A 288,358-nucleotide genomic window follows, 5' to 3' on the forward strand; every position below is an offset into this window, starting at 1 on the left:
CACCATATAACTATTGTCATAAAATTCTTTAAAATTATGCAAAAGCCACATGATCTTCCTGAGGTAGGACTAAAACACAAACAGAGCTGTTTTCTTTCTACTGCGTGTTATTAAGTTTAATTGCTTCATTCTCGTGATTGCTTTTGAAAGAGAAGAAATCAATCAAGCTTTCACCAAAAGCAGATGCCACTGGATTATGTACGAGGTTGGAAGGGAAGAGAGACCTGTGACCTAGAAGGAAGTCAGGATCTAAAGCACAAATGTGAGTCTCTTACATGTCCCAGGTCTCCTTGGTCAAGAGGCAGGTTGCCTTTGAACATGAACTTCAACATTATTCACTTAATTTAAGTTTCTCAAGTTTATTTTTTAAGATAGAGCAACCTCTTGAATATAAAGATGATGTTACTGAGACATTAAAAATATATATATACAGACACGCTTCGCCCAGGAGTGTTGAAAAGGCTCTGTCTACACTGCCTCCTTAAAAGCCCTTGGGAAGCCCTGGCTGGTTTGGCTCAGTGGATAGAGCGTCGGCCTGTGGACTCAAGGGTCCCAGGTTCGATTCCGGTCAAGGGCATGTACCTTGGTTGCGGGCACATTCCCAGTGGGGAGTGTGCAGGAGGCAGCTGATCGATGTTTCTCTCTCATCCATGTTTCTAACTCTCTATCCCTCTCCCTTCCTCTCTGTAAAAAATCAATAAAATATATTTTTTAATCATTTTTTTAAAGCCCTTGGGAATTTACAGCATTCATATTTGAGAAGGCAAAGCAGAATTAGGGGTGTCGATGATGGGAGGAAATTTACCTGTTTGAATCTCCTGGCCCCCTTGGGGCAAGCCCCTGGCCTCATTGGCACCAGAGTTCAAAAAACTGGCTCAATTGGCATAGATTCTTCATTTAAATCCCATTACTGTATTTCACATAAGTTAGATAGTAGGGGTAGAAAAAAATCCTTGAGCTTTTCCTCTAATTTCCAAATCTGTCTCCACATTAATGAGTCTGTTTCCTTGTTAGAATAGCAGGTGACCATTGGGAACCACAAACATGCCTAGATTGATTGATTGATTTAACTGATATACAACCAGAGTTTTAAAACCATGTTATAACCCACGCTATTCTCACCTTCCCATCCAGCAAGACTGGGATTCATTAATATGTAACTTGTTTAACATCTTTGTAGGCAAGATTTAGCAAGCAGCAGAAACAGCTAACAAAGGCAGGATGTTTTAGGTGGGGTGTAATCTCTAGAGGGAAAATAAGAATTTGGTAGAGAAGTCATCTTTTAATGGCCCTCTCTCTAGAGAAATCACAGTCTTCTGTCCTGACAGAATATGTAGTTCCATTGAGCCTACATTATTAAACAAACCAAAAGCTATGTTTCTCCCAAAAGAGGCATTCTTTTCCTAAGTGTCTAGTTCCCCTTTTACTCAGTATCATTTTAGTCTACTAAATGTTCGAATCTGGAGTCAAACTTCCTGAACACACAGCCCCTCTATCACAGCCTTAGTCGGATGGAAAGGAGGAAAAGGGAACTACCATCTTGAGAGTCTCCTTAGGGCCAGGTACAGACCTGGGTCACTTTCCCACTTTCTTTATAATCACATGAGGAAACGCTGGGAGAAGCTTGTCTGACTGAGGAGAGGGGGGATAAACTGTCTGAGGGGGCGGGGGGTAGATGGTTGGGTAAACTGTAAGCAGGGACCACTGTCTGATTCATGCCACTCTCCTTGCTCAAGAACTGGTCTCTGGTAGGAAGGGAGAAAGGGAGGGACCATGGTTGTGCAACTGGAGAGGGTGTATAGAAAAGTAATGAAGCTGTGGGTGTCCCCCATGCTGCAGCAGTACTAACAGAGTGTCTCGTGCTGGAACTGTGTCTTACATACCCTACACAACACATAGCACACTGCTGGAGACATGGTGGGTTCTCAAAGTGTGGTAGGCAGTTAACAGATGTGAGTAGAGCAAGGACAAGGGTCAGGTACAGAAGGTCACCAGGGTGGAAAGCTCAGAGTGCCTAGCAACGGGACAATTGTAGGGTAGGACCTTGTCCCCAGGGTGACCTTTCCTCCTCTAGCATATCTTTGGTCATGTGGTTTGAATGCCTAGATCTTTCCTCCTTAGAGATAACATCTAGGCCTCAGTTGTATTTCAGCTCCAGGTCCAGAGAAGCAGTAAAACCAGACCAGCAACCCATGGCTGACCAGAGAACCGGCTGCATTGAATAAGGACCCCCTGCCCTGGCCCCCACCAATCCATCAGTGGAGACCCCAACCCTGAAAGGACACACCTGGAAAGCTGCTGAATATTCTATTGAGATCTTCCCCAGGGACCTTGCCTAAAATCTCCAGCGTTAAAACCCTTAGGATTGAGGACCCCGTTGGTTCCCTCTCCTGGGATCATGCCCACGCCTTCCTCCCTGTCCCCCACCCCACCCCCACCCCCACCCCCACCCCGGCATCTTTACCTTACTCACTTCTAAGCTCCAAAGGCCCTTCCTTTACCTTTATAACTTGTTTCCTAAGTCCATTTCTTCTACGAATTATTTCATCTACCTCTGTGATTTTCCAAATAAATGTTCTCTTATAGTTTGAGTCTTGGCTCTGAATGTTTTCCTAGCCAGAACCCAAGTACCGGGGTTGCTAAGCCCAAGTCCAGTCTGACCCCACCAGTCTAACACCCGGTGATGTTCCTGCTGCTGCCAACCAAAGGCGATCTTTGGAACGGATTCACATTCACATCATTTAAGACATATGTATAGTGTCAGCGTCACCACTGCCGTAAACAGATTTGGGTCATCATTTGAATTCCTTGTTTTCTTTTCTATTAAATTTATTGGGGTGACATTAGTTAATAAACTTATATAGCTCCCAGGTGTACGATTCTATAATACGTCATCTGTATATTACATTGGGTGTTCACAACCCCAAGTTGAGTTGGGTTTTTCTTTGCTGGAATATAATGACAGAAGCAAGTGCTGGGTCGTGAGCTCCCACTGTAATTCCAGCAACAACAAAAAAATCTACTATTAATATCACATTAATAGCTCAGAATTTGGTTACTCTCTTAATTAAAAGGCCCTACGCAATAAGGACAAGCTGACCCACTAAGGTTAGCTGTCAGGGTTGAAATATGTCTCACGTGCTGCGGAATTCCTCAGGAGTGTCCTCTGGTTAATTCAGGGCTCGGAAAGCATAGGGTGAAAGGCTCACTTGGAAGGCAAGAAGGAATGGAAGAATATATTGATTATGAGAAATTGAACAGTGTTGCCAGAGAGCAGCAGAGTAGTAAACAGGCATCCTGCCTCTGGGGCAAAGGGTCTCACTTGTTTTCTGAAGTTAGTAGAATAGAGTCATTTAACTTGGAAGCATACCCTCTCTCTCTGCCCTTTTTAGAGATGTGGGGGGAGAAAGGGTTCTCTTTTGCACAGTTTTACAGTGAATTCAATAGGTAACGGATGTCAATGCAGGGGAAAACGGAGACATATGTGATACTTTCAACAATAAAGAATTATTTTTAAAAAATAGGTAACTGATTGACCCAGTCCTCCCCCCAAAACTTAAATACTAAAGTTTGAGTCTTGTATTTAGAATTCTATTCCCGGTATTTAGTAATCTACGGGCTTAAAACAACCCCCAGGTATTAACTCACAGTTCTGTAGGTGAGACGTCCTGGTGGGCTCCACTGAGTCCTCTGCTTCAGGTCTCACAAGGCCAAACTCAAGGTTACCAGCTGGGCTGGGCTCTTAGCGGGAGGCTCTGAGAAAGATTCTCCTTCAAGCTCATTCACGTTGTTGGCAGAGCTCAGGTCCTTGTCGCTGTGGGAATAAGGGCAGCAGTTCCTTGCTGGCTGTCAGCCCGGGGCGGCTCTCTGCTCCTACAGGCCACTTACATTCCTTCTTACGTGGCCTCTCTATCTCTAAACCACCAATAGCGTGGCCGTGAGTCCTTCAAACATGAGATCTCTCTGATCTCCCCGGCTGCTCAGCAGAGAATGCCCCATGATTTTAAAAGGCTCCTTAGAGAGATCAGGCCCATCTAGATAATCTCTTTTCCATATAAATGTGTCCTAATCACAGGAGCGATGGCTCAGCACAGCTTCCACCCCCAGTCTAAAGAGACAGCCAGGCACACCTTAAAGGAGGTTCAGTACTTCCCTTTCGGCCTTGTTATGAAGATTGGAAAAGACAAGATTATCTTGATGGCGCCGGGAGCAATGCTCTACCTGGAGCAGGAGGAGCTGGGTGGGTCTCACCTTCCCACTAGAATGTGTTGTTCTCTTAAATACAGGGTCAGACTTTTAGAGAGTTAAGGCATTTCCTGTTGTTCTTTTTCCCTATCTGTGACCCCACATTCCTGTAGCCTTGGGGCAGAGAGAGATAATCAAATTTGATTACTAAAAAACCACATTTATTACGTACTTATTCCTTCAGTAAAGATTTACTGCGGGCAAAGCACTCTGCTAGGCCGTGGGGCTACAAGGATGATACATACAGTTGCTGAACTCACAAGGTTACTATGTGCCATGATAGGGGAGAAGCTAAGGCTGGGAAGGACACAAGGAGGGTGTTTCATGCCAAGAGGGATAATGCAGTCAAGAAAGCTATCTAGCCTAGCTGGTTTGGCTCAGTGGATAGAACGTTGGACTGCAGACTGGAAGGTCCCGGGTTCGACTCTGGTCAAGGGCACATGCCCAGGTTTCCGGCTTGATCCCCAGTAGGGGGCCTGCAGGAGGCATCATTGATGTTTCTATCTCTCTCTCCCTCTCCCTTCCTCTTTGAAATCAATAAAAGAATATATATTTCTTTTAATCGTGCACCTATGGATGAGGACAGTGTGGGGGGTGGGGGGAGGGCGGAGGGTGGGGTGGGAACCGGATGGATGGGAGCTATGGGGGGAAAAAAGAGGAACAACTGTAATAATCTGAACAATAAAGATTTAATTTTTTTAAAAAAGAATATATATTTCTTTAAAAAAAAGAAAGTCATCTAGAAGTACTGAGGTCTAAGCTGAGTCAAGCTCTGTTTTGTTTTTCAATATATATTTTTTTGATTTCAGAGAGGAAGGAGAGGGAGAGAGAGATAGAAACATCAATGATGAGAGAGTATTATTGATCGGCTGCCTCCTGCATGCCCCCTACTGGGGATTGAGCCCACAACCCAGGCATGTGCCCTGACCAGGAATCGAACCGTGACCTCCTGGTTCATAGGTTGACACAACCACTGAGCCATGCTGGCTGGGCTGCTTTCTTTCTCTATGAACTTGCCTATTGTACATATTTTATATTAGTGAAGTCATGGAATGTTTGGCCTTTTATGTCTGGCTTCTTTCACTTAGCGTAATGTTTTTGTTTGTTTGTTTTTAATAGATTTTTTTTTTTAGAAAGAGGAAAAGAGAAGGATCAAGCCCAAAACATGGCACATCTCTGACCAAGAATGAAATGATGACCTCCTGGTTTATGGGCCAACACTCAACCACTGAGCCACATTGACAGGGACACCGGCCTGGCCTGCCTGCTATTTATTTATTTATGTATATATTTTTTAAAAAAAACATATATCTTTATTGATTTTAAAGAGGGAGGGAGAGGGAGAGAGAGATAGAAACATCAATGATGAGTGAGAATCATTGACTGGCTACCTCCTGCACACCCCCTACTGGGGATCGAGCCCACAACCTGGGCATATGCCCTTGGCCAGAATCGAACCTGGGACCCTTAAGTCCACGGGCCAAGGCTCTATCCACTGAGCCAAACTGGCTAGGACAATTATTTCTTTTTTTAAAATATGTTTTTATTATTTTTAGAGAGAGGAAGAGAGAGGGATAGAAACATCTATGAGAGAGAAACATCATGAATTGGCTGGCTTCTGCACGCCCCCTTGGGGATCGAGCCCACAACCCGGGAATGTGCCCTGCCTGGGAATCAAATCCAGATCTCTTAGTTCCTGGGTCGATGCTCAACCATTGCACCACACCAGCTAGGCAAGGCTTGTCTGCTTTTTAATCCTGGCTCTACAAGTCACTTGTAAAGTCCTTTGCGTCTCTGTATCTCAGTTTTTCTCATCTGTAAAATGATGAAAATGATAGTGCCTCCTTTACCAATTTGTTGCAAGAATTAAATTTAGCTCATATGTATACATTTAGTTAATATGTAGAGAGCAGTGTTTGGCCTGAGTTCACTGAACCACAGTAAGTTGCTGATTGATTGTTACTAATGTACAGAAAAGGTAATTTTATATGACCTAACCTAGCAGCAAGCAGTTTATAACAATTTGTGGGAGCATTATCTCAATTCATTGAGGTTCTGCTTCCCGACATATGTTGACAGTTTGGCTCAAATAAACTCACAAAATTCTTTAAAAAACAAACAAACAAACAAACAAAAACACACACACAAAAAATTTGTTTCAATTAGGTAAGAGCCATGTCAACACACCTTATCTTTTGTCTGAGATTAATAGGGCCCTCATTAACGGGTTACAAATAGGACAGTAATATGATGACAAAGAAAAAGATTGAACGTAAGAGGTAAGTCTGTGTTCCGTTTGAAGGCTGGTATAATAATTGAGGTGGGAAATGTCAGTGGCAATGAGGATGAAACTAAGTAGATGTAATCAAGAGAGTTTTAGAAAATAAAATGAACAGGAAAGGCATATATGTGTTTTAAAAATATGTTTTTCCTGATTTCAGAGAAAGGAAAGGAGAGGGATACAGTGATAGAAACATCGAAGAGAGAGAAATATCATCAATTGGCTGCCTTCTGCACACTCCCTACTGAGGACTGAGTCTGCAATCCAGACATGTGCCCTGACGTCCAATTGTGACCTCCTGGTTCATGGGTCAATGCTCAACCACTGAGCCACACTGGCTGGGCCCAACAAATATACTAAAAAAATACAGCCCTAATCATTTTGGCTCAGTGGATAGAGCATCGGCCTGGGGACTGAAGGGTCCTAGGTTCGATTCCAGTCAAGGGCATGTACCTTGGTTGCAGGCACATCCCCAGTAAGGGGTGTGCAGGATGCAGCTGATCGATGTGTCTCTCTCATGGATGTTTCTAACTCTCTATCCCTCTCCCTTCCTCTCTGTAAAAAATCAATAAAATATATTACAAAAAATAAAATAAAATAAAATAAAAAATACAAACACATGTGGTTGTGTCTCTCTTCTAACTCTCTCCAATCATATTATCCTCACCTCTTTCTATCTGTAATAAGTATTATCCATAGAGGCAACTACTATCCTGATTTTGGTATTTATCATTTCCTCATATATCTTTTATACTTTCACAACATTCATGTGTTTGTGTGTGTATTTGTATAATTCCCCACGTGTTTAGAAATATTTGTATTGATTTCAGAGAGGAAGGCATAGGGAGAGAAAGACAGAAACAATGATGAGAATCATTGATCAGCTGCCTCCTGCATACCCTCTACTGGGGATCAAGCTTGCAACCTGGGCATACGCCCTGACCAGGAATCGAACCGTGGCCTCCTGGTCCATAGGTTGATCACCCAGTCACACTGGCTGGGCTCCTTGAGTGTTTTAATGCTTCCTACAGGTGAAGCCACATTGTGTGTATCTTCTGCCCTTTGTTCTCCAGCCTCACCCCTTCTTTAAGCTCGTATTAGTGTGAAGTTTTCATGCCGTAACACGTTGTTTTAGGCATTTATTATCAGGGCAGTGGAATCCTCTCATTGTAAGAGGATACAAAAATGACAAGTTTTCTATTGAAAAGGCAAATCTGATCATGTCAATCTCCTATTGAAACACCTCAGCACTTTTTCCATTGCTCTGAGCCTGAAGACTATACAATCAGGCCCGGCTGGATTTCAGGCTCCGCCGACCGCCAAAGCCTCATCTTAAGCCCCTTGCTTCTGTCCCTTCCATGAATTAACCTCAACTCATTCTTCAGATCTCAGCTCAAATCTGCTTCCTTGAGAAAGTCTTCCCCACCACCACCATGCCTGCTAGATCAGATCGAGTCTCTAATGTGCTCTCACGACAAAGCGATCTTTCTGTAGAGCCCTTACCAGAACAAACGAGCACATGATTGAATTAATGTTAGTCCCAAACTGGAAGTGTGTGAAGGCCGTATCTATTTTTGCTCATAATTGCACCTCCAAGAGGCAGGCAGAGTGGAGCTCTCAGTGCTGTTCTCTCAGTAATTGATAATATTTTGGGGTTTATGGTTTTCTCTTTCTACTTAGTTTTGCATCAATCTAGGGAATCTTATGGCTTAGATTTGGAGGTCACTTAGGGGCAGGAGGCCTCATCAGATGGAAATGGTCTATATCTTGATCGTGGTAGAGATTACATGGATATATATATTAGCCAAAAAAACACCCAAAACCTAACTGTAATTTTAAAATGAGTATGTTTTATTTTATGTGAACTATAGCCTACTAATAGTTCATCTAAAAAATTAAATGGTTAAAAAATGCAGTTTCGCCGAGACCGGTTTGGCTCAGTGGATAGAACGTCGGCCTGCGGACTGAAGGGTCCCAGGTTCGATTCCGGTCAAGGGCATGTACCTGGGTTGCGGGCACATCCCCAGTGGGAGATGTGCAGGAGGCGGCTGATCGATGTTTCTCTCTCATCGATGTTTCTGACTCTCTATCTCTCTCCCTTCCTCTCTGTAAAAAATCAATAAAATATATATTTTTAAAAATGCAGCTTCCTTGGTTACATTTCAGACTTAGTGAATCACAAATTTGGGATAATGGGGTTCAGGAATTTACATTAAAACAAAACAAGCCCCAAATGATTCTGTTGATCTGCTAAGGCTAAGAAATGCAGATAGTTTAGGAAATACCAATAGTCAGGAACATTTTATCATTTGATTTTAAAGAGGATCTTCTTTGGGTTTCACTATTTTATAAAGCTGCTAAGTGAACAATAAACTTGAGTGTCCTTCTCCTTCATTATCTTCTTAGTCTCAACCTGATCTACCCTCTAGTCCTTGCTCCTTTCTGTCCCCAATCCTCATGTTTATATCTTTTTTGTTGTTGTTAATCCTCACCCAAGGATATTTCTCCCATTGGTTTTAGAGAGAGTGGAAGGGAGGGGGAGACACAGAGACATCGATGTGAGAGAGACACATTGATTGCTGCCCCCCACAGGTGCCCCCACCGGGGCCTGGGATTGAGCCTGCAACTCAGGTACGTGTCCTTGACCAGATCAAAGCTGGGACCCTTCAGTCTTTGGGCTGATGCTCTAATCACTGAGAAAACTGACAAGGGCCTCATGTTTATATCTTTATTGTTGCTTCCAGATTTTTAGCTTCTTTACTTCCTTTTTCTTCCGGATTACTTTTACTTTTGTAAAAGGAGGTAAAGGGACCACAGTTCATATATTCTTTTTAAAAAAATATATTTTATTGATTTTTTATAGAGCGAAAGGGAGAGGAATAGAGCGTTAGAAACATCAATGAGAGAGAAACATCAATCAGCTGCTTCCTGCACACCTTCTACTGGGGATGTGCCTGCATCCAAGGTACATGCCCTTGACCGGAATCGAACCTGGGACCTTTCAGTTCACTGAGCCAAATCGGTCAGGGCTCATATATTCTTTCCGCAAAGTGTACTGGTATGTGCCGATTCTCCTTTTGGTTCATCTGCAGGAACCTTATGAGAATCGATTGCTGTCACTTTGAAAACAATCACACCTCCTTTTGAGACAGGCTAGTAAGCCAGGACAAGCAGACTAGGGGAACTGAGACAGATAGTCAAATAGAAGTTAAATCATATTCCTATTTTCCCTAAACCAAGGGCACTTAAGAGTAAATGGCTGCCCAGCCACAGTGGTTGAGCGTCAACCCATGAACCAAGAGGTCCCCAGTTTGATTCCCATGCCGGGTTTCAGGCTCAGTCCACAGTAGGGGATGTGCAGGAGGCAGCCGATAGATGTTTCTCTCTCTTTGAAGTTTCCATCTCTCTATCCCTCTCCCTTCCTCTCTCTCTCTAAAAATATCAATAAAAACATATTTTTTAAAAAAGAGTAAATGGTTTACACTTCTCTTCCCCCAACCAGAGGGTAAATAGCTTGAATCACCCCACTCAGGAAGATAGATAGCAAGAACCCAAGGACAGATGAAATTAAGGCAGTGATGGCGAACCTATGACACGCGTGTCAGAGGTGAAACTCGAACTCATTTTTTGGGTTGATTTTTCTTTGTTAAATGGTATTTAAATATATAAAATAAATATCAAAAATATAAATCTTTGTTTTACTATGGTTGCAAATATAAAAAAATTTCTATATGTGACACGGCACCAGAGTTAAGTTAGGGTTTTTCAAAATGCTGACCCGCCGAGCTCAAAAGGTTCGCCATCACTGAGTTAAGGGACTAAATCTCACTTTGGCACATCAGCACAAAACTGATGAATAGTCCATAGAGATCCTCCCTAAGACTTACCCTGAATGCCCAGCCTTTAAAACCCCTCAAAAGGAAGGTCCAGCCTGCGCTCTCCTTCCCAGAACACGCCGGCACCTTTCCCCTCTTCTCCCCTCTCCTTCCCACAGGCCTGCACCTCCTGAACTCTAAGGGACCCCACAAGGTTTGCACCTAGGGCAGTGGTCAGCAAACTCATTAGTCAACAGAGCCAAATATCAACAGTACAACGATTGAAATTTCTTTTGAGAGCCACATTTTTTAAACTTAAACTATATAGGTAGGTACATTGTTATTAACTTAATGAGGGTACTCCTAAGGCTTAGGAAGAGCCACACTCAAGGGGCCAAAGAGCCGCATGTGGCTCGCGAGCCGCAGTTTGCCGACCACGGACAAGGGCAGCCGTGGGCAAACTACGACCCGAGGGCCGGATCCGGCCTGTTTGAAATGAATAAAACTAAAAAAAAAAAAAAAAGACCGTGCCCTTTTATGTAATGATGTTTACTTTGAATTTATATTAGTTCACACAAACACTCCATCCATGCTTTTGTTCCGGCCCTCCGGTCCAGTTTAAGAACCCATTGTGGCCCTCGAGTCAAAGTTTGCCCACCCCTGGTCTAGGGCATTAGTGGGTAGCAGTAGTTTGTCCTGGGCAAATCCCCTGAACCTGTCCCCAAAGTCCCCTTTTCTCTGACTTCTTAGTGAGCCAAAGCAGACCAGCCTCGACTCATCTCCCCACCTAGTCCTTCTTCTGTTCTCCTAGCCCGTGGTCGGCAAACTGCGGCTCGCGAGCCACACGCGGCTCTTTGGTCCCTTGGGCTCTTCCTAAGCCTTAGGAGTACCCTAATTAAGTTAAGAACAATGTACCTACTTACATAGTTTAAGATTAAAAAATTTGGCTCTCAAAAGAAATTTCAATTGTACTGTTGATATTTGGCTCTGTTGACTAATGAGTGTGCCGACCACTGGTCTATTGCAATGTCGTAAGTTACTTATGAACCATCCCATGACTAATGAGTGTGCCGACCACTGGTCTATTGCAATGTCGTAAGTTACTTATGAACCATCCCATCAGCAGCCGAACAAAGGAAGACACTTGACACTCCAAGGAGAGCCCATGTTTAATGTTGCGGTTCCTGAGATTTCCTCGGAGCTGACACGTTCACAGTATCAAGTTCTCCCAGACCAATTCACAAACAGCTTCTTCTTAGCACACTCACCCAGGACTTCCTTCTGGCCCGTCGTCCTGCAGCATCCGGTTCTGCGCCATTCTGAGCTGAGTCTATTCCTGCAACAATTCTCACCTGACTTCACCCACTGAGTTCTGTCAGCCAATTGAGGAAATGCTGGAGTTTGTTCTCTTAGAAAGACAAGTGAAATGTAACAGACTGCAAACGCCTGTGTTTTCCAAAATGACTTATGGTTTTCTCCTTATTCTTGGCTTTGAATCAATCTGGAAAGACTTATGGCTAAGATATGGAGGTCACAGCTGGGGGTGGGGGTGGAAGAGAGGAAGGGCAGGAGGCCTCATCAAGTGGATTTTATTAACATTATCATGTATATCAGGTTTTCCTGTGAATGTATAGGATACACATGTAACATTTTTTAGCAACATGGAATCCTGTGGAACATATTATTTTGTAATCTACCCTTTTCACTAAGTACACAGTGAACGGGATTAACCACACCGCAGTAAGCGGCTGTGTACAATGGAAAGTCTCTAATTTAGTTCATCAACTCCCTCCTGGTGGACATATGGGTTGTGGGGTATTTTTTGCAGCTTGGCTCACTCAACACCCACTTCAACTCCCTTCTCACTGCCCTCCTTTATTCTAAAAGCTGGAAAGGTAAGCACTTGCTTTCCCAGACACCCTTACAGGTCAGGTGGCCCTGTCACTTGGTTCTGGCCAATGAGACAGATGGAAGCAGTGGAGGATGCCTGTCGGGCTTCCTGCTCTCTGCAGGCGGCACTGCCCAAAGTGTCGAGGTCACTGCTGACACAGAGTAGGAAAAGAGCATCTCCCAGCGAGTCTTCAGTCAACCCTGGGCTCCCGCCCTCTTATGACAGGAGACAAATAGACCCCTTATTTGAACCACTAACAAACCAAAGTACAAAAGATTCACTAGGTTATTTCTTTAAGGTAAATTCCTAGAAGAATTGCCGGTCAAAGAGGGTGCATTCTTTTTTTAAAATATATTTTATTGATTTTTTACAGAGAGGAAGGGAGAGGGATAGAGAGCTAGAAACATAGATGAGAGAGAAACATCGATCAGCTGCCTCCTGCACACCTCCTACTGGGAATGCGCCCACAACCAAGGTACATGCCGTTGATCGGAATTGAACCTGGGACCTTTTAGTCCGCAGGCCGATGCTCTATCCACTGAGCCAAACCGGTTACGGCGAGGGTGCATTCTTAAGGTTTTTGAAAGGTTTTATCAATTGCCACTCCCACCAACCGCATATGAATATACTCCTTTCTCTACACCCTGCTAACTCTATCACTCATTTATTATTTATTTAAATACATTTTTAATTTATTGATTTTAGAGGAAGGGAGAGATACATTGATTTGTTGTTACACTTATTTATGCATTCATTGGTCGATTCTTCTATGTGACCTGATTGGGGATTGAACCCACAATCTTGGGGTATCGGGATGATGCTCTAACCAACTGAGCTACCCAGTCAGGGCTCTATCACTCTTTTTTAAAAAAACAAAAAACAAACCAACACAGCTTTATTGAGGTATAATTGACATATGAAGAATGGCACACATTTAATGTGCACAACTTGATGAGTTTAGATGTATGCAAACACCCATGATACCATCACAATCAAGGTAATAGACATCCAACACTTCCTGAGTGTCCTTGAATCCCTCTGTGGGTAGTTTTTGGTGTGTGTGTGTGTGTGTTTGTGTGTAAAGAACAGTTACCATGAGATCTACCCCTTAATTCTTTTCCAGCTTTACTGATATAACTGACATACATTGTGTAAGTTCACCTCTTGAGAAATGTTGAAGTGCACAATACCATATTGCATTATCACACTTTTTGGGGGGGCATCATTTCCAAAATGATGGGTTAAAAAAATAATGTCATTGTTTTGTATATCTTTGATAGCCACTAATAATGAGCATGTTTCAATGTTTATTGAAAGCTTGTATATCTTCATAAAATTCAGTTAGACCAGAGACCTTTCTAGAAGGAATTGCTTCCCTCATCTTTGCTTAGGGGCAGTTTTGGGGGACATGGCTAGAGGCCAATTTGTTTAAAATGCTAGCAACTCCAGCCCTGGCCAGGTGCTCAGTTGGTTGGAGAGTTGTCCCGTACACCAAAAGGTGGAGGGTTCAATTCCTGGTAGGGCACCTGCACAGGAAGCAATTGATGCGGACTGAAAGGTCCCGGGTTCGATTCTGGTCAAGGGCACATGTCCGGGTTGTGGGCTTGATTCCCAACAGGGGGCGTGCAGGAGGCAGCAGATCAATGATTCTCTCTCATCATTGATGTTTCTATCTCTCTCTCCCTCTCCCTTCCTCTCTGAAATCAATAAAAATATATGAAAACAAAAATATATCCTCGGGTGAGGATTAAAAAAAAAAAAAGCGAGCAACTCCATGACCTGCCTGTCACTTTTCAGTAGGATATGACAAGCATGAGCTGTCTCAGGCTTGCTCTTTGGCAGTTTCCAGATGCCTACACAACACAACACACTTGGCAGGAATGTAGTTGAGATGTTATTTCTAAAAAAAACAAAACAAAACAAACCAAAAACAAAACTGCAAATCTTGGAGCATCTGCTACTTAGGGCAAATTCTCAACAACTTTCTAGACAGCTTTAGCTGCTCCTTCAAATACTAAGGAATGAGTCATTCATTTTCTTATGTTAGGCAGAACCAGACAGCTAATAGGCAGAGAATAGAAATTTCTTATAAATAACACAAATGTCTCTGTATAAATCACATATTTCAAATAATATAATTTGAATAGATAATGACATAGTTATTTTTCATGGGTCCTACTCCATTTTGACATGGAATAGATCTTCATTTACCCACTTTTAATTGCTGATTTTGTAATCACCTCAGGCTAATGAGAATGGGAAGTCTGAATTGGGCATGAAGGCTAGATACAACATCCAAGTACACCTGGAGATCAAGGAATGGCCAAAACTGTGTGTGGCAGCTGACACGGGAAGAGAGCCTCACCCTTTCTAGACTGTTGCATGTCTGGACACTGCCTTTCTGAAGCATTTTCCATGGCTGATTCACAGCCCGCAGGGCCTCAGGAGGACCCACAGGCTCTGGATGGCACTCAGGCATTGGGGTTTTCAATTCAAGGAGCAGACCCCGGGGTTTGCAAGCGAAAAGAGCAAGCAGTGCCCTGGCCTGGTGACTCAGTTGGAGCGGTTGGAGCTTCAACCTGTACACTGAAAGGTGGCGCCTTCAATTCCAGGTCAGGTTGCAGGCCCAGGTTTCGGGTTCCATCCGGTGGGGGGCACATGTGGGAGGCAATCGATTGATGTTTCTCTTTCACATCATTTTTTTTCTCTCCCTCCTTGTCTAAAAAAGTCAATTAAAAATGTTTTTAAAAAAAGAGTGAACTTTACTGCCCTAGCCCATTTGGCTCAGTGGATAGAGTGTCAGCCCACGGACCAAAGGGACCAGAGTTTAGTTCCAGTCAAGGGCATGTACCTTGGTTGCAGGCTCCTCCCCTGCTGGGGCCCTGGTCAGGGCTCATACAGGAGGCAACCAATCAATGTGTTTCTCTCTGTTTTTCCCTCTATCTTCCACTTTCTCTAAAAGATTAATGGAAAAATATTCTCAGGCAAGGATTAACAACAAAAAAAGTGAGCCTTATTAAAAAAAAAAGAGCAAGCAGCATTTTATTGGCAAGATGGGCTGATATCTTCTATTTGTCCCTCTGGATCAGCTATTTTCAGCTGTGCCCTGCCACAGGAGGCTGACCAGTAAGAACTATATGGGGGTTTCTCAAATCTCTGGTCTCAAGATTCTCACATGTTTAACAATGATTGACTCTAAGTAGCTTGTTTTGTGGGTTATATCTATTGGCATTTACTGTAGTAGAAATGAAAGCGGAGAGGGGTTAAAATATTTACGCATTCATCTAAAATAACAGAAATGAACCCACTACATGTTAGAATAAACAACATACTTCTGAATAAAAAACATCGCTTTCCATCTTTGCTAACCTCTTTACTGACTGAATTAACAAAGACAACTAGATTTTTCACATCTGCTTCTGCACTCAATCTGTTGAAACCTCTCAGGTCAGAGAGCCTTTGGGAAACACCACTCTTCACCACTGAGAATGAAAGTGAAAAAGGCAAATAACACCTTAGTGTTGTTATGAAAATAACTTCGACTTCAAGGCTCTCCTGAAAAGGTCTCGGAAACCCCCAAGAGTTCCCAGCTACCCCCCACACAACTCCTGTGACCTCTGCATCCCACTGAGTGCGGCCAATGGGAGCCTGAGCAAGAAACCGGGCGCTAAGCCAGTGCCATCAGTCCCTGTAGGGCCGCCTACACTAGGGCTGGCTCTGCCTCTTGAATAGAGAGTAAGGGCTTCTCTCACGTGACTCTCTTCTGTGGGTTCCAGTTCCTTCTGCCCTTGTCCCTTTGGGCCACAGGGTGAGTTGTTCCATTATCTTTCTTAGTTCTCCTACACTCTGTGCACATTTTTGTAAATAAATAAAAACTCCTGAATTTACCCTAATTTTATTCCACCACACATAAATAAAACGAAAACTCAACATGCAATACAGTGATTCTCAAAGAGTGGTGCCCAGAGCATCAGCATGAGTATTACCTGGGAACTTGTTAGAATTACAACTCCCATTTTTGGACCACGCTGGACTGGCTAAATCAGAAGTGCTAGGGCTGAGGCCCAGTAATGTGTTTTTAACAAGCCTGTGCTGACTTACTGTTTGCAAATATACGGTCAGCATCTGGCTTTCTAAAATGTTGACAAGAATCACAGTTCCTTTGTGCTGCTTTCTCCAAACTCCTGAGGCTTCCAGGTACCCCAGGATGGGATATGTTTCCTTCTTGAAATAGTTAAAAAAAAAAAGTTGTGCTTAATAAGACCAAAGCAAAACACACACAATCCAACATAAAAAGCCCCACAAAAGGCCCCAAACGAAAACCAAAGAGAAACTCTCCCCGCACACTGACAAAAGATCTCTAACAATGACCATATCATAGCTACAGGGAAACATGATTTGTCCACGGTTTCCTTTGAGAAGACCTGTGTGTGTCATCTTTGATAGGTGTAAACATGTTTTAATGGACACAGAGAGCCAAATGCTAGCCTCCCATTTAACCTCTCTGTTCACTGACCTCCTACAGTACAGACTGTATCTATTTGCATTTCTTTTTGAGTGATTTAGTTTGGTGCAGATGAATTTTATACATCTGCGTTTTGAATGAAATCTAAATCCTCTTTAATATAGCATGGAAAAAAAAAAAAAAGGAAGACTGACCGCTGCCAATTCAGTTCCAGCCATTTTATACAGGAATCCAAAAGCGTCAAATTTCCTCACACACTGGGAACAATATAGAGCACGGACAAAAGGCTACGGAGGGAAGAAAGTGTAATTGATTCTGAAGAGCGTGAACATCTGCAAAGAATGAATTGTAAGAGAAAACGATCTCTGAGGGTCCTACTTATGATGAAACAATTTCTAGTTACTCATGTCGGAGAAATGACCCTCTGCTCCGGACCGTCCCTGGCTCCCCCAAGCGCAAACCACGGAGCAGAGTGAGACTACAGATGCTTGGAGCTGGTTTCCACAACATGAGGTAGAGAAACCTCAGAGAACTAAATTTGCCCAGTGGTGTTGAGCTGATGGCCTTAGGGGACAAGTCAGAAAAACTGTATTCTGGTCCCAAATTCTGTCACTACATGAAATGTAACTGTGGCCAAAAAGCAATTTATCTCTCTGGGCCTCAAGTTCCTCAACCTGACAGGGGAGGCTGGGCTCCATGACGGAAAAGGTCCTTCTGGTGATGTTCTCTACAATGATAAGATTAACATACTCCCCCCACCCCTCCCACCCCCCTTCTAGAAGACTCTTGGTTCTCGGGCTTGCCATTTTAGATGGAAAGAGCAAAAATTCTAACACAAGTGATTTAAGAACATCAACATTTATTTAACATGATAAAAAAAGAAATGAGATATGAACATTTGCATTTAAACAATAGTAAGTAGCCTTTAATACATTACATGTGCTCATTGTATAATATATACACAATGAACATAATTACATTTGTACACAAACTAAGTACTGGATTTGAAAACCTGCTTATTGCTGTACACATCTATTCCAATGAAGTATAAGCCCAGTACTTCAAAATACCCACATTTTAAATTGTTTTTCAAGAAACAGTAAGCGATAACATTTGTGTTTAAGCTGACGAGAGCGTGGCAGTAACTGCTGACGTTGCAATCTGACTGAGAAATAATTATAGCAGGAAGCGAGACATACTTCACTTAGCAATAATAAAATGGCACATCTTAAATATATATATATAAAATTTTTACAAATCAAGTGAGAAACAAAGCCTTGCAGTAGCCAAAATGGAAGGAAAACACAAAACAAAACAAGCTTCATTGGAAAGAACTAAAATGATGTACTGAAAAGAAAAAGGAAATATGACTCCACCTGGACTTTAGAAACATCAAAATCTGGAAATCAGCAACTAAGTGAGCTCTGGCTGTGGACCACACAGGAAAAAGCACCTTGACTTATGTGCTCTGAAATCATAGCAGCAAGCTGGTGTCAGAATAATAACCTTGAGATTACGGAGTGCACATATGGGCCATTAAAGCTGTTTTGGAATAAACATTTTCCAGAAGTGATAAAACGATGCTCTGTGGCCGAAAGCATCAGAACTATGAATTTCATAGATTTAAAATATACTGTACAATATCTTCTCACATTGCCGAAGGCCCGGGTCCTTAGGTCTGAATAGCTTCCACGGAAGTCAGTGTAGCTGAAAAACAAAGAGAGGGAAATTTACTTTGACACCTGCAAGTTAATGAATGACCCTTTCCTAAAGCAACTAAGGCTGACAATCCGTAACAATAGAACTGACAAGCATGGCCTTGAAAAATCCAAAAACATAATACAATTAAAGGACATTCTCTCTTCATTTCCAAAAGCTCAATGCACAAAGCAAAGAAGCATAATGCAATTAAAAGAGCAATTCAGAACCCAAAAGATCAGCAAAATGAGCAAAGATTTGCATAACTTCACATGTAATAATGTGGCGAGCTGCCTGCATAGCAGTGCCGTGTGTAAAACTTTCCTAGGTTCTGCCAGAACTACTAGTTCTGAAAGATGACATGGGCACAATACAAAGATATAAAATAACCACATTTGAGTGTCACTCGTTATTCGTGGTGGCTGCATGCCACAGGACTGGAAACTATCAGGCAATAACTGTACCTCATTTTAGTGTGTAATGCTAGTGGCTCTGGAAATAAAAGTAAAACAAAACGAAATCCAATAATAACAAATTAAGGAACCTGGAAATGTGCTTGAGTTTTAACTGAACACTTGTTATTACCAGAATGGCCTGTGTACAAAGAGTTGTACCCTGTTTATCGAACCAAAAGGTAAGGAGCAAAGTTTCTAATGTACATTTCTCCACTAAGACGGACAGGGGCCCCTGATCACTTCTTCAGACAGGAGGCATCAGAGGAGCATAGTGCTTACTATTCCTCTGCCGGATGTGACTCTGTCACTAGTGAGAACTGTCACTTCTCAACATATTAAGTTAAAAGTTTAAATTCTCGAGCGACAGAGGCAAAGGCATAGGTAAGACTCTAACAGATAGATGGTTTGTGACTCCAGAAAGGATGTCAATCCTGTACCGACAGGGCTCCAGATAGACACAATCTCAAACAAAAGTTACAAATAGGATAAGACAGTTCAACACAAACCCTTCTGGGTGAAAGGAAGGGTGCGGGTCATAGCTGCTGCCAAACGGTGTGAATGGAGGGGGCTCTAGAAAAAAAGCCCACTGAATAGACGTGGTCGGGTTAGTTCCCGTACTCTGAGAATCTAGAAATCAAGCGATGTGCTACTAACGATGCTCACGTCTCAAGGTGTTTTCGCTGCTTATAACTATGTAACAGAAACTGGCGGTCACCCTAAGGCACAAAAATTACTAGATCTGGTCGATATTTTGAGGGAAAAAAATGCAGAAAAGGGCATAACATGCTCACTCCATACCTTACGGATCTTCTGACAAGTTAAAAACAGTGTATATCTACACGCACAGAAGTGCAGGTAGCATTTAGTGTTGTTTAAATAATTTAAGGTTTATTCTCAGATCTGAAACTGTGATTGAAGGAACATTACTCCAAGGAAGGCTTTCTCCTTCTCTCTTTCCCTGCCCATGGCTTTCTGAGTAACTACTTCCCTGTCTTAAAAAACATTTTTTAATTCAGAAATAATTTCTGATATGTCTTAAAGATTTTAATATTCCATCTAAACATTTCTTTGTCCTTTAAAATAATTAACAAACTCCCAATACGGTAGATATGTCAAACTAACTTAGAAACATTACTCAATCGACATGTAATGACTTAAACAGACTTCTGAGACCTGACTGTGGAAAAGGAACATTCAATGGGAACACAGCTGCAAAACACTGTGAGGCCTGTTTTGGCGTTGGACGTCCCGGCCAGGTTTTGCTGTTTTTACAGATGAAATAAGAGACAGGGAAAATGCTGGAAGACATTGGAAGACAGCCAATCACTGGAAGGGCCAACGGTGGAAACGTGAGTTACTGCCCGTGGTTCCAATACTTGCTCTGCCAACTATCCCTAAGCCTGGCCCGGAATTAATCTCCGTTTTTATTCACTAAACCAGCGAATGAATACCATTCCCGTCGGTGAGAAAGTCTACGGGGAAAGCGCGAGGGAAACCACGTACTTGCTCCGAAACTACACACACATGAAATGCGATCCTTCCGTGAGCTGCGGCTGGGCGGGCGGGCCAGGGGATGCAGAGGACTCCGGAGAGGAGGGCAGACTTTTCACTAAAACACCGAGAAAACGCGAGAAGAGAAACATCTTTAAGACACTTGGGGAAGGAAAGCTGATGCTGTGAAGGACATGTTTTGAGGAGGAAGTAATAGTTGCATTTGATTTGTTACTTTCTAATCTGCGAACTGAGTATTCAGTATGAAATGTCTCTGGAACACTGTTTAAGCTTTTTCTTCCTTGTAGACCTTAAACTTACACAGTGTTATATGTCAACTGTATCTCATAAAAACGGAAAAAAAAAAAAATACTAGAGGCCCGGTGCACGAATTTGTGCATGGGTGGGGTCCGGCTGGCGGGGCAATTGGGCCAGGCCGGCAGTGGGCGGGGCCCCCGGCAGTTGGCTGGCCTGCCCTGTCCCCTGGTCGAACTTCAGTGGAACTCCGGTCGAGGGAACAATTTGCATATTACTCTTTTATTATATAAGGATTTTTTTGCTTTGAAGCCAATTTTCAGGTGTCTAGCAGTGAATCACTTTTAAAAGCCTTTCTAGTTCCATGCGGGTATACACTACAGTTTAAACGTTGTGGTTTTAATACAGCCATAACACCACTTTGACCCAGACCTGCCACAACAATAACTGAAAGTGTCACTGACAATGAAAAAATAAGTGAGAATTTCTGTGTACAGCACCTTATAAGTGATAGTGAGACAAAGGAAGAGAGAGCGGTTACTATTGGTTACAAAGGATCATGATGAGATAAATTTGCATGTTATATGCATATCAGATGCAAAAAATGCTCTACCTAAGTACAATCCTGAATAACTGAATTTCATTGTACCTACCCTTCTGCAAAGTGATTAGGAGGGTGGTGGGGGAGAGGGAGGATTACTAGGAATAGTTTTTTGAGCTGGTAATATACATTAGTGTTATGATCTCCGCCCCCCAAAAGTCCTAACACGTGAGGAGTCTAAACACGTGAAGGAATAGCACAGAACTCTTTTATTTTTAGCTATGGAACACAGTCTTCTACTATTAAAGAAAACCCCAGATATGGATTATAATCCATTACTATAAGTAGAGGCTAGAGCAGGGGTGGGCAAACTTTTTGACTTGAGGGCCACAATGGGTTCTTAAACTGGACCGGAGGGCCGGAACAAAAGCATGGATGGAGTGTTTGTGTAAACTAATATAAATTCAAAGTAAACATCATTACATAAAAGGGTACGGTCTTTTTTTTTTTTTTTTTTTTTTAGTTTTATTCATTTCAAACGGGCCGTAGTTTGCCCACGGCTGTGCTAGAGTAAACAGATCCATTCTACCAATTTAGACATTTAGTCATCCAGTTTCTAAAGTGGTAGGTTTGTGAACACTGAGAATCTACTCTCAGAGACTCTAACAGGTAAATTTTCCAAGTACTGAAGAATCTTCTTATTAGAAAAGAATGTATGGTATGTGTTAGGATTAAAAGCAAAACCCAAACCAAAAATGAACTGATCCCAACCCAGAATAATAGCCTCCGAGTGTACCTAGCTGGTTAGGTGGGGGTCACCCTTTCCTCCTTTTCAGTGGCATCCCTCCTAAAGGTGCTCATGGAAGGCAAAGGTGGATTCATCTGTAGTCAAGGTGCTTAAGTGGCTCTCTTGCTAAAACCTTTACATGGGAAATAGGTTCAGAGGTCCAGAGGAAGCATCAGTGAGAAAATTATGAAATGCGTAATATCTACCTGCCATTGTTGGGTTTCCTTTAGAAGCCTCAGGAGTTAGTTCATAAGAAACATCACTTTCTTCCTGCTCAGGAATATTGTCCTCTGTATTTTCTTCAGGATGGCCTTCTGATTTATGATTTGTGATCTGTGTCTCATTTTGAGGGCTAATGAAAATAGATGTTTTAAAATTTATTATAGAATGCAATTAATTTTCCTTCTAATTTATTAAAAAAAATTTTAAATTGATTTTTAGAGAGAAAGGAAAAGAGAGGGAGAGAAAAAAACATCAATGAGATAGAATCATTGATTGGCTGCCTCCTGCACGCCCCCTAGTGGGGATCAAGCCCACAGAAGGGCATGTGAACTGACTGGGAATTAAACTGGTGACCTCTTGGTGTATGCGTCGATGCTCAACCACTGAGCAACACCAGCCAGGCTGAACTCAGACATTTTTAAAAACTGAGTTTATTGGGGTGATATTGGTTAACAAAACCATACAGGTTTCAAGTGCACAACTCAACGAAATATCTGCACCCTGCACCATGTGCCCATTGCCCAAAGTCAAGTCTCTTTCCATCCCCACTTATCCCCTTTGCCCTCTTCTACCTCCCCTCACCTCCCTGTCCCTCTGGCTGTCCCCACACTGTTGTCTATGTGTACCGTATGTATGTATGTTGTGTATACACACACACACACACACGTACTAGAGGCCCGGTGCTGCTATGATTTCACAGCTGTGAGTGGCACTCCCCCTGTGGGAGCGCACTGACCACCAGGGAGCAGCTCCTGCGTTGAGCATCTGCCCCCTGCTGGTCAGTACGCGTCATAGTGATGGGTCATTCCACTGTTCAGTCGATTTGCATATTAGCCTTTTATTATATAAGATATGTATGTACATATTATACTGGATGTGTTTCAATCTATGCCTATTAACAAAAATCAGCAGAGATATTTTTCTTACCAGCTTTTGCCAAATATTTTGTTCAATGTCTTCAATGAATAGCAGAATTGAATTTGAAATATAAAGGCAGTGCTAATAACATTAATTCATAGCATTCCTCTTTTCTAACACTGGCAATTTTTCAAATGGAGGATGAGACTGAGGATATGCACTAAAAGATGCTAGTTAACAAACACAGCTAAAAATAAATAGCAAAGCACTATAATATTTGAAACACCAGACAGCTTAGACTTCTTTTGATCAATGACTATCATTACAAAGGCAATGGTGAGGTGCTTACTTTGCTATAGCTTATGTGCCTTTTGGCATTTAAAGAAAAGGCATCGAGGCGCTCTGCCTCCAGAGAGCACACCTGTGCCATTTTGTCCCCCCTTTCCTTCTCCCACAAGCACGTATTCCCTAAGCTCAAAGGGACCTCACGAGACTTGCACCCAGGGGAGCAATGGGCAGCGGCAGCTCATCCCAGGCTCACCTCCTGAACCTGTCTCCAAGGCCCCTCTTTCTCTGACTTCCCAGTGAGCCAAAGCAGCCCAGCCTGGGCTCTCCTGTGGCTTCTCCTAAGCCCTTCCTTGTCTCACTGCTTGCTCTTCTAAAAAAAAAAGTATTAACTACTTCCTAGGTGCTAAGCACAGTGTTAAGTGCTAAACATGTATTTTCTTTTTTAATCCTTACAAAACACTTGTGAAATAGATACCATTATTATTACCCCCATTCTTCTAAGTGAGGAAACTGCACCTTAAGCAGGTATGTAGCTTGCTGGGACTGGAATCCAAGACTTTTTGACTCTGAAGTTTACCATTTTTTAAGCAGTTATACAAATCTGTGAATGATTTGTTTGTTTCCCTTAATTATTACCTGTATGAAACATCCTCTGGCATTTCTTCTTTGTTTCTTTCTTTATCCATCACTTCCTCAGAATTTACTCCATTTGGCTCAGGCTTGAGAAGTGTTTCGTAAAAAACATTTTCTGTTTTTTTAAACTACAGAATAAGAAGAAAGACTTTCTTTTTCAAGGCATTCATATCACATATAATATTGATTAGTACATCTAAAATAATTACTAAATAAAAGTTTAAAAAAATCATATGCTGTCCAATACTTACTGAAATATAAATGTAGATTCAAGTATCTTAAAAATATTAACATTAAAAAAAATTTTTATGAGTTTATTTGCACCAAACTGACATGCCAGGAAGCAGGATCTAAAATGCCTCCTTAACATTCTTTACTACTAATATAAAAAGTTATTTGCCCAAAGGGACGAAGCACATTGTTTTAGTTAGTTGTTTTGGGATATAAGAGTTCAAATTTAATTGGGCCAGCAGCAATTTAATCCAGCCAAGATTGGACATGTTTTAAAGTTTTAAATTAATCCAATTATATAAAACCGATCATTTCGCTTAGATCTTTGCCTTTTGTGGCAGAATGAAACATTACTTTCAACCTTATTACCACCTGATCTCATCTTCAAAAAATCCTACCCCCACCCCTTGGGATATCTGTCCTAACATAAGCTCTGTACCTCTTCACTGAAATCTGTGTTTTGAGGTTCAGCTTCTTTTAGTCGAACAATTTCTGCTGCAGGAGTTTCGTGGTTTGGCTTTACATCATTTTCTCTAATGACAGTGTCCGGGTCCTTACCGTTATCCTCCTTCCTTCGAGTCTGTCCAAAAGATACAGAGCAGTCTTAGAGTCACACTATGCACCATTTAGATGGCACCTGCTAATTCTGAAAGAAAGCCAGATCTTCACTCACAAGCTTTCTTTATGAAAATCAAGAGGAACAAGATCTATTTAATATATATCAATATACTTATATGTTATCTACATATTAATTATTTAGGTATTATATATGGCATACTACCAAAAGGCAGTATTCCACACTTTTTCATCCTCATCTCTCTTATTTTTAACACCACCCATTTTGTAATTTGTAGAATGCAGTTATTCCACTGCTAATCGGCTGACTCTCCATTAGTGATGCCTGCTCTGGGTTCGATGAAAAGGAGACTTCTGGGAAGACGGGGAAGCATGTTCAGCTGATCCATGTCTGCTAAAAGGGATAGATCAAACTGAAGCTACTAGGCTCTGATTTATGAATCGGGGTAACACACAAACAAATAATAAGTAACGAAAGGTTGTCAGTTTACAATACTGAAGCTGAAATGAGATGAATAGCAGAGCTTTAATTTAGATGCTCTCTTCGGCTCCAATTTAGGTCATGTGAAATTAGGCCACAGAGTAATACACATTTTATTGGGAGGGGAATTGGGGACTATCTTGGTAACCTGCACAGCATTTCACATTTGCTGAAAGCACTTTTATCTTCTTAGTATCTCTGTGAGGGAGAGGGGACAGGTCGAATCATTACCTGATTTACAGCAGAGGAGATTAAGTCCATGGCTGGTGCAAAGGCACCCAACAAGCTACTTAGCTTTGGTTTTTGAACACAGGGAATTTCCATTATACTAAGTTGTCTTAGCTTATCATTATACCAGTTAAAGAATATAAAATAACTATCCATAATGCAGACATGTGAAAACCCATAAAACATGTAACTATGATTCTAAGATTCAAGTGATATTAATTTTTCACAGAATGATTAAAAGCAACTGATATACCTGGGTAACCCTGAATGGATTATCCCTTAAGTTTGAAGGACTCTGTAAGGGTGACTGATCTAAAGCACCAATAACATTTAATGCTTTTTTCTTTTCCCTTAAGCATGCTTGTTGATGCCTCCTTATTCTTTCCATTTGTTCTTCCACAGTCATCCTAGGTCGAGTACTTTCAGCCAAACACAGCTGCTCCACTGCACTCCTTGGTCTTTCCTTTAAATTAAAGGATAAACATATGAACACATAATTACAGTGACTTCTGAAAAGTATGTTGAAATAAAATAGGTTCTGAAATGCATTTGTCTTCAAAATCAAAAGTGGAGGTTTTGAATGTCACTTATATAACAACAGAAAGGCAAATTATTTTAACCTCAATAGGTAATTGGTGATGCATAGTCTATGATGGAAAGAGAGGAGAAAGAGAAAAGAAAATAGTAATGGTGTCCCCCCCCCCCCCCCCCCCCCCCCGCCAAATACAAACGGGTATGGCAGCTCTGGAATGATTCTACCCCATGCAACAGGAAATTATATAAAACTTGAACAAGGAGAAAATAGGGGACACAGTTTCTAAATATCAGTGACTTATTTTAATGAAACTGTAACATGAAAGACAAGTAGAGAAAACATCCTTAGTTTATGATGAAGAATAAAACTATGGAATTATTTATTTTCTATAAATCAGATGGTTATATTTGAAAGCATTACATATATATGACTAATTTTTATGGTTTACTAGAGGGTTTAAAAATATTAGTCCCATTAAACAACCAATTCTTACTTTTCACTTTCTTACTAAGGATGTAAAAAGATATTGGCACAAGATCCAAAATAAATACTTTAATAATTAATCATAAGGAAATTTTAGCTTATTTTATGATAGAACTTTCAAAGATTAAACACATTCTAGAAGCTATGGAATTCATAGGTTCCTTTGGATCTTCTGGTCTGAATTGGTGGAAACCGATGAAGATATTGGAGGAGATTTTGGGAGAACCCAGGACAGAGGTAAGTATTCCTGTGACCAAGCACTACAGCAGGCCAATGACTAAGATTCCTTCCTCTCCACTCCAATCTGGACAATGTTTGCAGGCAGGAGCTGTAACTCTAGAACTATCCCCCACTGTACAGAATAAATATCTTAAAGTTGAAACTAAAAGGAAAATGAAAAGGACTAGTGGGCAGAAATAAGTGATTCTCATTTATTTGTAAAATAAAACATATTTGCTTTTCAAAAAAAAAAAAAAAAGTTAATTCTAGATACTGATTAGGAAGTTGGCTACTTTAGTGCACCTTTCATTTTCAGTAATCACAAATGTGTATTCCTCCTGGTTTTTCTATGTTTACATAAAAATGTTATCACACCGCAACCTACTTTATCAAGTGATTGTACAAATCTACTTTCTTCTTTTTAAATGTTGGATATTATTAATTTTTAGGTCTTTTCTCCAATATGATAATTGGGAAAGAGTAACTCATTGGGGCAGCTCAGTTAGCATTTTAAAAAATTATTACTGAGGCTGAGCAATTTTCATTTATTTGTGAACTATTATTTCATGTTTTCTATAAAAACCCTTAAAAAGAAATAATTTATATTTATGCCTCATCTATTACGGAACTTGTCTGTTATATTGCAGGTATTTATAAGCATGTATTGCTTATAAAGATCTCCCTTGTATCGACATTATAGAACTATAGATTTCTATACTTTCCCCCCTAGTATTCAGTTATGCAGAATCTTTTCTTCTAGTATCTAAGAGAGTTATAAAAAAAAGAACAATATAAATCCATTAATGTCTTCTGCTTGATCTCAACATCCTTTTTCTGTTTACTTTAGCATCACAATTCCCATAGAAAACACCCTCCAATCTGCAAAAAATGCCTAACTCTATGAATAAGCAATAGTATTATATAATCATGATCAGTCATGTAAATATTGACACATAGCTATTCATTATTTTTATTCTACATTAATTATTTCTATATAGGTCTTTATAATTTTGTATTAGTTGAAAATATAGTTCTTATATATAGATTTGTCAGATTTTTTGGCATATACTTGGTAGCTATACTTTAATATCTTTCAAAGATAACCATAGACCTTTTCCTTTGTCGTACCGTTCAATCTTTTCTTATAGCTTAAAATGATCTCAAACCAAGTAAGTAGAGACTTTGCAAAGATGCAAAGTAAAAGTTCTTTTGCAGCTCAAATTTTTAAGACTACTTGGTGAAAGGGAGGTATACCCTGAGAATCTTCCAAGATCAGTCGGTTTGAATTGAATGATCTCAGATGAAAGTGTGAAACACAGGATTTATTTCCCAATCCCAATTCACATTTCTCAGAGTAGCCAGAGGACTGGCAAACTCCAAACCCACCCCAGTTGAAAGGCCCTGCACACTCAGGCTAGCTTGGAAACCCATTAACTTGGGTGACCACAGGACACGTCTATCCTGCTCCTCAAGGAAATTCTTACAAGTGTCAGACTCTTTCTAGAAATTAATTTCTAGCTAAATACCGTTCTTGAATCCACCATCTTCTTAGTTTTCCTTAAGGTTACATATGAGGCTATTGTCGAAGATTCGGGAGTTGGTGACTTTGTTCTTGGAGACACCACTCCAACAGGAAAGTGGGAACCTAAAAATTAAAATAGGAGACATCTCTCACATAACATGGCTTTTTAAAATATACTCGATTTCTGAGGCTTTTAAAATCACAAGACAAATTTATTGTTTAGAAAGAGCCAGGGAAAATGTACTAGCCTTCCATTACCTATTCTACCTTATAAGCTAGCCAATGATATTACCAGACAAATTTAGGGTTAGATTTAGAAATAAAGTTCTACAGATTAAAAGATGATATTAAAAAGTAATGCCCCTGTCCTATCTGGTTTGGCTCAGTGGATAGAGCATCGGCCTGTGGACTGAGGGGTCCCGGTTTTGATTCCGGTCAAGGGCACATGCCAAGGTTGCGGGCTCGATCCCCAGTAGGGGGTGTGCAGGAGGCAGCCAATCAATGATTCTCTCTCATCATTGATGTTTCTGTCTCTCTCTCCCTCTCCCTTCCTCTTTGAAATAAAAATAAATAAATAAATAAATAAATAAAAAAATATATATATATATAAAGTAATGCCCTGGTTGGGTAGCTCAGTTGGTTAAAGTGTCGTCCTGATACACCAAGGTTGTGGGTTCGATCCCTGGTGAAGGCCCGTACAAGAATAAACCAATGAGTGCATAAATAAGTGGAACAACAAATTAAAGGCGCAAGCTCTCTCTCTCCCTCACATCAATCAATAAAAATTTTTTAAAAACTTCAGTATCCCTAATGGATCATATATCCTTATGGGTTATTTGCTTCCTCAAGTCCACAGAGCTCAGCAGCAGCATGGCTGGAGTCTGCGTTAGCCCTCTGCTGCTACTCAGCTTCTTCATGAATCATTCACATTTTCAGTGCCATAATCTAATCCTCTCACCACAGACGACAAAAAGTGGCCGGGAAAGTTTAAGTGATTTATCTAAATGTCCTTAATTTCCAGTTGGTCTCTTTCAATTATACTGTACTGTCTCAATAAAGAATCCACTAACAAAGTTGAAGGGTGGGGTTGAAAATTCTCTCTTTCACAATTAGAAAACAAAAACTCACATCAGCCCTAACCGGTTTGGCTCAGTGGATAGAGCATGGGCCTGCGGACTCAAGGGTCCCAGGTTCGATTCCAGTCAAGGGCACATACCCAGTAGGGAGTGTGCAGGAGGCAGCTGATCGATGTTTCTCTCTCATTGATGTTTCTAACCCTCTCCCTTCCTCTCTGTAAAAAATCAATAAAATATATTTAAAAAAAAACCAAAAAACAAAAACTCACATCAACCAGAAAAAAGAACTGTCTTACTCCCCCCCACTCACAGAGACAAATGGTAGGTCAGTCATTCAGGGCCCCTTTAGGTTATAAACCAAACAATCTGCAACTCAATTATTTGTTATTGTTGTGTTTTGATTTTAGAGAGGAAGAAGGGGGGAGGGGGGAGAGGGAGAGAGAGAGAGAGAGACATTGATATGAGAGAGATACACCAATCGGTTGCCTCCTGTACATGCCTGACTGGAAACTGAACCACAACCTGGGCATGTGACCTAACTGGGCATCAAATCCTTAACCTTGTGGTGCATGGGACAATGCTCAACCGAGACAAATTGGCCAGGGCTTAATTAAGTTTTAATATTATTTATGAACTCTGTGAGTATGTTTATTATAGAGTTGTATTTTTGAGAATGTGAACAGAATAATTTTTAACAGTATACTAGTAAGTAATTTTGCAATTCAAACAGAGAAAAGACCTCTATTATGCTAGTCAGTAGCCCATCTACAAAAGCCCTACTTTAAGTCATGTGCTAAAAATGCACCACAATTGATCTGTGTACTTCGGACACTTTATTTAGATGAGAACTTATGATTTTAAGTTAAACACCCAAAATTTTAAAAGAGGCAGAACGCTGAGGAAGAATTCAAACCATATTTGAGAACATATTTCAGACATTATATTTTGTATTTTTAATGGGTAAATGCACACACTGGTGGAATGAATGATCATCTACTTCTTACTTATAGTCATTACCCAGTTTGAGAAACAGCATCACCTTTAGTAGCCTTTTCTCAACCTTCCTTAAAAGTCCTTGTCAGGGATAGTAACTGTTGATACGTGTGTATCTTCCCCCTGCTTTTCCTTATAGTTCTGTAATACCTGAATTCCTAAAAATATACTATTTTAGTTTTATATGCTTTTAACTTGATTTGTTGCAGTTACTGATATATTAAGATTTATTTCTAACAACTTACATTTTGCTTTGCATTTTCCCTATTTCTCTATTTCCTTTCCACTCTTTTTTCTTTCGGATTAGTGTTCCGTTTGCCTCCCTACTAATTTGGGAGATATGCAGTCTATTTCTTTTCTTTATCTTATTCCCTAGCATGCATATTTAGCTTGTTCAAGTCTAAGGTAGTCAGAATCATTACTATGCTCTGCAATACAAGGACCTTAGAACATGTTAATACCAGTGAGCCTCCTCTTGTTTATGTGCAACTGTCATCAAATATTTGAGTTCTGCTTCTTAGATCTCCCATATCTGACTACTTTCCTTCTACCTGAAGTATTATCAGACTCCTGTAACTGAGGGCCAGTATGTGGCAAACTCTTCCAGGTTTGTCTTTACCACCCCTCTCAAGTTCCATTGAGGCGAAATGTATATGGAAGTGCACGGATCTTAAGTGTACAATGGATGAGGTTTGACAAATGTATGCCTTTTTGATCACCTCAATCAAGATAAAGACCATCCCTACCGCCTCACAAAGTTTCCTTCCAGTCAACCCCACCCTTCTGCCAAAGGCAACTACTTTTCTGCTATCACCAATGGATTGGTTTTACCTAGTCTTAAAGGTAATATAAAGGCAATCATATACCATGTCTCCTTTGAGTTGGGCTTTTCATTCAACATAATTTTTCCCATGTTTATACATGTTGTTGACATTCAGACATGTACATCTATTCATTTTTTTAAATCAGTTAACTACCACACGCCCAAAACGGAAACCATCCCCACATGCCACGATATTTTGAATTTGATTAAAAAAATCAATTTGTAATGAATATTATAAAAGTAAACATATTACTCATAATTAGGGTGTTCTTGAATATTTTCAGCTGAAAATTCTCATGAAAAATGATTTTAAAGTTGGTCAGGGCTGCCACTTAGGGAAAACATTTTTTTTTTTTTTAAGAGGCTTGTGGGAAAGATCCCTCGCTTGCGTCTACAGACGCTTATGGCATCCAATGGGTTAAATTGTTGAGGAGTATTCCATTGTATGAACTCTTGTTTACTGACATATGGGTTGCTTCCAGTTTTTTTTTTTCTATTATGAATTAAAGCTGCTATAAAAATCCTTGTATGTCTTTTTGAGAAATTATGTTGTCATTTTTCTTAGGTAAAGATATAGGAGTTGAATTACTCGCTAAGCTAACTGAATATTTACCTTTGTAAGAAACTGCCAAATTGCTGTTCTACCCTATACCACCATCAGGAACGCATGAGTCCCAATTGTTCCACATCCTAACCAACACTTGGTAATTTTTTTAAGTTTAGCCATTCTAGAAGGTGTAAATTGTAATTTTAGTTTGCATTAAAACAAAATTTGTTATGGTTAATCAGTTCTAAACTTTTTTATATGCTTAAGGGCCATTTTGGATACCTTATCTGTTAAGTGTCCAAGTCTTTTGCCTACTTTTTATTCGGTTGTCTGTGTTTATTATTGATTCACAAGAGTTAAAAAAAATATTCTAAATATAAGGCCTTTGTCAGGTATATGTACTGTTAATATTTTCTCCCATTCTGATGGGCAGAAGTTTTTAATTTTGATGAAAAATAACCAGTTTTAAATGAGAATAAGTTACAAATATTCTTCTAAATGATTCAGAATTCACATAACACATTCTCCTACATAACCACAATATCATAGTATTACTTACTATTAGATAATATCTAGACCATATTTAAATTTCCACAATTGTCCCAAGAATATCTTTAGAGACTTTTCCTTCAAACCATAATCCAATCAATGTTCAAATATTGCATTATATCTGGCATTTTCAACATTTTTAATCCTGACTAGCCCCCTCCCCGTTACCCTTTTTCTTTACAACATTGAAGAATGACCAGCATTAAAAAAAGAATGGTATTATTTTACGAAATTTATTCATTTTATAGAAATTTTATGAAAATTTGTTTCAGCCCTTAATCTTTTATGTATAATTTTTAAATAGAAAACCAAAAATAAAAAATAACAGGAAAAGAAAAGCCTTTTAAAAGTGTGCCATAAACTCATTTCTCAGTAAACCTAACCTGAACTGATTTATCCCACTTAGAATGAATATTCCAGAAATATTGATGTGTTTAAAAGGGGGTGCTGCCTCATGCCATTGATATTTCTAGCTGAGGTGACATCATATATGGTTTATGGGTCATGGCATCTTTTTAATATATGAAACTTCGAATTCAAAAACTTGTCAGATTCCAAAGTTTTCAGATAAGGGATTGTGGACTTGTTTATGTACTAGGTCAACATGAAAACGGAATTTATTGCTAAAATGTCTGAAAACACAGGAGATAAAACATATCCCCAAGTGCTGACCTTTAACTGAAGCTTCCATTTCTGAAACAGGTTCTGATTTTTCTTCTCCATTAGATTCATCAACTTCTGCCACTGTTGTTAACTCTGGTTCACTCTTGTAGAGTCTATAATCTGGACCCTTGAAAGGAAGATAATGCAATTAAACAAAAAATTGGTGAAAGTTTCTTGTAAAATGTTTACCAATAAAGACTCAAATCAAACTCTGAAAATTAAAAGCCTCAGTTACCTATATTGGGTATAACACAATTAATTAATATATGCTACAACTAAGGTAGAAGAAAAAGAATTCGAAGTATTTTTAACAGGTAAATGTTTTGGTTTTAAAAATTAAGACTAGCCGAAACCGGTTTGGCTCAGTGGATAGAGCGTTGGCCTGCGGACTGAAAGGTCCTGGGTTCGATTCCGGTCAAGGGCATGCACCTTGGTTGCGGGCACATCCCCAGTGGGGAGTGTGCAGGAGGCAGCTGATCGATGTTTCTCTCTCATTGCTGTTTCTAACTCTCTATCCTTCTTCCTTCCTCTCTGTAAAAAAAATCAATAAAATATATTTAAAAAAAAAAAATAAAAAAAATTAAGACTATTTCTCTTGGGAATAAAGTCATTTTTAGAACATTTTTATCATAATATATCTGAGGCCTGAAAATAATTATATCATATTAACTCAATTAGTTCTATTGCTTTTTTTCCTTATTCATTTCTCCTTGTTTATTGCATTTTACATTTATTTGTTTAACCCCAAATCTCTGTTTCCAGTTTCCATGGGTGATGTCTCTGCTTGGCAATGTCCACATCCTTAACAGTTTTTCTAGACTGAACTTCCCGTGTCCCAACCCTTTTATCATTCCTAGTAATCCTTTTCTTTCTTGCTTCTTTCTGATCTAAAGATTCCATTGGTCTCTGATATCCCGACATGATATGTTTAAAATATGACTCATTTGACGAATGCAAAGTAACCATTTTAGAAAAATGTTTATGAAAAATATGAAATTATGAAAGATGATGAAAGTTGTGAAAATCTTAAAAAGTGAGAATGATATAACCAAATCAGAAAAAAACACACAAAAGGATAACATTATAAACAAAAAAAGCACTGGCTAAAAGTGGTGTTTTAATAAAAAAAAAGTTTGAATGTAAAATAAATTCACTTTCAAAAAATGAGAGGGTGTGTAACATTGATTATTCTGTGGCTACTGCAGCCACTTACACAGTGAGATCCATTTCTTGTATATCCTTGAACTTGAATCTTCTTGTCTTCAGGCAGATGGACTGGGCCCCTGCTATAACAGAGCAAGGAGCTGCTATCACTGGGCAGAGGGGGGATTATGGGAGGCTGCTCTGTAAAGTCATAGGACCGAGGAAGTGGAGGACGAGGTGGGACTACTTCCTCTTCCTAAAGATTGTAGAACAGTCACCTTATTTAGATAAGCATACTGAGTTAAGTATATCTAAATTCTTTGCAATGGTAAGTTAACTTAAATTAGCTTTAAGATAATTAAAGGGACACTGCCAAGCCAAGAGTCTCATATTGAAAAGTAAAACCCAAAATACTTATGATAATCAATATAGTTTTAAATATGGTTGTATCTTTTTTGGTAACTCACCAACTAAACAGATACATGAAATGATTGCATTTCATTTTAAAAACAGAAGAGAAAAATTAATTTGAAAATCTTGTTGCCTATGTTTTGGGCCATTTTCAAGGGAAAAAAAACCCAAACATTTCTTTTTGATTGGCTTTAATACATAATTTAAGACCATAGATGCTTTTAATTCGGTTGACAGTATCTCTTTGTAGTTGCAATTTCTTTATAGTATGCATAATACACAGCCAACTTAGCTATCAATCATCCTACAAATGTTATCAAGTATAATAATGATAAAAATTCAATTACTTTTATTATGAAAAGTAAAACAATGTTAAAGTTCTAACATAGAGATGACAAATAGTGATTAAATTTTTTGCATTAAGAAAAGAAAAATCACATTTGTTAGAAGTACCAAATCACTGAACCAGTGGAATTTCAAGATTAAAACAATAACTAGAATATATTTAAAAAATACTTTTGTTATGAGTTTAAGAGTAAACAATTCTAATTTATGTTTTAAACATTTAAAATAACTTATAGTTAGACAAACAATTCGAACTTACCTCATTTTTGTACTTAACTGTTGTGAAAGGCTTTGATACTGCCATACCTATTAAAAAAGCATAAGACATAACTTATACTAAACATATCTTTAAAAATCTACAGAAAAAGGAAATGATTTCATTTCATTTATTTTAAATTACACCATCAGTTTCTAATCCCTCATTTTTTAATGTTTTCAGAATTTGAAACCAACTACATTAAAAAATATAAATTAAAACAACTTATATAGGGAAATGAGTTTTCTCCAACATTTACCGGTGTAAGTACATTTTGATATAATCTTTTAAGAGGGCAATTTGGCCCTGACTATTGAAATGGAAAATGTATCATTTCCCACTCCTTGAAATTCAAAAGGACTAGCATAAAAGTTTAGTTATATATACACAATTATGTTCATGATAGCATGGCTTATGACCAAGGAAAACAACAACAAACTCTAAAACCTAAAAAAATGTTCAACAACACAGAAATGGATATAGTCTGAAAATTTGTTTTTGTTGATCCTCACCCGAGGTTAATTGTCCCCGACATTGCTTTTTCAGAGAGAGAGAGTGGGAGGGAGGGGGTTAGGAGGAGGGAAGACGGAGAGTAAAAGGGGGAGAGGGAGAGAAGAGGGGGGCGGGAGGGGGGAAAGAGACATTGATGTGAGATAGGGGTGGGGAGTGAACATGCCATACCCTTGACTGGAAATTGAACCCGCAACCCTTTGATGTGCTGGCTGACGCTCCAACCACTGAGGTACACTGGCCCTGGCCAGGGTGCTTTTTTCTTTAAAGTATATATTTTTTTTTAGAGAGAGGAAGGGAGAGAGAAAGAAATATCGATTGGCTGCCTCCTGCATGACCCTTACTGGGGGTAGAGCCTGCAACCCAGGCATGTGCCCGGACCAGGAATCGAACAAGCAATCTTTTGGTGCATGGGACTATGCTCAATCAACTGAGCCACACCAGCCAGGGCTACACAGTGAATTTGTACACAGCAATTATTATATTGCAGTTAAGAACAAAATAGCAGGGGGAGACCAAGATGGCGGCGTAGGTAAACACCGGAGACCGCTGCCGCAAACAACCATTTCAAAAATACAACTAAAAGACTGAACGGACATCACCCAGAACCACAGGAAGGCTGGCTGAAGAGAGACTCTACAACTAGAAGGAAAGAGAACAGCAAATCGAGGCTCAGAGGCGGCGCAGTGTGGAAAATACAAAGGTACCGAGGTGCGCGCGCAAAGCGGGCTGGTGGCTGAGGGCGCGGTTGTCGTTTTCTGTCGGGAGTGAGTCTCAGACTCTGGGCTCCAGATCCGGGCGAGTCTCTAGGGACCCAGACTCAAACGGGAGAAGCGGGATTATCCGGCATCAGTTGGAACCTGAGGGCAACTTTCTCTCCGAGGTTTGCAGCGGCTGCCGGGGTTCTGAGAAGCAGAGCCTCTGGGAACGGGACTGAGCGTGGCCATAACTGCTCCCTCCGCCCGCCCTGTTGACCCCGCCCCGCCCAAAGCCTGCGCACAGCCATTTGCCGATCGCCTCAGGCAAAGGCTGGATTAGGGCCTCCCCAGAAGGCAGACGTTTTCCGTACAGCTGATTCCTATAGCCAGCCGGCCTGGGGGTCAAATCCCTCTAGTGTTAACTACAACAATTAAGGCTTGGCTAGAACAAGACTGCGCACAGAGACCACAAGGGGGTGCACCAAGAAAGCATAAAAGATGCGGAGACAAAGAAACATGACAGAAATGGAGGATATGGAGCTAAGAATCGCAATTTTGAGGGCTTGCCATAAATTTGTGCAGAGCCTCACGAAAACTAATGAGACCCTCGATGCTACGATAAAGAAATTAGAAAGTAAGCATACACGGACTGAAATAAAGAATATTATACCCAATAGCAGACCAGAGGAGTACAATAATCAAACCAAAGATTCGACAAAAAACACCCAATTGGAAAAGCAAAATGAAAAAAGAATCCGAAAGTGTGAAGATAGTGTAAGGAGCCTCTGGGACAGCTTTAAGCGGTCTAATATCAGAGTCATTGGAGTGCCAGAAGATGAGAGACAGCAAGATATTGAAAACCTATTTCAAGAAATAATGGCAGAAAACTTCCCCCACCTGGAGAAAGAAATGGACTTACAGGTCCAAGAAGCGCAGAGAACCCCAAACAAAAGGAATCCAAAGAGGACCACACCAAGACACATCATCATTAAAATGCCAAGAGCAAAAGACAAAGAGAAAATCTTAAAAGCAGCAAGAGAAAGAGGCTTAATTACCTACAAGGGAATACCCATACGACTGTCAGCTGATTTCTCAACAGAAACTTTGCAGGCCAGAAGGGAATGGCAAGAAATATTCAAAGTGCTGAATACCAAGAACCTACAACCAAGATTACTTTATCCAGCAAAGCTATCATTCAGAATTGAAGGTCAGATAAAGAGCTTCACAGATAAGGAAAAGCTAAAGGAGTTCATCACCGCCAAACCAGTATTATATGAAATGCTGAAAGGTATCCTTTAAGAAGAGGAAGAAGAAGAAAAAGGTAAAGATACAAATTATGAACAACAAACATGCATCTATCAACAAATGAATCTAAGAATCAAGTGAATAAATAACCTGATGTACAGAATGAACTGGTGATTATAATAGAATCAGGGACATAGAAAGGGAATAGACTGACTATTCTTGGGGGAAAAAGGGGTGTGGGAGATGCGGGAAGTGACTGGACAAAAATCATGCACCTATGGATGAACACAGTGGGTGGGGAGTGAGGGTGGAGGGTGGGGTGGGAGCTGGAAGGAGGGGAGTTATGGGGGGAAAAAAGAGGAACAAATGTAATAATCTGAACAATAAAGATTTAATTAAAAAAAAAAAAAAAAAAAAAAAAAAAAAAAAAAGAACAAAATAGCAAATGGTTGAAAATAGGTACAGTATGATTCCATCTTTTGTTGTGGGGGAAAAAACCTCGCACAACCAAAACACTGTTTGCGTGTTTATAATTACAGTGCACATAAAACCATGATTTATTTTTAAGTGGGTGAGGTGGGCAGAACTTTTGCTTTTTTACTTTATAAACTTGTGTACTGACTCAATGTTACCAAGAAGAGTGTTGAAAAACCTATTAAAATAACAAAAGTAACCCAATTTTCTGTGTCATCCCATTTAGATATAATACTATGGTCAATTACTGCAGAACACAATACAAAAAGCAAACTTACCTGTTTCTGTGGAGCCTCTCTGCTGTTTGTGCTTACTCAGGCCTTCCATGACATCTTGAATTCTCCAAAGTTCTTTCTGAATCTGTGCACGCTGAATTCCTGCTGATTCGGTCTATCAGTAAAAATAGGCCACATACAGAAAAGAAATCATTAAAGTTATATATTCTGCTTTTTATATGTTTTAAAAGGAGAATTTTAGTGGCACTGATAAGAGATAAAGCAGAGAAAGAATATCATTTTTCAGCTGTAAGCGTATTATTCACATCTCCTCAATGAGCTTTGTCTTGTGTTATTTATGACTCCAGGATGGAATACTGATCATAAGGGACTAAAAATGGAAAATAGAAAAACAAAAGAAAAATAGAACAAAATAGAAACACCCAAAACCCAAATGAAAAAAAAAAAAAGAAACATTTTTTGGGGTGGGGAGTAAGAGATGGAAAGTATATTAATTTCTGAAGTTCTGAAACATAGAGACATGCCAAATAAATAAACAAACAAACAAATGAGTTTTTGACTCATAGAGTGAAACGTGTTTGCAGAACTAATTCTCAGTTTTGGAATCTAAAGTTATCATTGCCATTTTCATTTTAAGGTACATCCACTGTCTTACTTCTAATACCCCATTTCATGTCCTCAGGCTAAGTACAGTAACTGAAACTAAAATAAGATCATAAGATAACTATAAATATCATTAGGAATGGAACTTTATTTAAAAAAATAGGCAATGAAGTATAAAACCATCACATTACTTAGAAAAAAAATTTTTTTTCATTGCATATCAGTGTTGTATTTTTTTAAGCTTTTATTTCTTCTTTATTTTGGGGGGAGGTCAGTTTTTGACAACTGTAGATATGAGGATATAATCAATATTCCATTAGTAAGCTAACAAGTCCTCTGAGGGGTAGAAATAAGTGTTCCAAGTCTAGAAACATAAGGACTATGCGCTAACACTGCTTCCAAGTGTACTGCATAATCTTAGAGACCCAGTTTTCCAAGCCACAGGCTGAAAGCACCAAAGCAAAGGAAGGAAGGACTGACACTGGGCCCAGGATGACGGCAGCCCAGAGATGTAAATACTGCTATGGAACACAGGGAGGGAACAGTAACTACAAATATTTGATGCTATACATGTTCTATATAGAATACGTATTACTTATGCAACAATTAAAAAATTATATCTATGTATTTTTTGCCTATCTGAAAGGTACACAGTGAAAATCTCATTTTTAAATTTATTTTGCATTTTCTGGTTACCAGTGACTTTGATTAATATATACACACTTGTTAGCAACTGAATTTTACTTTTTATGAATTAAAACTACTCATGTTCTTTGTTCATTTTGCTAATGTACTGTTTCTCAAAAAATTAAAAAATCTTTGCAAATCTAAACAGTAACTCTTATTGAAGTCTAGGCGTCAAGGTAGTTCTTTCCAGTATGTCACCTTTTAAATTTGTCAATGTTGCCGTCATTGTCTAGTTATTTAATAAACACTTATACAATATGATTTATGTGTCTGATGCTAAGTACTCCAAAAACATCAACACATTTAATCATTATAAAAAGCCAATAGAAGTAGATACTATTATTATTTTCATTTTATAGTTGTGGAAACCGAGGTACAGAGTTGTAATGTAACTGGTCTAAGGTCACATGTGCCATGCTACTTATCATAGAGTGTGTCTTCTAGTTCTTTCTTTATTTTTTTAAATGTCTTAACTACTTGTGGCCTGTTTACAAAACTGGATTCTTTATTCCAAATGGTGCTGTATCTTCCCCTATTCTAATAATATATTGGTCAAGATAATAGGCTAAATATAGTTTGTTAAAAAAGAGGCATTTAATATAGAATGAATAAGAACAAGTCAGAATAACTTTATTTTAAAAAAGGTAGCGGGGGGGAAAAAAGGACACTTATGTAATACCCTTTGTAATACTTTAAGCGAAAAAAAAAAAAAAAAGGTAAAATATCCATTATTTGATAAACTCATATAATTTAATGCCTCAGTGCCAAGTGACATAAAGTTAGCTAGGAGCACAGAACACTACACCATGCACCTGATAGAATAAAGAACTTTAAACAGTGAGAGAAGGGAAATCTTGTGCGATAGTAAGATTCCTATCATTGAAAATATTCAAACCCAGGTCGTAGGTAGCCAATATTGTAAAAACTGTTATGGGCGTACATGAATCTAACAAGTAAAACAACGTAAAAAACACAACACTTTTATACCTGAACTTCACCAAGGCGATCTAGCTGCTCTTGCATCTGGTTCCTGGTAATAGTTACATCGTATTCTAACTTATCATATTCTCTCCATGCTCGTTCCAGTTCCTAAAAGCAAAAGAGCTTTCATTATTCTAAAAGAGAAAATCTGCTTTTATGTTGTTATCACTGCAATTATCATGTAGTTTATATTGGGCAGAAAACAAAACACCTTTGCAACACATTTTCCTTTATTGTTTAAAAAGTTCCTTACATGCCTTGATTAAAATTTTTCCATGAATAAAAATACTAAGTATGCTGTATTTTACCATGTTAGGTTTTCAACAACACAGACGCCTGACATGAATTTAATTACTTAAGAGTAAATTTACAGTAACGTATAAACCTAATTCACCTAACTACACAAGCCAGTGAATCCACTGACTCAATATAGACACTCTCCACCTACACTTTTCTTCTTTGGAAAAACCATCACCCCCAAACTCTAAAATCATAGAGAAGATTTTCATACTTGGTCTATATCTATTGAATATAGAATGATTCTACAAGCGCTCAAATTACATGATTTCATTCTGTTTCAGGAATGCTGCTTCTATAGGTTGCAGTTACCCTTCCGACACTTCAGAGAGTGGTGGTATGAGGTCAACAACTTGATAAACTAAAATAGGGGAGGGACTATATTTTGTTAATTTCAGAGAGAGGAAAGGAGAGGGGGAGAGCAATAGAAATATCAATGAGAAACATCAATGGGCTGCCTCCTGCATGCCCCCTACTGGGAATTGAACGGTGACCTCCTGGCTTCATGGAACGACACTCAACCAACTGATCCACACTGGTAGGGTGCAGGGGCAATATTTGATTACTATTTTATCACCAGTTACCTACATGGTGCTGGCACATGTAACATAATCAACAAATGTTTACTGAATGCTGTTGTAAAATGAATTGATGACTCTTGTCTAAGAACCTCCCATGACCAGGAATCTCTTGCCTTGAACTGCTCTGAATGAAGCTTCCCTGGACAACCTCAGTTTAACAACAGCAACAGTCTGGGGATAGGAAAGAGGGTACTGAGTGTGGGACTGAGTGTGGGAGAAAGGCTACTTAAAATAATCTTAGTCAAACAAACAAACAAACAAACAGCAATACCTCAAGTTCCTAGAGGATCTCTTCTAAAGGTGCATACTTTAAAAAAATTAAGCTTTAAAATCTGGTCATTTGGAGTAATTGCTTTTTGAATTTAAGATTCTCCTTAACAGATATATATAATATATATATATATATATATATATATATATATATATATATATTTTTTTTTTTTTTTTTTTCAGAGAGGAAGGGAAAGGGAGAGGGATTGAAACATCAATGATAAGACCTGCATGCTCACTACTGGGAACTGAGCCTGAAACCTGGGCATGTGCCCTGACCAGGAATTGAACTGAGACCTCCTGGTTCATAGGTCAACGCTCAACCACTGAGCCATGCTGGTCTGACTTCAGGTTTTAAATACGTAGCCTAAGGAGCCTATTAAGCAGATTTCAGAAAGAATTAAATTTTAAAAAAGCAAAGTGATAAAGGACTAAAGATTTTTATCTGATTTTTATGGTATAAACACTAGCCTCCTTCCTTGGCTTCAGCAAAACTCTTTTTACCGGAATAAACAAGGATATTATCTCCTTTAATAAAAATAGCTTCTAGCCATCTTCTAATTTGTGTGTGTGTGTGTGTGTGTGTGTGTGTGTGTGTGTGTGTATATATATATATATATATATATACATATACACATACATACACATGCAAATTTAAATAGTGGGCTTTTGAAGGCTTCAGGGGGTGTAAAATGAGGATAATGGATCCAATGGCAGCCAGTGATTAAGGAGGATGGTATTGCCAAACTAACACCCAAGATCTCATAGAAAAGCCAGAATTCAGGGGGGGGGTGAGTGGGGGGCCCAAAGGTGCTGTAGAGGCAGCTGAATATAAGAACATTTTAGGATGGTGGGAATCTCATTTTTCTTACAGAAACATGAGAAAGAGAGATTGAGAGCTAGAGATTACTTTTCCAATATTTTAGGAGTGAGGAAACATAATATACTTTCAGTTTCCTTAACCTGGAAAGTCCCGCATTGCACTGTATCGTTTGGCCCGAGTCCTATAATCCTGTTGGGCCTCCCAATTCTGCCATTATCTCTCGGCTCCTCAAACATGATTACAGGTGGGCAGAACACAAGTCAACAGGTGATCCCCAGAAAGGGGGTGGCACTGGCATAACATCAGTTTCCTTCCAACACCTGGCTGAGTATGTCATTAAAGAATTTAATGGATTATACAAGTACAATGTTAAAATCTTTAAATATGACCTTACTATTTTTTTTCTCAAGAAGATAATATTTAAGTGCATCAAGGCAATTAAAAGGATTTTAATGACTTTCAAATAGGCAATTATCTTAAAACCATAGACAACAGTGCTTGAAATAAAAATGTGTAAAGTTTCAGGTCATACAGTTAAGAGAATGAATGAACTCTTGCAATCTACAACCACATGGATGAACGACACAAAGCTAAAAGAGTATACTGGTATATTATATGATCATATTTTATTAAGATACAAAACCAGGCAAAGCTAATATATAGTTTAACAGTGAAGTGATGGGTGTTTTTGGGAGGAGGCAATAAAATTCAATGCCTTGATATGGATAGCAGGCATATCTGTGCATTTACTAGTGTACTTTTTGGAGAATATGTTATAACAGTTTAAAAAAATATGTGTACATGTGTGGGATTGTTTTAGGAATGGCAAAAGGATAAAAAAGCCCAACTTAGCCAACAAGTAAATGTTTTTGGTCAATCCTCACCTGAGGATAATTTTTCCATTGATTTTTAGAGAGTGGAAGGGAGGGAGGGAGAGAGAGAAACTGGTGTGAGAGAGACACAACCTGGACTGGGATCGGGCCTACAGCCTAGGCACATGCCCTTGACCAGGAATTGAACCTGATTGCAGGCTCGATCCCCAATAGGGGGTGTGCAGGAAGCAGCCAATTAATGATTCTCTTTCTCTTCCTCTCTGAAATCAAAAAAAATATATTTAAAAAACACACCTAAAAAATTATAACAACCTCTCCCCCCCCTCCCTTGCTACGTATTTGTTGAAGAAAATGGGCTCCTTTTTCTGTAGAGGTTCTCCTACTTTAGATTTTGCTAATTGAATTCCTGTGATATTGCTTAGCGTGCTTTTGTTTCCTGTATTTCCTATAAATTCGTAGTTAGATATGGAGACTGCTGAGATTCAGATTTGATTTTTTGGTAAAAATACCTCTTAAGTGTTGCTGGCGACTTTCTATTGCAGCACACCAGGGGGCCTATCCCATCTGGCTGTCCCTTTATCGGGGATGTGGCTTCGTAATCACGAAGTAACCAGGGTATTTAACATCCCTCTTAAAATCCTTCAAAGCACAATCTGTGACATTTCACTTGGTGTAAGTCTCTCACTGCTTCCATGCCCCTTTAAGTTTACAATCTTAACACTTGGAGTGGGGGAAACGAGTTAAGTCGGCTCGCGTGAATTGCGCGTACTCCGAGGGAGCCGTCTTAACTCGGTTCATATAGATTTGCGGTGGAGTGCGGGAAACGTGTAAACTCAAGCCGATTGTAACTGCGTATTACCAAATATTTGTTTGTTTGCCGTTCACAAAGATACCTACCTGCGTATGCGAACCGTTTCATACCCATTGGGGTAATAGGTATCATAAAAATCCCTGATTTTGCGCGGGAAACCTAAATAATTGCCTGCGCCATCTTATATTTTGGCGGGAAATTCACCCCACACCGGAGTGTTAAGCCTAGTTTCTCCACTGTAGTCTAAATTCTCCACTTACTCATGGCCCTCCTATCTCCAATCAAGTTTAGAACACCAGTTTAATGGAAGTCTACACATGCTACTTAATTGCAATCTCTGTGTCTCAGTTTTCCACTTTGACACAGTAATAAAAGTACCCACGTCAAGGGGGTATTATTCGGATTAAGTGCTTGTAAATCACTCATAATGAACCCGGAAGTGAATAACTGCTGGAGAAATATGATTATTACTACTGTTTCATATAGTTTTACAGTGGATCAATACAGAAGCCCTCTACTAGGATGATTCAGGGTGATTGGGGGCCTTTATAACTTGCTTCTGATGCCTGAAATCCCGATTTTAGTGTTTTTTTTATAAGAAAATATAAATTTGATTTCAAGTTCCAGAAAGTACATGTGACTGCCTCATGAGGTGGAGCAGGAAGTACAAAAGCCCTAGAATCAAGCGTCTGACTTAGATGCTGACTCTGGTTCGACTCTGTTCCTTCTTAGTTTCGTCACTGTGGCAAGCCTCTCACTGGGGAATCCTGAAGCACTCTGCATTTTCTCAGAGTCCTCGGTGGGACCGAGGTCCCGTTGCTCACAGCGGTAACGGACTCAGCAGTGAAACCTTCATTGGCTTTCCCCTCTCCCTCTCCACACTCAGTGCTTCCGTTCCTGAACCTCCTCCTAAACTTTCTGAACCCAGTTCCTCATCTCAGGGTCTGCTTTCAGAGAATCCAAACTAAAAATTCCAAGGTATAACAGACTGCTTTAATGATCTTTCTCACTAATCGGGTTTAGATAAAATAAAGTAGAGGTGAGGAGAGAACACTATGTGCTTACAAGCATGTGGGTGTGCTGGATGGGGCTCATGGAGAGGAGGTATAGCTTCAAGAATTAAATAAAACATAAAGGGAATGCTGCTTTACATGTTTACCTTGTGCTAATCCTGGTTTTATCTACCTAAGTAGCCAACCAGGTGAGGAGATGTTCTCTGAAACCCAGGTTTGATCATTGGATGCCTTAATGTTATGCCTCTGATGTTCTATTTTTTTATACCTCAGAAGTTAGATTTGAACCAATGCCCAGAATCACTTGTGAGAGACTCAGAAGACTCCTTTGAGATTCTGCTGGCATAAATGTTAAATCACATTTAAATCTAATCAACATCCACTGAGTGTCCACCATATGCCCAGTATGACGCTATGCATCATTTGTAGCCTTCAGCTGCTAATATGCGTTAACTTTACATAAAGGCACAAATGAACACAGTTTGTATTCTATGCAGTACGACATGTCTTAGAAGAACATACTGAGGCTTTGTAATGATCACTGAATAATGCTGAAGGCAAGGGGAAAGAAACAAAACAGAAAAGTGGTTATAGAGGATAAAACCAGAAAGCGGGATACTAAAACATGATTAATTTCTATTAAAACATTTTTAATAAACCTCCATCAGTGCTGGAGTTAACCTTGAGATGGAGCCAATTCTAAGCCTCCTAATGAGATTTAAGTGCACATCCCCAGAATTCCCTAACACAATATCAATCATGAAATAGCTTCCAACTAAATTTTGATTTGACTCAGGTCATCACAGAAATACTGAAGTTTTCATGAGTTTGGCACTGACAGCTTAGCCCCATTTCCCTTTCTAATCTCATATTCTGGATCCCTGAATTCCAGTTAGTCAGTCAGTTCCAATTCTTCTTTTTTTTTTTTTTTTTAAATATATTTTATTGATTTTTTTTACAGAGAGGAAGGGAGAGAGATAGATAGTTAGAAACATCGATGGGAGAGAAACATCGATCAGCTGCCTCCTGCACATCTCGCACTGGGGATGTGCCCGCAACCCAGGTACATGCCCTTGACCGGAATCGAACCTGGGACCTTTCAGTCCGCAGGCCTACGCTCTATCCACTGAGCCAAACCGGTTTCGGCAGTTCCAATTCTTGCTTCTCCAGACATGTCTCCCACATTCTCATTTCTGTGCTGTGATTTAAGGCATTTTGTCCTGTATGGACCACCTTTCACTTCCCCTTTCTTCCTATCCAAATCCGACCCATCATTAATTGATTACCATCTTGTAGACATTTCAGGTGTACTCATTTTCATGACTACACTAGAGGCCTGGTGTATGACATTTGGATCCCCCTGGGGATTGGGCCTATGCTGGCAGTCAGACATCCCTCTCGCAGTCCAGGGACCCCTCGCTCCTTACCGCCTGCCTGCAGCAGAGGCGGGAGAGGCTCCCGCCACCGCCGTTGTGCTCGTCAGCTGTGAGTCCGGCTTCTGGCTGAGCAGTGCTCCTCCTGTGGGAGGCACACTGACCACCAGGGGGCAGCTCCTGCATTGAGCCATCTGCTACCTGGTGGTCAGTGCATGTCATAGCGACTGGTTGTTCCACCGTTCGGTTGAATTCCATATTAGGGTTTTATTATATGGGATTATAAAAATCTACGTAATCTAAGTCTTCAGGTCTATGGTTAAAAGGTCCGATTTGTGTTCTGGACACAGCACTTCTTAGTTTTGTAACGTTGGGCAAATCATTCAGTTCAATCAATTCATCCAATTTTCAATGCACATCTTGGAGTGCTGGATGCTACAGCTAGATGGTTCTGATTTCAAGATCACAAACGAAAGAATATTAAACTCTTAAAAAATACACCTATAACATCACTGTGTAAGTAATAGACATTAAATGAGATAATTTAAATAACTTTAAAATCAGGGATAAGTATCTACACTAATAAAAGAGAAACATGGTAATTGGCGTACGACCGCTACCCTTCCCATTGGCTAATCAGCGTATCCTTATGCAAATTAACTGTCAGCCAAGATGGCGGCCGGCAGCCATGCACTGAAGCGAGCAGGGAGGCTTGCTTCCTCCAGGAACTGCGGACTCCAACGTTCCCCGCCTCACTTGCCGGACTCTCAACTGCAACTCTAAGCAACTATTACTATGTTGCAAATAAGAAGCTAAACAAAACCGGCTTTCAGTCAGCCCCGGACCACAACATTGTATCCATGTTTTCAGCAGCGAGGCCTCAGAGCTAAAGCTGGCCCAGAATAAAAAAAAAAAAGAAAACAGGGAGCAGTTGGAAGCTTTTAGTCAACTGCCAGCGGGAAAACAGCCCTCAGCCCCTCAGCCAGCCTGGCCAGGCACCCCAGTGGGGACCCCCACCCTGATCCAGGACACCCTTCAGGGCAAACCAGCCGGCCCCCACCCGTGCACCAGGCCTCTATTCTATATGGGAAAAGGGTAATATGCCTCCCGGCACCAGGATCAGCGGAGCAGCGAGGCTCCCGGCACTGGGATCAGCAGAGCAGCGAGGCTCCCGGCACCGGGATCAGCGTGACAGGGGGCAGCGCCCAAACCTCCTGATCAGCCCTGCTCTGTGCCTGATAGGGGGGGAGCTCCCCAATCCCCCGATTGCCCTGCGGCTCTGTGTGTGACAGGGTGCGGCGCACCAACCCCCTGCCCCCACGGGCCCTGCTCTGTGTGTGACAGGGTAGAACCATAACCTCTCCAGCGGCCCTGCCCTGAGTGTGACAGGGTGCAGCGCCCCAACCCCTTGATCCGCCCTGCTCTGTGTGTGACAGGGGGCGGTGTCCCAGCTCCCCTATCGGCCCTACTCTGTGAGTGACAGCGGGGAGCTCCTCAACCCCCTGATGGGCCCTGCTCTGTGAGTGACAGGGGGCAGCGCCCCAAACCCCCTGATGGACCCTGCTCTGTTAGTGACGGGGCAGCGCCCCAACCCCCTGATTGGCCCTGCTCTGTGAGTGACAGGGGGCAGCGCCCCAACCCCCTGATCGGCCCTGCTCTGTGCGTGACAGGGGGTGGCGCCGCAACCTCCCCATTGACCCTGCCTTGAGTGTAACAGGGGGCGGTGCCCCAACCCCCCAATCAGTCTATCCTGAGCATGACTGAGGGTGGCATTGCAACCTCCCAATCCGCCCTGCTCTGTGCATGACGGGGCAGCGCCCCAACTCCCCAATCGGCCCTGCTCTGAGCCTGACCAGGGGCTGCACCGAGGGATTGGGCCTGCCCTCTGCCACCCGGGAGCAGGCCTAAGCCAGCAGGTCGTTATCTCCCAAGGGGTCCCAGACTGTGAGAGGGCACAGGCCGGGCTGGGGGAACCCCCCCGCCCCGAGTGCACAAATTTTTGTGCACCGGGCCTCTAGTCCTATATAATAAAAGGCTAATATGCAAATTGACCGAATGGCAGAACAACTGGTCGCTATAATGTGCACTGACCACCAGGGGGAAGACACTCAATGCAGGAGCTGCCCCCCTGGTGGTCAGTGTGCTCCCACAGGGGAAGTGCCACTGAGCCAGAAGCCAGGCTCACGGCTGGTGAGTGCAGTGGTGGTGATGAGAGCCTCTCCTGCCTCCAAGGCAGCAATAAGGATGTCTGATTGCCATCTTAGGCCCGCTCCCCGTGGGCTCCCGGACTGTGAGAGGCCACAGGCCAGGCTGAGGGACCCCCCACCCCTGCCAAGTGCACGAATTTTGTGCACCGGGCCTCTAGTATTAAATATTAGGTATTTAAGAATCACAAAAATCTAAGTTTTGATTTAACACCACGCTATATTCATTTAAAAATAGCCTTTTTTTTTTTTTTTAAAATCCTCACCTGAGGATATTTTCCCATTGATTTTTAGAGAGAGTGGAAGGGAGGGAGAGAGACAGAGAGAAATATTGATGTGAGAGAGACTCACTGATTGGTTACTTTCCACATGAGCCTGCAACCAAGGTACGTGCCCTTGACCAGAATCCAACCTGGGACCCTTCAATCTCGGGCCAACTGAGCCAAACCGGCTAGGGCAAAAATAGCTCATGTTTGGGATACTATTTTAGTGTTTAGAATTGAAGCCACGTTGAGACTCTGGAATCCTGCCAGCTTGAAAAGACCTTTCTTAGTTAAGCTGTGGACCTTCTTAAAAGGTAGCTGCTCCCTAAAGAGCCCATTGAAGCTACAGACAAGGGTGTGGTAGCAGCTTTCTGTAACAGGTGGCTTTTGCGAGGATTTCTCTTTCAAAGGGCTGCTTGGGCAGGTGCTCTTACTATGTTTAGAGATGAATGCATATAGGATCTAAAGCAGCCTGTGTAGACTCATAAAACACTTAATTTATAAACTGTACGTAAGACTTTTAGATTTAGTAATCCCAAGAGACTCTTTATAAAGCGACAAGACTGTGGGTTAAAAGGTTCGGCTAATTATATTTCTTACTAAAACCTATCATCTAAACTTAGATTACACTACAGCTATGAAGTATAATGTTGACAGGTTCTTAAAAGCATTTCACAGGCGCCTTTTACTGAAATGGTTGGTTGAGTGAACCTAATTACCACCTTCTCAAAATTATCCCTTAAAGTTAAAGTTAAAAAAATATTTATTTCCTTACTATAATAAATCTAAACATATTTAAAAATTTTTCATTTGCATAATATACAAACAGGAGTATTTATCTCTTATGAAAACTATTTCACAATAAACAAGATGCCTATTACTAATTAGAGAAATGAAGACCACCCTTCATTTTTTATATTATCAATAACAAATTAATTTCTACTAATAATAAATAAATTCTAAAGGTAGTCCAACCAAACAGAAGTAGGTAAAGAAAAAAACTGCCTAATATTTCAGGGAGATTTAATAGGAAAACAGAATCTGCTACTTACGGCAGTGGCTCGTGAAAGTTCTCGACATGTGCTAAGCAGCCCGTTTTGTAAATCATCCCTCTGCAACACCACCGTCTGGATGGCTGCTGGGTTATCGGCATTCATTTCTATCTCTTGGCTGGCGGAGAGCAAAGCTTGCTCAAGCGTGTACTATTGTAATAAAAATAATTACATTTAATGTTCTGCACCATGGAATTAATTCTTTTTTACTTCAGTTAGTACAGTGTCCCAATAATAACCATATAAAGTGACATCAATTATAGATAATAAACATAATTGTCCTACTTTCTCCTTGTGGAGTTGCTGAAGTTTCTCTTCCAGAGCATGTACCACTTTATCTTGTTCACAGAGCCGGCTTAACTTGGCCTAGGTTGTAATAGAAGATATCTTTTGTTAGCAATTTCCCCTCTCTGTAACTGGAGGTAGGTTAGTTATCACTCCTGTAACTGGAGGTGATTCTAACAAGAAAACACACTTAAAACAGCTATGGAATACCTAATTGTGTCAATCTTTAATTTTTTTTGTGTCAATCCTCACCCAAGGATATTTTCCATTGATTTTTAGAGAGAGTGGAAGGAAAGGGGAGAAAGAGAGAGAGAAACATCAATGTGAGAGAGACACATCAATTGGTTGCCACCTGCACGTGGTATGACCAGGACCGGAGACCGAGCCTGCAACCAAGGTACATGCCCTTGACCAGAATTAACTGGGGATCCTTCAGTCTATGGGCAGAAGCTCACTCCATCCACTGAGCCAAACCAGCTAGGGCTCAATCTTTATTTCAATGAATAAAATAAACACTTAAATATAGCTTATAAAAGATAGAGTGCTTAAAAAACATGCATATAAAGTGAAAAAACATTATATTATATAATGCATTATATTACATAATATATTATATTATGTAACCTAAATTAGCGGTCGCCAACCTTTCGGACCTCATGGACCACCAGTTGGCGACCGCTGACGTAAATGATTCAACATATTCTTAGTAATCAAGCAGTCTCTTTAAACAAATCACTTCAACATGGTTAAGATTTTTTCCCCTACAAACTTTAAAATACCAACTGGATACTATTTTTGTATTTTTAAAACTAGAGGGCTGGTGCATGAACTCGTGCATGAGTGGGGTCTGGCTGGCCCTATTGAGCAGGGTCAGCCAGGGGGAGGGAACGTGGGAGGTTGGCGGGCTGGCACTGCCCCCCATCAGGGTGGGGGGAGGGCTATAGGAGGTGGAACAGGTTGGGGGGAGGGGCGATAGGGGGTGGAGCAGGCTGGGGGGGGGAGGGGCCAAGGGCGGTTGGTGGGCCGGCCCCACCCCACCCCTTTAAATTCCAGGTGGAGGGGACAATTTGCATATTAGCCTTTTATTATATAGGATTATGCTGTTATGTTCTCAGAAAAGAATATAAACAAAATATTGCTTCTAATTGTTTAACAATGCAAATAAAAATATTGCTAGTAGAGAAAAATCACTTTCAGTAGTTTGTTTTTTTTTTTTAAAAAAACCTGATTTTAGAGAGAGGGAGGGAGAGAGAAAAACATCCATGTGACAGAGAAACATTGAGCAGTGGATTGGAGATCAGAACCTGCAACCTGGGTATGTGCCCTGACCGGGAAATAGATCCCACCACCTTTTGGTAGGATGGGATGATGCTCCTCCAACTGAGCCAAATGGAATAGGGCACTTTCAGTAGTTTTAATGCTTTAAATTCTTGGTATTATCCCATTTTTTTATAAAATTATGAAAATATCAAAGTATATTCTAATAAAACTTCAATAGCATAATAAACTGGTTCTCCACTGGTCTGAAAATAAAAACCCAAACTGTAAATATGTCCCAAACTATTGCATAATGACAAATAAGAAATGTGAGATTCCACTTTCTTTGCCATTTATCGATTAAAGTAACTACCTTCTCTTTGTTAGACAAAACTCATACCTAATGGGATATAGTGGCCTCCCCTTATCCATAGGGCATCAGTTCATATACTCTGTTTTTTCCTGTACATACATACACTTTTATAGCTTCACTTTGATATATCTGAATTGCCAGCATCAGTACTCTTGAGCTTTGGGGCTGTTATTCAATAAAATAAGGGTTACTTGAACACAAGCGTTGCGATACCTTGACATTCGATCTGATAACTGAGATGGGTACCAAGTGATGAATGAGTAGGTGGGGAGTGTATGCAGCAAGGAGGAGATGATGGACAAAGGGATGAATTAATCACCTCATAGGCAAGATGGGTGGGGTGGCATGAGATTTCATCATGATACTCAGAATGGGATGAAATTTAAAATTTATGAATTGTTTATTTCTGGAATATTTCATTTAATATTTTGGACCTGGGTTGACTGCAGGTCACCGAAACTGCACAAAGCAAAACCAGATAAGGGAGAACTACTGTAAACTGAAATGAGAAAGAGGTACAACTCAATGAATAAAACCAGGGGAAATGAGGGAAGAATGAGATATAAATAAGTAAGACTGCATGGCAAGCTATCGATCTGACATATGATTAGAAAAATATGAAATTTAAGTAATAAAAAAGGAAGGAGTGATAGAATTTGTAGAGGTGGATACTTTCTCCAAAACATTTAGACAATTTTACTTTGTCCTCAGTCCTGCATAATTTTTAATGAAATAGTCTTTTACTTTCACATATGTGATTATTAATATATTTGACTGCTAACTATGGGGGGGTGAAGATTGCTGGAGAATAGATTCAATCTAAGTGCAAAAGAAGAAAATGCTAATTCATTTGATGTCATTTTGCAGGGCAGAAAAGGAAGAGGGATTTTTTTGTCATGCTTTATTTACAATGTTTTGGCAGAGAATATGACAGCACTGACAATACACAGCAAAGTAATACTTACATCAATATCTACTTCGTCAGGTCTGTATTTGTATAAGGTGCCTCTGCATTCATCTTGTGACAGCTATAAGGAAAAATGTCATATAGCAACTTTAACACTAATATTTAAAAACAGACTCATTTAGCCTATAGTTAATATTTTGGGTTTATATAACAATAAAAATGGGGTTTTAATGATTCTTATACTTTCAGAAGTTTAATTCAAACAGAGATTACAAAAATAGAAAAATATTTCACAGTGATACAATATGCAAGATACATAAAAAATGGTGTTAACTTCAGCTTATCAAACAAAATAATAAGCTGGTCACACAAAATTATACAGTACCTTACATTTTCCATTTGTAAGACACACATTTTAATGAAAATTGACAAATACAATTGTAGCAACTATATTGAATCAAATAATTTGAATCAGGCATATTTCAACGTCAAAACTGTCCTTCACAGTATACACATAATCACACAACTGTGCATGTGTACACTCAAATGTCAACACATCTTACTACAATTTTACCAACAAAGCTTATAACATATTGTATACAGATACATAATATATAAACACACATACACAATATAGACTTATCTTGTTCTTCTGTCTTAAGAACTAAAAGATAATGGAGGAAAAGTATGGGTTTAATTGAAAAGAGGAAAAAATCATTCAAAACCTTATAAAACTGAAAGCCTATATTATAAACTATGAAAGTCAAATTTCATAAAAAAACTTATATATGTTCACTGACAACATTTGTTTTATTATATTGTAAATAATTATTCAGTGTATTTAAACATGGTTTCTTCAGCTTCTTCCAAATATCTTTTGGTCAAACAAATGCTCATTTCTGGTTGTGCTTACCAAGATTTCAATAGCCACCCCCGTTGGTTATACACAGATCACATCACAGCCTCTGCAGGCAATATTTCACTATCTCTCTTGTTTTAAGAGTTTATATTGACTGCTAGACAGTAACAAACACACAGTGGAAAAATTTAATTGGGGCTCATTGCATGTTTACTAAATGGTACACTTTTTCTCAAAGTGGGGATGGGAGTAAAGTATCCCCAACTACATTCTACATTAGAAAATTAAATTTCATATATACACATACAAATGTATAAGACAGTATAAATTATATGTATATCTGCCCTTTCTTTAAAAAAACTGCTTGACAGTTACAACTTTAGAAGGAGGCATAATTTAAATAGCAGATAATTTTGAATGGATCTGGAAATGTGGGAATCAGGGTAAATGTCAGCATTCCAAACATATAATAATAATCCTGGATTTCATGTTTCATTTCAAGACACGACTTTCACGTACCTCATGCAAATGAACCCGTGACAATTTAAGAGTATGCACAGTGATTGTAAACCACAAAACTTTCATAGAAATGAACATCACATGAAAAATGAATTTAATGACCAAAGTCAATACTTGTGCACTATTTTGAAATAAAGATCGCTGAATATGTTCTGAGGAGTGTCAATTATCATTCTAAATTAAAGCACCTAAATCCAAGAAAAGGATGTATACTCCTATCAATGAAAAATAAGTTTTAAACTGCTTAGATCCATGACAAAAATGTAAATAATATGACAAAATAAATTTTTTCATTTATAAGAATTAAAAGATATAAAGCCTTTAGATACTAAATATTCAAATATACTTTGCTTATTTAATATTTAAAGTTAAATGCAGAGCAGCTTTACTAAACAATGGAATGTGTAATTTGAACATAACTCGTGGACAGTGACACATCCAGATTGAAATATGAATTGTATCCTACATCCATGGGTCAACAGCAGAAAGACTAGTAATTTTAAATGAAAACTTAGTAACCTGTAATAAATATTTTTGATATTGTTATAACATTTTTATCTACGGAATATTATTGTACATTTATTTTCATAACAGTTGGCATAGTATAAAAAAGAAAAACGTACTATGTAGCTATAATTTTAGAATGACATATCCTTATGGATATCTGAATGTTATTTACACAAATTAAATTTTTGTTGTACCTAAAAAGTATCACAGAAAAATTTATTTAAACCTTTTATGAAATTATTCAATAAAAATATTCATTATTAGATATCATTGTTAGATATTCATTATTAAGAAAATTCTTAAAATAATCAACCTTCCACTATCCAGTGCTTATAACCTGTCAGGAGAAGAGTAAAGAAAACAAGATTATCCTTTAAATAATTAATTTTTAAGCATGACCTATTTGTCATTACTGATAACTACTGAAGCTGTGCTTAAGAAAAGATAGATATAATTTATTAAAAAAACAATTTCCACCTAGAATTAAAGAAATTTGTTATTTAGTCCTCAATATGAAAACCCTACTACTAAAAAAAAAAAAAGTAATTTCATTAATCTTCAGATTAAATAAAATTCTGCATAAAATAATGTTTTGTGGCAATACTTTTTACCATTTTTCTTTTTTTTTTTTTTTTTAAATATATTTTATTGACTTTTTACAGAGAGGAAGGGAGAGAGATAGAGAGTTAGAAACATCGATGAGAGAGAAACATCGATCAGCTGCCTCCTGCACATCCCCCACTGGGGATGTGCCCACAACCCAGGTACATGCCCTTGACCGGAATCGAACCTGGGACCCTTCAGTCCGCAGGCCGACGCTCTATCCACTGAGCCAAACCGGCTTCGGCCTTTTTACCATTTTTCAAAGTCATCTTTAGAAAAAAAGAGAAAAGTCCCCCAAACATTCTGGGTTTGCAGTACTTCAGCAACATTAGAAAAGCAAATAAAAGTGGCCATGTAGTAATTAGATGAGCTTGAGCACTGCTCCAGCTTCAATTAGAGAAGTGTGTTATGCAAACTTGACTGACTGTGTAGGATATGTGCTGCATTTTATTTAGAAAGCCAGAACTTTTTCAGAAGGTATCTAATAATCTTTAAAAAAAAATGGCTTGGCATTAAGCAAAACAAAATTAGTTTTGTCTATTAAAATTCAACTTTCTACAGCAGTGATTCCCAAAGTGGGCGCTACCGCCCCCCGGTGGGCGCTGCAGCGATCCAGGGGGGCTGTAGCGATCCAGGGGGGCGGTGATGGCCACAGGTGCATTTGGGGGTGATGAGTAACTGCTATTAAAATTTTAAAAAAATTAATTTCCAGGGGCTGAGTAATATTTTTTCTGGAAAGGGGGCGGTAGGCCAAATAAGTTTGGGAACCACTGTTCTACAGTATCCCTTGTTAAGTATGTAACATATATATATATACATGTACCCAAAAACCCCAAAAATGATTTTGGGGGAAATATTTAATAATATTAGACATTACACCTTATACAGACTCAAAAATGCTCACAGGGCTGTAAGTATTTGCTATTGGTCCATATCTTTTAAAACAATTATTTATCAGGTGATTAATTTCACTGATTTATTATAAAAATCCTGATACAACAATGTAATTATTAAAGACGGTAGAATAAATACAGAGGAATTTTTAAAACTTGATGCTTATTTCTTTAACATTTGTTTTGATTCAGTTTTTGGTTCTACTTATTTGACTAATTTTAAGATAATTACTGTCTAGGTAATTTCTTCTTCTAAGAGAATGCCAACATAAAGATCCTCCTGAAAGAAAACTCGAACAGGGTGATTTAGAGTAACAGGTCATAAGACATTATATTGTCACTATATTTTCAGCTAAACTCAGGAGCCATTAATACAGTATTGTAATGCAATGTCAAAAAAGCATTACAGTGTTCAATGTAAAATCTGATAAAGGTTTCCTCTGGATAATAACATAACAAAGGAAATCTGGAGGAAAAAAAAATATCTAATTTTAATTTATGCAAATTTATAATACATAGCTTGAGAAATGTGGCTGACTATAACTGTCATCCTGTAGCAATGGCCTTCAAAAATTAAGTACTTTCCCGGTGGCAGATTTTAAAAAAAAGCGATCACCTGAGGGCTCTCTGGACAGTGCTGAGGGTCAACAGCGATTGCGCAGCAACTGGCTGCCCTTCGCATGCCCAGTCATGGCTGTTGATATCAGACAGTCAGATCTTCCTGTTCTGATCAATTTTAGTTCTCTTTTTCTTTCCATTTATTAATATGAGGAAATATATTTATATAAATCTACTGTTCTTTCAGTATTCAAGGTCAGTGATGTGATAAGACCAATCTCAGATATCTCCACATTTAAAAAAAAAACTCCAATTAGAAGTTTTAGTGTGACTGAGGAATTTCAATCAGCAATGATGTCTGCATCATCAATGCTGATTAGCAGTCAATATAAAAAAGAAAAAAAACCAAACCAAACCAAACCAAACAGGAACATCCAGGCTAGCATTCTTATTAACCTAATAAAACCAAATGGCTTTGACCTCAGATCAATGTAGCGTTATATAAAACAATAAACCAATAGCATTGACACTGAGAAAGGTATCGATTCCAGAACAAGTGCTGAGGTTCTCAGGGTGATATTTTGGAATGCAGTGTGTAGGTTCTATAATCTGGTGACTTTCAGAATGGAAAGGTTCCATTTTCTTTTGAAAAGTAAAGCTGTTCAACTTTAAATATTAAATATTTTATCTCTTTATTGCAAATGAAAAACTATGCTCAATCATGAAATATACTTTAAATGTTTTGAAAACTGCTCAGAAATGAGTCACCCTCCCCACAACTGCTGCAATTTCACAGTTTCAAGGCCACAACGCAGAGACCCCGAGGTGACTAAAGCAAACCAGAGGCCTTTAAAGCCAGTGTGACCTCCAGGCACTTAAAAAACAGCAGCAGATGTTTTACATATTTTAGTCAAAACATATATTCATTTTTCATGTTAGTTAATTTTCTTCTTCTCTACGATTTAAGTAACTAACAGGTCATAGGCCACAGTAATTTGAGAGTTTTGAGGTGGAAGAAGCTGATGTTGCAAAACACACAGCTAAGAACATTTAGACCATGAAATAAAAAAATAAAAAAGTGGGTAAGAATGTATAAAATGACTTCTTTTGCAGATCTGCAGATTACCAAGGTCCTAAATGAAAGCCAGCCAACTACATGGTATATATTCCGAGTTAGGGAAAAAGAATGAGGAAAGATAAGACTATCTTGATAACTGCATAAGGATAAGAATACAGGGAGAAGATACTCCCAGTATGTTGAGAAATGGCCAACTGTAGGTTTTCCCAGACCACAGTAGAGAAGCTAGATGTAAAGAACTTCCATACAAATATCACCTATTCCTAAAACATTGGGGGGTGGGGGTGGGGGACTGCCCCTAAAAGGAAAAAAAATTTTTTTAAGTTTTTCCTAAAAATCAGTTAAAATGTTTTCACAGTTAATCAGTATTAATGGCAATATTAGTAAAAGTTTTTGCAAATGTACTGCAGACCTCCAAGTACATATCAATCAAATACTCTGCACAAAAACTTCAGGAAAATGGCACACTCAATATTCAACAGCAAAATGTTCAGCGAAGCCATGCTAAGAATACTGCAGCATCTTGAAAAGCATGGATGAATTGCATTTTCCCAAGTAGACAGAAACAAAAAATGGAATAAGAAAAACACTAATGTTATGAGTAACTCTGAGGATAAACCAAAACTGTCACTGAGGGATTTTGCAGATGATAAAGCAGTATCATTCACTGTCCAAGACCTTACTTGCTGGTACAGTTGGGGTCTTAGCGCCGAGTTCTCAATCATTGTGTGAACCATGGTGATAATAGGTTCATTTTCTTTCATCTATTTCAAATCAGGAGGAGCATACAGCAAACATCAGTTTACAGCATAGCTAGATTTGAAAGACGACACTGTAAATATAGCCTCTACTTTAATATCTTCCTAATAGTGCAGTTGTTTACATTTTACCCCACAGTTGTACAGATCTCGCTTATATAAACCATTCTGAACAAATATTAAATGCTATAAAATACATTCAAGGTCATACAAAAAAAGCTTACTAAAGACAATACTGCTGCAACTAGGTTTTACTTCATAAATATAATCAATATAGTCAATTCATAAATAATCCTACGTATAGAAAAGATGATAAAGCATCATGATTCCAAGGATAAACTAGAGGGTGACAACCCATGAACTTAAACGGAGAAAAACAGCCTCATTTGATTGATTAATCAGTAAAAGAGCTTAAAATGATATTCAGTTCTTTATAAGATTAATCAGAAAATATAGTTCTCTACAAATATTAAAATTTTAATATCATAAGATATCCTGTCACTTAGATAAGCACACATTTTATTAGAGTTAATCTTGGCAGACATTTATATGTACTCCATTTTGAATTTTCTCACAGTGTAACACCATATGTAGGATTATTTCAAGGATATGCAAACTAAAATGTACTTAGCAAAGATTCAATGTACCCCCGTAGCTCTGAAAAAGCTGAACCCATGCCTCACATTTCCAGCGATGTTGCACTTAATTACTGCCTCTAGAAAAATATTTGTTTTAGCAGGCTCTGGACTCAAGAGTGAAAGCATTCAAGAGACAATCATGCTCTAGCTGGTTTGGCTCATGGATAGAGGGTTGGCCTGTGGACTGAAGGGTTCAGGGTTTGATTCTAGCCAGGGGCACATGCCCAAGTTTCGAGTTCAATCCCCAGTGGGGAGCGTGCAGGAGGCAGTCAATCAATGATTCTCTCTCATCATTGATGTTTCTCTCTCTCTCTCCCTTCCTCTCTGAAATCAATAAAAATATATTAAAAAAAGAGACAATCATCATAATGTATATAGAGTTAAAGGCCAACAGAGTTTACACCATTTGTAAGCTGACAAGTCTGTTTATAATTGCAATTTGTGACATTTAGTTTAAACAATTTTAATCCTCCATATTATAGAAAATAAGCATTTCTATCATGGTTAACCAATGCTATTTTTACTGATTTAGCTAAATCTACAACAAAAGTTTACTAATCTTAAGAATAACAAACACATAAAAGAAGTAAAAAAAAATAAATCTTAAAAACTGTGTATCAAGACAAGTTCATTTTCAGCCTAGTTACCAATGTTTCATGTCAATAAAATGTTTTGTTTGTCAAGTTAGAAACTTCCTGTGACTGGTTTAAGCTACTTTTTAAAAAGTTTTATTCAAGCTAAATAATTTATTTTTAAATGTTAGTCCCACTAGAACTTCTATATATCGGTGGAACTCAAACCTACACATCAGTTAACCTCAAACTTCTTTTTCCCACCCCCAATATTATCCAACAGGGACTAAGGCATTTGTAGGTGACATCTCATGCACACAGGAAACAATGCAGTACAGGTTATATTTAGTGTCAGGAAGTAACTTATAAATAGAAAACTATAGATAAAATAGTACAAATAGCTTAAGTCCCTATTCATTTTTGGTATTATGTAATTTGAATTTTCAAAGCAATCTCATCTATACTTGTTATTTTTCAACAGCATGCCACGGAAATAAGACAAAAGAGTACGTGACTCACAGATTACTGGGGGAGGGGGGACGCAAAGGGAGCGTGAAGGTCATGGGTATGAAAGTTGAAGTAATGAAGATCAGATACAAACGTAAAGGATACTCAAGGTCAAACTGAAATTTTTCACTGAGTCTTGGATATCTGGTACTACAAATGGGCCACTATGTCCCATAGCCAGTTCTGTCCACAGGGCTCGCTCCTCTAAGTGGAGCTCCAATATGGCACAGTCAATGACTAGTGTTCATACTCCAGGACTGAGGAATTTACTTAAAAAGGTATTTAAAAAGGACAAGGGACAATATGGTTTCTGCAGATGGGTAATGAGGCTTGATTTATTTAGTGGAAAACTTTTTTTGTTTTAATCCTCACTTGAGGATATTTTTCCATTGATTTTTTAAAAAAATTTATTTTTAAAATATGTATTTTTATTAAATTCAGAGAGGAAGGAAGAGGGAGAGATAGAAACATCAATGAAAGAGAATCATTGATCGGCTGCCTTCTGCACGCCCTCCACTGGGGATCGAGCCCACAACCTGAACATGTGACCTTTACCAGAATCGAACCTGGGACTCTTCAGTCTGCAGGCTGATGCTCTACCCACTGAGCGAAACTGGCTAGGGCTCAATTGATTTGTAGAGAGTGGAAGGGAGGGGGAGAGACACACACACACAGAAACATCGATGTGAGAGAGACACATTGATTGGTTGCCTCCTGCACATGCCCCGACCAGAGCTGGAATCAAGCTTGCAACTAAGATTCGTGCCCATGGAGAGTGGTTCCGGAGGGCGTGAGGCGTTGCGAGGCCGGCGCGGCGGTGCACCGTGCGGCGTTCTGTCCTAGGGCCGCGTGGCCACAAGGCTGGACGGCGTCTGTAGCTGCTAGTGCAGTGGCGCCCGGCAAAGCCTATTAAAAGTTGAGAAGTCGGGATAAAATACCTTGAAGCCTGGGCGAGAGACCAAGATGGCGGCGTAGGTAAACACCGGAGACCGCTGCCGCAAACAACCATTTCAAAAATACAACTAAAAGACGGAACGGACATCACCCAGAACCACAGGAAGGCTGGCTGAAGAGAGACTCTACAACTAGAAGGAAAGAGAACAGCAAATCGAGGCTCAGAGGCGGCGCAGTGTGGAAAATACAAAGGTACCGAGGTGCGCGCGCGCAAAGCGGGCTGGTGGCTGAGGGCGCGGTTGTCGTTTTCTGTCGGGAGTGAGTCTCAGACTCTGGGCTCCAGATCCGGGCGAGTCTCTAGGGACCCAGACTCAAACGGGAGAAGTGGGATTATCCGGCATCAGTTGGAACCTGAGGGCAGCTTTCTCTCCGAGGTTTGCAGCAGCTGCTGGGGTTCTGAGAAGCAGAGCCTCTGGGAACGGGACTGAGAGCGGCCATAACTGCTCCCTCCGCCCGCCCTGTTGATCCCGCCCCGCCCAAACCCTGCGCACAGCCATTTGCCGATCGCCTCAGGCAAAGGCTGGATTAGCGCCTCCTCAGAAGGCAGACGTTTTCCATACAGCTGATTCCTACAGCCAGTCGGCCTGGTGGTCAAATCACTCTAGTGTTAACTACAACAATTAAGGCTTGGCTAGAACAAGACTGTGCACAGAGACCACAAGGGGGTGCACCAAGAAAGCATAAAAGATGCGGAGACAAAAAAACATGACAGAAATGGAGGATATGGAGCTAAGAATCGCAATTTTGAGGGCTTGCCATAAATTTGTGCAGAGCCTCACGAAAACTAATGAGACCCTCGATGCTACGATAAAGAAATTAGAAAGTAAGCATACACGGGCTGAAATAAAGAATATTATACCCAATAGCAGACCAGAGGAGCACAAGAGTCAAACCAAAGATTCGACAAAAAACACCCAATTGGAAAAGCAAAATGAAAAAAGAATCCGAAAGTGTGAAGATAGTGTAAGGAGCCTCTGGGACAGCTTTAAGCGGACTAATATCAGAATTATTGGAGTGCCAGAAGATGAGAGACAGCAAGATATTGAAAACCTATTTCAAGAAATAATGGCAGAAAACTTCCCCCATCTGGAGAAAGAAATGGACTTACAGGTCCAAGAAGCGCAGAGAACCCCAAACAAAAGGAATCCAAAGAGGACCACACCAAGACACATCATCATTAAAATGCCAAGAGCAAAAGACAAAGAGAAAATCTTAAAAGCAGCAAGAGAAAGAGGCTCAATTACCTACAAGGGAATACCCATACGACTGTCAGCTGATTTGTCAACAGAAACTTTGCAGGCCAGAAGGGAATGGCAAGAAATATTCAAAGTGCTGAATACCAAGAACCTACAACCAAGATTACTTTATCCAGCAAAGCTATCATTCAGAATTGAAGGTCAGATAAAGAGCTTCACAGATAAGGAAAAACTAAAGGAGTTCATCACCGCCAAACCAGTATTATATGAAATGCTGAAAGGTATCCTTTAAGAAGAGGAAGAAGAAGAAAAAGGTAAAGATACAAATTATGAACAACAAACATGCATCTATCAACAAATGAATCTAAGAATCAAGTGAATAAATAACCTGATGTACAGAATGAACTGGTGATTATAATAGAATCAGGGACATAGAAAGGGAATAGACTGACTATTCTTGGGGGGAAAAGGGGTGTGGGAGATGCGGGAAGTGACTGGACAAAAATCATGCACCTATGGATGAACACAGTGGGTGGGGAGTGAGGGTGGAGGGTGGGGTGGGAGCTGGAAGGAGGGGAGTTATGGGGGGAAAAAAGAGGAACAAATGTAATAATCTGAACAATAAAGATTTAAAAAAAAAAAAAAAAAAAAAAAGATTCGTGCCTATGACCGGAATTGAACCTGGGACCCTTCAGGCTGTGGGCCAATGTTCTATCCACTGAGCCAACCAGCTAGGTATACACATGCATATTTACTTTGAGAGGGTAAATATGCATGCATATACAGGGAAGCCATGTGTGAGGTTTGGAAATGCCTGTTTAATTGACATGTCAAAGATAATTAAATATTAAATTACTAAGAAGGAATCACTGCAAAAGCAACTGGCTTAGGAACAGAAAAACTAAAAGCAAAAATAATGTTTAAAATATACCAACTGCAGAGTGTCTCAGAGTTGCTTCTAGAATAGACTTTTTAATTGTGAAAAATTTCAAACATATACATCAAATCCCAGAATATTTAAATTAGAAGGCCTCTCCTGGAAGCTGACAATTTAGTACAACAAAGGACTGAAAATGTTTGCAGCAATTATTTTGAACTGTGGGAATCTGGATTATTATTTTTTTTCTATAGTTTTCTACATTTCCCAAATTTTCTCTGCTGAGTAGATTCTGCTTTTCTAGTAATAACAATAATGATTTAAAAATGTACTGAAGAGTAAAGAATAAAAATACATAAACACGAAATACACTATGAAATTATTATCCTCTAGCAAATACCCCTTGGTGACCTGAAGAGGTAAGGAAATGTGTTCATATCATGTTCAATCCTGGAGTCCTCCAGTGTAGTGAGGCTCTGATCTACAGAACAGTTCTCACAGCCTTTATTTTAACTTATGAATCTATATCCACATCCAAAATGTATTGGAGGAAATGTTAACTAATTAAACCCAACGCATTTGCAAATACATATGACTATCTTATAATACCTTTTTGTCTTGTTATTACTGGCTACTTCAGAAACTGAAGTTCAAGTTTATATAGACCAGTGGTTTGTAACCTACACCAGGATCACTTGAGGACCTTAAAAAGAATACAGTTGTCCTGATTCCCGGATAATTCTAACGTAAATCTTGAGAATCTTTGATGTAGACAATATCATTAAAATATCAAGGTGGCGGGCTGGTCTAAAGATTCCTTTGGGAGAGGTAACTAGGATGTTTTCAAGGGTTAAAGTAAGCCAAATGTAATTTTATAATAGTGAGTGTTCCTCAGCTCATACACTCTTTGGAATTGCATTTTACCCAAGGTGAAGAGATGGGATAGGACAATATGCAGAAAGGCAGAAGCAGTGGGACCATCTCAGACTCCCCTTGGGCACCACACCCACCTAGCTCGTGACTCTCAGGAGGACAGGTAGTGGGCGGTAACAATGGTCTGCGCAGGTCCTTTATGTCACCACCTCTCTCCTTGTACATGACATGCAACAGCTGAAGCCAACTCAACACCATAATCAGAATCCCATACAAGGCAAGTTTGGTCCCTATTAGACAATTTCAATGATCTGACTAAACCTTCACTCTTTGCAGATTTACTGGATTGGAAATAGCAGATCTGCTTTGTCTCCAAATATATACTAGAAATAGGCTAGTGGTTCCTTTTGCTCAATTATCTCTGAAATACTCCATGTTTTAATACTTAGAGACTGTCTTGTTTCTGTAACTTACACTGAAACAGCACATTGTATCTGGCTTTTGCTACATAAACTTCCTAATAGTTTTTGAGTTACAGTACTGAAGTCTAACCTAAAAAATAAAATACAGAATGTTCCATGAGCTCTTTGGGATTTCGTCTTTAAGTTCTTGGAAAAAGGAATGGCTAACAAATCTCTTCTGGTTTGAATACAAGAATCCTAGACAGCATTATGATAATGGTGCTAACGGCCGACATGCTTTAAGGAAGGAGAGCAAGAGAAAGACTAATTAGTACGCGGAGGATGTTTAATAATTTACTTGGGATTGAATTAAATGCTTTGCTTCCTGCTTTAATGCCTTCTTTGAAGTAACAGGTAATACAGGTTCAGGTTTCAGTTAATTGCTAAATTATAAAAGGCCCATTATTTTATAATAATAAAAATGTATGATTCAGACATTCCATTATTTTCATAATTAACTTCAGCAATTAAACAAGAACGTTTAAGCGGAAACATCTTAAAATTACACCCAGTTAGGCCAATGCATTTCTGCTTACAATAAGAACACCTATTTTTACTTGAAATTGTTTAATATTCAAGTGTTTAGAAAAACTACCTAGAAAATCTGACACTTGTGTCTAGCTTCTTTCTTGGCTTTGAGATAACCTGAGTAATACTGGTATGAATATAAAGCATCCTTTGTTACTATAAGAATTACCTTGATTCAAAAACTCATCACCAAAAAACCTTTTCAGCGTGATTATATGTAACTAGGTCACACTCGCTAGGATCTTATGCAGAACTTCCCAACTGACACTGTGGGCTGGGAAAGGGTTACAGGGTGTGGAGATAGGGACCATCTGAGTCCTCAGTGGGCCTGACATGCTCCCGACAGGACCTCCTCCAGTGTCTCTCAAGGCTGTACAAGTATTGTCACTCCCTCCATGTGTCATCCATTGAAAAGGCTAGAAAGCACCAAGATGGTGTTTGAGAAAAACTAGACTTCTTCTTTCTTTGGTGTTCCTGGTGATTATTATGCTCAGTAGTTCTCAACCTGACTGGAAAAAACAAAAAACAACCTATGGAAACTTAAAAATATATGCAGGGCTGGGTGGAGCTCTGGCAATCCTGACTGGGGGACAGAGAGCCTGGAGTATTGGACACTTCTGACAGGTAACCAGGCTTGAGATTCAAGGTCCCATCCTGGCACTAAGGCAAGTAATTGAGGACTAATTTAGCCATCACCTTTACAGACCAGACCTTGAAATGCTGGTCAGGATTCTCGCACAACTATCCAAAGATGAAAAATTTCAAACAAATGATCTGAACACAAATATTGCTTCTAGCGTAAAATATTCTCGTCACTGTATAAGATACAGCATTAAGAGACTTAAGCCCTTTAAGAAATAAACTGAATCTCTTTTTTTAAAAAAAATATATTTTATTGATTTTTTACAGAGAGGAAGAGAGAGGGATAAAGAGTTAGAAACATCGATGAGAGAGAAACATTGATCAGCTGCCTCCTGCACACCCCCCACTGGGGATGTGCCCACAACCAAGGTACATGTCCTTGACTGGAATCGAACCTGTGACCTTTCAGTCTGCGGGCCGACGCTCTATCCACTGAGCCAAACCGCTTAGGCCACCTGAATCTTCTTAATAATATTAATGGACTCAGCAGAATCAAAGGGGTCCTGGGATGTTAGTCAGGAATCCAGTTTCCAATCGCCAGTTCTATTATTCTAGCAACTTCTACTAAATATTGGTTTCAAAGTCTCTTATTGCTATAGAAATTAGACCAGCTACAAATGCAAAAGGAACAGGATATTGTAACCCATGAGATAAATGTGCCTGAATAATTTTTAGGGGGAAGGGTAGGAAGGAGAATAGCAGTGAGCAGAGCCAACATGTTCATTCATATCTTATAAGTATCGCGCGCTAACCGATTGCGCCACTGGAGCTCCATCATTCATATCTTATCCTTGGAAAAGATTAATTCTCCAATTTTCCTTTAAGAATAAGAAGTGGTTAAGAAATAGCTTAATTACTAGTTTAAAAGTTCATATAATAAATCACCTGGAATAGCATTGTCCAACAGACTTTCCTGTGCTGACAGAAATGTCTATATTGGTGTGGTCCAGTATTACAGCCATCAGTACATGTGGCTCTTTTGCCTTCGAAATGTGTCTAGTGCAACTGAGGAAATGACCTTTACAATTCCAGAAACATAACTAATTTGAATGTAAATTTAAATAGCCACATATGGCTAGTGGTTAACATATTAGACAGCAGGCCTAGAAATTCCAGACCAGTAAAATAAGTATAATTCCCCCCACCCCCACCACCCCCGATCTGGATCTCATTCCCGGAGAGGAAAACCGCTCAAGCTCTATCTTGTAACTGAGTTTCCTTGAGTCTGAATCTGTGCTGACAGCTTCTTCTTCTTTTTTTTGAACAAGCTTTTGTCCTTCCTTGATAACCAATGAGAAGGCCAATTTCTGTGCTGTGATTTTCCATTTAAATGGAAAATGGACTTTTCCTGCGTTCTTAATGACATCTTAGGAAAAGAATTTTTAAGTTGGGAATCTGTTTTAAGAATAGCAAAAAACCATGATAGCCTAGTCACTGAAGAATCCATTTCTTAAGAATGTCCTCCTGTGTAGATAATCAACTCTTCAGATGTGAGGCAAAACTAAAAAGCTAAAGAATTTGACATGCCTCGGGCGAGGCTTTGAGGAATGCAAGGGCCTTTGGACAATGACAATGGAAATGCCTTCCACTCTCACTGGGGCACATCTGAGAGTCCCAGAACCTGAGACTGAAGGCTGACTGACTACCTATTGAAACCACTCACTGTTTAACAGGAAGCAGGGAAATGTGAAGTGACTTCAATAGAAAAATGTTAATAAGTCTCTTTATAACTGGTGGGGCAAAGTATGGAGGTCTGTTTGAAAATTTTAAAGCTATCAGAATAAACTGACCATGCTATATGTTTTCTAAAAATAAAACCTGGGAAGAATGTTACAATTGCTATATATTCAGAAGAAATCAGAAAGGAACAACAAATTGGGAAACTAACATAGGAGTCAAAACATATCTGACATTCCCTTAAAAGAAAAAAAAAAGCTTTTCTAAACTGGCTTCAGAATATGGATAAAGCCCACTTCCTGAGAAACATGAAACTATCCTGAACCCAGCACAACATAATCTTAAAGGCTACCATTTTGAGATATATACCTGTGTTATATTTTGAAAAAAACTCTGAAGGTCTAAGCTAATGTCTTTATAAATCATTAACATATAATTTATCTACAGTGAGTTTCATATATATATGTTTATGTTTTTTCATTGATTTCAGAGAAAAAGAGAGAGGGAGAGAGAAATAGAAACATCGATGATAAGAGAGAATCATTCATCGGCTGCCTCCTGCATGCCCCCCTAATGGGGATCGAGCCCGCAACCCGGGCATGTGCCCCTACCGGAAATTGAACCATGACCTCTTGGTGCATAGGTTGATGCTCAACCACTGAGCCACACTGGCCGGGCCTTTGCAAGTGTTTTAACAATACCATTTTAAAGGGACAGAAGATACCAAAGTGGAAATCTTATATCTCTGTTAGTAAAATAAGATATCTGTTCTGGCCATGGTTATCTACTCTAAAATATATCTGAGCTTTAAATCAAAACTGAAATATCTTCTAGATTTAAGGATCTGGGTTTTATTAATACAATTGTATTCTTACTGAGTTATAATTGGTACTGAGTAGCAGGATTCCTGACATTAATTCAAAGACTTATCAGCTTATATATGTAATTAAAGACATAATCATACCCTTAGGTTAACCCTAGGAATGTTTTTGGCATTTAGGCTCAACTTTATTTCCTTCCTGGGCTTTAAAAACCATTTATGAATTCTTACTTTGTAAGTACTAACATGGTGCCTACACTGAGCTCCATAAATCTCTGCTTAATAACTTTCTCGAGAAAAAAAATACAAAATTGAACTGTTACGCATTTTAGGAGGAGTGGGGAAATTCTGTTTTAACCAGGAACTGAGAGTCTTCAGGTAACTAAGATCAGCAGCCTGAAACAGAACTACTCTAAGTTTAAGAACAACTCCATTAATTAAAAAAAGTCAAAATTGTTGAAAAAAATAAAATAAAATTCATGCCCTAGTCAGTCTGGCTCAGTGGATAGTGTGTCGGCCTGCCGACCAAAGGGTCCCAGGTTCGATTTGGGTCAAGGGCACGTACCTCGGTTGCAGGCTGGTCAGGGTGCATGTATGAGGCAACCAATCGATGTGTTTCTCTCACATCAATGTTTCTCTCCTTCCCTCTCTCTTCCACTCTCTTTAAAAATCAGTGGGAAAATATCCGTAGGTGAGCATCAAAAAAGTAAATAAATAAGTACTTAAAAAAAATTTACTAATACAAAGTATTCATCCTAGCTCTGTGGTTTTAGGCAAGTTATTAAAACAGACTGAATGGGAATAAGGTCATTAAAACAGAACGGGTTAAAGGCCACATGAGGCTATGGATGAGAAGCCAAGTGGGATACTGTACACACAAGTGCTTTGAAAATTATAAAATGATAGTCAAGCTATTAGAATGCACAGATACTGGACAGGTGCACAGTGTAGAGTAAGGGTGTGCTTTTGGAATACTCGAGAAACAGGGAGTCACAGGCTGGAGGAAAGGGATTATAGGGGAAGAAGTGTTTCACAGGTTGGGGGGTGGTAGTGGTGGAGTGAAGGTTTGAATGACAAACCAAAAAGAAACCTTATTTTGCAGGGAACAGAAAGCTTGCGAAATTTCCTGAGTTAGACGAAAGACATGTGGCAGGTGGTTTCTGCACTGCCAATATTTGGTGACTAATTGCTGGGGATGTACTGAGGGCAGAACTGCGAAGTGGAGATCTCCATAAGCAACCAGAAATATGTAAATGAAACTGCCGAGAGCGAGAGTTTGTTTGAGACACCTTTTGTGCATGGGGACCCACTGGATGCTCATGCATGCGTCTCGTCAATGTGCTGGCAAGTTCGTCTTTAGGGGAAACCCCTGGTCAGTGAAGGGTGAAAGCCAGTACAAATGCTTCCCTCTTCTATTGCTCAGGTGGGTAATTCTGCAGTGTTTCTATGCATCTGTCAACAAGAATCAGTCAGATGAAGCTCAAATTGCCTACTGCAGCTGATAATATATCCCCTCCCGTCTTGCTTACTCTCTTCACTCCTGTGGTACCACTCCCCAAAGTAAACTTTCTGCAAATAAGCCCAGATCACAGGCTCTGCTTTTTGGGAGACACCCAGGGGCTAGACTGGAAAACAACAGAGACACAATTAGTAAAATGATTGGGTAGATGAATCTTTAGAGAACACCAAGAAAAAGGGAGAGATTAATTTCTGGTAAGAAGCAGAACTATGGTAATATGGTGTAAGCACTGGATTGGCCAAGAGATCAGAGTACTGACACACATTCACTGTCATTCCACGTTCTAAATTCTATTCTATCCACTGTCTTCTTAGAATTCTGCCACTATGATGTCACATTCGGCCTAAGAATTTTCTGGGTGTCAGCCCTTCCTCTGCTCACTACTTCTATGATCAAATAATCAGAGGAAGGGGGAGGCAGGAAAAGAAAAAAGGAGGCATGGGATGTGAGGGAAAGAGAGACAGGATCGTTCTTCACAGCCAGGCATAAGAAAATACAGAGATTCAGTACCAGGTAGCTAGTTTGGGTTAGCAAGTGTTAAAGAACACACGTTCACTTTTCTAGTTTCCTGGGTTTGCTTTTTCCAAATGCCTATTCTACATCGCCTAGAAACATTACCACGTGGAGCTCTCAATCATCCTTAAAAATAGAAGCTCCAGGACCCCTTGAAATATTAGAGAAAATGGGATCTTGCTTAATAGCTCAGTAGAATGAAGTTGCTGAGTTGACATGAACAATGAAAGCCATCAAGAATCTTTTCAATCATCTTGTTAGCATTTCTTCCCTCAGAGGGAAGCTGTCTTTCATGAACACAAAGAACAAAATGCAAAAAAGTTCTCTGGGATTTTTACCTCCAATGGTTTCAGCACCAATTACATACACCCAGCGAACTGTTCCTTTTTTTTGCATTTTCCTTGGCATGGTATGTTTAAAAGTGGCCAGAGTTCCTGTCCATAGAGTTTTCTCATTGTGGTTTCTTGAAAGGATTTAGAAAGCGTACTGATAAGGAATGTCCTCAGCAACCAATGACAGAATATCAGATTTCTTTCAAAAGTCACTAGTAGTTTTAGTATACAGTTCATAAAGTATTAATATTTACTAGAAAATCATATCATAAAATCTGAATGTTACTATGAAACTTTTGCAAATTAAAAAGTTTAGCTTACTCTTCAAGATGTTTTAGAAGTTAGTATTAAACAAAAATGATTTTCTTATCCTCCCCACAAGCACTTGATAGTACTTTTAAAAAATGTGCTGATAAAGCAAGACAGGAGAATTTAGCTACTGACTCTTGTGAACCTTAAACATTTTCATGTAACAAGGAACACCACAGGAATGCTTAAGCTGTATGTTTCTTTTTGTCTACGATGGCAAACTGGCTTGTCGTGGGAAACCTTCAGCTCCTCCATGAGAAATTAAGGATAAGGTCCTTTAGCCATTTGGTGTTAGGAGATTGAGAAAACAGATACAAACTGAGTCATTTCCAAATGGAGTTGGAGCTGTCATTCCAGAGGAAGGCCTTGTACGCCTCTTGCTCCTTGAGCCTTTGGAATGTTTGAACTGGGCAAAATAACCTTTGACCTGGGCCAAACCAACATTGTCTTCTAAACAACTGTTTGTAAAGCTAACAGCAAGGCAGACATCCTGACTTAGAGGACTGAAAAGTAAGTACATTCTTTAGAAGTTGCACCATGAATAGCTAAAGAATAACTTATTAGCACCAAGAGAAATTCCTTCCTTCTAGTCATGTAATTATTTCCTTTCGTTTCTCATAAAACCTCTTGCCTTTACCCCATAATCGAGACATACTTTGGGTTTCTGCCTGAATCTATGCCCCCAGATTGCAATTCTTTTTGATCTCAAAGAAATGCTTGTTTCCTCTTACTTTGGCTTTTGATTCTTAGGGTTAACAGAATATACTAGTTGATGCTATATTCAGAAATGACTTAGGTGTGTTCTAGCTGGGGGGAGATAGTCCAGCTGCGTAGATGCAAATGAAGTTCATTAAATGATGGTAGCAGAGTCATATTCTTTCCTCAAAGAACTTTTGAATACGTTGGGCATGGGCAATCCCCAACATAAGTGTGGCCAATTGAGGTATGTCCTTTTCTTTCCCATTCTCATGCAGGTGTTTCTGATGCCATTAACTATACTGACCCTTGAAGGGAGAGGGGTAAAGTCATAGTTTTAAGGGCAATTTGTGAAAGTACATTCAATGTTACTACACTTTTATATTTAAAAGATGAAAAAGCACCGGCTGCAGGACCAGTGCAAGTAAAGCTCAGCTTTGTTAAACTGTAGAAGTCAAACTCAATTAACTGTAGCTGGTATTCTCAGACAGTGAGGGTTGGTATGTATTTAGTTTACCCACAAGGGGGCAGCATGCTTACAAAAGGCTTGGGAAACACTGCTCCAAGATTCTTGATCGGTCTCTCCCAAACTGTGTATCTCTTAGCATCTCATTTTCCGTTATCACTGCCTAACATGGAAACTGACAGGAAGGTTTCAGGAAGGAGAAAAAGGGAACATCACCTAAATTCCCCCATAACTGCTCTTCAGTCGCTAACGGGGGGAAATCAGAAAGAGAAAGCAAGTGACGGAGAAAGATACAAATGGGGGAAGGAGCTAAGATAGGAGGAAAACGGATGAAGGGATGGGACATGTTCTAATTTCCTCATTCCTACGAATGCTCCCTTCGTGACTGCTCAGAAAGCGCCAGCCTTTGCTCCACGTCTTCATCCTGCCTTGGTTTCTAATTATCATCATTATGAGGACAACTTATGTACAGAAGTGCTTTTAAAAATAACAAAAGCTCTGCATTTTTTTTTTCTTTTTTCATTTTGAAGCATACCTGCCTAGCTCCTCTTTAGCTCCTGGTCTAGTTTCTAAAACCCTAGCTTCACTTCCTTGCTCAGTCCAACCAGTGCGAGTCCAGGTTACAGGAGCCAAGAACTAGACACTAGTTAGGGTACATGACACAGTAAGTACAGTTTTTAGGTATACTAAGTACAGCGTTTTATGGACTGGACTGGGAATTTAACCAACAGGGTTACCATTAGAAAACAATTTAATAACCAGTAAGGGTACAGGAACCCAAATAACCAGTATGCCCTTCCTATATCTTACAGCTGAACACCAGACGGTTGACTACAATAAGCTGCAATGGAAACTGTAACCTCAATTATAAACAAACCAGAGGCCCGATGCACGAACTTCGTGCAAGAGTAGGCCTTCCTTCCCCTGGCTGCCAGCAGGCACCCAGGACCCGGGCTTCCCTCCGGCCCCAGCTTCGTCTGGAAGGATGCCCGGTCTAACTAGCATATAAGCATACTCTTTTATTATTATAGATGAATTATGTTTAACTCCACAGAAACATTAGGAACTCCTAACCATCAAATTCTTGTTCAGCAGGGCCATATAGTCACAAAAATCATGCTCAATTTGCCATATTCTGAGAAGAAAGTATATCATGATATTCTCTTTTCCCTTACTTTCAAGGAACTACAACATTCTTTCCCAGAGGCGATACCATTGTAAGGGCTGATCATCTTAAATTTATTTCCCACTTCCTGGGAAGTACAGACCCATTGCAAAATTTTACTGATAGCTCCTGCCACCCCTTCTGTGTTCTGCTAGAAAGAGAAATAAACAAGGAAAAACTAATAAATGTTAAATCAATTTTATAGGTATATTTTAGGATAAAGCTTGCAAGTTTCATTTAAAATGTAACCAAAAGTTCCTCTCATATTCGGTGATAAGTAAGCTGAATGAGAAGAAAATGAGTTACTGATATATTATGTACTTATTCATTTAAGAAATAGAACCTGGATGAGGCACATAAAGTACACAGTTAGCATTATTGTATATTCCCAGGTAATACTGTAGAACTATATTTTCTGAAAATTCACAAAAAAACCCCAAATAAACCTACACTAGTCTTAATAAATGTACACTTTGAATAGTCTACTGAGCTATAAAAACATAAACAAACTAGAATAGTATACTCCAAAATGAAAAAAAAAAATGTAGGGAGAAATTCCACCAAAGCTTTTGTTATTTTTAAAAGCACTTCTCTACATAACTTGTCCTCATAATGATGATAATTAGAAACCAAATTATATTGCTCAGGTTACAGATATCAGAAGTCAAGATTTTTGGATTGACTGTGTAATATGTTAGTCTTCAGAATTTCAATAAGGTATTTTTAATTTTTATTTAAGTATTCCAGAAATATAAGAAATGAATTTACCTGTGAAGCAACTTAGAGACGACCCTTGGTTTTATTTTCATGAACAGTGAGTGACAGGGATTAAAAGAACTTAAATCAATTAAAATTCTTCTTTTGATGATGGTGGAGTCTGACAAGGGGCAGGAGAAAGGTGCATTCTGTTGGCCTTAGGCTATTCTGATGATTTATTAGAGCAAACAGAACAAGTGTTGAAAATGTGTTATCAATCAGTACATGTTCATTTGGTATGATAAATAGCATAAAATGGGACCAGAGCCTTTTCCTTTCACTTTAAGATTTTAAAATCTATTTTCCAATTTGTACTTATATAAAACTGATGATATAATTTATAAACCCAGGCAACTAATAATGCCTAAAGAATCAACAGACCTGGTAATCTAAAGTAGGTTACTGGCAGTAATAAGATTAAAAGCTGGAAATGTTTGAGCTCAATAAAAATTTATTATTAAATTTCAAAATTATCAATAATTATTTTTATATAACTTAGTAACCTTACTACTGATATGAAATATAGGATAATAAAAAAAATAAAATAGTGCGAAAGCAGCAGTTATTTGAAACCATAAAAAATTTTGTTTTATTTAAAGAGAGACTTTCTTTAGGAAACCTTAAGGATATATACATTTAGGAATATCTGAGTTTCTGAGCAAAGCTCCCACCATGTTTTTATAAATTGTCCAATTATCTAAAATTGGCCCAATATTTTTTCCCTTCAGAAGTAGTCTCAATTCAAGCACAGTCAAATTCTGTAGTTATTTTTAATATGTTTTTGTTGATTTTAGAGACTGGAAGGGAGAGAGAGAAACATCGATCAGTTGTCTCCTGTACACACCACGACCAGGGATTGAACTTGAAACCTGGGTATGTACCCTGACTGGGAATTGAACCAGGGACCTTTTGGTGCATGGGGAGATACTCAACCAACTGAGCCACACTGGCCAGGACAAATTCTGTAATGCTTTACATTATCATATTACTTAGAAGTTGGAATAATACAACTTTATTTTAGGATCTAATACAAGAAAAAGGTGAATTACTGGAAAACCTCTGCTGACATGAGAGACTAGAGAGGCTCAATAAAAAGCTGAGATTTTTAGAAGCCGTCAATAGGATCACTAGCATGGTGCAATAGGAAGGCTCAGCAGAACATGCTGAGAGAGGAATGATGGGAATATAAACCTCCACTGGGGTCTGGGTCGCTTAGGTAAAGGGAAGGAGCAGAGGTTGACTAGGGAAAGAGAGCGGAGGAGAAGCATCTCAGCAAATAGTGGTATTTTCGATATATTTAGCTGTCCTTTCCTAAGATTTTCTCGAGTTCTATGCCTCTGCAATTCCAGTTTTGATTACTGGGGTAAATAATCAATTATATCAAACCACTAGGTTTACTTCTAGGGATTCTAGATAACTTCAAACTCAAATTTATCTCATTGTTTTTTAAGCCGAATTTTTGTAACATTCCATTGTTTTTCTGCACTATCTCTAGCTTTTTTAGACAAAGGAGCTTTTAAGACCATTATTTCCCATGTACCTTAGTAGTTTTCTGGCAGTGTGGAATTTTGAGGGGAGACTTTTTTTATTTGGCTGCTTTCAAAGTACACCACAGACACTGGTTAAATTTCAGTAGCGCCAGTCCTGGAGGGAAGATCTGAATTTGGACTCATGAATGCTGATTTCTAAAGCATTCTGACTGGCAAAATCATGAAGAAAACATTTTGTGGGAAAATAAGTAAATTTCACGTTTACCAATATATGCATTTTTTTAAATTAAAAGAAAAATGATTTAACACCTTTTAAAGGGTTATCCTAATGTAAAATCCCTCTTTAAATTAGAAAAGTAACTTAAAGCATTACATTATTTTGTTTCAAACAGGCAAATATAAACATCATATTTTCCACAGTAACTTTTTTCATGATAAAATATTCAAGTTTCAATATTTTAAAACAAGCTCAAAATGGATTTACCGAAGAGATGCTGTTTAAGAACATTTCAAAAATTCTCATCAAATTAAAATCAAATATTAATAGAGAATTTCATAAAAACTGAAATGTGGAAGCGTCAGTCCTGGCTCAAGAACTGCCACTCTCACTTTTGAATCTTCGCCTTCACCAGTCACACTCGTTGCCACCACTGAGTAAAACGGACTCTGTGGCTTAGCAAAGACCAAACACTCGGAGGAGATGACAAGGAAGGGAGAAGAAGGACGCACACTTAAAAATTATCTTCATGACCCATTTCACCTGTCCTTAAACTCCCCTTCGGGAAACAGCGCGCACTGCACCTGCCCTCCTCGCCTTCCACCAAAGCAGTCCCAGCTTGGTGTCCCTCTCTTACGAAGGTCGAGGCCACGCTGAGGTAAGCCTCATGAGGAGTTTTCTTGGGACGATAAAGAAATCTAGAGAATTCAGGCTCTCACTTTCAGGTGATCCAGCATTGCTTTCCCCACTCCCTATCTCTACAACTGCCTTTCTACCTGTCTTTATGGTATTCCTGAATTTACCCAGGTATGGATTTCTCCTCCCGTCACTTGTAAAGTCATGCTATTAACTCAAAATGACAAAAATATCTACTTATCCTGAAAAATCGCACTACATTTAGAGTTCTCTTAGGTTTATTATATGTAAGAAAATTCTACAAATCCCACCTGATGGTCCAAATATATGGTGTTCCTTTGAAGATGATGCGAAAGAATTTCATTCTAGTAGGCATCAATCAAGAAACAAAGGAATAGAGAAAGAAGGTGCAGAATTCATGAAAAGGTCAATTTTGAAATAAGAAAAAGCAGGTAGTTTACCACAACCTATAATATCACAATACACAATACTTTGATACACATGCTCCCCTGTAAACGGTACAGATGACAAATGAAATTATTATAAAATTATACTTAGTTTTGTAAGAAATTAAGTAGACATGCATACAAGCCGAAATATTAAGCAGAAAAATCCTTCAAATGGCTTTAGCAGACGCAATGGTAGAAGCTTCCCAGGTTAATTCTTTTCTGCAACATAGTACTGCTTCTTTGGATGTTTCTCATATAATTAGAGGCTATTAAACCCTTTGAGAAATGTTTACATGTGTCCATTTTTTAAATCAAGAATGAAATAAATATCTTAAAATTAATCTTTGATATTTAATAAATTGATCAGAACTATAATCAATTTTCAACTTATTACTTTATGGGAAATGACAGGACTTTTCAATATCTGTCTTACCAGATGCGGAAGTTACAGTATTTGGTTAAGTGACAACACTATTTTGAAGTCCGTATGAATTTCACTGCTCACAACCAAAAGTTGGCAGGTAAGAGGGTGGACGGAAGGCTAAGAAGCAATGCACCCTCCTGGTATTTTAGTAGGATGTATAAACAAGTGAGTTCTCAAAGGGTCAATAGGAGATCCTAATGCTGCCCTTGCAATGATGGTATGGGGCTCATGCTCACCACTAATGACACCAATCAAACTGATTAATGAGTGGCTCCAAATAGGTGACAATGGCAGACGACACAGACAACGCTGTTCATAGCTGACCTTCGGGCTGTGGGCCTCAAGCTTTAGCTGCATGAGCTGTGCTAACGTATGCTCCCGGATACTACTCAGTTCCGCTTGCTGCCGTCTCAGCTTTATTAGCAGCAGCGTAAGCTCCTCTGGCTGAAGGAGTACAATTTAAGAATCCAAACAGTGGAAAACAGATTAATTGTTGTCTTAAGTGACAGACATTAAACCAAGATTTCTTGGCAAGTTTCCTCTTATGGCTGACACCAAACATAGTGCCTAGGCACTATGATGATAGGTCCTACATAAATGCATAGATATCTAGAGAAATAGAAGGAACAGTGTTACTTTAAAAGAACAGCAAAAAGACAGTATATTCAGGCAATTTTCTCAGAACTCACGAGAGAAATTTAAATGTTAAGCATCAAAAAGCATAATGCCAAAAAACATTACAAAGATTTGTATATTAGACGTATTAAAAGATTATTAAAACTATCTTAATAAGATGTTTAAAAATGACACCGAAGACTTTTACACCAACAGAATAATACTGGCAAGTCCAACCCTCTATTTACAAAATAGAAGGTAAATAAAAAGAATTAAAATTCACGTAAAACTTGGATGATACCTTTCCATCGTTACACTTAGTACCTGGGATCTGTTCACTGCTTTCTAGTTATATTTTTAAATGCCACTGTTAATACTTTCATAGGATATTTTATGTGACCAAAAAAATCAGTTTAGACTTTTTAAGAAGAAAAAAAAAATTAATACACATAGAAAGTTTTCATTGGTACCGCAACCTCCTTCTACCTTCTGGGGAAAGCAGAGAACCATTCTGGTTTCTGACTGGTTCCTATCATCCCTAAGTGGGAGAAAATTTCAAAGGTAGATAAAATTCCCCACCAGGCCAATCTGGTAAGTTTTCCTTTGTTAGAAATACAGTAAAGTATGAACGTTGGCAGTGCTATAAGCCATAAAATAGTAGTGAGTGTTTCTCTGAGCCTTGTTATGATTAAAAACTGCAGTGGGGCCAGAGGGAGGCTCTCCTCACTTAAGGGCTACAGTGTGCTTTTAAACTTCCAGGCCAAAGAGCATTCCTGAGATCAATCTGTTTTGCCTACAGCACAGCTTTATACCAGCTTTCTTCTGTTGTTCATTTGCTGTTGCTCTTTTTTCCCTCCCATACAATTTTTTTGGGGGGGGGGGGGGGGGAGGGGAGGGGACAGAAATAATTTTAAACGATTATTTAAAATGACATTAAAAACTTGCGCTTTCAGGTGAGAAAAATGCCAGAAGTAAATAAACCAGTTACTACTGGTTTCTCTAGATAAAATTAAGCATATAGATGAGAGAAAAGTCTTTTATAGTAAATAGTCTAAGAATGTGTGTATGACTTGAAAAAGAAATTTCGTAACAAAAAGAATAGCTGCTTTTAAACTGATGCCAACCACATCTTGTGACCTCATGACTGTGGGTAGTCCATGTCTTATGACCAAGCCCTTGAGGTCTGACCAGGGAGAGGGTAGGGTGGAGTTAAGGGAAGTATATACCAGAGTGCTATTTGACAGACATACCAAAAGAAGAAATCTTGAAACTCTGGTTTGTTGTTTATGGAGTTAAAGAGATATTTTCACAAAAGGATGAAATATTCCAATAAGTTTACAAGATATTTGAATTCTGAATCAAAATAAAAAGAGGCACATCTGACTCCCTCAAAAGTAGATGCTAAATAATTTTTATCCTAAATACCCACTAGAGGGAGCAAGGCAGAAGAGAAAATTTTATAGTATGATATTTAGCATTATCTTATGTCTAATGTCTGTCTGTTAGATTTATAATTTAATACTTTAAAATTGCAACATCTAAAAGTTTTTAATTTTAGTCAAGCAATATTTTAACCTTGATTGAACAAACAGCAAGTAATTTAAAACCAGGGAATCATCCTTATACCTAAGTGTGTAAAAGATAAAAGAATGTTTGTAAAATACATGTAAGATGAATTTGTTCTGATTACTGTAGGAAGAGGCTTTTAAATAAGGAACAACTACAGTATATAGGTCTTCGAATCACCATCTCCACAGAAAGTGAAACTACCTACTGATACCAAAGCATAGTTCTCCTGATAAAAGAATGCCATTAAAACAAAATGATGAAAAGTCATCTTTTCTCTTTAACTTGAACAACAGTGTCCTGATAATATAGCTCCTTCTCAACCTGAATATAACACTGACAATAAAATGATAATGGTTAAGTATTTTTATAGTCTCTCTTTCTCTTCATAAATATGCAAATTAGTTTTCATTCTGCTCTAGAGTAGTTAATCTATCTAAAAATCCACAGGAGAAACTTCTTCTTAGGCTTATAATTTGACTACACATGGTTGCTTGCTGAATGGGCTCCACGAAAGACCTATTCCAGCTTCTTTTTTAAGGATGAGGGGATCGACACCCAGTGCAGTAGAGAAACCCACTCAGGTTCTACAATAAAACTTGAAAATATAATCTTATACGGAGGCAGTCAGACACTTTAGGGAGAGCCATCCAGCTAGACTCTGAAATGGCTACATGATTCCAAGTTCTTCCGATGAGCGTTCTCTTCCACAAAAATATCCATGGCTTTTCTTTGGGAGGCACCGGTCTGAAAATTCAAACTTACAAGCTATGTCAGATATGTGCCATCACGTTAGCACATGCATAAAACATGATATGGTAAACAGAGGTATCATACTCACTGTTTTGCCTTGGAGGCTCTGGGGACTGACAGACTGTAAAGTCAGGCCAGCGGGCATTGACCTCCTGTCAGGCACATAGACATGCTGGGAAAATAAAGGCACAATATACATTTCTGTGGTCAATGTCAGCGATGAGAAATCTTACATTTAAATTGTAGAATACCATTTAAAAATGGCTATAGTGCTTATGAAAGAAGATAGATACTGGTGGAGGTGGAAAAGGATATGGGGTGGGGGAAGAAATGGTGATAGAAAAACAAATAAAGTAAATAAATAAAATCATCTTCCTAAAAAAACACACAACAAAACAAAAAAAAAAAACAACCCAAAAGACAGATACTAAAATTTCTTGACTAAAATATGGATGCCAACAGAGTAATTCTTTATCGTCTGGCTCAGTGGTTCTCAAACTTATTGATCTCAGGAGCCCTTTATATCCTTAAAAAGAAAATTTAGTGACAAGAGGGATTACTTGTTTTACAGGTGTTTTTTTTTTTGTTAAAATATATTTTATTGATTTTTTATAGAGAGGAAGGGAGAGTTAGAAATATCGATGAGAAAGAAACATTGATCAGCTGCCTCCTGCACAACTCCTACTGGGGATATGCCGCAACCAAGGTACATGCCCTTGACCGGAATCGAACCTGGGACCTTTCAGTCCGCAGGCCGACGCTCTATCCACTGAGCCAAACCAGTTAGGGCCTGTTTTACAGTTTTGAAAATCTCTTTAATGTCTGGCTATATTTTCATGTTTGCTGCTGTATTCAATCTACTGTGATAATCATTTTTAGTGGAAGTACACAAAGAAAGTCCCACCTACAATATGTACATATATATTGAAAAGGAAAGAGAACTTTAATAGCTTTTTTGGATAACTGTAAGTATCTTTGAAATTACACTAAATCTTGAAAAGTGATATTTTCTTAAAGGTTAGTTGCAAAGTGGTATCTGAAACTATATCAATCAACTTTTCGTACTCTGTTACAGTAACATCCATAAGTCTATTTGCAGTTTAAATGACTCTCCCAACCATTCATGAATTTGTAGTATCAAGCATTGGTCATGTGGAAAATACTGGTTTAGTGAGTTATGCAGATGTTCCCAAGCTGACACATCTCAGCATACAGCACCAGTAATGCACATTTGTTATTACTACCACTGATCTTGAAGCACTGGGAAGCTAGCAAGCTCACAGACGCAGATAAGAGATTTCCAAAATTCTAATTTTTGCTTGCAAGCTCGAATGTTGCCATCAGTGACAGATACTGTCAGGTGCTTTCCATGAAGTGACAGGCTAACATTTCACTTTGAGAAGTGTCTGTCAAATACTAAGTCTGTCATTCGTTCAAATACTAACACTATACTTTGTCTGTCATTCATTCTTTCAAGTAAAAATGGTGTTTCATGAAAAAAAAAAAGCAGATAGTTCAACTTGCAACTCAAATAATCATGCAAGTGTTTTTCTGGGAGACAACCATTAGTCCTCTGGTACGCAATAGAAATGCTTGAAGTATATTTCCCATTTCATCACACAGAATATTAAAATGATAAAATTATCCTTTACTGTTTTATCAAAAGGATTCTTTTTTTGAAATATTTTTATTTATTTTAGAGAGAGAGAAAGGGAGAGGTAGAGAGACAGAGAAAAACATCAATCAGATGCCTCCTGCACGCCCCCTACTGAGGATCAAGCCCAAAACCTGGGCATGTGCCCTGATCGGGAATCTAACCTACAACCTTTTGGAACATGGAACCAACACTCAACCAACTAGGCCACATCGGCCAGGGCTCAAAGGGATTCTTAAGTGAAACTGCTCCTTTATTTATTTTTACTGCAAGTATATGGCTGTGAAGCATACAATGACCTCTAGCGTGGTTTGGAGCCCTTCCCTCGATTTAGGCTAAGGTACCAGTACTTCTACCCACCATTGCTTGTGCACTCTTTGAAAATGGTAACACAATGAAAAATGCCTTGTCATTATCATAAAAATAGTTTTGAACTTACTTACAGGCTGCCTGAAAGAACCAAGGGGACCCTCAGGGAAACCCCACCTCCCAGGGGTCTATGGGCCATACTTCGAGAACCACTGATCACATCAAAGATAAGATCAAAGAAATATTAACCATGGTCTTAGGACTGGTCAGAGTCCCGTGCCGAGGGGGTGGGGGGAATTGGCAATGTTGGAGAAGTTTATTTGGGAGGAGGAGTTAACAGGGAACTGAATAAAGAGCACATATTCATTTAATATTTATTGTTAAAACAGATGATAGGCCTAGCCGGTTTGGTTCAGTGGATAGTGCGTCAGCCTGCAGGCCAAAGGGTTCCTGGTTCAATTCCGGTCAAGGGCACGTACCTCAGTTGTAGGCGCCTTCTGAGTGCAGGAGGCAACCAATCGATGTCTCTCTCTGTCTTCCCCTCTCTCTAAAAATCAATGGAAAAATATCCTCGGGTGAGGATTGAAAAACAAACAAAAAACAGATGATAAATTTTGGCCAAGAATACAAAAAATACTAATAAATGAGAACACTTTTCAGCCACACATTAATAAGTTGTATTTGATCAGATTTCTCTTGAATATTGTTAGTATCTTTATCACATATGATGTGCCTTTGGATGTACAAAGTGACAAACACAAAACTTTGTGACAATGAAGTTCAAAGAGAGGCTCACTTCCTCCCATCAGAAACTTCCTGACTGACCTGTCAATTTCTAGCGAACTCTTATTTACGGAAAAAGCAAGCAGAGGCGTTAGACCAGTGATGGCGAACCTTTTGAGCTCAGCGTGTCAGCATTTTCAAAAACCCTAACTTAACTCTGGTGCCGTGTCACATATAGAAATTTTTTGATATTTGCAACCATAGTAAAATGAAGACTTCTATTTTTGATATTTATATATTTAAATGCCATTTAACAAAGAAAAATCAACCAAAAAAATGAGTTCGCGTGTCACCTCTGACACGCGTGTCATAGGTTCGCCATCACTGCGTTAGACAATGATATAATGGAAAGATTCAGCCTATCACAAGGATAAGAACAAGTGTATCTTAAAATGGTATAAAGCAAGAAATGCTTTATAATTAAAAAGAAAATGACAGGACAGACATCGGCGAACAGGCTGTCTGATTGAAACAACTCTTTAGCATTAAGAGAAGCTGATCGATAAAAGCTCTCTGAAGTCACTTCTAATAATTTGCTAAGCAATGCTTTAACTAACTTAAGATATAAATTAAAACATGATCTCTTAAACTCAATTTTTTAGAAGTACATACCAGTAAGCATTGTTATCCCAATATTAAATTAGTATGTAAGGAGACATGTCAATATGCCATATACTCAGCTGGTGGTTAGGAGATGAGGTTGGCAGGTGTAGAATCTGCGAGTGAAGAGCCAATAGAAATGCATGTGGTACTAACCTACATGGAAAGCTGATGGGATACACTACCAAGCAGGAGAATGCATAATGCATCCGCTCAAGAACTGTTCCTGTGCTCCTGAGAGGTTTGATGCATGAGATTTTGACACTGCATAACATTCTTCCTTCATTTTTAAAACAAAAAAAAAGGAGCAACCTTGCCTGTTCCTCCCTATTTTCTTGTCTCACATTCATTGCAGCTGTTCTGTGAGTTTAAAATTTCTTCAAAAATAAAAATAAACACACAACAAAAATACATAAAAATAAATGAATGAATAAATAAAAGACCAGTGTACTAGAAAAAACCCACACACCACGGCATGCATAAAGTAGCAGCTGACACAAGATTAGCAGACATTTACCTTAGGGTGATGGGCCCTGTGCCTGCGGTCTATCGTCACATCTCCTCTCTGAATTGGTGAGGTCACCTCAGATCTGTAGGTCCGTTGAGGGGAGTATCCCTGATACGCAGCTATTGACCCATGGGAAGGTGACGTGGGAATCGAGTGCATTGTCTGGTCCGAAATATTAACCATGGTCTTAGGACTGGTCAGAGTCCCGTGCCGAGGGAGGGTGCTCTGCTTATTATAGAACTGACGCTGCTGCCACTCGTACAGCTGCCACATCGTGTCGTCTCTCATTGACCTTCGCTTCTCCTCTGCTCCAGGTCCCACTGTTTTGTCATGAGGGGACGGGGTTACACTGCAGAGACTCTCAGGCCTGGTCTTGCTGTTTCGCGGGAGTGTTCTATAACCTTCAGGGTATCGGACCACAACCTGGGCTCGGTGGCTTGGCATATTTCTTGGTAATGTTTGGTAAGAAATTACTCTAAAATAAAAGAATTGAAATGTAAAAATGAAGGGGAGAGTTGCTTTTCAGATTCTGTATTTTTTTCCTTCTGGTAAGTACAATATATCTGAGGACTTGTTTTTTTTTTTTTTTTTTGAAAGATTAAAACATTGAATATTATACAAGGCATACGTTATTAATGAACACATTTTAATCTTTTCATGAAATTTAATTTGATGGGTTCAGGACATTACGTAAACAGCATCTATGTCACTTACATAAAAGACCATTAGTCCTGCACAATGTACAGTTTGGTTTAAAGAAGAATATTTATACTTCTTTTATAACTAATATTCAATATTCAATATCTAATCCCATATTTGTTTCACATCTTATTTGTTTTTGTATAAAAAACAAAATCCTAGAATCTCATTCTCAGACATATCTCCAGACAGTTAAACAGGATTTCTGTATATGGATGGAAGACCGAAGTCTCTGAGTTGTGCCCAAAGAACATGAAGACAGGAAATGAGCAATTAATTGCAGGTCTATGTGGCTATTCTACTGTACCCTTTCCTTCAGAAAGCACAATCATGGAAAAGGCACATCAGTACATTTGTGTTTTAAAGAAATAATTTCCCTTGATTACTTTTCTTTCTTTCTTTCTTTTTTTTTTTTTTAAATATATTTTATTGATTTTTTACAGAGAGGAAGGGAGAGGGATAGAGAGTTAGAAACATCGATCAGCTGCCTCCTGCACACCTCCTACTGGGGATTGTGCTTGCAACCAAGGTACATGCCATTGACCGGGATCGAACCTGGAACCTTTGAGTCAGCAGGCCGACGCTCTATCCACTGAGCCAAACCGGTTATGGCTTGATTACTTTTCTTAACTTGAAAAATAAAAATCATTTAAAGCTAAAGCTAAAAATTTAAAGGCAAAATACTTAAAACACAACATTTCAGACATAAAAATGCGAACAAAATCTGGCCAACTGAAAATTTGGGGGATTTGGTTTTCTTATCTAGAAGATGATTTGATCACCAAGTTATATTACAGCTTGAAAACCCCACATCTTACTCTGTATTCAAAATATGTCCAATTTTTTCAACCTTTTCCCTAAACTAAATTTCCTTCATCATGCTAATTGTTCTTTAGCTTTTCAATGTCTCCACTCATAACGGGCTTGCTGAAAATGGAACAAAACCTCCTAGATGAGAAACACTGCAGCGAGGCCGACCATCTGGTGACGCTGGGGCTGAAGTACCACTGCTCCGATATGACCAGTATAGAAAGCTCCATTCTTTGCTGCTTTCCTTCCATAGATTCCCATTTCCCGTTTGGTCTCCCGCCCTGTTCCCCCGTGAAAAAAAGGCCAGAGTTGGCAACCCATGGCTATCTGCTTAGGAAGCTTGTCAGTCAGGGGAATTTGATGCCACTCAAGGAATTCTGCTCTAGTATTAAGGTAATTTACCTTCATTTACTTGCTCCTTCATAAACTCAAGAAATACTAGAGTGGCCTTGACATGCAAAAAGGCTCTGGATTGGGCACTAAACTACATCACAGAAGCAGACACTGAAAATATAAATGTTATTAACTTTATATCAAGTTTGGAAATATGTGAAAAGATCGTTTACAAGGAAGGGGCGTACATTGTCAATTAAAACACACTAAAAACTGCCTATAAACTAATGTGTAGATTCCAGTTCAGAAAATATAATCACAACAGACACCTGTCAGTGCTCTCAAGTGGTCCTAACCTGTGAGCTGCACCCTCTTGTAGCAATGTGTACTGAACTTGAACCGTAAGCCCATCATATGATCATTAACACAGGCTGTTTTCCTACTCAGCTTGCCTAATTAATGACCACAAAGTTTAAAAGCCTCCTCTGCCATCTTTGGGACCACTTTTGGGGAGTTTTAAAAAACTAGGTTATTGATCAAGTAAGTTTATTTTTATCCCATATCCTGTCCAGCATTTTGAGAACTGTTTTTTCAAAAACTACAGTTTCCTTCTGTGGTCTTCCCCAAAGAAATTCAAATTAAGGGAAAATGTGATTTACTTTTAAGTGAAAGCTTAAAAAAGGAACCCTGGAGGCTCCTTCGTCAGGTTTAGTGCTCCATTCACCAGCAGCGCCTGTCAAGCACCGTGAAAACCCAGGCCCCGGGATTCCGCCAAGCAGAACAATGGCTTAAGGCACCGTGCATCTTAGCAGTGCCCCCTACTCACAAAGAAAGTTGAAAGCTCTGTTCACAGATGCAGGGATCTACTCTTTGACTACACAGTAAACCTGTTTTCTTGCTACCAGACTTGAACAATAAAAGCAAGCCTTTCTTAAAGTTTTACAAAATAAATGATTACCATGAACTGCCATTAGGCTTCTTTTCACCAATAAAAATTAAATTATTTCATTATAAGACATCACAACTATTTTTTTTCCCCAGTATGAGGTTTATATAATAATGGAGATGATATATTTCAATGGTCCATACTGGACACTACCCAGTGAAGCCAAAGCTGGAAGAGCAAGGCAGAGAAACCTTAGCTCAAAATAACCTCGGGCCAGCAGCCTTCAGAAGCTGCCTTCGAAGAAAAAAAGTCACAAAAAGTTTTTATGGATGTTAATTATACCCATCAAGGGACCTAAAAGTGCTTGAGAACTAATCGTCATGCTCATCCATTTTAAAACTAACTCCCAGATAGCTGTTGAACCCTTTTAACTTTCAACAGTAAGAAAGTATGATTTTACTTGTAGAAAATGATTCCACAAAGAAGTGAGATTTGACTTGCTGGGGGCCCATTCTGCAAATCTTTTGGCTGGCATTTTTATTGTTGTTTCCTGAAAATGATTACTACCTTAATAAGTATTTCCAAACATTCTTTCTTTTCTTCCCAGAACAACCTCTGGCTCCTCTTCGGTCTAATCAAATTTTACTTTTGGGAAATAGCAAATATTTCTGACAATTCTCCGTTGGGAAAGTTAGAGAAGGGAGCTTGGACGGTGGGGAGGAAGAATATGGGAGTGAACCACACATCACTGGAGAACGTTTTTTGCACCTTGGTGGAGCTAACAAAAGATGGAGCCACGTGCACCCAGGCTTTTGAGCTTTGTTGCTGAACAGAAGACAGACTTCAGCTGATAACTGCGGATGTCAGCCATGTCAACGGAGCAAACTGGATGTACCTTCCTATACCTTAGGAGTTCCACTATTAAAATAAGTTAATCTTCATTTAATCAAAAACATTAAATGCCTTTGTTTTCTGGTTTTCTACTACTGAGAGGTATGAGTAACTCTGAAGTTACAGTAACTCTGAAGTTGATTTTATGTGCATATGCCAGTACATTAGAGTACTTCTTAAATTTTGCATCATTAAATTCCCGACAAACGACAGAACACTTTTTCTCATCCCGTAGATACCTGCTTTTCCTCCATTTCCCCTGGCCTTCATTTTTGTCTCCTTTGCAGACAGTCCCCTACTCCTTCCCCTCCACCCCTTAATTTAACCTGAGCAATCATTCATTACCTCCTCTCTTCCCAAATCTTTTCTGCGCAGTAAAAGGCACCAGACAACTTTGATGACCAGGCCCCCAGAGCAGGGCGTCTTTCTTGATTTTGCTCAATCACTTAAACCAGATTTGAGTGAGACCAGTTTGCAATCAAGCACATTCGAGCACTCAACTAGACAAGTCAAATGTATCTTGAACACATCACATCCCCCCCGCCCTCCTTATTTCAGTTACTCCAATAGCTTTTGAACTTCCTCCAATTTATTCTCCAGATTCTGTAGCCAGAATGATCTTTCTGGAACACAAATCTGAATACATATATTCCTGCTTATCTCTCCAGCCTCATTTCTCATCCAGCATTGTAGCAGTTGTACCTAAGCTACACTGGATGTCTTTGGATTCCTTTTCCTGCTCTCTATCTAATCTGTATTTCTGCCTATCTAAACCAACGTGAGCATATCTTTATATGTCCACTGTATCCTGTTCCTCCAGAAAGTTTGTGTGTGAACCCCTGGACTGTGTTGGCAGTCCCTGAAACATGTCCTTATAGCATCCTGTTCTTCCTCCATTGTATTTGTCACTAGGTACTGCACTTGTTTATTTAACTTTCTCCCCTCCTAGATAAGAACCTCTGGGAGAAATCTGGACTGCACCTTTTCATTGTTTTATTTTCTGGCCTCATGATTAGCACATAGTACCTCATAATAAATATATGAAAGAACATGTGTGTACATGAATGATGATGCTTATATGAATAAATATATTACTTAGTCACGTGTATTACGAATTAAGCAAGTCAGGGAAGGAGATGGAGAACTAGAGAACATAAGCCTTTACTTCCGTTACTTGCCACAGGAGATCTCTGCACAAGTTACCAATGGAACACAGTCAGAGGATGGAGGGAGGGAGAGAGGGAGAGGGAGGGATAGGTCTTACTCTCATCCTTATCCCAAACAAACATGATCTCTACCCACAACCTGTGCTGCGCCACAGGAGAATAACTCCTTATCATTATTAGTAAAGTTGGGTGACAACAATCAGAGACAGAGAAAAAAACACACACATTTGATTCTATAAAAAAGATACAGTAACAAAACTATAATATCTAAATCACAATGTAAAGTAATATCTTTAACTGGCATCTCAGAAGCCAATCTCCCCCAACACAGCATGAAAGAAACGTTGGCTCATAACACGTAACAACATGACACTTACCCCCTGGCTTCTTCTTCCTGACCCCTCCCCTTCTGGATTTTAATCCACTGCTCCAGCTGCTGCATTGAGTTGGTTCTCTGTATGACGCGGTCAGCCTCTGGGTGGAAGGGCCCTGCGTTTGGGTGACTGCCCCCTCTGAGATCCGCCAGGCTAACATTGACTGTTTTGTTCTCTGAACTATTCACATTGACTGGCCTGTAGTGTCCGGTCTGAGCCGGGCCTGTTGACCCATCATATTCAGATGGCAGAGAATTCAACTTGACACTATTAATTTTTGTTAAAGGTCTATCTTGACCATCCTTCTGAAATCCATATTTTTCAGCTTCTAATGCCTTTTTTTCTTCACTTTTGCTGATTTCCTTGTTTTTCTGGTTATTCTGGACCTCTGGTTTAATCAGCACTCGATGGTTGGGAAAGTTATTGATTTCTTTTGCTGGTGCGTTTTCAGATGTGATCTTGTCCACTCTGAAATCAGAGAAGAAAATCATAGTGGGTCAGATGAAAAATGGACATATTATTTCTGAGATTCAATCTAGGAAAGATGTAAAATTACCTTTTACTTAAAAAAACAAAAACCAAAAAAACACACCTAAAAGGGTCACTGAGGACAAGCCTGTACAAATCCTCTGTATGAAACAAAACATACAGAGAGTAAAAAGTGGTGAGCGTACCCACCATTAGGAATCTGGAAAGAAAGCAAATAAGATTGCCCCTTCGCAGTGAAACCACAAAATCCACACTTAAAGGACCGCGGCATCTAGCCATTTGAAATAAACAACACAGCTTCCAGCCAGGAGGGTTAATTCATCATGAGACAAACATGAGTCTGGTCTGTGGAAATGATGACACCAGGAAATTATAGTCTGGTGCTATCAGAGATCTGAACCACATGACTAACCAACTCTGTTCATATTCAAGAGGACCCGAGTTTCGGTGAATAGCTCTTGGAGCCAGATGGCACACACTCAGCTGCCAGCTCTACCTCTTCCGCCGTGTCTGTCTTTGGGCAAGGCGTAGAAAATGACTGTGCCTCAATCTCCTTTTTGGTAAATGGGGATAGCGGAAGGATGTTATGAGGACCAAGGAGTACATTGGTGGCTGCCTCATTTATTATCACCCCATTCCATCAAGCAATTTTGGATTAGAATCTGGCATCCCATGTCCATCTTTCACCAGAAGGGCGTGTCACTTAACTGTGTGTGTCTGGAACACTGGACAGTTTTACCGCTCACCATCCCAGCAGCTATCTCTACATCTTTCTGATGAGCATCAGCTGCCCTGAGACCAATCGCTTCCAGGCTCTGTCAAGGTCAAGCTGAGTGTCTGAATCTGCATGAAATGGCCAAGATCAATGCTGGGAGCCTTTCAGGAACTGGCCACACTTCAATACGTAAAAATGCTGTTCAATCCTAAGCGTGCCACTGCTGCCAGTTCCAGTGATGTGCAGACAATAATCCATAACACACAGCTATTGATCGGTAGGTAGTTTGGAATATGATCAATGAGGCAAAAATGAAATGGGACTATTTTTCTTGCAGTAAAGTTATGGACTACACCTATATTCAGGTTAGATAAAATGTACAGCATCTAGACTGGAAGCAGTATTAGATACTGAGAAAATTTACTGATAGGCTATGGAGCGCCTTCCCCTTGAAAGACAATAGTCAGAAGACTTCCACAAAGGCACACTCATCCTAAATTTGGAGGTGGGGTGGGAAGGAATTTTTATCACAAATATCAAATATCTGAAAAGACTTTTTTAACTTAGTTACTTCTAGTCCCCAAATTTATCATTAAAAAAAATGTAATAAAAAAAATCACATATGCTAACTTTTCTCTAACTGGAATAAAACTGATTCGGAAAATGTATGCTAGGATAACATAACTGATGTAAAGCTTGTGATTTAACTTTAAAAAGAGACATTTAAGTTATTATAGAAGATACATGCAAATATAGAAAATGAAAATAATAGGCCACGGAGATGGAAATTATTCAGAGAATGTCTATTATGCTTAGATTGCTTTATTCCACCAATGATCGGCATACTAGGGGACTATGTTATTGTTCACAGCTTAAATACTTTAGTAGGAATTCAGAAGCAATGAATTATCTAGTTAAAAACTGAATGTTTTTATGTCTTAGTTGATAAGCCTTAATAAATACTTCTAAGTATTCTGGCCATTTAGGAAAGAGAGCCCATTACCCTAAAACCAAACAAAGAAAATCTCCCAATAGTAATGAAATGAAATATGACAATAATTAGGTACCTTCAGTTTTAATAATCAATATTAACAGGGCAGGATAAAAATATAACAGCTAGAAGCAAAGTAAAAAATAATTTCTACATGGCAACAGTGACTGACACCAGGCTGGGCACATAGGTGGTGTTCAATAATTCCTGGCTAACCACACAACTGGCTGAAAATTGTTATGGGCACGTAACAGGTTACCAGAAGTCAAACCAAAATATTGACTGTCATCTTTATTACCCTAAATTACGAGTAGTTATAAATTTTTAGAGTGGAAAGAATAAGAAAAGAAAAGTTAAAATTCTGAGATAATAAAGTGCAATATATAATACTGAAAGCATTTGGAAATCAAATATTTCAATTATTATGTTGATTTCTGAATTCTAAATAATACCCTAACAATTTTACTTTAAAGTTAAAATTATTTTGAGATTTTCCATTAATTATTTTCACCTACATTATTTTCTCTAGCATTCAGGTCATTTTAACAAATGGAATTCCTTTTATTAGGTCTCAATCCAGAATATTCATATAGTTGAGGTGGTTTTTCTTAAAAATATCTGTCCTGAGTTCAATCATGGGCCTTCTTTTTTTAATGCTCCTTATATTTCCCATGGCTCAATTAATAGTGATTACTTAAGTTGCTTTGGACTTGGCATTTTAAAAAACAAATACATAGCATCAACGTAAGTCTTTTACTCAATAAGTCATAAGACTTTATATGAACACTAAAAAAGACTAAAGACAACCCTCTTTTTTCCTGAGAAGAAAAAAAAACCCAGAGGCAGAAGTTAGCATTTTCCTTATAAGACCTGCTCAATTATCGCTGACTGGGAAAAAAATATTTTAACTTTATTATACATCTTTTTTCAAATGACAGGGATATAAAAAAATATTTTAAAGTACATTATTCAGCTTTAGAAACAGATTTCCTCTCACGAGTTCTTAATGTAGTTTAATATTAAAATGATCCATGTTTAAGCAGGGAAAAAAATAACAGATCAATTTTAATAGTACATATTCATATTATCAAAGAATCTAAGTGCTGAAGTTTCAAAAGAAAGGATGTAGATTTCAGCAAAAAGGAGATATATTTAGAAATAATGTATATGCTTGATGAATTATTTTCTGGGGACATTCATCATAAAACAATCAATTAACCTGGTAATGCTGAAAACAAAAAAACAAACAAAAAACAACAAAAAAACACCACCGAAACTCATAACAAAATTTTATTTCAATTTATCAAACTTTAAAAACATACAACATAATTTTAAAAATATAATAAAATTAACTTCATGAATATAAATTCTCGTCTAAGATTTAGGACCTTAAAAAAAAACCAAACTATCTTGTGTAGTTTTAAGATAACAATTAAAAATGTACTTACCGGAAATTAAAGGTAATTCTGTAAGAAGAAAGAACATTCAGTTTGAATGTTAGAATTCTGGATTCACCCCAGTACAATGATAGGTGAAAATGAATAAGGAGGAAAGGTGGAATAACAATGCAGGTGGTATCTCAGACTAACTTAGTAAGGTGTGTTAATTTTATATAAAACATGAATGAATCCTTGCTTTCTGAGAAATGATTTCATACAATGACTACTAAACTAAAATGATATGTACTACGATAATGACATACTTACAAGGCATGGAATAAAATGTAAGTGGAAATCACCATTATTTTTCCTACAAGCCTTTTACCTTTTCACAGGTTCTGTCTGTACCAGGGCAGCATCTAACATGGCTTTCATCCATAATTCCATCTCCTTTCCTGTATCAGTGCAGAAATAATAGGTCCGCATGTTTGGATGGGCTGCCTGATTGAAAATGACACGATCACTTTAAATAGGAATTTGGGATCTGTAAAAGGAAAAAAAAAAGTGGTTCTGTGCTTAGATCACTACTATGAAATTTCAAAAGAGCAGACTTATCATATATACAGATATAGAAATAAATGATTTAAGAAAAATATAATTCAACCTTGAAACTGTATAAATATTAATTTTTCCTTTTAATTTTACAATTTTTCTTTAAAAAAAGAATGGGAAGGCGGAAAAAATGTAGCACTTAGTTGTGTCTGTTCCATGTACAAGTCCCTAGCAATTTCCATTTACTATAATTCATGCTTTATTCAAGAATGTACCATACCAGGTCAGTGTGACTCAGTAGCTGAGCACTGACCTATGAACCAGGAGGTCATGGTTTGATTCCCAGTCGTGGCACATGCCTGGGTTAAGGGCTTGGTCCCCAGTGTGGGGCTTGCAGGAAGCAGCTGATCAATGATTCTCTCTCATCACTGATATTTCTATCTCCCTCTCCCTTCCTCTCTAAAATAAATTAGAATACATAAAAAAATTGTTCCAGAGAGACCAGCAACAAAATAAATATGTACATATCTTAGTATTTCCCCTTGTTAGACATTCCTTTAGTCCTCAAAAGGTACTACTGTTAAAGTATTTGTCTAATCCTTATAGACACCTATATACAAACATAACAGATGTATCAATAATCCCAAATGATATGTCCCTTTAACTTTTATTCTCAAGTTTCAGGGTTGAAATATAAATGTTTTGGGTTTGAGGAAAGAGGCCTATGTAAATGGTAAGTAGTGTCTGTTTGATTTTCTTTATGGTGGTTCAATGTGCCTCTATTCCAGAAACAGGAAAACAGAATGAAGAATGTACTGATGAGACTGCTACCCAAGTTGTGAGCACTGAGCTCAGCTTAACCCAGGGGCTGATCAGGCAAAGATGGACAGCATCAGTAGTGACATCAAAGTAAAACAAAACAAAACAAAACAAAAACAGGTCATGGTGGGGATTCTGTGGGGGAAGCATTCTTAATTTCCATTTGAAGATGCCCATGACAGTTTCTTATTAGACAATGAACAACAAGGAACAATAAATAAAGGCTATGTCAGAACAGATTGAAGCAAAGAGTACTAAGTATGTAGTTAGCCTGCAATATATAAAAAGATGAGAGAAATATATCTGGAACCACAAACTTTATTCTAATATCTTGACTGTCTCGCTTTATCAACAATGTCAATTAACTTCAACATTTTTTCCAGAAAGCACCAGAATATAAATAAATTCAACAAAAACAATGATCAAAATAACTATATAACCAACAAATCTCACTTAACTATGTAAAAGATATAAAACTATCAATAGAAATAACTAAAAAGAGCCTGGCTCAGTGGTTGAGTGAGCATCTACCCATGAACTAAGAGGTCACAAATTTAATTCCTGGTCAGGGCATATGCCCAGGTTGCTGGCTTGGTCCCCGATAAGGGGCATGCAGGAGCAGCTGATTGATGTTTCTATCTCCCTTCCTCTCTCTCTCTTTTTTTCCCCCTTCCTCTCTTTCTTAAAAAAAAAAAAATCAATAGAAAAACACACAAAAGAAATAGCTCAAATGCTGAATGTCGCTAAAATAATTAAAACCACCACAAAGTGTAACTGGTCTGAGTGGAATTTTGGAGAAATAAATAAAGACCACTGCCCATATATTGATCAATGGAAGGAAGACTGGCTGGTGCTAAGAAGACCCCGTTGCAGCCCTGACTCAGACACTAACAAACCACACTCGTGATGTGACAGGCTTGCCATCTATGAAATGGAAATATTTACTAGATGATGGCAAAGCTCCCTATCTAGCTCTGAGTTCCACACACTGTTCAACAATTGTCTATGAAGTTTCTACTTACCACGGTGATGAGCAGTAGCATCAGTGTCAACAGACTTAGTAGTAAAAGTGGCTCATCAATTCAGAGGAAACATCACAGAAGAGAGGATTTGAAACAGAAATTACTATCATTGTTACAGATAAAATTTAAATTAAATCAAATAATTACAGAGAGAATACACTTAACAGTCACATTTACTGCTATTTTAACATTCTAGTATTTTTTTTAAGAGTCAAAAACCCAACAAAATGTCCTAGGAATAGTACAAATTCAACAAACCTTCGTCAAATTAATGAGCTATCAAAAAAAATATAATCTAAACCCATGGTCAAATAACAGTGTCAGTGTCACACAGTTCTAAACGAATACTTTTTAACAAGGAAGGGGGTGGTACACAGGTCTGCTAGATTTAATAATACATTTTACGTCTCAACTTAAATGTTTTCTCAAAGGTACCTGATGCTCACAATGTACTTAAGACTAAAAAAAAGAAAAGAAAAAAAGAAAAAAGATCTTTGCAAATATTCTATAAGATCATAAATGTACATACTTATATTATGTTAAAAACCATAGTTAGTATCTCTTATAGTACTCTTCCCCCAAATTTATTATAAAAAATTCAAGCATATAGTAACATTTAAAAAATGGTAAAATTATCACCAGGACACTGATAGCTATGTATTTACCAGTTATTAGCATTGTTACATATTTGCTTTATCTTGAACCATTTGAAAGTATAGACATAAAGCCACCTGACCCCTAAATATATGACTTCCTAATTAAAGTGACATTCTCCTCTTCAATCACAAGACTATTAATATACTTAAATATAAAAATGACTAACTGAAATATCTTTTTGTAATAATCTATGGGTTAATATCCATTTTTCAATCCATGCAAGATTCAAAGAATTAAAAAGTATGACTATTTCCTTACCTTAAAAGCATATTTTCGGTTAATGTGATCCTCAGAGGTAAGCATAGCTATCTGAAAACTAGGTAACAGTATGCTTCCCAAGATACCCTCTTCTTTCTCATCTAAGAAATAATTGAATATCTGATTAGAATTTTAAATGTCCTCATGAAGCAGAATTAATTTTCTCAAAATTTATTTTGACCAAATCAAAAGGTTTTTTACATATAAATGAATGGCATTCAAGTACTGTTTAGACTAGTACTTTCTAAGGTGTTTAGGGAAAATATTAAATAGCAGAAGCATATTCTTTACTTTCAACAAGTTTCCCTCTCCTAAGCAAATCAAAATTGGCTCCACACGTCAGAGAAATGTCAATTAGAAATAAAAGCATATATTTGTTTGGCATATATATGGAATTTTACAAAGTGCTCTGACATGTGAATTATTGAAAATATATATTAGCATGTAAGAAATGACAGCACTTTATATACTTAATCTACCAACATTCCTGTGAGGATTAAAAACGCCCAACAATTCTGAGCCCAGACAGATGCATGGCCCTCCTGCTAACAGTCCTGGCTCAAATAACTCACCAATAAGGTGTTCCTTTACTCATTTTAAAATGCTTCCTAGAGCCCTCACTTCTTTCTGGAACTTTCATTGCCCTCTACCCTCAATACCTCTGACATGCTATATTGTTTTTATCTATCTATCTATCATCTATCTATCTATCTATCTATCTATCTATCTATCTATCTATCTATCTTTCTCTTCTCATTAGAATGTAAACTCCAAGTAGTTTTGAATAAATGATATACCTGGAAGTATATATTTTAAAGTATACTATAAAAATTCTATGCTTTTCAGAACATATAACCTTGACGGTTTGCTTTTACCAGTCATTCTGATATACAATAAAGTTGTGGGGATAAATTACAGGCCTACAAGGCAAGCACATAACATAAACTTATGAAAATAAAACATTTATCTTGGCATAGTATGGACTCATGTTATTAACTTTCTGTTTGGGGGCAGAGATGTTTATAAAACCTGAAATACATAGTTCGTTGTTAGAGACCCATGAGACAAGTTAATAAAGCTATGCATTAGGCTGATGAACTCATCAATGAAAAAGACCATTAGAAATTTTTTTAAATTTTGCTTGCCACATTTTTTTATTATCATAAACTTAACAAGAATAAATGGTGAACTTCCAAAATAAGAAGAGCTGCATTAAATAGATATTATTTCTACAGCTTGTCTAATAACATGGAACAAAATTTTGGTTTTACTATACTGTGCTTATTCACGTGTAATTCACAAATATAAAGAAGAAAAAACAAAACTGCAGATTTAGTCTAAATGGTAAAAAGAAATACAAAGTAAGTCATCAATTATAGAGAATATGACAATTTAAAAAAATGAGTGACATTCTGATTTTAATTCCAATTTTTTATTTATATAAAACAAATCGGAAACAGCTCATGAAGTCATCTTTAGTAAAAAATCATTATCAAATAATACAGTCTTCTTATGGAATAAAATCGACTTTCCTGAAGTTATTTCAGGACATGCAGAGGGAACACAGCACAGGGCCACTGTCCTGTATGATCACGGATTGTTTCCCGGCAGGACACTAAGTAGCTGTGAGGTCTCAGGCAAGTTATTGATGCTGTGTATCTTAGTTTCATCAACCAGCAATTTAAGGAAAACAGGACTTACCTCAAAGAATTGTTGTGAGGGCTAAGTCAGTTAATAGACATAAAGAACTCAATAATGCACTCCGTCCATATCAAGTGTTCAATAAATATTGCCATTATTATATAAAGTTAAAGACTGCCTATAAAACCTTCATCCTTTTTTTTTTTTTTTAAAGATTTTTAATTGATTTTTTTAGAGAGAGGGAGGCAAAGAGAGAGAAACATCGATATGAGAGCAAAACTTCTATTGGCTGCCTCCTGCATGCCGGCAACCTCTCGCTGCCTCAAGCCCACAACCAGGGCATGTGCCCTGGCAGGGACCTGAACTTCGTGGGATGACACCCAATCAATTGAGCCACACCGGCCAGAGCATCCACTACTAGATTCTTCAAATGTTCCCAATCAGGGCATTCTTCTGTTTGGTTCTCTATCAAGCCCGATCTAAATAACTGCCTTACTTTCTATCACCCAGAGGGCGTGATATACTGCCAAACAAAGGGCAGGTGGTGAACAATGTTTATAGATGAACAAACTCTCTGTGGGGCTCAGCTGAGCCCTTTTAAGGTTGCATTGCAGCGCAATTTCTCCCTCTGCCCCCTCCTACCTCCTTCCTGCCAACAGGGAGAGGCCCCCCAGATACTCCCCAATAAGCCATTAATCTCCATCATAGAGCTTGCTTCCTGGGAACATAAGCTGGGACAGGAACCACAGAATCTCATCAATTTGATTGGATTCAAGTGACATTTTAAATACCCAATTTCTACTTCAGTTTTAAAGACGTTGGAGAACAAGATAAGGAATACATACAAACTTACTAATTATCATTCCTCACCCAGAATACTTCAATACTCTGTTAACTGGTCTCTTGACTTCTGGTGTAAGTGCTTTTTCTAAAATATACACTCAAATCCTGGTGTTATTCTTGCAGTCAGACGGAGTTTAAACTCATTAGGATGGCAAACAAATGCCTTTTATGCTCTGATCTACTTTTTAGCCTTTACTTCCTGCCAAGTCTTCAGACATGGCCCTCATTCCAGCACTATAAGCCCTATGTGTAATTTTACACACATTCCATGTTCACCCACGCTAAGTCCTTTGCCTAGATCACCCTTCTTTCCTAATTCCTTCCTTGTACAGGCCTGGTCAACAGTCATTCAACCTAACTGAACACTATGACATTCTCTCTCACACTCCTTCAGCTAATCTGTGAGTTCCATAAGGAGAGGGGTGTACATGGTTCACTTCTGCATCTGCTACCCAATAAGAGGTCTGACACATCAAAAGCTCACTGCTAACTACCACACTAGACCATCATCATTTCTACGTAATAGCTCCTACTAGTCTCTGCTACCTTCCTTCCCCTTTAGAATTCCTTCTCCAGTAGCAGTTTGAATTACTCTTATGCTTAAAAACATCCAATTGTTTCCTTACGGCCTTTAGGGTAGAATCAAGCTCCGATAAGAGTCCTGCATCGGAGCGATCTCCATCTCTCCCACCCATCTCCTTCCTACTACCAGACCCTCAGCTTGGTACACTGGTTTCTTTCTGCTCCTTCAATATTCCCAACACTTAAAGCCTTTGCATTACTGCTCCTCCTGCCTGGAATACTGTGCTCCCTCCGGCTCCTCCTTGTAATTTAGACCTTGATATTTAACCCTTTGCACTCCGCTGTCCCCTCTCAGGGGACATCGGAATTCTAGCATATCACTCGGATATCCCCTCTCAGGGGACATTGCAGTTTATTAGTGATTACGGGGAACTGAGTTATTTCAACGCAACTTTTTGAGACATGCATGTTTCCCTGAAGTTTTATCTTGAAATGGCACAAGAAATTAAATCAAAATATCGTAAAATTACTAAGATATATACAAGAAATGTCAGCGGGTTTTGTGTCGGATTAAACAATAAACTACATATTCCCGATGTGGGACAAAGAAAACGGGACTGCATTGTGTGTTCTAACAGGAAAACACCTGGTGGCAGGCGTCAAACCACTTATTACTGTCAAACATGCACTAATCAGCCTGCAATGCATATTGGGGAGTGTTACAAAACTTATCATACTGTACAAAGTTATAAACAATAAAATATTGGTTTTTTTTTGCAAATATACATTCCTCGATGTCACCCAATTCATATAAGTCCAATATCATTATAATACGTTACTTGGTACCAAAATTAAACTAAATAATACGAGGGTCTGTAAATGCACGTTTCCGCCGCAAAGTAGCGTCGAGTAGCTGGTAGCCAATGTCCAGAATGGTTCGGAGTGCAAAGGGTTAAAATATCTGCTGAGCCAGGCCAGAGTGGCTCAGCTAACTGAGTGTTGTCCCTTGCACCGAAAGGTTGCCTGTTCAATCCCTACTCGGGGCAAAAATGGAAGGCAACTAATTGATGTTCCTCCTCTTTTTTCCTTTTTCTCTCTAACCATGTCCTCCAGTGAGGATTGAAAAAACAACCACCACCACCCACCAAAATCTGCTCAGAGTACCAATCCAGAGACCTCTCCCCCAGGCCCAACTTTCATAATATGACCGTACTTTCCTAAAAGCATCTATCATGGTCTTTTTTTTTTTTTTTTTACTTCTCTGAGTTTATTTACTGTCTCTCTGACCTCTCTAGTAAGTAAGCTTCATGAGAGCTTTCTCTCACTGGTGTTTTGACAGCACCTGAAATAAAGCAGGTCCTGCTCAATAAATATGTGGTGAATGAATTAAGTTCCCTGGTAAGTTTTGTCAATAGGCTGACTATAGGATAGAATAACCTAAGTGACTTATTAGAGCAGGTTCATGATCTGCCTGCTGTATTGCAAAGCGTAGTGGGAACCTGGGCTTCCACTGGTATTTGTTGCCAACCTATTGTAAAAAAAATAACAAATCACTTATTCTCTTTCATTTTCTTTATGTCTCATTTTCCCTATCTGTGAAACACAAACTGCTCTGTCAAAAAATTCTGACAGCACACTCCATGTGTTAATATACCAGATGCTTTGAGAGATATGGAAAAATGAATGAGGCCAGTGTATTCAGCATACAGGAGAGATCTGGGTTGGGCTAAAAACCTGTGATTAAGAGAAGCGCTTGGGTGATAATTCTGGCTCTGACACTTACTAGTTGTGAGACCTCAGGCCACCAAATTGACCTTGTTGTCCCTTAGTTCCCTTTTGTATAAATGAGTACATGATGTCCCACCTTATCAAATGGCTGTGAGGAAGAGATGAAATAGATCATCTATGTTATGTGCTTAAACACTCAAACAATAACAACAACAACATTGCAAACTGTTCTGATCATCTCACTAAAATCTGATAGCTTTTATGTAAAACCTGACATTTTCTGTTGATAAAATAGTAAAATTATATAATATCATATACTTCTTTCCAACCATCTGAAGAACAGAAATGAGTTAAATGTTATTTCTTTCTTTTCTGCGGCAACCCCCCCCGCCCCCTTACATTCTTCCTGTCAGGGGGACCGTACTAAAATTAATTAATACATTGCATGTAAAACGTATATGGAATCTCACCCTCAACATAGCTTCTGAACTTGCCTTTATTTTTCTCAAATTAAGTAAAAAGTTTTTCTATTTTAATAAATGATGATGAGCACATTTCCATGGGCAATAACAATAGCAAATTACAAGGAATTCAGTGTTGTTTTTTGTTGCAATTTAATATTTAGATATTTTTACATGAGAAGTAGTAACAAACATTTTCTTGTTCTCATTTAAAGCTCTAAACAGTCTATAAATATACTGAAAAGGAGAGGAAAGTACAAATTATAAGCTTAGGAATAAAGCCTGAATTTCAACTCCTTACTTTCCTGAAAGAGTGGGAAAACCTTTAAGGAAAATTGTGGCGTATACTTGGCACTGACCTGAAGACAATACCAAAATTGCAGCCTGACCAACATCTCTACGACAAAATGAAAATTTATAGGTTTAGTTAATTCTGACTCAGCAGTACTTTTCAACCACAGTTTGCAGTGGGGTGAGGGGAAAAGATGAATATAAGTCTGGAAATTTCAAATTTTGAAGGTTAATTAATATGCTTTATTATTGCTTTGATAGATGACTACAGAATTTTGCCACTATTTTTGGGTATAATCACAAAGTAAATTTTAAAAACTGCTGATTGGTCCTAAAATCTTGTCATATATTTATCTAGAATAGTTATAAATTATTAATTACATGTTGACAATCTAATTCTTTTGTGACGGTTTCTAACCCAACTTTAAAGTAGGGAAGAAGTGATTGCTCAGATTCATGATTTTATATTATAGCGGAAGCAGATTTCTATAGAGAGCACAGCCCATGTACACCTTTCATTGTTGGGTACCAACTCTAGTACGTAACAGATCCATACAGCATATGAACAGAAGCTCTGACTTAACACTCTACTAATAATTTACTTAAAATTGTACTAATAATAGAAAACACTTAAAGAAAAAAGGAGTTTATGATATCCAGACAGGGTTAATGAAGACTGCTACTCCACCCCTAAGCCAATGCCTTTATTTCCTCTCCAGCAACACTGATAGCCTGGCATGTATCCTGCAACTTTCTCCATCTTTCAGGGAGTTGTCACTGTTTGTTGAAAAAAGGAGGGGAGGGGCAGGAAGGGACCAGAATGAATATATTTGTTTGTGATTTTTCAATTTGCCAATGCATCCAGTAGTCTTTGATATTCTAAAATCATTTGCTGGGGAGAACTGGGTGTTTAGTGGACCTACAGCAGATCTGATAGAGCTGATGTGCAAAAAGAATCTCATCAAACGAATGATTTTTATCTATTAGGCACTGTATTAAAGGATAACATGATACAGTGACGATTCATATGCTCTTTACACAAAACAAATCAGATTAGCACCATTAGATTACAAAAATGGGATCAAAATTCAGACTAATCTGTTTGAAAAACTATAGTATATCGTCTTCTGTTTTATCTCAATTACTGGTATTATATGTCAATGAAAAATAGGTTTTCTTGATACTATTTTTTGACATAAAATAACGGATAGAACTGTAATGTTTTTCTCTTAAAAAACACTATCCTATACTTAACATATCTTCTATTGCAATTATGAAATAACACACTAAGACAGTGGTAAACTCACCTCTATAATAAAAGAGACAAAGGTCAGAAAGCACGAACCAGCGCTTCTTCCACAGCTTCATGCCAGTGCTGTCCTGCATTCAATCAGCATAACAAAGAACTCTTTTTCATTTCAGGAAATTAAAACCCACTTCTGATGCATTTACTTAAAATAAGCTTTAAAAACGAGGTGTGTTTGATATTGCTACACAGAAATCTTACTCAGAAGCTAATAAAAATTTGGGGTAGTTTTCTAGGGACTTGCATCATATAAAGATATTCCAAAGTACACTTGGTCTCTGAAGAGTAATACAGTCATGTAAAAGGAATACTGTTGAAGCAATCTGATTTGGTTTCACATTTTTAAACAATGTGAAATTCACTCTTCTGGAAACATGTCTGCGAGCCTGAGGATAATGGAACCATGAAGCAGTGAGGGCATTCTGGTAAACCAGATTTAATAAATATGTTAATCGTCAACAAGAGGGAAAATATGTGAGGTGATTTAAAATGACTGCACTAAAGAAACCTCAGCATATAAATACATTTCATAAACACAGTTTTCTTCTTACATATACGGTTTGCGTTTTGCTCATCCGGCAGAAAAGAGTGCCTATTTGGCAGCTCCTTCTAAATAATTTAGTTCATAAAAATACCAAGCTCAAACAAAATTACAATTTTAATAAAATATATCTTCCCACATGTCCCATATGCAAGAAAGCAAGATTGCAAGAAAACAGGAAACACGAACATGAAAAAGATGGAAGGGGAAAGAAAAGAGGCCAGTTTTGATGTTCATCGATTAATATTTTTTTAATTTAGTTCTAATTGTGACCAGTATCTTATGATGACTTTGAACTAAGGAAATTGCATGGATGAAAATCTCTTTTAAGAAAAATATTTGTCCTTAAAAGGGACAGCTATGCCAAAGAAAGGATAAAAAAAAAAATTAAAGGTACATAGTACTTTCAATTTCCTAATTATATTGTCTTTCTTTAGTATTGGCACTTTTTAAAAGATTTTTAAGCAGCTCTGCAAACAAATATTCTCTGTTAGTCACACACTTATTACAAAATAATAACTCATAAAAGAGAAATTGGTTGGTAACACTTTTGCAATACTAAATTAATTAAGGAATCAAGAAATAAGAACAAGAATCATTTTAAATAAAGAGTTCCATAACCTCTATTAGGCTCAATATTGCACTGAACTATTTATGCACATTATGTGGTCTTATTAGAAAGACTAGTTAAAAAATCTTTTAACTTGGATAAGTTTAAATATAAGATGGTTAAAATATAGAAAATGATCTTTAAATAAAAATGAAAACTTGAACCCAAGTTACATATCCAATCAATTCAGTGAGAAATTGGAAAAAATAATTTGGAAATTCTTTGGATTTTTAAGATGGTCCTCTTCCAATACATTAGCTTAGCTGCCACCCATCTTTCAGAGGGAGCAATGTTTAATGAATACTTCTTATCAAATTTGTTATTAATTTTAAGAACACAATAATTAGGTCATCTGAAAACAATCAGCAATATTTGACAGAAAAAATATGCACCACCAATGAATTATTATTTAACTTATTCTGTATCACCTGTATACATGTAGAATCAGAGACAGAATAAAACCAGATAAAGGTCTTAAATGCCAACTATATCACCTCAGTTATCTGGTGGTCATTTAGCTGGAACCTAGCTGCAAACCAGAAATTAAATAAGAAAATAGCAGCCAATATGCAGTCAAAATAGATATGCATCTTTACTAATTCCAACACATATGACAAAGTTCCAAAAAAAAAAAAAAAAAAAAAATTAGTCATCAAGTTTCCCAGACAATAGAACAATATGTAGCCCAACTTATCAGGATGTTAACCATGTTTGGGCAAACAGGAAAACAAGAAAAGAAAAAGAAAGAGAGAAATAAAACAAAAAACAGCATTAAGAAAGAGGCCTTGAGAGCATAGACGCAAAAATCTGGAATAAAATCAGAAAAGTCTTAAATTATGAACAGATTTTTCTATAAATTAAAGTATATAATTATATATTTCTCTAATGCTTTTTAAAAAAAATATATTTTATTGATTTTTTACAGAGAGGAAGGGAGAGAGATAGAGAGCTAGAAACATCGATGAGAAACATCGATCAGCTGCCTCCTGCACATCTCCCACTGGGGATATGTCCGCAACCAAGGTACATGCCCTTGACCGGAATCAAACCTGGGACCTTTCCGCCCGCAGGCCGACGCTTTATCCAGAGCCAAACCGGTTTCGGCTCTAATGCTTTTAAATGAACAGAAAAATGAACAATACCTCTGGATGGGTTTTTTCAGTTTAAAAAATATTTCTGGCCACCAAATTTTAGCATGTTATTCCTAACATTTCATACAGCATATATTTAACTTCAAATCTAGACCTACCTATAACAAACACACAGTCTGTTCTAACCATCATCCTTTTCTTGGCTCATTTGTTCCCCTAACATCCTTAGTGCTAACAGAAGTAAAAGAATCTGGGTGGCTCCTCGACAGGTCCTTCTCCATTTTACATAACTGTCTCAGGAACATTCAACGGGAAAAGTCCCTTTTATTCTGTCCTTTTTCCACATCAAATAGGAAAAAATAAATACCTGTTTATAAAGCCAACCTCGTCTGACCACTGGTGCATTAGGGTTCCTTTTAATTGAATTTGATCTCTTTCCAAAATTATGAACTTTTTTCGAAGCCCGTGAAGTCTAAATAGAAAAAGGCACAAGGTGCTATTAATGATTAGGTGTTTGAGTTTATTTTTCATCCTCACAATTTTAATCTCTTTTCAGATTCCTCTGAAACTTGCAGGACTTAAATCTTTTCAGGTGAATTACTGCAACTCTGCTTTTGCTGGCTTAGTGCTTCCAAGTGTAATAATTCTGCACAAAGACTTCTTCCCCCGGGATATTACAAAAGGATCACAGGTTTTACAATCTTTCCTTTAAAAGATGGACACACAATTTCTAAAAAGGCACTGGGGGTGGCAGTATTTTGTCCTACCTGCTACATAACTTGCATGAACCTTGAATAAAAATTATTAACAAATCTTGAAGAATAAACCAAAAGACAGAACTTTATGCGATATATCTGCATTGAATAGTGTTGTTTTAATTATAGAAAATTAGCAGCAAGTCACAAGAGAAATATTCAGATATAAAACACAAGCAAACAAATTACACATCAAGTCAAAACAAGGCTTAATGTCATAGACAAATCTGAACTTGAATGATACCAGACAGATGGTTTTTACTATAGTCTTAGAAGTACACATAAGGATATACAAACTTTTAAGATACTGCTATGTTTAGCATAACGATTTATTTTGGCATAAATGCTAGTAGAAACCAACAAACATAAAAACAAGAAGCTGAATTTTAATTTCTGTATGAAAGTAAGTAATATCAAATGATTTCTTATTTTCCAACTTAGAATCTTTGGGAAAGCTAGCTTATTTTATTAGAATTTTTCGTTTTACCTAAAGCATGTATTTGTTTTTTTAAATAAATTTTAATTTGCTTTTAATGTTTAAATATAATCTAAAACTCAAATGGTACAAAAAGATATACGAGGACCATTCTACTTCTTTCTCAGCTCTAGACACCAGCACCCAAAGAATCACTGTGTGTGCATCTGTGTCTATCTACCTCAAATAATTGTTTTCATAGATATGAAATATCTCCCCCCCATCAAATGATTTAATATATAATATCTACTTTTCTGTTCATCTATTTCTTGGAGCTCACTATATAAAGAAAATGGCTATTTACATTCTTGTCTATGCTATAAAGCTTTTAAACTTTGTAAATCAGATAAGTGAAAAAAAAAATGGTGTCCTTTTCTGGTTTTAACCGGCATTTTTTCATATTATGAAGGATCTGAGTGCCTTTTTCACATATTTTTAGTAAAAAAAACTATTTCCCCCCCTCCATGAAATTAAATATGTAAGTGATTTTATATATTTGCCCCTTTAAAAACTGGGTTTGTAAGCTTTTCTTATTGATTCATAGCACCTCTTTAATTATAAAGGAATTATTCTTTGTTTCATGGATTGCAGATATGTGCACGCATAACAATTTTCTATGGCAGAATCTCTCAATTTGAGTTCTGAGTTTTATATCATTTTTAGAAAGCCCATTCGCATTCTGAGTTTGTTCTTTTCCTTTTGTTTCTTTAATATTTTTATAGATTTTTAGAGAGAGGGGAAGAGAGGAGGGAGAGAGAAACATCAATGTGAGAGTGAAGCATTGACTGTCTGCCTCCTGCACACCCTCTATCGGGGACTGAACTCAAAACCTGGGCATGTGCTGGGACTTGAAATTAAACCAGCAACCTTTTGGTACATGGGATGACACCCAACCAACTGAGCCACTGGCCAGGACCTTTCTCTCTTTCTTGTTTCTCTCTCTCTCAACAAAACAAACAAATTTTTCATTGTTTTCTGTACTGCTTTTATAGTTTTAACATTTCAATACCTGACCTACTTGGAAAATTTTTGGTGTAAAGTACGAGGCACAGAGCCAACTTTCTTTCTAGACGATGACTTGGTGGACCCTAATCCACCTATAATTTTTCTAGATTTTAATTAAAATTATTAATTAAGCATTATAATACTCAGTTATCTTACTAGCATTTTATATTATACTAGAGGCCCAGTGCACAAAAATTTGTGCACTCGGGGGGGAAGGGGGGGTCCCTCAGCCCGGCCTGTGCCCTCTTGCAGTCTGGGACCCCTCGGGAGATAACGACCTGCTGGCTTAGGCCTGCTCCCAGGTGGCAGAGGGCATGCCCAATCCCTAGGTGCAGCCCCTGGTCGGGCTCAGAGCAGGGCTGATTGGGGAGTTGTGATGCCACCCTCAGTCACGCTCAGGGTAGGGCTGATTGGGGGGTTGGAGCACCGCCCCCTGTCACACTCAAGGCAGGGTCAATGGGGTGGTTGCAGCACCAACCCCTGTGATGCACAGAGCAGGGCCAATCAGGGGGTTGGGGCGCTGCCCCCTGTCACACTCAAGGCAGGGCCAATCAGGGGGTTGGGGCACTGCCCCCCCCCCCCCGTCACGCACAGAGCAGGGCCCATCAGGGGGTTGGGGAGCTCCCCCCTCTCATGCACAGAGTAGGGCCGATAGGGGAGTTAGGGCACCGCCCCCTGTCACACTCAGGGCAGGGCCGATGGGGAGCTTATGGCTCTACCCCGTCACACACAGAGCAGGGCCGATCAGGGGGTTGGGACGCCACACCCTGTCACACACAGAGCCGCAGGGCGATCAGGGGGTTTGGGCGCTGCACCCTGTCATGCTGATCTGGTGCCAGGAGGCCTCGCTGCTCCACTGATCCCGGTGCTGGGAGGCATATTACCCTTTTACTATATAGGATAGAGGCCTGGGGGCCGGCTGGTTTGCCCTGAAGGGTGTCCTGGATCAGGGTGGGGGTCCCCACTGGGGTGCCTGGCCAGCCTGGGTGAGGGGATGATGGCTGTTTGCAGCTGGTCACACCCCCTTCAGGGTGGGGGTCCCCACTGGGGTGCCTGGCCAGTCTGGGTGAGGGGCTGAGGGCTGCTTTCAGGCTGGCGGTTTTGACTGAAGCTCCCAACCGCTCCTTTTTTTCTTTTTTTTTTTTTTTCTTCTGGGCCAGCTTTAGCTCTGGCTCTAGCTCTGAGGCTTCTGCTGCTGGTTTGTTTGCCGTTCTGTAATCGAAACAATGTATAACTTCAGCTCTGAGATCCCGGGCCTATATTTGTTAGAATGTTTCAAACTGCCAACTCAGAGGCCTGCAAGGCAGGCGGGGAACGTTGCAGTCTGCAGTCACTGGAGCAAGCAAGCCTCATGTTCGCTTCCAGCTGCCTGGCTGCCGGCCACCATCTTGGCTGACAGTTAATTTGCATAAGGACATGCTGATTAGCCAATGGGAAGGGTAGCGGTCGTACGCCAATTACCATTTTTCTCTTTTATTAGTGTAGACTAGTGGCCTGGTGCACGAAATTTGTGCGCAGGTGGGGGGGCATCCCTCAGCCCGGCCTGCACCCTTTCCAATCTGGGACCCCTCTCGCAATTCGGGGCCGCTGACTCCTAACCGCTCACCTGCCTGCCTGCCTGATTGCCCCTAACCACTCTGCCTGCTGGTCTGCTCACCCCCAACTGACCCCCACTGATGGCCTGCTCACCCCCAACTGACCCGCCCCCTGCTGGCTTGCTCACCCCGAACTATCCCCCTGCCGGCCTGATCACCCCCAATGCCAGCCCCCCTGCCACTGGCCTGATCACCCACAAGTGCCCTCCCCTCTTGGCCCCTAACTGCCTCTACCTCGGCCCCACCACCATGGCTTGGTCCAGAAGATTGTCTGGAAGGTCTCCCAGTCTAATGAGCATATTACCCTTTTATTAGTATGGATAGAGGCCTGGTGCACGGGTGGGGGCCGGCTGGTTTGCCCTGAAGGGTGTCCCGGATCAGGGTGGGTGTTCCCCTGGAGGGCAGGGCGGCCTGGGCGAGGGGCCTGTGCTGCTTTGCAGGCCAGCCATGTATGCCCCCATTGGAGTGGAGGTCCCCACTGGGGATGGTGCCGGTCTGGGTGAGGGGCTGGGGCAGTTTGTAGGCCAGCCACACCCCCTGCAGGGTGGGGGTCCCCGCTGGGGTGCCTGGCCAGCCTGGGTGAGGGGCTGATGGCTGTTTGCAGGCTGGCCATGCCCCCCAACGGGGACCCTCACTCCATGGGGGTGTGGTCAGCCTGGGTGAGGGGGCTGAGGGCCGTGTGCAGGCTCCTCCCTCGGCGGCCGGCCCGGGCGACCCAAGCCTCCCGCGCGCTCAGGCTGGCTCCACGGTGGCCGCCCACAGGTCCCTCCTTTGGTGGCTGGCCAGGGCGGGCGGGAAGCTTGGCTTCCTCCGTCGCTGGGGGTGACCCAAGCCTCCTGCCCGCTCCGGCTGGCTCCTGCCATCATCTTTGTTCCACTAATTTGCATACTCACTCTTGATTGGCTGGTGGGCGTCGCAAAGTAACGGTCAATTTACACATTTCTCTTTTATTAGTGTAGACAAGAATTACAAATTATTTACGTTTTTAAAGAGTGTGAGACTGTTCACTCCAGGCATACTTAATAGGAATTTCTGGCCATTATATTGATCTTTACCTTTAAATTTTAAGTTGATTCAATAAATTGCTATTCTTTCACACAAACATCCATTACATTTGTTAAAATTATTCAAAATCTGAACCCTGTAATATTTTTTAAAATGTAACTCATTGCATTATTAAAACATAATCTTATTACTTTATATTCCAAGCCATTGGTTATGTGAATTACTGCGAAATTAGATTCATGTAATAATAAAAATGAAATGATTATTCTGTAAAATCTACTGAGAGTCATAGTAAGATACTGACTACCAATTATACCAGCTATCAATAATTAACAGTAAGCAAAATAACTTACTCTTCCTACAGGGCTCATTGGATATACTGCGTAATCTGAAGTCATGTTATAGCTAGAAGCTTCGTTTGTCATACTTATAGATCGTTCCTTCTTGTCTTCAGATGTCATAGCTGGAACAGTCCTGAAAATATATGTCAGAATGCTAGAACTTGCTGAGTATTTAAACTGCTTTACAATAAAGCTTACCTAGAGTTAACAATGCTGGAGTCCTACTTTCTCAAAAAAGGTGGATACTAGGTAGAGCTTAATAAGCTCTAGGCAGTGTTTCTCAACCTTCCTAATGCAGCGACCCTTTAATACAGTTCCTCATGTTGTGGTGACCCCCAACCATAAAATTATTTTTGTTGCTACTTCATAGCTGTAATTTTGCTACTGTTATGAATCGTAATGTAAATATCTGATATGCAGGATGTATTTTCATTGTTCGCGACCCACAGGTTGAGAACTGCTGCCAAGAGTCAGAACTTAATGTTTACAACTACTTTACATATAATACTTCTCCTAATCACCACGCAAGTAAATATGTTTATTTTAATAAGCATTATTCGATACTCTACTTGGTCATCTAATTGGAAATTTAAAAATTTAGTTACAAGATTAGCTGTTCAATATTGAAAACAATAACAGCGATATCAATAACTAATATTTGTGAATAGATTCCTAGTATAAGATATTTCCACACATATTTCATTTGATGCTTATAAAAAATCCTGAGAAATGGTAATTACCACTATCTCTGATTTAATGATGAGAAAACTGAGCTCAAATCAGTTTAACAGTCTGACCAAGTTTACAGTTTCTGACCTTACACCTTGAGCTCTTGAAATACCTCTTTTTGAACAACTGGAAAAACATCTTTTGAAATTATATTCCTTATAAAAACGTTTTTTGGTAATGTTTCTATACCACATACAATAAACAGATGTCATTCTGTTATTATACTTGACTGCACATATCCAGATAAGAAAACTGTTAAATTGTACTGCATTAAGTAAAATATGGGTAACAGCAATCTCAATGCTAATGCCATTTTGAACAGAGGCATTCCACGAAAATCTTTACTTACTGTTCATTCACTACAAAAATACAATTGTCCTGTGATGGTTGTCCTGTGACTGGGTGTTTACAGGTCACTTTCCTTTCATTATGGCTGAAAGAAAAGAGAAACAGAGAAAATGTATATATGTACTTTCGTTATCACAAACATTTTTCCAATATTCTTATAGCAAAATAACCACTTCTATATTAAAACACTGAAGTTAGTGAATAAAACAAGATGAAATTCAAACCCATAGCTGTTGAAATATACCTTTTTTACTATCCACTGTGTGTACACATGTAAATGCTAACTTACAGTTTTACAATACAGGTAAGCTCAACCCTCCAGTCTGTCCTCAATTCTTTCTTCCCACTATTTTATACATAAAGTAGATTTGTTTCCACGGTCACTGAATGTTACATTTGATAGGTAGGCCGCAAAAGTACGTACTAGTATCTACCCACCCCTATTACTTTGTGTCTCAATTTAAGCACTTAATGCTAAAATTCACATTTTGGGGAAAAATTAACAGTACTACTATAAGGGCACCAGCACATTAACAAATAGACAGTACCATCTGAAGAGCAGTAACTTATGGTGTTTTTGCTTTACAAAAGAATTGCTATATAAATAATGTAATGGGATTGCTTTTTGTGATACTTGAGGAAGATATGCTATAGAACGGTGGAATCTGAAGGAGAAAATAAAAACCCTAAATAAAACGTGAAAACAGAAACAAAGAAAAATCTACGTGTTCTCTGTGCTGAAAAAAAAGTTTGCTTTGAATGAAAGGGATGACATCACTTCTCACCCTTTTGGCTAAGATCAAGTGAATTAAAGAGTGACTATTTTTTTTGGAGAGTAAGACCTTTGCAAAAGAAATACTGTTCTTTCAAGGTTGAGTGATAAGATTAGGTCTTCTACTATCTTCTTGAAATGAGAGTAGAAAATATCCCCAACTATTTATCTAGCTAAGCCAAAGATATTAGATGCCCAAAGTAATATGCAATATACATTGACATAGAAGACATATCATCATGTTGAAATTAACATTTTTTCCATTGGGTTTTATCCATGAAACAACCTAACATTGGTATGTTTTAACTTAGAAGATTTACTTTCATTATGAAGAAAATTTTCAAAATGTTATATTGAATACTGCTTTTAAATCTTCAAAGATTATTACATGTGCGCTGAATTTTGGGAACTCTACAACCACAAGCCACAAACTTTCTGGCAAACTTTAGATACTTAAGTTCCTTTTCCAAATCCTAACTGCCATTAATATTTTACTGGTAACTCAGTACTTGAAACTCTAGACATTAAATAAAACTAAAACCATACAGAAGAAAAAGTACAGATACAGTTTTTAAAAAATTACACACTGACTGTTGCCATAGTAGAATGATTGGTAGACTATAATGAGTTTCTATTATTTCTTCAGTGAATTGGTCTACTAAGCACATGTTACTATATCAGTTTTATTTATTTTTTTTTGTGGTGGTTTGTCTTTATACAAACATACCCAATAAGTGTGAAGATTTAGTGGGTTTTAGCTATTTATTTGGGTGGTATTTTTATTACATAAAAAATAAGCAAGTGCCTCTCTTACCTATTGATTTTAAAAAAGTACCATAGTGGAAATAAATTTATGTAATAAGCAATAAATTGGTAACAAAAACAAAGAAAGTATAGCCTCTGGAAATAATTGGAAAATACTGAAGTACTCAAATGTGATGACCATTATGAATGTGTCAAAGTATGTAAATTATGATATTTAAACAGTATAAAACACATGGGAAGAAGAGGGAAAAGTAACCTGTGACAGGGATTAGATTCTCTAATAAAGAAAAATGGAGAATAGCTATTTTTTCCTTAAAGCTTCTCCTTGGGAACGGGCATTAAAGAGCTAGAGTTGGCTCAGTGATAGAACAGAAATATGAAAATTCTTTGTATTAAAAACCAATACTGTACAAAGAAAACAAACCCCCCCCCCCTACATATTGCATCATTCCCCCATGCTAAGTCATATTACGTGGGAGGGATACAGTAGACTCTAATCCTAATATTCTAGAGGCTCTAAATTATAACAATATGGCTCTGCAGCAATTATTGGGCTAAGAGACTACAATGACTTCCTGAACACTAAATAGATTTAAGTAACCATTAGACAAGGTGTAGGACAATGAAGAAATTTAAATAAAGAATGAGTAAAATGGAGCCCAAACAGTCTCTTCCCTAAAAGTGGGCACTATTTCAATTAAATTGACATTTTTATCATCTCATCTTAAAGTAAAATTAAATAAAAATCTTAATATTCCATCTTAGTTAAAAGACCAGTGACTAAAACCAACATCAAATATGAATATTTTTACATTCTTCTTCTACTACTTAATGTTCTTGTATTAAATTAACATAATTCATATAAAATCTCTAAGAACACTCTGAGGTCTTTTATTGTTTTTAATAAACGAAATAATCTTTCCTAATATATTTACCTAATTGCTAAAACATAGTAAACAAAGAAGCTTTCTGAAATGTTTACTCATTTGTTCTGACTTATACAATATTCCTAAAATCTGGCTCTTGGTTACTAATTAAAATGAACACACACACACACACACACACACACACACACACACATGTAGTGCATTTTCTAAAATGTTAAATCCCAAAAATCTGTACAATGATATATTTTAAGTAATAGTCAAGATTACTAGAGGTTTCTATAAAATTCAAAATCAGAAGAACAAAATTTTACAGGCAATTAGAATAAAAAATTTGCCATCTCCTGTAAAACATACCTACTAAATAGAAAAACAAGAGTAAACAGAAAAACCAGAGTAAGATTTTCTAATCATTTTATCAAAATTTAATTAAAATAAGTAAATAAAATGTACGACATAGCACAAGATCAATTCCAGTCCTCACTGTAAAAACGTGGTAATTTCCCACTACCTGACAGGACTGTCCATCCTCATTGCTTTTAAGCAAATGTATTTTATATATATTTTTAGATATTTAAAAATTTAATTAAAAATACTTTTAAATTTGAAAACCATTCCTTCTTATTATAATGGCATTTACACTTTATTTCTATAGTACGTTGCATTTTTACGTACAATACCAAAGTATAAACATAATTTCTAAATCATTCACAGAAACTAAAAATGAGTTAAATACTGACAGCCAATAAAAAAAAAAATCAATGTAAATAAAATCCAAGTGAGTCTGTGGAAAAAAATCTCCCCCCCCACCCCCCCCAAAAAGGGCACCTGTTAGCCCTGACCAGTTTGGCTCAGTGGATAGAGCGTCGGCCTGAAGACCAAAGGGTCCCAGGTTCGATTTCGGTCAAGGGCATGTACCTCGGTAGTGGGCATATCCCCAGTAGGGGGTGTGCAGGAGGCAGCTGATCGATGTTTCTCTCTCATTGATGTTTCTAACTCTCTATCCCTCTCCCTTCCTCTCTGTAAAAAAAATCCATAACAAATATTAAAAAAAAGGCACCTGTTAATGTAGAAAAGTTTTTTTTAACACCTAATACGCTACCTCTTTAATATGTATAGCAACAGGGCCCTGAGAGAGTTGGCTGGCCCACTATTACTGGTAAGTACCCAGTCATGACCACTGTCCCTGCACAAAGGAGGAGTGGCTGCCTGCTCAGGACCATGAGGGCCGGCAGGGAACACAATGAATGATTCCCGGCCTTTCCTCAATTCAACCAACGTGTGTCGCCTCCATTATTTACAAAGCATATGTTTTCCATCAGCCTAAACTTGCCATCCTTTTTGTAGTTACAAGCTTGGTTGTTGTAGGTGTTTTTTGAAGGGCCTCAAAATTCAGATCAGGAGTACCACCAGTTTCACTCTAATACTTGTGCAGCAGTGTGTTCCAGTGTGATTCATCTACTAGGGAACAATCTGAGCATCACATAAATTCCTAATTTGTTTGTGCATGAACCTGTCCGTGGGCAACTCCAGGAGACTGCAGAAAACTGCACCCCAACAGAATTCCAGCCACATGGGTGCACACACATCACACAGCTGCACAACTTCAACCATTTGCCAGCGACTTGAGGTCACTGCCTGTTTTACGAAGCACACTCATCCACACGTGATAACACCTTTCTGGCTAATTCCATGCATCCCTACTTCCAACACTTCCCAATAACTCACAAGCTGAAGCCCTGGCCATGTCCATTTCCACAAGCAAACTACAGGTCTTTTTCAAGGCGAAGTGTAATTGCAGTGTTTTTGTATTTCCTATCCATTTAGCGTGTGTGAAACGGTGCAACCACTTTTATTAGGTTCCTGTGTTTATTTGTATGTGTGACTAATGAACTTTTTGAGTGGTATGCTCTGAAACCCATTTTTAACAGGAGCCCATGCTTTTCATTGCCCAATTTTGCACAGTGGGGTGATTTTTAGGAACATATGTGTTGTGTTATAGCAAAACTGACTGTGCTACTATGCTAAGAAGTAACATACCTCTCTATGCTATTAGAAAATACATTTGAGGCTTTGCTAGACAAGGTGTCAGATTTAAAATCCTTGCCAGGGATTTTTACGCTTCATAAATGAAAAGGAAACACTGGAAGATACGGTTTTACATAAATTTGTGTTCCCAGAGGAATATGTACTTACAAAGAAGGTATGAAACTCAGGTCTTGATAATAAAACATACACGGTCACAGAACAAACTAATTCCCATCTTGTCTCTGAACTCACTGTGACACACCAAGAAGTCCAAACTTTTCTAAATATAACCCTAGGTGTTCAGCTATTTTTCCTTCCAGACATCTGTCTGTCAGGGAAATTTTAATACATAGGTTTAGATCCGTAGTTCCCAACTAGGAGTGATTTCATCTCTCAGGAGGCACTTGGAAATATCTGGCAATAGTGCCGAATGTCACAACTGGGAAGTTACTACTGGTATAACGGGTAGAAGCCAGGGAGCTGCTAACCACCTTACAATGAACAGGGAAGTTTTCGACATGAAAGAAGTAGCCACGTCGAAATAGGGCTGATGCTGGGAAACCCTGCACCAGGCTTTCACAGCCCTCTAATGATGAACTGTAATGAGTAAGCCACCTGCATTATTTCTCTAGAGACAACAGAGGCTGCAGGAAATAATGGCAGTTGAGAGTACAGGTTCTGGAGTCAGATCTTGGCACCTCCACTTACTAGCTATGTGGTGATCTTAGGCAAGTTACTTTATCTCTCTATACCTCAATTTCCTCAATTTAATAACCAACAACCTGTATCCTAGCTACTGTTAAGATTTTCAGAACTGCCCTAGGTACTGGAGATAGTAGTGAACAAAACAAACAAAATTCCTTGCCCCCACTTTCTAGTGCAGATATTCATGAGGATTTAGAGTGAACGGTATAAACGTGCCCTGGAACACAAGTTCTCGATTATTATTTACTTTTATTATCAACTACAGGACAATCATCTTATGTCGCTGTCATTAGATTACTGCTCGTTAACTGTTTAAAGCAGTTTAAATTAGCACTTGCCCAAGTAATTGTTGAAAACTCATGCTATTCCACTCTACTCATTATATACAGGAAAAGAATAAAGATGTGGTCTCTCTTGGTTTTCATGCTTCTGGTAAAAATACCTGCCCCTAATATGTCAAAAGGATAAAGAAAAGTAATCCATATATACAGAAGCCTAAGTAATCGAACGACAGAACAACTCGTCGACCTGCTGCTATGACGTGCACTGACCACCAGGGGGCAGACGCTCAACGCAGGAGCTGCCCTCTGGTGGTCAGTGTGCTCCCACAGTGGGAGCACCACTCAGCTGACTGACCTGTCCCGGTAGCCCACCAGCCCAGCGGCAGCCACTCATTCCCTCAGTAGTCCTGCAGGTCCAATCTCTGGAGAATGGGCCAGGCACCGACAGGCTTGCGCCGCCTGCACGATCCCTCGGGCACCACGGCCATTACCCCTCCCTAGACGCTCCGCAAGGAAGAAATGATATAAAAGCGGCTGCCAGGTGACTCCCGACAACCCCTGTGAACGTCAGCAGGATGGATCTGGATCCTGGGCCGGCAAGGGCATCCCACCATCCCGCCCAGAGGGCCGATCGCTTTTTAGCCTCCCATCATCCCCCTCAGGACGGGCACCAGACGCAGGGCTCATGGTTGGCAAGCGCTGCTGTGGCAGCGCAAGCCTCTCCCAATCGGGACTGACTGGGCGTCCTGACATTTGGAAATATCTGGCAATAGTTCTGAATGTCACAACTGGGAAGGCGCAGCATGGCTGGGATGAGCGGGAGTGGCAGGCGGCGCTGGACTGCTGGTTTCGGTCCAGTCCCCGCAGGCCACGCCGAGGGACCCCACCCGTGCACGAATTTGTGCACCGGGCCTCTAGTTCCCATATAAAAGCTCCAGAGGGATCATGTTTTTATGCTAGCAAAGGCAGTACGTGAGCAGGTTCTTAAATAGTGACAACACTTAAAAAAAAGGACTCAGCTCTTCCAGGGAGTTCAGGTCTGAAGGAAATAGGTCATATTCACTAGTTCAATCTGAGGATCATGCCGTAGCAAAGGCCCAGGTACCGGGTGTACCAGTTAATAATGTGGACTTTTTTCAATACTGGTAAAAGGATGAAATCAATGCCAGTTTTAGAAAAGACATCAAGAAATTGACAAACAGCAACACAAACTGCTTGCTCTTTGGCATTATGCCCTCTTCACTATTTACTCCCAGACATTTAATCATTTACTCTAACTAGAAGATCAAAGGAAAGACCTGCTTATTTAAAGCCTCTATGGAACTATTTCATTCAATTATAATTTGGTTTTAAAGGATCTTAAGATGAATAAATCAGTTGTGTATAAGCTGGTATATATATTTCTATCAAAATGCATGCACAACAAATTAAAAAGGACATGTTTATCAGCGAGAGAAGTTCATTAGTCTACCCAATGGCTTTTCAAATTGTGTATGTGTGTGAATCAAACAATAAATCACATAGGTAACTACCGAAAAGCAAGGCTAAGCTGTGCTACTTTTAAGCAGTTCTGAGCTTTCTGGGAGCCTACATAAAAAGGGAAAGCTGATCAACTACAGAGTTCCTATAACCTATTTATGGAAACAGCAAGTTACTGCAATTCTAGTAGCAGGTGCTTTTATATAACAAATAAATTGCATGGCAGCGCTCTGAAGCTAGGGGAGGCCAGTATTTGTGTGCCTTCCAGGGTCACTGGAGTGAGACAACCTTTTGTTATTGTTCAGTCCACATCCAGCCTTCCCTCAGCAGAAGGCTTATAGAGGAGAATGACAATGACATCTCTATAGAAAGGAAAGACCCCGCCCCCAATAGGTGCATAAAATGCACACAATGCACATTTCAAATATAAACCCCAATAAAATGATGAGAGGAAAAAGCACTTGCTCAATAATATATGGTGTTTCAAATTTCTAGTAAAATGATAAAAGTCAGTGATACTTAAGTAACTATTTCATTCTTAAGTGTTCTTTCAAACTACTCTAAGGAAAAAAAAATGAAAGTATTCAATACAATTAACAATGGGCTGACTTATAATATGTGGTTTAAAAACTCCTGCTATCCAACAATAGGCCAAAAACTATGCAACCTTTATTCAGTGCAAGAAACCGTAAGTCATATAGGTAATATACCCTATAAGAAGTTCTTTAAAACATTAAGATTTATATAATTTTTGCAAAAATAAGTACGGTACTGAGTAGTAGATCAGAAAATCACAATGAAAAAATGAGAGCAATGCTATACCGATTAGTACACCTCATATTCTTTGAAACAAGTAGAGAAAGGAGCTACGCCTGATTTAAAAAATAACAACGTTACGACTTCAAGGAGATATGATTATTTATAAGCATGTAATATAGTAGCACTGATTGGCCTGTCTTATTTAGCTAGGCACCCTCACAGTCGTCACAAACTGGCTGCTTCAGTCTAAAATATCATGGGCAGACTACAGGATCCGAGGGCGAAATGAAAAGTTTCTCTTTACATATACATTTTCAAAAAAGTTTCCCCAAATCTCCCTGGCCATCTTTTCCTAGAATGTCACTAGCCAGATGTATGAGTCTATGCCTAATCAAATCAACGGTAAGTGAACTTACGTCAATCAAGAGTCTCAACTTTGCCTGCTGCCCTCCTAGAGGAGCGTGAATAAAATAAGTTTCTATTATACCAGCAAGAAAAAGTTGGGAAGGGACAGGCTCGTCGCAAAGGAAACACTTCATTTTTCTTAGGGAAGGCAACTCACATATGTTCCAAGAAAACACTTACACTAGAATATTCAAAACTAGATTTCGCCGTTCTACCTGGTAAAAGAAAAAAAATGGGCTTATAAATTTTTTCCTTTGAGAAGCTTTGGAAAGGTAAAAAGGGCGATTTTACAGAAAGTCCAAGAACTCTTGAGGTTTTATTTCCACTCTTCAGAAAATGTTTTAAAAAAATGTTTTGGCCAATCAATAACTATGTCCTGGCAACTTCTTATCAATTCTCTCCTGTGAGAGTACTTGTATTTGTGCGTGCGTGTGTGTGTGTGTGTGTGTGTGTGTGTGTATTAAAAAACACCTTTATTTTAGGGGTAACTTCAGTTACTGTTTTGCTACAAAATTCATTCTCTTTTCTAATTTAAGAAATAAATACTGAAATTGCTATTAATGTATTGTCAATAAGAACCAATATAATTCTTCTGAGTGGTATGTTAGACAAAGCAAGCTTTATTAGGTAGTGTTTTTTATGTGCAACCATAGCAATGAGGTTGAAAATTTATCCACTATGCATAAAAAAAATACGTATTTTACAAACTCTGTCTGTCCCACAGAAGAAATTGTGGTTGCCTCTTATTAAACTCAGATGCAAACCATTTGCATGCTTTGCTCTGAATCATGTATTTCTCATGAGAAAGAAAGAGAACTTAATTTAGTAAAAGAAACATAGGATATCATAGTGGTTTGGCAATTCTTCTGGCAACCCTGGGAATGAAGCCAGTATCATGACTTGGACTTCTCCAAGGACCCAACCCATAAAAGCAGCCATATCCACAATGTTGTCAGGTTGGAACAAGGCAAAAGAGATGTGGCACTATGGAAGCTATTGTATTTCTCAAATTTAGGTAGGAAATTATAGAGCCAACAGTTCACATGTGTAGTTACAACTCTTGATTTCAGTACCCTCACACTAAAACCAAAAAGAGTATTGTACATTCTCAGTTTAGACTTGGTTTTATTATACTCTCAGTCAATTATACTCTCCAGCTTGTTTTAAAGTTGAATAGCTTTTATCAACTGAAATCATAAAGCCTTATCACTTCGAGACTCAAACAGTCTCAAATTAGGTAAAAAACAAACAAACAAAAACCAACAACACAAAAAGCCGTATTTGTAGCAGTGACTTAGTTATTAAATCAGTTATCTCATTTATTAAATCAACTGGCTTTATGGTAGTCCAAGTAATTCTAAAAAAATGTTTTTATTGATTTTTAGAAAGAAAGGGAGAGGGAGGGAGACAGAGAGAGAGAGAGAGAGAGAGAGAGAGAGAGAAACATAAATGATGAGAGAGAATCATTGATCAGCTGCCTCCTACAAGCCCCACACTGGAGACGGAGCCCGCAACCCAGGCATGTGCCCTGACTGGAAATTGAACTGTGACCTCTTAGTTCATAGGTCAACACTCAACCACTGAGCCACACCAGTTGGACCAAGTAACTTTTAATAATACCGTTAAATGTAAAATTCATTAATGTTGTATACAGATAACTATTTTCATTTTTTAATAAAAAGGAGAAAACTGTTATGCTGAAATCTGACGACCACAATGACCATTCTTGCAAGTTATTTTTAAACTGAAAATATGATAGCATGAAAAATTGTGCCGACAATTAAAGGCAATGTTTTAAGAACAAAAGAAAAACACTAAGAGAGCCCTGCCTTTTTTGAGAAACTGAATTCTTGAGCCTTGGTTATGTGAAGAAGCAACAACCAAGTTAGAAATCTACAAGATTGTAATTTTTTTTTTTTTTTTTGCAAAACATGAAAAGTGCATATGTCCTTTCCCCGCACTTAGTTCTAAATGCCACTTGCCTTTAACTTAGAATTAACTGCTTCCAGACATCCTGCCCAAACCTCAGTGACTCATTTATCCACCATCTACAAATTCTCCTTAAGGTCTTAACCCATTATCTTCTACCCTCTCACCTCTCATCATTTAGAAAATGGATCATCTCAGATTTCCTGAGGGAAACTCAGGTGGGAGCACCTCACTGATGGAGCCTCCCTCCCAGCATTCAATTCTAAAATCATCACCTTAATAATTACCACTTGGGCATCACTCCCCGTGCTGCTCACACACTCAGTTGTGTCACACACTGTACTTGAAACTTGACAATCAACTCTCATACAGACCCTTTGAGGCATTCCTATCTTCGCTTTACACATGGGTACGCTGGGCTCACAGCATTGACAACTTTGTCCAAGGCCTGAGCTGCATCCTTTTCTGATCCTCACCTTTCAAATGCTGCCCCTTCCCTGACCCTCATCACAGCCAACAAGACTTTTCGGTTCTGCCCTACATCTTCTCCCATTTTCTGCTCAGTGGTAAAACAAAACAAAACACCAAGCTTTCCTCAGAGGCCCTTCCCTTCTTCCACGGACCGTGAACATGAGCCTCCCTTGCTGAGCCTCTCCCCTCCTCCTCCCATGTCACTGCCAAGCATCACCCCACGTCTACGTCTATCTGAAGGACGGCAATGAAACCTTTCCTGATTCTAATTCCGTTTTAAATCCACTATCTCTTTTCTATCTTCCTGTTCTCTACGGCTTCTCAATCATCTTCCACTCTTCGCTGCTCAGACAAAATTATCACAACATATTTACCAATGGTACTTCTCATCTCCCGGATTATAGGTACAAACAATTTAAGTACAAATAACAACAAATGTAAAGCATGGGTTTTATAAAAGCACCCAACAGAAACTGAAAATATTGCTTTTCCCAGCAGGAAAATATCAATTTGAGGTGATGTTCCAAGTCCAAAGCCGAAAGCATTATTTCAGACTAGAAACAATACAGATAGAAAATAAAAATGTCAAAATATGAGGCTCATATACAAATTTATCTGTTTTAGTTTTTGGTTATTTATAGATAATTTCTAAATCTCATGAAAAAAAACACAACACCACCTTCTTAAACAAAATCAACATACACATTTAGAATCTAAAAAACTAAACACTTGATAATAGATTTTAAATAATTTTTGGAAGTAACATAAGAAAAATTCAGTTAACACCATGCTAGCTACGAACAAAAATGTAACTATCATAACTGTTATCCACCTGAGTGTTAGGCTTTGAGTAACAATAGACTTATGCATACAAAGTTTGTAATGTAAGTTTTGAATCAATGCATTTGCTCCACTCCTGTCATTTCAATTTCAAAATGATATAAATTTTTTTTTAACTCTGAAAAGGTCCTAATGCTAATGCACTTATGTGACGCACACAGCACTAAGTTAAGGCTCAGTTTAGCCAGCAAATAATTACCCCCAAGCACTGAGAAATTCCTCACTTACAGAAAAGGCACGAGTGAGACAGAACTCTGACCCCGAATAGCAGGGTCAGACCCAGTTTCTATAGCAAAGACACAGCGAGCAGAGCCAGCAATGAAATCCAATGTCCACGGCAGTACACGGTGAAGGCAGTATTGTACCCCAGAGACACATTGCCTAGCCGAGTACGAGACCATGGCGTGCTGTTACTTGGTTAGGTAACTAAGAGGTTTTCACCAGCACAGTGAAGATGAATCCTTGTAATACAAAGATCAAGATATTCTCCTCATTTATTTTATTTGCTTCATCAAATCATTTATTTATGCTCACATATTTACTAAGCAGCTAATATACACAAGGTTTTGTGCTGTCCGCCACTAGGAAACAAAAATACAGTTCAAGACTATATGCAGCTTAAAGAACACTACTTCATCTGAATTTATTAACCTAAATTCCAAACTTAAAGAATAAATAGCACAATTATACTTCCCCATCCGGCTTCAGGGTTGGTGGGAAGGGTTCCTCAAAGCATACTTTATTCACCAGAAAACAGACAAGCACTTTATCCTGGACTGCCTTAGTCCTGAGTAAAACCTTTATGTCAATTTCAGGTTATTCCCCCTGCAGCTCAGCTCATCCCCTTGTTTTTTGTTTGTTTTGTTTTGTTTTGCCAGATTTAATTTCCTGTCCATACAAAAAAGTTTTAAGTAGCTTCTCCTCACTTGAACTTTACTGGTTTTTAGGCCAGTGACTTCTGATGCCATAATGTCTCAAAAACATCCTTGTTTAAAATGTTCAGTGATGTATTCCAACTCATCATTACTATGTAACTTACTAAGTTTAAAATATAAGCTATTTTAAAACCATGATAAAATATTTTAAGTGGATTCAAGATAAATTTTTAAAGGGAATAAAAATATGCACGAGTTCTCCATATACTTAAATATTCTAGCTTTGGGCACAATTTTCAGCTGGGAGCTGAAAATTCTGCAACCTAAGGGAAAAAAATGTGGATCTTGAATTAAGGCCGTCGAATCAAATAAAATGTACTTGAAACCCTACTTCTCTATTTCTTATGCTTCTAAATATAGAAATAGTATAATGTACTAAGAATCATAATAGGAGGAAGTTACTGCCAAATTCCTCAAATGTGCTATTTTTGCACATTCACATATAAAATGCGGATTTAGATCAGTTTCAACACCTAACCATCTTATTCATATACAAAATACGTATAACAAATCTTATTCTTTAATTGCTTCAGAAAACTGATCTGAAAATATTTAGTATATTTATTAAGAATTTCCTATTGTTTTTTTCCCCAACTAGACTTAAAAAGCAAAAGTGCCTGTTCTTTAAGAGAAAACTTTGTTTGAAATTTCCTCTAAAGGACCTTGAAATCACAAGGCTGCTACTGAATCTAAAATGGCAAAATGTAAAAAACTTTAAAGGCTTCAGTTTGTACCATATAAACAGTATGAAATTAAAATAATATCATTCATCCACTCAAAATGGAGAAAAAAAGTAATGAGCAAACAGCTACATAAAAAAATCTTACTCAATAACCTACTTGTTAAACGAATGCTTTAAAAAACAACTAAATAAATTTACAATAGTGCAATTCAAAGAGACATGACTGAATATTGTTAAGAAATAAATCTTTAAAGGAATGTTACCCAGCCTTTACAATCAATAGTAATAATAACTTCCTTAATTTCTTTAAATGCCAAAATATTATCTGTAATAATCTCCTGTCATTATATTGCTCTTAAATTTTAGGTTAATGAGGATTCCTATTTTGAATCACCTTACTGAAACAGCCCAAATAATTAAAGAATCAAATAAATATCAGCAGCTTCAATAAAATGTTAATTAGTTTAGACTAATGTTAATACACTTTTAAATAAAAGCATGATATAATGATATTATTAGCATCTCCACAGGAACTTGAGAATCATTCACATAAGGTTCTCTTTATGAAAATAAAAAAATCAATAAGTTAAAAAAGAAACAGGATAAATTAATAATTTTAAATGAAAATTTTTAGGCTTTAAAGCAATTTGCAACTACCATGCATTTATGTAGTTTAAAGGTAAGGACAGACTGAGAAGATTACATCTTAAAATGCCCAAGTCATTTGAAAACTTAATCACGCATTACATCTCTACACCAATATAATACTTCAGTTATAGAAACATTTATAAAATGCAAATCCTTTGCAGGAGGCACTGTGCCTGGCACTGGGGCTGCAAAGATTATTTGCCACAGGATCATTAGCTGAGAAAAAAGAGGACTGCTGCTTATTTAGCCATTAGCTATTTATATATAAAAGTAACAAGAACTACTCACCAGCCTTCATCAAACTCACATGGGTAAACAGACATTCAACTACAGACAAAAAGGATACTGGAATAAAAAAGAAAGACTCAACTCCTTTGTCTTTGAGCTGCTCCCAAATGAGCACTGGGGGGACTAAGCACTTGGGAAACGCACTGTGGCTGTGCTGTCAGGCAGGCCTGCCACTCTGCGAGGCTGACACCAGACTGACGTCACACCCTCACATGTCACTGCAGCCGCAAATTAAGGCAGCTTCGTCAGGAAGAATTTGATGTGATTATGCAAGCTTTCCAGCCTAATAGAAAAATGTGACTTCAATTCCCTTACAGTTGGCATATAGGGGAACTATCAGCATACAGATTTGCAAAGAGCTCTTGAAGAAAACATTCAGTGAGAAACTTTAACCTTAGTTCAAAAAAAATGTGTATTTCCTATTAAAACTGTAAACATACCAACTTAAAGGACTCCTTTAAAAATATGTTGTTATTGTTTCCAAAATTGATATATACTTATTTCAAAAATTCTACTAATAAAAGGTATAAAGAAAGCTAAAAGTCTGGAGTTCCACCACCCAGAAATGGTAAGTTACTCAGGTTTATTAATCACTTATTTTTTTTTTTTAAATCTTTATTGTTCAGATTATTACATTTGTTCCTCTTTTTTCCCCCCATAACTCCCCTCCTTCCAGCTCCCACCCCACCCTCCACCCTCACTCCCCACCCACTGAGTTCATCCATAGGTGCATGATTTTTGTCCAGTCACTTCCCGCATCTCCCACACCCCTTTTCCCCCAAGAATAGTCAGTCCATTCCCTTTCTATGTCCCTGATTCATTATAGTCACCAGTTCATTCTGTACATCAGGTTATTTATTCACTTGATTCTTAGATTCATTTGTTGATAGATGCATATTTGTTGTTCATAATTTGTATCTTTACCTTTTTCTTCTTCTTCCTCTTCTTAAAGGATACCTTTCAGCATTTCATATAATACTGGTTTGGCGGTGATGAACTCCTTTAGTTTTTCCTTATCTGTGAAGCTCTTTATCTGACCTTCAATTCTGAATGATAGCTTTGCTGGATAAAGTAATCTTGGTTGTAGGTTCTTGGTATTCAGCACTTTGAATATTTCTTGCCATTCCCTTCTGGCCTGCAAAGTGTCTGTTGAGAAATCAGCTGACAGTCGTATGGGTATTCCCTTGTAGGTAATTGAGCCTCTTTCTCTTGCTGCTTTTATGATTTTCTCTTTGTCTTTTGCTCTTGGCATTTTAATGATGATGTGTCTTGGTGTGGTCCTCTTTGGATTCCTTTTGTTTGGGGTTCTCTGCGCTTCTTGGACCTGTAAGTCCATTTCTTTCTCCAGGTGGGGGAAGTTTTCTGCCATTATTTCTTGAAATAGGTTTTCAATATCTTGCTGTCTCTCATCTTCTGGCACTCCAATGACTCTGATATTAGTCCGCTTAAAGCTGTGCCAGAGGCTCCTTACACTATCTTCACACTTTCGGATTCTTTTTTCATTTTGCTTTTCCAATTGGGTGTTTTTTGTCGAATCTTTGGTTTGATTCTTGTGCTCCTCTGGTCTGCTATTGGGTATAATATTCTTTATTTCAGTCCGTGTATGCTTACTTTCTAATTTCTTTATCGTAGCATCGAGGGTCTCATTAGTTTTCGTGAGGCTCTGCACAAATTTATGGCAAGCCCTCAAAATTGCGATTCTTAGCTCCATATCCTCCATTTCTGTCATGTTTTTTTGTCTCCACATCTTTTATGCTTTCTTGGTGCACCCCCTTGTGGTCTCTGTGCGCAGTCTTGTTCTAGCCAAGCCTTAATTGTTGTAGTTAACACTAGAGGGATTTGACCACCAGGCCGACTGGCTGTGGAAATCAGCTGTGGGAAAACTTCAGTCCTCAGGGGAGGCGCTAGTCCAGCCCTTGCCTGAGGCGATCGGCAAATGGCTGTGCGCAGGGTTTGGGCGGGGCGGGCTCAACAGGGCGGGTGGAGGGAGCAGCTATGGCCGCTCTCAGTCCGTCCCTAGGGGCTCTGCCTCTCTGTCCCAGCAATTGCTGCAAACCTCGGAGGGGCCGTAGCCAGACAGTCCCGCTTCTCCCGTTTGAGTCTGGGTCCCTAGAGACTCGCCCGGATCTGTAGCCCAGAGTCTGAGACTCGCTCCTGATTGAAAACGACAATCGCACCCTCAGCCCCCAGCCCGCTTTGCGCGCGCACCCTCACCACCGCACCGCCGTACCTTTAAATTTTCCACACTGTGCCTCCGCTGAGCGTCGGAATGCTGTTGTTTTTGCTTCTAGTTGAAGAGACTCTCCTCAGCCAGCCTTCCCGTGGTTCTGGTTGATGTCCGCTCCGACTTTTAGTTGTATTTTTGAAGTGGTTGTTTACGGCAGCAGTCTCCGGTGTTTACCTATGCCGCCATCTTCGATTCCTCTATTAATCACTTATTATGTGAAACACTTAACGAATGATACAAGTTCTGTAATTATCTTTGTTTTATTGAAGAAACTGAGGCACAGAATAGTTAGGGAACATGTCCATGGTCACAGCGCTAATAAGTAATTCATCAGCAGGATTCAAACCTGGGTAGAGGATCTCCACCAGCCATATCTTTGATCACTAAGTTATACTGTCTAGCAGTAAAGATAACAGCTGCTAGCATTGGTGCACATTCTTTTAGACTATAGTTTGTATATATAAACATATATTTATTCAGCATAGGAAAATCAAACTACATATGTTGTTTTACAACCTACTTTTTTCATTCAACAATATGTCATGAGCAGTTTTCCATGTCAGTAATTATGTTCCTAACTTTTCCTTTTATTATTATTATTTTTATTGTTCACCTCATCTGAGGAAATTTTTCCATTGATTTTTAGAGAGAGTGGAAGGGGGAGAGACACATTGATTGGTTGCCTCCTGCACCCACCCCAACTGGGGCCAGGAATCAAGCCTGCAACCGAGGTATGTGCCCTTGACCAAAATCGAACCCGGGACCCTTCAGCCCACGGGCTGACGCTCTCTATCCACTGAGCCAAAGTGGCTAGGGCCTAACTTTTCCTTTTATGGTCACTGCCTATCACAACAATCTAAACCTGTTTACCGCCACACCTTTAACTTTAAATTTTTTGTTAATATGAACAATACTACATGTATATAACTGTCTAGACATACCTGTGCTGTATAAGATAATCCTTACAAGTGGGATTGACAGATCAAAGCATGTGTGTGTTTTCCACATTTAAATGCTTTGTCCTCTAAAAAGAGGTAACAAGTTATATTTGTATCTCAATAGATTTGATTCCCATTTCCCCACATACTGGGCATTGATCATTATCTTTCTTTGCAAATCTACTAGAAAATGTATGCCATCACACAATTCTAATTGTGTTTATGTGTTTTAATTGCAAGTGAGGTTAAGCCTTTCTCCATATATCTGTTCTCACAGGAGGCAGTCCAGCTTCATGGTCACAAGGATAAAGCTTCTAGTCTGATGACCTAAGTTCAAGCCCAGCTCTTCTTCTCAATATCCCCTTACTACAGGCAAGTGCTTAGTCTCTCCGTGACTCACTTTCCTTATATGAGAAATAAAGATAACTTAATCCTCATGGGATTTTGGTGAGAATTATATGAGAAAAACCATGTAAGCAATTGGGACAGTGCCCACCATATGTGTTTAATTAAATGTTAACTCATATTCAATAACCAACTACATTTCTTCCGCATTTAATGCCCTTTATCCAAAATGATTAGGATGCTAATAATGTAAAAATGTTCAGATACCTCAAAGTGAGTTGTCTCACAACTAAATCTGCCATGCAACTAATTTAGCCAGTGTTAAAACACTCCTTTCATATGATACTGCTGTAACAAAGATTTAAAATAGCACCTCAAGCTGAAAAAACAAAATTGTTTCATCATGTAGTTTGAAATACAGACGGGCAAGCCAACACGGTTTGCTATAATCAGAAGGGTTTGCATATGTTTTAGAAAAGTAGTGATTCATGATCTTTCCCCAAAGTGAAGGTTTGGCTAGTCTCAACTATGTTTAGTTGAAACGTCTCTCACTAAAAAAAAAACACACAAAAAACCCATTCTTGAAGACATCAAAAGAAGTCAACAAAACAACTTTTCCACAGTTCTAAGAGCATAGGACAGTACCCCTTTCAAATGACCTAACAACCTACAAAAATAATATATGATGGTTAAAATGTAGGAAGCTTATTATCCACACCCCCAAATCCATTTGACCTCTGTTATGTAATAGCCTTCAACTGCTTTCACCAGCAGGAGAGTTATTATTCTTGCAGATCTGGTTTGGGTGTATTCATTGTTTCACAGGCTGTGTAATTATCCCATGGAAAGCAGACATTTCTGTCATATAATTGCAGCACAGTATGTTTGCAGAATCACACAGGGGTGAGGTGGTCCTGCATACTGCTTTCAGGAGAAAAACAATAATAATGAAGCAGCAGAGCTCTGTCAAGAGACTGTAAGAGATTACCAGAGATACTGAGGATTAACAAGTTGCCCAAGTGTCTGGTTTATGAAGTTACCAGCACCCTGCACTATTTCTCTAGGACCTGGGAGGCAGGCCCCTTCCTCACCCACCCACTGAACACAGGACTCCCACAGGGAACACAGAGCGGTCAGGCAATGAGCATGAAAGGGGGAATCGGTTAAGGTCCCTCCTCTCAAGGCCATAACAGCCTGGAACTGACAGTTTATTAGGGAAGAGAGAGCTGTAAACAGATCATTATAACATAACCTGATTTGTGCAGCACAGAAGAGGAAGAGGCAAAATGCCTGGGGGAAATCTGGAAAATGCTTATTAGCAAAGTAAATGACAGCTGACCTGACTATTTCAAGAGATTTCAGTTAGAGACAGCAGTAGCGGTACAAGTACAAATTTAAGATGCAATCTAAAATTTACACCTAAAAAAGGTGCCCAATTAACAGAGAAATTACTAATTTCAGGAAAAAAAAAAAAGCATACCAACAGGACAATTCTCACAAGTGCCTTAAAAAATTCTTCCCTGCTTTTCCCAAATGCCAGCAATGGATAGCATAGCTTTCTCAACTCTGCCCAAATCACATTTTAGGAAATGAAGCTGAGGCAGACATGGATGGATGCTCCACCTTCGCTGGAGCTAATAAACCTCTTTACATTGGCAGTGACCCTAAATCCCAATTAATCATTATTCTCTTTTCATGTATCTCCACGCTAAAAGGCAGGAATCGTACTTCACTAAAAAGCCACAGAAAAAGAAGTCCAGGAAGGGCCTCCAAAGTAGTCACCAAAAATAATGTTTCAGTGCATCCCTCAGATATGTCTGTGACTAGGACTGAGGACCAGTTGTGACGACTATCATTTTTCCGTTCTTACTCTTACACCACTTGACAATGCCGCCCTTGACCTTGGCTTAGGTGACCTGGCTCCCCAGTGTTCACTTTGCATAACGGGCTGTAGTCCAAATGACTCAACCTAGTACCCAATAATTTGTCTCCATTATTTTGGTGGCAATTTATTCATCACTAATATCCAAAGTAGTTCTTTTAATGGTTAAGAAATAGACCTCCTACCAATCTCTTCCATACAGTGTCTAACAGTGCCGTATAATATGAAGCACTCAACTGCTGCATCAGTGGATTACTGACTTTTATTTCCTAGGTCACTGGGTAAAATTCTGTCAGATCAGAAAAATACTAGTATAGACCATCAAACCTCAGAGGGAAAGTAGAGGAGGGTGGGGGTAAGGGGGAGAGATCAACCAAAGGACGTATATGCAAGCATATAGGCCTAACCAATGGACACAGACAACAGGGGGGTGAGGGCATAAGTGGGGGAATGGGGGGGTGGAATGTGGGAATAAGGACACATATGTAAAAACTTAATAAAAAAAACTGAAGAAAAAAAAAGAACACAGAGATTTAAAAAAAAAAAATACTAGTATAATAAGAAGAGCACAAATCACCAAGTAATTAACTCACTTTTGACACCACCTACCTGGAGATAGCATCAGAACTACAAGATTGCCCCCACTTTAGACATGCCAGTCGCAAACCCAGGTTGTTACCTGTGCTTTTGACCCACTGGCTATAAACTGGAGCTTCTCATGACTACGTCCTCGTGTTTGATTAATTTGCTAGAGGGGCTCACAGAACCCAGAGAACATTTAGTTATGTTCACAAGTTTATTATACAGGATATTATAAAGGCCATAGATGAATAGCCAGTTGGAAAGGTCCATAGGACAGGGTCTGGAAGGCTCCTCACCACAGGAGCTTCTGTCCCCATGGAACTGGATTGTACCAATTTCTGGGCAAGTCGATGAATTCACAACCAGGAAGCTCATAAAATCTTGTTGCAGTCCCACCCCCACCTAACCCTCCACCTCCCCCTTCCCAGAGGTCAGTGAATGGGGCTGAGAGTTCTAAGCCTCCAAACACTGAGGCTATCTAGGGTCCACACTCCAAGTCACTTCATGAACCACAAAGGACACTCTGATCAGGAAATTCTAAGGGTTTGAGTAGCTCTGTGCCAAAAACTGGGGACAAAAACCAAATGTATTTCTTATTATAACACCAAAGGAGCACAGAGGCAAGATAAGAATACTTATAGTCTTCTTTTCTTTCATCCCAAATTTCCAAATTCACTTATCTTGGTATATTACATACCATATCTTCAGTACTTAAATAGTAACACCAAAGCAACATTAATTACAAAAATAAGTTTTAAATAATTTGAAAATATGATCTCTCACACCCTCATTATTTTCTGTTAAAAAGTGGTTATCAGATTTCGGGCTCGATTCCCAGTGTGGGGTGTGCAGGAGGCAGCCCATCAATGATTCTCTGTCATCACTGATATTGCCATCTCTCTCTCCGAAATCAATAAAAATATATATATATTTTAAAAAATGGTAAAGAGTGATCAACTCACAGAAATTAAACACTCACACCTGATGATAACCTGGATAGATGTTAAATATACTCACTGTGCTAACCTCTACATCACCTACAATTCAGTGTAGAAACAAACTATGCCACCAAGCAAGACAATGTGAGTGTTGGGCCAACAACTTTTAAACACGCTGTTAGTCATCTTCACTTGACACTGACATAACAGTTCAGATAGTCTCAATTACTTCCCAAGAAATGTTCAAGGGCTATCCCATGTGATCTATCATCTTGCTGTTCTCTTAGAGCTAAAATTCCACAACACAGCCAACTCTTGGAAAAAGTAATTGGAAGAGTTGAATGATTTAAGCATCAAATTAATCCATAAACATCTGCTTAGGAAGGGACCACTTAAAATGAAAAGCCCTTCAAATCATTAGAATCTTCTCCCCCAGGAGTGGTAGCTACTAAAAAAACGCTTGCTTCCTAATAGGATTCAGAACCTTCTAATGAAACCTATACAGTTCTCAGGTCATCAATGAACGAAGTTGGCCCTCGATGGCCAGTTTACTAAAGCCTTGACTTACTAGTAGCCATTTTATATTCCCTTCAATTTATTTCTTTTCCAATTCCTTTTAAGTTCTTCCTATTTGTGTGTGTGTGTGTGTGTGTGTGTGTGTGTGTGTGTGATGGGTTGCCAGGACTTCCTTCTAAAGTGTCATAACTTGTGGATATCACCAATTTTCACAATATAGGGTCCAGCACAAATGCTACTTCCTCAGAGGCATTTCCCCACCCTCTCTCATTCAGTTGGTTCCAGTGCTACAAATCAGGAATAATTGGTGTGACCAACAAAACTGCTGTCATACATACTTAACCCCAAAGGACCTGCCAGCAGGGATGTATATAAACTCTTTTGCACAATAAATAAAAAGTTTATACTCATGGAGAATGGACTAACTCTAGTAAGTTCTTTACACAACGAAATACAAGCCAAAGTGAGCGATACAATCTAAAAGACAATGATGAGGACATTAAAATTGATCATCTTCGCCCTAACTGGTTTGGCTCAGTGGATAGAGCGTCGGCCTGCGGTCTGAAGGGTCCTGGGTTCGATTCCGGTCAAGGGCATATAACTTGGTTGCGGGCACATCCCCAGTAGGGAGTGTGCAGGAGGCAGCTGAATTGATGTTTCTCTCTCATCAACGTTTCTAACTCTCTATCCCTCTCCCTTTCTCTCTGTAAATAATCAATAAAATATATTTTTTTTAAAAAATTGATCATCTTCCTTCCATTTCCCTATGATCATATGAAAGCTCCACTTCTGGGCGCTAGGTATAATGTCTGGTTATATTTACACCTCCTTTAAAACATTTGATATCTTTCTCTCTCTCTACTTCAAGATAATTTCACCTGACAGAAAAAAATGTATTATGAGTAGTGAATTTTTAGTAGGCTCTGGACTCTAATTATATTTTTCTCCTATTGTTGACTGGAAGCCGTCCTGATAACACATTTTGTGTGTCCTATGTATTAACATACTGTATTTTCACAATAAAGTAAGCTAGCAAAAAGAAAATATTAAGGAAATCATAAGGAAGAGAAAACACATTTACCTTATTGCACATATTGTGGGGGAAAAGCTGTGTATAAGTGGGCCTGTGAAGTTCAAACCATATTGTTCAAGGGTCAACTGTGCTTGTGTCTTATGAAAGATAATCTTAAATTCTAGCACAATAAAGAAATTCAGGCTCAAGGACACGTTGATGAGTATGAAAGAATAAACTGACAACCAAGTTTTGTGAAGAAGAAATAAATAGAATCTCGGCTCTAGTTTCCATTCAACTCTAGATGAATACACATTTTTTAGTGATAGTTTGCAACTTATACAAGATCTTTATATTGTGGGTTTTCATTCTGAAAGAAACTGTAGAATCTAGCTGATTTTCTACAGAGTGATTTACCAATAAACATTTATTATTCAGGTACTAAGTTGATTCTACACTTGTACCATTTGCCTCGAAAGATACATGGTCTGTTTTTGATGTAGGAATAGAATCAAACACACGACCATATTACCAGTTACATGATCGTGAAAAACCAGGCCCCAAAGAAACTATTGTAATGGTTGCTTTATGTGTTGGCTTGATTTACTCAATTAGAAACTCTTGCTTACTCGCTTGTAAGGAAGCAAGAAAACATGCACGTAAAAAAAAAATGTTCACTTCCGCCGAACAGGACGAAACAGGATGGAAACTCCGGATTGAGGTAGAGCTGTGGGACCTATCTCTACAGCTGACTCAATGGAAAGGTCCTGAGGAAGCCACTGACTTTGCAAGTCGTCCCTTCTTCATCATATTACATGACATAATCAGCAGGTCTCGTGGCAACAACTACAACCAAGACCATTTGCCTGCCAAGGCCAAGTTCTACTGAGGTATGGGAATTCTCCCTTAAAACCAAAAAGCAAAACAGGTTTTAACTTGCCACTTTTTTACACTCACATTTTCTGGCACAGGAGACATAATTTCTTTGACTGTTTTTACACCCCTTTTGTATAAATTCCTTGGCCCACACGTTTCTCCTTCTTTTAAATACAAATATTTTAGAAGTTTACTGGAAATGTTATATATATTGCTGCTTAGTGTTAAAAGAAAAATAATCAAACAAACCTGGGTTGGGATTTAATTTCCTTGACTAGTATTAATAGGTTTTTTAATTCATTCAACGAAGATTTACTGTGGATATTGCTCCTCTAATAGGAGCATTTGCTAGATCCTGTGAAAGAACTGAAAAAAAGAAAACGAAATAGTAAAACCAGTTGTGGGTAAATAAGTACATAACTGAAATGCAAGTAAGAATAAATGCTATAGCATAAATGAATTCTGGAACCAGAACCCTGGATCAGGCCTTAGGAAAACTACTGGTACCTCCCTGTGCCTCAGTTCTTCTTCTCTAAAATGGGTATAACAATAACATCATCATAGAGCTGTTATGAGGATTAAATGAATGGAAATATTAAAGTTTTTACAACAGTATTTGATACACAATTAAAGCTCAGTATACAATAACTCTTACTGTTCTGGAAGATATGTGGCTCAAAACAGTGAAGATAAATGTAAATGGGCTTTGTGCATGACACCTTGTAAACTGTGGGTAGGAGGATTTGGAGAGTAGAAAATAGAAAAGTCATGATGAAAAACTATAGTAAGAATGAGATGACTGGCTTGGCTTGGTGTAGAAAGGCAGGCGAAGTGCAGGGTTGAACTTTGTGAACGTTAGACAATGGGGCCGGGGTGTTACCTGGAGGGCCATGAGAGCTATTTAGGAAAGGAGGCTCATGATCAAAGGAAATTTGCCAGCAGAGTTTTATAAGGCACACAGAGGGCTGGTGAGCATTTGGATGTTTCCAATGCCCTTGAGAAAGTTGGTTTTCCCATGAAGCAGCTTTGCTTGCTATAAAACAAAACTTATACTAACAACCTCACCACTACCAATAGAAGCACCAAGCTGGAATCTCTTGCTTTCTCTCAGGGCTCCACATTATTACAGTAGAAGGAATGGATTCTGTCTTAGGTTCCTTTTTTAAAGAAAATAAAGAAAACTTGCACAGAAATTCTTCGGGTTAAACCAATCCCTGGAGTAGGAAACAAGACAGACTTCCTAAGAATAATTATTATCCATCTCCTGGGCTCAGGAGGCTCACCTACCCAAAGCACAGGGAAGAAAACCCACTAGGACAAAATCTGGACTCTTTCCAACGGAAATAAAGTTGGAGGGGAGGGAGGATAGCAGTTTGTTAGGCACCAGGAGTGGCCTAGCACATTCTATGGCAAATTAATAAACCATACTTAAACCAATCTAAATGTAACTTAGCATGGGAAAACCAGTTCAGTGCACGAAGTGACTGGAGAACATTAACCAGCAACAACAGCAAGGAGAAACAAAAGATGTACCCAAAGGAAATTGGAAAGATATAACCCACTTCTTTAAGCAGCAAAATTAGTCCATCAAATAAAAAGCATCTTGTAATCTACCTGTGTATCCATTACTCTCTGATTCCTATGTTGGCTAAATATTTCAAAAGTAAAGACTAATTTATGCCCTGGCTGGTTTGGCTCAGTGGATAGAGTGTCAGCCCGAGGGCTGAAGGTCCTGGGTTTGATTCCAGTCAAGGGCATGTGCCTTGGTTGCAGGCTAGATCTCCAGCCCCAGGTCAGGGCGTGTGCAGGAGGCAACTAATTGATATATCTCTCTCACATGGATGTTTCTCTCTCTGTCTCCACCCTCTCTTTTACTCTCTCTAAAAATCAATGGGAGCCCTGACTGGTTTGGCTCTGTGGATAGAGCGTCGGCCTGCGGACTGAAGGGTCCCGGGTTCGATTCCGGTCAAGGGCATGTACCTTGGTTGTGGGCACAACCCCAGTGGGGGTGTGCAGGGGGCAGCTGATCGATGTTTCTCTCTCATCGGTGTTTCTGACTCTCTATCCCTCTCCCTTCCTCTCTGTAAAAAATCAATACAAAATATATAAAAAATAAATAAATAAAAAATAAAAATCAATCGGAAAATATCCTTGGGTGAGGATTAAAAAAAAAAAAAGTATTACTTACATATTAGAAATAAAAGACAAAACAAGAAAGGAATAAATGGATCAGTTTCACAGCTGCCTTTGAAAGGTTTCATAAAACAATATATTCTACTGTTTACTAACAACAATAATAAAAATTCCTGATTGTTTAATATTTAATCTGGAAGCCCCAGATCCCATCCAGAATTCCAGCATAAATATTTAGTGTTGGCATGAGTGTGAAAAGAATGAAGTACTGTACCATGCTACAACATGCATGAACCTGAAAACCACTCATTATATGAAGTGAAAGAAGGCAGACACAAAGGCCACAGCTTGCATGATTCCACTTATAAGAAATACCCAGAATATATAAATCCATACAGACAGGAACCAGACTAGTGGTTGTGGGGAAAGGAGATATGTGGGGTGACTGCTTAATGGGCACACGATTTACATTTGGGGTGATGAAAATGTTTTGTAACTAGAAGAGGTGGTAGTTGCCCATCACCGTTAGAGCACTAAATGCCACTAAACTGTACCTTACAACGGCTAATTTTTTTTAAACCTCACTCGAGGACATGCTGAGACAGAGACATCCATGTTAGAGAGTAACATCGATTGGTTGCCTTCCTTACACTCCCTGACTAGGGATCAAACCTGCAACCCAGGCATGTGTCCTGACCTGGAATGGAACCAAACCTTTGGTGCTCAGGACGATGCTCAACCAACTAAGCCACTCCAGCTGGGCTACAAAAGCTAATTTTATACTATGAATTTTACAGCAAAAAAATAACTGATGAAGCTATAATATGAAATATGCAAATATATAAAGATGTGCTTTGAAGTTTAACCAACCCTGGTCAGTAGTAGTATTAGTCTTCTATACAGTAGACTATTCTATAATTCTTTCTTTGGTTGGACATAAATGGGGATCTTCTTCATTATACCCAGCATTCTAAGATTTTAAATGTGAGCTTTTGTACTGAAACTCAGATTAATTCCTACACTACAAATGGAGTTGCCCACCCAGCTTGTTCAGGAGACCGATGAGTTAAGGAGCATTCTGACCTAAATGACAATGAAAGACCCTAGTTCTTTAATGTTATGGAGATCCTGGGGGAAATTCCTTGGTCATTTAGGACCCTCTGACATCACTGTATAAGGCTGTTTTGGCTTCTCACAAAAAAGATGACATAAACAGATTGTTTACTACTGCTGCTGTTTTAAAGTGAGGTTCTACGAGTCTCAGAGTGGTCCTTCCCAGAAGGCAGACCATCTATCTATATTATAAAAGGCCTGTGGCCATAAGGCTGTAACGCCGTAATGACCAACGACCAGACTCACCAGGAGGTGCACTGATGGGTTCACGTCGGTGGGAGGGAGTCTAAGGTCCTGAGGCGCAGGGGGTCTGGGTCTCGCGCAATTTCGAGTGCTGGGCCTCTAGTATATATATAAAAGCCTAATATGCAAATGGTGGAACAACCAAACAACCAGTCGCTAGGAAGCACACAGGGAATATGGCAGGCATCAGCTGCAGCGGGATGGTGGAGCAGGTGGGTGGGGGCACCAGACCAAGGCAGGGCGCCAGTTGCTGTCATCGGGGCGAGCCTCTGGTGGTTACTGAAAATTCTTTGCTCCTATGCACCATCGTCCCACCAGGTGCTTGTTCCTGCTGCCGGCCCCGATCACTCAGTGCCATCAGCAGGTGTGAGCGGCTGCTGCCGGCTCCAATTGCCCTTGAGGGCTTCTCCACCTCCCCCCTGGTCCTGAGGGGCGATTAGGGCAGCAGCTGCCACTAGCACCCGCTGACGGCACTGGCCCCACACGAATTTGTGCGCTGGGCCCCTAGTATGGTATAAGGTAACAAGGGAAAAAGAACAACTAATGTGTGCAATTTTGTATTCAATTTAATTTTGCGTTAAATTTTATATTAAAACCCCGTAATTAAAACTCCATCTTTGTCTAGAAATTTTACTTGTTTGCAAATTTTTAGATGTGGTAACCCAGTTCTTGCAATGTCCCAGAATTTCTGCCCCAAGCAAAGTAATGAAAAGGAGCTGTACATTCTCCCCTGTGGTATGGAAGCTGGCTGGGGCTCGGGCAGCATCGTGTCGCTGCAAAGATGGAGCAGACGCAAGCAGTTCTGGGGCCCCTGAGTATTTAGATATTGAGATCCTCATCTTTAGGGAAATATACTGGAATCAGCAGTACAGGCAATAGTCAGGTACTGCGAGGCACTTCAGAGTGTGGAATAAAGGGAATGAAGCCCAGCTGGCATGGCTCAGTGGTTGAGCATTGACCTATGAACCAGGAGGTCATGGTTCGATTCCCAGACAGGGCACATGCCTGGGTTGCGGGCTTGATCCCAAGTGGGGGGCATACAGGAGGCAGCCCATCGATGATTCTCTCATCAATGATGTTTCTCTCTCTCCCTCTCCCTTCCCCTCTGAAATAAATAATAATAAAAAATATATATATATATTTTTAAAAAGGGAATGCAAAAACCTTTTTCATGGGTGTCTGTCACTTATTGTTCTAAAACTGCTACAACACTGGGGCTAAAAGAGAGATAACTTCATTTCTGACAGATTCTAATACATTTATAAAATATGAAGCATAGATATTTTATTAGTTAACGACATGAATTCTTTTAAAATGTACATATGTATTTGAAGTCATACTCTTTTGAAGTATAACCATGTTAACTTTACTGTATTAGAACACTGGCTGATAATTCCTGCAAATGCTTTAAGTGGAAACCGCCACTGAGGTAAACTGCCTATAATTCCATGTCAGTACTATTTATTTAGGAAAATTATATAAAACTCTCTAAAACTGAATAGCATTTCAGGTTATCTGCAACAAATTCTTTATAAAATCGCAGTTTTTATCTACTAGCTATATTTTCCTAACATAATGAACATTAAAATGAGAAAATTTTATTCATATACCACCGTGTTACACTGTCATTAACGTTAAAATCCTTCACTATAAAGAGTGGAGCGAGATAGTTGGTTAATATATTAAATTCCCTATCAGCTATCCCCATTCAGGGCACCTAAGACCATCACACGAGCACTCTGAATATCACTAAACTGTATCAGAGGCTCATTAGCTTCAAGGACGTTGGAAATATATATTTTTTTATGTTGAAATGAGGGGGATTCACAGTATGTGGATGGCTAGAAGACAAAAATGTGGCTACCCCAGCAGCCAAACACCTTTGGAATAGAGGCTCGGAATAGAATTTCATTTGGTTCTTTGTTCCTCTCAGTGAGGCTTCTGCTGCCTGAACCGATTACGCCAGCTGATCGCCCTGTCAGAATATTTCATGTAAGGTGCTTACTAGGATGGCGAAAAAAGACACGAAGCAGGGAGGGACTTTACTATTCTTACAGAAATAGGTTAAGTGACTGTTCCTGTACCCACTTACTAATAGAGTGTGTGTGTGTGGCAGAGTTCAGTCTTGGACTTGCTTTCGTGCTATCTGGTAGCAAGGCTGTGTGGAAGGAAAATATGGGTCACAAAGGCGAAGGCCCAAACTGGCTTATCTCAGCTTCCAACATAACTAAAAACATTTCATATGACCAGTGACATGGGTACCATGCTCTGAAACATGCCAAATTAAATCTTACATTTAAAAAAAGCGACTTTTAAATCTAACAAAGTAAACAATTATGGCTGCAAACTGACTCTCAGATGAGTGGTTGGTGTACGAAAGTAGTAGCATGCTGCCATCTCCCAATCAAAACAATTATATGAACAGGCTTGGAGTGTGTCCTGTTTCATTTCTTCTCAGAAGCACCTTTTATTTTATTTATTTTTTTTACAGAGAAGAAGGGAGAGGGATAGAGAGTTAGAAACATTGACCAGCTGCCTCCTGCACACCTCCCACTGGGGATGTGCCCGCAACCAAGGTACATGCCCTTGACCGGAATCGAACCTGGGACCCCTCAGTCCGCAGGCCGACACTCTATCCACTAGGCCAAACCAGTCAGGGCTCAGAAGCACCTTTTAAATCATACTTGAACAGCTCTGAAACTGGGAGGCTTCTCACATCCCGTCGCATTTTATGATCGCTGTCCACCAGGTGGCAGTTGTGGTGTCATTTGTATGACCTGTGTACTCATTTGTCAGAAGCACAGTGTGTCAATAGCTTAGAATAGAACCCCAGAAGGAAAAAAAAGCAAGCAAACGTTTACCAATGCTTGTGGGGTGAAGGCCCTCAGCAACATTTCAGATGCAGGAATCAAAATTAGGCTAGGACTCTCCTCGGCTGTGACAGTTTCTCAGAGGTTCCTTGCTTTTTAATTCAAGTGTTTACGTACAATGTCTTTAGACTGAATTTAGCTCAGTTCCAAAGTTACTTAGGTCAGCACCTTGTTGCCCATGTCTTCACGTAAGGTTGTACCATAAATCTGTAGAAGAGTCTTTTGTCACAGTCTGAATTCCATCCTGGGATCCCTCGATTTCCTAAATGATTTTTTATTTTATTTATTTATTTTAAATATATTTTTACTGATTTTTAGAAAGAGAGAAAGAGAGGAATAGATAGAAACACCATCTCTGTACGCCCCCTACTGGGGATCAAGCCCGAAACCCAGGCATGTGCTCTGATTGGGAATTAAACCAGTGACCTCTTGGTTCATGGGTTGATGCTCAACCACTGAACCACACTGGCTGGGCCCTAAATGATTTTTTACATTTGCATAGGGGTTTCACTCCTTTTGTTGTAAAGTTCACTGGGTTTTGACAAATACGTAGTGTCATGTAACCACAAATACAGTATCACACAGAACAGTTTCACCACCCGAAAGTCCCCCATGCTTCACTGTTCAACCCTTCTTCCCTCCCCCCAATCCCCTGAGCCTTTTACTGTCTCTATAGTTTGCTATTCCAGAATGTCTGTGGGAATCCTACACAAGGCAGACTTTTTAGACTGGCTTCTTTCCTTTAGCAATGTGCATTTAATACCCACCTGTATTTCTTTGTGACCTGGCCATTTCTTTTTCCTGCTGAATAATATTCCATTATGTGGATGTGCCACCGTTTGTTTATCCAGCCACCTAGTAAAGGATAGCATCTTGGCTGCTGCTAGTTCTGGCCACTGTGAATCAAGTTGCTACAAACATTCATGTGCAGGTTTCTGTGTGGACGTAAGTTGTTAACTCATTTGAGTACCTACCAAGGATCCTGATTGCAGGGTGGTACGGTAAAACAAGGCTTAGCTTTTTAAGAGACTGCCAAGTGACCTACCAATTTTGTATTCCCACCAGCAATGCGTGTGGGTTCTTGTTGCTCCACAATATTGCCAGCAAACGGTATGGCCAGTTGTTTGGATTTTAGCCATTCCAATGTGTGTAGCGGTATTTCATTGTTAATTTGTAGTTTCCCAATGATGAATATGCTGAGCATCTTTTAATATGCTTATCAGCCATCTGTATGTTTTCTTTGGTGAGGTGTCTGGTTAAATCTTTTGCTCATCATTTTAATTGGGTTGTTTGTTTTCTTACTGTTGAGTAAAGACATTTTTAATCAGGGCAGTATGGGTTTTTGTGTGTGTGTGTGTTCAGATTTACAAAACTTACTAGAGAATAAATCGACACCATCTAACTCAACAAAAGTGGAACCAATAGCAAACTACTTGAGTCTTTGGCTTTTTCTCCCTTTAAAAGCAGCACATAAAACTGAACAACCCAAATGTCACCAAATTATGGAGAAATGGTGAAAGAAATGAAGGTACCACAGAGCTTTTAACATGCTCATTATAAATTCTGACCACATTTTGGCTTTAGGGTTGTACTATTTAAAATATGAGCCATGTAAAGGACACAGCTGCCCACTATCAGGGCTTTGGCAAATATCCATGTTCATTTTCATACCTCAGTCAAGCTTAATGACACAGAGTGCAAGCTAGTTAACGGAGACGTTTTCTCAAGGGGTATTGGCTATTTTATTTGGAGATGTGGCTAATAACAATTTAGAGGGAATTAACTTCTCTATTTTCAACAGGAATTATAACTGCATTCAAAGAGTCGATGTGAAAGAAGCATTCAACCAAGGGTAAAAAATCAATTAAAGAGCTTTTTTCACTTTCTCCTTGTGTGAATTATTTTGAGAAGAAAAACCTTTAGCAAGAGTATGTATTTACTGCTATTTTATAGGGTGTTTGACCCAACCAGAAATAAAAGTGTTTCTACTGTCCCCATTTTTAAATGCCTCCTCACTTTCATAACCACCGAAACCAATTATATAAGTACATCTTAAACTTCCCCAATGTTACATGACAAAATGTATTTAATTTAAAAAATTAAGGTTCCTTTCCCGAATGAGAATAAAACATGTTTTGGGGTTTAACACTCAAATCCTCATCCCTTAGTATTCTTGATAAATAGATTAAATATTTGGTTGTTGTTATTTTTAAATCACTGGTATTCCCAAGTTTTTTTTTATTTCAAATGTAAAAAGCACTCAGTTCTTGCATCTTCCTACTTCTGCCAAACCTCTCTAGAAGTCTGCACCACTCATGCCACTAAAACTGCTTCCTCAAAGGGCAATCGATAGTCTCGTAATTGCTACATCAATGGTCTCTGTTTCTTTCTCATCCCTTCGATGTCTACCCAGCTTTTGACAACTGGAAATCTTTACATCCTTGGCTTCCACAACACTGAATTCTCCTGAGTTCAGACCCGAGTTCTCTGTACTAATTTTCTGACGTTCCTCATGAGCTACACTGTTACTCATGTCCCTTAAGCACAGGCATTTCTCCAAGATTCTGATTCCAGTCCCCACCATTTTCTGCAATAGGTGTGACAGCAACAGCATCAACCAGCACAACTAAAACGTTTGAGCACTAATGTGCCTTACGCCAGCCTCTTCACATATCATATAGTTCATCCTATACATGTGTAGCCTTTCCAGGAACCCTTTGGTGCCTAAACATACTCTGCAATTCTGGGCAATCTACCACTTCAGTCAAGCTCTCTTGCCCTTTCCAGAAGTACATTGTATTCCAAATGCCTTATCCTCTCGTTTACCATCATCTCTTCAGCGTTTTAGAACAGGGCTTGTTATAGAGATGTTTATGGAGCACAGGGTAGAATATTTATTGCACAAATAATTGGAAAACTCACACAGATCCCATCTCTCTCTTTTTAAAAAAATGTATTTTTATTGATTTCAGAGAGAAAGGGAGAGGGAGAGAGAGAGATAGAAATATCAATGATGAGAATCACTGATTGGCCGCCTCCCACACACCCTCTACTGGGGATTGAGTCGGAAACCTGGGTATGTGCCCTTGACTGGAATAAAACCCGGGACCCTTGAGTCCGTAGGCTGATGTTCTATCCACTGAGCCAAACCAGCGAGGGCCCATCTCTTTTTTGAGATAGGTTGGACTACAATAAAAAATAGACTACTGGCCCTGGCCAGTTCGCTCAGCGGTTAGAGTGTTGGCCTGTGGATTGAAGGGTCACGGGTTTGATTCCTGGTTAAGGGCTCGTGCCTCGGTTGCAAGCAGGAGGCCACCAATAGATGTGTCTCTCTCTCACATCAATGTTTCTCCCCCCCAGCCTCTCTAAAAAAAAAAATATCCTCAGGTGAGGATTTAAAAATATATATACTGGCTTAGAGTAGTAGATCATGTTGTTTTACCTTTTGCTGAGAAGATTTCTATAAGAAAGCAATATAAATAAATCTAAGAATACTAAACTCAAAATTACACAACCTTTTCGAGTACATCTTACTTATATAAAAGATGGGGACTAACTGTTAAAATTACCATTTTATCTTTGGAGATACAAATTTAGACAGAAACCCAAACCCAACACTTTGAGCTATAATGAGATCTACTAGATGAACTTGGTTCTTCAGTACCAATTGGTCAGAACAGACGTCTTTAAACTTGTTAGATAATTTGAGTTCTTTAAAATTGCTAAATAAATTTTAGAGTGGGTCTCAGGGATTCGGATTTGTCCTTTATATGACTTAGGACATTTTTTCAGAAGAATATGGATATATGGTTTCAAATACAAAAATGCTTTACAAAATTTTAAATGTAATTTGAAGTAGGGTTGGGTGGATGTTGTTATCTTAACTCCTTATGTGCAACCCACACATGTGGCTAAAATTTCAGTTGTTGACATGTCAGAGTCCCTATTACCCTGGCCATCTCTGCATGTGAGAGAGCACTAAACAATAAATAGTTACTCAATATCTGGATTCTGTTATAGCTTCTGTATTATCTATAATTCATAACATAGTTTTATATTTCACACAAAAATTTTCTGACTAACCTAAACAAGCTTAAACTGACAGGGATTCCAAGTATTGCAAAAGAAAAAATAGTTTTTAGTAACCAAACAATTTCTACAAGACAAAAACAAAACAAAAAAAGAAGAAAAATACACTGGCTTTTAAATGAAAGCCAGCATCTACCGGGAGGGAGAAGGAGAAGGAGGAGGAGGGGGGAAGAGGAGGGGGGAAGAGGAGGGAGGAAGAGGAGGAGGAGGAGGAGGAGAAAAAATACACTGGCTTTTAAATGAAAGTCAGCATAAACAATTCCTGGTTTTCAGCTTCAGATGAGTTCTTAATACCACTTGGCAGGCAACTTTTTAATTTGCTTTCATTCTCCCTTTGGCAGCTATTCTAAAATTTTTAACCCTCCTTAAGCCACCTACCCAATCCCTCCAGTGCCCCCAAGTAAACTTTTGTTGCCCTACAGCTCAAATCTTAACAGAAGTTAAGCCCATTCTTATTTCTTCCTTCAAGTGGAGATGCCTCCCCTCCGTTCTGTATCTCTGATCTGCCTTCCCAATTTCTCTGGGACCCTGTTCTAACAATTGGTTCTTCCTTTCTTGCAATGTCAATCTCTGCTGTACTGAGCTCCTACTTACCAGCTGAAAAAAATTTATTTATTCCCATTCTTTGATGCATCTTGTCAATTCATTTCTCTTTTCTTTCTTGGTCCAAAGACTAGCTCCCACTGGTTGGTGGTACTACACTCCTTCCCACCCCCAATCACTCCTCTGCTCACTGTGAAATTATTTCTATCCTCCACACTCATGGTTACTGATGTCTTCCTAATGGACAAATGTCAAAGGATGCTTCTTAGTCCTCATCCACAGGACTGATGTGTATGTACAGTTATGCTCCTGCTCCTCTCTCTTGGTTTTCCTAATCTAACCCCGGTTCTCTGATGCTAACCATTTCTTCTAGGTTTCCTCTGCCCATCACCTAGCCATTGGATTTCCCTTAAGGTTCTATCTTTGATGCTCTTTACACCTACTATTCTTAAGTAATTTAATTCACTCCTCATTTAGTGGCTCGTTATTATTCAAAAACAATATTGGTGTTTTAATCACACCTATACATTCTAATCTGCATCTGGCCCTAATATTTTTTTCTTGCTCTGCAGGATCCTAAAGATCTAATTTCTGCTATCTCAACAAAAGGAATATCCTATCCATATTTAAGATTCAAAATACCCAAACCTATTTACTCCCAGTTAAACCTGTTTATATCCTAAATTTCTCATCTCAAAAATAACCCAATTGTAGTGAGTAGTCAGCACTCAATGCTACTCTGATTTGTCTTCATTATTTGCCTAAGGCCCCTGTCCCCAAGCACCTCACACCCAATACTTGAGCAGCACTTAAGTAACTGTTCCTTGAAGAGATCTATAAGCCTTAGGTCTCACTGTTCACGGTTGGGAGTGCTATCCACCCCTGCTTAGCAAATTCTTAGTCATCCTTCCAAACCCAACACAGACATCATCTGCTTGGGGAAGCCGCCCACACGCTCGGCTCCTTGGGAAGGAGGAGCTCCGCCCCCTCACACTGTACACTCCTTTCCTTGTCCTTAGCATGCCCCCGAGGGATGTGACCCTTCTTTGGAGATTTAGGCACCTGGGTCTGGTAAATGGTCCCATGTATATTTAATTATTTAATAGTAATTACCTCTTTTTAGGCTATATTCCCCTCTACTGGCTGGATTAAAACTGTCTGAGGCTCACCAGAATCTAGCACAGGGAATAAAATATTAAAAACACATAGAGTTCTTCAGGTTAGACATGAAGAATTTGGGAATTACACAGATCTGGGTTTAAATCCTGGTTCTGCTACTTACAAGCTAAGCTCTATGAACTTAAAACAAAGAACCACTCTCAAAAAAATATTTTCTTATTTCTAAAACTAATACCTTTCCCATAGAATACTGTGAGGATGATTTGAGATAACAGATCCTCAATAACCTTTAACATAAGTATATGTAATATTTGGTGAATTTATGAACATGTTGGTCATGTAATATTTCAAGTCATAAATATTTAAGATTAAAACTAAACATGGGAGCACAGATTAATTTTTCAAAAAGCCACTTATTAACACATTTACTTAAAATTAACATTTTAACAGATGCTTTATATCTTTATTAAAACCAAACTTGAATTTGTTCTTTTTACTTTGGTTGGTAAATAGAGCTGCCCTCTATTTAAAATCTTTATAACCTTTACAATAATAGCAAAAAAAGCATGAAATTACTAATTTCTATTTTTTCAAACTCAACATAACAATTTCAATTACTTTCTCTACTTCACTACTCAGTAATTCTGGTGTTCTACAGTAAAATGAAAAAGTGATCCAAAGACAGACTAAGCTAATAGACATTAGAAAATTAGAAAAAAATAAACAAATACGTAAATTAGATATGAAAGTCATTTGAACTCAAGACAGCTATTATTATTCAACAGCAACAGCTTAAAGCTAAGCACAAAAATCAAGACCTATCAAAATATCAATATTAAAACAGTAAGATCATGAATGATTTTTATTTTATCATTTTTACCTGTTAATTTTTTAATAAAACAATAAGCATGCATAACTTTTTACAATAAACTTTATTCTTGAATTTTTCTGAAAATGCTTAAAATAAGTTGTTAGGTGAAAAGGTAGAATTATAATATTGTATATTCATATGACTCCAATTAAAGGATAAAATATGTATTCATGAGGTATACATAATGAAGAAAAAGGCAACATGCAAAAAATATTCTTAGTTTCTCTGGTAGGTGAAATTACTAGTAGTTTCTGTTGCCTTATTTATAGTTTTCTGTATTTTCCAATTTCTTCATAATGATCTAGTATTACTTTTTAAAAAATAATAGCTTTTTTGGATTCAGATACCATAGAATTCAGCATTAAAGTATACAATTCAATGGTTTTTAATATATTCATAAAAATTGTACAATCATTACCACAATCAAATTTAGAACATTTTCATAACTCAAAAGAAAACCTGCATCCGATAAGCAGTCACTCCTCATCACACATCCCCTCAGCCCCCCGGCATCCTCAATGAATGTATCTTCTGCCTCTATGGATTTGCCTATTCTGGGCATTTAATACAAGTGGAATCATACAATATGTGGTCCTTTATGAATGTTTCTTTTACTTAACATGTTTTCTGGGTTCATTCATGGTGTAGCACGTATGAACACTTCGTTTCTTCTTGTCACCATGCAACATTGCATTGTATGAATATACTGCATTTTATTCACCCATTTATGAGTTGTCATTTGAGATGTTACTGATACCGTTGTAATTAGCTAGTTATTAATAATAGAAAAGGAGCAAGAGGAAGGCCAGAGGTTATAGCATAGCCATTTGGGCAGCTTCACCAGGAAGCTGAAACTTTACATTCCCCAGGGAAACACCGGCCCATTCCCTGCAAACCTCTGGGGGAAGGGAGACAAAGGCAGATGTGCACATGTGTGGTGAAGTTGGGGTGGCACAGGAAAGATGCCTGTCAGTCAAACCTGGGAACGGAGATCATGGGCCAGAGGTGGCAGGGCCACTACAAGCACATGAAGATCATGTTTTTTAACAGAAGAAAACATTACCTAGATTCAAATTTGTTATAACAAAAATTAGTTTGTAGGAGGAAAACCCCCCGAATGTATTGTTTTCTCTTAAAATTACTTAAAAATATATGCTATAACTACAACAGTAGAGGAGGAATTTGGCATTTAATGTTAAATCACTCCTCAGCTACCTAAAAATAACTGAAATGTGCAATACAGTAATAACTGAGTCTTATGAAGTTCAAGTATTTGTTTTGTCATATGCTAGGTAGTGGATATATATGGGCATCCCACTCATATCCTTTGTGTACCTGTAATATTTTTACAATATTATTTTATAATTTTTAAGTATTAAAGAGAAAAAGTACACAATGTAATCTTCCTCCATGAGCGCTTTTAAAAAACAAGCAAAATGTGCTAAGCTTCATGTTAATGTCTAGAATTGCATCAATAACTATCAAATATCATTGTTAAAATCTATAAACAGATCAATTCTTTGATTATAAGAAAAATTCCTGCTTCCTTATAAACTCTTTAGGGAAGTGAGGAAAAGGAGTGAAAATGAGGTCTCTGACCAACCAGGAAACAGATACGCTGATTAAGTTTCCCAATGTTCACATCCTCTGCCCTATAATTTCTACTTGTTTATATAGAATGATTTCTACACCAGTTCCTAAGATTAAGTTATCCATACCCCAGATGGATTTTGCTGGTGAGCTGTTATCTGCTGCAATTCTCTCCCTTTCTTGCCATAAGCAACTTGTCCTCAAAGGAAAGATATGTTCCTGAAATACTTATCAAATCACTTTTAGTAAATAAATCATAGTTTCTCATTGATTTAAAGTGTAAAATTCAGAGATTTATTTTTAAGGAAAAAGTATAGCCTTAAGAAAAAATGTTGCTTATATCCAAAATGTACTTTCGGTCAGATAGGGGTGGTGGGTGGAATTCCATCATAGTTCATCTGGATTGGGAGAAAATAACCCAAAGATGTGTGCTGGCTAGCAGACAAGCTATTAGAACTGCTTGTCCAGGTGTCCAAGTGATTGTGTTCAAGTAACCCTTATTTTTACTTAATAATGACCCAAAGCACAAGAGCAGCGATGCTGGCATATGTCAAAAAGAAGCAATAAAGTGCCTCCTCTCAGTTAAAAGGTGTGAGTGTAGTAAATAAGATATTTTGAGAGAAAGACTACATTCATGTAACTGTTATTGAAGTATGTTGTTGAAGTTGTTCTATTTTATTATTAGTTATTGTTAATCTCTTATGGTGCCAAATTTATAAATTAATCATAGGTGTGTACGGATAAGATAGTAAAAATGAGATCTGGTACTATCCATGGTTTCCAGCATCCATGGAACACAGTCCCCATGGATAAAAGGGAAACCTTGCATATACTTTTGAGATACCTATGTTAAATCATTTATACCCCTGAGATCTCATATTAAAATTAAGTAGTTTTTTTTAGAGTTATCTAACTGACCTTGAATTTGTCAAAAAGCTAGTTTCACAGGAAGTGTACCGGAGAGAAGATAATGTACAGCATCCATGGGCCTAACGATAGTATTCAAGGTGTTTTTCCAATACCAACCCATGTGCCCATTCAATTTCTGAAAACTGAACAAACCACCAAATTTTCATGTCCTTGTCATTTCACATTATCAGCTCATTTAAGGAGGTTATATAATGAAGTCTAATAATTTAAGTGTCTTTCTTAAATAATAAGAGTATGAAAGGGTTTTGTTTGTAAAGAACAGCAATCTTCACAAAAGTAGAGAACAAAGAAACAAAAAATAAGCTCTTAAATAGTTTTATTCATTGATATTGATTAAAAAACATAAAAAGAAAAATATTTAGTTCAATAAACATTTAGTGAGTACCAACTGTGTGTTAGGCATTGCTAAATTCTACTAATTTAAAAGCTCATATTTCACTAAATGTGATTTTATTTATTTAAAATTGTATAGTGATAAAAACAAATTTGAGGTATTTCTTTAGCCAAAATACTTATCACTTTGTCAACCAGGCCCCAAACAGCTGGAACATGCAGATATTTAGCCATTACTCTATTTATGAAAGTTGACTAAGCAATTGAGAGTTTTTCCAACACTGTATCATTTATACATTCTGGCTTAAACAATATATTATTATAAAAAGAGTCCAAGTATATAATTATTTATAAATCGGCACCCTTCTCTGACTCTAGTATTACAAATAGAAATTTATTTTTAAAATATATTTTATTGATTGTTTTTACAGAGAGGAAGGGAGAGGGACAGAGAGTTAGAAACACCGATGAGAGAGAAACATCGATCAGCTGCCTCCTGCACACTCCCTACTGGGGATGTGCCCGCAACCAAGGCACAATGCCCTTGACCAGAATCGAACCCGGGACCTTCAGTCCGCAGGCCAATGCTCTATCCACCGAGTCAAACCGGCTAGGGCTCAAATAGAACTTTAAAAAAAGTTTAATACAGAAAAAACGTAGTTTTTGTAAAAAAAAAAAGAGAGAGAGACAAACATTGAACATCTACTTTGTGACTATACATCATGCTAGGTTCTTTATATAAAATTCAATGTTCATAAATATAGAAGATATATATATTGATATTTCTGTTTACTATGAAAACAGACAACAAATCATAATAGACTAAATATATTAGAAAATAACTTTTAGTTAAAATTATTAAATTAGCTTTTCTAAAGAGTCTTAGGTCCACCTGGAAGGTTATATAATAAGGGTTTACATAAGGGCCTGCCTGCAAAGCAAGTTTCAGAAGGTATACTCTGCTTAAGACAACGGAAGAATGCAGTCTTTTAAGCAAGAGACCACCTGGCCATAGTCATATAGACCCGAACAGAACGTTGTCAGAAGCTGAATAAATCGGATTGCTAAAGCTTGCATAGGAACTGACCAATCAACAGAGCTCATAACCCTGACCCCTTAACTCATGATTTTTGCCCTTAAAAGCTCCAAATTGTTAAGACATCGGGGAGTTTGGGCTTCAAGCTATCCAGCTTCCTATTCTTAGCGCTCTGCAAATAAAACAACTCAAATTTCTCCGCTGCAGAACTCGGGTTTAGTGTTTGGCTCTGCTGTGCAGCGGGAGGGACAAACCATTCGATTACACTATTGAAAACAAAGAGAATAGAGAAATGAAGATACTTAATGGTAAAAACTAGAACTCAGGTCCACTAGATTATAAATAAGTGATCACTTATTTCCCATTACAAACTATATTTTAAAAATTAATTTCTCTACAGGAGTAATCTAGGAGTAACTTTAAGAGAATGAATAGAAACTTGTGAGAATTATTAAACCTTTACATGGTAATCACGTGTCCCAAATTCTTCACATAGTATTATTCACTGCCTACACTTGTAGAGTAGGGGTTTTCAAAAATGTTAATTTTGGCTTATATCACTATTACTATCACTAAATCTAATCATGCCCTTTATATCCCATTTACATTGTAATTCTAAGATTGTTCTTGTAAATGAAAAAAGAACTGAGGCAGTTTTCTGGAAAATATAAGCAAATCCACCATTCTTTTCTCACTTACCCAGATTTTATAAGAGTTGATATTCAGAATTAATAAAAAGATTTGATAAAATTTTAATATCATGTACTGTTTTTTCTTTGCAAAAGTAAAGCATATTCGAGACAAAACTAAGTTCTAGAATAAAGTTCTGAACCAGATGTTTAAGGCCAAGAAGTTGTACTACAAAAAGCCCTTACGGCCCATTATTCCCCAAACCTACATGACTACAGATCTCATTTTGAAATAAGATCTTGGGATCTTCAAGCATTATTTAACTTCATAAAATTTGGGAAATAAATGCTCCTTCATTGGCAAATGTTACGTTAAATAAGTGAGCTGATGAACGTAATGATTTGGAAATTAACAAAACATACAGTTGTGTGCTTAATTTTTACAGACCTGGCAAAGAAATCCTTGTCATAAGTAATTTTTCTTTTCATATCCCCCCTCCTTTCGTTTTTCCAATATTTCTCAATATTTTTTCTACAATCAAACTGCCATTGTTTATCTTTTTAATTGAATACACTGGACATAAAACATTGGTAAATTTAAGGTATACAACATGCCACCTTGATATATTTACACTAGAGGCCCGGTGCAAAAAATTCACGCACTGGAGAGGGGTGTGTGTCTCCCCCTCAGCCCAGCCTGCAGCCCCTCGCAGGCCGGGACCCCTCGTTCCTTACCGCTGCCGTGGAGGTGGAAGAGCTCCTGCCACTGCCGCTGCGCTTGCCAGCCGTGAGTCCGGCTTCTGGCTGAGCAGCACTCCCCCTGTGGGAGCGCACTGACCACCAGAGGGCAGCTCCTGCGTTAAGCGTCTGCGCCCCCTCCCCCCCGGTGGTCAGTGCACATCATAGCAACTGGTCATTCTGGTCATTCCGCCATAACGGTTGCTTAGGCTTCTATTATATAGATACTGTTATATATATAGTCTTTGCACCTATATTTATTAAATTATATAATTATAGTACAAAATTGCTGTCTGGTTATTTAGCTTCTATTGAAGATCTATTGATTAGAGGTAAATGGGACTAAATACATAAGAGAAAAACAATGTCAAGTATAATTTTGCCATGAAAATTTCATTATTATCCATAGTTTAAAATAAATATGGGGGGGTTGGGGGATTTAAAAAAATCTGTCATACTTTAACTACATACTATACATGAAATATGTATTTCTGCTAAATTAGTTTCAAAGACCACAGAGGATTTACACATTTGAAATTAAAAATAAGAAAGCAGTTGATAAGATTCTGTAAAAGCAATACTTGTGTTTTTTTTCCCCCCACAGCAGCTATCTGTGAATAACTTATGGCACCTCATAAATCTTTGCAACAGTCCAAGAAATAATCTTATTACTTTAGAAACCTTAAATAAACCTATTACCATGGTAAAAATAATACATTAAAAAATAGAAGTAAACGGAGTGTGCAAGCTGCCCAAGGTCACACAAATGAGTCAGTATTTAGAAGTGGGAATAGATTTCTTGAGTATTATCACCTAGTTCTCATCTCTGTTAACCCTCCCTTTTCACGAATATACAAACTGAGTATACACCCACTTCCTTCTCATGTGCCAATCCTAGAAAATGGCATAGAGGGGGCAGTTCACAAAATAAAGATATTTCAGGAAACCATCACATTAATTGCCTGGCATTTGAAGACACCGAGCTTTTAGTATTCTCTTCCTATTCCTCCCACTCCTCTACATCATTTTTTTCTAGAACTCTTTAAAGCACCTCAAATTCCCTACCTGACTTCCTGTTTCAAATACTATTTCCCCCCAAGGAAATAAATATGTTAATTTTTGCTTCCTTCAAATCTCCAAAAACACAAGGATTTATCTCAAGCAGAGTATGCAATTTTAATTTCCAAGAGAATACCCTGAAGATTTGGTTGCCAAGTTTGTGCATTATAAATATATTTAAAAAATCATGTTCATTACGAAGTAATACGTAGATTTTAAATATCACTTGATACTATGAGAATACAATATGGGGGAAAATACACAAGATCTCCCCTCACTTTAACTTCATGGAAGAACATGAACATTTTAGATAATAAAAACAATCACAAAACATTTAAATAAAATTATCTCCCTAGTAATCACCATAATATGAGCTCAAGGGAAGTAAGAGCCCAAAACAGCAAAACTATTATTGTGCTCTAAACACTTCTGAAGCTAATTCAATATCTAAAAATAGAACAAATTATAAATACGAATGCTGAATAATTGTAACACTTTACAAATATGCTGTCAATCTCATTTTACTTTAGAGTATCTTAAATGACCAATTATATTACAAAACCAATTTATTTTTGAGCTACCGTTTGAACAATATGTAGCTATTACTACAATATACCCTTTTCACTTTCTTTAAAGAATTCTTGCTCTTATACTAAGTAGGACTTAACCACTACTACTTTTTAGATTTAGCAAAGAAATGTAAAGGCAAACATTATAATTTCATTAAAACTCAAGAACAAAAATGCTAAACTGTCCAAACTGACAAATCCTGTACTCCCTCAGCACATAATTCTGCCAGCATTATTCAGCAGCAGTGAACAAATGAAATTTGTGAGGAACACGGAGGTAGCAGCATAGCAATTTATGAACTTGTCACCTCAGAAATGTAAAAATGTACTGAAAATATTTCAAAAGAAAGATCTGGACTGCAGAAACAATTTTCTCCTCATCTCAGCTAAGTTCCTTGCTACATAAAGCTTCAGCTCAGTATAAAACAAGCGGCAGATCTAAGTAAAGACATACACAGCCTTGCTAAGGATTATAAAAGTAGAACAAAACAGCTAATCAACTCACCAAACAGCCTTTTGCTAAGACCTGCGTTCTTCTTTTTATCTTAGGCTTCTGGTTTCCAAGACAAATTATATGCCCTCTAACAGAATGATGACAAAAGGGCACACCATGGTCTCTTTTCTGCTCTCTCCACAAAATAAAACTGAACTACACTGCAGTCTCCTAAAGTACTCCAAAAGTATGAGCATGCTCAGTATCTAATTTAAATGACTTGGTATTTCATCTCGGCATGAGATGGCCTACTTCCCAACAAACTCAGAGAGCTGCAAATTCAATCGAAGATGATTAACTGCAATACACTACACAGAACCACCAAGTGGTAATTGATTTGTTTTTAACTTCCTGATTTCTGTGGTTCATTTAACTTGATGTGACTGGAAATGATTATTTCTACACTTTTATTAAAATAGATCCTTAGGTTTCAATATTTCACTATGTCAACATTAAGTATTCCAAAAAGTGCTGGCATGAACAGGAGAATTCAGGATATCCAAGATGTGGTCCCCACCAGTAAATCTGATCACTCAAAAATAAAGCAAACTGTAAGCCATTCATATTTCATTTTTAACCCCTTGTCCTGTCCTCTTGCCTATTCAGCAAATAAAACAATCTGCAAACTATTCAGTAGTACTTTAATTTCTCCTTGGGAAATATTAGTAAATATCAGTAAACTGAAATGTTCCGTACCTTTAGTAAAAATGCCCGCTACCTTTAAACCATTGGTTCTCAACTTTCCTAATGCCACGTCCCTTTAACATGGTTCCTCATGTTGTGGTGACCCCCAACCATAAAATTATTTTCGTTGCTACTTCATAACTGTAATTTTGCTACTGTTATGAATCGTAATGTAAATATCTGATATGCAGGATGTATTTTCATTGTTACAAACTGAACATAATTAAAGCATAGTGATTAATCACAAAAACAATATGTAATTATATATGTGTTTTCCCATGGTCTTAGGCGACCCCTGTGAAAGGGTCGTTTGACCCCCAAAGGGGTCGCGACCCACAGGTTGAGAACCGCTGCTTTAAATTATAGCAATAGAATATTTCTCATCTATAGCTTATACATAATAAATTATATGCTTATATAACAACAAACCTCACCCAAATGTTGCTAAAGCTATAAACAGGAATAAATTTTTTTTTTTTCATTTTGCAAAACAATTTTTACAACACACCACTCACACACACTCAACCAAACAGTTTACATGTATATGTTTAAGTGATCAACTAATTTTTCTGGTAAGTTGCTGCCAACACTGGAAATGTGGTGAACAAGCTTATCCTCTGCTCTGTGATCATTTCAATGTTCCCGATATAGAAATCTAGCACAGCAGACAGAGCCTCACCAAAACCACCAGACAACTCTTATAAATCCACTTCCCATTTTCACCTTGAGCAGACAAGCAAAAGCAGGAAGTGTTCATACACTCGACACACCAAGCTTGCGAGAGCAAACCGCTGCAGGAGTGGGGCTAACAAACGCATCTTTAAACGGGCCCATATGCCAAGGCATGGCTTTCCTCTCTTAACAACCCTTCCTGGTTACTTCTATCACTTCCCTATTGTGAACTGCCTATCCACACCCCACACAAATGTCTCATTTTATGAACAGTAGCCTTGTCTACCCCTTCTTCCCCACCCCCAAATGAACATGGAAGGCCTGGGGAAGCAAGAAGGCTTAGAAAAGAGACAAATTCCATAGCAGCAGCGAAGTCAAGTCCCTCACAGATAATGGAACAAGATCATTAAGAAGTTTAGAGGTTGTAAAAAAGAAAATGTTAGAATTTTTTTTTTCAAAAACTACGGAGAACCATTTATGGAGCCACATTTAATTCCAACACCTTTCTAGGAAAAAAAAAAAAAGTTAAGTTCAAAGAAAATTACCAACACAATTTTCTTTAACATTCTACCCAAGTAACTCATTCTTATTGACGAGTATTAGGTAGGCATAACTGCAAGTTCTGTGGATTCTGTAGGTCATATAAGCATTCTAGCTCTAAAGAAAGAAAAAAATGTCCAGGGAAGAGGGAGCACACAATAAAAACCAAGTACCAAGAGCTATAAATGTACCATGAAGTGTAAATAGGCACCATGTTTCGTGTACTGTATGTGTGAAGGTGAGGATTCTGTAGAAAGAGTAGGTTACCTGGGGCACTCGAGGAAAGCTCTAAATCTCTGAACAAGAGAGGAAAAGTTCTTCATTGGAAAACAAACAAATCTACTTCTGATCTATAAACATGTACTGAGAACGTGTTATATATGAGGCATGGTCCAAGAGTGGGAAGAAAAACAAGGATTTAGATCCAGAGACAAATGGCAGGGGGGGAGGGGGATGGTGGTTAGAGATCAACCAAAGGACTTGTATGCATGCATATTAGCATAACCAATGGACACAGACACTGGGGCGGTGGGGGCTTGTCCTGCGGGGCAGGAGTGGCGGGGGGAGGTCAACGGGGGGGGGGGGGGGGAACATATGTAAAACTTCAGACAATAAAAATAATAAATTTTAAAAAAAGAAAGAAAAACAAGGAGGATGATCTCTTAAAAGAGCTCAGAGGCAAGCGTACATGTAACTAACACAAGATTATCCTGGCAAAAGAGCGGTGCTTCAGTGCTCTGCAGAGTGCAGAGGGAAGTGAGAGCACATTCTGATAGGGGAATCCAGGAAAGCTGTGTGTGGGGCGGGGAGGGGGGGGACTCTTTGAAAGGCCTAAAGACTGAGGATCTGGACCAGAAACAAGAGGGAAGGAAGAGGAAGCAGCCAGGTGGGAGGCTGAGGAGGAGGACAGCAGGGGACCCGGGAGCTGGTGTGGGCACCAGAGAACTTGGGGCACTGGTGGTGTGAGTACTGGAAAGTGGAGGCTGTGAACCCTGGGGAGAGAAGCGACGTCATCTGGGATGGAATTTGGAAGCAGATGGCAAGAAGCATTTTACACCCTGGATAGTAAGAGGGTCATCCTAGAATGTTAAAGAGGGCCATGGCCAAACAGCAGGACGAAGGAATCGACTTTGGAAAGGCAGATACAAAAGAGGTAAAAGAGGCATTAGTACCAGCACACTGGCATCAGAAGTCCCTTTTCGAATTCCATATCACTTAATACACTCTAACCTGAATTCCCCCTCTCTCACATATTCAAATATAGCATTCTGATTTAAAATTGAGGCTGTCTCATTAATTACATTTATCCTTTTGATCTTAATTAGAAGTCCTATTTTAAAAATATCTTTATCTCTCATCACTCATTCTTTAATTTACTTGCTTATCCCTTTTCTAGTGACAAAACCTGATAAAATAGTTCCGAAATGCTGCTCTGATAAGAATGAATGGATATGTAAAAAAAAAAAAAAAAAAAAAAATCAAAGGAAGATATAACCTATTTCTAAGACAAGGATCCTGGTTGGGGCAACTGGGTGTAGTGAGGTCACTAACCAAGCCAGAAAATACAGGTAAAAGGCAGGAGGGAGCGTGAGTTCAGCACAGGGAACGGAACGGGAAAGGAGACTGCTGAGTTTCAAACAGGTGGACCTGAGGTAGCAGACAGCCGCCTGGTAATACCTGCGGCAGGTCAAAGGAAACACATGTTTACAGAAGAGGAGAAGCAAATGAAGCGATGGAGGATGCCCGCTCCTGTGGCAGAGAATAGACCCAGATGACCCGGGAAGGGAGCTGAGAATGTGGGAATCACCCATCGGGAGTAACATTAAGGAAACGCAGGGAAGAAACTTCAAGGACGTGGCCACACGGTCAAGGACAGAATGAAAAAGGCTACTGGATTTACCTACTGGCTGCCACAACCCTAGTGAAAACTGTTTTGATAGTATCCTGGGGTCAAATGTCAGCTTACAAAAGGCCTAGGTGGGTCTGAGTCCTAAAGAAGGACCCGATAATAAACACTTAGCGCTTACTTTTGTCAGGCACTGTGCTAAAAACTTTATATGAATGACAGCATTTACCCCTCCAACAACCTTATGCGATAACTTTATTTGAAATGTCCAATAAAGCCCTAACCAGTTTGGCTCAGTGGACAGAGCTTCGGCTTGCGGACTGAGGGGTCCCAGGTTCGATGCCGGTCAAGGGCATGTACCTTGGTTGCGGGCACATCCCCAGTGGGAGGTGTGCAGGAGGCAGCTGATCGATGTTTCTCTCTCATCGATGTTTCTAACTCTCTATCCCTCTCCCTTCCTCTCTGTAAAAAAAAAAATCAATAAAATATATTAATAAAATAAAATGTCCAATAAAGCCCAAGAGCTTTGTTACATGTCTTCCCCAAGGTCCCACAGCTGGGAAGTGGCGGAGGGGTGCAAGGCTTCCACACTGCGGGGCCCAGTCCCTGTGCTCACTCCCACCTCGAATATTGTCTCAAATGGCAATGAAAATAGCTAGCATTTATGGAAGGTTTCAGATATAGGTCTTCACTTAATAGTCACAACATCCCTGTGCAACAGATCCTGTTACTATTCTGCCTATTTTACACATTTGGAGACTGAAGCTTCGAGGCTCACCAACTGTCACATAGATAGTCAGTGTTGGAATTGGATCCAGACTTTGGGTTCCAAAACCCATGATCTCAATGTGACCTAAAGGGCAATAAGCTCATGAAGGAGGCAAAATTACTGAGAAAGGAGGGGGAGAATAATCGTGAAGGGAAGAACTGGTAAGCAAGAATAAGGAACCCAAGGCAAAGGGGGTGAATCCAGTGTTTTGTTTAGTTTTATTGCCGTGAAATTTACATTCCTAGAACCCACATAGGATAAGTGCACAAGTCAATGTTTTTTAATAAATATACAGGGTGTGCAGCCATTACCACATCCAGTTTTAGAGCATTTCCAACACCTTGAAAAATTCAGTCCGTCATGCCCATTTACAGCCAATTCCAACTCCCACCCCAGCCCCCAAGCAAGAGGATCTCGAAGATGAGAAATAAACCACAAGTTAGAAACAGCCGCGGCCACCACTGTCCCCATTGCCTTCTGTGGGACAAACCGATGACAAACCTCAGTACAGCACAGTAGCAATCAGTCACGAAGCACTGAGTCTCATTGGCAAAGGGTCCCCACTTATATTTTACTGCTTTCCCACTCAGAGACCTTTAGAAGGCATTAAAAAAAAAATAAAGAAAAAAATTAGAAGCACTTTGATTTTTAAAAACATTCGATTTAATAATTAACAAAATTAGGATTGTTTTTTTCAAATATAGAGCAAGAAAGTAAGCCCTGGGAAATATACAATGAAATGGAAATAGTAACAGGAAGACATCTGGGGCATATTATTTGCAAAAACCTTGGGCAAAGGAATAAACAAATTCTGCATAATAATTTGTTACTGTCTGACAGGAAAAAATTTTCAATTTTACAACAGATTTTCATAGGATAAACTTAAATATCCCAGTGACTTTTAGTGCAGTGATAAACCCTTAGTGTCTACTTAGCATGTGACAAGATAATGAATAGTCCTAATTATACATTATTTTGCCATTCAAACTGTCAGTGCTTAGACTATAAGATTATCTCTTGTGCTTTACTAGAAAAACAAAGGCACACACACAATTTTGCTTCTAAATAAAGATATTATGAGGAAAATATTTTTGTAAGCACTGTACTGTGCAATGAAAAGAAGAAATGAGGGCGAGGCAGGACTGTTTCCTGCTTTCAATTAAGAGACAGAACAGTAAGAATTTCTTAGTGCCTCTTCCCCAAAACCAGAATAGTCAATTTCTTTCCATTCTACCTAAGAAGATAATTAAAAAAAAAAAAAATATATATATATCTATTGATTTCAGAGAGAGGAAGGGAGGGGGAGAGAAATATCAATGATGAGAGAGAGAGAGAGAAAAAGAGAGAGAGAGAAAGAGACATTGATCACCTGCCTCCTGAATGCCCCCTACCGGGGGTCAAGCCCGCAACCCGTGCATATGCCCTGACTGGGAATTGAATCGTGACCTCCCGGTTCACAGTCGATGCTCAATCACTGAGCCACACTGGCCAGGCCTGCCTAAGGATATTCTTAATGGGTTACTTAAAATTTCATATTAAGTATTACAGAAATCTATAACTTAAAAAAAACACACACACTGTGTACCCTTTGTTGTTTCATTCATTCATTCCACAAATACTTGCTGAGCATCACCTCTGTGCCAGACACTTTTCTACTTACTAGGGATACAGTGGTAGAAAGGTCTATGTGCCCACGGAGCATACATCCTCATGGGGGGAAAGAAAAGCAATTAACAAAGACTATATAAGTTAGAGAGCAAAGGTTATGCCAAGAACTAAGATAGGCTAAGTGCCTGAGAGCATGGATGGTCAAGAAAATTGCTGAGGAGACAACATTTAAGCACTGGCTCAAACAATGACAGAACAGGGGGGGAAAATTCCAGATAGAGTGGGCAGTAGGTGTAAAGGCTCTGAGACTGGCATCCCTAAAGAGAAGAAGGGGTGTGACTAGAGCATGGTGGGGTGAGGAGGAAACAGTTAAGCGATGAGGTTTGAGAAGTAGCAGTTCAACTAGTGCTGGATTTTTTCTAAGCCAGAGAAGGGACTTTGGATTTTATTCTAAGTGATATGGAAAGCCATTGGAAGGCTGTGATCTGATCTGATTTATATTTCTACATTTTAAGAAGATGCCTCTGTCTGAAGTGGGGAGAATGGAGGTGTAGAGGGTCAAGAAGCGGGGGAACAGAGAGAGGCCACTGCAATTGTGTGGCTGAGATAATGGTGGCAAAAATGGGAGGGATGGCAGAGATAGAGAGGTAGGTAGATCTGGGCTACATTTGGAAGGAGGAGGAGATGTCAACAGGGCCTACTGACAGACAGGAAGTTGGGGTTGGAGGGTGAGTAAAGGAAAGACAAAAATTAAGGATGGCTCCAAGTTTCCTGTCTGATTGTGTCTAGTAGACACTATGTGGAGAGATCAGTGAGGAGAGAAGTGGAAAAGGGTCTATGCTAGGGATATAGATTTATGGGTGACTGACATATGCTGTGCAAAGAACCTTGGTAGTAAATGAGGTGACCTAAAAGAGAATACATGACACAGGCTTCATTAATCAGCAATGCCTACTATGTGCCAGGCCCTATGCTATGTGCTTCGTGTGAAGGACAGACCCGTGCCCTCAAGGAGCTTACACTCTATCAGAGAAAACAAATATAAACATAATAAGTAAACTGGGTAGTATGATAAAAGGGTATGTGCCAGGGAATAAAGTAAAAAAGTAGAGGAGCTGGGGGTGTGCGTAGGGTGATGGAGCTAAATGAGTGTCATGGTTAAGCCTCATTCAAAAGATGAGATGTGTGTAAAGAGCCCGGCAGAGGGAAAGGTCAGTGCAAAGGACTGAGGTAGGAATAAATGAGATCTTCTGAAGTAGGTAGGACGAGCCCATCTGAAGAACAGCAAGACCAATATGGCTGAAGCAGAAGAAAAAAGGGCAGCAAAAGAGTGGCCAGAAAAGCAGCATGAAACCCACAAGTAGATGAAGACGAGGGGAAAGGTGGAGTAAGATGAGAACAGAGAGGTTCCTCCTAACACTGGACGTGCAGTGTGGAGTCAGGAGAGAAGACAGCCCTCTCTACAGAAGGGCAAGGAAGGAGGTCCAGCTGGCAGCACAACTTGGCTCTCAGGACTAAACTAAATTCTTGCTCTATCGCAACCAAGAGGCAAGGGTTTGAACACTTTAATAGTGCCAACGTCATCAATCAACTCTGGAATCCAAAAAAGTCCATTTTGCTTATTTTCTCACTCCATGAGAAACCCACCCCAAAAATCACAACTCTAAGCTATTTCTCAAAAAAGATTAAAAAAAAAAAACAAAGAAAAAGAACCCAGAGGGGAAAAAAAAAAAGCTAAAAACTCATAAACCAGAGTTTTAGAAGCAAAACAGTACCAACCACCATCTGTTGAGAGTCATTCCAGGTAGAGTGGGTAGATGACTGCTCTTTCATTTGTACGAGGATGCTGTCAGGTAGGTTTTACTGAGGAAAGATGACCAGGATTTCACTACTACGAAAGGAAGGGAATGGATTAGGAGGCTGTGTTTTCTACTCTGCCACAGATAAAATATAATCCTATATAACAGTGGTTCTCAACCTTCCTAATGCCGCAACCCTTTAATACAGTTCCTCGTGTTGTGGTGACCCCCAATTTTCATTGTTACAAATTGAACATATTTAAAGCATAGTGATTAACCACAAAAACAATACGTAATTATATATGTGTTTTCTGATGGTCTTAGGCGACTCCTGTGAAAGGGTCGTTCGACCCCCAAAGGGGTCGTGACCCACAGGTTGAGAACCGCTGCTATATAACAAAACCCTAATATGCAAGTAGAACAAAAGGCAGAATGACTGGTCGCTATGACACGCACTGACCACCAAGGGGCAGATGCTCAACACAGGAGCTGCCCCCTGGTGGTCAGTGCGCTCCCACAGGGGGAGCGCCGTTCAGCCAGAAGTAGGGCTCATGGCTGGTGAGTGCAGTGGCAGTGGCCAGGAGCCTCTCCTGCCTTCGCTGCAGGTAAGGAATGAGGGGTGAGGGGTCTCGGACTGCGAGGGGGCGCAGACCAGGCTGAGGGACCCCCCCTCCGAGTACACAAATTTTGTGCACTGGGCCTCTAGTATATTGATAACTGAGCAAAGGAGACAGATTCTTCAAGGAATTTAAGAAAGGTACACAAGACCTCATGATACAGAAACAAAACCCTACTCAAAAAAGTTACTCAATAGAATACCATTCAAGGTCATGGAAAGAATGTAACTATTTGCTTTTAAAAATTATCTAGATTGATAGATATACTTCAGTCATTTCCATTAGTGTAGGCAAGGCAAACCTCAGATGCTCATTAGGCAAAGTTATATAAACAGCAACGAGGAAAGAAAACAAGATGCCAAAAATCAAGGGAATAATCAATAGAAATGGCTGCACAAATTAAAGTATACCTGTTCTATGAATCATGAAACGCAGCTGTTAAAAAAACAATAAGGCAGAACTGTGTGTCATGGAAGAGATTTCCAGTATATGTATATTATCTTGAGTAAAAGGGTAGGTAAGAAAACAGTAAATATTAACAGTATGGATGAAAGCTACTTTTATTTTTTGTAACTTCATACTTGTGTTTGGTGCTAAGCATGTATTAGTTGTACAACTAACAATGAAAAAAGGAAATGGGAAAGGAAGAGGGGTGAGAAGAAGGTTAAAGGAAATGGAAAGGAAGACAGGAGCCAGGAACAAGACAGGTTCATGGGCGAGCCGTGTGATGTGGGGAGAGACAGCCTGAGATGTCCCCAGATCCAAGTCCTCGCCCAGCTACTGCCTTTGGGCAAGTTAAACGCTCTAAGGCTCAGTTTACTCCTGTGTTGAGTGAGGATCACACTCGGTATTTCTCATCCATTGGAGTTACTGTGAACACGAAATCAGTTAGTTTTGAAACATGCCTAGCACAGTGCCAGGAACAGTGTAACTACCCAGTAAATGGTAGCTAGTGTTATTTTCTTTTCTTTCTTTTATATATTTTATTGATTTTTCACAGAGAGGAAGGGAGAGAGACAGAGAGTCAGAAACATCGATGAGAGAGAAACATCGATCAGCTGCCTCCTGCACATCTTCCTACTGGGAATGTGCCCACAACCCAGGTACACGCCCTTGACCGGAATCGAACCCGGGACCCTTGAGTCCGCAGGCCGACGCTCTATCCACTGAGCCAAACCGGTTTCGGCTAGTGTTATTTTCTTGAATCGAAATGCTAAAATAATGTCATCTCTAAATCACTTCCTCTTTATATCACATTCTTAAAGCATGTTTTATTTGATATGAACTCTTTTTACTAGTTTACAAAGTAGATTTTAATAACGATCACCAAACCAATCTAGTAGGAGAATATAAGCTGATGGCAATATTAGAAATATAGTTCATCCTTGTCCTTACTCATTCGACACTGAGCACTACACCTTGTGCTTCTTATTCAGAAACTTCACATTTCAATTTGTCTGCAGCATATCAAAGGACTGGTAGATAACCTGTATCTCTTCAAGTCATTCTGCACTAGATGGGTAAATAAAGGTTATTAACTTAGGGGCACAACCTCAAGACTACATTTTCAAGTAAAAAAAAAAAAAAAAATCAAAACTCTAACCATAAACCAGAACAGATTTTGAAGTAGTAAATAATAAAATTCCTACTTTCCAATTTAGAGTAAGAAACTGATTAAAAATTTTATATTGCTTTTCCACAATAACCCAATTCAGTCAACATAATGTTCACATTTGCTATTCAAATGTTGGCTTCATGTGTTCCCACTGGGCCCTATTCAAAGCTCATGAATTATCTTAATAAACAAAGTCTTGCCTAATGAAGCATTATTATTGTGAATCTTATTCCTCTTCTAATTATTAAGACTCCTGAAAAAAATAACACCCTATTAACACTGCACCTTCTTTTATGTTTAAAAGTTCACTTACATGCTACTGTGCTTGGAATTATGCAACTCATCAACACTCCAAAAACTTACCTTTTATTCAAAAGTCTAAAATCTAGAGTAGGGTTCAACAAACTTATTCTACAAAGGACAGTAAATATTTTGGCTTTGTGGACTGTCTTGGTCACAACTATTGCCTCTGTCTTTTGGTAATGAGAGAGTAGTCATAGACAATACATAAGCCAATGAGCTTTGCTATATTCCAATCAAACTTACAAAAATAGGCAGCAGGTTGAATTAGTTCTGCAGGTCACTGTTGCCAATTCCTAATCCATTATCTTTCGATCCTTTAAAAATTTGCTAACACATGTCTCTGACCACTTAGCTATTAAATTTATTTAGGGTCTTCCCAACATTTAAGTAATTTTTCCTAATTCTGTACTTAACCAAACAGAACTTGCTTAGTCATTTAGCATTTCCTCATGAATCCCATTTTCTAAAATTTATTTGTATGCATCTGAATACTCCCCAAATTTCCTGTGGAAAGTAGGAATGTCAGAATGCTGCAATTAAGTGCTTTATAAGATTGAAAAATACATCAAGTATTTAGATTTTTTTCTTTATGAAAAAGTCAAGGCAATTATGAATAAAGATACATATCCTTTTAAGGTAGGGTAGCCAGACTGTGCGCTAGCCAAGGATCCTCATCTCCTGGCACGCACACCCTGGTCACATCCCTTCCATTGCAGCTTGTCTTGGTCTCTTGGATGGCTCACTCTGGACACAGCCAGCTGCCATGTCAGGAGGGCCACATAATCCCGTGGAGAGGCCCACGTGGAGAGAAACTGGCTAGCCAGCCCCATCCTGCCAGGCATGTGATCCTCCAGCTTTCAAGCTTTCAGACACTGAGGCCCCAGCCACTGCCCAACTACAGCCTCTTAGACACTCTCAGCCAGAAATGTCTAACCACGCAGCTCGAGAACTCCTGCCCCACAGGAACTGGGAATGCTAAGGAATTATACCAAATTCCGGGGTGATTTGAGGCCACCGTGCATACCCCTCATCCAACGAGGTTATGATTTAGCTCATGCTGTATCAATAAATATTTTGGTTAGTGGCAGCTGCCGTTGATAAACAAGCACCTCCTGACCTGCAGTAAGATGGGTTTAGGGGACTAGGCTGACATCAGCAACAACTAATCCGGCTGCACGGCAGTGAGGAGTGCTATGCTGTTTGTTCACCTGCACTCAACATGAACTTAATATGTGCTCTGAGGCAAGGTCTGTACCAGGCTAGCAAGACAGCCTGCTTTCTACACACGGGAGCGTTATCCACAATAACAGTTACATGCGGAAAAGCAATCCTTACTTCGCTTCCATTCTTGCCCCTGTAGCTCTCACTGCTGCACAGGGCAGTATTTTTAAACCCAGTCCCTGGGATGCTTTCTACCAGCACTTTTAAATAAACAGAAGAGAAGGTACATACAATATAGTAAAGGGAAAGTACTTCGCATTTTATTTTTATATAAAGAAATGTATTTGTATGTGAACCAGGGCTCATACAATAATATGTATTTCTTATCATGGATCATGGTCAAAAAGTTTAAAACCAGTGACATTAAATACCAAATACATTAATGTTATAGAAAACTAAGGAGTTGCCACCATCTCCCAATTCTTACCCACCTCATTCTCCGTTTCCGGCTTCTCTTTGCCTGCCTGTAAAGTATCTAGGCTTCACTGCTCATTTTGTTTCCACGTTGATATTTTTAAACCTCCGGGGAAACTGGCTCTGGCCCAGTTGCTTTCTTCCTCATCTCAGTCCTGTCCATCTTAAGGGTTGAGAATAGAGAAGTCTCTTCTCTGTGGGGACACCCCTCTTAAAACACCATGTTTAGTGGTAGTCTCCCAAGAGTAGGGCAAGCAAGAAGAGGAAGATCATACAGGGAACCTGAAATGACCAAATTTCTGACTAACTGAATCATCTTCATTTCTCCAACGTGCTAAAAATAATTTGACATTACGCTGGCAGCTGATGGTTTTACATCATAAAACTGATTTTTTAAAAATTTTATTTTATATTCTTATTGATTTCAGAGAGGATGGAGAGGGAAAAGAGAGATAGAAACATCAATGATGAGAGAGAATCATTGATCCACTGCCTCTTGCACGCCTCCTACTGGGGATCGAACCCGCAACCTGGGCATGTGGCCTTGACTGGAATCGAACCTGGGACCCTTCAATCCACAGGCTGATGCTCTATCCACTGAGCCAAACCAGGGCTCATAAGGTTGATTTTTGACTCCATAATGTCGTAGCAACAATGATATCTTCCACCTAGACTTTCAGATTGCTATTACTTACAGGCAATAATAATGCTCCCTGCTTTTATGACAAGGTGTACAGATGTAGGAAGGATCTGGAGTGCAGGAAGTAATTCCCAGCTCTCTTCTGTAGTGTCTGGCATAGACTTTGCATTCAGTCAATAAATGAATGAATACTAAGAAAAAAGTATTTTGGGTGGGAATTAAAAAAGAGAAATATTCATCAAATCAACTATAATCCATTTACTTACTTGTAATGCTTCAAGGGAAAGGCATTTTTCATAAGGAAGCTTTCCTAGCTTGAAGCCAGAATTCTGACCACTGAAAATATAGTGAAACATTTCCTAAAACTGTGTCATGACAGGAGGGAGGATTTCAAGACTACTCTGAAATGAGAGAATGAAGAGAAAAGGTCAGGGTGATGGTTCTAGTGTGTCCTGATGGTTTTCTATCAAAAGGGCACAGTGAAGCTCATGAAAGGCCGCGGAAAAAATGAGACTAGGAACAAGAGTCAGCTGACCAATAAATTCTAAAAAACACGCTGCAAGGCAGAAATGGGGGATCAACATGTTGTGACCAGATCTCAACACTTAATAAGAAATTGGATTGATGCCTTTGGAATAGCACAGAGAGGCAAGTAACCAAATTCCCTCAGAATAAGATCAAGGGGCTGTGGGGGAGGGAGGGGACATTAAATCACAAAAAAGCTCCAATGAAAGGAAAACTTTGGCTCTTCCCAAAAGCCCTTTTTCTAAGCAACAATCCGGATTTTTATTAATTATGTAAAAAGCAGTTCTTTTTCATGTCAATACAATTTTAGCATAGTTATGTCATCCTAGTCCTATCACTGGTCCAAACAAGAATTAAAAATATGTACTACAGCCTGTTTATTGGCCTAAATCGTACAAATATGTGGACGTTGCCTAATTTATCTCTCTAACCCACTCCTAAGTTCCAGGCTAGTATACTCAACTGCCCACCTGAAATCTTCAGTTGGCTTCCCACAACGACCTCAACTTCCCCCAAACCAATCTCTTGATCTCCATCCTTCAACCCACAACTCCTCCCCGAGGCCCCACCTCACCCCACTTCCCGAAAGAACAAACCATTTGTCTCATTTCAAATATGGAACTTCCATCCAGCAACATGTATCACAGAGCTGGAAATTATTCCTCCCATGTAACCCAACAAATCCTGTCCACTCTGCCCCCCAAATCTCTCTCCAACTAGTCTACTTTCCTCCATCTCTGCTGACATGCCCCCAATTCACCCACCACCTTTTCTCACTGGGAGAAATGTAAGAGCTTCCTAACTATTCTCCTTTTTTCTACTCTAAATTTAATTCTTCACCCAGCAGCCAGAGGAATATGGAAAATGCAATTCCTCTATTTAAAACCTTCAACAGTTTCCATGGCACCTGAAATAAAGTGCCAAGACCTTAATTGGGCTTCAAGGCCATGCACCCTGTGGCCCCTGCCCTGTCTCCAGCTACAGTCAACCGGGGAGACTCCCCCCTCACTCATTCCAGGCACCCGGGCTGCTTTCAGACCTTGTGACCTCTGCAGCCTAGAAGGCTCTTCCCTTGCAAACTAACTCCCCTTACACATCGTTCTAGTCTCCACTTATTTAACTGTGTAGTTATCGCTCTAATGTCCATGTCTCCTCTACACTGGCAGCTGCAAAAATTCAGGGACAGTCTCTGTTTTGTTCATCACTGTGAACCCAGAAGCCATCAGAGAGGCCCTGGTATAAAATAGAAGCCCAATAAATACTCGCTCCGAGAAAGCACTTTCTTTTAAATTTATCTCACTTAAATTCTTACTAAGTATATACAATACCTTTACACATAACTTATACATGTAAATCATCACTATTTGTAAAGTAAATGATTCTCTAACCGTGATGCAGCACATCTGAAATAATACTGAATGTAAACTGTAATTGAAAAGTAAAAATTTTTAAAATAAAAAAATCACCAGATAAAATAAGGAATGATTACATTAAACTCATAAAAAAAGAATGCACTCTGAACAAAATATGTCCCAAAGGAAAGAACCTCCACGTACTGTATAATGTATTACAAATCTATCTTTTTGCTGTTGGGGATTACAAACTCATTAATATATTAATTTCGTAAGTCAAATTTGCAAAATAAGATTTTAGATAAACAGGCTGTTATAGTTATTCCATGGGAACGTTTACTCTAGGTTGGCCATTACCAGAAGCATCAATAAAAATTCAGAGCCAGGAAAATCATTTCTAATACAATTTGTTTCTAAAATGGTATTGAAACCATCATATGAAAAACAGATCGATATAATTTTAATCTTTTTAATTGCTTATATCCTCTAATATTTTTTCTTTCTCATACATTCAAAATACTGAAAGCATCACTGTTCTATTTTCAAAGTGAACATACCAACCTGAAAACAGACTTTATGGAAAACAGAGGAGGAAAATACTTGTGGGGGAAGGGGGATAGGTAGGAGACAGGACTGACAATGCTAATTCTCCTTTGTAAATTTACTTCAAAGTCCGGTCTAGACATTTTACTCTCAGCTCTGCTCATGTATGTTCTTAAAAAACCCAGCAATGTTTAACCCTGAACATGCATGAGGCACACTCCCCTGACCACCAAAACAACTGTATTTTTTCCATTTTTCATCATGACCTTGATGAGATCAGCAGCATTCTGAGAGGATGCAGACCAAAAATGGTGCCCACTGCCCCAGGAAAAATATGTAAGTAATTTGACCAAGAATCTCTGAAAAACAAGCAGCAGATGCATCTCTGTGAAGCTTGGTCAGCCATCACCTACTAAGCATTCTCTCTGCAGAAATACTTCTCACCACTGAGTGGCATAGAAACGTAGGCTGTAATAGATCACATTAAAAAAATTAATATGTTCCATTCTCACTTTCATAAAAGAATGTTCTCATAAAACTCATTTCTATTACCGTTCTTTTCCTACTTCCCTAAGTGCTGCATTTAAAAATGTCAGCTTGGGAACAGTGAGAACTTATTGACATTCTCCCAGGGGAATGAAGAATGGAAATTAGCGTGCAGATGAGCTGGTCTAACGCTTCAATCCCCTATTTCACTCTAAAATACTTACTTCCATTGGAAGATTTACTTGTGTCTTCATATGAACCCACGTTCATTGACAGGTGCTTACAAACATAGGGTTACAATGTGTGGAAGGCGGCATACAAAGTGGCCCCCTATGATTCTTGGTATTCAGAAGCCGGTTATGTCAGCCCCTTGCACACTAACTAGATCCAATTTTTAGATCCAGCAGGATACTGTACAAATGACAAAAGCTTGACTTCTAGGGCGAGGTCATTGAAAACACTGTGGCATCCGTCTTGTTCTCTCTTGAGCCACTCACACCGAGTGAGGCCACGTACCATAACCTCAAGAACTGTGGCCTTCCGCCAACCAGAATCCACATGGAAGCAGATCTTCATGTCCTCAGGTGACTGCAGCCCTGACAATATCTTGACTGCAATCTCCTAAGAGCCAGAGCCAGAACCACCCAGCTGAATCACTATCACAATTCCTGACTCACAGAAACTCTGAGAACATTCAGTGTTTAATATCTAGGCATACCAGAAGCAAGCTTTTGAAATTCCATTTGTAAGGCCTTGCATCTGTTAACTACTGCTACGGAAGGCCAGAATGCTACTACACCAGACAAGGCACCCTTCAAGCACTAACAAAGGCTGTCATACAGAAGATGCTCATTACATGCTTGATGAATCAGTGAACCAATCAATGCAGCAGAAATAACAGAAAGAGATGATGCCAAGGCTGGTCAGAGTCTTAGCACACATCTTTAGAATTGTTTTTTTGCAATGTCTCTTTCAACCACCAGAGGGCAAGCAAGGCATATTGTTCTTTGACCTTCTAGCACCTAAAGCCTAAAACATGTACACAGTAGGAATAAAATAAAAATTCTGTACAAATGGAAGCAAGGAGAAAGGAAGAATGTTCGTTTAAAAAGCTTCTTGGAGTGTTAGTTCAGTTAGAACACAAGACTTCAAGGGATGGATACTAATACACAAACGGTATTCTAGAGAATAAAGCAGAAAAGCACAGAGGCTTAATTAGCACATTTCAAGCAACATATGACAGAGCATAGGGAGTGTGGACTGGGACTCGACTTTTTTTTTTACTCTCAATCCTTTTTTTTTACCTACTACTTAGAAATGAATCGACATTATTCTTTTATCAACAGGTGGTTATAATTCAACATTTTTGCTTTATGTTAACCCAAAGGAAGCATTACTGTATCCCTGTTGGAGCTACATCTATTGCAGGTGTAGTGCTCAGAAAGAAAGCATCACCCTCTGTGACCAGTTTCACTAACTCAAACCTATTAATTGACTGCAGGTCACATGCCCTCTGAAATCCTTTAGCATAGCAGCACTTTCCGACTGCCCTATTAATTTTAATGTTACCTTCTGTCAAACAGTCCCTATTAAATTATATTCTAAAATACCCAGGATTATCTATTAAATTGGAAGCTTACTGCTAATGACAAATTTAGCAAAAGCATTTTCCTTTATCTTCAAATTACTTAACTTAGGCTCGAGTCAGGGACACCTTGACATTTTATGGGGGCCTTTGGCAAATTATATTGCTTTCATAGTATATGGTCTGATTCCTAGACCTAAGATTTGTGGTTAGCAAGAATATTTATAAGCCTATAGCGACAGATAATAAATAAAATGGATTTCAAAGAGGATATACTTGCTGAAAGAAACTGGAGATAAAGGGTTAACTCCTGATTAATCTAAAAGGCATTAACAAAAATATCTCATTTCCTTAACTACAATAGATAAAAAGATGTTATGTGTATGTCTGTACCAAAGATCAAATTGTACAAGGATGGCTATTAATTAGTTAATGATAACAATCTTGGATCTAGATTTGTGGGGCAAATCCTATTGATAATAATGCTGAAGAAATAAAGCAGAGGCATTTAATTCAGTTCAGTGGGCCCCTACATATCTGTAAACCCCTGAATCATTTGCATACCTTTAAATATATAAGTGCATTGGGCATTATTCAGGGGAATGAGACTCTTACAGCTTCAAATGATTAAAATCCAATTTCAAATAGCATAAGCAAAAGATGAGAATTTACTGACTCAAATAACTGAAAAGTCCAGGAGTAAATTCAGGAATGGGTAGATTCAGAAACTCAGTTCATATGGTAAAAATGTGTATCTGTCAGTCTCAGCCCCTTCCTCACCTCCCTCCCACCCTCCCTTCTTTCTCCTCCTTTTCTGTCTCAGAGATAAACAGCTCTAGTACTTGCACCTTTCCAGCTCCCCATTCAACAAAGAGAGAGTCCCTTCCTGCAGGGCCTAAGGAAAGTCAGCTGGGCCATGACATCATGTACGCTCTCCTGAACAATTACTCGGGTCAGGCCTACAACAAGCACCCCTGAGACCGGCCTGAGAGTGAGGAAGGAGTTACTTTACAAGGACAATACAGGTCAGACTTTTGAGAGGAAAGAGAGGCTGATGGGCAGGGAACAAAATAAATGGATGGCATCTGGGCATGTCCATCATTTCAGAGGTCCCTGAATGCCCTCTCCAAAGTTAAGTGTAAACAGGTTTAGAGAATAGGTACAATTCTAAAATGTTACCTGAAACCTTACATTGCTCTGCACGTTCATATTCAAGTGAGTGATGTGCCTGACTCCTCAACTCATAAGCACTGCATCTCCACATAATCATCTCTTCTTGAAACAGTTTTCTGACTTTGAAAGCTTCCAGGAAATGCATTAGTCAGGGTCTACCTCTCTAACTTTTTTAGGCATTCCCTACTCTCCTCCCCTCTTTTTCCATCTTACCTAGCTAGGACTTGTAACCAAATGATTCTTGAATATTCAGGCACCCCCCTCCCAAATCCTTAAAAAATTCCACTCTGCTCCATTTGTAAAAGCCAAAAGTATATACCCCAAAACCTAGGAGCCACACCCAAAATATCAAAAAATAAACATCTTTTCTTTAACAACTGCAGTCTTCCTCACTCCCAGTCATCTATCTGAGAAACCATCGATCACTTGTGCTTTTGGATTCATTCAGCTCAGAGATGACTTCTTCCGTCTCCCCAGGCCGGGTGTGTGCTCTCCCAGCCCCCTGCCAGTGTCCAAGTACTTATCCCAATTCAGTGTAATGACTGGTTTACTTCCTGAGCCCTCACACTGGACTCGAAACGCGACAGCAAGGGCACAGCTGTGTCTTACATCTGTATCCAATATGCCAAGCAGAGTGGCTGACACACAGAAGGCTCCCAATGAATGCTTAATGAAAGAGAGACAAACACTTAATTCTTATTAAAGATCTGTAATTTTCCTAGTTTAAAATATTTACTATTTGCTAAACAGGACTGTCAGCAAAAAGACAAACAAACAAAAAAACATCTGTTTGGTCTACTATTCAGACAGACTTGAGTCTTGGTAAGGTCTAGACAACAAGACTGCCACCAAAATTCATACAATACAAACTCGGGGAACAGAAAGTAAAAAATAAAAATCACTACTTTCTTCTTCCCTTTTTCCTGGTAACCTGATGGGTTAAAAAAAAAGAAATGATGGCAGGTAATAGATACTAGGAAACTCTTTCCTCTTTAAGGGACTAATAACAACAGTCCCTCAATAGAACTAGATGTGCTTGCTGTTGGGGCCTTAACAAAGCTGCTATTCCTTGACAAGCCAGCAGATGGCCCTTTGAGACAGACAGAGTGGACTGGGAGCCTAACCCTTTTAACCCAAAGCCCTTGCTTGCTGAACACATCAAGTAATGTCTCTGAGCCTAAATTTCCTCCTCTTTAAAATGGGAATAGTAATACCTGTCTCATGAGGTTGTTGACAGGCACCTGAAGCATAGCTGGTGCTCAGAAGAGGGGTAATGATGGCAGTGATTGCACTGCTCTCTGGCACTGATAAAGGACACGAAGGTTTGCTGGCTTTGCTCAGCTGACACCTCTTCCAGCGCCACCAGATAGCAGCTCTCTCTAACCTACTCCAGGAAAGTATTATTATTTGTACTCATCTTGTATACAGCTGTTTAACATAATTCATTCCTTCTCACCACTCCTAAAATTGCGTTCGATTTTAAACAAACTTGCTCTCTGAACTCATCCCTGCTCATTTTCCACCCTTTTATTTTATTTTTTAAAGAGAGAGTGGAGGGGATGGAGGGGGTGGGGTGGAGAAAAACACATCGATGTGAGAGAGACACATCTGTTGGTTGCCTCCTGCATGCGGGGCCAACTGGGGCTAGGGATAGAGCCTGCAACCAAGGTATGTGCCCTTCAGTCCTCAGGCCAATACTCTAAGCCCTGAGCCAAACCCGGCAGGGCTCAATCCAGTTTTTGGGTTGGTTTTTTTTAAATCATGTAAAGAAAATCTAAAATTAAAGTCTTATTTAAGAAACCCCCAACAAAACGATTTAGAATTAGATTCTAGTATGTTAAAGTGTATTAAGTAGACCCATTACAATAAACCTCAACATTATTCTCTTTGCTTTTCTCATTACATTGTTCACATCAACACCAAATACTCGCAGCCTGTATTGTTTTTAATATCATTACCCGTAACCTTAGAAACCTCATCCTACTCAATCTAGTCCTTGACAGCCATCATCACTAAAAATAAAGTTACACATGCTGCACTTCTGATATTTTACTTTAGGTGTTGGATTATCGTCCTTATTGTGTGCGTGCGTGTGTGTGTGTGTGTGTGTGTGTGTGTGTTTTAAGACAAACTATGTCTAATATTTTATTTCCTCTCCAGTGCTTCTAAATGATTTTGATAGCACCACAAGGGGCAGTGACTGAGTGTAAGGTATTAGAAATCGAATGAGGAGGGGAGAAGAATGTAGTCGATGCCCCTTCGTCATGCCACAAACTGAGAAAACTTACATTAGGTTAAAAGTAAATTTCAACTTCTATTATTAATTATAAGCAAAACAAGGAATCACACATCCATTTTGTTTTCTTAAAACTACCTTGTTGCACAGAAATTTTATCATTCATTTTAAAGTTTTGTATATTTTTGCAAGAAACTGAAGCTTTTCCCTTCTGGGGAAAGATCAACGTATAAGAATACAACACAACCAAAACATTAAAAATGTCAAAACTATTTCTCTCACTGGCAATAATAACAGAAAGTAAGTAACAGCTTGGATGGGGAAAAACAAATCTGCTCCACAGCCCAAACTCCAGAAATGTAGAGAAAAAGTGCCCTCATCTGGCCAAACAAAAAACTTAACATTTTAGGCACACACATTAAGTCCTGTTCAAGAGTAATCTTCAGGACTTTAGATGGTATATAAGTAAATGCGAAGATTAAAAAAAAAAAGTAGCAATCCAACAGTAGGAAATTTTTTGTTGCCTTTTCATAATTTGCTGTTTAAAAATAACTACTGAACCATAAACTATAAAGCAACTTATATAATACAAAATCTCCCCAACCAGATATAATCTAACAGTTCATTTTTGTCTTCCTGAGAACTTCTAAAAAATAATATGCCATTTAAAATTAAATGTTGGTAAATGGCTTACATTATTAACAGCCTGACACCTCTGCCAAACAGACCCAGTAGCGCCCTGAATGGAAGCACAATTTTCAGTAGCATTGTGACATTAATGTTACCATTGAAATGTTAGGGATGAGCAATCCACCATTAACAGTAATAAAAATGATCATGAAAATGATTCTAATCATATCAGAAACCACTCAAATGTGAGCTATTTGAGAGGTAATATGGCACTATGGGAAGTAGGCAGCATACCCACCCACCTACCCAATAATAAGTCCACGTCCTAATCCTGGAATCTGTGGTTATCTTTCTAGGCAAAAGGGACTAAAGTGGGGAGATAAGATGGAGAGATTGTTATGAGGTTTTCGGGCAGAAGAAAAGCTAGAGCAGCGGTTCTCAACCTGTGGGTCGCGACCCCTTTGGTGGTCGAACGACCCTTTCACAGGGGTTGCCTAAGACCATCCTGCACATTACGATTCATAACAGTAGCAACATTACAGTTATGAAGTAGCAACGAAAATAATTTTATGGTTGGGTCACAACATGAGGAACTGTATTTAAAGGGCCAGAAGGTTGAGAACCACTGACCTAGAACGAGGTGTGGCTGTGGAAGAAGGGTTGAGAGATGCAAAACTGCTGGCCTTGAAGATGGAGAAGGGCAAAAAAAAAAAAAAAAAAGAAGATTGTCCCCTAGACTCAGGAAAGGAACACGGCCCAGCCACCACCTTGACTTTAGCCAGGGAGTCCTGGGTCAGACTTCTGACCTACAGGACTAGAAGGCAGGAAACCTGTGTTTTTTTAAAAATATATTTTTATTGATTTCAGAGAGGAAAAGGAGAGGGAGAGAGAGAGAAACATCAATGATGAGAGAGAATCATCGATTGGCTGCCTCCTGCACGCCCCACACTGGGGATCGAGCTTGTAACCCGGGCATGTGCCCTGAACGAAAATCGAACCGTGACCTCCTGGTTCATAAGTCGAAGCTCAACCACTGAGCCATGCCAGCCAGGCGAAGTGTGTGTTATTTTAAGGCACAAAGTTTATGGTAAATTTTACCGCAGCAACGAATAACTAATACACTGTGCTAAAGATTCAGTTACTCTGCATACTACGGAGGTAGGTATTATTAACCCTACTTTAGCTGGAGGAAGCTTAGACTTAAACAGAGGTATCGAGTTAACCTGAGGTCACAAGCTTGGTAAAATTCAGACTTGGCTTTGTCTATGTGATCTCTGCATCGTGCAAGGGTGACAACCACCTCTCGATATGACCGCCCTCAATCTCCAAACAAGACACTAATGACCTCTGGGTGCTGAATCCTTGCTGTCTGTCCAAATTGTTCCCTACCTGCTTGTTGCCAATTTAACACTCACTTTCTGGATTAGTCCACACAACACAGCCCCCCGTGTTTTATTATTTTTGCGTGTGGGGTACGGGGTTAGTATGCGTCCTGCACAAGACAGACAGACTCCTCTCGGGCTGATGGAGGAGCTTTCTGCTGCACCTGTGATACGTCGTTGAGAATGAAAACGCACCTGATTACTGCCAAGTGACCTAGTCTTTCAGAGCAAAAATGTAAATCCCAATGGTGATTTAAAGTCTATATTCAGCTGTTCAGCCCTTTTGGACTCAAATAGCAGACACACATAATAAATCTCAAAGCTGACAGTTGGAGATTTGCTTACAACCCTCGGGCACTTCCATACTCTAAAAAAAAAAAGTCATTGGCATACTGCACCCTGATGCAAAACATAAAATTAAATATAGTATTAACTATATAAGGGGGGAGGCTCTGAAAGAGTTTTGCTTCAATAAATGCCATATTTCATATAAATCTATCAAGTGACATTCTATCTCATTCTATTTATTTATTCTATTCATTTTTTCCTGTTTCTTTCATAAAAAAATTATACCGCTATTGTGTTACAAACAAGAGAATGCATTCCAGCTACCCTGAAATTAACTCTATTACTGTTACTACTGCAACAAGCCCATTTCTCTATTACACACCAGGGGAAAATCTATATTATGCCCTAAATTCTATATTTAATTAACATGTCATTTTTTTGCAATTCCAATTATTTTTCAGGTTCCCCTCCAGTCTTCAGCCTTACATATGAATTTACCAAATTGCAATCACAGTGTATCACAATTGTTTCTTCTATTTTAATATAAATAATAATGTAAAACACAGGCCTTAACAAAAATGCATGAGGCCTTTGAAAGTAATGAATGGGGTAAAAAAAAAAAAAAAGGAATGGAAATCGTTCAATAGTTGCATACAACAGTTAATTTCACATTAAAAAAAACACCAACATACCAACCTGTAACCAAAAAACTGATTTCAGTGCCAAGAAATTAAAGGTCTTTCTTTAAAATGTGATCACCAGAGTCTTGAGAATCATAAGAAACTCTGAGACAGTGTGTGTCTGCAATTAAAATGACACATAAACAAGATTTTACCTTCTTTCTCCTAAGTATCTGGTTTCTATTCCCAAGAAGAATAAACCAGGTAAGGTATGCATGAATTTCTACATTTCAACTAATCAGACTATCATATATCACTTCTCACTATAAATAATTCTGCTTCTTTTTAAAGGTTCTTTTGCCTTTTTAAAGAAAGCAAATAGCAAACATCACCACATTTTGGCCCATACCTCCTCTGTAGAGATGAGGAAACCATGAAAGTGATGATGCAGTGGGAAGGACGGAAGCCTGAGTCCTACCACTTCCTGCCCAGGATAAATCTGCATCCACCAGAAAACCCTCCAAACCAAGGTGAGGAGGCTCCAAAAGCTACTGGTTGCTAACAATGCTACCTCTGTGCAACTTCATTACAATTGATTTCATCACGTGGAGTTTGTAACTTCAATCGTGAAAATTAAGAATGAAATTAACTACCCACTTGGAGAACGTGGGCAAGCACTTCCCGGCACGTCCCACCTCAGGTAAGCCCACTGTCACAGCCTGTCTCTCCAGGTCTTGATGTCCCTGTGTTTCTATGAACTGCATGTGCTGGCCTAGAATAATCCCTGAATACGCTCACGTCTTCAACTAATGATGGGATCAAGTTTGACGATTAGGCTCTCCCTGCTGCATTCGCCTGGGGAATAATGAATTCTGAACAAAATGTAATGCATGATGAAAACTGAACCAATCTCTGTTACACTTTTGTAAATACGTAGTTTGATAGCAGAGCTTCCTCGACTTTCTTCATGTCATACTACACAAAGGAAATGCTGATACTCGGGAAGCACACTGGGCTAACGGGCCAAGGAGACTGCTAGGGGGTAGTGTGGGAGGTTCAGGACTGAGATCAGGGACATGGTGGGGTGGGTTGCTCAATGGCTCCTGAAACCTGGCCCCGTCACACCGGGGCTGTGGAAGCTGTGTGCTGGAGTGTGGGAGCGATGATGGCACTTCCACAGGCGCAGCGGCCACAGTGAAAGATCCGCTCACTTTCAAAGAAAGGGCCTACACCTCTGGAGTTATCTCACAACGACACCCAATTTGTCAGACAGACACTGATCATCAATCAGCACTGGCTAACTCACAGAAAACTACAATGGCAGCAAAGACAACCAAGTGTTTTTGAGTAGGGAAATCATTTATTATTTAATTATCCTTAGAATTACAATTGGGTGTGTAAATTACAGTGATAAGAGTATATACATGTAGATAAATCAGCACAGGTTTGATTATTCTCAACTGTACGTTGGCAATGGGATTGTGGAGGGAGCCACCACTTGGCATCCTGGAGTTAACACCGGCTCCAGGTCCACTCTTGGTGCTCTTTAAAACCAGGATTGGTTATTTAAGCATTACTGCCAACAGAAGAGCGCAGAACTTCTTCCTCAGGCGCAGCATGGTGCCGAGTGGGTGCACTGAAGTAGGTAGGAGCTGAGGGCTAGCACTGGGGTTTCAAAACAAAGCTCTTCTAATGACAACTGCTAACTCTCTCAGCCCCTCCTTTCCGTTTTTGTCAAATAGGGGCAATATTATCTTCCTTATCAGGTTTTTGTGAGGATTAAAGGTAAGATATAGGAAAACTGGTTTCTACCATGCATGTCTGATATTCAAATGCATTAAAAAAATCATTACTGTAACCACAGATCCTTTTTTGTATTTATGCATTTCTTAACATTAATCCCTGTGTCTTTTTTTTTTAAATTTAAACTGATTTTAGAGAAAGAGGAAGGGAGAGAGAGATAGAAACATCAATGAGAGTAACGTCGACCATCTGCCTCCTGCACACCCGCTACTGGGGATCAAACCAGCAACACAGGCATCGAACCAGTGAACTCTTGGTGAATGGGTTGATGCTCAACCACTGAGCCACACCAGCTGGGCAAATCCCTGTATCTTTTTTGCAAGTACTTTCACAATATCTGTGTCAAATATTTTTCAGGGCTACATAATATTCTACCCTGTTATCTCATGGTTTAGTCAACAGGAGTCAACTGCTAGATATTTGTTTTATATTCATTTTGTACTGTTATAAAGATTTTAAATTTTATTTCTTTAGCATCTAGACCCAAAAATAAAGAATATAATTACCTTTATAGCTTTTGGTATATGTACTCCTTAGATGTCTATCTTCCTAAATTAAAACTGGGATGTAGGGTATGAGTGAGGTAGAATCCTACTAGTTTTGAAACTTTGCTGGTTGGATCTCCATTAATTGAATTTTGGAACTAAATATGCTTTTTCAAGAGAAATGAAATTAAAACCACTTCAACAATGAACACACCTTAAATTTTCTTTAACAAATGCAACATACGTGCATAGTGTGTTTATCTTTTTTCACAAACTACAGAAGGATTTAAAGTCTCTACTGCTTCATCCTCAATAGTCCTCATTAAAACCCAATGAAACCCAAAGTCATTATTAACATTTTGATTTGTATCCTACCAAAATTTTAAATATTAAAAGCATAAATAAGTATACTTCTATTAGTATACAAACTAATTGTGGTTTTTTTCCCTCTAACAAGCCTTGGACTTCAATATACGTATACAGATCTATTACTATATATACTCTATTATTTTTTACTATCGTATAATTTACACAACTAGCTCATTATTAAGATACTTGAGCAACAATCAGTTTTTGCTATTTTTTTGTGTGTATAAAAAACAGAACAACCATCTTGTTACATCATTATAAACTACATGAAAGTTCAACCTTCTATTAATACTATTATACTTGTAGGACAAAGTTGTAGTTAGAAAATTGATGAGTCAAAAGAAACATATGACCATTTTGTATTTGACCATTTTCAGCAGTTTATAGTCCTGCCAGTAGTAAGAGTGACTACTTCCCTCTGTCTTCACTAATACGAGGTATTACCACATTTAAATCTTTGCCAATCTGATTAGCAAATAAGGTATCATATTCTAGCCAGCATTTTTAAAAGTGTCTATTTGTATTTCTCTTAGTTCGGGCTGACTTTCATTGTTCCCATCTTTTATTCACATTTTCTACTAGTTGCTTATTCTTATTGGAAATCAAATATTTAAAAATGGTACATATTCAATGTCACGCGATAAAATTTCCCTCATGACAAAAATAATTCTGAAAACAGACTGTAGTTTCCTTGTGCTGTGTGAAATGCTTTTATTTACTCCTGTCCAAGTCCAGCAGAGATGACTGCCTGTAGATGTGTCTCTACATGCAGAAATCTACCATGAAGATCCATATAAATGCAACCAAAGGGTGCTCTGGTGTGGGAGAAACTGACAAGGACACAGCATCATGCAGGCGAAAGGCCCAGAGGCCAGGGTCCAGCAGTTCTGGTCTCAGCTCTGCCACAGGAAGCTGAACAACCCAGAGGCGTTACCTTAGCCCCTCAATCAATAAATGAAAAAGTTGGGCAGAATGGTCCCTACCGCTGTTCCCAAGTATAAAGCCCACGAGTTTAAGAGGTTCCAACATTTTTCTTAGGATCATGAAACACCTATAGTAGGATAGAACTTGATCATTTTAAAGTAAAAAAAAAAAAAAAAGAATAATAAATATAAATAATAAAAAATAAGTATGCTTTTTAAAATGAAACTAACTCATTCTTTTAAGTTCTTAGACATTTGCTATTAGGACTTAGGAAAACATACACATATACTGAATATATTCAAAGCATTCCATGTGATTTTCTGGTAATCACTCTATGAGTAGTTTAGCAGAAATGAAAAATAAACCTACTGAAGAGCCCACTGCTATGAAAAGCTGCTTGCTGCTGGAATGACAGTGACGTTCATGTTATTTTAATTTTTCAACTCTTGGTTTGAAAGAGCTACATATACACATCAAATTAGACTTGTATTTGGGTTTATATGCTCCCACCCTTGAAATCAACTGAGATCTGTGATCAAATTTTCATGTTTCCACTCATGAAAATATTAACTTTCTCTCATTTTAAGTATTTCAAGGCCACGATGCCTACGCTTATTCATTTTATAGTTTTAAAAACTGCATTTAAGAAAAAACCTGTATAAAACACAAATTTTATGTAGGTGGAAAAATCATTGCCTAGCAACAGTAGCTTTCAGTTTATGAGAACTGAAAGGTGAAAACTGCACATTTCCAACACTTCACTTAATTATTTGATGTTTGATGGCTGTGGGTACAGAGTAGTAGGTACTTCCTGACCTTTCAGTATGATTATCATGAACTGGATCCCAATGCGACCTGGCCAGTTTGGCTCAGTGGATAGAGCATCAGCACACGGACTGAAGAGTCTTGGGTTCAATTCTGGTCAAGGAAATGTACCTCAGAGGCAACCAATCCATGTGTCTCTCTCATATGGCTGTTTCTCTCTCTCTCTCTCTCTCTGCCCACCCCCCCCCCCCCCCCCCCCCACACACACACACCGTCTCTAAAAATCAATGGAAGCCTGACAGGCGTGGTTGAGTGTCGACCTATGAACCAGGAGGTCAGGGCGCATGCCCAAGTTGCTCAGTGTGGGCTGTGCAGGAGGCAGCTGGTCAATAATTATCTCTCATCACTGATGTTTCTCTCTCTTCCCTTCCCTTACTCTCTGAAATCAATAATAAAAAAAAAATTTTAAAAATAATAAATGGAAAAATATCTTATCCTCGGGTGAGGATTAAAAAAACAAACAAAAAATGGAACATATTCAGTGCCTTCTTTAATGGTAAGAGATAAAACTATAAGTCAATCACAACACTTTAGGCCATCTCCCAGGCTGTTCTCTATCTCCTGTTTCCAGGGAACCAAAGGAGTTAGTTGGGACAGTGACAGCATCAAATGGTTAAGTGATTTGTGCATCTTTGAGGAATTGTTACTAAAGAAAGCACTAGCACCATGCTATCACCTAGTGGTGAGGGGGTGGGGGGGCAGCCAGAACTGGTATCTCCACCCTCCTCTTTCCTGAGCCTCCTTTCCTTGTTATTCTGATGTGCAGAGGTTAAAAACTGGCAACCGAAAGAAATTAAAACAGTATTTTTCTATAAACAGATGGTCAAAATGTGTAGGACTGTATGTATTTAAGAAAGGAAAATCAGGAGCAGTTTTCTTAAACCGTCCCCCCACCTCCGCATTGTAATGTCCAGGTGCAACATGTACCCCGGGCACAAGGGGAACGATCACCACCACTAATTTATCCCAATAGTACCTGCCCCACTGAACATGGTGAGGTAATACCGCGTTTGTGTAATTCCGTAATATTTTCCTGGCTCTGCCATTTACTAGTTGTTCGACTGTGGCCAATTTATTCATGCCTCAGATCCGTCATCTGAAAACCTGGATGATGGTGGTGGTATTCTTATAGCTGTGCTACTAAGATCAAATGAGTTCATATATGTAAAGCACTGGGAACTGCCGCTGGCACGTGGTAAGCACCTAATAAAGGAATAATTATGTTCGCTGCTTTGAGTCCTTCCAATAGGTATGCAGTGGTCCCTAACTGTGGTTTTAATTCGCATTTCCTGGAAGACTGCTGATGTTGCTGAGCCTCTTTTCATGTCTTTATTTATAATCTGTATAATATGTTCTTACTTGAAAAGAGTTTTCAAATCTTTTGCCCACTGAATGGTCTGTCTTCTTATTGCTGAGTTTGAAGAGTTCTTTATGTTATTTGGATGCAATTCCTTTGTCAGATGTATGATCTGCAAATATTTTCTTCCAGTCAGCTACTTGTCTCTTCTTTCCCTTAGCAGTCTTGCACAGAGCAAATCGGCTTTAATTTTGATAAAGTTCAATTTATCAATTTTTTCTTTTTGTAGATAATGCTTTTGATATCATCTCTAAGAAATCTTCACCTAACCCAAGATCATAAAGACTGTCAACTATGTTTTTTTTATGGTTTTAGATTTAGGTCTATTGCCCAGCTGGTGTGGCTCACTGGATTGAGTGTTGTCCCCTGCACCAAAAGATCACCGGTCACTGGTTTGATTCCCGGTCAGGGCACATGCCAGGGTTGCTGGCTTGATCCCCAGTAGGGAGTTTGCAGGAAGCAGCCAGTTGATGATTCTCTCTCACTGATATTTCTCTCTCTCTTTCTCTCTCTCTCCTTCTCTTTTCCTATCTAAAAATCAATAAAAATATATTAAAAAAATTTAGGTCTATGATCTCTTTTGATTTTTATGTTATGAACAAAGGGGCGGGGGGAGAAGGGGTTCTATGGGAAGTATACCCTCAGAGGGTGATCTGAACACAAATTCCTAACTGGGCAGGTTACGGTGGGTAGTCACAACACAGGCACATGACTTTTTAGTAAAAGGTTTATATTTGCCTTAGGCAAGCCCTGCCCACTGTTTTTGTGCATTTAGGTTAACACACCTTTGAAACTCCAGAAGCAATACCCCTGGAAAGGATAATTAACCCTCAAGAGGGCACATAACCTTGTTAACTGTTCTGGATTCCAGCACCACCTTGCTTTCTCCCACCTTCATGTGCGGTGTCTCCTTAATTTCATATGAAGCTGCAAAACTGTTGTTCTCGGGAGCATTTGAGATCACGCTCTTCGGTATATTTGTATTTGGCTCAAATAAACTCATAAAAATTCTCTTTAAATTTCTCACATGGAAATATAAAGTATAAAGTGAGTCAAAGTTCTCTCTCTCTTTTTTTACATGTGAACATCCAATTGTCCCAGCACTACTTGTTAAAAAGACTAACCTTTCTCCATGCAGTACCTTTGCGCCTTTGTCAAAAAAAAAAAAAAAAAAAAAATCAACCATTTTGATGGGTCTATTTCTAGATTCTATTTTGTTTCATTGTTGCCGTGTGTGTGTGTGTGTGTGTGTGTGTGTGTGTGTGTGTGTGTGTCCCCTTTGATGCCACACTGTCTTGATTACTGTGGCTTAATAGTGAGTCTTAAAACCAGATAGCATGAGTCTTCCTCCTTTGTTCTTCTCTTTAAAAATAGTTCTGGCTATATAAATAAGCATGTAAATATAAATAAATCCACATAAATTTTAGAATAGCTTACCAAGCTTTCTTGAGCAGGGTAAATCCATACTTAGAGCAGCTATTCTTACAGGATGTTGTTGGAGCTCAGAGGTAACACTCGGTGTCTCTAAATCCTTATAGTAAAAGAAACACTAAAATCTTCCCAGAGGCTGATGAAGGAGCAGATCTCCATGTTTCCCAAGCCATTTATCAAAGTCTTGTGACAGGCTTTAAGTGCTCATTCCCTCCATCGATTTCTTCTTAATAATCTCAGTCTTTTTAGGCATAACTTGATGCCACAGTCCTCAAGCTATAAATAAAGCTGTCTCTCTCAGTAGCAAGCCCCCCTATAAGTCAAGCCAGGCTGTTTGGGGTTTCTCTCTGGAGTAGAGGAAAAGGAAAAGGCTAGGAAATCTTTCTATCTCTATTCTAGCTACTATTCTCATTTTATCTCCAACTGAAGAAACATGTTCAGTTGATTAAGATTTTATGAACTTCTTGCAATTATTTTATTAGCCAAATACCACAAAACATCAGAAATCAGCAGTAGTATCAGACTATAATTATAAATGGGGACTTTCTAACTGTGGTTTTATAAAGCATATGGGCTGTGACACAGTCATCCTCCCAAGTAATTCAGCTACCCTCCCAGTATATAAGGAAAGACAGCCAGTATAAAAATAATATGTAAACTCCAGAAATGAAGGACGATAAATTATTTATAAAATCACTGCAGGCAGATTTCAATCTCATTTTGTATAGGAAGTTACTGATCTATATGAACAGGGTTTAAATGCCCTAAAACAAAACCTTATGACATAGCCATAGATGACATTTTCCCCTTTACAGTTTGTTTACGGGGTGGGGGTGGGAGGCAGGAGATGGGGGATGCTCTGTAAATATATACAACTGAAAAATCGAAACTTAAAATACACAAGAAAGCCATTAAATTATTCATTTAATATGTTTAAGGCCAGGTTTAAAATTCACCTCTGTAAATATATACCATACCACCTACAGTAAGTCAGACAGGCTGTCCATCTTCCTATTTTCCACCTCAGAGGTTAAGAACAAACCTTAACAGAACAGAGTGCAATTATGTCATTTCTGACCTGAGATTCCTACTATTTAATTAAGCTAAAGCCAATGACAAATATAAAAATGCTGTCACTGAGTTTTCTGAATTGCTGCCTCACAAATCTCCCACATACAATGAAGAGTTTTTACCTCACTCCTGCCTATGTTTTCAATTCCAATTTAGAAACAAAATACTTGCAGAAACTTCAGTATCCCAGCATAGGTTTAATACAGGGTTTATTTTTTAACTTAAGGGGGTAAAAAGAAACACTCCGGATAAGCCAACCCTAAGATTTTTTGGATCTATGGCTATGGCCATACACTTGAATTTCACCAATAAATGAAAACAGACAAGAGAGGGAGTTCGCAACACTGGAAGCAGGTTTGCACCCGATCATGCTTCATATTTTAATGCAGGGTTTCTATGCAGCCTACTTCCTGAAATGGTTCACTCAGGGCTAGAGGTTGCTAGGCAGCTCTAGACCAGACAGAACACACACTGTTAACAATGCATCGTAAATACTGATAAAATATTAATTTCTTTTACATATTGCTTCTTCTCTACATATAGAGCTTAACATTCATTTCTTACTGGGTGAGGAATGAAAGACTACAAAAAGGTGAACTATCATGGGGGATGGTGATGACAGGGGAGGCTATGCATATGTACAGACAAGAGTTATGTGGAAAAATCTCTGCACCTTCTTCTTGATTTGGCTGTGTGCCTCAAGTTGCTCTAAAAAAGAAAGTCTTAAAAAAAAAAAAAAAAGAGCGGAGAAAGTTACACAAAGTAGAAGAAAAAGAGCTCAAGTTATCAGTAGTGGCCCAGAAAGATGTTCAGTCTAAGCTCTGTCTACCAGACTGAGGCCCAATTAAACCTTGACCTGGTTTTACCTGGACTCTTTACAGGGAGCCATGATGGTTCAATAGGATGCAGAAGACCTTGATTGTACCAAAACATTCAAGGTCACAAAAGATTTACTAATATGTTCTTCAAATTACATATTTCCTGGGTTTATATATTTTTTCCACATTTTAATGTTTATGAAATTGGATTCATCTTAGATTCAAGGTATGCTTTTAATGTAGTTGTTTAACCCTAAACTACTGAAAAATCTTTCAATCAAAGTGCCTTCAGAAGGCAATGTGAAACTGAAATCTACCACTGTAGGTAGAGGCGGCCAATTAGCACTGTCATCTAAATCACTGTACACTGGCTGAGTGAAGGCCAGTACTGGACAGAGAGAGCCGGCTCTGATTCCCTTCCATGTAGTATCACTGGAAGGCAACTAGGCAAGCGACACTAACTTCATTCATCTGCGGCGGCTTTAGTTTACAACCATCACTTTCCTTCTTTTTTAAGAAATAGCAATGAAAAGACCTTTACTAAGGTCCAACGATAAAACCAGGTTAGTCACCTGGGTCCAAAATGCTATCCAACATTAGCAAAGCTATTAAACCTGCTACTGATAACTCAATTTTTCTTTAAGGGTAAAAAAAGAGGGAGGGAGGAGGGAGAGCTTGCACAAGCTTTCTAGGAGTACGATCAAGCAATTAAATCAAGCAATTTGTTCTACCTTTGATAAAGTTTTTCAAAATAATAACTATTATATTTTATTATTTACCTATCTACTACTACGTGCCAGGAACTTAAAAGTGTTATTTTAATCTTATATGGTAGCTGTTAATCTCACTTTACAGAGAAAGAAACAAGAGACTCAAAGAGGTTGTTTGGCTAGAATCAGGCCTGGGGTTCAAAGCCAAGTCTGGCTGATTCCAAAGCCCAACTCTTCCCACTTCATCAAGTTGCCTCGAGCATATTGACTTACTAGATCCCCATCATTCATTTACCTTTAACTGTGTCTCTGAATATAACACAATCTCAAAATTTGGCATTACCCACTATTATTATACTCTTTCCATCATTTGAAGAGCTTTCTTATTGACGTGGTTGTTTCTAATAAAGCATTATGAAAATGAGAATGTGTGCATATGTGTGTGCAGGCATGTGGATGGGGAAAGGGGGATGCAAGGGAAGATGCAGAATTTTAAGTAAATTTACTATGTAATCAAACAAAGGCAAAGATATTGGTATCAATTTTTTATTTCTCCCTCCCAAAAGAAATTGCTGGATAAACTACTTCTTTGTGAATCACGGCAATAAAGTGCCTTCAATTCACAGTCTTGTGGTTTCCACAAATGTACTTGCCACAATTGATTTGTTTCACCCATGGCATAAATGTGGCATAACTCACTTTGGCTGTAGAAACTCTGAAGTTTATTTTGTATTAGAATAGCCAATTTACACACAAAATAGAATATTGTTTTTGTCCCACCGATAGAATCCAAATACATAATTTCAATGAAAAGTAAATCTCGAAAACCATTATGTCAGCCAAAGACAATACTTCAAAAGAAATGAAGCCAAACAGCAGCCAAAAGATGGTTCCTTCTGTTTATCTGAGAAAGTTTATATCCCCGAAGACAGTCAAAAAAGCTATCTCTAGTCAAAAGACAAGGCTTTAATGGATTGAACTCTATGACTCAAACTAATCAAGAACTCCTTCAGGGCTGGCTGGAGGTAGGGAAAACAAATAGAAGCTTTCAACTAGTGTGAACTATTATGAAGTAGTAGTCTCTCCACTAATTAACTGTACTCCATACTGTTTGACCAGAATGGTTACACTGCCCTGCAGTGAAGTACAGAATTATCAACGATCAGAAAGAAGGCATACAACCACGGCTGCCTTACCACAGGATGATGACTAGGGAAATCTCCAGCTATCCAACGACAAGCAGACAAGGGCCATGTCAAGAGTTGTGTCATTTTCCCCAGCAGTATTTCATTTTCTTGCTCAGAGAAGCTGGTCCGGGGTTGGGGTTTTTTGGGGGGTAGAGGGGTGTAGCAAAATGGGAAAAGAGTATGAGGAAAGCAAGATTCATGGAATTGAGAAGATCAAAGGAACATGTAGTAGACATTAGTCGGGGATGCTCACCACCTCACAATTCTCCTAACAGTAGGGGAGCCCCAAAAGCTATGTCTGTACTGTTAAGGTGAAACTTCAAATTGCTTTTGCAATGTGGCAAAAACAGTCTAATACCCGCAAATGAATATGATTCAATCTACTACCTTATCCTCCCATCCATCAAGCAATAAGATTCTCTCTCTTGGGAATCTGAGACTTGAGTGAAGAGATGGTCAGAGCTGTGTCACCTTAATGAAAACATTCCAGAGAAGGTTCTGTGCTCCCACTGCTCAACGCCCTAGATTCCTGCCCTGTCCAAAGTTTAGCTGTGCAGCAATTCCTTTAACACTGCAAGCTTTCCAAGAACCCTTTCAGTAACCAGTTATAACAAATAATTTCTGACTCTGCAACCCAAGGAACCTAAACAAATATTTATTATTAGAGGCTGGATGCACGAAATTTGTGCACTGGTGCAGTCCCTAGGCCTGTACGGTGAGTGAAAAGCGAGCGTCTGGTGTGGAAGGGCAGGTCCCAGCTGACCTCTGGGCCCTGGGCAGCACCTGGACCCCCGGGCCCTGAGCACCCCGCTCCGCCTGAGTCATCGGGCCCCTGAGTCTGCAGGGCAATTGGGCCCCCAACTGGCTCCCACAGGCCTGGGAGCCAGCCCTGCCCCCTGCCGCCACTGCTGTCACTACCTGCGGGGCAATCAGCGGGGTGATGGGGGGCCTGGCTCCCTCAGTGCCTGGGAGCCAGCAGCGGCCCCGCCCCCCTGCCACTGCTGGTCACCATCTGTGGGGCGATTGGGCCCCGCTCACACCAGCCTTGGCCTGGTGCCACCCGCTCACCTGCTCTACCATCTCGCCACGGTCCCACTCTCATCAGGGCCCACCAGGGCCAGCAGCACCTCCACTGCCGCTCACTGCCAGTGCTGGGTTGCTGACGCCTGTCATGTTCCTCACCACCCCCTGGTGGTCAGCGCATGTCATAGCGAGTGGTCAAACTCCCAGTCGAGGGGACGATTCGCATATTAGGCTTTTATGTTCCACTGGACAGCACAGCAAGCAACAAGAAAGGTTCCCTCTTTCTTCTTTTGGAGACCTTAGAATTGTTGCACATATACAGACTTACTCGAAGCATGTTATGTAAATTGATGGAGAAAACGATGTTACTAACATGCATAGTGACACTCAATGACTTTGGGTTATTTTTAATGGTAACTTAAAAAAATTAAAATGATATAAAGTGCTCATTTTTTAAAAAGTCCCTAAAGTTATCATGATCTTGATTTCCACTAAAAAGAACCTATTTTAGATTCAATCAGCACTCAGCCTGGCAGGTATACTCACCTGCCTCAACTCAGTGTGAGATGGCACAGGGTACAGGGACTAGCAGCCAAATAGAAACTCAGATAAATTAGTTGTAAACCTATATAATTGGGGACCAGCTAGGAGTAGAGAGGATTGTCCAAATCTCAAGCATGCCATGTCCCCGAGCCAATAAAAGGGACCTCACCTCCTCAATGACACAGTGTTTAAAGCTGAATGGTGCTGCCTTTTGTTTATGGCAGTGGCTCTCTGCTTCAAGTGGCCCAGAGAATCGATACTTTCGACCTTACACCATCCTAATCGCTAATTATAAGGATATTTTAAAATACTCTGTAATAGTTTTAGATACGTTCACACGTTGCTATGTATTAAAAGCAGCAACAACTAATGCTGCTGGGACAACTAACCAACAACTTAGCAAAAAATAAGACTCTATATGCAAAATAATTTCTAGATGAACTAGGAATGTAAATATGAAGAACAAAAACATAATCATATAGAAGGAAATACAGCTATAGCTATGTTTATAATCTAAGGGTAAATCCAAGTATGACACCAAAAGCAGAGAGATCAAAAAAGGGAAAAGACCAAGATTTCACTACAACAAAAGAAAACTTCTCTGGGAATAAATACATGACAGCCAAAATGCAAATCAAAAACATATTTCATAGTGATAAGAAAATGACTAAACATAATGAACAAAAATGGGCATGGAGAGCAATTAACCTGGAGGCCAATATAGGAATGCGTATTAAAACCTTAAAAATGGGCTAACACCTTTTTTACCATCAAATTTCGCTTCTAATAATTTACCCTGCAAAAACAATTTTCTTATCGAGGATATTCACTTCAGTATTGTAATAGCAAAAACCAAAATCTACCAACATAAGCACGTTAAATTATATTCCATCTGCTCAATGAAATAACCTATTGCCATAAAAAAAAAGAAAACTGAATGAGATCTATATTCACTGACATGATAAACAACCACAATGTACTATATTATGTGGAAGAAAAAAAAGAGATTACGAAACAGCAAGACAAGGTTCATGGCTAGCCCACTATCAAAGTACGTTCTTCCTGGGCACATAGACTATATTTCCACCCTCATCCCTCCTGCCAACACACTCGCTGTGCTGTGTCATGTGGTTATGTTCTCCACAACAGATCATGAGCAGAGTCTGTGTAACCTCGGAGCTAGACTCTGAAGACGGCAGTGATAACCCTGGCCTGAGTTTCTGAAAGACGGCAAGGAGTTGGAAACAGCCTCTCACCCCGATACCAACCTGGAACCCTGAGCCCTTGTGTGAGAGAAAAATAAATTTCTGTTGTTTGTGCCATTCCATTTTGAGCCTCTATACAGTAGTGTGGCCTATTCTAACTAGTACAGTCGAATACCAGTAATTTTACTTTTTAAAGAAATCTATATGTGCATATAAATATTTTTAAAGGTCTGCCAAGATACGCAGCAAAACTTATCTTTTATGATATTGAAGCCTCCAGTTGCATGCACTTGAGGACTACTTATTCTCATTGCTGCGAAGTGTTTCACTGTGTGAATATGTGACGATTTATTTACCTACTACTACTGATGGGCATTGGGGTAGTTTCCAGTTTTTGCTCTTATACAGCTATACCATGAATAGTCTTGTACATGTCTTTTGGTAAACATACATCATTTGTTGGGTACTTTTACTTAAAAGAGGAATTATTGGATCACAGGACATGCATATGTTCAGCTACAGTAGATACTACCAAACAGTATTTCGAAGCAATGGTACCAATTCTGCATTCCCACCAGCAGCAGATGAGAGTTCTAGTTGCTCTATGTCCTTGTCAACACTTGCTATTTTCTTCTTTTCTCGTTATCATTCTGGTGGGTAAGTACTTTTACTTATTCTCAACATAAAGTACTTTATTAGCTAAAATTAAAGAAATTTCCTTAATTATGAGCACCTCTACAATGAAATACTGTTATTTCAAAACTAAATATACAATGTGTTCTCAATGTTGTAAAATAATGTCTAGAACACACAAAAGGAAAATGAGTGGCCACTCTGTAAAGTGGATTGTAGACAACGGCAACCGGACCTTCCTTAACTGGAAGGGAAACTACCCTCCTGATGCCTGCAACTCCCTGGGAAACAGCACATGGGCTCTGGAGTCCGAGTGCCTGGGCTGGAGTCCCGCTTCCATGCCATGCTGTGCAATAGCCTCTCTAACCCGCCACTTCAGCTTTTATCCCTTAAAGAAACAGCTTGGGCTCTAGAAGTAAACTGCCTGAATTCAAACCCTGCTCTGCAATGTCATAAATCTCTCCGGGCCTCATGCTCACCTTTTAAGTAGAGAAAATAAAGGTTACCACACCTCGTGGGACCATATGAAAAATAAATAGCTGTATATATGCAGAGCACTCAGGACGGTGTCAGACACATAAACAATATGCATTTGCTACCATCACTGTTACCGCTGCAGCAATTACTACTGCCACCACCATGAGTCTCACATCTCAGGGTGGGGGGTGGGGGGAGAAGTAAGCCAATGAAATCATCAGGCAAGACAGCACTTGGACACCAATTCACCTGAGTTTATTCTGTAAAACTGACAGTTGACCATCAGACCAAGTGGCCAGATAGCTAGGGCGCTCTCCCATAACCTTTATCCTTAACTTACTTCCAAGTGGACTCAAGATCCTCTGCAAGGCAGACGACAAGCTTCTACCATGCAAATCCCAAATACAAAACACAAAGACGGCAAAATAAGGACACAATTTTTATAACTGAAAATTCATTAAAATGCCATTTCCAAAAGCCTCCTAACTAATTTCCCTACATCCATTCAGGCCTATCTAATCCCTTTTCCCAGGATGAGTTTTTAGAAAAGTGTGGTCTTGGCCCCCTTTTGCTTCGAGGATAAACACAAAATTCTTTACATGGCCTTCATGGTCCTGTGCTTGGTATGTCACGGACCTAATCCTCCCGCCTCAGCTTGCCCCAGACTTCTCCGTCTACACACTCCAGACACACAGGCCTTCCTTGAGTTCTGCAACCCATCATGCTTCCTCCCGGAAGGCCTTTTGGCCAACTATTCCCTATGCAGACAATAAACTGCCTTTCCTTCTTTGCCCGAGTCATTCCCATATATCCTGTGGGTCTGGATCTCAGTTCAGTCAGAATGGGTCTTATGACACTGTGAGCCTCTCCTTCACTCGACTTTTCACAATCATAAGTTTGCACTGATTTGTGCGACAACTGGTTTAGTGACTGTCTCCCTCACTAACATGAAGACTCCATAAGGACACCTGTGTTTGCTCACCACCGTAACCCCAGGGAAGAACCCACCACACCTTGTGCAATGTAGAGGCTGAATAAACATCTTTTGGTTGACTGAATGAATGAAATGAATGGAAGAAATGAGAATGAGAAGTAACAGGTCAAACCAGTAGGGAAAAGATAGGATTTCAAAACCTAAAAGCTATCAGCATAGCTAAGAATTGCAAAAAAATTATCTCAGCATTAAGACTGAATCTGCCCACAGCCATGTTTCCAAAGCCAAAAAAAAAAAAGTGTGTGTGTGTGTTGGGGGGGGTGGGGGGGTGGGGAGGCGAGGCGGGGAGTGTTAGTGGGACGACGATGACTCTCAAAAGACCCGCAGAGTTCTAAGTTGGATGCCAACACCAAAATCAAGACTACTTTTTGCATAGCTTCTTAAAACAAATAAATGAGTGCATCTGCTGCCACTGTTGTCCATGTTATGAGTAAGTAGCTACATTCAGTTCACCCCTTTTCATAGATACATACTCCTTTAGCACTTGTTGGTTTCCAGAAGAATCTGAAATCAGATTACTGCTCCAAGGTTACCCTGGAGATTGCTTTCATCACTGATCTATATGCAAAGTATAGATTGCAAAAGGGAAACGATCTCCTAAACAGATAAAACAATTGGGTAAGCAACGAGGTGGGAAAGGCGGGCTTTGGTGAGTGAATAGTATCAGTCTGTTAAACTCACAGGCAGCAGGTAGTATATGTCTCAATAAACATATGCTAACAACTTCTTTCGAATCACTTCTCATTTTTCGGTGGTGAAAAGATGATAGAAAAGAAGTTTAAAAGCCAATAGCTTATAAAATAAACTTGTTAATTCCATTTAAACAAAATGTAATGTTGACCATATAAGATGAGTCACAAAAAGTGACATTATCAAAGGTCAAATGGCCCTAACCAGTTTGGCTCAGTGGATAGAGTCTTGGCCTGTGGACTCAAGGGTCCCGGGTTCGATTCTGGTCGGGGGCATGTGCCTTGGTTGCGGGCACATCCCTGGTGGGGTGTATGCGGGAGGCAGCTGATCGATGTTTCTCTTTCATCGATGTTTCTGGCTCTCTGTCCCTCTCCCTTCCTCTCTGTAAAAAACCAATAAAATATATTTTTTTTAAAAAAAGGTCAAATGGTCCAAATAATTAGGAAAAACTACATTTATGTTTCCATGGTCACCACTACCTTCAAAAGAAAAAGAAAAAAAAGGGGGGAAACATACAGGTGGTTTTTTTTAAGTTTAGCTTATCATTGTCTACACATAATAGCTACAAACATGGAAACTTGATATTTAGTAAACTGCAAAGACCAGTGAAGTCATAACCTGGAACTTGCCCTGGACTGCTGACAACCTTTGCATAGGTGCCAGGGAGGCGAGTCCCTGGACCACAGCCACTAGTCAGCTAAGGTAATAAGTGGCAGACCATTCAGGGGTAATAACCAACACTATGGGTGCAAGTTGAGTACAGACACAAAGATCCTACCCAGGAAAAGGTAGCCAGACACTCATATGAAAGAGAGGCAAAAGCAGCCAGAGGTAATGAGGCAGCACTGTCATCTTTTGCCATTTAGGTAGAAAACATTAGGTACAAGACATTTAGTACCTTGATGTGTTTGCGTAACTGCACTGTTTCAATGAGATCAATATTACCTGGAATAAGCTAGATAAAATTAAGTCAAGTGTTAAATTTAGCTTATACATTCTTCAACCCTGCTCTAATTCAGTACTTTTTTCTTTTATGTTTTGACACCAGAAAAGAACTGCTACTACTTTTTTTTTAAGCCCACACACAATTTATAGGGGAAAAAAAAGAGCATAGAAGAGAGGCTGCATAGTGTAGCATTAAGAATAAGGACTTTAGCCCAGCCGGTGTGGTTCAGGTTGAGCGTCGACCAGGAGGTCATGGTTCGATTCCTGCCTGGCCCTGGTTGTGGGCTTGGTTCCCACTTGGGGGCATGCAGGAGGCAGCTGAGGAATAATTCTCTCTCATTACTGATGTTTCTATCTCTCACTCCCTCTCCCTCTCTCTGAAATCAATAAAAATATATAGGAAAAAATAAAAAATATAAAAAGAAAAAGGACTTTAGAGTCAGATCCCAATTCCACCGCTTGCTACCTGTGTGACCTTGGACAATCACTGGTCTTTTTGACTCAGTTTCCTTCTGTAAAACATCCCAAATAATAATCTCATTTTCACTGGCACAAGGATTAAGTGAACTAATATTTGTGAAAGTACAAAGACCTGAAAGATGGAATGCCCTATATATTTCTATTAAGTAAGTACCATTTGCATTCCTTGCTCCCTTTAATTAGAATTCTAAAACTCCACCATGTCATAAAACACATGAAAGAGCTTTAGTATTTAAGAGACCAATTTTTTCATACCTTTATAATAAATTCTATAAAAAAGTGTACATATTTTACTTTGATTCAATATAAAGGAATGCCCCCTCCCAAAAGCTATCGCTTATTGAGTACTTAATTTGTACAATACATGTTGTTATGTAGCCCTTACAACTAACCATCCTATAAATTAGATGTGTCCCCATTTTACAGATGAGAAAACTGAGATTCAGAGAGGTTAAATGATTTGCTGAAGGATATCTACCTCTTTATATAAAAGCCTAAGAGACAATTCGACTGGTAGCTATGACAGGCACTGACCACCAGGGTGCAGATGCTCAAAGCACAGGCATGGAAACATGAAACAGACTGATGAATCTCAGAGTGAAGAGGGGAGGGAGAAGGGCGTGAAATGATTAACCAAAGATCTTATATGCATACTAGAGGCCTGGTGCATGGATTCATGCACTGGTGGGGTCCCTCAGCCTGGCCTGCAGGGATAGGGCCAAAACTGGCAGACCGACACCTTCTAATCTAAGGGGTCCCGGATTGCAAGAGGGCGAATCCATGCACCAGACCTACTCTACACTAATAAAAGACAAACATGCAAATTGACCGTACCTTTGCTATGCCTTAAGCCACGCCCACCAGCCAATCAGAGTGACTATATGCAAATTAACCCAACCAAGATGGAAGCTGGCAGCCACGGAGCTGGAGCAAGCAGGAGGCTTGGTTGCCCCAATGATGGAGGAAGTCAAGCTTCCCGCCTGCCGCGGCAGCTTTGAGCTCCACTCAAAGCAACAAAGTTTCAATTATAGAAGGTAAATAAACCCCAGATACCTGCTTTCAGCCAGCTGTGGCCACGGAGCTGGCGCAAGCAAGAGGCTGGGTTGCCCCTGGTGCTAGAGGAAGCCAAGCTTCCCTCCTGCCCACCCTGGCCGGCTCTGAGCTCCTCTCAAGGCTACAAACTTTCAATTATAGAAGGTAAATAAATCCCAGAATGAAAAATAAAAAATAAAAAAAGGAGAGGCTGGGAGCTTCCGTCGCCAGGGGGGCTTGGCCAGCCTGAAAACGGCCCTCAGCCCCTCACCCAGACTGTCCAGGCACCCCAGTGGGGACCCCCACCCTAAAAGGGGTGTGGCCAGCCTGCAAACAGCCATCAGCCCCTCCCCCAGGCTGGCCAAACCTCCATGGGTGAGGGTCCCCACTGGGGGGCGGGGGGGCTTGACCAGCCTGCAAACAGCCATCAGCCCCTCACTCAGGCTGGCCAGGCACCCCAGTGGGGACCCCCCATCCTGAAGGGGGTGTGACCAGCTGCAAACAGCCATCAGCCCCTCACCCAGGCTGGCCAGGCACCCCAGCAGGACCCCCACCCTGATCTGGGACACCCTTCAGGGCAAACCAGCTGGCCCCCACCCATGCACTAGGCCTCTATCCTATATAATAAAAGGGTAATATGCAGACTGACCCTAACAGCAGAACGACTGGGAATGACTGGTCATTATGACACACACTGACCACCAGGGGGCAGACGCTCAATGCAGGAGCTGCCCTCTGCTGGTCAGTGCGCTCCCACAGGGGGAGCTCTGCTCAGCCACAAGCCAGGCTGACGGCTGCCAGTACAGCAGTGGTGGTGGGAGCCTCTCCCGCCTCCTCAGCAGCACAAAGGATGTTCAACTGCAGCTTAGGTCTGCTCCCCGCTGGAAAGTGGACATCCGCCGAGGGCTCCCGGGCTGCCATAGGGATGTCTGATTGCCGGCTTAGGTCCAATCCCCCAGGGAGTGGGCCTAAGCCAGCAGGTGGTCACCCCGAGGGGTCCCAGACTGTGAGAGGGCACAGGCCGGGTTGAGGGACCCCCCCCACCCCCGAGAGCACAAATTTTTGTGCAATGGGCCTCTAGTATTTAATAAGGATAAAACTGGAATACATACCCAGGGTATTTCTGACTCCAAAGTCTGTCTTCATAATCCCTTAGTATCTTGTTCTAAAAGTAGCTTTGTTATCTACCTGAGTACAATAGCTTTTAAATATTTAGCTTAATCATAGGTAGACTTTCAAAAAAGATTAGATTACCTTAATAAAAACTATGTTTTTAAATAGTAAATAGGTGTTACAGAGCATTAGTTCCACATTTTATAACAACTTCCGAAATCAAACTGATCAATTGAAAAATCCTTGCATTAACTAACAAGTCCCACAACAGAAAATTAAAAATGCTGGGAACAACAATTTCAGAATATTATTTCTGGAAAGCATGGAAGGGAATTCTTAATTCTGACTTGGATAAACAGGGCCCACTAATTGTCTTCCTCTCAATACTTGAAAAAGAGGAGTCCTTTTGTCCAGGCTCAATATTAATTTAGTGGGTGTCAATATAAAGCAAAATGTTGGAATTAGGATGCATGATTTCTGGATCATATTTTTATGTTCAAATGGGCCATTCATGTACAATGTAAAAATAATTATAATAGGGACATTATCCACAACTGCTAATATTCCATTCTTCTTTTAAAGGAAGTAAAGGAGTGGTAGGAGGGGCAATGCAAAAACCAGGAAGTAAGCCTTGGGGATCCAGGACGTATAACCTCTGGTATTTTGGTGAGCAATGGACAGACAGGTTTGGATTTACACTAGATCATCCTGGTTAACCACTTGCTCAGGATAAAATGGTTTCTCAATTAAATCCAGTTTCCTAATCTGTAAAGTCGTCTAGCACATGCATGCCCCCTTGGGAACGGGGCCTTTTATTCGATGCTGTAGTCTCTAAGGAGCCTATCACAGTGCCTTCAGAGTCGGCCTTCAATAAGTCTTGGCTACTGAAGTGAAAAGCTATTAAATCTTCCACAATCCTGTACACTGCGCAAATGGAAACCAAAGTTAAATAATGGTACTTAGGACAGTACCAATTATTTTCCCTTTTGTGAACCTTCTTCAAACTGCTCACAGTACAACTACGAAGTAACCACGCCCCCTTAAATGGCTTCTGTGTTTGAATAGTCTGACCAAAATATACAGAAGTTTTAAAGGATAAAAGACATTACAAACCACTTAGAGTAGGAAGTTCCCCAAGGTGAATCCTGTAGAGAATCTGCCCCATCGTAGTTAAAACACAGGCTGAGCAGGTATTACTGGTTTCTAGTTTGAACTCGTCTTCTTTACTCACACTTCAGACCTCATTTCTGAGTGTCAAAGATTTTATCTCTGCCATTTTAAAACTGATTAGGAATGTGGGTGAACTAAACGTTGTCCAAAGATCTGTAAAAATGATGTCTAGGATGCTGACATAAAAGGTTCCTATCCAGAGGTAAGATTTTTTTTTAAATCCCAGATTTACTATATGAACTGAAACTTAGGTCAAGTATGCATAAGGTCGAGTATGGTCTAGTATGCATATAAGATCTTTGGTTAATCACTTCACGTCCTTCCCCCTCCTCCCTTCCCTCTGAGATTCACCAGCACAAACCAGGCATAAAGATGTATGTGTGAAAGCTTGACCTAAAGCAGTGGTTCTCAACTTTCTGGCTCTTTAAATACAGTTCCTCATGTTGTGACCCAACCATAAAATTATTTTCGTTTCTACTTCATAACTGTAATGTTGCTACTGTTATGAATCGTAATGTGCAGGATGGTCTTAGGCAACCCCTGTGAAACGGTCGTTCAACCACCAAAGGGGTCGCGACCCACAGGTTGAGAACCGCTGATTTAAAGGGTCACTGAGTATTACTGAGGACCCAGGCGAGAGTTGGAAATTAGGTATTCATAATGGCCCCAAACAGCAGAGTTACTTTATTTTTCCCAAGAAAACAGAAAAGAGCAGATGGGCATTTAGCTGGCGCACACACAAAAAAACTAGGAATAGAAAACATGAACAAGAAGTCAACACCAGTTTTCCAGAGAACACAAACTCATTAGCAATAAACATCAGAGAGAACATACCTGGAGGCATACAACCCCCTCTGAGACAGAATGACAGAAAGATCAAATATAAGTGGTTTCAAATACTGGTTCCTGGTCAACTAGCTATGATGTTGGTCAAGCTACTGTTTTTTGTCAGTCATGAAAAAGGGGATAGGAGCTTGTAATGCCTACCTTTACCCAACTATTTTGAGTATTAATGAAGATAACATATGAAAAGACCCAGTTTGTTTGATACTTAATAGGTACTAAATAAATACGGGGGTTATATATTTTTTTCTGCATAAAATGAGGACATCAGACCAGGCTAGAATCCCATCCACTGTGAAATCTGTCTTAGATTTAGTTGTGTTGGCCCCTTTGATTTTTGTGAGTTCCTTTCCACCACCACCAGCAGGACTAATAATGGTGCCATCTTATGTTTGACTTGTAAGGTGCTTTGTAGTTTAAAAAGCACTTGCTTTCATTATCTCACTCATTAGTCCTGACAACAACCATCTGAGGTAGACAGAACAGTTAACTGCCATCAATTTGTGTATGAGGAGACTGAGAGGCAGGGAATTAAATGACTTGTCCTAGAGACCTAGACCAATTTAATGTTCATTTGTTCATTTGGTTATCTTTGTTCTATAAAGTTGCTGAAGTTCATTAAAAAGAAAGATGGCCTGTCCCTGTATAGAAAATAGGCTCCCTTTGCTTGTTTTCTTAAACGTGGATTTTTTTTGTATCTTATTTTGAATTGTGCTTTAATTTGCCACATCTTTTTTAAAAGGCACAAGAAAAACACTACCCATAAATCAGAGAAAACATCTAAACTCAGATAAAGTACATAAAAGTATACTGATGGGATGTTTGTTGATATGCAAAACACCTTCTGATGGAGTCCTAAATATTCCTCAATAATTTAATACATATGAGAATCTTTCCTGCATTCTACATTTACAGGTATAATTTATTTCATTGAGGTGGGGCTACAATTTTTACATGAAAAATAGCCTCTAAGTTGCTTTCTTCTCTACATACAAATAGTACCCCAAGGAATCAGGGGGGAATGTACAGAGATCAGAGGATGAAATTCAGAAAAATCTATTCAGGTAGGAAAAGAAAATATCCTTCATCTTCACTGATCTCCAACAGAAATTTAGCATTTCCTTCAATTATGAATGAATGCAAATAAGAAGCCACACTTGTATTAGCAATATCTCTGATTTTTATCACCAACAGAATTCAGATATTCTATATCATATTATAGTCACTGCAGATATCTTGAAATATTTACACTCATCACCACTTCAAAATTACCATAGTTATCAGACTCACTTCTAGACTTTGTTTAATGTTAACAAAGAAGCAGATACTGCTATATCAATAATTTGTTTAAAAACTGTCATATCTATATTTCAATCCGATTGGCCCGCTTTGTAAACATGTGTGCTTGTAATATAAATCTTAAAAGGTTAAAAACTTCTGCTTCAAAGGATGGCTAAGACCCCGGAGAATTTCCCTCTTTGTGCTCTAAAATTCAAGAGATTGCCTCCTCCTCGCCCATCTCATCCACCCTGCCTGGCTTCAAATGCAATGAACTCAAAAACAGAAAACGTGAAGAGTAAAATGTATGGCCAATTCTATATTCTATATCCCTTTTTTCCCCTCTCCTCAAATATGGACACAATGATTATTATTTACATCCGCTGCCTCTAAATCCATTTCCTCTCCTAAACTCGGAAATGTTCTCTTTGCTCCCTAAACCCTAACACCACTATCAGTGATAAAATGTCTACGGTAGACAAACTACAGCTTTTTAATACCCAAAGATCCATAATCTGTGTGGCTATACAATTGCTAGCACATGGTCTACCAAAATAAGAGAAAACAGCCAGGATAGGGAGGTGGGTGGGGGATGGAGGAAATGGGCTGGGGAAGGAAGGTGGACTACTGGAAAGAGCTTTGATTTCTCATCTTCCTAGCAATGAGAAGGAAACAAGGAATGAAGGAAGGAAAACACGGACATACACACTCACACCCATGAAAACCACCACGTGGGTTGTGACACTGCTTTGGAAGGCGGAAGAAATAAGCGAAGAGTGTGTCCCTAATGAAAGAAAAGATGCACAGATTGAACTGAGAAAACCATGAAAAAAGAAGACAGGCTGGTTGGTGTTTGATAGTAGGAGACAGCCAAGCACATAGTTCAAGTGTCCAAATAGGAAGCCCAGGGTTCCTCATATTCATATAGCTCTTCTCCCCAGCTTCCACACATCCAGAACTGGAGGCCCTCCCCTAAGCCATAGGAGCTATCTCCAGAAGCTCAGAGCTAGAGACACTTCATCACACTTGCTTAAGAAATGAGGGGGAAGGCAAGATTACAGTACAGTGATGTATCTGTCCAAAGAAATAATTGCGAAGGAATTTAAGTTTTCCAGTATTGTCAGTGCTGGTTTATAGGCTGGCTGGCTTAAGGACCGGTTTACCTACACAATATTGTTTCTAAGGGAAAATGTACTGCAAGTTCTATACCAATGATTTACATAAAGTCTTAACATGACTCATGACTGAAAACTACTTAAAAAAAATGTTTTCATTGATTTTTAGAGAGAGAAAGGGAGAGGGGGAAAGAGAAAGAGACAGCAATCGACTGCCTCCTGCATGCCCCCGATTGGGGAGCAAACCTGCAACCCGGGCATGTGCCCTGACTGGAACTGAACCAGCAGCCTTTCAGTACACAGGCTGACACCCAACCAACTGAGCCACACGGGCCAAGGCCTGAGAACTACTTTTATTATTCTCAAAGTGCCCAACAGATGACAAATGCAGCAACACATTTAAAACAGTAAAAGTTTAAGAAATGATAAAAACATTAAGACAGTGGTAAATCTATTTTAAAAGAAATTAACAGGAATTACTTTGATATTTCACACAAATTTTAGTTGGGTACACTTCAAGTTATTAAACACCAGGATACACAAAGCATAAGTCAAGCTTAAATGTGGTATATAAATTCAATGCTTTAAGGTAAAATTTAAAACACACAAATGTGGGCTATTTTTCTATGCTATTCCTCTAAAAACTTTTTTCAATAAAAAGCCTCCTTTTCCTTTTTATACATAAAACACATTATCAACCAGAAAATCAAAATAAGAAATAGTATTTACATGATATAATAAAATGTTACTCTTTTAAAAGATACAGCAAAAATTGTGTAGGTATGGTTTATAAAATGTAAAATTAGAGTATTTTTTGCTGACTTATGAGCAAAAATTAGCTTTAAAAAAGCATTTTGTTATTCTATAATTAATGTTCAAATAAGAATGTAACAGCTTACTGCTACTTCAAAATACTAGGATGAAATGACACATCAAGACTGTAAACACTAAAATTAAAAGGCCTACTATATTTTTTCAAAGTAACTGTGAAGGTTGACCCTTCTATACTTACTAAATTATTGCTTGCCTAATTATACCATTTATTTTCACCCCCTCTATAATTTCAAGTACTATTTTATCACACCCTTCCTAATATAATATTTGGAATAAAATTTCTACCCAACATTTTTGGTAAGGTCCACATTCTAACAAGAGGACATATTTAAGTCCTTTGTACCTTAAATTCACAAAGCAATCTGACAAAAAATGTAATAAGATCCTAAGCCTGAATGGCTGGACTAGAAAGTACATATAGAGAAGCTTCTTTATAATTTTGGTTTCTTTACATCTTAAAATTATACTATAAGGAAAAAAGTCTTCATAAAAATGAGCTGAAAAAATGAATTTTATCCAGCAATTCCACATTCAAGAAAAATTGATTTACCCACAAATAACCCATTTTCTTTGCCTAATTGCCTCAACAGAAAATATTTCCTCCCAAAGTGTTCAATATAACACTCTTATATGGAAGAGGAGTCACATTGTTTGCAGGTAGTTTTTATCGTGCGCTAACAGGTGGCACAGGCCATTTTTGCTAATTTTTTGCGCAAATGGCAACGTTCAGTAAAATTACGATAACTTTAGTTTTACATATTTTTTTTTCAATGAAACTTTTTGTGATTTACTATAAAATGTATACTGAATTATTTTTCTTAAATTTTAAACAGACAAATACTGGAAAACTCACTGGAAATTGAAATAAAAGTAATAAAATATGTAAAAATTCCGAAACGTATAAATACGTTTCCAGCATACAATGTGTTAAAAAATCCATTTCTTATCCTACCTGATAAAAGGGTAATATGCAAATTAACCATCACTCCATCACAGAGATGGTGGCGCCCAGTCCCCTCAGCCCCGCTGGGGGGAGCAGCGGCCGAGTGGCGCGGCTGGATCTGCCCTCAGGCGACGAGCCCCGGCATCCCACACGCCCCGGCCCGCGGAGGGAGGGAGAGAGGGCGGGCCTCTAGCCAGAGGCTGGCCGGGGCGCGGGACATTGGCATCGTTGCAAGCTTGGCTGAGGGACCCCCACTTACCCCCACCCCCCAGTGCACAAATTTCATGCACTGGGCCTCTAGTGAAAGAATGATGGAATGAATTAGTGGTCACCTTTTAAAAATAATCTACCAAGATGCTGGCAGAAAAAAGAAGTTCACCTGGCACATAATAGAAGCTCAATAAGTAATTGTTGAATAAACGCATTTAGTGCTGAAAAACTTCCAGTGGGAATAAAATGAAAGTTGGAATAGCAACTTGTTCCTCTCATTCAAATTACTTAAATATAAGTTGTGTATTAAGGAAAAACTTAAACTAAGGCAAATGTATACTAATTCCATTATACATTAAGATAAGCTTGTATTTTGATGTAAATATAAAGCAATTGCTAAAACAATAAACCTAACTGTAAACTTCCTGCATTTCCCCCAAATGATTGCATCAGAGTAAAATTGCTTTTCAGAAGTTAAAAGACCTGATTTACATTAGATGAATAATATTTTTGGGGGTAATTGTTCTACCCCCTCCCCATCTACTTGAGTGTGTGCAAATCTTTATTATGGGAACAAAAGACTACCTTATGAGCACAGGAAAATCCACTCATTTTCTTTTTTAAAAGGGATATCTAATTTGAATATCAGGATTATATTTCTTTCCTTTGCCCTGAAGGAAAGAGCATTTTCAGTTTTGTAGCTGGCACCCACATACTCAATCTTGGTTAATTTCCAAAAGCACATATGTTATAGTAAATCCTCTTCTTTCAATGCCAGAAGTTTTTGCTCTCAGAAATTGTTTTACTGGCACATTCTCAACATAGTATTTCAATACCTGCTAATCCTGGAGAAACAAGAATGGCCAACACACTTTTAGAAAAGTAAAGGTTCCATTTTAAATCTATAAAAGGGGTTGACTTTTTCTTTGAACAAGATCCTATCTGTTAAATCTAAGAGTTTAAAAATAGTTCTCAATCTTGGGTGCACATTAGCATCATGGAGAGAGAGAGGGGTGTTCATTGTGTGTTTTAATACATAGCTATTAAACCTGTTAGCTCTTAATACATAAAGGATTTTCTTACAAATGAAGTAACAACATTTCGGTCTTAGGAAAGACAAGAGAAACATATTTTGGTCAATTCAAATGAAAGTTTCATGACATTTACTGAAATATTCTCCAGTGAAAACCAATGATTCACTCAAACTATAAGAGAGCGTGTGAGCCAGAATGAGAGAGAGAAGCAAGAGTGAGGAAATTTGCTTTTTTCTTCCTTTAAAAAAATGGGGTTAAGTGAAAGGCTAAAAGGAAAAAAGTCCATCAAAATACTTAAGTTTTTCCACTCTCTTTCTTAGGGAATGTACTAAATATTTCTAACATAAAATATTAATATATCCCTGCTACTAAGGAACGTGAATCTTTAAAAGCTTAAATGGGTTTTTAAAAGATACAATGCAATATACAGGTCATATATTTTAGAACTGAACACTTGAAATCTATATAATCTTATTAACCAATGTCACCCCAATAAATTTATTAAAATTTAAAAAACAACCAAGAGCCAGACATTTCAATGAAAGAATGACACTTCCATAATAAATCTTTGATTTAAATGAAAACAAAACCTTACTGCTATTTTTATAAATGCAAGCTATTATCATTAATGCTAATATTATTGATTTTATTTTAGTGTTTATTCATAAAATCTGAGTCACAAAGAAAATATGATTCTTAGCACAATATTAAGATTATAAAGTTTTTGTGCCCACCCCAAATTAAAGTTCAATTTATAAAGACCTCATTATAAAATGTCAAAAATTTAAAATTCATACTAGTTGACCCATCAATTCTACACCTGTGAACTTATCTGAAAAAAATGCCTTAAGGAATTTATGTGCAAGGATGTTTTTCATAGAACTAAATTATCTTAATAACAAAAGAATTATTTGGTATATTATTAACTAACCACTGAAAACAGGAAGCTAGTGGAATATATTATGATATACCTTTATAATACAAAACTGTATAGTCATCTATCTATCTATCCTAAACAGGGAATATGCTAATTAGCCGAGCATCACGACCGCTCAGGAGGAGCTGAGCGCAGATGGGCGGGAGGGGACTGTGTGCTGCCCCCACCCCAGCGGCCGCAGGGAGGCTGGGGCTGGGGGCGGGCCAGACAGAGCGGAGACACAACACACAGGAGCACCTGCCCCCACCCCAGCGGACACAACGCAGCAGCCAGTGCTACGTGGGTCAGGCACGGGTCCCGGCCCCCAGTGGGGTGCCTCCTCGCGCAATTTCAATCACGTGCTGGGCCTCTAGTCTATATATATATATATATATATATATATATATATATATATATATATATATATATCTAAGTGACTGAATGACCGAACAATCAAACGACCAGTCGACCGGTCGCTATAATGCGCACTGACCACCAGCAGGCAGACGCTCAACACAGGAGATGGCCCCTGGTGGTCAGTGCGCTCCCACAGCAGGAGTGCCACTCAGCTGACCCCTACCAGCCTGGCGGCAGCCACTCCCTTCCTCAGTAATCCTGCAGGTCCAAGCTCCAGAGAATGGTCCAGGCACCAACGGACTGGCACTGCCAGCACGATCCCAACAGCGCTGTTAGCCTCCTGGATGTTGGCCTCGGGCACCACGGCCGCTTCCCCTCCCTAGACACTCCACAAGGAAGAAACTATTAAAAGCGGCCAGGTGGCTCCTGACAACCGGCATGAACGTCAGCGGGATGGATCTGGATCCTGGGCGGGCAAGGGCATCCCACCGTCCCTCCCAGAGGGCCAATTACGTCCCACCTCCTGACTCCCCTCGGGATGGGCCCCAGACGCAGGGCTCATGGCTGGAGAGTGCCGCTGCAGCAGCGCAAGCCTCTCCCAATCGGGACTGACTGGGCGCGAGCTCATGGCAGGTGCAGTGGGGCCAGGATGAGCGGGAGCAGCAGCGGGAGCGGCAGGTGACATTGGATAGCAAGTTTTGGCCCAATCTCCACAGGCCACCCGAGGGACCCCCACCTGTGGATGAATTTGTGCAACGGGCCTCTAGTCTATCCCATCTAATAATAGACAAACATGGTAATTGACTGTACCTTCGCTATGCCTCCCACGGGCTAATTAGCGAGATATGCAAATTAACCGCCAACAAAGATGGCAGTTAATTTGCATACGCAGGCGCAAAGCGGCGGAGCGAAGACTGAAGGCGGCTCCGGCTAGAGCAGCGAAGGCTTGAAGGCGGCTCTGGCCGGAGCAAAGGCCTGGGTCCTAGGTGCCGGAGGAAAACCGATGCCAGCAGCCAGGGGAAGGGAAGGCCTATTGCATGAATCTTTTCGTGCAACAGGCCTCTAGTATATATATAAAAGCCTAAGCATCCATTTGACCATTCGACCAGTAGCTATGACACACACTGACCACCCGGGGGCAGACACTCAATGCACAGGCATGGAAACATGGAACAGACTGATGAATCTCAGAGGGAAGTGGGGAGGGCGGGAAGAGATTAACCAAAGATCTTATATGGATATTAGAGACCCAGCGCATGGATTCGTGCACCGGTGGGGTCCCTTGGCCTGGCCTGCAGGCATTGGGCCAAAACCAGCTCTCCAACATCCCGAGGGGTCCCGGATTACAAGAGGGCGCAGGTCAGGCTGAGGGACCCCACCAGTACACGAATCCGTGCACCGGGCCTCTAGTTATAGAATAAGAAACTGTCACCAGTGGTTGAGGAAAGAAAGGGACTGGAGTGATAGAGTAGGACTATCAGTCTTCTCATAGCCCTTTATATTGCTTGAATTTATCATCAGCATGTACTGATTTTCTAATAATTACTAGAAAGATGTCAAAGACTATTTAATAGAAAAATGTTCCAAATCATTAAGTGAATCAAGTTATGAATATGTACCAGTACACTATGACCCCAATTTCTTATGTATGTAAATATGTAGGAAGGAAACAAAGACTATATGCCAATAGTTTATACAAATAGGTGATGGAGTATAGGTAATTTTTTAGTAATTTTCTAGATTTTCCAATAGGAGCATGTATTTCACTTACATTAAAAAAAAAAAGTTTTTCTTGCCCTGACTGGTTTGCCTCAGTGGATAGAGCGTCGGCCTGCGGACTCAAGGGTCCCGGGTTCGATTCCAGTCAAGGGCATGTACCTTGGTTGCAGGCACATCCCCAGTGGGGAGGTATGCAGGAGGCAGCTGATCGATGTTTCTCTCTCATGGATGTTTCTAACTCTCTATCCCTCTCCCTTCCTCTCCGTAAAAAAATCAATAAAATATATTTTTTTTAAAAAAGTTTTTCTCGTAATATATTGTTATGCCCCATTTAGCTGCTATATAAATGTCATAGTTAAAAATCCTTTGGTTTAAAAGAAAGGAGTAATTTATGATCCAGGCCTATAAAATCAGGCTATAAAGTAAATAATGATGATGATGATACAGGTATGGGGAGGAGGTGATTATCAGTGTCCAGTAACACACACTTTAAAAAATTAATACTAGAATTTGATATATATGAGTTACAATAAATAAATTTAGGAGAAAGAAAACATTACATTATAAAAAGTTATTTACTTAACATATACTAAAAAAAGATTTAACAGAATGAAAATAAAATAATTCCATGGATGATAGATACATACCGGTATGTTAAGTAAAATGGGGGTGGGGGGGTGGGGGGACTATCACTAACAATCACAGAAGCTGACTACGCTCTGCCATACGATATCCTAAATTCCACTAGACAGACCGTCACCTGAAGGAGCCACATCATCTTGCTATAATAAACAGCTTACTATTGCCAATTATACATAAATTGCTAGGTATGAACATGCAATCCTGGATAGACATAAAAAATAAACTCACTAAGGCCACTAACACACTCCTTGCCTATGTTTACAATTAAGGAATACTGCAAATGCTTAGGGTAGTAATTTTGACTGGTAACATTAAAAGTTTCATTTTACCTGACTTCCTTTTAACTGAAAAATTTTACCTATTCTAATATGCACAGTATAAATGGCTTTAAAAGAAAATTTAATCAGTACAATGTCCAGAAAAAAACAGTTTAAAATTAATGCTATTCATTACTGTAAGTAATGCTATTTTGGCACTAAGTAAACTGTACAGAGTTTTAAATTAAATGTTTAACAGTGGAATACTTCAGTGGGGCTAAAGTAGGTTTACAGTTGTTTGTATGTAAAATAATACAATATCTAACAAATAACAATACAAGAATAAACTCCATGTTTCCTGTACTCACAACTGTAAGCCTACTTTTGCCCCACCTAGTATGCAGAGGTTAAAATTATAATGACTATGCAGATTTGTAAGAAAGTGTTATAGCAAACATCCAGTGAAAAAAGCAGACTGCTAAAAAAGGAATGTAGATTATGGCTGCAACTATATGAAATTGGGTGATGGTGAAATTGTGGGCAACTATTTCAAAAAATAATTTATTATTATGGATATATTATTGTTTCAATATATATGGCAATTTTTTCTAAGCCTAAAGGCTCAGTTTGCTTATTTTGAGGTTCAGATTTTAAGAAAAGGGATAAGAATCAAGTCGAATGTGCAGCTGTTTGCTTCTAGGAATACAAACAGGAGGAAATAAACAGAGGGAGGATAATGTCTGTGAGATTGGGCTAACAACTTCATTCCCAGCTGTGTTTTAATTTGTATTACTAAATAGTAACACGCTCTTTTCATGATAGAGGCTGAGAATCTCCATTTGTGCCCAGTGGAAGTTAGAGGCACACTAGAAAAGACTTAGAATGTTAGATTCAGTAATTTGCTGTCTGGTCTATATTCTAAATTGTATAACATCAGTTGAATTATTCAGGAGTTAATTCTAATTTAATGCCATGTAAAAGCAGAGAGGATGACAGTAATGCTTGATCACTTATAAACGACTTAAAATCCTATACAATAAAACCCTAATATGCAAATCGACCAAACAGCGGAACGACTGGTCATTATGATGCGCACTGACTACCAGGGGGGAGACACTCAATGCAGGACCTGCCCCCTGGTGGTCAGTGCACTCCCACAGGGGGAGTACCACTCAGCCAGAAGCCAGGCTCACAGCTGGCGAGCACAGCAGTGGTGGTGGAAGCCTCTCCTGTCTCCACAGCACCAATAAGGACCCCTGACTGCCAGCTTAGGCCCGCTCCCCAGAAGGAGGGGAGGAGAGTGGTCCTAAGCTGGCAGTTGGACATTCCCCGAGGGGTCCCAGACTGGGAGAGGGTGCAGGCCAGGCTGAAGGACTCCCCTCCCCCCACCAGTACACATTTGTTGTGCGCTGGGCCTCTAGTTTAAATATAAGAAGGCTGGGCAAATTAAAATCATGCCCTTTTTGCGGAGGTAAGACAATTAAGTCAATAATAAAGCAAGCTGATATAGACTGAGGTCAGTCCTAATTGCAAAAAGCCCTGTTCTTTACACTTCAAAAACTGCAGCAAGATTTTTACTGTAGTCAAAGAGATTAGGAAGGCAGAGATATGTTCAAATGGAGGTGAAGCAATACCTTAGCAGGTGAATGTGTTCTTATAGCTACTTTAGACACTAGTTCTCCCTTCCCCCCTTTTCTCCATTTATTTATTTATATTATTTATTTATTTATATTATTGATTCTAGAGAGAGGTAGGGAGAGAGACACACACACATTGATTGGTTGCCGCCCGCCTGTGCTGACTGGGGATCAAACCTGCAACCTAGTTATGTGCTGTGGATGGAAATGGACCCCACAACCTTTTAGTGTTCGAGATGATGCTCCAATCAACAGAGCCACCCCCGCCAAGGTATTTCTTTTTCTTTTAAATGAGAACTGTAATGTCAATGGAAGCCCCGACCCAAAATAAATCAAAATGGGAACATTCAAAAATTTACTATAAAGTAGAGATTTCTTAAAGCTATCAATTTTTAATGCCATCAGCCTAAGATGACTACCTTTACACAGGACACTTGAGATTATAAGAAAATACACTAATTTTCAACCTAATTTTATAGAATTAATTTTTTTCTAATTTCATTATAAACTTGACCCTATGGCAACAGCTGTATCAGTTGAAATGTGTGCAAATTTTTTTTTTTCCTTTTCTTTAAATATATTTTTATTGATTTCAGAGAGGAAGGGAGAGGGAGAGATAGAAATATCAAAGATGAGAATCACTGGTGATCAAGCCCGCAACCCAGGCATGTGCCCTTGACTGGAATCAAACCTGGGACCCTTCAGTCCTCAGGCTGATCCTCTATCCACTGAGCCAAACCGGCTAGGACTGGAATTTTTTTTTAAAAAGCTGATCATAATAGAGATGACAAAAGTTACATAAAATGATTAATAAGCTCCATATGTGGGTATTATTTAAAACTTGTTGCTTTTTAAAAAAAATTGGTGAATTTTAAATAATCAGATCACTTATTATTTATATTGCAGATGAAAATATTACCATAAAGCTCAATTGCTAAAAGATGTTTTGCAGTAGGGTACAGACCCAGGACTGCCCACCCACTCCGAGCCTGATTCCCAGCTCTGCCAGTTCTCTAAGGCTTAGGTTCCTCATTTCTAAGGCGATGAAATGCTTACACAGTGACAGGTACATTGAGTGCTCAATAACTAGTGGGAAGGTCTGCATGGCATATGCAGCAAATGACTTAATGCATATAAAACGCTCAGCGGAGTGCTTGGAGCATAGTTAAGCATTCCATAAATAGCAGGAATTACATAAAAAGTAGACAAGAACTTAGAACAGCAAATACAATGAATGTAGTCTCTAATTCAGTGATGGCGAACCTTTTGAGCTCGGCGTGTCAGCATTTTGAAAAACCCTAACTTAACTCTGGTGCCGTGTCACATATAGAAATTTTTTGATATCTGCAACCATAGTAAAACAAAGACTTATATTTTTGATATTTATTTTATATATTTAAATGCCATTTAACAAAGAAAAATCAACCAAAAAAAATGAGTTCCCGTGTCACCTCTGACATGCGTGTCATAGGTTCGCCATCACTGCTCTAATTCAATTGTTTTCTCAAAATCTGAAAAAGTAAAAAAACAAAAAAAAACCACATTCCTATCATGCAATTTTTTATCCCTAATGTCTAGTACCATAGGTTCCTAGCAAATAGTAGGTATAGGATAAACATTTTCACATTACTAAACAATGACTATCAAAATCAATTATGAAGCTGAGTACTACTAGTTGGTAAACTTTCTCTATTTCATCCTTGCATCCCAGTGCCTGGAAGATTATGTAACACAGTATTCAGCTAATTTCATTTTTTTCCATTCAATTAAAATATAAATTTATTTGAAAATTTAAAACTTTAAAATCAATGCATGGAGTTTTGTGTTTGGATGATGACATATACAAGGGTAAGGGCCAGGTCTGTCTAGTTCATTACTATCTTCCTAATAGGCAGTCAATGTTTAACACATATTAGGGAACCCAAATACCTAAATAAATGCAGGCTTTTTTTTTTTTCATGTTCTGTAGAAATAGGAATAACTCCTAACCAGAGTTCATACCAAACACAGATGAGAAGGCGATAATGAAAAATTACTTCTGGGAAGGTGTTTTAAGAAAAAAGTCTTGGTTTATGTCCAGTGTATTTCAATAAAGCTAGAGAAAAAGGAAACAAGGACTTGGAAGTGACAAGTAGAATAAGCTGATCACAGTAAAGGCCTAACAGCAATGTTATCATTATGGATCCCATAAACATTTACTCTGAATAGCACACTGAATTTTTGTGTGCTTTCTTAACAAAACTTAAACATAACAATTCAGTGCCGTGTATAGTTTTACCAATAATACATGCTTTATTACCCGAGAAGTAAAAAGCCAACTTTCCACACTGCTCTATAAAAATCTCTAATTATTTCCTCTTCTGTTTCCCAGAAGTTATAATAACTGGTTAGGCTCTATGCCCTAAACAAAGCAAGGAAATGCTCCTACTTCGTCGTCTTTTTGACCCCTCTGCGAATTAAAGAGCATACTCCAAGGGAGGTCCCTGCAACAGCAACTTTGAAAGATAATAACTGACAGGAAACCTCAAAAAGCAAGATTATAAAATGGAAATTATTTTCTAATACAAATAATTCTTTCAAAAAAACCAAACAAACAAATAATATGTAGCAAATTATAAAAATTACCTTCTCTGTATATGTGGATCTACCTATATAAACTATTACTGAGAAAAGGACCCTTCATTCCACATACACTTTTCAGGAATGTCACTGAATATAAACAAGATTTTCATTCAGAGATGAGTTTTTTCCAGAGAGCTATGTGAATTGTTTCGAGGGCATTAGTACACCAATGGTCCCCAACTTAAAATGGTTCAAATTACGATTGATTTTTTGAATTTATAATAGTGTAAAAGTGATACATGTAATAATTACGAGATATTCAATATTTTATTATAAACTAGGCTTTGTGTTAGATGATTTAACCCAACTGTACGCCGTATGTAAGTGTTCTGAGCACATTTAAGGAAGGCTAGGCTAAGCTATGGCATTTGATCGGTTAGGTTTATTTAAATGCATTTTCAGTTCAGCGTGGGTTTATTGGGGTGTTACCCCATCATAAGTCTAGAAGCATCTGTATTTGGGTCAGTAAGGTGTTATGCTTAGTTCCACAGAAGCCAGAAAACATTACTATTCTCCTCTATGTGTTTGATTATGAGAAATTCTATCTATAATAGAATCTTATCACCTAAGTGAAGGCCTTTGCAATCTTGAGTGCAGAGCAGTAACAAATTTTAGATAAAGATTAATTATATTTTATGCCTGAGACTACAATTCACACAATTAAATTGTTATTGTCTTTTACATATTCTATTCCAATTTGATTCTAGGTAGATCACATTTACAGTCCTGATAATGGTGATTCCAAGGATCATTTAAAAATCAACAGTCCCTGCACAGGCTGGGTGGCTGGGCTGGTTGGAGCAACTTCCCATACACCAAACGATGTGTGTTCAATTCTCAGTCAGGGCACATACCTAGGTTGCGGGTTCAATCCCCGGTGGGGGGGGCACATATAAGGCAACTGATTGATGTTCCTCCTCCCCACCCAAATCAATAAAACATATCCTTGGGTGAGAAAAAAAAAATCAACAGGCCCCCAAACCACACTAGACCAGGTGGATTGTCTGACTAAAGAGTATCAGAGAAACAGAAACAGGAGACCTGAAGAAAAATCAAGGTTTAGGGACTTCGTAGGAAAGAATCTTGCTTTCTTCCATTCCTGGCAGAGGCTCTCTTACTAGATAGAGTTGCGTTCATTATTCACAAGCATCTAATAAAAGCATTTTATTTAATCGCATGATCAAAACAGGTTCAGAATTGTCTGGATTTCCTTCTTGCCAGGGAAAACAGCTGGTATTATAAAAACACACCTAAGCTATTTTACATAGAGCTTGTCTTCCAAATATGTGACAATGAGCTTCCTGAGAAGGACTAGCCAGCAACGTAGCCGGCAACATAAACAAATATAAGAATTAAAATGAAAAAGAAATCAAAGGACTGGAAAGGGGAAAAACACTTTGTCATAACTTACAGAAGATAAAGAATTAGGTTAACATTAAGAATTATATTCATCAAAAGATCACTTAAAGGAAGAGAAGGCAAGCTACAAACTCAAATTTACAGAAGATTATTATCTATTTTAAACAAACAAAAATCACAAGACACCAAGAAAAGTGAACAAAAGATATAAACAGGCATTTCACAGAGGAAGAACATGAATACACAATGAACCTAATAAAAGATGCTTAGTTTCATTAATCTGGGAAATTCAAAGTAAAAGCCACAATAAGAAAACATTTGACTACCACCGGATTGGAAAAAAATATAAAAGTTAGACAATATCAAGTACTGACAAAGATATGAAGCAATAAGAACTCATGTACCAGTGGAGGGGTTATAATAGTACAACCACTTTGGAAAATAATTTAGATTTATTCAATAAAGTTGAAATGCACACACCTTACAACCTCAATTATATTCCTAGTTATTTTTCTAGAGAAACGCATATAAATGCGCATGAGGAGATATATACAATAATCTATATATATAAAAGGCTAATATGCAAATGTCCCCTGGGGAGTTCGATTGAGACTGGGAGTTTGATCGCTCTCTATGACGTGCACTGACCACCAGGGGGTGGCGTCAAACAAAGGAAGGCCCCGGCTGGCAACTGGAAAGCCCCCATCGGCTCTGATTGCTGGCCAGGCTTAGGGACCCTACCCATGCACGAATTTCATGCACCGGGCTTCTAGTGTTCACATAATAGCCATAAAACAGGAAGCAATGTCCACCAATGGGAAATGGTTAAATTATAGTATAAACATACAAAAAAAATTAAAATGAACTACATCAACTGTGGATGAATCTCACAAATAATACACTTAACACAATAAGCAAATCACATAATGAGTAATTTCCCTTTTGTAATATAAAAAAAAAAAGGCAGGGGAAATTAAACCATGCATTGTATATGGATTCAGGCATATGTAGTAAAATTTAAAGAAAACCATAAGGATGTTATAAACACAAAATGAAGGATGGTGGCTACCTATGGGAGGCAGAGGAATGGGAAGGAGGAGCAAGAGGGACCTTCAAAGGTCTGAGCACATTCTATCTAGAGGAGTGGTTCTCAACCTTGGCTGCACATTAGAATCACCTGGGGATCTTTCTAAAATCCTGATTTCTGGGCCCCAACCTCCGGAAATTCTGTTTCTTTGTTACTAATGTTGTGGCCCCACCCCATGACAAAGAAACAGAATTTCCGGAGGATGAGGCCCAGAAATCAGGATTTTAAAAAGATTCCCAGGTGATTCTAATGTGCAGCCAAGGTTGAGAACCACTGTTCTAGAGCTAAAGTTGAGTTTCATGTGTAATGGTTATTCATCTTGCTTTCCTTTATCTCTGCTGTATTATATTCATTTGGCATGTATTACATTTTTCATAATGAAATAATACACATACTCAAAAAAGGTTTTAAACTGTCTTAGATCAGATAAATGCAGTAGTAAAATATTTCACCCAGAGATTAGAAAATTGCTAATTGCATAAAATAAACTCACCTGTATTGTACAGTTTAAATTACACAGATCATTTTAACCTGCCTTGCTCCTTTCAATGGAACAAGTATGACCAAAGAGTTAGAGGCAAGAAAGTAATTATTATTAATTATTCCTCATGTTACAGAGTTCCTACTTATGAGCTTAGAGTAAAATTATTTCCAGGTGGTTCTGGGAATTTGTAAATCTCCCACTGTTGTCATTCCTATTTTGCTGCCTATTAGGCAACTTTGTGGTTTAAAGATTATGAAATTTTGCTCTGGTTCACCACACAGTTTAAACTTTCCAAGTGACTAAGAGCAAAAGTAAGAGATTAAATATTTACATTTAAAATATCTATTTTGTTAATACCAAGTAAAAAAGACTTTAGAAACAAAAACTAGAAAATGTTAATCTGAAAATCCTGATCTTTGGATTTCAGACTTGATTTAGTATTTGATATATAGCACTACATAAAGTAATTAAATCATTGTTCTTTAGCATTTGCATATATCATTAATGCTTGATATTTTTAAATAGTCTGCATTAGGAAAATGTCATGTTTAATTTTAAAAATGATACTTAAAATATTCTGACAAAAACTTACAGTAAAAATTCTGATGTAATAAACGAGTTCTATGTCTGTCTAGTAAATAAGCTCCCAAGAGTTCACAACATGTCTACCTAAGCCCCTGGGCTAACCACTACACTGTTGGTCAAATGTCTTAGCCTCTGTCTGTTAGTCTCAGGGGGGTCATTTTTCTCTAATATTCTACTGAACCTAAAACCATCAAACCTCTCAGTGCCCAAGGTCAGACAGTCTCCATTCCATTTCTCAATCCATCCCTTAAACCAACATTAGCCCTACGATGTTTTGCTCTGTCTGCCCCTGACCTAGCCTCAATCTTGTAAACTAGACTACCATGGAAGTGGTGGTCCATCATTAGCAAACTCCCCTATATCCTCAACTTCTTCTCAAAGCATTACCCAAACATCCTGGTTGTTAAAGACTTCCCCCTGAGGACAGCAGCTGCCCTGCTGCACCAACAGCAGCTATTTATTCCCTACTGTTCATGGTCCTTCAACTACCCGAGCCATTCATTCCCTTAATCCCAGGACCCTGTCATACTCATAACATGGCCCATCTGAAGTCATCACATCAGTGACCACACTCCAGCAATACAGCCCTCAACCTCCCAGCATGCGTGTTAACCACTCTCCCTCTGTCTTGGGAGAATCTCTATCCCAACCCATTAGATGTCTTCTTGCTCTACTTCCCTCCTTCCCAGCCTAAAGTCCAATGATCTGTTTCAACAAATTTGTCATACCCTAAATTCTCCTCTGCCTTCCTTTGCATTTGTCTGGAAAAAAACCCTTTGTGGTTCCAACTATTCGTTTTTTCTGAGCTCCCACTCCCATGACCCTCCCCTAAAGAATCCATAAAGATTTAATGAATGTCTACAATATACCAGAGACATAGCATATAATACTCTGTATTTTAACACGTTGCTCACTTGTTTATCACACGTTTTTTATTATAAATATTTATTGAGCATCTCCTAAGACACCGACTTAAGCTCTGAGAATTCAGTAGTGAATAGATCAGAGGAGGTCCCTGCTCTTATGAAGCACAAGTCTCAGTGGAATTAGACAAATGACAAAAGTAAATGAACAAGAACTTGAGCCACTGGTAAGTGCCACAAGGAAAATAAAATTTGGTAGCGTGACAGTAAATGCCTGGTCAATGGGTTTTGGGCGTGGGCCAGACATAGGCATCTCAGACATGGCAGGTCCAGTTCCAGACCACCTCTATAAAGCAAATCATAATCTTTGTGATGGTGAAGGGTCTTGCCTTCAATTGTAAAAAAGACCCACAAACACACAACATTTGTGAAGTGTAATAAAGCAAAGGTATGCCAGTACTTGAAAGCCTTCTCAGAAGCACACTGAAACCTACAGTATCTTCTTCACCTCCCACAATGGAAACACTAAGGCCCATTCTGAACCTTAAACTGATGCAGCCTCAATGAGACTACCAACCAACTACATACATCATCAAAAGGAAAAAAACCCTACTCTAGAGGATTTAGGTACTAAATGTTTTAATAAACAGCTCTGGCCGGGTAGCTCAGTTGGTTAAAGTGTCATCCCGATACGCCAAGATTGCAGGTTCAATCCCGGGCCAGGGCACATACACAATCAACCAATGAATTCATCAATAAGTAAAACAACAAAATGATGTTTCTCTCTGTCTCCTTCCCCCCCACCCCCTAAAAGCACTAAAAAAAAAAAAAGGTAAAAGAATCTCACACACATGTCCACTTAACTTTCTATGTAATTGAAGGAATACATGACAAGCAGTGTGGCCATGATCAAGTGTAATCCCATATTTGAGACAGAGAAACTTCAATTCAGCTGGGTTCTGTAATTTGGGGGCACGTGTGTTATATGGATTATACAAATCCTCCAATTCTTTGTTCTCTGTCTCCACAAGCTTTACAATATGAGTTTGTAACGCTTCCCTATTTATCCAGTCCTTGAATCTGAGCTGGCCTTGTGTCTTTCTTTGACCAACAGAAAGCAGTGGTCAAAGAACGCTGTCTGAATTCTGGGTCCAGGCCTCGAGAGACATAGAGCACTTCTGCTCATTCACTTTTCCAGTATAAATGACACCTGCTTTCAACACAAGAACAAGCCTACTGGAAGACGAGAGATCATGTAAAAGAGAGCCAAGTTCAGATAAGGCCATTCTAGACCAGCCAAGATGAGCCAAGTCTCCCACTTGACTCACAATTGATCCCACACAACAGTCAACCCAACAGAAACTAGAGGAATTGCCCAGCCAACCCAGAGATGTGTACACAATAATATAGTTCTTTCTTACGCCACTGCATTTTTTGGATGGTTGGCTTATATAACAAGATGAATTAATCATATCTATTCACGCTGGATAATCAATTACACTTCTCCTGTAATGATTTTCAGGAATTGAAGCCAAAAGTTGTGAAATATTTTAATTTAGGTGTCTTCTGAAATGAGACTTCAGTAGCAGGCCAGGCAGGAAGTATTATTTGCAGAAAGGATTTAGAATCTCATCACAGGGTTTCATTTCTCCTACCAATAATACTGCTTGTTTTCAACTTAGAGTTTCTTTTGCAGCTGTGCTAAGAAGAGAACTGCAGAGTGTGTGTGTGTGTGTGTGTGTAAATGCAAAAATGGGGGATTAGAAGACAAACCAAACTGTTGATATGTATAACCTCATGGGGTGCAGAGTATGGGGGGTGGGGAGCATAAAAGAAGACTCGACAAACTGTTCCAGGAGCAATAGCAACATTTCCCAATAAATCTTCCTTGGAATACAGGCTATAGGGCCTGACTTGAAATTGTCACAGATAATTACTAGTTAAATCACATGAAGCAATCCAAAGATCAAGTGACAACTCAGTCAAGTACTTACAAATCACACATTCATGTATACATATTAATACATATGTGACTCTAGCCATCCATCCACCCATCCATCCATCCATCCATCCATCCAACTATCCATCCACACACACGATCCTGGGCTGTACTCTCTTAATCACTACGAAAGGCACTTACCCTAACCTGTGAACTCTGCTACATCTTTTTCACTCAGAAATGGGCAACAGCAGTTCTGGTATAACACAATGGTATTTTGCAAACCAACCCAGCAGAAGATACCAACTGCTGATCCCTTATACTACCAATTGTATTAGCTGTCAATGTGAAACCAAGATGAACAAAAGCTTAAGACTCGATTTACCCAAGTACTCAAATGTTTCTAAACTACTTAGGCTTACATGCAAGCTCATGAATTGCTGTTATTTTTTAGGTTTAAGGCTTTATGATATAAATTCATAGATATTAAATTAAGGATGATAAATCCATCCACATCCTCACCTAAGTCCTTGCAAACATCACTAGCTTTTCACAATAGGCTTTCTTACTGATGCAGAAGTAGGTCTCCAAATCTTCTGAATACAGTGGTCCATACAGGCACTGCTGATCGATTAGAGTTGCAATGCTAAGTGAAACTCAGTTACCATGTCTGGTAGTCCATTACATCAATGGTCTGCAAGAAACCACACCTCCCAGTATTTATAGGCTGTGTCCTCTCCCACTTTTCATTTTGGCCTTGGTCATGCAACCTGCTTTGGCTAATAGGACATAAACAAGCATGATGCAGTCAGAGATTTTACAAGCCCTAGCACACTGGTGCTTGTCCCTTTGGGATGTTCCCTTAGAAGCCAGCTGCCATGTTATAAAGAAACTCTAAATAGACCACTAGGTGGTAAGAGGCCACGAGGAGAGACAGTGGATATTCCAGCGACAGCCCAGTTCCAGCCAAAGACTTCTGCATGAATAACCTCAGTGATACCACACATAACAGAAGAACAGCCTAGCTGAGCCCACTCACCTACAGAAAGGTGCGGAATTATGTATATATATCATTGCTGTTTTAAGCCACTAAATTTTGGGGGCAGTTCCAAACCAACTGAATCACTGATAACAATCCACACAGATTCTCCATCAGTTACCTTTCGATTTTATCAGTCCAATCAAGGGAATTTATTGCAGGTATGAAGAAATGGTGGCACTTTCACATACTGTAGGAGAGAACATAAATCTGTACAAATCTTCTAGAGAGCAATTTGGCAAAATGTTAAGTGATGAACCTTTTAAAAAACGCATATCCTTTTCCGTCAATAATTCCAAGTCTAGGAAACAGACATGCACATAAGAATGTTATATAAGAATTTTCCTCACAGCAAAAAGCTGGAAACACAGACATCTAAAAATAGAGGAATGATTAAAGTATTATGTGTTCATAAAACAGAACATCATAGTTAAAAAAAAAAAAAATCTACTGAATAGCCCAGCCAGTGTGGTTCAGTGGTTGAGAGTTGACCAATGCAGCAAGAAGGCACTGGTCTGATTCCTGGTCAGGGCACATGCCCAGGTTTTGGGCTCGGTCCCCAGCAGGGGGTGTGAGGAGGCAGCAGATCGATGTTGATGTTTCTCTCTCATTGATGTTTCTATTTCTCTCTCCCTCCCCCATCTTCTCTTTCTAAAATTCAATAAAAAGGAATAAAAAACATGTGAAATCTATTGAATAAATATATAATGACATGGGAACACATAATGTACATTTTTAATGATTTTAGAGAGAGGAACGAAAAAGGAGAGAAAGGGAGACACACAGAGAGAGAGAGAAACATCAACTGGTTGCCTCCTTGTATGCACCCCTACAGGGGACTGAACCGGCAACCTGGGCATGTGCCCTGATTGAGAATCAAACTGGTGGCCTTCCAGTGCACCGGACAATGCTCCAACACCAACTGAGCCACACTGGCCAGGCCAATAATATAAATTTAATTAAAATAGTATTTAATGCAGGATTAGTGATAAGACCCAAATCTTTTAAAAAATGATTATGCATATATACAGAAATATTAACATAAATTCTCTGTGCATAGTAACAAGAGTGGGTAGTTTTGGGGTTTTTTCCTTCTTTATACTCTTCAATCGCTTCTCGGCCTTTTGGCTAAGATCAAGTGTAGCATACTCCAGTATTTTCCAAATTTTCTATAATAAAAATGCATTACTTCTATAATCAGAAAAAACACATCATAAAACAGGTTGGGAAAAAGCACGCCCACTAAACAGACATATTATTTGTCTGATAGATTTATTGTTTAATTTGGAATCCTCTGATATTTCTTTACTAAATTTTTTTAAATGCCGCAATTATTAGAATGCACCTATATTCTGTGATGGAACAACTTTTAAAAGTAAATGCATTGCAACAGATGAATTTTCAACAGAAGAAAAAACCAACACTATAACATGCTACTTTCCCTCTATCATTGCCTTGTGCTATAAGAACTGGGAAAGGAGTGACTTATTTCTTTTTAGGTTTCTGCCATACTGTCCTATTTTACTAAGCTTTAAATTTTAGGTTGAACAGCTTTATAATATTTAATGAAATGGGTATTATATGCACTTTCAACCAAGTTCAGCAAACCCTGTTGGAATTGATTCAATATGAAGATTAAAACGAATTTTCATCTCAGAGATAAATTCTCCTCTCTTTTATTTTTAAGATCATGTCTATCCAAAGAAATAATATGTGTAATGAACCTAAGTCATTTGGAAGGGAAAGGGAAAACACAACCCATGCAGAACATCACTGGGAATATGTAGTGGGCAAGTTTTGGTAGCATATGACCGCAGCACTGACACGGTTTGGGAGTTACTCTCTGAAGTGGCCAGTAATTTTCGAAGAACCAAAGGGAATCCCTGGCCTACCATAGCAGGGTGGAGTTTTGATCACAGTGAAGTTCCACCGCCTGGTTTCCTCAATCATCCCTGCCCACAACAGCCAGTAGAGGATTGGTTTCTCTTGTTTTCTTGCTCAGAATTCAACACTTCCTCTTCATTCTCACAGGTACAGGCCTAAACCTGGACTAAAAATACGGCAATGTACATACCACACATTTTCAACTACTCCCCCTGAAATGGAAGGCAAAGGCTTCCTTAAAGAGCAGTGAGAAGTCCGGAGGGCTTCTCTCGGGTGCTTCTATAGTTACTAGCCACTTCAGAGAATAATTCCCAAAGGCACAGAGATTACTCCCAAGTGACCAAGGAGTTCCCAAGTGGTTCATTAAACTTCTATCATCTGTACAACATGAGGACTATTTTCTATTCGTCCCAGGTTTCTGTAAGGACCCACGGACTAGTATTTTCCGATTTGGTCCGCATTCGCTTTACCAATGCTATTCCTGACAGTATAGACTTCAGTATCTCCCCTGTTCTCTGGAAACCACAGCAGCCTAAACTGTGAAGGTTTCTAACTGGAAACAGCACGACCAATGGCAAGGCCTGGCTTTCGGCTATGTTCACCCAGGCCTCAGAGGTCTCTGCACTATCCTGGCTTCGTCATGCCTCTGGTCCTACCATCAGGCCTCTGGGCAGATCCTATCTGCCTTTCAGAGGAAAATCACATAAACCAAACTTGATCAACAGCTGGTTTACTAACTCCCTACTGGACTGGATAAATGTCACATGGAAAATATTTAAATTTCACAAAGGGCCAAATTACAAAGTTTCTGAATAGCATGAAATTAAGTTGACTGTCATCATCAAAATTCATTCAATCAAGAAATATTTATTGAGGAACTACTAGGAGAAAGGCTTAGGCTAAGGGACTAAAAATATGGCAATGAATAAGATTGCTTTTCATGAAGCTTACCTACCACACGGAGTGTGTGCAAACAGGTATTAAACTAAGTGTTGACTTGATTCTAAAATATGCTGTTTCTGAAATAAGGATTGAGGGGTTATTTTATATAATATGGTCATGTCTCCCTTTTCTCCTGTAAAGCTGTTATTAACTCAATGCTAACTGATCATCACGGCACCTTAAACAAAATATAGTAATTACATATTAAATATTTAATCATAATCCTGTTAAGAACTAAGAAGTATAAGGAGAGAATCTGATGGGGCACAGAACTGGCTCTGGAGGGGCTGCATTAGTTCTCCAAAATCTCATCAATGACCCTTTCAAAGGGTGAAGGTGGATCACGTCTCCTGCTCTGCTCAGACCTGCAATGGCTCATCTCCCTGAGCAACAGATGATCACATAAACCAATGAGGCCCCTGGAGTCCACCCATTACTTCTCGGATTTCACCTCCCTTTTCTCCCATACTCCTTCCTCATCACTCCTCTCCTGCTCTTACCCTGTTCTATTTATTTTTCCTTATATCATTTATATATTCTTACATACTATACAATTTACTTATCTGTTTACTCTGACATTTGCTCCCCTACCACCCCACTCCCCAAAAGGGTAGAGCTTTTTGTTCTATTTTGATTAGTGATGCATCCTAATTGTCAAGGCATATAATTCTGAGTTCAAAATGTGGTGAAGAGTAATGAAAGAAAGAAAGCATCAATGGATATCTGATTGGAAGATCCTGCCACCGGGACTGAAGTAATAACCAAAATCAGTTGGCCAAGCCTTGCTCCCTCTTCGATAGTAGACAGGAACTTTACTTCTGCTGCAGTTTTACTCCTTTTTCTAAATTTCCACATCACACCAATCCCATTCCAAGTCTTTCTTTAGATAATGGCAATACTTTCACTCAGGTTATGGTCCAATCTCAAGCCCAAGATGCTAGTTACTGTTCATCTTTCAGGTGACTTTCTTATTGCTCTGTCCTGATCCATTCCAGCTGAACTTTCAGAGGCAGGCTCATCTCTATGTTTGTGACAAAGGCCTCTTCCAATAACCCCCACATTGGGTCAAGTCCTCTCAATATATCTGGTCAAAGCATGATGTGTATTTCACAGCATTTATCACAGTCTACAGTGATATATACTTGTGGTTATTTTATTATCGACTCTCCCACTAACTTAACTATAAGCTCCTTAAGAGTAAGGTCTATGATCAACCGAAGGACTTGTAAGCATAACCAATGGACATAAGACACTGGGGGGTAGGGGAGGCCAGGGGATTGTCAAGGGCGGGAAAAAAAGGAGACATATGTAATACTCTTTGTAATACTTTAAGCAATAAAACAATTTAAAAAAAGAAAAAAAAGAGTAATGTCTATGTCTGCTTCATTGACAAAGCCTAAATTACTTGGTGCATAGTAAATACTCAGTAAGTATTTGTTAAATAAATAATGGATTGGATGAATACGGTATTTTCAACTTGGTTCTGTATATACACAGATAGTCAATTAGGTAGCTGAGAGAGGATGTTTTGTGGGTAGGAGGTTGTGTTTCTTGTTCATAAGGGAGGAAAAGAAAGTAATGTTGGGAGTCCTTTGGAAACGTCAGATTTTAGCCACCTAAAATGCTATGTCAACAGCTCAAAAATCAAACCATCATTAACACCTCCACTTAGAGTCCCCCCCCACCACCTACTCCCTACACAAATCATTCTCGTAGCCACTCAGACACAAAGGCTTTCCGTGGCTTTTGACTTCTCTCTGTCAACCTCCTAGCTCAGCAAGATTTCTAAGGCCTGTCAACTCCTTTTTAATATCTTTGATCAATGGCCTCCTTCCTTTCTATTCCCACTGCTACTCAGTTTAAGCAACTAGCCCCTAGATTACAGCAATAGAGCCAGAATTGGTTTCCTTGATTCTAGGCTTGTCCCTTTCTAATCCATGCTGCCTACATTAAAATCTCTCTTAAAACCACTTTACACTATTAATACTGCATACACCAAAAGACACCTGCCATGGCTTGCCTAGGACCGTGGTCGGCAAACTGCGGCTCGCGAGCCACATGCGGCTCTTTGGCCCCTTGAGTGTGGCTCTTCATAAGCCTTAGGGGTACCCTAATTAAGTTAATAACAATGTACCTACCTATATAGTTTAAGTTTAAAAAATTTGGCTCTCAAAAGAAATTTCAATCGTTGTACTGTTGATATTTGGCTCTGTTGACTAATGAGTTTGACGACCACTGGCCTAGGAAATAAAAAGCTCAGCCTGACATTCAAAGACCAGACTCACTAGAGCTCCATCATTTACCAGCAGGGTAGTTATCACTAGTCATCACACACATTATATATATATATATATATATATATATATATATATATATATATATCCCCCCACTCCTATGAATTTATCCTACCATTCATTTAGATCAGCGGTTCTCAACCTTGTGGGTCGCGACCCCTTTGGCGGTCGAACGACCCTTTCACAGGGGTCGCCTAAGACCATCCTGCATATCAGATAGTTACATTACGATTCATAACAGTAGCAACATTACAGTTATGAAGTAGCAATGAAAATAATTTTATGGTTGGGTCACAACATGAGGAACTGTATTTAAAGGGCCAGAAGGTTGAGAACCACTGATTTAGATCAACCCATGTGAATTCCATCCATATCCCCAGGCCTAGCAATCCCTACCTCCTTCCTTCATGCCTTTCTAGGACAGCCCAGCCCATTTGCCTCTTCCTCCTCTGATTTCTTATAACACCATCTGACAACTAGTATCATTTTTCCACACCATTACTCCAATTTCCACATACACACAAATATACATGTAACTTTTCACCATCAACCCCAACTTATGCTTATCTATTATAGAAAAATGAAAAAGTGACAGAAGAGCATTTGTCAACAAGTGCTAAAGAACTCTGTATCTTTCACAGGACAGAGGTGGGTAGACAGGGATGTTTACATCCAGGGCCTCCAAATGACTCTTCTGTGGGGAGCCGATATAGGGTTAAGCCTCGGCCTGACCTGTTGGCAAAGTCACAAACAAGTCCCAGCTTAGAGGGCTCAGTCCTCTTAGCATAATTATAATTAGGCTTGACCTTATAACACTCCCCAGATCTTATCTGGGAAGCTAATGGGCTGAGGGAAGTGCAGGAAGTGTAACTAAGGTCAAAACAGGTGAAACTCACAAGAACTGTGTAACTATGTTAACCACTGCCTTGTTTACCTCTGACTATAAAAGGTTGATGCGGCCTGAGCACTGGTGTAAGTCCTTCCTCTTGAGTTGGACTTACCCGCCTGGCCCCCAATATTCCCAAATTATCTCTTGTCTCTTCTCTTTCATTTGTGTGCGGCTCCTCTTCCAGATCCTGAATCCTGAACCACGAAGGACGTGGAGGGAAACATTTACAACATCTTCTAACCAATTCTATCTTTTTCTACTCTTCATGTCTTCCCCCTTCATTAAACATACACCAGCTTTGCAAATAAGAAGAAACATCCAGATTACGGGGACAATCATTTGAGAAATTCAGAAAGGGTTCTCAAAATGCCACCACTTGAGATGTGGCGACTCCTCTTGTTCATCCCCAACTAACTCCTTTGCAGAGCAGGAGCCAGCATCCTGTCATCACCATGGACATGGCTTGCTCAGAGGATGACTGGATGCCAGGCATTAAGCTACATATTCCAAGGAGAGGGGACCAGAGGCCTGGTCTTGAGCAGTGGTCCTGGGACTAAAAAGATGGACAAAGGGATTCCACAATAAAATTCACTGTGGTTGGGAGTCCTGGTATCCCAACCTTGAAACTCTAAATGCATTTTATCACTGAAACACCGCTATTAATGGTAAGCTTCCCTAATCTGTCACAGAACACTCTTCTTTCCCTTTATGAAGATGCCATTTTAAAAATCACGTTTTTTCCATTTTTTGTTTTAATGTTTTCCTCCTACTAGACTGCAGGCTCCAGGAAGGCAGGGTCCCTAGAGTGTGGTTCCCTTTCAATTTATAAGTCCCTAGAATAGTGCATGGTATTTACTAGGCACTACTGAGCGGATGAAAAGAAAGGACCCAATTCTAAGACCCTGCCAATATATAACACTAGTCAACAGGTTTTTGGAAGGTTAAATAAGTTTTATTTGTAGGCTCGACCAATAACCTACCACTGCACTTGTTTCTATGAAAGAATACCTCTAGTCCCAAGCAGTCAATTTACGGAGAGATAAAAGAACCTGCTAATACTGCCCAGCTATAGCAGATATTTTTAGGTACAGAAGAGTTTTAGCCCAGAGCCCTTAATTTGAATGCTAGTGACTAACAGTGAAGGTGTGTATGACCTACAATTGGTCCTTAACCTCTTTAAGTTTCAGTTCATCATCTGAAAAGGAAAAAAACAACAACACAAAAAAGGCTATTGTGAAGATTAAATTAATGTAATGCTATGCTGAAATGCCCAGCACGAAATAAGTTTATGATTCCCACACCATCGCCCTCTTTTAATACGTGTCTTTATACTACAAACTCCTTGAAGGCTGTTCATAGTTGTGTTGTGCCTACTGAATTAGTATAAAGTGCTTTACACGCATAAGAATTCCTTATTACAGTCTAAACTCTGTTATGAATATGAAAAAGAAATACAATGTCAATGAATTGTTCTGAGCGGCATACAGTTATTACTTTAGTAATCAAAATCCAATTATCATATTACAGGACTAAGATATATCAAACATTTTAAATATGAAATACACAGCAATATGTCCTAATATTCTTGCGGCAGTTATTTTATGTTCCCATCTTCACTCGTATTTTGGATTGTAGCAACCTATGAAGAAACATTTTTTAAATCACTTGCAACCTTATATGGCGACTTCATGTAAGAAATCCCCCTCATTGAAGGTTAGTTTGAAATTCTCAGCACACATTAGATCCAGCTATGGCAGATATTGAAATAAAACTTCATTAGTCAAAATCAAACACTGCTCTATTTGCATAGCTAAAAAGAAGTTCAATTTTCAGAACTGAAAAAAAAAAATTTAAGCCAAGGAAAAAGCAATATGAGAAAATATAACCTCAAAATTTACATACTATTTTATTATCCTACGACGCCTTTTTTTCATCTCCCATCCTGCCACATGAAACAATGACCTTTAAATAATCAGAACAAAGTTCCTCACTATCCAGAGGACATTGTTTTAGGACTTACCGGCACTTTAAGTTAACCATCCCAAAGCTATGAAACACAAAGGAATAGTCAATGGCACATCCATTTAAGTTACCGTGACCTGTCATTACAGCATCATTAAGTGTTATTTTCAGGGAGTAAGCAGGAAGCTTTATAATTTTTAGACATATAAAATCATTTTCTGTACTTTATGGGCTAAGGTATTGAATATTTTAAGCTACACTTTATAAATTATGAAACTCACTGACAATTATTTCTAAAGATAAGTAGCATGAATTAAGTTTTAAAAGCAATATAGAAACTCAGTAATCAAATTCAAACTCTGTGTACATGTATTTACACACACACACACACACACACACACGTAATACAATAATTTAGAGGCTGGCCGGCTTAAGGTACACAGAAAAAGGTTTCACAGAAAAGAATTAAAGTATTAAATATCTATATTTGAGATAAATTAAATTTTCAAATATTAACATTTTTTGGCCATATGGATTTAGAGTAAAATACATTCTCTATATTACATATTCTGTTACCTAACTGTGAACTTTTATTAAAAACAAATCCAAAAAGTGTATAACATAAACTAGTTTATCCAATGCTTCTCTGTACAACTCCTACTCTAATCAGGCCCTTTGTTGACATTAACACTATTAACTGTTTCATGCAGCTCTGCAGGGAAGATACGTACAAAGTACAAACTGCAGCAACCGAAAGCAAGCCCACACAGCTCTGCCACTCCAGGCTTCATACTTATCTGTGGTTGTCTATAAAAGGTTCAAGAGAGAGGCTAAAATAGTTAAGCAAGATAGGAAAGCTAAGTAGCTTTCCCAGTTTCCCATGTCTCTTCTTGGTACTGTGAGTTCATTATTTTGTAGATTATTATAAATTTCCAGAATAGTATAAAATTCAAAGAAATTTAAAAATGGAATAGAATTTATTTTTTAGAACTATTTTCTTTCTTTTTTAAAATATATTTTTATTGATTTCAGAGAGGAAGGGAGAGAGCAATAGAAACATTAGTGATGAGAGAGAATCACACTGGGGATTGAGCCAGCAACCCGGGCACATGCCCTGACTGGGATCCTGGTTCATAGGTCAACAACCACTGAGCCACGCCAGTTGGGCAAAATGGAATAGAATTCAGAGGTTGCCTTTTTCAGCCAGCCCAATATAAAGATGTGAAGACAGATGGCTGGGGGGTGGTAGGAGAGGGTGAATGGGGGATTTAAAAAAAACAGTTGTGAAGACAACTCCAAAGTGATTGAGAGGTTTAAGACCACTGTCCAGCTCTTCTGCCTCTTCCCAGCCCGGGTGCCTTACCACACACATTGATCCAACAGTCAATACCAAACTATTATCCAAAGATAATTCTTTTTGGCAATCTGCCATTTTGAGCAATAGCCAACATATGTTCAAGAGAGAAAGAATTTGAGAGTTAAATGTTCCTCAAATTCTCTAGCTCTCCCTTCTTGCTAAGGGAGCCTCCCAGGAACACATGATTAGGAATAAGCAAGAGGTTGATGGATCTGTTTTCGGCCAATCTTCCCTCTTCCCCTGTGAACAAAATCCACTCTGCTTACTGTATCACCTCTTTTTCTTATAATCTGATCAATTTCCTTTCTTCATCTAAGAACCAACTTAGAGAAATTGCATTCACCAACATTAATCACTTTCCTACTTCAGATTCCTAGCCTTTCTTCTACTCAGAACATTCTAAATATAGTTCATGTTCCTGCTGTTCTTCATCTTGCTATCTTGCAGACTCTAAGTTCCAAAGGCATGTTTCTGTTATTCTATTACACGGTGTGACAATGAACATAGTAATTCTTCCTACTACTTTCATGATTAAAATGAGATTCAGACGTGGTAATATATGTGAAAGCGCTTTGTAAACTGTAAGCTTTAAGATAAAAGCAGTGCCATCATATTAGAATGGTAAAGCATCCCTAATTGGTCATAACAACACAAGTAAAAAGTTTCTAGGAAATTACAGCCAACATTAGGAATACAACTAATTTTAAAAGAAATTAGTCTTCTGATATAACCCAGAAAGGAAAAAATCTACGTACCACTCAACAAATCATAAATTTTACGTAAAATAAGTTTAATGAGTGCTATGTTTCTGTAATATGCTCAATTTTAGAACAAATTACTTTTACAACCTAAATTATTTACTGTTACTATTAGACACAATTATCGGATGTCTCTTAATACCAGATGATTAAAACCAACTAGTCTTAAAAGGTCCTCAGAGTTCAAGTACAATTACAGCTTACTTAACACTGTCCCTCATTCTCCTGAGAAACTTACTTAGGCATGACACTCAAAAAGAAAATTCTTATTTAAGGCAACATAAAAGAAAGTCTAATCAAAACGGCTAGTAAAACAAGAGAAAATTCAGTCTCTTAAACAGCTTAGTTCTAAAGTAAAACATACAGAGTAACACTGTGTACTCTCAAATAAACATTCATCCAAGAATGTACACAATCACAGAAATTAAAACATTGAGGATTGTTGTGTTACTCCTATTACTGTAAGATCAGTGAGGCTTACTTAGTTAAAATGATATTGGATAGAAATAAATGAACATCTTCAGAAGCATTAAGACTACATCCAAAAAAAAAAGAAGCATCCCTTTTCATGCCAATAAACACTCACCTTAAATTAAGAGACAATAACCACTAGAAAAAGTACTTGATGACTCCGCACTTTACTCAGATCTTTAGTTTTTAGGCCATCTAAGAGTATATCACACATCTCCAAATAAAAGATGTAACTGAAAAATATCCAGTAGTATCACATTTGTGCTTTCTCTATTTCTACGTCCAAAAGCAAGCATCCCTAATACCTATAAATATCCTTTGACATTTTATATGAATATCATTCTAAAATATGTTGAAGTCATACAAGCAATTATAATTTAATGTTAGTATGGCATGATCTTAAAAATGTCACTTAGTAAAATACCTTACAGGGACCGAGGAAATAAAGGAAACTTTAGCTAGGTATCTGTTATTATGAGTAAACTATTGACATCTCAGCCAAATCTTATATTCTCTTTCAAGCTTTTAGTTCCTTAGCATTAAGCAAAAAATTTAAAATGACAAAAAACATGCTGAACAAGTTTCTAATTTAAAATAAATATGAAACCACCTTTATTTTCCCTTGGGGTATAAAAATTTTTCCTACGTAGTTTGGCCTCAAGCATGGCATTTGTCTCTAAGTACTACCAAGTTAACTGTGAATAGAAATTAGTTCAATAGTTCATGGAATTAGTTCAAAGGTCAAGACTGACTGGTCACCCCTCCTCTGCATGCTCCACTGAGCGCCTTTTATTCAATCACAAACATCAGTAACACATTTAGATCTATTTTATAAAACTCATATATTTAAATACTGAGGCAAATTACAAATAATGCTTAACAGATGTTTGTGAAATATTCAGTATTTATTTGTTTTTACTTTCAGCCCTGATATTGCTCATCAAACTGTACCCTAGCTTTCCATCACTTCTGCTACTTCTTAACAGCACTGAACAAAAAACACATGAACAGAATTCACATAAAAAGAGGAAAAAAAGATAAAAGACAAAATATTATAATACTATATCATCCAGGAATCAGAAAGACCAAAAATGTAATTGTGGCCATAAGTGATGTCATTTCCAAACCGATGAGTGCCCAGGCAAATAACATGCAACTAAGAGTGTCATCTTTTCTCTCAAAATTACACCACCATATGTAGGGGGGGAAAGGCCATATTATACGATAAAATTTTAAGAATCATAATCCTACCTACACATACAACTAACTATTCAACTAAAGATTAATCACAACATTTGAATTACCAAGGAAAAAAACCATAATAAAAAAACTCACTTTATATAGTATCTTGCACCTTCAAAAGTATATGCTTCTTCCCAGCCAGTAGGCAAATCTAAAAAAACATACATTTCACAATTAGTATTACTTCAATAGAACAGCAAAATAAGTTTCAATCCATTTTAATTATTCATTTTCATGAACAGCTATTTGCATTTATTAAGCAGGTTCCTAATTAAAAAAAAAAACTGTGTTAGGCTGGTAATAAAACACAGTAGATATAATATCATTTTTAGGAAAATGGCAATTCAAATCGAAAGCCATCAGAAAAGTATCACAATGTTAATAATCTCTCACAATATTAGAGATTATCTGATATGATCATATACTTTAATGATCAGAATGGAGAGGACCTATGCTGACACCCAAAAACCAAATGAAGTAATCTTAGGTGAAATAACCATGAACAATTGGCAAAAAAACACAAACCAAAAAAACCCGTCCATAAAAGGTAACACCTGCTTCTTCTTAGGTGTACTGTGTCTATTTAAGGCCATTCCTTTCGGCTACATTAATGAATCCATCCAGGAAGTTTCACTGAGAAAGTACTTCCTAAACACTAAATTAGAGGAAAAAAATCTTGACATCACACACTTATACATGTGTGTTTCTATAGACTTGACTTTAGGAGAATTAAAGTTTCAAGTAATAAACCTGAATAATTCAGAGGAACCATGGTGACTTTATTGCATAGTATTTATAAATGACTCGTGGCTTGGATTTAATCATAGTATCTCTCTGAAACAAAAAGCATTGATGTGTGTACAAAACCAGAGTCAAAGCAAAGCAAACCAAACCAGAGACAAAAAAAGATCATGGTTTTAAAAAATTAATGTGAAATTATCTGAGAATGAAATTGTTCTGTGGTGTCAATGTTATCAAATCTATGCGGGTAACATGGGATACACATAACCAAAATAAGCAAGAAAAACAATTCCACAAGATAACTAAGTAACTTAAATACTATACGGTCTTCTAAAATAAATTTGTTACTATCCATAAGGCAAAAGAGGCCAGCAAAATTGAAATACGTATGCAAAACATTGAAAGGTATATTTAAGTCGAAGACTGCTCCGGGGAGTTACATATGACGGTATTATTAGTCAGAAATGCCTTAAAAATGTAATCTCATGTTTGCTACACTAACCTTCCCTTTCCTCCTCCACCTTTTTGCAAATTTAGAGACATTAGTCACTTTAGGGCACTCCGGATTTAAAAAGAAAAGGCAGGTTTGTTCAATATCCTTGGCAACTTGAGAGTCACAGAACCCCAGAGTTGGAGAGAAAGTAGTATCCTGGAAGACAGCTCTATAAAGGACTGCTGAAGCCGGCCTCACCTTCGACCCAAGCTGTTCTCAAGCCTCCCCAACCACCAGATTCAGAGGCAGGCCAGTCAGAGAACACATGTTACATTTCAAAGACAAACAAGTTTCACGAATGTAAACAAAGAATGACAAAAGAAAGCCAGACCAGCACTGAAGCTATAACCAGCCCGTCTCCAGCTCAACTCACATGTTAGCATTCAAACAAGCTACCCAAGGCATCGGGGAGACCTGCTTCCCCGCCGATCCCCCTCCAATTAGGGCACACATGCCCACCCATGGGACACCCCCTTGCACGCCCACCGCCTCCTGGCGGTCTGTGCAACCTCGGCGGCTGCTGCCGGGGACTTTGAATCTGGCTGGGCAGCAACTGCGGCTGCAAATGCCTCCTCCCGTGGCAGGAGGGCAAGCGCCCAGCATTTCCTCAGCAGCTCTCGGTCAGGGAGGATCGCAGCACCCCCAAACTCCTCTCGGCCTCCTCAATCAGCTACCCACCCACAAAGCCCACCGAGGAGGAGGAGGAAGCTGCGCGGCAGGAGGCAGCTCCCCCGAAGGAAGGAGAGGATGTGAATACATTATCCCGCGCACCAGCGGCAGGGTCCCGGGCTGCGGGGAGGGGAGTGGGAACGGACTTCCTAAAGGTGGAAAGGGGGCAGACTGAGAGGGGTGGGGGGAAGTGGAAGGATTCAGGAGCGGCTGCCGGAGGAAAACCTCAGGATCCCGGGGAGAGAGGAATCGGCCACGCCAGGGGCGTGGGGTTTGTCCAGGTTGGGATGGGGAGAGGGCGCAGGAAGAGGGCGCCGTCTCCAAGTGGTGATGAAAGGCTGCGGAAAAGAGGGGCGTCCAGAGACTCGAGAGAAGTCCGGCGGCGGGGCCGCCGCCTCCCGGGGACAGCGGCTCGGGGCAGGTTGCCGGGGGGCGGCCGGCCGGCCGAGCTCTGCCGCCTCCTCCCGGCGGAGCCCAACTCCGCTCGGGCCGGGCCGGACTGCGCGTTACCTGTGCTCTGCCGCCGGTGGCCGGTGACCACGGCCTCGCCGGTGACGGGGTGCAGCCAGGTGGTGCTCTTCGCCTCCTCGCTGCAGGGGTGAGAGAAGGGGCAGAGACCGAGCGTGAGTGGGGGCGCGGGAGCCCCGAGGGGGCTGAAGCGGCGCAGACCCCGCTCGCTCTCCCCCTCGCCAGCCCCCCGCCCCGCTCCGGGCCCCCGCGCCGCCCCCGGCTCTTTACTTGATGAAGAAGACTCGGCCGCCCCTGGTGATCCCGTACGTCCAGGACCGGGGCAGGGAGCAGACCCACTCCAGGTTCAGATCCGCCGCCATGTCTGATCCCCAGCCGCCGCCGCCGCCGCCTTCTCCTGCTGCCGCCGCGGGAGGAGGGAGCGAGCGAGGGAGCGCGGAGCGAGCGCGGCCGGAGCGCGCCTCCCCAGCCCGGCGCGCCCCCGCGCGCCCTACCCCCTCGGGCGGCGCCCGCCCTGCCGCCCGGGCTGGGTCCGGCCCGCGTCGCCGCCCCTCCGCATCCTCCGCGGCCGCCGGCCGGCCGCCCCGCCGCGCGCTCGGGGGATGGGCGAGCGGTGCCGCGCCCCGCGACCAGACCCCTCCCTCGCGCCCTCGGCGCTCCCGCCCCCCTCGCCCGAGCGCAGGTTCCGGGATCGATGGAGAAAAAAAAAACAACACACAACTAAAACCGCGCTCTGCCCCCAGGGCTTTGCCCCAAGGCTTCCCAGTCCGGCGCGCAAGGGGAGGGGAGCGTAATCCCCGCGCTCCTGACGGCTCTCTTTTAAAACAACAAAAGCAGGGCATCTGGGCTTTGTTTTATAAGAGCCATTGGATAGCCAAGAGATTTTTCTAATATGTATGTATATATCTTTAAAATAGAAAGCTGTTTTTATTAAAGCACACGGAAGGCTTTTCCTGTTTGTGTTTTGTGCGCCAGATATCCAAGGTTTGACTAGTTACCAGATCGGTGAAATATAAGTGGATCCAGAGACTTGGCAAAACAAATCTTTCCTCTTCCTAGGCCCCTTCTATCATATAATGCCTTATAAAATAAACACTTGCCTTTTTCTCTTACAATTAAAAAAAAAAAGATTCACTGTTGTCAATCTAGATTTCTACTTTTCCTTATCTTCCCAAAATTACAATAATAGCTAATTTTACGGAGTCCTTGAAAGGGTGTACATTTTAAATCCCCATAACAACCCTATAGATTCTATCATAATCCCCATTTTCCGAAGGGGAAAAAAAGAGGTTTCTAGAAACAGCAACTTGCCCAAGGTCATAGTTTAAGTGGCAAAGCCTGGATTCAGTATTTAAGCTCTAGTATTTCAAAAGTCTATTTGTACAACCACATTGCTATACTTATTTTCAAAATCTTCTTTACCGCGCCCCCCCCCCCCCCTTTTTATGTTCTTTGAACAAGAGAAGGACAGATTTCACTGCAAATCAGATCTTCTCCCTTGACTTAGGAATACTTGCCTCTTCCTATTGTGTCTGGTCCTCTGCCACACTTGGAATTGCTTATGCATCTTTGCAGCAAGATGACTCATTCCAACAGGATCCACAGTTCAATAATAATAGTACTACTGTACTTGGTATTCTTATAGCACCTTTTTTTCTCACCAGTTTTGGGTGCCCCCAAAGCATTATCTCATTCAGCTTCCCTGTAGTTCAAAGAGGCGAATAATCTTTTTCAATTTTTAAGGAAACTAAGGCACAGAAAGGGTAAATAACCTTGGCCAAAGCCATATCCAGCAAGTCAGGGGAGGCCTGGATGAGAATGCAGCTTTATGGACTTTTTCTCTCCTACTCTAACTCCCCAAGGTCATTCTGTCTTTGGTGAAAAGGAGTCTGCAATTACTGCTATAATTTTCCTGTCTATCTGCATACACAGGGAGAAAAAAAAAAATAAGGTCACTTTAATGTTTTCTCTTTTTTGTTCCTTTGCATTCCCCTCTTTCATTTCACTACTTATTACTTCTTGACATCTTATCTCCTGCCCACTTTCTGGAAAAGAAAAAGACTTTAAAAAAAAAAAATCAATGAATAACTAGCAGGAAATGTTCCACATTACCATCAGTGGTCACTAGATAGAGCATAGCAAGAAAATCAAGAGCTATTGAATTTATATTGTGCTATCATTACAAATTTTAAAAATCTAAAGCAAATCTTATTTTTTAAAAAATATATCTTTATTGATTTCAGAGAGAAAGGGAGAGGGAGGTAGAAAAATCAATGATGAGAGGGAATCGTTGTTCGGCTGCCTCCTGCATGCCTCCACCTGGGAATCAAGTCCACAACTTGGGCATATGCCCTTGACCAGAATCAAACCTGGGACCCTTCAGTCCACAGGCTGATGCTCCACTGAGCCAAACTGGTTACGGCTTTAGAAATGTTTTATCTCTTAGACCAGCTATAATGCTTGACTTTTTGACTGCGTGTTGCTGAGAAGTCTTTAAGTTGACCATATGTTGTATGGGAATTCCTTTTAGCTGTGAATCTTTGAATTTTTAAGACTCATTAGTGCAAGGAATATTTCAAAAAGTGATAGAGATTCACTTAATAAAAACATGTAACTTAAGAAACTGCATTTGCAGTGCTTAAATGGTAACCTAAAATCTTAAGTACAATTCTATATTAAGTCCCAAAATTTAGGAAAAGCAGTAAGTGAAATACTTAGGGACTTTATATATAAGTACTCAATGCGGCATGCTTCTGGGTTGGGGAAAGAATAGTCCTTGTGGCTTCCAGGAACTAATAAAAGTAGCTTCATGTATGAGAATGTCAGGCATTCTGGATAATTTTCACCCTTAATGAGTAAACTTGTTTTTTTCTTAAATTTTTTCTAAATGCCCTTTCTCTATAAACGTATTACTTTATCCTGGTCTGCTTTACCCTCCAGTTATGTGTGTCTCCATCACTGCAGAGGCTAGGGATCATGTCTTCCCCATCCCTGAATCCTCCTCAACCTTAAGTCAGTACTTGAACGATTATTGAATTTCATTTTCTTCCCATGCCTTAACCTCCCAACAGAGTTATTTCCAAATAACACATCCCATTTTTATCACCCCATACCTCTTCAATAACTGACTCAGACCTAAACCATCTCTAACCTCTGCTTTTTATTGCATTTTGTTCATATTTCCATCATACAGGACTCTTCAGTTTCTGGTATCATGATCTGCCTTTTTGAGGTGTATTATGACAATTGCAGCTTCTTTGAAAAAAAAGAGGAGGCTTAAAAAGTATTGAAAGTAAACACTAAAAATAAACATAAAAATAAACATCACTCTATTCATCTATAGAGGGCAACCCTTGTTCTAAAAAGCTTCCAGTTCAAATATTACAGATAAATACACATGGTGACAAGAAAAACTCAAAAGAAAGTTTCTTAAAATATGAAAAAGGAAACAGAACTGGGTGACATCTAAGGAAACAGCAAATCAATGTCCCCCCTTTTAAAGGGAATGAAAAGAGCATGAACTCTACAAAGTGGAAAAGGAGACTTTTAAGAGAAAAAAACACTCCCCTTTCAATCAAGAAACATCTTAAGTCATAAACATTAATGTTTATTAAAATCTATCAATGAAGTGTTGTGACTTTGATTAGGTTGTCTTGCCAAATATATTTGTGTTACCTTACATATTTTGTTATATTATCAGTTAACAAAATAAAGAATATTATAAACACACTTCCTTTAGCTAGTCAACTGTAGAGTATTATCTATCTATATAAAAACCTAAGCAACCATTGCAACCGCACAGACAACCAAACAGGCTGCGTGGGGCAACCAAGACGGCAGGGGGGTTAGTGAGGGGCAACCAAACAACCAAGCAGCAGGCTGTGTGGGGCAACTGGGCCAGCAGGGGAGGCAGTTGGGGAGCAACCAGGCCACCGGGCAGGGGGTGGGGGCCATTGAGGGCAATCAGGCTGGCAGGCAGAGGCAGTTAGGGGTGATCAGGCCGGGGGGGGGGGGGGCAGTTAGGGGTGATCAGGCAGGTGAGCGGTTAGGAGCCAGTGGTCCAGTATTGTGAGAGGGATGTCCCTGATTGGAGAGGGTGCAGGCTGGGCTGAGGGGACCCTCTCCCCACCACCGCCCATGCAGGAATTTCGTGCACCAGGCCTCTAGTATATCATGGAAAGGTATCAGGAAGGGCAAAGTAGAGGATCACATTAGCTTAGTGGAAGTCTACACAGAAGGGATTAAGCTTGAGAGTCTAAGACAGGGAAAACAATAATGTGTGGGAGTCAATTTATTAGGGATTTCTTTCTTTTTTTTTCTGTTAAAGAATAAACTGACTAGCCCTGTTGGGTGTGAATCAGCTGTTTGGGGCATGTCCCATGCACTGGAAGGTTTCAGGTTCGATTCAGTCAGGACACATACCTAGCTTTCAGGTTTGATCCCCCCAGGGCTTATACAGGAGGCAACAGATCAATGTCTCTCTTTCATATCAATGTTTCTCTCTCTCTCCCTCTCTCTCTCTCTTCCTTCTCTAAAATCAATTTTAAAAAATATTTTTAAAAAAGAATAAACTGATCAGAGAGCTATGAATAAATTATTTCATTCATTCATTCAACCATCGTATATAGGACCCCTACTGCATGCCGTACATTCTTCTGGGTAATAGGGATGAAAGGATTTGCCCTGCTTTGGGCGGCTTAGGAAAGGAAATGGAGATGTAGATATTTAAGGGGAAATAGCATCTCTGTCCTTGTCATAGAAATAAATCTTCCATACCACTCGTTTTCAAGCTTGTTCTGTGAACCACTCAAGGCCTGTGTCAAACTAGTCTTTTAATATTGATTTTTGGAGAGCTCTTCAATTATGAATGGGGGTCATTGAAAGGAATATGTAGCAGCCCTAGTTATTCTGCTGCTGGCTGATCCCTCTACTATGCTGGGGGTCTAGACTAAGTTGGCACCTCTCTTAAGTCTTAAAAAAAGAGGGGAGGAGATAGTTCACAAATGTCTTCAAGGAGCTTACATCTGAACCCTCGGAGTTGTTCAAATTAAACACCTCTTCTCTTACCCCAGTCAGCAAAGCTCCAGTCATCTGCATCTCTCTCTTTGCTGTAAAAGACCAAAATTCAAATGATAGAGAATAGAGAAAAGAAGTATGTTATAATGTAGGGGTAGGCGGCTAGATGCAGGAGATGGCATTCAATCAGGAGTCTGACTAAATTTTATATCTGGCTTTGCCATTAATTAGCTGTATGACTCTGAACCAATCATTTAGCCTCCATTCCCATTCAAACCTCTGGATCCTCATCTATAAGGAGCTCTGATCTATTTAAGACATTACATACGATTCTTTCCCCCTCTGAAGCCTCCTGCTTTTATGGGGTGAGCACTCCAATGACTAACATTGGGGATGTTTTGTCACGGTGTACACACACAAGTGAGATGCCTGCTGTATAGAACTGTTTAGGATTATCTGCCACTTAATTTGTTAATAGAAAAGTTTGGAAGAGCAATTTACAACATTCTTTCACATGCAATATCATATACTTAACTTGTACAAAGGGCTCTGTAATAGACATTATTATTTTTAAAATAGATTTTTGTTGATTTCAGAGGGGAAGGAAAAGGGAGAGAGAGATAGAAACATCAATGATGAGAGAGAGTCATTGGTTGGCTGCCTCTTGCACGCCCCCCACTGGGGATTGAGCCTGCAATCCTGACATGTGCCCTTGATCAGAATTGAACCTAGGACTCTTCAATCCTCAGGCCGAAGCTCTGTCCATTGAGCCAAACAGGTGTAACAGATATGATTAACATTAAAAACAAGAAAATGGCCCTGGCCAGTTTTACACAATGGTTAGAGCATGGGCCTATGGACCAAAAGTCCTGGGTTCGATTCCAGTTGCAGGCTCGATCGGGGCCCCTGCAACCAGTTGATGTTTCTCTCTATCTCTCCCCCTCCCTTCCACTCTGTCTAAAAATCAATGAAAAGTATCCTTAGGTGAGGATTAACAACAGAACCACACACACACACACACACACACACACACACAGACACAGACACACACACACACACACACACACACGAAGAAAATCCAACAAGAAAATGTGTGAAGATGTGTAATATAGCCATTAAGTGGCAGGGCTTTAACCAGGTCCTTTGGCTATTAGATTTCAAATTCTGTCCACAAGGTGTGCCCTTCCTTCCCTTATTCACTGTGTACTCCTCTCTACCCCAATCCCTCTTACACCTACTGCACTCCGTCTGCTCTCACCACCTCACTGCCCCTGCTCTTCTGAGTCACCAGTGTCCCCTGTAGGCCACTAAGTCCAAAGGATGCTTTCAGTTCCAAGTTTCTTGACGTCCTGGCTGTATTCACATGGCACCACTTCAACTCCTTGAGACTCACACTTTTTGGTCACATGACACCACTTCCTCGAATAGACCATCTTGCTATAGACCATCTGCAGTACAATTGCCCGGAAGCTTATGTATAGCTTATTTAAATATTGATTCCTGGGCCTTTCCCCAGGCGCATTTAACTAGAACCTCTGAGGGTTAGACTAAGGAACTGGCATTTAACAATCACTTTGGTGATTCTTATATACACTGACATCTGATTCTTATATATATACTAACCACTGCTCTGTGTGGTAATATAGTTGACCCTTGGCCAACAATGTTTGAACTGTGCAGATCCACTTACATGTAGATTTAAATATATATATAGTACCGATTTCAGAGAGGAAGGGAGAAGGAAAGAGAGATAGAAACATCAATGATGAGGGAGAATCTTTGATCGGCTGCCTCCTGCATGCCACCTACTGAGGATTGAGCCCACAACCCGGGCATGTGCCCTTGACTTTAATCAAATCCAGGACCCTTCCAGTCCGTAGTCCACTGCTCTATCCGCTGAGCCAAACCAAGTAGGGCTTACACATAGACCTTTATCAATAAATATACAGTTGGCCGTCATGTCCCTGGGTTTCACATTTGTGGATTCGGCTAAGTGTGGATGGAAAACAGTATTTTTGATCTGTGGCTGGGAATCCCAGTGTGTGGAGGGCCAACTTAAGTTATACATGGATTTTTCACTTCATGGGAAGACAGGGTGGTGATGGGAGCCCCTAACCCCCACATTGCTCAAAGATCAACTGTAATTGTTGAATCTACATTTCAGCTTAGACCTCTCTCCTTAGTTCTAGATCATATATCAAATTTCCTTCAAGACATGTTCCATTTGGAATATTCCTTCTGGGTATTCCTTAAGTAAGTCAAGCTCAACATTCCAAAATAAGTCACTTTTCCTTCAAATACGTGTATCACCCTTTGTATTCCCCTCTTAGTGAATGGTACCAGCATCCAAACAGATATCCACATCAGAAAATTTGGAATCATCCGTCCACAACAAGTTGGTTAATAAATTATATTAATTGTTCAATAAATATATCACAAAAGTATCTCTCTTCCTCATTTTCCATATCCTAATATGAGCATTCATCACTGCTATCAGAAGGATCTTTTTAAAAATGCTAATCTGATTATACTCCTTTCTTGCATAAAATCTTCTCATAAAATCCAAAGCCTGTTGCCCAGCATTCGAGGCCTTATTTGATCTCAGCCCTGCCCTCCCACATGTTAGCCATATGGAATAGCCTACTGTTCTCTGAACAAGCCAGGCTCTTTCAAGTGTCTGTGTATGCTACTCTTTCTGCCTGGAATACTTATGTTTATGTTTAAGTCCTTAGTTCAGAAGTTATTTCCACTCAGAAATGATCCTTGATTCTTTTGGGCCAATCTAGTTACTCCTTCCACAGTAACACCATATCTTCTCTTCCGAATTGTTATTATAGCTTGCTTCTCTTTCTCCTCCCTAAGTTCCTTATATGAAAATATTTTATCTTCATCACTGAGCATATAATAAATGTTACATGAATGAATAATAATACTTACATTTACATAGTGCCCTATATTTTATAAAGCACTCCATGTTTAATTCTTATTTCTGTTTTTATTGCTGCAACTTACCAGTGAGTCATGTTTCTACCCTTTCTTAGATTTAACCTTCTCTTTAGATTTTTATAGACTACTAGAGGCTAGGTGCATGAAATTCGTGCATGGGGGATGGTGGGGAGAGGGTCCCTCAGCCCGGCCTGCACCCTCTCGAAATCCCTTGGATCGGGCCTAAACCGGCAGTCAGACATCCCTCTAGCAATCGGGGACCACTGGCCCCTAACTGTTCACCTGCCTGCCTTCCTGATTGCTCCAACCCCTCACCCGCCTGCCTGATCGCCCCTAACCACTTGCCTGCCCACCTGATCACCCTTAACTGCCTCTGCCCGCCTGGTCGCCCCTAACCACCTCTGCCCGCCTGATCGCCCCTAACCACCTCTGCCCACCTGATTGTCCCTAAGCATTCTGCCTGCCTGATCGCCTGAACCGCCTCTATCCGCCTGATCACCCCTAACCACTCTGCCTGCCTGATTGCCCCTAACTGCCTCTGCCTGCCTTATCACCTTTAACCACTTCTGCCTGCCTCCCTGATCACCCCTAACTGCTTGCCTGCCTACCTGATTGCCCCTAACCACTCGCTGGGGGTGGCTGGCTGGGGTGAGGGGCCGTGTTCGTTCAGGTCTCTGGTCTTTCTGGTCATTTCACCATTTCGGTCACTGGGCTTTTATTATATAGGATTCCATATAGAGGAGAAAATATGGCGTGGGCCCAAGGGCAACATAGCAGTACCTGCAGTAGCTGGTTTCTATAAAGTGTCTACCTGTAATTATATTGAACGAGGTATTGAAGGACAGAAAATACACTATATTTATTTGTTAAAGGGATCTATGGAAACTTCTTTTGATTGTAAATTCCTTTTAGAAACATTAATATTGATAAAAATAATATGTAGTACTTAGAAAATAAAATACAATAGCTGGATGAACTGGAGAAAGAAAAAATATAGCTTATAATCACTAATGATATGTATAGCCATAAGTGTTTAAGGTTATCAGATCTCATGCCCTGAGTTCAAGGGAAAAATTAAAGAATGAAGGGGAATCATTTTCTCCCTAATTGTTAGTGTTTTATATAGTGCACCAGTACTCTCTGAGTAAATAATTTTTTCTTTAATATTTTGAGACATTTAATTGCTTTAAAGCAAGAAAATATTTCTCATCTGACAATTTATATCTTTTTATGGAAAATTATATACACACATGTGTATATATTTGATTTTTAAGCAGTTTTCTTCAATTTCCAATCCATTATTTATGTTTCAGTTACATATAGAATTATATAAATAGTAATTTAAAATAGGATATTTGTAGTTAATTATAACATACTAGTAGTCCAAATTAAGGAAAATGTAATGTGAATGCAAATTATTTTGTATTATCATAGACACTGCCTTGTATATAGTGAGTATTCACTAAATATCTAGTGATTGAATGAATCATAAAATAACAGTGTACAGTGCTAGGGAAAAAAAAACTAAAGGTTTTTTAACAATGCTCTTCTATTTCAGATACATTTTTCTTAAAATCAAGCAGTTGGAAATTGACAATTGCCTGATCAGTTAAATTTCTGATCTGAAAAACATACATGTTTTACCTAAGAAAATCAGGAAAAAGTTATGAATAATTATGATAGGAAATAAATGGTTTTAAAATGAAAAGGGTTAACAAGAATAAATCATAGCTTAGTTTCTTTTTACAGGTTGTGTGTGGGAAACAGAAGGAAGGAGAGACTGAGCTGTGGGCCTCACTTTGGTGAGAGTCTTGTTGCCCACTGGAGGCCTGCCCCAGGAGAACTGTGTAAAGGTATAAGCCTAGGAAACAGCATTCGTTTAGTCATGTGTGTCATTCTATTTCCAACTAGAGGTCCAGTGCACAAAATTCATGCACAGGTGCAGTCCCTAAGCCTGGCCGGCGATCGAAGTGTGAGCATCTGGCATGGAAGGGCAGATCCCAGGGGACCTCTGGGCCCCAGGCAGCACCTGGGTCCCCAGACTCCCCTATACCCCCTCCACCTGAGTCACGGCACCTGAGTCTCCACGCGGAGATGTGGTGAGCGCAGCCTGATGCCGTGGGCTGGGGCACAGCTGGCCTCGCAGACCGACTCCTGCATGAACCCACAGGGAACTCTACTGGCCCCTGTGGTCCCAGCGGCTGCAGCCCAGCTCACCCAGAAGAGGCCACATGGGTGCAGGGCGGGCTCCTCGCAGCCACCCGGCACCTGAGCGTGAGGGCTTCCCTGGTGCGGGAGCCCTGGCATCCCAGGCGAGGGTAGCAGGGGGAGTGAGAGCGAGCTCAGCAGACATCCCACATTCTCACCGCACCTCTGTCCCCATCATCCCTGCCCCCAGGTAGCTGGTGAGAAGTTTCAGCCCCCCGCCCAGGCGCCACGGGAGGTTGGTTGCCGCCACCCACCCCCAGTTCCCTGTCTCAGCCTGGGGCCTGGCCCTGATCACCCGACCACTGGTCGCCATCTGTGGGGCTATTGGCAGGCAATTGGGCCCCTGCTTGCACCCACCATGGCCTGGTGCCATCCGCTCACCTGCTCCACCATCCCATCCCACTCTCGTAGGGGCCCATCAGGGCCGGCAGTGCCTCCACTGCCATCAGCTCTAGCACCGCATTGCTGATGCCCGCCATGTTCTGCATCACCCCCTGGTGGTCAGCGCACATCATACCGAATGGTCAAACTCCTGGTCAAACATTTTGCATATTAGGCTTTTATTATATAGGATTAGAGGCCTGGAGCACGAATTCGTGCACCAGTGGGGTCCCTAGGCCTGGCCTGCAGGATCGGGCTGAAACCAGCTCTCCGACATCCCCCGAGGGGTTCCAGATTGTGAGAGGGTACAGGCCAGGCCAAGGGACCCCACTGGTGCACGATTGGGGCCAGGGTGGGACACGGGAGGTTGGCCAGCTGGGGAGAGACTGTGGAAGGGCTCCAGGACGTATCTGGCCCATCTCGCTCAGTCCTGATCTGCCAGACCCCAGCAGCAAGCTCACCTACTGGTCGGAGCTTCTTCGCCCTGGTGGTCAGTGCACATCATAGTGAGCAGTTGAGTGGTCTTAGCATATCATTAGCATATTATGTTTTGATTGGTTGAATGGCCCTCCTGATGACCAAACACTTAGCCTTCTGAGTCCAACATGACCTTTTGTGTAGAGGAAATAGAATGAGCTATTTATTTATTTTTTACTATAGTCCTTTTAAGAAAGATTTTTGGGGCCAATTTTGATAAAGGATGATTTTTAAAAAATTATAATTGTCCTAATATTCATCATTGAATACAATTAATTCTAAGTTTGTCAGCAATATTAACATGCTCAGAAAATCAGATGACATTGTAAACATCAATGAAAATAAAAGAATCTCTTGTGTTCATAAGCAAAAAAATGTGGTGCTAAATATTTTGATACCTGTAGAAGTTCTCTCTATACTATTACTTACTCTGTGGTAACTACCTTTATTTCCTTTGATGGGAGATTGTTTACTAAAGTGTATTCATCCAAATTAAGCAGTAGAAATTTTTATGAATCCAATATAGAGATACTGGAAATATAAAGAAATACAAATTCAGGTTTTGACCCTCAAGGCATTTCAGTCAAGTTAGAGTGGGAGGTAGTGTGGAAGAGATAAGCAGGTAAATATTATATCGGTAATAAATGGCATGAGAGATACTGCACAAGATGAAAAATAAGATCTTGTAAAAACGACATGCAATTTTGCAACTGTGAGGAGAGGTGGCTAGGGAAGACTTCCTAGAGAAAGTGGTACCCATGTTATGTTGTTAATTAGCATTACCTCTAGAAGGATTTCTTGAAATTGGTAAAGTTATACATTAAGCTCGATTCGCTCTCCTCCCTCCCTCCTTCAGCTCTGTTAGGTATATTAGGTACAAGAGGTCTGGGGCCATGTGTGGAGGGATCAATTGTTTGGTCCTAACATCTCTTTTCCCTTATTAGCCAGTCCCTGGTGTTTTTGTTGGATACATGGATGCCTGAACTACAGACATATTTCCCAGGCACCCTTTTACCTAGATGTGAGCCCTTGGATTGGCTGCTGGTAAATTGGATGTAAACAGAGAAATATATGGCAGATTATGGGAAATTTTCTTAAAATATAGTTGGTAAATATTTAATTCTGCTTCTTTCCTTCTTCCTCAACTACTACTTGAAATGTGGATAGAATGTCCATACTCTATCATGGATGATGACAAAGGCCACACCCTAGGGATGGCAGAGAAAACGTGGATGTAGCCTGGGACTTTCCGGATTTAGGCAGCAGCTCCAACATAACAACTCTGAGTGGCTTCCTTCACATTTAAAAGTGAAGGAAAAACACTGAGATATAAATTCTTTTTATTTTCTTGTTATTAGTATTATTTTTTAATTTCAGCTTTTTCTCTAAACTTATTGGGATGATATTGGTCAACATGAAATATAAATTCTATTATAAATTCTGAACTTCTCTGATAGAAATACTATCTTGATTAAGCTAATGTTATTTGGGGGGGTGTCATCTGCTACTCTCAGCTAAACTTATTCTTACCTGCTACATCATGTCTATCTTACCAGCACTTAGCACAATGCTTAGTATGTCAGGTATTTAAGATTTTGAATGAATGTATGGATCTCCACACACACATCAAAATTGTATATATAAAAATTGCCTCATGCTGTGATAACTCGTAATTATTCTTTTAGATGAACCAGATATTCTCATTGCTTACCTTATTATTTCCAGAGAGTAAGGCAGGTCTTCACAGAAGCTGCTTTAACTCATTCTGGTAATTGGACTATTAATTTCTTTGATATCTCAATTTGAACTATAATAGTCAAAAGTTAGTTGACCTTCAAAGTAGCCACACTACTTTCCTCTCTTTACAGACTACACATTGGCAATATGTTATCATATTATTGCAAATAGCAAACAAAACTGACAGAAAACTTGAACCAAAATAGGTACTTTTGCCAACTGTGCACTGATGGACATATGTTGTGCTGTGTTTATGTTCTGCTTACCCAGCTCTCAGGGAGATGCTCAGAATATCAACCATGCCAATATTAAAACTCTCCCAAACACACGCTCTGTTGAAAAGCTCTACTTATTGGGGCCAGGACAAAGTTGTCAAGAAGATTTATATCATGTAGTTTGTTCTACATATGATGAAGTCTAAAGAGTAAACATTTTAGGGGGAAAAAAAACAACCTTTTAAATTACTCCAGTCCATTACCTGGTAGTGTGTTTTTATTTCACATTTTGATATGCAACAAAAAAGTGTTCGACTTGGAGATCTAAGCTTTGTGTAACTTTGGTGCAGCTTATTTTTGCTGTCCATCTCTTTCTAAAATGGCGGAATTTTTACCCACCACATTTCATCACGTCCATTGAAATAGATAACATCATGAAATGGCTTGAACTGCTGATATAAAGGCTTTAAAATAAAGATGGTGTTTTCTTAGAGAACAGAGGAAAGGTAATTTAAATTAGTGTAATTTGCATGCTGTTCCCCTCTCTGAGCAGCTTGCTGTGATTTATTCCTCTGTTATCCATCACTTACTTTTATAAAATATATTTTTATTGATTTCAGAGAGGAAGGGAGAGGGAGAGAGATAGAAACACCAATGATGAGAGGGAATCATTGATCGGCTGCCTCCTGCATGCTCCCCACTAGGGATCCAGCTAAAACTCAGGCATGTGCCCTGACTGGGAATCGAAATGTGACCTCCTGGTTCATAGTCGAGGCTCAACCACTGAGGCACACTGGCCAGGCCGTCCATCACTGATTTTCAAAATGATTACTCAGAAATAAAACATGAGTAGTAGTTGTTCTGTTCTGATATAGTGGTATATTAGAATTGCCCTCTATGGTTCATTTAAGGATGGAGATGAGTTGCTTTTAGAAGCAGTTAAAAGAAAGAGAAAAAAAAAGACAAAGAAGAAAAAGAAGGAAGGGAGGGAGGAAGGGAAGAGGGGAGGGAGGAACCACTTTGTATCATGATTCTATTTATCTATGAGTTAATGCTTTTGAAGCTCAAATTGATCTTTCAAAGTCTTTCTTTTTTTCTGTTCAGAACTTCCATTACAGACAACTATGTTTGATAATTCCTTCTTTTCAGACCAGAAAAAATGATCATCAGAAGTAACTTTCTTTTTTTCAATCCCTTCACACTTAAAGGTTAATGGTTGCAGTGCGGCAGGAGTAAATATAATTCAGTGCAATTAGGAAGCAGAATCAGAAGGGAGAGGCTGAAGGAGACTACTGATGGAGATGGGTTAGAGAGAAGGGCTGAGCGCGCCACAGAAGGAAGAGTCTTCACCAGGCAGCTCGAATGGCTCTCAGAATTGTTCCAAGATATTTATGTACATAAACAGCAGCCTCTGGTGTAGTGTTCAGGAACTCATTGAATCAGAATTGCTGTGGCTTGAATAGGCCTCATTTTTTAAATCCTGTTTTACAGGAGGAAGTAGAGACAAGACAATATAATTTGCAGAGCCCAAAGCAAAATCAAAATGTTGGGCTCCTGGTTCAAAAATTCTTGGGCATTCAATGGCAACAGCAGAGCATTAAAACAATCACAGGCTGCCTCTGAGAGCAGGGTCCTCTGTGACCACACAGCTTGTGTGCCCATAAAGCCACTCCTGAGACAAGGTCAGACAGGTTGAATTATTTGCTGAAGATAATAAAACTGGTTAGCAGTGGATCTAACATTCTGATTCCTTGTTTAGTTTTTCTTTCTTCTGTATGCTATTATTTCTTTATATTTGCTTCCTGGTTAGCTTAGAATAACATAGATTTACTCACTCATTATTTAATAAATATTTCTTGAACACAGACTTTGTGGCAGATACTATATTAAGAACTGAGCAAACAAATATAAGACAATTCCTTTCCTTAAGTACTACTTTATACTGGATGCAGAAAAAAGACTTCAGGCAAAAAAATATTCCACTTCTGCAGGGGTTGTGGGGAAGGTGGAATGCTTATATATCACTAGTAAACCTTAAATAGGTATTAATTTTTTGGAGGGCAATTGGGCCATACAAGACAAATGCCTTAAAATGGCTCTCTCTTCCTCCCTCCCTCTTTCTATTTCTTTCTTCCTTTCCCCCCACCCTTTCCTCCTCTCCCTGTGTCCCTTCTTCTCTCTTCTTTTTGGCACCCTTTTGGCTCAGAAATAACATTTTTTGGAATTTATCTAAGTCAGTAATATGAAATGTGAGCAAAATTATACATATAGAGCAGTTCATCATAGTGTTTTTTTTTTCCCTCATAAATTCCCAAGAATTTGGGGTTTGGTTAGGCACATTTTGGTATGCCTATGTTAACAAATGGCCATTAAAATTTTGTTTATCTATACTAATAAAAGAGAAAGATGCAAATGGACCATACCTTCACAACACCCACCAGCCAATCAGGAGTGAGTCTGCAAATTAATCCAACAAAGATGGTGGGTTAATTTGCATATGCAGGCACTGAGTGGCCTGGGGCAGGGCTGGTCGTTTGCGTCATTGCCATGGCAACGACGCAGGTATCCCACACCGCCTCAGCTGCTCCTGGCCTCTGGGCAGCGTGGGAAGGCGGAAAGGAGGCTCTGAGCTGAAGCGAAGGCAGAAAGGCGGCTCTGGCAGGAGTGAAGGTGGTGCTGGCAGCCAGGGGAAGGAAGGCCCATTCTTGCATGAATCTTCGTGCATTGGGCCTCTAGTAATACATGATTAGTAAAAAAGCAAGGTTTAAGTAGTATAGCATGATTTAAAAATTATTTTTTTGTTGTTGTTAGAAAACATCTGTTTGTATCCCAGCCAGTGTGGCTCAGTGGTTGAGTGTCAACCATGAACCAGGAAGTCACAGTTTGATTCTCAGTCAGGGCACATGCCTGGGTTGCAGGCTTGATCCCCAGTGAGGGGTGTGCAGAAGGCATCCGATCAAAGATTCTCCCTCATCATTGATGTTTCTATTTCTCTCCCCATCTCCCTTCCTCTCTCTGAAAATCATTAAAAACATGTAAAAAAAAAATGAAAATATCTGTTTGTAACAGATATTTTGGGAAGGACATATACCCAAATGTTAACAGTGATTAACTTTTTGTAATTAGTTTTTCTCTTTGTATTTGGCTATAGTTCCCAATATTTCTTTATTGAGCACATATAATTCTTATAACAAAATTTTAAGTTCCACATATATTAAACTATGGAAATCCATATTTTCTTTCTTTTTAAAAAAGAATTTATTGAATTTATTAGGGTGACATTGGGTAATAAAATTATATACGTTTCAGGTGTATGATTCTATAATACATCATCTCTATATTGATGTATTGTGTGTTCACTACCCCAAATCAAGTCTCCTTCCATCACCATTTATGTTTTCTTAAATGCCTAGAGAAGAGCAGCAATTCTTTTTTACTACAGAAAAATGTTAATGATTAATTTTCATATATCAAAGTTTAACATAGGCTAAACTAAATGTTCATCATAAGCTTGAAATATTCCCCTTAAAGTTAGTTGAAAGGATTTTTACAGGTTATATAACCTAATCTTCCAAATGACAAAATTGACTCTACAATATCCTGTATAAGTAATATAAACTTACTGAATTTAGAGATAGATTTATTTTAGTTATGAAAAAGTGGATCTCAGCTAAATTATAACAAAGAGAAGCCTATTTGAAATCAGAACACTGATATTCTGTGCCTTCACTATGGATATTTAGGTATAATGGTGCATGGCAAAGGAGTGGGTGTGTTATTGAATAGACACTCTTTGAAAAATCCATCCAAATGAATAGTTGACTTTTGGCCACTGCACTTGTTATTTAGTGTCACCATTCATCAGAAACTCTGTTTTTAAATGCCTAGATAGAAGAATTAGGAGTTCTTCACCTAGAGCAGTGGTTCTCAACCTTCTGTCCCTTTAAATACCGTTCCTCATGTTGTGACCCAACCATAAAATTATTTTCGTTGCTACTTCATAACTGTAATGTTGCTACTGTTATGAATCGTAATGTAAATATCTGATATGCAGGATGGTCTTAGGCGACCCCTGTGAAAAGGGTCGTTCGACCGCCAAAGGGGTCGCGACCCACAGGTTGAGAACTGCTGACCTAGAGTGCTGTTATAGAGGCTGGTCTACCTAGGACAAGGGACTCATTCAGAACCTCATTCAGTGACTTATTTTATATTTGTAACTCTATGGGTAAAATTTTTAAAATAATCACTACATTTTTTAAAAATGAAAAGGCAACTTTCAAAAATTAATATGAGATTTACCAAACCAGAAAGACATGCAAAATAATATGGAAAACAATTGTATTCATAGAAACAGAGTAGAAAAGTTGTTGCCAGTGGTTAATAAAAGGGTACATATTTTTAGCTATAAGAGGAATAAATTTCAAGGATCTAATGTATGACATAGTGACTATAGTTGATAACGGTGTAATAGAAATTTTCTACGTAGAACTTAAATGTTTTCACCAAAAAAAGGGGGGTTTAATATGTGAGGTGATGGATGTGTTAATTAACTTCATATCTTTTAATATCTGACATCTGTACATATATGAAATCATCACATTGTTCACTTCAAATATCTTTCAATTTTATTCCTTAATTATACCTCAACTAGAGGCCTGGTGCATGATATTTGTGTACTGCGGCGGTGGGGGGTGGGGGGTGGGAGTGGGGGGGGTGGGGGTGGGGAGGTGGCTTCTCAGCCCAGCCTGCACCCTCTCCCAGTCTGGGACCCCTTGGGGAATGTCCACTGAGGGGTCCTTAGTGCTGCTGCAGAGGCGGGAGAGACTCCTGCTACCACAGCTGCGCTCACCAGCCATGAGCCTGGCTTCTGGCTGAGCGGCGTTCCCCCTGCGGGAGCGCACTGACCACCAGGGGGCAGCTCCTGCGTTGAGCGCCTGCCCCCTGATGGTCAGTGCGCATTATAGTGACCCATTGTTTGGCCATTTGGTCGATTTGCATATTAGCCTTTTATTATATAGGATAAAGTTGAAAAGCATAATATGAAGTTGGGTGTCATTTTAAAATCCTAATTTTTATAAAGAAAACACATGCAATTCATGAAAATGATCAACCTCAATGACTTCCTCTGCAACCAACTTGGTTTCTCCATGTCCTTCCTGTGATTCATCAAGAGAGGCCTGGGCCTCGTTTGTGTCACTTGCAAACATTTCTCGTGATATATCATCATCCTCTTGAAAATTTAGACTTTTAACAGCCTGTTTCATCTTTTCCCCCAACACTTGTGTTCTCTTCTTCCTAACAGCTTTTTTATTTTCATATTCCTTTTGCTTTTCAATGTAGAAAATGTCCTTAAATTGTTCCTCACTGATACTAGGAGTGTTTTTCTGGAGATCCAAGAAAACTCCACCTGCTGTTCTTCTCCCACTGCCACCCATTTATAAAAAGGCCACCATTTTATTCAACATCAGTAGTTTCCATCAGAAGTTCAATTGCCTTTTTTCCCCCCAAGTATATTAGTACTCACTACTCGGGCTACCAGATCTTTCTTTGGTTCCTACAACTTGTAAGTAATTTCATTAGCCACATATTCCTGAGAATCGGCCTCTGTGATCTCATACTGGCCTCTATGGTTCATTTCTAATCTGTCTCCTGATCTGTCTTTGACAGGTCATTTTTGTTTGAGATGACCTTTTCCTCCTCCTTTGAGCTGTTTTCTTGTCACATCACATGTATTCATCTAGCTCTTTGTCTAATTCTGTTGTATGTTCTTGAGGCTCCCTCTTAAATGTCTTAGAAGGCAAATAAGTGCAAGCCTCAGAATGTCTGCTTTTGTCAATAATGCCTTCCATTTTCAAGACACCAAATTCAGTGGCCACTGCATCTTGATTCTGTTCCTGGGTCATGGCACCCCATGTGATATTAACCTTCTTCCTGCAGCAAAAGGTGGTTTCTGGTTGCTCTGGCCAAATGTCACATCGGCATGGATTTTCAAATTATTCATTTTTATTGAAGGCATAAACCTTTCTAAAAATAGGTTTCTTAAGATGATCCAAGAGCTGACTATAGTTTACCAAACAGATTAAAGAAAAATATGTAGGAAGTTATTACAAGCTATTCTTTATGGCAATATACTTGAACTCTGTATTTCCTGAAATACATGGTAATTGAAGTTGGATTTAAGGATCTCAGGAGGAAAAGAAGAGAAAAATCATTATTAGTTGTTTTTTTTTAATTAATAAAGAGTGCAAATATAAAATTAGTTTTGACAGTCCTTAAAAAAAGAAAAAATATGCAGAGAAAATTGTTTAAAGGATTATATGAAAATGTTAATAGTACTTATGTCCAGGGAAAAACTTATAATAAAACTTTTTTTGATTCCTAGTTGGTTCCTAGTACCTGCTCTATGCCCCAGATTTCCAAGACAAATGGTTCTTTATCTTTTAGTGTTTGGTATATAAAGGTGGTTTAATACACTGTGAAATGATAAAGGTGGTGGTAAAATTACTTTTCCTTACAAATGTAAACTACTAAAACAATAAGAAAAAAATTTATGTTCTATAGCTTAGAATATACTTTCTTATTCTAGAAATATTCTGAAATTTTTGTTCACTACTAGTTTTTGAATTCTTTTGGCTTACAATGATTCCTATAGCATTTAGCAACACCCCACTGATAACACACCCACCTTGGGAAAGGGCGCAGACTGCATGAAGGTATTCTATATTGTTCTTTCCATCTGGTTTCTAGGAGTAGTTTTGTGGACAGACTGATTGTTGATTAAAATTTAAACCAAAAAAACTTTGACTTTAAAGGCTCTTTTTAAAAAAAATATATTTTATTGATTTTTTTACAAAGAGGAAGGGAGAGGGATAGAGAGTTAGAAACATCAATGAGAGAAACATCGATCAGTTGCCTCCTGCACACTCCCTACTAGGGATGTGCCCGCAACCGAGGTACATGCCCTTGACCGGAATCGAACCTGGGACCCTTGAGTCCCCAGGCTGACGCTCTAGCCACTGAGCCAAACCAGTTAGGGCAAGGCTCTTTTTGTGCTTGTGTTTCAATTCCTATGATTCCAGCATTTCAGGTACTAAGCATCATCAATGCTGTCTTCTGGTCATGACTGGGCCTGCCTGCCCTTCCAAGTACCCCTATTCCAAAATAAATTCTTCCTTCTCCCAAGCCATAAGAATATTTCTACATTTAAAAATACATCCACATCTAGGGACTAATTGGTTCTTTTATAGGCCATATTAAGATATGAATGACTGATAATCTGCCCTAAAATTCTAAAAAGAGATCACTTATTCTTAGAAAAAAACATTCAATTAGTAGAGTTTCAGGCAGGCGGCAGATGTTTTTGGATAAAGGGGACAATTTGATAGCTTGCAGATAAAATTAAAAGGCCCATCCAACTGTGTTCTGTTCAGTTGTATGCAGAGGCTATAAGATTCTTGGCCTCTGACCCTAGAAATATACTACCAAGTACATATTTTAGATCATTTTTTTGCCCTTCCATTAGGCCCATGGTCAGCTTTGTTTTTTGTTTGTTTGTTTCCTTTTGAGAACTGGGCTGTTGCACAGTTAACAACTGTCCCTGGTTTACATCTTATAGATTCCTTTTCCCAGACCCACCCCAGGAAAAGCTGTTTCTTTCCAGCACTAGCCCCAGTCTCAGCTTGGGTAGACTGCACCACTCCAATTTGTTTTTCTTGAACATTCAGCATGATGATCTATCCCCAATCCATTAACTAATATTATCTATTTATATGGAAGCCTATGCGACTGTTACAACTGAATGACCGGATGACCGGAAGACCAGCCAGTAGCTATGACGTGCACTGCCCACCAGGGGGAAGACACTCAATGCAGGAGCTGCCCCCTCTTGGTCAGTGCACTCCCACAGCCAACCTCCGTGGCCAGCCAACCTCCCGCGGTCCTTCGCCCTGGCTGGCTGATCCCAATCGGCCCTGATCAGAACTGGGTGAGATAGCCCTGATCAGCCCTGATCACTGGCCAGACTGAAGGACCCCACCCGTGCACAAATTCATGCACTGGGCCTCTAGTTTAATATAAACTCCACATTATGGACAGTCTGTTGCTCACAGCAACCTCAGAAATGTTCCACTGGCTCCTTTCTTAAGGTCTTTCTTTAAAATGCAAATACTCCAAGTGTGAATAACACTTTCAACTAATTTACACTGAGGTGTTAGTATTTTTTTTATGGCCTTTTTCCTCAGAAGGAATATAGGGAGGTTAGAAATTGGAGGAGGGAGGATATGGAAAAGGAAAGGAAGAAGGAAAGAGGCAAAGAAAGGGAAGAGGAGGGATAAGGAGGGATTATAGAAACTGATAGCACCTAAAGACTTCATAATTTAGCCACCTCATGGTTTTTACTTTGGATCAAGATTTTAGAATAACATCTGGAGGAAGTTCATTAAATGAGTTTACTCTTTAATTGATACTTCTAAGGAACCCAAGGAGACCTATTCTGAATCCCAGGTTTCCAAAAACAAAATTTTTTATAAATATTGATCCAGACATTTCATGGTATATTTATTATAGAGAGACAAACTTTCATATTCTTGATAAATAAAGTTTTCTACTCACATACCTCATGGCCCTTTAAAGTTTGTAAAATAAAAACTTTTCCTCAAAGTGTGACAATATTATACATGCCTTAGGACATGTTTGATATAAAAAAATAGATTTCCTCTAAGCTATCTAAAGAAAAGAAAGACATCCACAGAACTTAAAGCAAGAAATACAGCCAAATCTCCCAAGGGACCTAGGGCTGAAAAGTTATAGGTGAATAAGGCAATTTTTGGTACATTTTTCCTTTCTCTCAGTTTTACCCCCTCCCCCGCTGCACATTTGCCATAGTCTTTAATTCTCCTTATCTCTCTATTTCTACTCTCTTTACAGAACAGCTTTCTTCACTCCCCTTTTACAAGGCACATCATGTAAGGTTGTCAGATTGAGCAAATAAAAATATAGGAGCCTGTATTTTACTTGGTAACCCCAAATCACGCCTGCCAGCCCAGTGGCCTCATTTCCTGGGTCTGCCTGATTCATGACCAGAGCTAATTTACAGAAGTTTCTGTGTCCTAATTCAAAATTCAGGGGGGGTAGGGGGGGGAGAATCTAATTAGTTCAGCTTGGGCCAGTGGCCAGCCCTAGTGAGTAAGGCCCTCATAAGGCCCATCTCTATAGGTGGGAAGCATTGTCAGCAGAGGGGTAAGTGCTGATGAGTCAGGCCCAAATGTTACCTAATAAATATAAATGTAGGTTATAAGCATATCTTGTTATACATATAAAAGTTGCTCTTACAAGTTTGTTGAGTTTGTATACCAAGTGTTTTATTGGTCATGTATTCCCCAGTGTCTGGCATCTGGTACTTCATACATGCTGGTGAATTAAGTTAAATAAGAAACATTTCAAAAATCATTCTATTTCTCTATTTATTTGAGTATCTGAAAATGTGAATAGAGACCAGAGCAATTTTCCAGAATTGGTCTTCTAAGTTGGTAACCATGTTGCTTTTAGAGGATCCTATATAATAAAAGCCTAATATGCTAAGTGTCCAGTCGTCTGGTTGTCCGGTCATCCGTTCAACCAATCAAAGCGTAATATGCTAATGACATGCTAAGGCAGCTCAACCGCTCACTATGACATGCACTGACCACCAGGGGCCAGATGCTCCAACCGGTAGGTTAGCTTGCTACTGGGGTCCGGCTGATTGGGACTGAGTGAGACTGGCTGGACATGCCCTGGAGCCCACCTGTGGTCCCTCCCTGGCTGGCCAACCTCCCGTGTCCCTCCCAGACCCTGATCGTGCACCGGTGGGGTCCCTCAGCCTGGCCTGCACTCTCTCGAAATCCTGGACCCCTCAGGAGATATTGGAGAGCTGGTTTGGGCCCGATCCTGCAGGCCAGGCCTAGGGACCCCACTGGTGGATGAATTCATGCACCGGGCCTCTAATAATATAATAAGGGATCAAATGGAGACTTTTGTTGATTTGACATAGTGTAGACAGGAATCACTAAAAAGTTCAATGACTAAAAAGCTCAGCAAATATTTCCTCTTGGGCACATTTTACCAAATGGATATCTTTTAAAAGTATATAAATTACTCCCTGGCCGGTGTGGCTCAGTGGTTGAGCATTGATCTATAAACCAGGAGGTCATGGTTCAATTCCCAGTTAAGGCACATACCCAGGTTGCAGGCTAGCTCCCCAGTGTGGGGCATGCAGGAGGCAGCTGATCAAAGATTCTCTCTCATCATTGATATTTCTATCTCTCTCTCCCTCTTCCTTCCTCTTTCTGAAATCAATAAAAACATATTTAAAAAAATTTTTTTAAAATGTTTAAAATTTCAGATTAAATGCTTTTCTTCTATTAAACAATTTTTCAAAACCTCTTTTAATGGACCACTGCCCTTGTGTTTTCTTGCTTCACTTTGGGCCACTCATAATACTCTTTACATGATGATTTAATCCTGTTTTCAGGTTGCTTTATGCACAGTAGTAGCTGGTGACTTTTTATTTATTACCTATCAGATACATGATGCTAACTAAGTAGGGGATAAAATCATCTGTGTTATCAACATCTATAGCATGGATGGCTCAAAGTCAGAGTACTATCAATCCACTCAGGGTCATTATGTTATGAGAAACAGAGCATGGAGGGGAGGAAGTTGAACCTGACCTGGGCTAAAAGAGCATGGTCTGGGTTTATATCCTAGCTCTCTTTACTATGTATTGTGATGCCTTAGGCAAGTTTCATACTCTCTATGTCTCAGCTTCTTTAAAGCAGGGATAGATAAATATGCCAGGTCACCGGCCAGGGTTGTTAATCAAATGAGAAAATGTATGTGAAAGTGTTTTTAAACTATAAAATACTTCACAAATATAAAATTTCTCTTGTTGTCTGATACATCATGTTACTATCTAAGAAAAAATGTGCCCTGGCCAGTGTTGCTCAGTAGTCAGAGCAGTGGTCATGCACCAAAGAGTTGTGGGTTCAATTCTACTCAAAGGTACATATCTGGATTGCAAGTTCGATTCCTGATGCCTGTGGGAAACAAACAATCAATGTGTTTCTCTCAGATTGATGCTTCTCTCTCTCTCTCTCTCTCTCTCTCTCTCTCCCTCCCTTTCTTCCTTCCATTCTCTCTAAAAATCAATGGAAAAATCGGCTGAGTATTAACAACAACAAAAATGTCATTTGCTATATTGATAGTTATTATGAGATAGAGGTACAAGCTATAAAGATAGAATTATTCAAAGGAAGATAATCCTTTTGAAATAAATATTACTTTATCATCTTTAAGGACAAAACTATTCTTATAGCTTATTATTAGTTTTTAATATCTATATATATAAAAAACCAGCTACCAGAACGCTATAATGACCAGAAAGACTGGTCGCTATGATGCCCACTGAGGCCAGCGAACTGGTCTGATAGGGGGTGGGGCCGGACTGCCAACCTCCTGTAGCCCCTCTCCCCCGCCAGCCCTGCTCCCAGTCAGCCTCTCCCACCTTGATCAAGGGCGGGTGGCTGGCCAACCTCCCTGCAGCCCCATCCCCCAGCCGGCCCCACCTCCAATCGCCTCCCTTATCCCAATAGGGGGCGGGGCCAGATGGCCAACCACCTGTGGCCCCTACCCCCAGCTGGTTCCACCCCTGATGGGCCCCCCAACTCTGATCAGGGGCAGGGCTGGCTGGCCAACCACCTGCGGTCCCTCCCCCTGGCTGGTCCAGCCCCCAATCACACCCCCCCACACCAATTGGGGGCAGGGCTGGGCAACAAACCACCCACGGCCCCTCCCCCCAGACGCTGGTCCCTGATCGGCCCCCCCCACCCATTCATGGGTGGGGCTGGCTGGCCCACCACCCACAGTCCCTCCCCCGGTCATCCCCACCCCCAATCAGCCCCCACCACACTGATCGGCCTGCGGTGCCTCCCCCCAGCCAGCTCTGTCCCCGATCGCCCCCCCCCCCCCATTCCAATCAGGGGCAAGGCTGGCAGCTACCACCTGTGGCTCCTCCCTCCAGCTGTCCCTGCCCCTGATCAGCCCCCTCACCCCAATCAGGGGCAGGGCCTGCCAGCCAATCTCCCGTGGCCCCTTCTCCCACTGGCCTGGCCCTGATTGGGCCCTGATTGGGGTGGGCTGACCAGCCAACCTCCTGTCATCTCCTCCTCCCAACAGGCCTGGCCCCCATCTGCCCCGATTGGGGCTGGGCCAGCAGGACCCCATCCATGCATGAATTCGTGCACTGGGCCTCTAGTATAATTTAAGATGAACAGAAAGCACAGTACGCTTTGGAGAAATATGAGCCATAATGAAACAAAAAAAATGAGTAATAAAGCGCTTATGGTTACCACATAGTTAAAGGTAGGAATCTTTGAGGCTTTCCCTGTTGGTTTTCATGCTGTGCCACTCTCTCATCCCTTATCCTCATTTTGTTGGAATTTCCAGAAAGAAGGACGGTCCTAGCTATTGGTGCATCCCAGCCTCACATAGTCTTTAATATTGGTACCTACTCTTTTCTCATTTCATTCTTCTCCATGATCTTCAGCCCCACCAGTTAGTGAAAATGAGAAAGAACGTCTTCTCACAAAATTGTGGTAAACAAAGGTTTTTTTGTTGCTGAAAGCTCCCCTTTTCTTGTAATGATTTTGGAATATATTGGTCTCGTGTATGATGATTTTTAGGTCCTAACTGGGGCCTGGTATACATAAATGCCCAATAAATGACTATTAAATTGATAAATTGTAGCTTGGCTGAGTTATAATCTCAAGAAGAAAGATAAATAGCTTTTGTTAAGTAATTGATTTAACTACGTAAAAATGATATTACAAAGAATTTGACCTTGAAATTGTCTATGGATGCAATCTTCCAGTATAAAGTAGTTGTGGAACAGAATAATAAAATTAAACCAAAAACTTGTGACTTGCCTTATTTGGGAACACTTATAATTATTCATTTTGAATATTGATAAAGAAAGCAATGTCCATATCTTCTTTTGTACTAATGATTTTACTAGTTTTTTAATTAAAAATTTTAAAGTCAGTTGAAATAATATCTAACCAAACTGAATTAGATTTCAAGTCTACTGTTCACTTGGAAATGATTAACATTTTCAAAGGAAAGACAAGCAGGCTCTTTCCAGGCGAGTTTTATGTTTACGAGTTGTGGAAAGATTGCTTATTTTAACCAGTGTGTTGATCTGGGGTGATGAACTTTTAAAACAAGATGGACTATGGCCAATTTGACCTAGAGACACAGAAAATGAGATATGAAAATAAAACATAGGCTGGATAGAATTGCGCCGAGGGGCAGTTTTTAATATGCAATTTAAACACTAGTCATTATTCTATTTCTTTTGTTAGACTCATAGATTCTTTACTTGGAACATTTCAACTAGTTAATATATCAGGTTTGCTCATAAACTTACTGTAGAGTCTAGAATTGTTCAGCATTTCATGATGTTCTATTTGTTTCATGCTGCTGTTCACCATGACCGTTCTGTCTTACAGAATTCTGCCCCTTGTTTATAGTGCTAGTTTTCTGTTCATATGCTTGAAAAAATTATCTCCACTTTGTAACTTTCCTTTGTGACTTGTCTCTTGCTTAGGCCCCAAGTTTCTGCCTAACTGGTTAGAGGAATACTTCTGGGCTTGCCACTGTAATTTATTTAATCAGGTCCAGGTCATGGGAACAGAGCAATGATTCTGAGAATGATTTGCCCTTAGCTGAGGTCTGGCCACCCCAGAGAATAGACTGAAGAGTATGGGAGCCACAGCTTCCTGTCTCAAAGCAGGAGACATGTAGCCCTGAGAAATCATTTTGGGGGGAAAACCTGGAAAGTAACCTGAAAACGGGAGGTAGGGGAGGCGGGGGTAGGGGAGGTAGACTGAAATAAAATATCTACCATGCTTGAATCACATTTGCAATGGTTATTATACCATAGCTCAATTGTCTTGTCTTGATAAAATGAGTGTAATATATTTTTTGCTTTTATTCATAAGTAATCACATTTACATATCAGGTAAATCTTTCCTTTTGGATGCCACCAAAACTTCTGTCAAATTTTACTAAATTGAGTTTGGGATTATAATTATAAATTCATTTATCAAAACAAGATTTCTCTATTAAAGAAATAGATACAACCTTAAAATAATAACAACACCACCAATCTTACATTATAATACAGGGAACATTTTGACACTCTCCAGAGATTCTCCAGGTATTAAAAATGAAGACAGCCCTGACTGGTTTGGCTCAGTGGATAGAGCGTCAGCCTGAGGACTGAAAGGTCCCAGGTTCGATTCCGGTCAAGGGCATGTACCTTGGTTGCGGGCACATCCCCAGTAGGGGGTGTGCAGGAGGCAGCTGATCGATGTTTCTCTCTCATCGATGTTTCTGACTCTCTATCTCTCTCCCTTCTTCTCTGTAAGAAATCAATAAAATATATTTTAAAAAAATGAAGACCATACATTAGAGTAATGGTACAATAACATATCTCTATCTTTATGTTTGCTTATTTATACAATACAGTTAGTAATAGCATAGCAATCTTTGCCTCCCATACTTCAACATGCCACTGAGATTATATAAAATTACATTTAAGAACCACTTTTGTCCCATTTGAAGCAGAAAAGAAAAAAAAAGTCCCATAGAGGCTAATTAAAATTTTCCTTTTTTCCCCTACAAACTTTTTTCTTAAAGAATGACTTGGGGATAATAAAGGTAAATTACTTAAAATGGACAGTGTGGTACATGCAAATAAAACCAAACTCTGGATATTGTAATTTAAAATATGTTTGTTTATATTCAGTTCAAAATATTGCTAAGATAAACCTTGCCATATGCACAGGATTCTGACTGACTTGTGATTGTTGCAAACCCAGCTAGAACATAATACTTGGGAAATCTGGTCTCTATTGGGCAATGCAGTCAAGAGTGGGGGTTGATGTAGTCAGAAATAAGGTTCTCATAACATTCTCATGAAAGTTCAGTGGCCAGACGAAAAGAAAACTAAGTCTTTCATGTCCTTATCATGTTTGTGCAACATTTAAAAAAAGTACTGCTCTGAGAATTACGCAATAGAAAGTAGTCATAGTTAGAGCTTAGACTATTGCAATATGAGGGACACAGATGTCATTTAACTACGTGCTGACTTACCTGTTCAGGCATGTCTTTGCTGTCCCTGAGTATTCATCAGAAGTTTAGGGATAATTACAACTAAGATTTTAAGTACTTGGTAATGTACAAATACAGCATTTGTATAATAACCTTTTTTTTGTAAAAATAGAACAATAATGCTTGCCCTAGAGTTAGGTACATAAATATAAAACAAATGGCATTTCCTAAAATTATACTTTAAAGTGTAAATTTTTTAGCCAAAAAAAGAAATGAACTTTTCCACTAAAAATCTTTTTTTTTTTATCACTAGTGTTGAAATTATAATATATTAGGTGATCAAGTTTTATCAGAAATTTCAGCATGTCAACTATTGGTTCACTTATGGGTTGCACAGAAACTATTAGACAGAATTTCAAATATGATTAACTTGTTGAGGCAGTATCCAAACCTTTTTGCCTTCATTTGATGATCTTTTAAGGAACACAATCATAAATGATCTATCATCTATGTATCTATCTATCTATCATCTATCTATCTATCTATCTATCTATCTATCTATCTCCTATCTACCTACCTATCTATCACCATCTATCATCCTCTGTCATCCCTGGTTCTCCTTAAACTCTTACAGAACCAGTGTTAAGTTTCCTAATATAGGAATACTTATAGCACACAAAGAAAATAGTTATGATAATTGAATACTGGTCCTGGCTGGGTAGCTCAGTTGATTAGAACATTGGCCTGATACACCAAGGTTTTGGGTTTGATCTCCAGTCAGGGCACATGGGCACATGCAAAAATCAACCAATGAATGCATAAATAAGTGGAACTGAGCTTCTCTCTCTCTCTCTCTCTCTCTCTCTCTCTCTCTCTCTCAAATTAATCAATAAAAACTTTTTAAAAAGATAATTGAATACTACCTCTGTAACTCAGAAATAGTCAGAATTCAAAATAAGGATGCAGAACTTCTTGAAGCCTTTTTTCTTTCTGACTAAACCTACCACGCCCATCAGAAGAGAACAAAGTTCAATGGGTGAATAAGCACAAGCTTCCTGTAAAACGAAGGCTCACAGGTTTTTTTCAAGGTGACTCTTGCCAACAAAATGCCACATACTCCATTCTCTCCTCCCGAGTAATAGGTGCTTTTCTGAAATTTATTCTCAAGTGATTCGTAAGTCAGTCCTTTACTAACCTAACAGTTCAGTGTTCCAAGAATACAAATATGAAAGCTCTTACGAATTGTCCAGTAAGTTTCATTGTGATAGGATAGTGCTTAAATGTAAGAAAAGTCTTTAAAACTCTTCTGCATATAATAGGGGAAGTAAATCTTATAGAAATAGCCATACTTAAGAAAAATAACCCAGCTGGAGTGTCTCAGTGGTTGAACAGCAACCTATGAACCAGAAGGTCATAGTTGAATTCCTAGTCAGGCACATGCCTGGGTTGTGGCTTGATCCCCAGTGTGGGGTGTGTAGGAGGCAGGCGATTGGTGATCCTCTATCATCATTGATGTCTTTTATCTCTCTCTCCCTCTCCCTTTGTTTCTGAAATCTATCCTTAATAATAAAATGCTAATATGCAAATTGTCCCCTTGGCTGGGAGTTCAAACGGGGGCAGGGCTGGCCAACCACCCATGGCCCCGCCCCCTAGCTGGCCCCAATTGGGGCGGGCCGGCCAGATCCCACCCATGCATGAATTTGTGCACTGGGCCTCTAGTAAAAATATATTTTAAAAAGAAAAAGAGAGTTTGTAAGCTTATCTAGGACTGTAGAACCTAATATTTCTAAATTCTTAAAGAGGGAGAGAGAGAAAAAGAGCGAGAGCGAGCGAGAGAGAAAACAATATGTTTTAAACCACCAAGCATTCCTAACTGCAACTCCTTCGCAAATGGAAGGTGAACTTGTTTTAGAGTATCCTCCTCCTTTGTTTCAGAAGGACTTGTATTTCACAAGTTAGTTATTTGTGAATTAACTAAATAATATTTCTTTTAGTTGAGTATCTGTAAATTAAGTACCCATTATTACCCTTACTGATAAAGTCATCATCTCCAAAAATAGATCCCTAAGTCTGCTGAATTCTTTGGGGGAGGGGGGAGATGTTACATGTTTCTCTGAAGAGATTTTGATTATATGACCTGACTCTGCTTCCTCTAGTTGAGTCTGAATCAGGATTTGGGGATATAGGACATAGATTGAGAGAGAAAAGAGATAAAAAAGGAAATTTTTGGCCAGAGGGATTAAATGGATTCTGGGAGAAATCTGAAGCAGCAGCCCAGAGGAGTTGACACAAAACACCCAGCATGCATTTGTGAAACATGTGAGAACTTCTGAGTATCTTCATAAAGTCTGGGGGAGGAGATGGACTCCCTGCCTTCCCTTGAATGGAGGCTCTGATTCTTCTTGGTTAGCCTTTAAAGAGAAAAGTGAGGTTGAAAGGCTAGAGAATTGCTATGTAATTCATTTCATGAGTATAAGAAATGAAATCCTTTGGGACACTGACGTACTAGTGTCTAGCAGTAAAGTAACAAAATTATATCAGCCAATTCCAGAACAACTTGGAGGGAAAAGAGAGGAAGCTTTAAATATAAAAGTCTATTACTTCTCCACTAAACGTGACACCTTTACTCACCTGTAAGGACATATAAAAAAATACATAGGTGTGCAAAGAGAATAATTTTAAAGCCACATAAACAAAAATTTATAAAAGGCATACTGTTCACTCATCATGGAAGTGCAAAAAAGATAGGAAACCTAATACTGCCCTTGAGAAGTTTACCATTATAAAGTCTAATTTGCATTACAAATAGAGAGACACATCTGAAAGACCAAAGAAGCATGTGCAGAAATCAGTACCTTTCTTCCTAGACAGGATGCACCTCCCTGGACAATAATGACTGGAAGGTATAGAATATGGTGACTACTCTCAGACCATATTTGGGATGCGGGAGCAGAGAGAGAGCAGTGGGAGTTCTGCAGAGCAGTCTAGATATCAGTGGGATGCAACTGGGGTCTCTAGTTTGTCAGAATTCAGTAGAGGAGGGGAGCCCCATTTGTTGCTCCTCTGCAGGAAGGGGAATGGAACAGTAAGAGCAGGAACTGGGAGCCACACCACCAAAGGTCTAACTTAGGCTAGTTACTTCACCAATGCACCCACTCTTTTTTTCAAGAGGTCACCTTATTTTCTTTTATTGTTAATCCTCACCAGATGGTTTTTTTCCATTGATTTTGAGAGAGAGAGAGAGAGAGAGAGAGAGAGAGAGAGAGAGAATTAAGAAACATTGATGTGAAAGACACATCGATTGGTTGCCTCCTGCACTCGCCCTGATTGAGGGCCAGGGATTGAACCTGCAATGCAGGTATGTGCCCTTGACCAGGAATCAAACCCAGGACCCCGAGGTCTGCAGGCTGATGCTCTAACCACTAAGCTATGGTGGCCAGGGTGATTCCTTTATTTTCAATTACAAGGATCAATTTAGGTGAAGCACTAAAGAGGTCATGTTTTAAGACGCTATCTGAATAATTCCACCTAGGCTTGGATGAGGTCTTATGTGATGATTTTGGATAGTGATTGGCATCTACCTACTCTGGCTTCATTTTGGAAGTAAAAATTAATCTTGGTTAAGAATAATGAAATCATGTCAAGGTGAATTCCTTGGCCTATAATTGAGGTTAAGTCTTTTGCATTCTAGATCTAGGGTACAGATGGGCTCAGGGGATCTGCAGGATGATCAGCTGCAAATATGCTGATTATAGATGAGTAGTATCATGAGAAGAGTTTCTGTAGATACTATGGTTTTTCTGTTACAGCATATGACCGGGTGACTTGACAGTCTCACAAGTGAAGGAAGCAGCTGTTGAAGAAGAGCCAACAGCTATTTCTTTTGTTGTTGTTGTTGTTGTTTACATATATTTTTATTGATTTCAGAGGGGGGGGAGAGAGAGAGAAACATCAATGATGAAAGAATCATTCATCAGCTGTCTGCTGCACACCCCCACTGGGGATACATCCAGCAATCCCTGTCATGTGCCCTGATCTGGAATCTAACCATGGCCTCCTGGCTCATAGGTAGACCCTCAACCACTGAACCTGAGCCAACAGCTATTTCTTTGCTGACCGGAATAATACATAAACTGTGTTGTCTGGTTAATTGAGAAGCTCTATGAAAACATAATGGTGTAATAATAGTTCTAACAGCAGTATTCTGTAAAACTAAATGAATTCCCTTGAGAATCTAAACTGCCTTTAAAAAAAGGTGATGTTTTATTAAAAATGTGGCATTTACATTACATTTCACTTCCTTTTAAAAAAAGATTAGGTGTTATTGTGCTAAAATCATTCTGTACTACATTTGCTTTGTTTAATGATAGTCAGTTTTTCTGTGTACAGTATTTATCTAAGCTGACATTAAAATATGAGCTAAAGTCCAGGAAAAGAAAGCTAGGAGAAGTGCGGATGATAATACAATCAGAAACAAGTAAACTATATTACATGGGGTGGGCTAGTTCAAGAAAAGGCACATATACAAAATATTCTCCAAATGCTTTTTTAAAAAAAATCCTCACCCAAGGACATGTTATTGAGTTGATAGAGAGGGGAAGGAAGAGAGAGAGAGAAACATCAATGTGAGAGAGAAACATAGATCAATGAATTGCCTCCTGTACTCGCCATGACCGTGGATCAAACTCGAAACCTAGGTATGTGCCCTGACCGGGAATCCAACCTGCAATCTTTTTGGTGTACAGGATAGCACTCCAATCAACTGAGCCACTGGGCAGGAGTTCCAAATGCTTTTTTAAAAGTATAGTTCTCATACTTATACTTGGAATAGTTCAGGTTAGAGTTCCAGGGATTGTACAAATATTCCACCTTGGTTCAAGCTTTCTTGAAGCTAACACTAACTGCCCTTAGTCTTATAGATAATATATATATCAAGAATAAAAAAATCATTGCAAAAAAACAAAGCTAGGACTCCTGACTCTTGTTCCTGCTGTAGACACTCTCTCATCTGAAAAAGTTCCAACTGTGGAATCTTCACTCTGAAATCTTAACAGGAAGAAGTCTCTCAGAAAGATGCTACCTTTGGCAGTATGCATTGACCATGGCTGGGGCAAAAGTCTGCTTTTGCATTTTGCCCCTTTTATTTGAGAACTAGAGGCCCAGTGCACACAAATTTGTGTGCTGGCTGGGGGTTCCCTCAGCCCGGCCTGTGCCCACTCCCAGTCCTGGACCCCTCAGGGGGTGTCCCACTGACGGCATAGGCCTGCTCCCCAGGGGGACTAAGCTGGCAGTCAGATATCCCTCTGGCAGCTCGGGAGCCCTCGAGGGATGTCCGACAAAATGCAATGATGGCAGTTTGGCCACAGGGTCTCATTTGAAGTCTCTTTCTTTTTCATATGTGAAACTTGTCTGCTGAGAAGTGTCTGCCTCATTTATAATTAACACATCCAGAGTCAACTTGAGACCATATAGTTGGGGATGATTTAAACCCATGCCCAAGCCACAAGGTGTCAAGATTAGGCATTCCACATTTCCCTCCTTCCCAAACCCCGTTGCTGAATGAACTTTGGAGCAGCAGATTTCTTAAGTTAGCAGCAAATCCTTGAAGTTAGTATCTCCTTAGTGCTCAGTGCACATAAAGTACTCATCTGTCTAATTTAGTCTCAGCCTTGGGTGACAAACAAGGTAAAAATAGCAAAATTTGTTATACTCCCTCACGTCTCAAAGGCCTGTGCAGGAGGCTCTTTCTCTTTAGTTGAATGTTTTCTTAGCCTGCAGAAGGAAAGCTGCACCTAGGTAGTAAGTTGTAGCAGTTTGCAACCTGGGGCTGCCCTTATCATTACTAAGACCCACATGACTGACACATTAGTTTATAAGATTAACGTTGGTGAGTCTGCAACCTTTGCAAGGCTCAATGGTCCAAAAGGTGTCTGCTGGAAGCTACCCATAAGTAGCATCCCTGCCTCTATAGAAACAGCTGTTCATCTCTGGAAAAAAAAACTGCCATAAATTGCAGTCACCGTTATGCATGAATTAAAACTCAAAACTTCACCATCAGACTGTAGTAGGAATCTGCCCATCTGTTAAGTCAGCTTGGCTAATATAAATCTCTACAAACCACTAAAGTCAAAATGTCTCACCATTACACTAAAATCTAAAGCCCAAAGTCACCTGTCCTGACTTCATCAAAAGCCATTACTGTGTGTGTGTGTGTGTATTTCTGCCCCCTGATTCCACTTCGTTTGCTTTATTTCTAAATGTTAGCAGCTAATTAGCCACTTTTGGAATCTTCTTGACGGTCCACCAAACAGTGCCCTTCTTCTAGATTCTGAACACATTGAGAAATAAAGCAAAAGAATGGGATAGAGGAAATGCCTGAACATCACCATTCCTACCAATAAAGCCTTCATTCAAGAACCCAATGGACGTTTTCATACTGGACCCCATCAGTAAAGGCACAGCAATGCAGGGCCCCCACAAGGAGCGTTTTCATTGGCCCTATTTAATGGAGGTGAGGGGAAGGCAGTGGTACTAGCTCTGCTTACAAGTATCAGATTAACCTTATCATGTTGTTCTGTTTCATAATTCGAGAAAACCTGATTTTGTTCACTAAACTGGAATTCAGCAGGAGTTCAACAGCACCCCTCATCTAGAATAAGAACTATAAGTCAGTGGAATTGGCCCTTTACTTTTCTTATTAGAGTGTAACAACCACCTTCTGTTAATTACAGAAGCTTTGCTTCATTTTTCCGGAAACACTGGTTAGGGCTGTTGTAAATCAGCAGCCAATCGGCTTAGCTACTGCTGGTAAACAAGGGCTGGGTTCTGCTCTCAACCTGCTTAGATTTCTGGGAGCAACTGAATGGCATTCAGTCTGGAAGATCTGTTTTTTGTTGTTGCTGTTTTGTTGTTGTAGTTGCAGTAGTACTAGTTGTTGCTGTTGTGTGTGTGCATGTGTTTGTAGGTGGGTAGGGCAGTGGAGAGGGAAGAATTTAATGGAAAATGTATATATTTTTTTCAAATAGTGAGAACAGAGCTACTGTAATAAAAATGTGCCTTGAGTTAGCAAATGTGAAATAAAATTAAAGGCACTGGCTGAAAGTTTACTGGGAAAACAAGGAAGGAATAAAAATATTGGAGAAAAATAATACTTTGAAATAGAAGAATGGCTGTGGAAAAACAAATGTCTAACACTGAAAAGTTGTAATTTGCTAAGAAAGTGTGACCTAATCTTTTCTAAATAGAGAGAAGAGGAACTAAGAAAGAGCAGAGATTTAGAAGTATGGTATCATATTTAAGGGAAAAAGTCTGCAAACAAAACGGCAATAAAAGCAGTGTTAGTCTAACATGAATGCTGAACTAGATATTTTTTTTTACAATAAATGGCCTAAGGGATTTTGTACAACTGTGTAATTTAAAAAGGCAGCTTTTTATTTTGACATGTAAGAAAATTGTGGTAGAGGTTTTAAAGCTTGTTATTATTATTTTAATTTTCAGTGAATGAAGACTTTTCTATCCAAATGTAAGCCTTTATCTTTTTTTTAAAAAATATATTTTATTGATTTTTTACAGAGAGGAAGGGAGAAAGACAGAAAGTTAGAAACATCGATGAGAGAGAAACATTGATCAGCCGCCTCCTGCACACCTCTCACTGGGGATGTGCCCGCAACCCAGGTACATGCCCTTGACCGGAATCGAACCCGGGACCCTTCAGTCCGCAGGCCGACGCTCTATCCACTGAGCCAAACCGGTCTTGGCTGTAAGCCTTTATCTTATGTAGTTACCATAATTCACAATCAACAATTATATCCAGCTAGAGGCCTGGTGCATGAAATTCGTGCACTGGGGGGTGGTCCCTCAGCCCCACCTGCACCCTCTCGCAGTTCCGGAGCCCAGAGGGAGCTGGCCTAAGCTGGCAGTCGACATCCCTCTCGCAGTCTGGGACACCTCGCTCCTTACCGCCCACCTGCTTGCTGCTCCTTATTGCTCAGCTTGCTGCTCCTTAGCACTGCCACAGAGTTGGGAGAGGCTCCCACCACTGCCACTGCACTCACCAGCCCTGAGCCTGGCTTCTGGCAGAGTAATGCTTCCCCGTGGGAGTGCGCTGACCACGGGGGGCAGCTCCTGGGTTGAGTCTCTGCCCCCTGGTGGTCAGTGCGCATCATAGCGACTGGTCGTTCTAGTCATTCTGCCTTAACGGTTGCTTAAGCTTTTATTACATAGACTAGTGGCCCGGTGCATGAAATTTGTGCACATTAAGAAGGAATTAGAGGAAATATTTTAATATTGCTATTTGCCCTTTCTCTATAATAGAAGTGTCAGAGATGAAAGAGAATTAGTAAAATGTATATGAAAATCTTCCTCTTGTCAGAGACTGGGGTGCGCTGTGGGACCCAGAGTCAAGTCTCTGCCCACCTGCAAGCACCTCAAAATCGTATGAGACCCAGATCTGGCCAGCCCCATCCCCATCAAGCCCTGCAGGGTCGGGGGTGCAGCCTCAGGTCCTCCGGCCCCAGTGCGAGGGCGTGATGACTATTTGCATATTAGCTCTTTATTATAATAGAAAAACATATGGTTAAACTAAATGCAGTAAATTTATAATATGTTCTTCTTTGAAGTTGATTTTAGAATTAAAATAAGGTTATAAAGGAAAGGTAAGGAGGAAATAAATTTCCCAAGTTAAAACTTATAAAAATTTTTATCTCCATTGATTACACTTTATAAAGAACAACTTTTATAAATGATTATCAGTTGCCGAAACCGGTTTGGCTCAGTGGATAGAGCATCGGCCTGCGGACTGGAGGGTCCCAGGTTCGATTCCGGTCAAGGGCATGTACCTGGGTTGCGGGCACATCCCCAGTGGGAGATGTGCAGGAGGCAGCTGATCGATGTTTCTCTCTCATAGATGTTTCTAGCTCTCTATCTCTCTTCCTTCCTCTCTGTAAAAAATCAATAAAAAAAAAAAAAATATATATATATATAAAAATGATTATCAGTTTAATGTTTGAGTTTGGAGGAATTTATTCATTATGCAATTAAACTTTTTGACTTTTCAAAAACACAGTCACTATGAAGTCTGAATTATCTGTGGGAAATAAATAATATATAATTGAAATTTATAATGATCAAAATTAACAATTTAGTTTTCTTCCTTATGATTTTTTTTAAAAAGTCATAAATAAAACTCAGTTGTATCTTATTTCTCACTCTATAGGGTTGTAATACAATTAAAAGAGATAATATGGTATTGACCCAAGTGTTTTACTCAAATTGATAATATTTTACTAAACAAAAATATTATGGTTAAATGATTTGGGGAAATTCTAGATTGAGTGAAATTAAATAGGTTTTCCCTTTTAAAATCTTGCAGAGATTCAAATATACTAATGAATAGCTAAGACTTAAACATATTTCCCAATGGGTTTTATTGGATAACAGAAATATTTATCCTCAGAATATCTTTTAAGCTTAGCACCATACGCAGTATGTAGCTGTTATGTTACTTTTATTTAGGAGTCTTGTGAACAAGAAGAAAAGGGACCTGGATAACATGGAAGCTAAATAATCCATGTCAAGTGTGGTAGTCCTTGGTGCTACCAATCAAGATCCAGTTCTCTCCTTCCTGGCATTGGAAACACTGAACTTTCTAGTCAATGAGTTTTGTGGAAGTGAGGTGAGTCCCTTCTAGGCTGGAGCATTTACATACCATGGCAGAATCCCTAGAGCCCGCTTTCCCTTGACCACAACTCCTGGTGATATTCCAGATGGTGGCTACTTGTCAGCCTCGGTCCCAGAATAAGGAGGAACAGAAAATGGAGTAGAGGACTGAAGAGCAGATATCCCAGCTGAACCTTAATGGACAAAAGCAAGAAGAAAAATTTGGTTGTTTTAAGTTGCTGAAATTTCATGTTGCTTATTATCATAGCATATCTTAACTTATACTGAGAGCTATGCCAAACGATCAAAGGTATTTTGTATTTTTAAACCTGGGAAATTAAATCTTCACCGCTTAATAGAAAGAAAACTAGGTCAGAGTTTAATCAGTGCTAGATGGGTCAGAGTGGAGAAAGCAAGGATCCAGAGCCTGGCTACATCCACCAAGATAGCACAGATTATCAGGGGGGGCCAGCTATAGAATGAATCAGCAGGAATGTCATGAAACAGAGTCTCACTCAGGGACACTTAAAGGTTGCCAAGAAAGCCTAACATGACCTGATGTTTGGGGAGAGGCCCCCAAACTGGGATTGGTCATAAACAAAAGGAAAGCCTAGCCCAGCAGGTGTTGCTCAGTGGTTGAGCAACACCGGCTATGAACCAGGAGGTCATGGTTAGATTCCTGGTCAGGGCACATGCCCGGGGTTGTGGGCTCAATCTCCAGTAGGGGGGCGTGCAGGAGGCAGCTGATCAATGATTCTCTCTTATCATTGATATTTCTATCTCTTCCTCTTCCTTCCTCTCTGAAGTCAATATATATAATTTTTTTAAAAAAGGAAAAGCCTATTTATCAGAACAGTATTTGAACTCTGTCCAAGATGATTAATCTACTCTTATTAAATATTCTCTGACTGAGGGTATCTTTTTTTTAATTAAATAAATTTTATTGATTTTTTTACAGAGAGGAAGAGAGAGGGATAGAGAGTTAGAAACATTGATCAGCTGCCTCCTGCATACCCCCCACTGGGGATGTGCCCACAACCAAGGTACATGCCCTTGACAGGAATCGAACCTGGGACCCTTCAGTCCGCAGGCTGACACTCTATCCACTGAGCCAAACTGGTCAGGGCTGAGGGTATCTTTAATTTCAGAGATTGAAATGGGAATGAATTGGCAGATGACAAATAAATGGCTCAAAATCAGAAGAATAGCAGAAAGGAGCTGTTACAAATTAAGGATTTTGTGAGTGGCTTTAGGAAATAGAAGAATAGGATTTTGAAATAGATATCCAAAAAATGAGTTTCTATTGATTTACTACCTGCTAACTCTATCTCTAAGATGGAAAATATTGGGTTATGATGTGGTTATGGTTTTTAAACTTTAGGGTATTTGGTAAATATTTCAAATAGAGGTCCCTTCATGGACTTCTATTACACTCATAGCACCTTTTATAGATTTGGGTTGTCTTAACAAAATGAGGCTAGTTATGGCATATGTACTAGTTTGCTAGGGCTGCCATAATAAATTAGTATAAGCGAGTTGGCTGAAACAACAGAAATCTGTCTTAGTTTTAGAGGTAGAAATTCAAGATCAAGGTGTTAGCAGGGTTGGACCTTCTGAGGTCTGTGAGGAAGAATCTTTTCCAAGTCTCTGGTGGTTTTCTGGCAATCTTTGACATCCTTGGCTTTAGAAACATCACCCCAATCTCTGCCTTTACATTTACATGACATTCTTATAACTATGTCTACCTTCAAATTTCCCTTTTTTTATTAGGACACCAGTCAGGTTGGATTAGGAGCCCATCCACTCCAGTATAAACTCATTTTAACTTAACTAATAACATCTGCAATGGTCCTATTTCCAAATAAGGTCACATGCTGGACTACTGGGAATTAAGACTCCAAGGTATAATATTTGAGGGCACACAATTCAACTCATAACAGCACACATCAAAGGAGAAGATTGTTTCTCACACCACACCTACTTGTCCCTATTCTCTTTCTTTTGTATGTCCGGCCTCTTACAGAAGCATTTACATGTATTTTTTTTTCTTTCCTAGACCATGAGCTTCTTAAGGTCAGCGATTACACTATTTTAATCTGTCCAGCTCCTGTCACAGAGTAGTCATATCTCCCCTGAACAAGTTACTGCAGCAGCCTTCTAATTTTATTCTCCACTTCCTCCACTTTTGGCTTATCCATTCTGATTCATTCTGCACAAACCTGTCCCTCATTAAAGAACGCCCTTTACCAGTGGTCTACCTGGTGAACTCCAGTCACTCTTCAAATCTCAGCTCAAACACTACCGTCTCTAGTGCCTTCTGTGACTGACGTTCCTGGGTAAAGTTGGGTAGCTAATTCCATTACTTCCATTTACCAATGTGCCTACCTATGGCAAGTATTAGGCACTCAATATGTACTTGAGTACTTATTTTATTTATTATTTTTTGGGGGTGGAGATACTTTTAGAAAACCATAACAATCATATTTCGGATATAATTTTAAATTTTATTTTACTTGAATTTCACAAAAGAAAAAGAAAGAGAAGTTGATGGAAACGCTGAATTCATAGAAATATTTCCTCTAGACAAGAGATACTTCCCCTAAAATATCCCTTCAAGATTAAAAAAAAGAAACTGAGAACATTAAATGTTGAAGTCATGATGTTTTCCAAGGACATATTTTCATTTTTATTTGTATAGACTGACTTCTTGCTGTGAAAGATGAGTTCATTGGCCCAGCCACACTGGCATGAACTCGCAGTTCTGAAAATATTGTGGCCTTTCTGTACCAGTTAGTAAATATCAGCCACTGGACTCTCCCCAGGGCTCTCCCTCTCTCCTGGCTGCCCCATCCCACCCAGGACCAACCCCAACCCCCCGTCTCTCCGGGACCCAGAGCTCCAGGGGAAAGGGAACTCTGGTCCCCTCTCCCAGGCAACTTCAACACACACAGCTTTGCCCTAAGCAGCTTGGTTTCCATCTGTTTTATATAATGGCCGTCAGGCAAGGCTTTGTTTGCAGAAAGCATTCAGTGTGAAAACTGCTTGAAAACCCCTGCTCAAGGTCAGCCCTCAGGCCCTTGCAAGTTTGCACAGTCGGGGATTTCTGAGAATGGAGGCCTTTCTCCCTAACACTCTAGCTCCTTATGAAGTCAAGTGCACGTCTGCATCCTGGTGTAATTACCTTGCCTCCAAGTGGGCAACAGACACAGGCTGTGGGTGTGGAGGCGACCCTGAGCTGGCTCCAAATCAGATGAGGCAGAAGGTGCTGGAGCCCAGGCTCAAGTGGAGGCGGCAGGAAGGGAGTGGGCTTTGTTATGCCCAGATTTCAAGATCCCCAAGAAACCACATCAGGGAGCCAGCCAATCCGATGCAAAAGCAGAAGAATCTGTATTTCAAGCTAGCTTGAGCTCCCCGTCCACCAGACTCACCAACACAATGGCAAGCCAAGTGGCTGAGAGACAGAACCCCGCCTAGAGATGGGTTTTAAAGGGGGGGTTGGATAAGGGGAGGAGAAAGGACTGTGCTCTGCCGATTGGCCAGGCGCAAGTCGATGTCTTGTTCCTGGGTGTGGCTAGCAGAGTCTTAGACTTCCGGGAAGAAGCTCCTTGCCAAGCACGTGGCCAAGGTAAGATGGAGGACGTAGCCCTTACCCTGGGGCAAGGTGGAGGGCCTAGCCCTCGCCCTTTCAGGCTTTGTTCTGTGCCCAGCCCTGTGTCAGGTGTTCAGGGTCCAGATCCTCTCCAATCCTTTGAGAGGTGTTTCTTTGCTCCCTTCCCTCCTTCCCTTCCAGATATACTGAGCACCAGTCTGTGCCAGGGGCTGGGGTACAAAGGCAAAGCTAGCAACCCCAAGACCTCAATGCCCTGTGAAGAAAATGGCTGTGACTGGCATGGGTGCAGGATGCAGGGGAAGCCCCAAGTGATTCAGGGAAGGTTCTCTGGTGGAGCTAAAGCTGAGCTGGGATTTGAAGGATGAGGAAGGGCATTCAAGGTGGAGGGAACTGCATGTGTGAAGGCAGGGAGGCAGGAAAGAGCCCGCCTGGTCTGGGAACTGTGGGAGGGCGATGGAGCTCAAGTCCAGGAAATCTGCTGGATAAGGTGAGGTCCCAGAACCCACCACTTGGACCCTCTGCCTCCTTGACCACCTTTGCTCTCGGCTGCCTGGCCAGGAAGAGGCCCTGTCTACCTGCACAAAAAGAGGCTTTGAAACTAGAGAGAGGGAGTGAGGAAGGAGGGGCCAGCTGGTGTGTATTTTTGGATTGCTTCTCAGAAATCTCCTCCTCCTCCAACACCATGGCAACTGGGGGAGCCACCTGTGAGCTGGGCTGAGTTGAGGGGGAGGTGGGCTGGGGGTAGAGACTTCTGCTCCCCTTCTCTGAGCCTCAGTTTTGGCATCTAGAATAAGGGCACGACAACCCAGTGGCTGGCTCCTGTCAACCCAAGTGCTCCAGGAAGTGGCGGGCCAGGCTGGACTCATTAGGGGGAAGCCTGGGAGGTAAGGGTGGGGCTGGGGAGTACCCTGCATCATCCTGCAGCTGGGGGCTCAGCAAGGCTGTGAGGAGTCACGTAGCCTGCACTTCCCGCCAAGCAGCCTGCCCTGGTGCCTGTAAATATGTCTCTCTTCTCCACATCCAGTGTGGCTAGAGAGCGGTCCGGTTCTTGAGTAGGGGCGGCTGGGGATTGAGAAAATGAAAGAAAGAGACAAACACAGAGATGGAAGGAAAAAGCTGGGGCCAGGTGGGACCCAGGGACAGAGGCAGTGACCCTGAGCAGATACAGTGTGTTTATTTTATACAGCAAAAAACAGGAAGTTTTACTAAAAGTCAAGACAAAGGAGATTATGTGCATTCTTGGGTGGGCCCAAGTCGTATTCATTCCTGGTGCTTGGCTGGATTTAAGTAACAAATCCCACCCCCTGGCACCTGGGCTGAAGGTCAAGCTGACAACACTCTTGCCTTTTGGCAAAACGTGCTTCCAGAATGTGGCTTTGCCAACACCACTGGCTTCAACTGACAATAATTGAAGAAATGCCCATGTGCCTTCCCAGGCGCTCTCTACAGGTGCCCACTGCCCGATCACTGCTGAGGAGCCCCCAGGGGAGTGGGAGACAAGGCCAAGGCACAGACACAGGGATGAATCTCCCTGTGAGCCCCTGCAGTGAGAGGTCTAGGGCAGTGATGGCAAACCTATGACAGGCGTGTCAGAGGTGACACGCAAACTCATTTTTTTGGTTGATTTTTCTTTGTTAAATGGCATTTAAATATATAAAATAAATATCAAAAATATAAGCCTTTGTTTTACTATGGTTGCAAATATCAAAAAATTTCTATATGTGACACGGCACCAGAGTTAAATTAGGGTTTTTCAAAATGCTGACATGCTGAGCTCAAAAGGTTTGCCATCACTGGTCTATGGGGTCTCCCCTGCTGGGGCATAGGGCTCAGCTGTTCCCAGAACCTGGTCCTTGGAACAAAAGGAAGGTCAAGGAGGGGTCTATTTCCTGGGGCTGCTGCTCCGATGACTACAGACTGGCCTAAGGAAACAGGAACATGTGCTCTCCCTGTTCTGGAGCCAAAATCTAAAATCAGGGTGTCTGGGGCAGTGCTCCTTGGGAGGACTCTAGGGGAAGGCCCTTCCTGCCTCTTCAGCTTCTGGGGGCTCCTGGCTGCATCCCTTCAATCTTCCTCTGTCCTCACATGACCACTTCCGCTTGATCATGTGGCCCAGCCCCCTTGTTCACATGCCCACTCTTGTGTGATCACGTGGCTCTACCCCCTTGTTCACGGGCCCATGCTCACATGATCACCTGGTTCCACCCCCTTGAGACCCTGGATAGTCTCTGTTTCCCGGGTACCACCTCCCTGGTTGGCTGTCTGCCCCTGCTCTCACACCTATCAATAGCCCCTTTGCCAAAGTCCATCTGGAAAATCGTTAGTGTGTGCCATCTCTTTCCTGCTGGGACTGTGACCGCTGGGATTGAAAAAGAGACAGGAGAGCAGTGGCCTGTCCAGAGTCTATGCAAGAGGTCCAGAGAGGCCTGTGAAGTCCCTGGAAGGCTGGGGGAGGGAAGGGTGGTGAGGCAGGGGTGCTGACTAGGAAGTGCAAAGCCCTCAGGCAAGTGGGACACACACACAATCACCTCACACTCCCGTGAGGAGCAGCTGTGGCCCACTGTACAGGTGAGGCTACTGTAGCACAGAAAGGGCGAGCGACTTCCTCGAGGGCACACAGCAGTTAAAAGGACAGAACTAAAATGGAGCCCTGGGCTGCCCACAGCCTCTGTCTCCTTTACCTGTGGCCTCTGGGCAAGCAGACCCTCACCCTGTGACCATTTTCTCTGATGGACTTCACTCTTCCCCCCACCTCCCTCCTCCACCCACAGGGGACAGTGCCTCTGGGCGGCTGCTCTCTTTATCCCACGGTCCCTCCCAGCTGGTAACCTTGGCGGAGTCCCGCTGCATTGGGCGAGGGCCTTGTGTGGAGAACGCCATCTGTGGCTTAGATGACAAAGTACCATTATTTTTCCTGTATCTGGTTTCCATCGCCTGCCTCCCCTGGCAGATTTTGTTTTACCTCGAAAAGAAATTGATTCAGCATCTGCAAACCAATTGACTTCCTGCATTCACTTTGTGAGATGTGGCTCTGCCCCAGTGCTGCCTGGTCCAAGTCCCTGATGCCACCCCACCTCGGCGTCAGCATCTCTCATACCCTAGAGCCCCCATTCAGCACGCAGCACCCTCAGCGCTCCCCTGCAGCCCCAGGGACCTGCTGAGCCCGGGGCCCCAGCCTGTCACAGGTCTCCCAGGTCCTGCCTACAGCCCCAGGGTCCTCAAACCAGTTTGGGAGGGGCTGGTGGGTTGACCCCTTAGACAGAAGGGTGCAGACACCAGGTGGGCAAACCCCCCACCCTCACACCCCTCCTTAACCCCCCAAACACGGTGAGCACTGAGTCTGTGCTGACGTTCAGCACCTTGAGGGGCTCAGCCTGTGCACTGTGGCCACCAGAGGGGACCCATCTACAGAGTGGCAGGCAGAACAGGCCTCCCAGGGCAGCTGGGTGCCCACCTGGCCCCAAAGCCATCCTTCAGCCTCCCCCTTACCCCTTCTGAAGGGGAACCAGGTGTGGTTTCCACCCAGCCCAGCCGCCTGCCTTGGGAGGCGGCCTTGAGTATTTAAATTAATTAATCAAATAATTTATAAAGCAAGTCCTACAGAGTAATTTCTATTCTGAAGATTTTGGGGAATATCTTCCTATTTCTGTTTACACTGCTGAATTAAAGTGAGTCGCAGTTTATAATTAGTCTTTTGATATCACTTTCCTAAACAAAATTTGATTTTAAAATTGAGATATAACTACATCACTTTAAAAAATATTTTAAAAATTGATTTCAGAGAGGAAGGGAGAGGGAGAGATAAAGATATAATATCAATGATGAGAGGGAATCACCAATTGGCTGCCTCCTGTAGTCCCCACACTGGGGATTGAGCCCATAACCCGGGCATATGCCCGACCGGGAATTGAACCATGACCTCCTAGTTCATAGGTTAACATTCAACCACCGAGCCACACCATCCAGGCATGTTACATCACTTTTGACTCTGAAGACCTTCCCATGACTTTCAAAGAATGTAATTCACAACAGCACAACATCAATATATAATTTACAACTTTTCATCAAAGTCAAGAAAAACCAAAACCCTGTAAGGGCCTAAATCTTCTTTTGAATAAAGATTAATGTTCCTAAAATATCTACAAGAATGGTGTACCATTATAAATACGACTACCCAGAAATGCCATTAGCATCACTTGACAAATCAGAAAACTTCATCTTCAGAAGAAGGCCGTGGAATGTGCCACTCCTTAACAATGTAGGCCACAATGATCAGGCGTCAGCTCTTTGGGTAGGGCTCATGAAAGGAGGTAGATGACAACCAAGTTAACAGAGTGGACTGGAACAGTCCAGGGAGCAATTCAAGGATGTGCTGAAAACAATTTGAAAAGCTCCACAGCAACATCATTAGAGACAAGTAGAAAACTATTGTTCCTAGCAGAGCCATACGTGGAGTTTAGATAGGCTGAAAATTTGGATTATCTCTCAGATAAGAAAATGCTGACAGCAAATTCCACGGATAGCCAAGCCTCCACCCTCTATCTGCCACCCAGTTTCATATCACTTTCATTGCACCTGGCTCCAAAAAGGTTTGTCCATTTCCTGTCCACACCTTCAATTCCCTTTCATGTTCCTTTAGTCCACCTCAGTCTGGCTTCCAATATTACAATAAAAGTGGGACTATTTCTTCTCCTTTTTAAAAAAATATATAATATATCTCTCTATATAAATATATATAATGTAATGTAATACTATATATATATTGATTTCAGAGAGAGAGAGAGAGAGAAACATCAATGATGAGAGAGAATCATTGATCAGCTGCCTTCTGCATGCCCCCTACTGGGGATCAAGCCTGCAAAACCCCCGGCATGTGCCCTTGACCAGAATTGAACCTGGGACCTGTTAGTCCACAGGCCGACACTCTATCCACTGAGCCAAACTGACTAGGGCTCTTCTTTTTTTTTTTTTTTTTTTTAAATATCATTTTATAATTGTTTTACTCTTTAGCTATTTTATGAATGCTTTTTTCTCTTTTTATTGTAAAAAAAAAATAAAATCAACTCTTTACTGTAAAAAAATAAAAATAAAAAATGAAATCTACTCTCTTAACAAAATTTCAAGTGTACAGTACTATTAACTATATGCACATTCTTATTTTTCAGTCATACATGGCTGAAAATATATCCATTGAACAGCAACTTCCCATTTTCCCCTCTCTCCAGCTTCTGGCAACCAACATTCTACTTCCTGAAGCTTTTTTTCTAGGTTACCACTGATCTCTTAACTGCAAAAAAATCCCAAAAAACCAAAATAAAAAACAAATGAGGATGCTTTTCTGTCTTTATGTTACTGGATCTTCTGCTGCATTTCACACTGAGGATGAAGCATTTCATCTGGAAACTTTTTGTCTCTTAATTTTTTTTTTTAATATCCCTTTACCATTCTCCATTTCCAACATGGACTCCTCCTGTCTTTCTGCCAAAACAGTAAATGCTGGTGGCCTCACAAAACCCAGTGTTCTTCTCACTTCCATTCTCCCATCTCTAGGTGGTTATATCAGCAGCAGTTTTTGCTATTCTATCTGTTCATCACTTCTCTAAGCCTTGGAGTTGTATATGCTGATGGCATCTTTAGTTAAAGGTCCCACAGGCACCTCAATCTCAACCTGTCTAAAATGAAACCCCATATCCTCACCTATGATTTCCCTCAGTTAGTGATGCTAACAGTCTTGTAGTAACCCACACCAACGGCTTAGGACTCCTCTACTTATCTTCCTCTCTACATTTACCAATTCTAGCGATTTTAATTTCTAAACTTTTCTTGAATTTGTCTGTGCTTCTCTCTGCATCACTGACTTGGTCCAGGTCTTCATCCTCTCTGATCTGAAATTCTGAAGAGGCTTCCAGTTTTTCTCCCCGTGTTTAGTTATATTTTCTTGAACAGTCCTCCACAGAGCAGCTAGTTAAATAACTAATGTACAAACCCAAATATGCTGTCTCCGACTTCATGCCCACTGGGGACTCTAATCCCCACCTGGGGATCCTTGAGACTTGGGCAACTAGAGTCTCCAAGGAGGACTCTTGGGCTCAAGGAATGACTCCTGGCAGTTTCAGTAGTTTAGAAACCTATGCTGCAGGTGTGTACCTGCTGCACATGGCATACTATTTCCTATCTGCAACTTTACACTTGCCCTGCCCCCAACCCAATCTGGCTAATTTCTATCATCCTTCAAAATTAGCTCAGATTTTCTCCAAAAGAATCTGCTTTACACTTACCCTAAATACCTGGTTCTATGCCTCCTAAATAGATGAAAATAGCTCTCTTTACACTTTCAACATTAGTATTATAAACATCAAGACTGTGAACTTCTTGTACAGTGACCATGTCACAAAGCCATGTTGCACAGAATCTGATATGTACACATGCATTGTGAAGGCGATTGTGAAAGAGGTGTTTGGGTATCGGGGAGGATCTGAGAGCTAGACAAGTAATTCTTCATCTTCACTCTCCACTTCCTATTACAGTTTTTACACAGGTGAAATCAGGTACAAATGTTTATATGTAAGAAAACAAAGAGAAGGAAGAGAGACATCAAGGACATCTTGAAGCATGTGATTGTGAAGGGTTGAAGGGCAAATCTACATGTTTGCTTTGGGAGACTGAGAACTGCAGTAAATGGGCCCTTAAAATGTGTATAAGCCTTTATTGTCTTTAGCATCTGCTGACAAGGCCACCGCTTTCTTCTCATCAAATTATATTCTGATTTACTGCCTATGGAAACATTATGAGTGAATATCTACATGTTCTCAGGAACTGTCCTACTTCTAGAAAGTGTTGAAACCTGCATTAGAAGTCCTGGGTAAAGGCCTTAATATGCAGTCTGTACAGTAGATATTTGCTTATTGATTTATTTATTTCCTGGCTTATTCTGAAAAGAATTTGAGGCTGATTATAATAAAGAATACATATAGTCAAATAATAATAACATATAGACAGAAATAGAAGGACTAAGCAAAACAACACAAATGTGCAAATCATAAAGGTCAACATAGCTGCTTTACACATTCTTTCTTTCATTCATCCAGCAAATATTCGTTTATTTATTTATTTGAGAGAGTGAAAAGGAGGGAAAAATGAGAGAGAGATGTGAGAGAGACACATTGATTGGTTGCCTTCTGCACGCACACTGACCAGCTCCAGGGATTGAACCTGCAACCCAGGTACGTGCCCTTGACCTAGAGTCGATCCTGTGACTCTTTGTTGTGAAGGCCAATGCTCTAACCATTGTGTACACTGTCTGGGGCCACCCACCAAATATTTAGTGGATACCGACTATTACTAGCCATACATGGGTTCAAATATGGCTTTGAGTTGGTTGGAAAGCCAAGTCAACAAAAGAGGTATCATCAATTAGGTAATTCTTATTATTACATAGGAAATACATAGTTTCCTCTGGGGAAATAAAGCTTTCTCTAGTAATAAATTATAAAGCAACAACAATGAAAGCACAAACATTTATACAGCACTTGATGTAGTAGACAGTGCATCAGAAGAGAATGTCTTTAACAACTCATAGTAGTAAATTTATATGTTCTGATATGTGAACCAGATAGATGGCCTCTTTGAGCAGATTCAAAACAGACCAGAGACTGATAATGCATATAATTGATAATGCATATAACACACACATATACCTAACTAATACATTTTAGTGGCAGTTTAGTGCAAAAACAGACTTGAAATAAGGAGATGTAGGATCTGTCTCAAGATCACCAGTAATTGAATAAATTACTTATGCCTCTTCATATCTTCAACCATATATCGATCATCACTATAGTAATACTATTTCACCCCCTACAATTTTGCTATGAAAATTAAACAGAGGTATAAATGCAAAGTGCTTTGTAAATTGTTATAGAAATGTTATTTAAAAAAAATTATGAGCACTTTCAGCATAAGAAATATATCTTATTTATTTCTGAGCTCTAAATCCCATGTCTTCACCATAGTAGTAGGCAAGAAACATCTGTTTATTCATAAAGTAGAAAAAAAGGATGAGGGAAGGCAGAAGAAAACCCTATTTTATGCCCTTGGAGATGATTTGACTATTCACAGTTTTAAAAAATTATTAAAATTTCACATTCCTGAGCATCAAAACTACTGTCTGCCTACAGAATCTAAGGGTAATAAAGTATAAACAATAACTAGTTGGTTTTACAGTGAGGCTGGGAGATCCCTCCAGGGGTGGTAGGGAGCAGTCATATTCAACAAGGGACTTAGCCCGAGGTCTGCTTTCCTCTCCGGTAAAAATGGAACTAAGAAAACCCAGCATGCAGTTTAAATAGCAACTGATATACTAGTAAAGGTTTGTTTATTTTTAAAAAATAGTGTTTTTTTCCTGCATGTAAAATAAAAACTGTATTGTAGAAAATTTGGACTATATGAAAAAGAAAACAATGAAAATCATCCAGAATTTGAACATTTAGAGGTATAATTTTTTAACACTTTGATGATGATCTTCCAATGCTTTTTTCAATGTAAAAAGGAATGTGTGCATAAACTTGGCATCATCATATATACTCTTTTGTATCTTTTAGTCTCAATAAGACTAAAGATTCTTTTATAAAACAATGTTTAATAGCTCCCAAGTAATGCCGCTGCTGCTGGGCTTGAGGTGCTGACGGAAGCTGTGGGGCATGCCTGCGACCTACCCGCTCCGGCATGAGCGGCCCTGAGCGCGCAGCGTGTTCCATCAGTGGCCGGCCCGGCACACGCACATGGAGGTGAAGTCGCCAGCGCCGCTTTCCACAGGCCTGAGCCCTGAGCAGCCGGGGATGAGCTGGTGATTCAAACGGCCTGAGAGCTAGTCTAGTCCTCCTGCCACCCACTCCGATTCCCCGGTTCACCATCGCTGATCCGTCGGAGCCTGCGGGCCGGGGCAGGGACCAAGAGGTCAGCGGTTCAGTCCACTTGCCAGTCCCTAGTCCCGCCCTGCCCCGCTCATGGGCCGGGGTTGGGGGAAGAACCGAGAGGTGGTCAATGCCACCTCATGGTGACCAGACGTTTGGTCGTCCTGGTCATCACGGACACTGGCTTTTTATATATTATAGATGAGGAAGCTAAGACTGAGAAAATTTAAATAACCAACTTTGTCATTGTCCACAGGTAGTATGTGACATGAACCGAGATTTGTATCATTCCAAATACTAAGAATTTAGTCACTATAGATGATTGGCTCATGTATGGAAATAACAGTTTATTTAACCAGTTTTGTGTTCTTGGACATTTAGGTGATTTCAGGTGATTGCTAATTTGATGATGTGAAAAAAACATACTATGATTACCATATTTAATGGGAAATGTATATACATAGGGAGATTACTTCTTTACGTTAAATTGCTAGAAGTAAAATTGCTCAGTCAAAAGAACTGCACAATTTTAAGAGACTTTTAAACACTTTCTGCCAAATTGCCCTCTGGAAATATTGAAACAATTTATAATACCTAGTTTTCTAAAATCTCCTCAACACTAGATATTGTTTCTTCTTCAGCTTTTAGCATAAAGTTTTCAAGTTGTGCCCACGAAAGTAATAATTCTATTACTTTGAGGGAGTAGGAGATTGTCCTTCTTGAAAATTGGGCAGACTAGATCTTGATTCCATCTATGGTATTGTATCTGAGCAATTAAATCAATAAATCGTTTGGAGAGGAATTGGAGCCCCCAAATCAGTACTTTGAAAACTTATGTTAGCAAGAGTTTCCCCCCTCTGATTTATTGAAGAACTTAAAGCAAATAAAAACTATGAGGAGGATTTGCTTTGTCTTGTTCCAAGGGGAATTTTGATGGCAATACATCTTCTCTGTGATATATTACATTATACACATGCATACAAACTTGATAGAAAAAGAATGATTTTTCAATGTCATTTTTAGTTCTGTGAATATGGTGCTATTGTTTATCTTAATAAAACGTTTCCTCTTCTCTTCCTAAACTTTAGCTATTTGAGATCTCAGGACAGCAGAACCAAGGTTGGATGAAAATTAGAGAGAGCTGAGGGACAGCAAAGTCTAGTAAGATGATGACTGGGAATCTCATGACCTGGATTTTGCTCCAGTTCCTTAATCCTTTGGGCAAGATTCTTAACTTCTTTAGGTTATATTGTCTACTTGACCAAATTAGTGGTTTTCACACCGCTACAGACATTCTAAGAACATTTGATTCAAATTTCACTTTTAAAAGGCATTTTTTGGACTGTTAAAAAATTTCAATTGGTATAAACAAAAGATGTGAAATCCCCAATTTTAGCATTTAAAAAAATTATTGTTATTGTTGAAAGTATTATAGATGTTCCCTTTGTTTTTTTTCCTCCATTGACCCCCTCCAACCCCGCACCCAATTTTAGCATACTTGCAACCACCCAAACACTGTTACATTAACCTCTTTTTCTGTGTTAATCCTGGAATAAAGCCTCCTGTGACTATATTTGATTGCCTTATAAATGTGTCATTGACTAAGAAGAATCTAGTTCTTGAAAATTCTGCACATTTCCTGCAAATTCAGGCCCATGTCCTCTCATAGGTAACTATACAAGTGAATACAGAGGCTGCCATCAAACAAACGACAAATCAGATGCATGCACATCTGTCTGGCCTGCTTCTATTCACGATGCAAGCTTCAGTGGTGTCAATCTAAGTGACTGCCTCTATTGAGAATGCATATGGCCGCGTGTTTTAATGCTTGTTTTTATTTTAGATGCTTGTTACTATGTTTTAGAAGCGTTGTGCTTAACTTTTACATATATACATACTTTTTTTTTTTCTTTTTTAGGTGAAGTGGAATAAGTACCTGCAACTAGAAATGAATTACTGGTTAAAAGAAGGACATTTAAAAAGCAAATGTGAAGATGAAAATGATAATATCGATCAGGTTCACATTTTAGGATAGATGTGCTGTATTGATTAAGCTCAGAATAAAAAAACTCATACTATAAACTACCAAATGCATCTTCAAATCTTATCGACCAAACTGACAGCAGTATGCAAATGAAAGCAGTATGCAAAAAATTCTCTTTAAAGTCACTATGATACAAGTTTATATTTGCTTGGCAACTCAGGGTCTCAGTGAATTACAGCTCCAGATTAAAGTGTCAGTAAAGAAATGAAAACTTAAAAGCACTATTTTTTTTTAACCATTATTTATCCCTAGGATTTGGTTTTATGGTAATAAAAATGCCCAAATCTTCAATGTGATATACACATTG

General features: G+C 39.5%; 1 protein-coding gene and 2 pseudogenes across 16 annotated transcripts; 1 reads left to right on the plus strand and 2 right to left on the minus strand.

Moving 5' to 3' along the window:
* Positions 1 to 17,555: 17,555 nt before the first annotated feature.
* Positions 17,556 to 236,116, minus strand: PLEKHA5 (pleckstrin homology domain containing A5). 16 transcript variants are annotated; one of them, XM_070410610.1, is made up of 32 exons: positions 235,972 to 236,099; positions 235,744 to 235,823; positions 233,424 to 233,481; positions 111,392 to 111,475; positions 110,326 to 110,446; positions 105,505 to 105,609; positions 102,897 to 102,969; positions 96,104 to 96,204; positions 93,181 to 93,296; positions 92,865 to 92,882; positions 89,225 to 89,689; positions 84,072 to 84,537; positions 80,297 to 80,380; positions 77,599 to 77,718; positions 76,713 to 76,766; positions 58,483 to 58,563; positions 53,411 to 53,446; positions 52,841 to 52,903; positions 50,246 to 50,326; positions 49,961 to 50,110; positions 40,447 to 40,548; positions 38,212 to 38,323; positions 35,010 to 35,056; positions 34,065 to 34,250; positions 32,861 to 32,978; positions 28,205 to 28,323; positions 25,695 to 25,904; positions 24,596 to 24,736; positions 23,929 to 24,053; positions 22,131 to 22,276; positions 20,354 to 20,459; positions 17,556 to 18,404 (listed from the first exon to the last, which is right to left on the minus strand). In XM_070410610.1, exons 1-31 carry the CDS (start codon positions 236,061 to 236,063, stop codon positions 20,365 to 20,367), a joined length of 3,849 nt encoding a protein of 1,282 aa, XP_070266711.1. In that variant the 5' UTR covers positions 236,064 to 236,099; the 3' UTR covers positions 17,556 to 18,404; positions 20,354 to 20,364. The 16 variants fall into 16 exon arrangements, with proteins under 16 accessions (XP_070266711.1, XP_070266713.1, XP_070266712.1 ...); XM_070410612.1 differs by lacking the exon at positions 53,411 to 53,446; XM_070410611.1 differs by lacking the exon at positions 92,865 to 92,882 and having other exon boundaries at positions 235,972 to 236,098.
* Positions 222,640 to 222,725, plus strand: LOC139007707 (U2 spliceosomal RNA; annotated as a pseudogene).
* Positions 236,117 to 253,753: 17,637 nt separating the features above from the next.
* On the minus strand, positions 253,754 to 254,682 carry LOC139006481 (phosphorylated adapter RNA export protein pseudogene; annotated as a pseudogene).
* Between the last annotated feature and the right edge of the window lie 33,676 nt (positions 254,683 to 288,358).

The sequence above is a fragment of the Myotis yumanensis genome, unplaced genomic scaffold, assembly GCF_028538775.1.
Source record: "Myotis yumanensis isolate MYYU_CA2020_CCGP unplaced genomic scaffold, mMyoYum1.0.hap1 SCAF_3, whole genome shotgun sequence".
NCBI lineage: Eukaryota > Metazoa > Chordata > Mammalia > Chiroptera > Vespertilionidae > Myotis > Myotis yumanensis.

Bases quoted from the DNA above. Each gene is read 5' to 3' on its own strand.
- PLEKHA5 (XM_070410610.1), bottom strand. From the start codon at position 236,063: ATGGCGGCGGATCTGAACCTGGAGTGGGTCTGCTCCCTGCCCCGGTCC. The intron at 84,538-89,224 runs GTAAGTGTCATG...CTTTTATTTTAG, and splicing joins CAGGAAGAAGAAGCCAGGGG to AGTAATTTCTTACCAAACAT. The intron at 76,767-77,598 runs GTCAGCTATGAA...GATGCCTACTAG, and splicing joins TTGAGGCCCACAGCCCGAAG to AATGAAATTCTTTCGCATCA.